This window comes from Calliopsis andreniformis, chromosome 3, assembly GCF_051401765.1.
Source record: "Calliopsis andreniformis isolate RMS-2024a chromosome 3, iyCalAndr_principal, whole genome shotgun sequence".
NCBI lineage: Eukaryota > Metazoa > Arthropoda > Insecta > Hymenoptera > Andrenidae > Calliopsis > Calliopsis andreniformis.
In genome coordinates, this window is record NC_135064.1 from 6,630,721 (window position 1) to 6,848,316 (window position 217,596).

Sequence of the window (217,596 nt, forward strand, 5' to 3'; positions counted from 1 at the left end):
CAGAGAAGAATATGTATGTCGCTCGTACGTTTCATATTATTTAAACCTTATATAACAACTTGTTTAGTAACCATCACTGTTACCTTGAAGTACCACATATTACCAAGATTCGTCAGAATGTTTGTAAACCTTCGTAAATATGTCACTTTTTAACAGAGGACTATCGTAGGCAGCGAGTTCGGCGTAAGTTCGATTCCACGTGAAATAGCTAAGATAAGATCGATGCCAGGCACAAGGCTCAGTCTGGAGCACGCTACGATCGCAATTCCAGCCTTTTCGTGGACTCGTAGTCGCGGCGAATCCCAAATACCGGAGTCCCGCTGCCGAATGCTGCAGATTCCACGACGTCCCGCTGCAGATTCGGTGATTTGCCGGTGCGACACGGTGGACATGAACCAGCGCTTGTAACAGCGGCGTGTTCGGCCATTCGCGGCCAACGGCGATAAACACTTCAACCGGCGGGATGTCCGGCTTGACAGTCGAAGTTACGCTGATGAGGTGAACCACTTGGCTGATGAGAGGGCGCCGGCTTCTTCTGTTGAGAAAGGAACAACACCACCGACCAAGAAGAAGTCTCGTGAATCGTTGGGAGGGTGCGATTCATTTCAGCTGAAACTGAGCAAAAACTACGCCCGTATGTTTGCATTGAGAAACTGCATCACTTGTAATTCTCGACCTGCTAGTTACCTTCATAGCAGGTAAGTTTTTGTCGTGATATGATGGTCTATGAAGTCAGTAGGTTAAATGAATTTAGAATCTAATTTTATTTTGACAGGAGGTCTTAACCTTGACCTGATTCCTGTCCTGTCTTGACCTTGATTAAAACAATAGGTACTATCCAATCTTGCTGTAATGTATTGTGGATTATACTCTTGTTGAAATGCAATTGACGAGGTCCAAAAATTTTCGTCTTCTTTTGGTTCATTTTTATTAGATCGTTCATTAATTTTTGCGAATCTTGTTTTACTTAAAGTTTGTATAAAACTAATACAATCACAATTCTTTTTTTTAATTGAATTATTTGCCACCAACTTTTGTTATCGGTACTCACTTCTCCTGTAGAACCTGGGTTTCTAATCTGTAAAATTTCGTGGGTTTAGATTTAAAGTATGTGTCCACTGAATTTTTTACTCGTTTAAATTTTCGAAATACCTTACCATATTTTAAACGAATTAAAGGGTATTGCATCTTAAGAATAGGTTGGGTGAGGAAGAACTTCCCAACTTAACTTAAAACTCAGGAGGAAACACAAGTTCTGTACCAATTCAAAACTGCACTTTCGTTCAAAATGTGCAGAATTCAATCTTCTCTTTTGTATTTTTTCTAATTGTTTTAAACAATTCCACGTGTCAAGTTTGCTTATTTCAAGCTGCTTTGTTCACTGAACGATTAGATCGGATCTTTTTTCAACAGCAGTAACAAAATCTCCTCTCCTGAATCGTTTAAACCACCTTTCGCACTTACCTGTAAATATAGTGCCTTCACTATAAACGTCTTCAATAAATCGTTTCGTTCTTACCACCCTTGCTTTCGAATTAAAAGCCAGTAGAATGCAACCCCGGGTATGCTCCTTTTCAGATATCGTTTTCAACTAAAATAATTAAACGTTCTTCACTGAAAGCCCCAAAATCTCAGAACGTTTTCTTATAACAAGATAGTCAATTTATGAGAACCAACTAACAATCGTTATAAATTATTAGCACATATACATATATGTATATGTACATATACATATGTTCATATCTCGACGGATTGATATACACTATCTCAAAATTATGTAAAAATTTAAACTATCAAAGTTTTCTTCAAGTAGAAAATTAGTCATAAAGGAAAGGAAAATAGAACTTAACACTGCTTTGGCTTATCTTATTATAGGTACACGGTGTGATAGAATGAGTGGTACAATCGAGTAAGGGTTGATTATACATATATGTACATATGAACATATGAACATATGTATATCGAGTAAGGGTTGATTATACATATATGTACATATGAACATATGAACATATGTATATGTACATATACATATATGTATAATCAACCCTTACTCGATTGTACCACTCATTCTATCACACCGTGTACCTATAATAAGATAAGCCAAAGCAGTGTTAAGTTCTATTTTCCTTTCCTTTATGACTAATTTTCTACTTGAAGAAAACTTTGATAGTTTAAATTTTTACATAATTTTGAGATAGTGTATATCAATCCGTCGAGATTTTGCCTATAGTGTATCGCTATTCAACCGTTAGAGATATTCAGCGGAGTACAAACGCAGCGTCCTGTTTTCAACCAGGTCGTTGACGGATAACAATGTTCCCGGAGGTAGAACGACGAGGGTTTGGCAACACGTTAATGAGCCTGAAACAAAAGAATTTTTCAATTCAAGGTAGGACCCCCGTAGAGTTGAGGAACTCCAGGAGGTAGGTGGCGCCAGGAGCTGTCATCACGTGTCAAGCGTTAGCCTATGATATCCAGGTATGGAAGTCACCCTCTTCTGATCTTAGGAAACTACCCTTTCCTTTCCTTGGTTGGTTCAGGCTAGGCACTTTGGAAATAGCAAACACCAAGCCGTCTGTTGTCTTTACCGAGATCTCGTGTACAGATTACCCTAATGTTCATGTTCCGTTAATACCTCAAGCGGCTCGGTCCACCCCTTCGCAGACCCTTTTTCCAAACGTTAATTATTTCGGTAAACGAGGGTGAAGAGCTTCCTTATTCTTTTTACACTGATACGGAATCTCGTTGGGGAGCTTGATCTTGTTGCATCCAACGATACAGACTTATTTCTAAAGATGAGACCGTGGTGAACATGTGAAAGTAGCTGGTGTCATAACACTAGCAGGCGTTAGCATAGTGTCTAATTAATATGGAAGAAACTGAAGCTTTTCTAACATTAGCCTCCCATATATTTATAGTATGTGACCAAATGTTACATATAAATAGATACGATATGATTCTTTATGAAAATATAAGAGAAAAGTGTGGAATAAAATTTTGCCGTTTGAGGCTTAGTTTCGTGAAAATCAAGTTTGAAAATTCATTCTGTATGCATAAAGTTACGGCTAAAATATGGTTCGTTGAATGACACCTGTTGTGTTTGTAAACAATACCTCCGTGAAATTTACGAGCTACTAGATTCAAGGGAAAATAACATTTGATCAACGATATTTCATCAATATTGCAGCATTTTAGTTTAGTTATAGAACTGTTGAAATTGCTCGTTGCTATATGCACGTTTCTGTTTTTTCTAAAACACGGATGAACATACTCTCGGTAGCGTGTTTTGATTCCACAAGTCTTTCCTCAAGAGTTTCAATATCTTTGTACTATCTATGAACACAATACGTGTTACCCAATATATACCCTACAAGAAAATATCCTGAAGTGACAAATACCAATTTTGATGGAACTTTAATAATAAGTATTTTGTATCAAAATATTTGGTATGCATTTTTTTGTAGCTACTATCATTCATGTTGAAAATGGTAAAAGCAGCCCCAAAATGCAGATAAAATAAAATTTTTGTCTTTTCATCATCGAAAGGATTATTGTAATTTACTTTTGTCCCATTTTATGCTCTGAGGGCTACTTCATCCCTTTACTATAAATGATGGTAGCTATGAATGGCAAGCTACCTGTTACCAAACTTTTCATCGAAATAGATGATTACAGATTCAGAATGTTCAAACTCGATTTTCTCGGAGACCAACCTTCAGATGAAAAACTTTTATTCTACACTATTTTCATACTTTTCCTAAACGAATCATCTCATGTCTCCTTAATACATACTATCCTACCATTCCCTAAGAGTATCATAAATCGATGATGCAACAATAGCTCTAGTTCTCCACGTACCTTCAAATATTCACTCTCGACTCTAATACTCAGTACCTCAGAAAAGGTCTCATCTATGAGACTGATTAAGATAAATATTCTAAGAAAACATTTTCCGCGGATAATAGCAAAGCGTCGCGGACGAAAACAGAAAACGAAAAGTTAAAAAAAAAAAGGCAGGCGTCTGTAACCGTGACGGGATTCAGCGGTCGGTGCATGCGCGTTGCGGCCAATCTGCTTAAGACATCTCGGTTCGCGCGGCTTGCAACTGTCCGTGTGGTGCACCGGTGCACGCTGCATCGTAGCCGGACAATAGTTGTCCATCCGTGTGCGTGGTATGCGCCAGACCACACACGCCGGCGCCATACCCACACCGAAAGAAAGGGTGAACATACGAGCGGTGTAAACGTATTTCAAACACCAGCCTACGTGGAAACGATAAATAAACTATAACTAACCGCCCTCGGACCCGGTGACAGGTGAATGGTGAATCCTCTTGTTAGCCACAAACGGGCGGGGAGGGGCCGGCGAACGGAGAAATAGAGAGGAGAGAGGAGAGTAAGCGCCGGTTTCACGGAGCCTGGACCCAGCGGGGCCGTTGCTGCCTTTATGCGTGCGAGCCTCGCCGTCGAGATATTGCGCCACGAGACAGAGGGGCACGAGAGGGGCCACCGTGTCGGGACCGAGCGGGATTATCGATGTAAGTCACCGAGAACAAAGGGCAGCCTCCTTGTCGCTCTGACGGAATAAATCGACGCGATCGGTGATCGGGCACCGGCCTTCTGCTCGATAGGATGGAGGGTGTGGCGGCTTTTTAGGGGTACGAGTGGGACTTGCTTCTCTACGGAAAGTTGGACTTCTAGAAACTTTTGCGAAGTATTCCATGTATTTTACTGGGGATAAGGAAACAGCTATTGATCACGTGGCATGATGATTCTATTCATTTAATACATTCGAGACTAGTGTGCTGTATATGATTGGTGAGTTGACAGCTGGGATAGCACATGAACCCACCTTTGTCGCTGCTACAGGCATCGATTAGTAGATTTGACAGATTCTATTAAAAAACGAAAGTTCATATGACCCGACTCTATAATTGTGTCCGAGGCTGACTTATCTCGTTACGATCAATTAGATCCATGTTTCTTCTGTCTGCAAACTTACCGTAGTTGTATACAGTATATTGACAAGATTGCCCTTAACTTAAGTATAAAAATGACTCAAATGTTGTGCTTCAGGCAAATAGGGAGAGCTATCCCCTGGCCCATCGGATGGGTTTTTGATCTCGAACATGTTAATAGAACTGAAACAAATGGAGTTCCATCTAGTTGACCACGTCAGAGAACAGCGCAGTCTCTCTGATGTCAGAAGTTTATTATCTCTCTTTATTTGTTTTTATTAATTTGTGTAATAGGGGTTGACGTTCAGAAAATTCGAGAAGTCAAACAGGTCTCTGTCTAAGCTCACGCAGAATTTAATGCAATTAATAAATTTTCAGGTCATGTCTGTCATATACGTAGATAATTTATTCGCAAATAATTATGACACACATTTGCAAATACTATAAGAAAATAGCAATTCCCAGATGATCATCTTCTGCAATTGATTCTGTTTTTTTTCTGTTTTCATATTTGTTATTAATAAGTATATTTGTTTGGTATTTCTAAATCTCTTCTTCATTAGATTTTATTTTGGATGTGACTTGCCAATGTTATGTTATGATAAAGTAGCATTTAATTCATTTATTTTTGACTGCTTAAGGATACAGTAGCACATTTTTCGTCAAGACTTATGGTTAGCGCCACTCCTTTTCTTCCTGAAGATTTCTCGGACGGGATCTTATTGAAATATAGACATACAGCGTTTTATTCTGTAAATGATATTTGAATAATCATCACTGTTACACCGCTTCGCCTTTATATTGTGTTTAACTGTTCCTTGTCTGATATATACGCAATTTATACATGTAGAGCAGAAATACTCGTATATATTCCTATTAAGAGTGCGCATTTAATTATATACCTAAAACTCCGCTCGATTGTAATTCGGTTAATAAGAGCTCAACTATGAGTTCTATTTGAAACTGAGTATTAGATTATTCGTACAAACGGAGTTTAACTGCACGAGATAGAGTCTGTGATACAGATAAATTTATTTACAATTTGAAAAAATTACTATGTGCAATTATTTGATGCTATAATGCTCGAGATAATGTAAAAAAGAATCTAAACCTTTTGGGAAGTTGTATTTTTCACGCTAACACTATTTCTTAAATGTAGCTCTATATTGATACTGCACTCGTCTTATTACTTGCTTCAAGCGAGTCTAACAACAGTAAAGAATGTTTTGTTGCCGTGGGTATCATCTTCGTTATCCTTTTTTCTGAAAGAGAACGAAACACTAATCGGAAGCTTCAAAAGATGCTCACAGAATCAGCCAGCCCGAAGAATAGGTACAAATCCACCTTCACATTTCATCTTATACTATGTTTAGTTAATCTAGAAGAAGAGACGCACCGAAATATCTACTTGCTTAAAGACACTGCGTAGTTTTCAATCTCGATTACCGATTTACCGTCGTTCCTTCGACATTTCTCTGAGGACAAAAGATGGCCTCGGGCCTGCTCGGTTTCCGCGACAATGGCGAGCAAACGGCGGTCATCGAGTAAGCACTTGAGCAAATCGCGTTCCCAAGAAGGCCTAATTTTAAGCAAATTTAGGCCCCATTCTTCTGAAAATTGGTTAAGCGTGTCGTCTCTCTACCTGGTTCAGGTTCCTGCCCGTCACGCTTATCCAATATTTCTCGACATTGTCACGCTCCGCCTCAGGTACTGCTTCGTCATTGTCGACGTTGGTCTCGGGCCCACTCTGTAGAAATTGGATTAAACATATCCATTACTATTGTCGTTTCAAAATGGGTCCCCTGGTACCCTCTGCCTGGAGTTCGTTATTCAAATATCGTAAATCCTCATGCCGGACAATGCTTCTCTATTTTAAGGGATCATCCATGTAACTTTCAGGAAGAGGAATTAGACAAAATTCCGGAAGGAAAAAGCCTTTCTTTTCTTCTGTTCTCGTAATTTCCAGTCCAATGAAGCGGTGCTCGTAATAATCAGCTCGGATTCTAGCAGCCGCATTACAGAAGTTTGGATTTTTGCTAGGAATTTAATGTCCCTCAATGTCTCGAACAATGCTGGGATAGTGTATAGTAATTTATACCTAAGATAGGAGCTACTTTAAAATCAAGGGACCAGCTTAAACCTAGCTAACTCAGAAAACCTTTGCTGTCGAGATATATCTTATGGATAGATACGAAGCGAATTCTTTGACGATGTGAGCTCTGTTGGTTCTGATAAGTATAGCCATATATTAACTCTTGTGAGGTTTCAATTTGAGTCGAAACTTAGTTTCATTCTTTAGTCCTATTGTTTTAATAGGAATTCTATTTATTTAAAGTTCATTGACATTTAGTTATAATATAAGTACACAACCTCATATGAAGAATGAATTGAATCAGGCTTCTATATATAAATAAAGTACTTGAAGGAATTCACTATCGAAAAATTTTTTTATATAAGATCTCTTTCAGTGTGAATTATTATAATATACATCTTTCTGCTTGGTTCGGTAAAATTTTGTTTTATTTTGTGGAAATATTAAAAGTACCACAGTTTTTTTCGAAAGCTGAATACCGTTACCCAAATAAATAGGATATTTAGACAAAACATGTAATCAAAGTAATAGGCGTACAGAACAATTCTAATTCTTAATATTTCTCGAATTGTTTTTCACATACTTCACAACCATGTAGTATTTGTTTCATCTTAACTTTTTTCTAAAAGGTTTATAAAAAGACGTCTACTTGAATTTACAATATTTAGCCGTAATATAAGATTATAAGTAGTACAGTACTTAATCACAATTTGATTCACATATCTTTTGAGGTTTGGAAAAAGATTGGTCATCAAGTTCAGTAATTTTCGACGGCGAAAAATAAAGATTATTTTTAAGATTTTAATTATTTTCGAATAAATTAAAAAATTTTTCTGAAAAATCTTCAAAGCTTTCTTAAAGTATATTTCTTGAGTTACTTTTTTTTTCAAATTTCATAGAAAAATATTAATTATTGTAGGCACAGTAAGAACGAGCGTAAGGGCTCTCCAAAAATTGGTTGAAAACGGATGGTCGTGTAACTTTTCACTGCAAATTCTGAAAAGAGAGATATCATTCCATTTTCTTAGACTATAACAAAGTAGCTTCAGTTGCATGTACGGATTTAAATTAGTTCTTAAATTATCTAAGAACTAATCGAAAATTCCTTACATACAACTGAAGAAAACAATATTGGGAACCGCTACCTAAAATTTGATATAAATCGGACGAAAATCAATTGATTTACAAATTCGCCCAGTTTGACAAACATGGTTTCGAGAAAAACGCGATTAAAGTTTCAAATGGCCACTTGCTACATTTCATAAAACTTCTATATCTTTGTTAGTTTTCGAATTTTACTTTAGTATTTCAAAGAACCATTTTTTAAATTTCAGACATTAAAAAGAGATAAAAAAGGTTTGATTTTCTTCAGTCCGGTCACAGTAGTTTCCTCCCTTAGACAGGAACGTAAATTCTTTGATACTTCAACAGAGGCCCAACCCAGCCCTAATACGTATGTCGAACAAGTTTAGAAATCTCACTAATCAGAACAGGCATCATTTCTCGAGGCTCGCTCTTCTCGATTGGCCATCGAGCGTGCGCTTTATCACGGCGCTCCCGGAGCTGTTCGCGCAATATACGTGCGCTGTCAGACCAATCAGCCATAAAGGAGCGCGCGCATGAAGACGCGACATCAGCATAATCATCGGGAACACGCGCGCGAGGCAGAAAAACGAACCCATGAAGAGTGTACCAGAGACAGAAAGAAAGAGGAAGGGGGCAGGAACCGGGAACGGAATAGAAAGAGGGGGAAGGCTGGGGACATCAAAGGAGAGCCGGTACCCGAACAGAGTCCTCCAGAAGGGAAATACGAAGAGAGGATAGCGAGCTCGCTGGAGAAGGCAAACCAAGCTGGCGATATTTTAACGGAGGATTTGGCTCGGCTAGACAAAAAGCGTCGCCAGGCAGGAATAGAGACGCGAAAACTGGCCTTAAGCCTTGGGACCATAGGGCCGCTTTGTTAGAGGGAAATTAGGCCTGAAATGCTCGGGAAAATGATCGACGGTGCGCGTGTACCGCGCTTCTTTATTTTCCACCTGGGATCATCCCGTTAAACAGATCCCACTGCTTATACCTTCTACTACTTTCTGTCCCATTCATTCTCCTTGTTTCCCTTTATTGTTGCTATCAACCGTCCGCGAAATGGTTTCTAGGACTGTCTGGCTCGGTGCATCTTCCTTCTGTTTGAGCATTGTGCACGCCTATGCGCAACCAGCCGTGGCTAGGCCAACCGTCCTGACCTAAGGCCCCATCGAAAGTATTCGTCTGGTCGCGTTATCCTTTAATTCCTGTCTCTCTGTATATCGGACAAAAAATCTCAGGAATGCGTTCCAGATCCTTGAATCACGAGCCGTTCCTCCCGACAGGTTTTGTACACAGTTTATGTTACGCCTGATTTTTGCAGAGTAATCTTGTCAAGGTGAAGAGCTTCGTGTATGGGCCTCGACGTATGGGGTTGGATGAGCCTGTATTGGTTGGGGTCCTTGGAAATTCTTTTTTATGGGGATAGTCCAAGTGTTTAGAATATGTCGATTGAATTGTTACTTTGCTTGTTGTATGAACTGGATGAAGAAAAAATTGAAGGAACTTGTATTTCTATGTCAGCATAAGTAAATAGCTTCTGAGAAATTAATTTTTCAGTGTCTAGCAATATCATCAAAATGCAATTTCAATAGTATTAATTTTGTTAAACTTCTGCCTAGTCTATTTTCTGGACAGTAACAACTTACTAATAGATACTAACTCTGAATTGTATCTCATTTTATCCAGTTTTTACATTTTTTACATATATTGATATATACTATTCATGAATACATACACTGTTTAGTATTCTACGTATAATATTCTATATATACATATAATGACAACATTTTCTGTGGCTTAATACAACATAAGATGAATCCAAATACTTTGGTAGAATTTTGGTTAATATGTGAAGGAAAGATGGGGATAGTTTGGGACCATGAACACCTAAAAAATCTGAGATCCAATTGCCATCATTTTTCGTCTGTTTAAATATGTGATCGATAGATCAAAAATATCCAAGTATTTGTCTCGTTGATGTTTCTTGCAAACGAGTCATACGAACCAAAATCATAACCCAGTCTCAAGGGTGGTTTATCTTTCACCCATTGTAGACTAGCTGTGATAGCAAGGTCTATGCTTAAAAATTAAAAAAAAAGAAATATTGGTGACCCTTTCAGAATAGTCTGCTAGTGATACTTCTGACAGTGAAACGTTTAGGCCAGTGTAGCGGGGTTTACAAATGGTTTGCTGCTATTACAACGCCAATGTCATCAGCAAAGCGGACCACAGAAAGCAACTAACTGACTTCGCTTCCAACCCACCACAACAACCCTCACGAATGTTTCTGTCACCCTCAGCGGTTTCATTTTGAATGCGTATGTATGTATATGTATACTAGCGTCGAGTGTGGGACAGAAGAGTCACAGGAAATTTTCATTGTTGTCTCTACTTCGTAAACTGTTTTATTCTAGGTTTAATAAGTACAAGTTGTTTCGAGTAGTTGAAGCAATTGAGGGGCCCATAGTAAAAACATAATAAAAATATGATACTATGTAAATAGAGTTTTTAGGAAAAGCACAAAATTATTTAGAAGCTTAGAAAAAAATTATTCTCTAAACTAACGGATATCTTATATTGACAAAATGGATAGAATTATTTTACAAAGGGTATCTTCATATAATTCATCTAAAAAATACTTATTTCCAATAAATAATTCTATGGACATTGTTTAAGTAATTTGTAGTTTATATTTGAATACTCTAAATTTCAAAATTTAGTTCGTAAAATTTGTAAGATAAATAAAGGTCAGTTTATTAAATTTCTTCGTGACTTTATCTACCTTAAAAATCAGGTCCTTCAGGTTGTTTCATGTTTGAAATACATCTGTGAAATATATAATATGATAAATACTTTGTTTAAAATAAACTGTGATCTATAGAACATAAGGAAGAACACTTCAGAAAAAAGACAAAAATTAACAAAGGTCGTTTTTGTTATTAGATCCTCAATTTAAAAATACTACAACTTTCTGTGCCTATAGTTACTCATACGAGCGATATTAATTAAGGATTCAACAATAATCTAGTTATTCAATCGCCTTGCGATATCCCTGAATCACTGAATTCTAACTCTTGTCCCATTCTTCGCATCGAAGAAATTAGAACCATCAACGTATCAATAGCGCATGAAACGAGATCCCTAATTTTGTCCTCAACTTTCACGGCTCAGTAAAACAGCTCAGCTTCTTAGCCTCGATTCGCAGCTTCTGTAGGGACCGTCTTCTTATCCAGGAACTGCCCTTCACGCTCTGATAACTTTCTCCTCTCCCTCGAACTTACGACCCCGTGACTCGAAGATCTGTCTCCCTTCTCCTCTGTGCTTCTCTTGCTTGCGACATTAAGGGGTTGGGCAGCAGGGAGTGATAGATGACGGGAAAGGTGCCTTGAAGGGACGCCTAGCATCTTCCATTCCGTTGGAAGGATCTGAGTGCCATGGTATGCACGTACATGGGCAAACTCGCCTCCGGATACGCTTTCGCGAGGATGTAGCCGCGCGTGCCGCACCCCCTTGCGTATTTCATGTGGTCTTGGGGTTGGCGAACAACGTCACTTTCCGCGAAAGGAATTACCATGAGAGATGTAGGCAAAAAACGCGGGGGACAAAGGACAAAGGCATGTCAATACATTTTTGTCCTTGTAACGGTTTTCTTGTCAACTTCAGCTGAGAATTCGAAATAGAATTAGGATAGTGAAATACAGTGGGACTTCCCATTTCTGTGCTAATAGATGTTGTAAAACATAAAACAACCATTAGGTAACGGAAGAATCACTTTTCTGGCGTAAACTTGAGCCAGTAATATTAAACTCATGCAGCAGTTGCCATTTAAAAGGCTATAATTTAGGTAATATTTAGAATTTCTTTTTAACTACATGTTCTTCAAAATTTATGAAAGCTTTAAACCGCAACCTACCATTAGCTTCATTTGGCCCACAAATTTGTTCACATGTATTCAGAAGTGATGAAATTATTGTCGTATATTTTTAATTTGTTCTACTGACTCTTACTTATGTGTTTCCTTACTTGTAATAAAAAAAGTGAATTTTCTTTAGAATTCAAAAATGTGATCATAGGAATTTTTTGTGAAGAAATCTGTAAATCATTTCCAACTCCTCTTTCGTTTTTTGTGAGCATTTTCATTATCTCATGTTTTATACAGCTAGTTAGACCTCTATGTTTTCATTGTTTATTTAGTCTGCTATCAGACCATGGTATTCATACAGTGTTGGCTTTATACTAAATCGTTATAGTCAGAATTCATTTAATCACAGTGAAAGAAACATACATTGTATGCTAATATTACATATTTGAAATGGGGAGAGATACCAGTTACTGAAGAATACTTTATGGGTAACAGACTATTCGAATATGAGGATATTTGGGTGATAAGTGTTCGGATATGCAAGACTCTGCTGTGTATTTATTTAGTTTACTAGGACATTTATTTGGCATTTCTCATTGTTATGCTATTGAATTCTTCTTAGAGAGAACTGAAGGATTTAAGATACCTAGACTTCCTACGTTTAGTATGATCTAACCAAGATCCATGATCCATGATTATGGTTCATGCGAGGAAAAAGAGCGTTAAGGGTACTGTCCCAGTTTAGAATTAAGTAATCAAAATATAAACAAAATTTATGCAAGATTAATAGAGTTACTTTCTCGTAATTAGGACTAAGGTGAACTTTACCCATAACTAGGATGGTATCAGTAGTATATTGTAACCTGACATGTAATAAATAGAAATTTGACAGAATTTCAGTTTATGAAGTTTTGTAAGTTATTTGTGGATGTGCCTCCATCCGAATATAAGAAGTTATATTATTATAAATGTATAGTGCGATGCTAGCATATTAATTAAGAATTAATCTACGTTTCTATGTATAACTGAGTCTATATTTAATTCAATATCTCTCTTAATCCGAGCCAACTCAGGTTCACGTTATTTAATCCAGATTAAGTCATGTACTCGCACAATTTAAAATTAAAATTAAAATTTGAATGAATTTCACCAAACCGTACATATTAAATGTGGTGCATACTTTGGTATGCACTTGAATCCTGAGTATGTTAAACGTGATCTATTAGTCATCCCATGCTGACTTTTTTTACTAAATTTACATAGCAAGTTTTAAATAGTTCGCGTGATAGAATATTCTCCTTTCTTGAAAAGAAAAAAATATACTGTAACTGTGTTCCAATCGATTTCGTAAAACGTTAATTTGAAGTAACACATAGAGTAAGGATAATCCTGTCTCAGAAGTTGATCATGCATCATGTACATAGGTCACAAGATAATGTTGTTTGGTAAAGTTGGACCGAATTTCTGGTATACTTGTACACGTACTGCGAATACGTGTCAACCTTGTTTGTTTTGTGTCGTAGATTCACTTTGTGTCATGCTCCTACCATGTAAATTCGACAGTAGTTTCACTGATCGATCCTTAAAGTGAATTCGATAATGGCTCCTTGTTGGAGAAGTTTTAAAAGTTTGATGTCGACTTAGAAGTTTGCTGGACGTACTTTCTTGACAGTTTTATTTACTTTTACTGCATAAATTGTACGAATCTTGATTTTACTAACATTTAGTAGCTATTCATAAAAAAAATTGTTAGAATGAAAGACTATTTACAGTGTTATCTCGATAAAGTTCGATGAACACTCAAGTTCCCTTGGAAGTATTCTTTTAATTTACTTTCTATTCGACTTCAAAAAAGTAAATTTAAGCTGTTAAGGTGTAATCTTATCTCAAAAATGAGTTTTCTACATTCCTTGTGCATGTAACTGATTACAGGAAATGAACTTGTATCGAGACAATACTGTAGTAGGTATGAGAACAGTTTTACAAACTCATTGGATATCAGATAGTAAATACTCATTCGTATGTTTTGATTGTTAAACAACTGTATATTAAAACTTACAAAAATTAGATGGGTAGCAAATAGGAGCTCTTGCAGTTTTGTGGTTTGGGTAAACTATAGAATCACCCTGTGCCTGATTGTCCACCATTCGTTCTGCCCCATTGTGTATCTACACTAATTATTGTAAGATGAGTAAAATCAGTTTTTTGTTAAGTTCTATTTTCTTTCTCTTTGTCACTAATTTTGTATTTGCAAACGAATTTTGATAGTTTAACAGTGGCAGTGTTTTATGGTCTCTATGTACCCTTTATTCATAAAGGCAGACATATTGTTCATAAATAGATTGTGAATTTGTATGCATTTATGAAAATTTGAAGTGTCTAAAAAGTCACAGAACGCATATAATATCCAAGAACATAAAAGATACGAAAAATAGAGTGCGAATTGTGGTATTTGAAAGATGATCCTAAATTTTTATTTAGGTTCCATTTCCTTAACCGTGTTTATGAAAATATTTGAAAAAGGTCAAGTATAGACATGGTTGCCGATTTCAAATTGTTTCATAACATCGTAGTAACGATTACAAACCCCTTTAAATAGAAACTGCATACCTGGTAAGGTAATGTAGATATAGTTACTTTCTTAAAATATCACTAGCATTTAACGACAAGCAGTACCCAAGCAAGTGATTTATTTCGCAAATAATATTACTAAGAAATTTTATGTGACATGGGAGAAGTCGCGACGAATAATGATGTTTGCAAGAGAATTCTCAGTCGTTGCTTGAATAGCCGGCGGTCGAATGTGACTGCGTCGCGACGTGTTACGTGACGACGCGATTCAAGCCACCATTAAGTCGCACGCTCGGCGAAAATACAGCTCACTGCCGGCTTGTCGTTGGATTTTAACGTTCGCGTCGGAAATAAACACCGTTCGTGTCTGTGCCTCGGCGACGAGGATTGGCCGAGGGCCGAAGCGTAGCTTCGTGAAATTCCACGGCTCGTTTAATTATGCGCGAAATGACGCGCGACACGCGAGTGCAAATTACGTCGTCTGGAAAAGGCGAGAACGTTCTGTCCGGAGATCAGGTCGCAGCGTTTTCACGTTTTTATCGGATTGAAAACCGCCAGGGTGGAATTACCCGTTTCGTGATAGATCAATGGTGGAAAAAATTTGTTGATGTTCACGCTATGCAGTGTTATGATTCACGATAAGTGTCAGTTGGGTTAATAACCGGCATTGTACTTGTGTACCACCTGATATCGATAAGGCAAAAAGGCACTGTTACGTGTCCTAAATTTACGAGTTCAAGGGAGACGATAGGCAAGCTGTGTTCCTTTACTTTTAATGTTATCTTTTCACTGGTTTAAGTACACTTTTTGGGAAAACCGTTTAAGATGAAACAGTCCAAGTCTTATTAATTGTAGATAATATATCTATCGGTGGGCACTGGGAGAATTGATAAAATACAAAAAATTAGAGTGAAAACATATTTTTTGCTAAGTTTTGGTTGGCAATCTTTTGTTCTTTCCTTGTCAAATTATTGTTTAGAAGACAATTGCTACTGCATCTATTGTTTGCAGTTTATTTGTAATTTCTTACTGGTACCCTAGCGTACATTGTCTAACTTTGAACTTTTTAGGTTTAGTAGTTTAAATTATAATAGTAGATATCTGAAAGTAAGAAAAATTAATTTCAGTTTCATCTCATTTAGTACACGAATTAAAAAAAAATCATAACAGGTAACATTAATGTTACCTTATATTAGCTAAAGCTAATAATTAGGTTTGAAAGAAACAAGAAGGGGAAAAATGTACGTTGAGAGGAGCAGGCTCTTCAGCGATGAAAAAAAAAGTAAAAATTAATTTCATGAGCCCATTTGAAAAAATAATTATTATATTCAGATGTAATGTGAACAATCGTTCAATCAATACATTTTATTGAAGTGAAGAAATTGTAAAAGTAACATTCATAGATCTTTTGAACTCTAGAACTTACTATTGTTATAAATGTAGAATAACAAGATTAGTTGGGAAGAGGAAAGACTGTGAGTGTTTTTGAATAATTACATTAAGAATACATTTCATATGCGCTGACCTAATACTAACACTAAAGTTAACGAAACAGGAAACGTGCAAAATTTCTCTATTCTGCTGCATGTGTTTTAAAGTAGAAAAAAGGAGGAAATTGATTCTATGAATGAGGAAGAAAAAATTGATCTGACGAATATAATGAGCGATAAATCGACGCTTAAGTCCACGAGTTGCAGAATAGTCTTTAGAATCAGGAACAGGAGTTCCGGTGACTTTCTTGTATAAATATTAGCGGGTTAAGTCATGACACTCGAATTACCGTCATTCGAATAATTCATTATGGACAGATGTATGGTAGCCGTGGCTGCACCGGAGGCGATCTATTTGCCCGCGAATACCGGTTCCACGATACCTTACGACGAGAATAATCGCCCACGATCGCGAACGTGTCCGTACAGATTAACGGGGTGTTCCCTGTCGTTACTCTTGTTATTGTTTGATATGAAGCCCAAAGAACCTCGAACTCACGAAAGTGGTGGCCAACTTCAACCCACAGCAATCCATTTCTGATAAAAATAAAGTCGAATGAAAGTGTTGAACTTACTTCTCTACCTGAAAAAAATGGACTTGGGTTAGTTTGGCTCTCAGGAACAGAGTTTCGTGCACCATTTAAATGATTCTCGAATATACGTTTGATTCCACTCATTTCTATTGTAGCTAATAGTGTCAGTTACACTTGCATATGAAGTATAGAGTGATTTTCATTAGTATTCTGACGCTGGTATAATTTTAATTTCTGAGTTCTGTGTTTTGAGTAGATACCCAAGAGTTAATTAGGTATGTAGGTATCTAGGAAAACTAGTGTTGAATTATCATATACTATTATTTAAATATTAAGAAGAAATTGCAGATTTTAATATTATACAAACATTCAAATACTTTACATACTAAAGCCCGAATTAGAAAAATGTTACTGTAGAAGTTTCATAGAGTGAAATTAAATTTAGTAAATGGAGACAGAAGAAACCTACGATCTTATGCCAATATTTTCCCCTTAAAAATGAATGAGAATCGTAGTTGGTATTCTTTTTAAGTTCCACTTCTACAATACAAGTGAAGGTGATCAAAGCGAAAGCAGTAATAGTCGGATCAATCGATTCTAGAAAATTGCTCCTAAGCTAAGTAGTTCCATTACTGCCGTGTTTCGATCGGCAATCTAAATATCTCTATCCGGCACGACTTTCATTGGTTCGCTCGCTCACGCTCGAGATCCTCCCGGCGGAGCGGACACGCGAAAAAACTCGTAGAACAGATATCTTACATTGTGTAACGGGTTCGTATCGAGCATTATCTTACATACACTCATTCCTAGCTGGAGAACACAAACTGTTGATCTCTGAACTACAGTAAGAAGTATAACTGAACCAATAACCATAAGTTTTGTATAGATCATTATTTATTACTAGGAATGTAGAAGAATAATAAAAAAATAAACATTATAATTATTTTTATCACAGTTAGAAGTAATATAAGACATATTTTCAATAATTTATATCTTGTTGTTTAGCAATGGCGAGAGCAATAGATTGACTCGGTTTTGCACTACGTCTAAAACTTGGTAATATTTAGTATACTACGTATTTTTAATATTTCGTCCACAACCCTTTTGCTTGCAAAACTGCAATAATCCGGTGATATTTGTTCCCATTGTTCGTGTATTGTATTAAATGACATAAAGGTTAGGGTCTTATCTGACGCTTAGAACACTAATTTTATTTTACGATTTTAATTATTAGTTCATGAATTTTTCATGGATGACGAATTTGATAGTACTGGCAAAATTGTGGTCACCTGCCTTATATAAAATGCACAGCATTGCATGTTAGAATAGAATATTTCAAAATGTCGTTTTCGGACTTGTAATGTTTTTTAACTTGACGATTCGTGCATATAATGGTTCGAGTGCTTTGATTCTTCGGTTTTTAGTACTTTAAATACTTCAACTTTCAGGAAAAATGCGATTCTTATGATCATTGTATCATTCACTTACATCTTACCATCAGTTATAGTGAAAATCTAAGCTTCTGCGAAATATCTGAATATTTAAATAGAAAAATCATTTTTGTCGAACTGTTGACAAATTGTGATTGCTGTCGATTCACTGGCTCGACGTTCGTGATTATCCCGGAGAATTTCAATTGCACGCGTCGCTCGATCGAGCACGAAAAAGACAAACAAGGTGGTAATAACGCGGTTGGATTCGATAGTTAATGGAACTGTCAACGATTGCGCATTATAACTGGAATCGTCACGCGAACGTGGCGCACGAAACTTGGATTTTCAGCCCTCGGGGAATCGATCGACCGATTAATCGGACGACGATGCTGTGCGCGATAAAAATGCCCCTATTGTCGCGTGACCACGAATCTTTTCTTCTCACTCCTACGTCATTGTTGAGGGGTTGTAGAAAACCAAGGAACTTCCCAGAATTCGTGCATTTTAAGGCATTTGCAACAACCTGAGTGGATTTCGAACCATTCAAGGGGATTATAGAAATTTTCATGATTTACTTGCTGTTCTCTATCTGAACTTTAAACCTACAGTTATTAGTTAAGTCAGTGTAAAATACTTCAAACAACGCAGTACCTAATAAATATTTATGAATCACTTAAGTGTGACTCAATGATACATGTAATATTTAGTATATTCAAAATTCATCACGATGGAAATTTGAAAGTTCAGATCTTGGCAGATATCAATCCTCTACTCTTAATAAACCAGTTATAGCAACGAAACTAGAGGATCTAGAATCCATGAAACTGCAAAATTCAAATGTTGGTAATTACCATGTCACCAATATTACTCAGAAGAATTTGTGTTCTATACTAATACGCCGATGCTATTGTACTCTAAATCCGCCAAATTAGAATATAGCAATGAAGGTTATACGAAATTTCAAACTCGAAATCTTGGCAAATACTAAATCACCACTATTACTTGGAAGAATTTCACTCATTTAAACATAGTTCGATACACTTACGTATGAAAACTACTGTACTCAAAAGTCACCATGTCATATTAGAGCAGTTAGCCAGAGTACTCGCAGTGGCTGGAACTGTAAACTTCAAATCAGATCGGTGCAAGAAATTTCGTCTGAAGAGGCGTTTCCGTGTACCGGAATTTCATATCTCACGTCCGGCCAGTCGTTCGCCTTCTAGGCGATCACCTTCGCTCAATACCCGGTGTCCAATAAACCGGTGTGTACGTGTTACCACCCACACCAACGTGGCTGAACGTGTGCACGGATTCACGTAAAGCCAAGGCACCCCGGCCACACGTTCAACTGGCTGCCTCCGAGGGATGACCACCCTCGAGCCGTTTTGGTCGTCTTTTGGCCGGCACGATCCGTGTGTGCACACACACCGACACACCACATCACCCGACGAGATGGTTAGGGGTTGCCGGTGGTGTGTCCAGTCCACTCCAGTGTAGCCCAGGGCGGTTCGATCAATAGAGGGTAGAGGCTACTACACGTTTCTAGGAGGTGGACACCCTGCTCCGCTGCCCTCCTCCCTTTCAACGTACACCACAACGACGTCGACGAGCATCGTAGAGAACCACCTTCTGTAAAATCCCTGAACCACGGACATGGACCTCCTTTTTCCGCGGTTTAATCGCCCGAGCTGCGACGATTTGGGCCACCAGGGGATGGAATGTGTGCCGCTATTCAGTAAATCCTTTGGTTTAGGTTCCCTGGGGTAGTTTGATTCTTCCTTGATGACTTTTATGTTATACGCTGGTGTCCCTAGATGCTTGATTTAGGGGAATGGGTGGCTGAGAAAAATTAGTTGGGAAGAGCCGTCAGTTTTTATGCGACGAAATCGAAGAAGACGAGCCACCCTAATTTACGGCAAGTTTAAGTGTGAAAGATGGCAATGTTGAAGTAATGTGTACTGGGAGTCAAGGTCGTCGACCTTGATCTGATCAAAAATTACGAGGCGCTGGTCCGCGACGCGCTTTCGGTTAGTCTTGATCCAATTATCTCGTGTCCCTTGTCGGGATCAGTGTGCTACGCCATTGGTCTGCGAGGTCCGGACCGGCGGGCCGTTTGTTTTGTAAGTCTAATCGCAGAACAGCTCTCCGGTGGTCCTTTCTCGGTTCTTTCCCTCCTTCTCTGCGTCCCTCCCGCCGACTGCCTCCTTCTTCACCCTTTTCTTCGTCCCTGTAACGTCGGCCGCCATTTTATTTTTAAAAAACGACCAGCAAGCGCGCACTTTCGTTCGTTCGTTCCTCTATACGGGGGCCTCTCTTTTCGTGTTGCTGCGCCGCGTATGGTGGCGCCATGGCCAGCGCTCCTGACAGCCATGAGGGAATAAAAAGAACGGGGGTCCAAGATAGAAAGAGTTGAGAGCCATCCCCGTGGCTATCTGGACCACTCGGACGTCGGGAAAACTTAGCTCGGCGGCTCCTCTTTACTGATCCCTCCCGATTAAACAGGCTTCCCTCGATCGCTGACCAGTGGTGAACGAGGCAAATAGAGTTTCGCAATGGGCACTGTATCTTTCGCATTCTGACGTTTGGAGATGCTTTTGTTTCTTGGGAGATATAATGCAGGTCAGCAGATTTCTTGGAACTCACTTAAGTCTAGGGCAGTTTTTGTCCAGTTGGGAGTTAGATGCAACCAAAGTAGATTTAACTTGGGGTATATTCTAGACCCTAATAGAGATTTAATCTTGGTATTGTTATTAATAGGTTCCTAAAATTAAATGCAAAATTTGAGGTGGAGAAGCATATTCCGTTTTCAAATCTTGTATCTTTGATATAGCATTGTCTTCTTTCAATTGAATTTAAATAAGAGTTGTTCTGTTCTGACGCTAGGGCTAGTAGAATCAATTAGAAAGTGCCATAGTGGTAGATATTAGCTGTACGTAATGATTTTTCTGCAACTGGAAATGTTTACCAAGTCTATGTATTTTTCAAGGGCAGTGTACTAAGAAGTCGAAAGCTTTCGAATTATCAATTGTAGAATTACTCATTGTCAGAGAAGTAGACTTGGACAAGAACCTAGAGAAATGTGGCTTAGTACGTGAAATATATCCAACTGCTGGCGGAAAAATTCGTCTAATTTTCTCTTCTATTCTATTCTATTCTATAATTACTTATAATTAACAATCGGAGAATTACTCAGAGCAGTAAATTTAGGCAAGTAGCCGGAGAAGTATAGATTTAGATAAATACTCAGAGAAGTAGCTTATGTCAATCTGTAAAATATAGACAATTAATGACATAAAAATTCGTCTAATTTTCTCTTCTATATCATAGGTAGCCCCCTTATTACTGTTTCTAGTTTCACACATTGAGATAATTTCTTGGAGACCCAAAATTAAGCGGTTAGCCCTCTACTTCTCCAGGTACTACTATTTTTCTATTATTATTGCAGCGGTGGCTGGTGTTGGCGGCGCGGAAGATTGTATGCCCGAGAAAGGACGGCCCTTTTATTTTAGTATTTTCTTCCTTTTGTGTTGGACCTGAAACCGAAGGGACGGAAACGCGGCAAAGAATTTCGCGTGGCGGGTTGGACTAGGGTGCGGCGAGGAGGGGATGCGGCCTTCCAGAATTCGTAAACCGGCATGAGAACCCGCGGAATGCTTTCACATAAAGACGCAACCCCATAAGACTTCATCCCCCTTTATGCGGAACGTTCTCGCCCCCAAAAAGCGCGTACTAGCGCGCACAGATGTGTGCGCGCGCGCGTGTGTATGTCAGTATATATGGTTCACCCTGGGATCGATGCTTCCTCCTTCATCGAGGACTGTAGCTCGTGCGTAAAAACCAACCCCTAAGATCCACTCTGCTACCCGTTTCTTCATGAAACAACTGGGCGAGAGAGAAACCAGGGCGTTGATTATTTTGTCATGGTGTTCTTAAGATTTCGAGAGAAATTTTGAATTTAAATACAGTATGACCTCGACTCGATTTATCAACTCGATATTACATATAATATTATAGTATGATAGTATACTCGAAATGGTCTTCGGATGGCTAACTTTTTTATTCTCTGCAGATTATTATTAAATCATGGTTTAAGTTTGAGAAAAATGTCTAGTACGCTCTTACAACATATTACAACATGAACAGGGAAGTAAGAGAAAAATGCACAGTCTCTAAAAGTAACCTTTAGAAATGTCTGCAAGAAGCCTAGTATGACATAAAACTAGAAACTCTTCAAAAATTAATTACTGGAATCCTAGAATTATGCAGATGTCTATGTAGATGGAAATTTTTTATTTAAACAGCGTAGGGTGCCTTAAACTATTGAGCAGCGGCATATATCGTTAGTACAATGAATACCCAAAAATCTGGATACCAAATATCGTGGGTAGTCATGATTTGGTTAAAGGAGATCCTATTTTACTATCCTTAGTTACAAATCAATTCCTCTCGAGAAGCTATCTTCGTTTTCGAGTAGTGATCGAAATATGCACATGTGAAAATTTCCACAAATTCCATTTCTTCGACATATTTTATAGAAACAAATTTATTCTATTTTCTTGAAAAAACCTTAACATATCATTGAAGAGAATCTGCGAAGATCTGTATGATTTTCATTGGTCATATCACGTTCTAAATTTTAGTAGAAGCGTCACCCGTGCAAGGATGAAAGGAAGAAGCAAAATCTTATAATTAATTAGATAGTTGGTCCGTATTGATTTACATAGTCAAGGGGAATTCAATCTGGACCAAACGAGCTAGCTTCCACGTAAAACCCTCCAGCGGGGCCTTAACAAAAGTTTCACAGTCGAGGAGCTGGCGACAATAGGAAGAGGAGAACACGGGAACGATTTAGCGCTGAATGCGGATGTCGCTAATTTTCTGGCTTGCCCACACTCAAGCTTCTGCTTAAATCTTCCCCTCAGTTTGCTAGCCGGAAAACGCAACCCGATGTCCCTTTACCACATCACATTCTGCGTTGTTTCAAGATTTGATTATTCAGTGTCTATGAACCCTTTTGTGAGGATCCCATGAGTCTGGCTACTTCATTATATTATATCTGTGACATTATTATTAATTGGGATCATTACCAGTTTTGGAATTATAGCTATCTCCCGACGATAGTAATGCTGAGTTTTAATGGATTTTAGTAGTACATTTAAGGTATGTTGACTGTGGGTACCTAGTCTATCTCAGCCAGTTCGTACAGATTCTCATCAAGAGGACCACTAAGAAATGATCAATCTCATTTGCGTACCTGTATGGAATCATTGTTATATTCTAAGAATAATATATCTATTAGCTAGTATATCCTACTTTTAAGAATAATATACCTATCTAATTGATCAGTCTTAATATGAGAAGAATATGTCGGCTCTAAGAATTATTCCTGTCCCATGAGAAGTCCTCTGAAAGACATTGCTTCTAATGCTTTTCAGGAGACTTCTCACGGGACAGGAATGGTACCTGCTTAGTTGGTTTTTATTACTTCTCATAAATCAATAGTATCAGTAAAAATTGATCAACTTTATTTTCATATACAGAGTTATACTGTCCACTTATGGAGAACAACAGTAACTATACGAAAATGTGGAATTCAGATTTTCGAATCTTTAAATAATTGTGAACATCTTGCGTCTTGTCTTAGTGCAAAATAGCAGTAAAATATTTTTAGTAGGCACTTTTTCATAGTTGGGCAGCATAGTTATCTCTGAACGACAATATACCTATTGGCATTTGTAAGATCTCAGTATCAGAAGGATGTATCGACTCTCAGTATCTACCTGGCGCTTAGCCGGTCCTTAATTAATTCTCATCAAGTAGTACCAGTCAACAATGGTCAATCCTGTTTACATTCCTTTACAGAATCATAGTTACTTTTCGATAACAATGTACCTACTAGCTTTTAATCTACTTTAGTATCACAAAGATATGCTGACTTTCCATAATTCCCAATAGGTTTTTATTCAGTTTTATCAGCAGTATTAGTAAAAAATGGTGAAATAAAATAAAATCTCAATCAGCGGATATTTTGAATTCGGGTTAAGGTCGCAACGATTTTACCGTGTCTCTCGCACCGTATTGTTGGCCCCGCTTTTTTCCCGCGTACACGCTCATAATAGTAAAGGTACCTCCCTCGGGCCAAAGCAGAATTAATGACAGACGTCGAAGAGCAGCCGTGGAAATGCAGGCCGCGGTTTCACAATGGCCGCGAGCTGCAGGTTACGATGCGAATACTGCTTGTGTGTACGGTCGGTAGGAGTGCCTGGGATAATAAGGGGTTATTTCCAGTAGCCGTAGCTTGAGCGGTGCAGGAGCCATGGGGGTAACATGTCACCACGTTACGCGAATCGTTCCATGTGAAATCGCGCTCCTATAGGCTGTTCATATGTTTGCTGTGATCTTCTCTTCTTTTTTAACCATTTTTTTTTTCATTAGTGAGACTGCTGTAATTAACTATAACAAAATCAGTATTTCTCAGTTAAATGTACTCAGCTAAAGTACTGAACAGATAAAAATTGGTACTATGATTCAACACGAGAAACTGATGTGTACCTTCTGAAAATTGATGCTACAGTGATTGAAAAGCCCATAAATATATTTATTTTCTCTTCATTGTAGGTACTGTAGTTATATGTTACTGCAGTTATCTTTTATACCTTTAAGAACGAGCATTCATATAATTCAATATCACCAGGACCACGTATCCTCAAGTCCTATCAAGTACATCAAGAACTATTAACTAGCTCTGCTACTCATATAATGCGAGTTATACGTACAGTGTTGAAATCTTCACGTTGTCCAGTTTTAAGAACAACGTATCATCACTTCCCACATAGCCAGTTACTTAAAAGGAGACTTAAGTGGCCTTCTGGCCGTTGCTGTAGTAGCTTGCGGTTCTCATGAAGACATTAATCGCGATGCCTGCGACGAGAAAAAGCTCGATCCGTGGCCCGAGGTGGGGCGATAGCTAGCTAACGATCGCCAGCAGCTGGCCGAGGGTTCACAGAATTTATCATTATTCGATCATAACTCGTTAACCGCGTTTTTTTTTTTTTATGCTGCATTGGATCCACACGGATCCAGCTCATGGCTTCGTTATAATCCGCTACGCGCGAATTTGCATGATTCCTGGCCTGGCATGATGTTACACCGACGAATAATATCGATACCAGTCGTGATTTATCTTTATCTCCTTTTCTGCATGCGGAATCGCTTTTGTCTTGATTTGCTTGCCAGAGAACGATATTAAGAAGGAGGCGTTACTTGGTCGTCGAAATGATTCGTTTTGTTTGGGGTATCGATGTATTGGCTGATGGCTTTGGCTGTTGTTGAATTTCACCTGAAGGCTTAGAAGTATTTAAGATCGATGTTCTGGCTATATATCTGGACTTCTTTGTCCGAATTAGAAATATAAGTCTTGAACAATTTGTATACTGCAAAGAATCCTTAATGAAGACTGCAGTCCAGGTATGGTCAGTTAGTAGAAGAAAGAGGAGCCTTTACAGTCCTTGGTCAATTAGGACCGTTCAATATTTCTAAGTTAATGAAACATTCTCTTTCATAGAATTGAGGATTCTGATTACTTGTTTTTTACGACTTCATGGCAAAATAGGTTATCGTCTTTGACAAGACTAGCCTTTTTCTCGTTTGGGTCGTTCTATCATTTTTCCATGTTGATTTTGTATTAATTGTCTCTTGGCAATAGAACTTCTATTAAGCACAATAAAATATTTGAACATCAACGAAAAAAGATTTTATTTTAGTTGAATTCTACGAAGTTCATAACATTTTCACATTAATTTTCTTGAAAATTGCAGTAAGACTAATTGAAGTGATTAAGAGTTTGACATATTTATTGCATGTGCGAGTTATGTTTGAGATAATTGTTAACTACAATCGTCTAAGCATTTAGTAATACTTAATTTGAATAGCCAAGTGCAGCTTACCATTTATGAAGTAATATTGTAGTGAAACGGTATAAATGTTGCATCTAATCTTGATTTGACAACCAAGGACTCTAGGCACCAAAGTGTGAAATAGGTCATTTGAATCATGAGATTGATCTTCTTTAGTTCAGTAGACCATCTGAAAAAGCTGATGAGACTTCCAGTAGATTTCCTTTTGTGGAACTCGTCAATTACTAAAGATAATTAGTTAAATAATGTTCTCGAGAAATCTGAAGACCAAAGTGTGACCTACCGCACCAAACTCCACAATACGCATATCACTACCCCTTAAGGTGGTGCATTCACACACTTAATATCATGAATGTGTTTGTGCTCCACTTCGTGACTTTTCAAATTTTCCTTGTTAGGCAGTTAACAGTTCATAATTGTAATATCTTCGTTAAAGTAAGGAATGATAAATTCTGAACAGTTTTAATGTCGCAGTTAACAACTTACAATTGCCGTGTCTTATGACGTCTGGTTTCTTTGCTATTGCGTAATATTTCTTTAATTAACCAGATGAAATGATAAAACTGTGTATCTATTGAAACTCGTATCAACGGAATATTCAAAGGATGCAATACAATGCGCCCATGCGGCTCGTTTCACGGGTCGCGAATGTCAGCTGACATTAATTGTGCATCGGATATTCAGCGGCTGCAATTCGCGCCATCCACGTGTATTATGTGCCTCCGGGCATTCCATGCGAGTTGGACAATTTATAATTACCATGAAATATCCACGCATAGTCGGTGAATGTTATTGTTGAGATGGTGAAGCTTGCGGATTCTCTGTTTAACTGAAAGCTGCACGGTCAGCAGCTGTGGGCTTCATTAAACCCTTGAAGATTGCATTTTTCGTAAATCATCAGCTTTAAGTTGTAATAGTGATTTTAAGCGAATAAGTGAAATAAAGAAAGAAAGCTAAAGCAGAGCTTCTTCGTGCGACTTCGATTTCTGAGAAAGGGAGCTTTAAAGTCTGTTCGATCTTAAAAGTACTTGAACTGCTGTACGCTTAAGAAATTTTTCATGCTGTTAGCTATTAACAGGCCTATGTAGGTATAAGATTATAGATCGAGTTGCAACAATGATTACGGTGTTAGTTTGATATAAAATCGATAGTGTATTTACGTTTTGTTGGATCTAATCATTCATTTTATCGGTCTGGCTAATGAAAAAGTAAATTCAAGTTTTTGTGTAAAGTAATCTTAAAGTCTTAAAGACTAGTTTTTTACATTCTGTAAGCCCCTGAATGATTTTAGGTTTCGACCTTCTATCGAGGTCGAACTGTACATGGTTCATAAATTAGAATCATCAAAGAGTATCTACAGGATGATTGAATAGGGTGATAGAATAATTGTATTTGAGTTTGAATTATGAAACGATTACGTGAAATAATATTTCAGACAACGATTTTCAGTCTTGTTTTTGAAAATATAGAAAATACGTGTCAAATATTAATTTTTAAAAATATTAAATTTAATTGAATGAATAGCAATTTTAAATAATGAATGTTTTTTTTATTCAAAATTTTGCAGAAGAAGTAATCGTCAAAATAATGCGTCACAACAAGATAAAATAAGATTTTATTTCAAGAAATGCTTGTAGCAATTTGTTTGAGATAAGACTTTGTTTTCAAACTGTTTATTTCTAAAAGAGATCCTTATCTGGAACCATGCATTAATATAATTGTAAATGAAAGTATAGGTTCGACTGTGCAAGAAATAGAGGGGGGTTATTTTTCAGTAAAACGTTCACCTTCTACATGTTGTGCTGAAAGTGCTATAATAAAGTTTTTTCATAAGCATTACTTACATTCCGACTTATCCTTACTACGAATGTTCTCAAAAATGGACACCGTCGCAGGAAAATTTCACTGTAAAAATATCTGAAGTTTTCACCACCGATCACTTCAATGACTTCAAACTCCAGCACGTTTCGAATAACTCTCAAAACTAATGGCCCAAAAGTAGCAACCTCTCAGAACGTGATTGGAGATCCCAGGAAATTCGATTTTACAGGCAAGTATTTGAGGCCCTGTTGCAGAGGTGGGGTCATGTCACGATGGCGCTAGGACGCAAAACTCAGAGACCAGGGGGTTCCACAGGGAGGCGGTCGGCCGGTTTTCTATTGGCCCTTACCTCAGGGGTAGTTTTTAGCCGAGCTGTCCCGAAGAAAGGAGCCCTTGTGCACGCTGACACGAAATGTTTCGCGTTGATGCACGAGCACACCCTCGGATAGAGAGGAAAAAAGCGTCGCTCATAATGGGAAAGGTACCCCTCCTTCCCCTATGTGTGCCCCTCTCTTCCGTCTCCTTTACGACGCGTGTACCATTGGGAATTTCCGAAATATATACGTGTACCTATTGTCGACCGAAGAATGGCTGGAATTTTCAAAGTTTCCTCCATGTTTTCCAACCATGGTCGAACATGAGGGTAGATCGTATTTCGACGACTTCGAAGAGAGCCACCGCACTGGCAAGGACGCCTCTGCTAGATTTCACGGGTTGTTTTTCACTCGGACATTCGAAATTTACTTTTCTGAAATCTTCACTTTATCTAGGTGTGTGTCTCAAGGAAACCTATTGAATGGAGTGTTTTCGTGACTCGTGAGAAGATTCCTGGAAAAGGGTTGTTTTCTCGATAGTTTAGATTTGCGGTTTGTTTATCTGTTTTGAACCCACTGAGACATAATAGTACCAAAAATAGAAGGATTTTACAGCTATTAGACATTTTCTTATATTTCGATAATGATATTTACCGAATGTAGCTAGTTATTTATTGTCGCATCTTTAGTTAATAAAGGATAACTGGTAGAAGTACAACAAGTCTTGGCTCATCAATTTTTCGTCAGTTTATACGTCGACCTAGCAGTTTGTTGTGGCTCAGCCTCTACAATCAAACAGTATAAGGATAGAAAAGACATTGTATGTCTTTACATGCTGTTTTATGCGCGTTATTAACCACTTTCCATAGTCGAGTGTTTATTCCAAATAGATAAGCAAGATTATATCCGATTCCATTAATCTAGAACTGATCAGACTACAACACAAACATATTATACTCTCTGTGGTGCTAGGAAGGAAGATACATGGTCTCAAGTAGCACCATTTTATTCGCGACCGCATCAAACACTGTAGCTACTCACTCCTATATGAGCTGAAAGCAACGCAGCCGCAAAAGCCTGAACGGAAGAGGGAGAGATCCAGCGTGTGTCGCGAACTAGCCGTCTTCAACTCAGCTGAACCGTTCTGGACTCGGGATTGGTGTCCACTTCACCCACTTACACCCTTTCCACGCACGCAACTACTGGTGTTCACCTATGGTCGACCGTGTAGCCAACCTTCTTGACGCCTGAATAAATTAGAGGGTGTCTCCATTCGCAATACTTCTCGCGAATCGAATTGTCCCTGTGAATGTACCTCGTAAGCGAGGGTTGAAGTCCCTAGAACATTCCAATAGCTCTTCTAGGAGTTCTATAATATATTTGAGACTGCTATACAGGGTGTCTCTGAAATTGTGGTACAACCGGAAAGTAAGATGATTCTTTAGGTAAAAATAAGTTGAAAATATAAAATACAATATGCTTGTATGGAACTTCAGTTTCGAGAAAATCCAGCTGGAAAATTCGTATTTAGTTTAGTTTTAAAGATTAACAAGCAGTAAGTTTCAATAATTGATTTATTTTAGTAGTTACTTAGTACTTGTTGAAAAGGAATTCAGTGTAGGATTAGTTACTTAACATCCGAGATCATTAGGTCTCACTGCCTTAGATGTTTATATATGGAATCATAGAAAAGGAATAGTATCAAGACGTGTAAAATTTGAATATACTGTTACTCTGTATTTTCCACTTATTTTTTCGTTCCTCCTTTTTCAGTTGTACCATGGTTTCAGAAACATGCTATACTTCACAAACGAACAAGTACTGAACTATGTTAAGCCAGACTTGCACATTTTCTGTATTGATTTAGGTTTGGGATCGCTATTGCTTTACATTTTGGATGGTATCATAGTATGCAGTCACAGATTGAGTTTAAGTTAATTTTATATTTAGATCCTAAGCTGATTCTAGTTCAGTCCATGTAGAATATGCATGCATCATGTGATTATACTTTCGCAGAGTTTCGATCGTTTACGAATAACAACTTAAAAATCCAATACTGTGGACTCCAGGTATTCAGCGGAAGAAAAGGAAGCAGGTCGAGTTCGAAAAGTTTTCATTGACCCTCCCATGAAGTTTCAGCGGTCTAAACAAACAGAACCGGAGCTCCGGACGTTTGTGTCTCCGTTCCCTTTGCGGCTAATTCGTCTACACAAACTGGAACAAATCTCTACGTAGAAGCCTAGGAAAGTACTCTTGAGAAATCGTTAGTGTTTCGTTGTCCTTCTGTTATCTGAATTTCCAGAGTAATTCTTTATTCTCCTTCGTTTTTTGTTGTGTCTCCCAGGAATACATTGCCTTACCTCTATGATTATATGCATTACGTTCATAGAGCAAAATTTTTAGCCGGCAAAGAATGATCATACGTCGATTTTAGATGACTGTTATTCATATGAGGATCTTCTAATTAAGGGAAACGAATGACAGGACTCGCGCGAAAGACGCTATCGTCACGAGACACAATTTCTTTGTCTTTTCATCGGTGAGGTTTTGCGAAGCTAATAAAATTTTCACGACGAGTGAAACGTGTCATTATGGTGTGGCATGCCACGACAAGAAGGCCCTTCGCTACGTGCGATATTGAATTATCGATGGCCACCATGTGCTTGGATATTCATGTGTTAGCGACATCGACGACATTACGTCCGGTGAATAGAGCATCTTTTATTGGAACGTTTTTGCGGAAATTAAAGCTTTTATTAGATGTAATCTTGATTTGATATACAGCTATTAACTCTTTAGAAGGAGTTCGTAACCAAGTATTAACATTTATAATACCTGGAAATTTTTATTCCCAAGAATATTAAAAGTTAGTCGATATCAGTGCTTAAGAGGAACCGATATTTATATTAAAAAAGACGTATATTGCCAAGGTCCATGTACTAAGTAATTTTAGTATGTCGATGTATATAACTAATATTTTAGTATTAATTAATAATTTCAACACTATATTTAAACATTATTTCAAGTATATATACTGTGACATAGGTCACAGTTCTAATATTGTTGTAATTTATGTATCACACGCCGTAGTATTATAGGATGTAGATACCTACATGTTCTGTGCCTGATGAACGTCTGTTCATTTCGTGAACACATTCCATATTATAAAACACACAAAAAATACAAATATGTACTGAAATGAATGGAATGAAGTTGGGTTCAGTATATCCAGTAAATTATAGTACAGCCGACATTTTACGTTATGGAACTAGCGAACAACAGTATGATGGGTATGCGATTATAATAACTGTATAACTACATTTTTTAATATTATAGTTGAAATTTTCCCAACTCATAGTGTAGTACAAATATAAATAATGTACTATAAATGTAGTATAATGTACTGTAAGTAGGTATGTATAATTATTTTTTCTTAAATTAATTCAAACTTAACCTGAACTCTAAAATAATTATTTTGCATCTATCTTGCCTAACTAGAGCTGAATAACTATTATAAACGTGTAAAAGTTACTCAGGACATCACCTTGACAATTTACACGAAGACCGCTAAAATCGATAAAATAATGCTCTCTTCTATACCTGTGACTGTAAGGCAAAACAACCTATGTCATATTTTCAAAATTTCCGAGTCAAGGCCTTAATCGAAATTTAGGATATAGAATCTGCGTATCTAAAAAAAAGAAAGGGCACTAAAGGAACTTTTTCACTTAAAAATTGGGGTTCCAGCGGACAGCACCCTATAAGACAGTATTGAAGTCTCAAACTTCAAACGTCAATATCTCAAAAACAAAACGTGTGGCTTAGGTTATTTTACCTTACAAAAGCTAGTTACCAAAAGCTAAAACCTAGTTACCAATGCTGGAGTAAGAATTTTAGCCTACATAACGAAAGATAAAACAAAGAATATCAATCCTCATAACAAATTAATCATTGGAACATTAAGCTTTACCCTCCTATCTCACAATCAGACGCAAGCCGAAAATTCAGAGCGTTTTGTACAATCCCTTTCCCTCGTTCCCTGCCTAGTTGGCCGAGTGTTATGTCGGCGTAATCCGATCCGAGACATCTATGTCGATAGGGCAATAATTAGGCCGCTTAAGAAGCTAGTGGAGGATGGTGGAAGGGTAAGAAGAGAGGGATTAGGAGGCACATAGGCTCCGCCGACTCTTTCTGTCGCCACCGAGAGGGTCCGAAGGTGGACTCGTCAGTAGTTGTGTCGGTTCCCGTGGTCTTTCATCCTTTTCGACGGGCACACCGCCGTGAATAAGCAAAACTAGAAGTACTGAGAGGGCACCGGTCCTCCACGGGGCACGAGGCACACACGTTTCCCAGTGAAAGGGTAGAAAGAGAGGAGACGGTGATCCGGTGAGCTGCGCGTCGACTTGTCTCGGCAGCCTGACGTCCCTTGTGAACTGCACTTTACGTCTCTGCCCGCGGCTGCTTGCTGAGAGTAGCGATGGGTTCAAGCGTGTTGCAAATTCTTTCGAGAATTCTTTGGAATTCTGAGGTGTTTGAAGGTGTTGGATCGGAGTTGAGTATTGGTTGATTTGTGTTGAATGAATGAGTACCTAAGAGAGTTATCTGAAGAAATTCTTGTTAATGGAATATCTATGTGAATAATTATTATTTGTCATTCATGAAGGACTATACTATTAATTTATTGAAATGGTATAATTTTTTATTCGAGTAAATCGTTTGAATAAGTGATACAAATTATTTAGATAATGATACAAATAGCCAGAGCAATAGATTATTCCAGTAGTTTTTAACGAGTAGGTATTTATCTTGGATAATGGATTGAATAAATTCCTTTCAATTTAGTATTTCATTTAAATGAAAATCATTTGTCTCTCGAACTCATTTGGGTGAATTCTTATTCGATTAAAAGTAGGTATGTTTGACTAGTGTGAATATATGTTTACTCATTATTAAATTTAGATAAATTTCTTAGATAATCTTGCCTTCTAATTGCAAGGGAGTCCAACATGTATGAGTCTTGAAAGTTGGAGAAACGTATCATACCTTGCATCAACTACTCGAATTGAACAACAAAGAATGACATATAGTAACAACAGAATACACATGACAGTATGTACTATATAATATAAAAAAGAAGATGAAAATTGCCACTTAAATACTTCTATCAAGAGATCTGATGAATGATCAATTAAAACGAGATGAAGCAATTATCAAAAAATCTTAAACACTATATCTACTGATTTCGTAACTGTCACTGATAATTACAAATCCCAATCCAAACCCATATTAAAATTTGATTTCACCCTACAACGAATGCATATCTCTGATTATTCCAACAGAGTGAGAGACAATATTTTCAATCATTCATGGGACATCAGTATCCATAACTGTCATTCGAACCTAGAGTGTTCTCGTATCCCACTGAACACCGCGGCACGATTAAATTGCTCCAAAGCTCGCGAGAGGAAGAGAATTGAATGCCCATCGCTAAATAGGTTCTACGGAGCTGGAGACCAAGGAGAAGGGGGATTGGGGCCGCCGGTATAATGGCGGCTTCGGCACAGGCCCCCAAAAGAAACCCATAGATATCGCATTGCGCGGTCGGGACTGACGGGACAAAACAGCCCGACAATAGGGAGGGGGTTTCGGTCTTCTTCGCGAGATTCGGCGCGACGGGGAGGGGAGGAGGAACCGAGAGGAGCCGTATGTGTGACAGGGTGACAGAGTATAGGAACAGAATAAGCGCGTTTTCACGTCATCGGGAACTGGAACCAAGACACGGTTGCCAGCCCATTAGGTCCTCCTCGCGTGCCAGTTCATTAATTAACCACCGTTGTTTCTTACCTTCCTAAGGGGACACGCTCACTGCACTCGAAAACCGTAGACTTCATGGATACTTAACCCTAGAACGACACCCTTTTATTTTTTCCCCCATCTTACGTACGGCCTGGTTCCTGTTTACAGAAAGAAAAGATTTTTAAGCTACTTCGAAGTGCATGCTAAAAAGATCGTCAAGTTTGAAATTCTGTGAGGTCGACGGCGACTTGAGGACGTCGTTCTGGGATTACGGCTGTTGGCAAGTGAACTATGTAATCTTAGTGAATATAAAAATTCTTTGGTTGTAAGGGGCACCATACACGATGCTGTCCTGTTACTATCGTTATACCGAGTAATAAATCATGAAGAAAGACTAGCTTAATCGAGGTTCTACTGTACGATGTACAAAATACAAAAAATGTTCCAGAGTAAAATATACTTTATGTTAGAACGAATGTAGTAAATCTCCATTTAAGTTCCATTTTTATAGTTGTGTTTATGACGATAAACACAACTATATAAATATATATATCTGCAACTTAATGATGTAATGACGTACCTAATTCGTATTTACATGAAGCCTATGAAGTTGAAAGATGAATGATTCTAATAAGTTATCAGCTTCCTAAATAATCGAAAAAAAGAGATTGAAGTATATATCTAGAATTTCTTCTAAGAAGTCTTGTAAAAAAAACCCGATGGTAAGTCCTTTTTCTACGATAATAGCAAGTTCACGGTATTTCCGTTGTCACAAACAGAGTTAGAATGGCGTTATTATTTCAATGAGTTATTAATTATTGCATCACTGGTATTGTCCTCTGCCTAAGATTATTTTTCTGTCCTCGATGGGGTGAAAAAGCCTCATGCAAAACAGACGGCAAATGCGGTAACAGAAAAGTGGAAGGTGAGACGACAAAGTTTTCTTGGGTAAACTATAATTTTCCTGCATTGGTGATTAGATTCTAAATAAAAGTCGAGTTGAATGTACTGTGTCAGGTTGTATTTTTCAGCGAGGTAAGGTGTACTTCAACTCTGCGACGATGTTTAATTATGGAACATGGAAAGTTGGTAGGGATACCTATATTGCGTCAAGTTACATGGTTGTCGTTGAAAAATGTTATCGTTCGACATTGATACTGCTATTCCTTCATTAAGAGTGCTTATATCAAATCTTTTCATTCGACTTGAGAAAATAAAGTTATTTTTATTACTATGAATTAGTAGACCGATGAAAATAAGTGTGCGATGTAACGAATAAGAAATTATATGCATGAACTTAAACCTGCCACGAATGGGTCCGTCAAAGGCAGTCTGAACGTTTCCTGTCTCAAAATATTTTTAATATGCATGTAATTATTACTTACATGGTTTTCTAGGTTCGATAGAATCACTATATTTGAACTGATATAACCGAGGTTAGACACACTTTAGGCCATACATTATGCAAATAAAAATACAGATACACATCAGTTCCAAGCCTTAAATGAAATGATTTATCGCAGAGCTGACTTAATTAAAACTGTACCAAAGCAAATTCAAATTCAACATGATTCATCCCTTGACATCCAGTCGTTAGACATATATTAAGACATAGAAATAAGACATAATATTCATTAAAAACTTTTAGTGTCAAAAATTACATAATTCCATAAAAAATACAATTTCAGATAAGAGCAACTGTAAAAAATATATCATCCTCAGTCAGTCTTATGGAATTTGTCAGACTTCGCATTAGTTCTCAAAAATTAATTATATATTATCTAGATACAAGCGCCAAGCAAGCTAATGAAAAGTGATGCAAAGTCTTCATTACATACATCTAAAAATTGTCGACTAGTCTTGCCACACTACTAACCCAGAATCAACCGGAAGTCCTCAAGAGAACTATTAATCGAGTCTCTCAGTGACTCAACAGCCACTCACACTAGGACAATGAGACGGTTTAGTAGATTTTCAGGGTAGAAGTCCGGCAACGATCGAAAGTTTGTAGGCGTTTACAAACGTAATCTGCAGCGGCTAGAATGAAGGGGCAGGGGTGCGTCGAATCGAGTGGTTTGACAGTGGGGTGGTTTAGCCAGAGATATATATATTTCTAATACTATTAGCCGGTGTTCCGTTACACAACGACAGATGGACGAGCAGATATATCCGTTCTGTTTGGATTTCGCTGTTCGGGGGTGCAGCTGCGTGTGTGTAAGCCGTACAGCCTTGTTTGTGCCTCGACATCAATTGATAGTTTGGTGAACGAGGGCGAGGAAGACGGAGAGCGAGTCGTTTTGAATGGGGAGATTCGATGTCTTCGTTGTTAGAAGTTCAGTGTTGAATAGGGACAGCATGTTCAATCGTTCACGTTTTCTTCGTCTTCTGAGGGTTCCAGAACGAGAGTGAGATTCTTGGAACTCAGTTGAAGAAGCAAATTTCAAGAATTATGAAAACAGACATACAAATTGATATTGGCGCGAAGAGGATGGCATGAAACATTCACAAAATTCTGCAGAAAATTCGCGTTAGTCTGTATGAGCCTTTAAATGTTAATAGAGCATAGCTGACCAAGCCCTGGCTCCTATAAACGTTTACTATTACTCCTTACGATAATTCCGTTTTCTCAGAAAGACATTTTTCTATAGATAGGTACCTTTTCTTAGATATAAGCAATATCGTGTACCATGGAAATTCTAAATATCTGATATTTTTTTAAATTAATCTAATATAGACTTTTTAGTTTGTCGAAACTAGTCCTATGTCTTGTATATCTGTTCTAATTTCTATGAACCCAACAATTTTTAGAAACATAGATAATTATTGTATTATACAGGGGTTATCTGTACCTAGATAAGTGTATATAATATTCGTCTAACATAATAGTGATATCTCTTACAAGATTTTAACAACATGTAAAATACCATCCGTTGCAGAATTCTGTACAGTCACTTTAGCAGAACGTGAAATCATAATCCAAGACCTTCGAGGCACATAAACTCAAGCGTCACCGAAAAATCACACGAGATCTCATTTGATCAAGCGATCATGCATTAAGGAAGCTATTAAGCGCCGCTGACATCAAGCATCCCTGTCAGTGACGCGGATTATCGAGCGAAGCGGAGAATTCGAAAATCACAAGGCGAGGCGCCGGGTAGACGGCGTATCCCGCTTTTTGTACGACTGTTTGTTTGTTCCGAGCGTTTCATCAGTTAGGTACTCGATTCGCTCCCTCTCACCGCTTTTTCACTTTTCCATCCACGTTTCCCTATCCGGCCATCCCATTAAAATCGATCCGCGCAAATTTACACGCCTGAAGCGCGACGGAGTCACGTTGAGAATTTTCATCGTCTTCCCCTCCGAACCCCTTCACCTCGCGACGATCACCCCATACAACCATAGAATATCGTCCGATTGTTACAAACCCTTCCTGTTAGAGCGACTAATTGGTTTGTCGCTACTCTCGTGGTTTTCGCCTCCGTCGATGCGTTTTATCGAGCCCTCCCCTCTCCCTCCAGACCTCCGTGACGTTTGTTTGACAGACTTCCGAGGGAAAGGCAGCGCCCGAGGACGTGGATGGGACTCGCTCGACGTCGACGTGACACTATTTCGGGAATGTGGGAATCACCACGGTTGCGCTTCAGTTCATGTTACCTCTTTCGCGGTAAGTAATACTCGGTCTCCACCGGGTGTACGATTACGCTCTTTGTCACAGTGGACGTATCTTCGAAATCTGGCCACTGCTCGTCTGCGGCCGCGATTAACGAGACTTTTCCTTTTTTATTATGTATGCAGGTGGTATTCAGGGTAACGAGAATATGAAATTGGTATTTATCACGACGGTGACTTTCGTTAACTCTCGGAAGGTGAATGGTTTTCGATGGCCACTTTGACCCACAATAAAATTTCTATTGCAATTTCTATTCAATTTCAATTTCTATTGCTAGTTTTTGGAAGGAATGATACATAAAAATGTATTTTGGACAACATATACTTTATTTCTAATACATGAAATAAATGTATTTTTTCTACGACCCTTGCAAATAAATCTGTTACAATTTCGATATTTAGTGCTATATTCTATATCATTACCGATACAAACATAGTATCGAAATCGTTTTCGGGTTCTGGTAGCATTTCTTTTAGGCTCTTTATTGGCCTATTTACTGCTTCAAATGGACATGCGACATGTGCATGTAGTACTATACTGGTGTTTTCATACTGTATCGCATGTTTTTCTATATTATCTGGAAGTAATTGTTTTGCTGATACTTCAATAAAAATTTTCCTTTTGTAATTTGTGGAAATTTCGGATAACCAATCGAGATGTTTCAAGAGTCAAATTACTAGAGCATTGAATGCTGCAATATCTATGTAGTGCAGAAAAAGAGAAAGTGACCAATGCTTGGCATATCTACGACATGAATATTTTCTCGTGAATTTGAGAAGTGTGTCTACACCGCCTTTTCTTGTGAATACTAGATAACACAACATTTTTGAGGTTTGAGTACGTAAGAAACTAAAGTTAATTTAATAGTAAATAAAAAATCAAACGAATATTGCTGTCTTTTCTTTATTTGTTACAATAATTTTGGCAAGTCCTTTCTATTTTTTCGTATTGTACCTACTAGGAAGATGCCATTTTGTAATAAATCTTTTCCTAAACATATGTATTTCAGTAAAAAAGTTATCTGTAGTTACACTACGGACAGTATGTTTCCAGATTTTAGTAAGTTGTTTTACCACGTGTTGTTTCTGATTTTTTCCACGGTGTTACGAACTTTTTGTAGATAAATATTCATGTTGCAGCAGTAAAATGTGTTCGCGGAATTTTACTAGTTGTCCATCTATTGTTCCTTTATCAAAAGGATTATAACATTCTTGGCAATTGGTTGTAAATACATTCGTTACTGTTCGAAGTGTTGCTAATTTATCATTGGCTTTTCTTTCTTTCCTGGTTGTCGGCTCATCAAATCTGATGAACTTCAAAATTTCCTTGAATCTATCTCTGTTCATACTAATAACATATACTTGCCTTATCAAAGCTCTATCCTTTCTGCATAAATAAATTATACTTTCTCTGGATTCTCTAAATTTTCTTGTCATCAGCAATTTATCAAAGAATGCGTTCATTTCGGTATAGGTTACTGGTTTCCACAATTTTAATTTATTTATAGTATAGAACGTACTAGCTTTTTGGTTTGTGTATTGGACAGTAATATTTACTATTTCTCTGCTTATGAAAAATTTGAAGGAGTCTTTTATTGTTTCAGTAGCTTTGCTTTTTTAGACTTGCGTATAATATTCTGATTCTGTATATTATCTACATTTTCATTTGTACCTTCATCAGATTTTACTATATCTTCCTCAGAATCTTGTCAATCCGACTCTCTAACATCGCTATAGACGTTATTATTTTCTTCATTTGAAAATATTTGTCTGCACGCGCGTATAATATTCTGATTCTGTATATTATCTACATTTTCATTTGTACCTTCATCAGATTTTGCTATATCTTCCTCAGAATCTTGTCAATCCGACTCTCTAACATCGCTATAAACGCTATTATTTTCTTCATTTGAAGACATTTGTCTGCATGCGCAGTATTTTTCGACATTATAAAAATTACTAATATAACGAAAACACAGTAGGCAAGAAATAATAATCAAAGGAATGGCAATTCAACGGTCTAAATAACTTCGCACAATGCGTGTTTTTCTTTGGCGAGTTCCCTAACTACTGAAGTGAAGTTATGCGTTTAAGATAAGAAGTATTGTTTGAACGCTGTTATTAAGCGCTACTACAGGTTTCCGAGGTGTCTGACACTAATGGGTCAAAGTGATTCTGCATTCATCGTACGAAAGTTAATAGAAATTTTTGTATAGTTTTGATGAAGAAAAAGTTGAATGATAAGTGATCCTACGAGTCTGATAGTTTAGTCAATGGCTTGTTATGGTCCTTCGTAAGTTTGCAATTATTTTTATTCTGGTGTCAATTGTTTCTATTCCTACGTGGACCAATAGCAAAGTACGAGTATGTATGTCAACGTATATCTCGGATGTAACCTTCCCAGCTCTGTGCAGTAAGAAGTAGGAGTGGCATCGAGATCATATGTATTTACGAAACTGAGTCAATTTCAGTAACTAAGTTTGTTAGGTATCACTGGTTTCGAATACTGCTCAAAAGAAATATTGTTTCAGTAATTATACTTGGGTACTTGTAATGGACTTAATTTATGTACAGCTGGGTTTGAACCTTTGAATAAGTACCCTCGGTGCAAGCGATTCGATCTTGAAAAGTGTCAAACTTTTTTCAAGCAGAAGGTACTCGAATCTTAAAAATCAGAATTTTATAACAGGTGTCGAAGCCAAGGAAAAAGAGACATCTGTAAATGGGCCAGCTCCTACACACTTTGTTAATGCACCTTTTATTTTTCTGTATCAGAATTTGCTCCTGTGAAATAGACCTGATGGCTCTAATCTCTCACAAGTTTTAAGTGTACTCTGCCTGTAGTTGTATTTTGATCATCAAATTTGTAACTGTTTAGAAGTAAAATAATTTATTTATGATGCTTGGCTTTAGTCTATTTCTTTAAAAATTGCTCTATAAATTGTAATGCTATTTTACAAGAAATATGTTCATAATAAAGTGTTACATATTTTCATATTCTCAGTTACTGTATTATAACTGACTTGTATAACTCATGCACCAATAGTGTAATTAATAATAATAATATCAAAAGGCAGTGATTCTAAAAAGTATAGAATTTTTTGGAAGGTAAATACCCATAAAAGGTTTAAATTCATTTGGGAAGTGTTAGAGTTACCTTAGAAATTTCATCTTTATTTCTCCAAGTACTCATGAAACCTTCAATTCTATCCCATTTCGAATATATGTAGCGTGTGAATACTGTTTTGTGTTTCTAAAACGCTGATAGAGCGTTCAAATCCAATCAGTCAAAGCTCGAACCTACTTGCGAGGCACTTGATTCCATTCCTAGTAAGAACTGGTCATTTTCGATCGCGGCAGTTTAGTCTTAAGTACCTTCAAGTGTCTCTGGCATCAGCACCTCCCAAGCGAAAAACTAGTTAGCTACTACCACTGGTACAGCGTGCAACACAGAATCGAAGGAAACAGTGTCTGTATCCGGAAGGTGGGCACGGTGTGCGGGGGAATTCCGGTGCACTCACCTGCAACGAGTCCTATCACGCGAAGCTCATTAGTGCCGCGGACGGTTCTGCGTCGAGAACGAGTCACTCACTGGTGTTACACCGATATCCGTGCCAGCGTTATGATAAACCGAAGCAGAAGCTACCAGAAAATAACGTTGACAGGCATCGATGCTTTGATGTCCCTCTTTCCAGCGTCTACTCCCTGAATTTCGAACCGTTAAGAAGATGACGATGACATCAAAAACGCCGCGTCTAGCTCCCTCTCAGTCATCATCATCGAGAACGCGCTGGCAAAAGTTCACGGAACGGAAACACTCCTGTCGCCGGCTGTGTTTCAAGACCGCGAGACCCTATTTTTGCGGGAAATGCGAGCGAGAGGGGAATCGAGAAGCGAAAGAGCGCGGTGGAAAACTGGCCACGTTCCTACGACGGGTGGAGACTGCCTGTTACACGCTGCCTTGATGACCCTGGCGTTAAATTCAGCCGTCAGGGCTTTCAGCGGGGTTCAGCACAGCGTCAGCAACTCTGTTCTCCCCCTCCCTTTTCTTCCTCCAGGCCGCATCCTCCCGAGACCGTATTCTCGACTCCATTCGCGCTCACCCACCCACCTCCCCCCCCCGTTCACCACCCTGTCCGTATCGCGAGTTACTCGCGGAGGAGAGCTCGTCACGCACATGCTGCAACGACCTTTTGCATCAAAAGCTTTGTTTATGAGCCGAGGAGATTTATTGACTGCACGACGATATGCATACAGCAGGGCTGGTATGCGCCACGGCCGTTAGATCCTCGTTCGAAATGCGATGGCGAGGAGTTCGTTTCTTTTGGTCAGTAACAGGTAGACGGGAATTGGACACGTGGAAAAATTTGAAAGGTGCAGGAGATTTTGAGGATTTCTTGGTTCGTGAATCTAAACTAGACTATGCTGTCCAGGTATGGAAAAAGCTACTGAAAATATTTTACTGCTATTTTGCACTGAAATGAGATACAAAATATTCGAAATTATCCAAAGTTAGAAGAAACTCAATTTCACATTTTTCTGTAGTTAATGTCTTTTCCCATAGTTGGTCAGTATAGATAGACTACAGCTAGACTTGAGCTAGGCTAAAAGTAGATCTGGACTTTGTGAATTTGTTTAGTTGTTTTAACCATGTAGTTTTGAGAGGAAATTGTGCCACTCGAAACGAGCTAGAGTACAATTCTTTTTTTCAATTCTATGGCAGATATAACTCTATTAATGGCTGAGTATAATTCCCGATTATCCGGAATACCATGGAATTTTGAAGCACTTTTTTGATAGCTAGTTTTATAATCTTCGTCAAGCTAATATTAGATCATTTTTTAAATCTCAGTTGATGTCCCACTGCACTTTTATTATTATTATATCCAATGTGCACAATTCTGGTTAACAGAAATAGTTAGTAATCAAGGTATGATTAATCGAGGTTCTACTATATTAGAATTACTTCAGTTTTATTTGAGTTGACACATATTTCAAAATACCTTCACAATATTAATACAAATACCTTCTACATCGAATTGCAATTGAGAAGTAGATCTGGATAATAACTAAACGAATTACCTAGCAGGTTTCTGAAAAGAATAGATCTACCTTGGAGATCTCCTAATTAAGATCTCAATCCTATTAAGATCTCCTAATTGTTTCTTATGCATATGCAGTAGTCGCAAGTGATTTATAAATATTCACTTTACATGTCAGAGCGTCATCAGATTATTAAACGGTATTCCGTGCGAAATATCAGCTTTTATCCAAACGCAATAAGGATCTTTTCCAAGTCTATCATAATAAAGAAGCGTAAATGTTGGAAGCACTAGAGATTGCTGATTCAAACAATGGAAACACTCTCAAGAATAATGAATTTCGGCAGACAACAATTTCTAGAATTGATATAGTGTTACAATATGTTTTAACCATTTTTTATTGCCACCGCAAGAGTAACAAAATGTTAAGTCCATGGATATAATCTTCCATTTCAAATACCTAAAAGTCTTCAGTAACATTTAAGATCTCTCTGTATAAGCTTATTCACATGCCATTTAAACGTATTTCCGGAGAACATTCGTCCAGAATGAATATAAGATCCATGGTGATTTTGATATCACAGAAATAGCAGTATACTTAGAATCGTTCAGATCGATTGGTACGTGATTCCCAGTACTTGTGTGGTCTCTGGTTGTTTCTGAAGGTGATCATTTAACATGATCAACCGAAGAAGTACCATAGAGCCATTATTTATTTCTTGCAAGGATTATAGCAAATTTATAATTGCTGGATAGTTGTGACGGAGGTAGAACAAGATTCCGTACGTTCATTCTCGTTCCACGGCGCATAGTCTGCCCTGCAGAGTGTTAACAACTGGACTTGCTCTCGCGCTTACAATTACGCATTAGGTCTTACTCCAGTTAGCCGAGTGATCCATGCTTGTGATTATTACCGGCATTAAATTCCTGATCGAATCGAAACTCGCTGATTGGCCGTTCGAGCGTAGCGGCCGGATCCGGTCGACTGGAAACTCCTTATTTAGCGGACAGTATTATACAAGAAAATACGGAATATCTGGCGCGGACTGTCTGCGTTGGTCGAGCAACTGCTGGCCGAGAGTTCTAATAAAAGCAAGTAGCTATCGTCAGATGCCGCTGATCTCTTGTCTGCTCCACCGCCTTTCAACAGTGTCTGCTTTAATCTCCTATCACCTGCCTGGTTGCACGATCGATGTGGACGGAACGAAGATCTCGCCTCCGCGAATCAAGTTTCTTGTTACGCTAAGCTCAAAGCGGCTGGGGTGGGAGAAGTCATAATTAGTTATGACAGCTCATGGCAGTGGACTTTCTAGAGAAGTTTATAGAGTCTTTTGTATCTGAGGTAATAAAGAGACATAAGCATTTGGACGAAAGAGTTTTCGAATATAAGGACAATCAGCTTCCTGATAATAAAATTCATTTTTTCTAATTTTTGTTACATTTTCACCACTTTCAACATTTTAATCTCGTATTTTGTATGGATTGTGAGAACTACACGTTTTAGTTTAGCTACTATCAGCACTCCATACAGTTTCAGATTCATGTTACTTAAGGAAGCATATATTGTATGTAAACACTTTATACATAGATACTTGCGATAAGAAAAGCTATCTGTTCATATATTTGGATACTCGTATATTCGAATAATTGGTATTCGTGTGTAATATGATAAAATTTGAATTTGCTTATAAAGTCTATTTTGTCACTATCGGATTGTTAATTGTAAGTACACCACGCAGTGGTTTAAAAGAACTCTCCTTAAAACTGAAGAATCTAAAATGTATGCCCTTAATTTAATATTAACGTTCAAAACTTTGAGCAATATCTCAAAAATACAAATATATATGATCTATGTTTGACAATCACTTAAATCAGCCTCTGTAAATACTTCAAAATTTCCGTACCTATCGTGCCAGAATTTTCGATCGTTCAATCTCTGGTGTCCTGGCCACGGTTAGTGTCCCTAGACTCTCGGCTACGAGCTCGTCGACGTGCGCTGAAAAGAAAAAGCGCGTGAAAGAAAGGGCAGGAAACGGTGGTCAGTTTCTCCGTCCTGCTCGTATCGTGGTCACGAGACGAATGCCGCGTGAGTCTCCGTCCTCGTCTCGCGGACCCCCTTCTCTCGGTTCCGGCGATTCCGCGCGTTCCGCGGCACAGGGAACCCCCTACCGCGGCTCCCTGCGGTGGTGGGGGTGCACGGTCACGTGGGCGGCGCCATGTTTGGGTCACGCCCAATCGCGTTGCCCGTTTACCAGCCAGGCGCGCTCGTCAAACGTTTTTCGTCGCGGATTATGACGCGGTCTGCGCGATTATGACCACCTCTCTCCTCTTCCCCTGCGTCACCCTCGCACTCTCTACCACGGTGCACCCTCTTTGTCCTCTTATCCCTCTTCCTTCCTTTTTTTCTCTCCCTATCTTTAAGCGCTTTCCTCCTCGAGGCTGAATTTTTTTTCTCCCTCTCACTCTTTCCTCGGGGGAGTCGGTGCTCCTTCCAGGACGAAGTTTGCTCTTGCCACAGCCCGTCGGACGCACGTTCGACTGGCCACACTCGCCTCGTCTCGTCCCACCGTGCGGCGAATCGCGTGTGGATCTTCTCGTCCTGTTTCACCGGCTCTAGTGACATCGATCGTCGTTCTCTCTCCCTCCTGTTGGATCGTCTGGCCAGAGAATAGAGAGCCGTCGATTCAGCAAACTCGAGGACGCCGGCACAATGAGACAAGCCGCGAGACGCGGGGGAGGAACGCGGCCAATCGGTGATACATGCTCTGCGGCATTGCTCCTCGCCTGGACAACTCGCGATTGAACCGATATCGTGATTCCTCGTATCGAGTTCACGGGATACGTGCGGTTAATGAAAGACATCACCTTGGTCACCTCGAGTGCAATTTTTTTCGTTCTTCTTATTGCAGAATTTTTGATTCTAATTAAGGACATATTCGTCAAAATTCGAAAGAAAGACTAAAATGATGTTAAAATTCGTTGTATATTTGATGGTGAAGTATATTCTGTTGATATATATTCAGTATAATGGTTGATATCTTGTAATAGAGGTTGGATTAGGTGATGTTAAGCCTGTTAGTTTTCATCAAGTGACTTATCAAGAAGGTATTTAAGGTAGAACTGAATGAGGTATTAATATTGGGTTATTAAATCAGCCAACTTTAGATTAGGTCGGGATTACGTGAAGGTAGGTCTAGGTCTTGTTTATGTCTGGGTAGGACCGCACAGGTTTGTAAATATGGGGTGTGGTTTGAATATTGATCTAGTTTGAAATACATTTCGATTATAGTTTTCAAAAAACATAGCAGTATCAAACATATTGTTCTTCTTGTATAGATAACACATCATATCTAAAACAATAGTAGTATTTTTTCTTTCTATGAGTATACACATATCTTAGGATAGAGATATACAGGACAATGTGAGATCTTGTTACTTCTCAGGAGAACTTTGCAACTATGTGAAGAGCAATTCACAAAGTTCAGAAGTATGATATATCTTGAAAGTACAGGTCGTTGACTGATGTTAGATATTAGAGATCAGAAAGCAGATACCTTGAAACAAGGGCTTCTATAGTACGTATGATATGTCATCATGTGAGGTATGTTTTTCCTTTCTATACGAAGTGAAATATGTTTTTCTTCGCCCGAGAAAGCTTCTCTGCTACAACTTTTGCTTTCGAACTCACTTTCCTAATGCCCGTAATTCTCTTCTGTACTATAAGAAAACAATCATTTGCGACTGTATGTTCTGTGTGCGTAATTACTATAAGTTATACATTTTTGAATATATGATTCTTCACTTGTGAAATTTGCTATTGAAGCTAACAGGAAAGTATTTATTTATTTGATCAGTTATATTCGTATACATTAAGAGTTGTTTATTTGATCAATCTATTATTTTCAGTAGCCATACTTGTATTCAACTTTCCTTTTTATTCAAATGTTACCCTCATTTGTTTGTATCTGTTGATATCGAGCAAATACATTGTAGCTAATAGTAAGCGTCAATACATATGTACTGGAAGCAGTTTGTGGTTATAATAATAATAGTTATGATTGACGAATATGGCTGTTTATTAAATACTATTTTAAACAAAAGGAGACATTCAAATATTTGATACGGATTTATGACTAATTTGCAGATAGCAGAAGATGCAAATAAAAGCCAAAGTCTTTTGAATTAAATATATGCAACAAATCATTGTTCCTTAATTAAGAAAGAAAATGTATTTGAACTATGTCTTAAATAATATTGGTCGAATATATTAAAGACGTTACAATATGTAAAGACGTTAACAATGTTTATAAATAATGTCTACTCTCAAAATCGGAATATCCATATGGTATTAATCGTACTTGTACCTAATTTTTGTTGATTTTAGTGCTCCATCTCAACGCTCAATCAGGGTCTGATACGTCCACAACGAAATCAACGAATGGAGTATCAAAAATATCATTGTGAGATAATTGGTTACATGTTAACATTCATTAGTGGTGACTGATTGCATGAATTCATGTTCTAAGGTTACTCAAATCATGGACAAAGTTTACAATCCAATTAAAAAAAGATGACAAAAGCAACTGAAAACTTGTAATTCTTATTTCCCAGCACAAAATAATAAAAATTTCATGATTTTAATGTATTGGATGCAATGAATGCATGAATGCATGAAATAAATGCCAAACTATTTATAAATAAAATCCTCTTCCTTTAAAATAGAAGATAAAGCTTCTTAAATATCCAAATTCTATAAATCTATCCTTAAAAAACTAAAGCACTGTTCAAATAGATATTCTACGAGTTAAAATCTGTCAGGAGAATTTATTAATCAGCATTCCAGTAAAAATGATTCTTTTCGTACGTTCAGTCGTCCCTGAATGGCCGCCGCAACGCTGACCAACGCAAAAGGATATCGCCGGCTCTTGCAGAAAGTGTTTCTGGAAATCACAGTGGCCTTGTGCCGGTGGAAAAGCTCTCGCGGATTTGGCAACACTGTGACGCGTTGGGCGTCTCGCTAACACTCCACGGCGCGAAGGACGAGGGGGCTACACGACGACCAAGCGAAAAACCGTGAAGTTTCACCGCGGAGGTGGGGGGCGGACCCGCGAACTGGTAGGGGAAGGTGACGGAGGGATGCGCGAGACTGACGTGGAATCAGTGAGAGGGAGGGTGATCACATGATCCCACATGGTGGGGAGTCGCTCCCAGCGTGGGGAGAAAGTGGGCGGGGCCGACAGTTTCTCCTCCGTTGGCGGTTTTATCGGGTGCGGCGCAAGTCGCTTTTAGAAACCGCGGAGGGGGTAAAATAGAAGGAGGCAAGGGGGGAACAGTGACGCTCGTGATGCTGGCTAGCGCGAATTTTGGCACGGTTTGCGAAAATTTCTCACTCGGCTTTTCGCGGAAAACTCGGACGGGTCCTCGACACGGCCAATCGGCTTGAATTATGACTGATGAAGTACCGTCCCAGTCTAGTGGAGAAAATTGGCCGTTGAAGCGGCCCGAGCTGTTGCCAGTGCTTAATGAGTGGAATGAAATTTCACATTTGATCAGTCGTGCTATGTGGACAAACTAAATGGAAAGACTTATTTGAACCTTCGTATACTACGGTTTATCTTTCAAAGTGGCTTAACTTTCATAAAGAAAATGCCGTTTACTAAAGCAAGATGAGTTGTAAAGAAACCAAGACAAATTCTTGCATTAATATGGAAAGATCTAATTCTACGACAGAGGCCTGCTGAGAAAATGTCCAAGCTTAAGGATTAATTTTTTGTAACATCACTGTGAATTCAAGTGAACAGAAATACAATTTTCAATATTCAGTAATAAAATATTATCAGACATAAAATTGGCTGAATTTTGATTTTTTCCTGTCCCAGTACCTTTACGTAAAACTTCGAATTCGTGTGTCCAATTTTCTAAAATTCTCAGAATCACCCTCAAAACAGGGATATTCTCTCCATTAAACACGTCTATCCCAAGTTTTTGCCATCGATGACACCCACAGCCGTTCTTTCATCGTCCAGCGAAAATTCAGTGTTTCAATCGTCAAAGTTCTCTGAGCGAAACTTCTTGCAACGTTGATCTGCGTTCCCCCTCTGCGTGAACACTCCCGCCCCGGTTACTGGGAACCGCGGGGAGGGTGGTGTTAATGGGCGTACTCGCGGTTAACACCCTTACACGGCGACTGGTGGGGGGTTACCCGAGCAGAGAGAGAGACCGAGGGAAGAACATCCGGAGCATCGTGTGGACTACTCTCGTGGGAGGGGGAAGAGGGACAGAGGGGAGCGACACGGACAGGGAGAAAGAAAGAGACGGGAAGCGTCGGAAAAGGCGTCGAGAGCAACGCCGCTCGGATTGGCGCCGGAACGCCAATCCGGACTACGAGCGCTCATTATCGCCCGCTGGATGCCAGGGAAGGGCGCCAGTAGACTGTTCCCTCCCTCCTCGTCTCTCGCTCGGTGGATCAGATTTCTGTCTCGTTTCCGCGCTCTGGTGCGTGGTGTGTTCAGTTGCCTTCCCTGGCTTCCCCCACCAGGCGGGGCAGAAACGGTCGTAGGGGAAGGGAGGAGGAGCCCCTGCACCGTCTCAGTCTTCGCGTCGCTGCCCTCCAGCATTCACGCCTCCCGCGTCCGTTCGGCGGCGCAGGCACACTCCGCTCGTCTGTATACACGCACACGCGGCCGTTCTCGTACACGTAGACGCGCGTACACACGCCCTGAATCCGGACGCGGACTTTAGCACACCAACACCTCCGCGGGAGGTGTGGGGGTGAGCCCCCAGAGGAGGTGTCAATCCTAGCGCTGCTCAGTGACCATCGCGGCGCCACCCAAGTAACACCTTTCGTCCGCTCTCCAGCCACGGCCGAGTATCACAGCGGAGCCGAGCTGTAGGGCCCTCTCTCTGTCACCTTTTTGTCGCTCGCTCACTCGCGTGTGGAACTACGCGAGTCTGAACTGTCCTCGGCGTCGTCCGACCGTCGGACGCCGCTCCACCGGCGCGCCCTTGCTCTCAGCTCTGAACCACGTTTGCCGCGTTAACTCGTGCCGCGCCACAAAACGGATTTCAGGAGTGTTGGGTGATCTGCGTGTGCAGGAAGGAACGTTTCCCGCCTGGTGGACACAGTGTGCACGTCAGTGAACAGTGAACGCAGGATACTGATCCTCGACACGACGCGCAGTGATTTCTTGACGTGGCCAGTGGACTCTAGTAAGAATTAATCCGACGTTCTGCCAGTGTGTCTCAGTTGAATAGTGTTGCTTACGGTGCTTGATCCTGGTGTGTCTTTTGCTAGTTGATCTTTTACTGAGTGCTGTTCCCGGAGGGAAGTTCGCTGTGAACAGAAGCCGAGAAAACCGTCGTGACGTACAATGTCTGGACGGTTGGTAACGGGGCTCGAGGTGATCGAGAGATCGCAGTGGGAGCAACGAGAACGCAGCGAGGATCGCAGGCTGCGTTTGTGAGCAGCTTGGACTCTCGTTAGCTAAACATGTCTGAGAATCAGCCGAACAGTTAATAGGTTGGACAAGTGAGTAACATAGGAACGTGTCGAACAGACGCTTGAGCATAAGCGACCTGTAAGTGGTGTCACGATCAGTGAACGAACAGTGTTTCGGTTAGGTATAGAGTACCTAGGTTTGAGTCACTCGAAGACGAATCTCGCGCGACTCGGCACACCCGGCCCGTCTCGATGAGATTCGAACAAGACACGGCGTGCAGGGGTACCCACTGCGCCAGCACTCCGCAACCCTCTGCGCTGCAGCAGCGATCACGGGTCGAGGAGGTGGTGGAGGAGGAGGTGGACTCCTCCGCGAAGGACATTGAAGGTCAACGACGTAGACGAGAATTGGAGGCTAACGTGGTCGAGGGTGCGAACACGGGGCCGAGGGCCGAGGCGGGGGGGCCTGGGATGGCGTACCCCGCGTCAGCGACGGCTCTGAATCAGCACTCGCCCTTTGCAACCTCAATCGCTGGCACACCGTCCAGCAACCCCAACGGACACATATCCGGCGGCCATTTGCCGGCCCCAGTTGCCCCGCGACCGACGGATTTCAGCGTATCCTCGTTGCTGACCGCGGCAAACACTCATCCACCGATTTTGGGCGGCTCGTCGTCCCAAGGAAGCGCATCCCCGCCACCTGGGGGACCCGGTAGTCCTGCCGCGGCACCGGAAACACCGCCGCCGTTGCCAAGCCAGAGGGATTTGTCGCATCCGTCCTCGGCAGTAGTCGTGGCCAGCTACTTCAGCGCTGCTACTTTGGCAGCGGCCGGTTTCTACAATCCGGCGGCTCATTTACCGGCGACTAACTCGCCAGGTCCGACGGCGCATCATCTGCAGGGAAAAGGGATCCTTAGCAGCGCGCATCATCATCCGCATTTGAACCCTCACGGCATCACGCCACCAGGTGAGCAAATTGCGTGTTCCTTTTAGTAATCTCGGGATACGGTCATTAAAAGTGTCCTGTGGCTTCGTCGGGGGGTCGCTAAGGAACAATCGATAGGACTGTTAGATTGTTAGTGGAGGAATCTTTTGGGAGAATGCTCTAGAAAACATTGTTTTGTTTGTCTAAGTGCTAGGTGGAGTTTAACAGGAAGGGCACGTTTTGAGAGGATGGAAGATTCATTAGGATGAAAAATTAGTGTATGGTGTCCAGATTGACATGCTCCAGGAGCATTGCAAGATTCAGATGCATATGTTTCTTGCTGAAGTTGGACTTAATCGCTGTTAAATTGGCGTTAGGGTGTTTAAAAGTCCTTCCCGTGAGGAATAAATCTTTCTGAAAGCGGATATTAAGGACATATGAACAGGATTGTGATAAATGTTCTGTCTGTCTGCCAATAAACTGAGTTGCAGTTGGATATGTGATGATGCAGACAGACATTGTTCTGAAGCTTTCTAGATTTGTAATATTTCATATTAGAATGCTCTGCTAATTTAGTTTTCTGACTCAAACGTTTGAAAGTTGAGTCAAAAAACTTTCTTGCTAAAATGTCTCCTTTATAAGAAAAACATGGTGTCATGTATGGATTACTATATAAATGTCTTATTACTTATGCTGAATAGTAAGTTTGTAAGGCTAAGAAAACCTTAACCAAGAAGGTTAAAGCAAATTATAAATTCTTAACGAAATTAAAAACTGTCATAATGGATATATTAGTGTTCATAGAAGCGCATGTTCCAGTATCCTGTCTTTTAAAAGTAACCTTTCCAAGTTGATGGAGTAAGTGTTCAGATATATGACGTAGAATATCGTTAAATATTACGGTTTTGAATATGTAATGTTCAGATATTCACAAGTGCAAGCTCAGGATTCTCAGATTGATATGCGGTTACGTTTCTGATTATTTAATTCATAATTCAAGTACTAAGCGGAATAGACACGTTCAAAATTGTATTCTAAAAACTACTCGACATGGTCCAAAGCATTCCATAAACAAAGTGTTTTATGTGCACAGCTGGATGGTGATCATTAAAAATAAAGGGAAAACTTTTATCTCAACAAAAATAGAACGTTGTTTCGTGTCAGTATAAAATACCTTCTCAGTTAGTAGATATGCTAAATCAGACACATTTTTCTATGAGAAAGCGTAATAAAAATGGGACATCTACTAGAATAATAAAACCTCATACAGTGCTCGCAATTGTTTTCTGCGTTTCAATTGAAGTTGTGTATTTTCCTCTCAAAATTGTTTAAAATGTTGTGAATACATATTCCACTTACTATCATTGTGATCTCAGAAAGAAAAATTAAATCACATAATCGTTAAGAATCTCTGACTCAAGAATAGAAATTTAATCCCAATGTTCTATTGCTTTTCAAAAAACCGTCACAACTTTGTGACATTCTCTACTCAAAATGTAAACATCTGCTGGTAATAGTCAATAATAGAACACAATACTTACTTGAGCCCAAAAGAATTAGAAGCAAAATGTCTTTCACAACGGCCAGACCAAGCATCGTGCCGCCAGCGTCATCAATCGGAATTTCTTGGTTCTCTGCGCTGAAAATCGTTTTCCGGGCGAAAAAAGTGGCCGGCATTTAATTACCCTATCGCAGCGCGGTCCGTTTTACAAGCAACAGCGGCGAACTTGTTGCGTGTTTTGCGCAAACCGATATCCATGTTTCGATGCTGATTTCGGCGGTAGCCGCGATCGCGACTGACACGAGACGATAGTTTCGCCTGTTCTTTCACTTTCTCCGTGAATTTCCATGAGTGGCTGGATCATTCGTGGAAAGCCTGGCCGACGTTTCGCTCGATGATGCTCTTCGAACAATCCCGTCACGGAATGATCTACGCCTAACACGTGAGAGAACCGTTTCATCGTTTATTCGTCGATGGTAAGATACATTCGTTTCACTCGGATCAACTGTTACCGTTCGAGATCAGTTTGTTAACGTGACGAGCTGTGGTTTCACTTGGCCCGAACCGTTCGCCTGTCAGTCTTTTTCAACGACGTCGTTAGACGATACGTTTACTCGTCTACACGGGAACCATGTCGATTGATGCTTGCGGAGCACAGGGGATGATTTATTCTCCGCTAGTTAGCGACTGATGATGGTGGGTTTGAGTACACTTTCTTAGAATACAATGCTGTCAACTATTTTTCATTCCACTGTAACAGAAATTCTGGTGAAAATATATGTCAAAATGTTAGAGATTCTAGTATGAGGCGAAGTGGAAGAGGTTCATCTTTCGGTTGGCTCACAGCTGATGACGTCGGATTCAAGTGCACTTGTTTCTAAGACCGAGTATTGCCAATAACATGTTTTTTTTAATTAATACTGTTATTAAAAATGTTCTTGAGAATGATAGGGATTCACGATATCTATTTGTACAGTAAAATAGACTTGATTGGTTTTTTAACTGCTTTAACTTAACGACTGATGATGTGTTGATTTTGAACGCACTTGTTTGTAGGATATATCATAATTGACGAAGTTCCTTTTTCTGTTTACTAAAGGATAGGTTAAAAATTATTGTTAAGATGGAGAGAGCTTGTCTTTGAAGCGTAGTGAAGGTGCTTTCATCTTCTTCCTGAATTGTTAGCGGTTGATAATGTTGACTTGACACTGAGTATAACTATTGCCGAAATATTTAGGAGAAAAGTGGAATAATGTAGTCTGTGGTCTCGTTTTTTTCTTGGTGGAACTCTTTTCAGAAATCTTCGTTAAAAAGATTAAACAATGAGATACAAATTACTGCAAGTGCTTTGGCATTATTAAATTGAATTTTAAAAATATTTGACATTTGTGCGCCTCTAATATAATACTGTTTCATTTGACGAAATATATATGTCTATATAATTTTCCACGCTAAATAGTGATTAAAATTGGAGGAGAATTTTGGAATTAATGGCTGGTGCATTAATGGATCGCAAGCTTTTAACAGATCATAATTCAATGGAATTAAAGCAGAAGTGTGTGCTACTTTGTATTTATCATATTCTATGTTAACTCGTTAAATCCGCGATAAAAAGTTCGTGTGAAACGGCAATTAAGATAAAATTAAAGTGAAAATCCGTATTTTCTCGCGAATCGACGTTAATATCGAAGTCAAGGAAAATACTGTTAGTCTTGTTGTTATTGACACGTGTTCGTCATTAACTGTCGATTGGAAGGAAATTAAAATAAAATCTACCTCCATTCAAATCAAAAGATAATTAAATTAAAATTAAAGGAAAACTCATTAATTCAACCATCCTTGTCTTGTGTTTCCGCTAATCGGTAAATTAAAGCGGAACTTGAATGAAAATCTGTATTTACCACCATTTACGAACACACAATATACAATCGCGTTAAAATTTCCAAATTTTTGAACTCTAAACTGACTATTGATTAAAGAAAGATTCATTAATTTGACATGCTTAGGTTGACTTTTCCTCACAACAGATACAGATTTAAACTAAAATTCGTGATTGATCAATTCCCATTGTTGGACAATCGAACTGAATTCAAATCATATATTTTTGTCTATCAATTGTTGCTCAATAGGACATTCCACAAAATATTGTAAATTCGAAATTTACAAAATGTTGGAACGATTTTTCACGAAGCAAAATCCTTGTAATCACGTATCTCACTCGTTATCCTGGCGCGTTGCCATTGTCCACCGGAAGTGCAGTCGTTTTTCGCAGCAGCACGCGTTTCGTCTCGTTTCGTGTGCCTTATGCAACGCACATCCGATGGGAAAAATTCTGGAAAAAGTGCGGCCTTTTGTTCGGGAACACGCGAGTACGTTCACCGATGCGTCGCGCGCATCCCCCAATTGGCTGAAACGGACATTGTTAATAAAACGTTGCTAATTACAGTCGCTTAATTACCCTGTTCGTCGAGTTCGCAGCCCTTCAGGCTGTCGTTGTAACGTCGCGACACTTGCGGCGGCCATCAAACTAATTGTTTCTCAATAATACCTCGCCTAACTGTCTATAGGTAGATCCACAACGATGCACCCTTATGAACGGTTACTCATTGAAGCTCCCTGTATGGAAATTTAAACAAAATTTAAGGTTTTTCGATTGTGAATTCAAGTAAGATCGCTTAGAGCCTGGATTAGATGACAAACTTGTGGAGAAAAAACTGTTGGTGGTTGGATTTTCGTTGGAAACAGAGATCAGTTAAATGTAGCATTCAGAGGTACAAAACTAGTGTTTGTATGGAATGAATTGGAAAATAAATGTAATTACGGACTTTTTAGTTCCTGAATGTTCATGAAAACTGTTTTTATTTTCTATTATTCTTCGCATTCAACTTCTCATTAAGTAGACTTTGTTGAAGAAAAATTAAAGACATAAAGATCGAAATTATTGATTAGTTAAAAGAGTGAAGAATTATGTTTGTTTGTGAAATATGTATTATTTCTTATCTAAAAGTCAATAATATTTTATAAATTGGAATGAAATCTAGCAATTAGCGTACATTCTTTTTTTTAAATTTGGAAACTATTTTAGGTATTTATTATAAAATTGATACTGTTTTTATCCTGGAGTTTTCATAATGAGTTAGAAACTAGGTACATATAATCTAGTCCGTGTTTATAGAAAACTGTTAGCTCAATTCTGTCTCAAACAGCCAGCTAACAGCACTTCCATATTCTGCAGAATTTTTTCCAATGTTTACTACTTTTGCTAGAACAGAACTGCGGCTCTAGTTTCAAAACCGACTCCTGTTTTAAAAGAAACATCGACTCCTTCAGTCTATTTAATGTTCTAAAGCGCTTTCCAGGCTCGAAGCTTCTAACACAGCATACAGCATTGTTGGCAAGCTACTGTTCCAAATTATAATTGAAAGGAAAATCCATCCGTCACAACTGTGATCGTCAAAGCTTTCAACGCGGACTAAACTTAAAAGATTCTATGAAAATCGGTATTGTTGCTAGTTCAGTCTTTTCGGTCGTTTCAATTGCCAATATCAAGCATCTGAAACGCAAGAAAAAAATGTGGTGTCCGGATTCTATTTGGCAATGCCTACAATATTGCAGGAAAGATGATAAGATCGAGAATGTGGCGGGAATGGCGTCACAAGGAAAAATCCTGGCCGCGCGTCGGCAATACATTACGACTTAGGCGGCGATAATGCAATCGATCTAGCATATCTCCATCTCGTTAAATTAGCAACGCTAAGGAGCACCGGTGGTATCGTTTTCCAGAACGCATTGTCTTTGTTCCGTTGCCGAGCGCACGCTAGCAAAACGGACATAGCCTGTCTGTGAAGACAAGCCACGGACCTACCCTGAAGTGACGCGGCTTGGAAAATGTTCGAAATGCGATTGGATCTCGTCGTGACAGCTTGATTTGCGAGAACAGGTGTGATCTTGATAGTTGGAGATGTCAGAAGTTGAAAGCTGATGACAATCCTTTCTCCTGAACGGTTTAATTTGTAAAAGCGTCGGTTGTCGTTCAAATTTGGAAGAACGCGAGTTTGTGGGAGGAGGATGAAGACTTGGAATTTTAGTATTTTGTTAAATTTTGTATGTTCTTAAGAAAATCGTAGCATAGTTGAAAATGGTAGAGAGTGTGATAAGAGAAAGTATTGTGATTGATTATTAAAATGTGAAGATTAAGAAAAGAATGTGATCTCTGGTTAAGTAGTAGTTGTATGTGTTTTATTCAGTGAAGTTGAAAGTTTAATTTTTAACTATTATCCATTTATTACGATTGTTGAGTGTTTAAATTGCAGTTATGTAGTATAATTCTTCAGCTAAAGGATTTGTTTACTCCATTGAAGACCTCATAATTTATAAAATGTAGGACTGTTACATATTAATTTGAAAAATATTTTTAAAATTTCGTTTTAACGAAGATAGCAATTGACATCTCAGTGTTTAGACCTCCATTTTACTTCGTATGTGTTGAATGAATGGCGCGAAATTTAATCTTCAAAGAAGTAATAGCTATCTTACTGACTGTAGCATTTTTTTTATTGTTCTTAAGACGTCTATAAGAATATCACGATTTACATTATTCGAAAGCAGGAAGTTCAGAATATTTTAAAGATCGTTCTCAATTTGATGGTTCTAATAGATCTCAAAGAACCATGAAACAGAACAATCTGCCAAATGCCTGTATAAATCATAATTATTCATCCTTAATGAATAAATGATTAGTAATTATGAATCATTATAGTAATGAATCTGTTCCAAAAAGCAGTTTAATTATTCTTACTATCATAACGTACATCTTGACATGTTAAAAATTATTTTGTTCATACGTGATGTTAGATTTCATGCATAATTTTATTCTATTCGAAACTCTTTCTAGAAACTTTGGCCCGAAATCCTTAAAAATGATAGAAATTGGCAAATTTTCTTAGAGTTTTGACAATTACAATAAATTTTAACGAATTTCAAATTCTTTTGACATCATATGATTAATTCTTCAAAATGGAGTATTTTTATCTGCAGAAGCATTCTGAGAATAGACATAAAAATTATATGACTTAGAAAGCTTTTGGCTGTTCTGTATTAAGTTGCGCATACGCATTATTGGAAACTTATTTAGAAACATTCACCTAAGTGGAACTATAACTGGCCGTCGTTGTTCAGCTACTAATACATATTAATCCATTCACATTAGATAACAGAACAGTTCGTGAATATTAACTAAAGCATGTCACGGTTGTCTAATTTTTCCTATAAAAAGTATATAAAATATTATTTCCGCAATTGATCTAGTCTAAGTCCATTTTTAATTAGTAAAATAACACTTCTACTTAAACTTCGAAAGTGACAGATTTGTTTCATGATAGACCAATTTTCCAAATATAGATACTATTTTTCTCTTCTTGTGACATAGATTCACTTACTGTGACAAAGATTCATTTACTGTGACATAGATTCACGTTTTGTCTTATCCAAATATTGCGAAGACTTCAACTAAAATATTAGCGAAGTTTTATGAGGAAATTCAACTTTTCAAAATTGGACTTGCTACCAAGGCAGTCGATGCAATGAAAAACAGTTCTTTTTACCAGAAATCGCTAAAGATCTTTTTGTCAGTTCAGTCTAGTCGTTTCTCACGATCTGCGATTACGATTCCCCGCGTTTTCGAGCAAACAGAGGGGCAAGTCTGGAGATCACATCGGCGAGTATCGCTTGCGCACGCGGCTGTCCGTGTCACGCTAGCCGCGTGAAAAAGCGAATTGGTCTGTGGAGAAACGATTTTCAACCAACTCGCCGCACGGCCCCTTATCTGACATCTCATTATTACACGCGTCCACCTCATCCGCTACAACTAGTTATGCCCTTCGTTAACTTCAATGATGAATTAATTCGCCGCACCCGTTGACACGCGTTCTTTTTCAACGCACCGCGACAACGAGAATCCGGAGAAACAGCTGAAACTTCGTAATCGTTGCTTTCCATCGGTTGAACTTCCATTGGGCTCGTTATATGGTTCGATAAGAGTTCCTTAAAAGGACTACCCATTTTGTGTAAATAGTTACTTTAGAGCATTACTTCAACTGACAGTGAATGCTTCGAAAGAAACTTTTGAGATAAGCAAATATCATTCACATCTAGCATAGGCAGAAGCTGAAATAAAATTTAAACTTAGGTCTATAAACAACCAGCTAACAGCACTTCCATGTAGGGTTCAACAAATTTGAAATTGAAAATTTCGAATTTCTTCACAATGATTTTATTAAAGAAGGAATTCTAAGTACAGCAAATGATCAGTGTTACTTGAATGTAGAGATGATTTACTGGTTCAAGTTATGTAGCAGGAAAGTGTTTGTTTATCTACGAAATTGTACTCAAAAACAGGATTACACAAGGAATTAACGCGATTTTGCAAAAATGGCATAGACTAAACCAAAATATAATTCAAATTTAGGTTTAGCTTAAGTACAAGGTTTATAGACTCGAAATAGGTATATGAACTTGAAAATTTTGACTGATCTAACAATTTTATTGAAGATTGAATTCCAAATGCAACAAGTGATCAATAGATATTACAGTGCCAAAATGAAAATAGTATGTTGAAGTACATACTCCATTCATAAAGCTGCATTCAAAAGAAGAACAACTCAGAGTTTCATAACGAATTTTCAGAAATATGATATATTCAAACTTTATTCAGATTTAGCGCAACAAAGTCTAGAAGTTCAAAGTGCTTGAACTCGAAAAGCTTGACTTCCACAATTTTAATCCAGATCTAATTTCAAGTGCAGTAAGTGATCAATGCTATTTCAGTATCAACATTCTTCACCGGTTCAAACAATATAACAGTAAAATGTTAAGTGCTCATCTGCAAAACTGTACGCGAAAGGAGGATAGCACTAGAATATCGTAACGATTTTCCACTTTGCATCAACGGTCAGTAGTAATCCATCATTGTTATTGCTCGTCTTTCCCGGTCATTTTTCGAGCTCTTCCCTTTTCTAGTCGGGCTGCCAGCCAACTGACCGCAGCTTCGCGGCAATTAATCTTACCGAGGGTATAACCGACGTTCAGCGTATTCGAAATTCATTGCGTGTCATTCGTCGCGTAACCTGTGGTGGAGGGGAAACAATCAGAATGAAGAAAAAGAGCAAGAAAATTGATAAATAAAAATAAAGTATCTCCTAAGATGCTAACAAACCTTGAGAAACACATGTGAAAAGTGTGCAATAATGTTTTTCATATAAGGCCTCCATTTTCAAGAAAATCAAGGTTGGAAATAAGAGACACTCGAGACTTATTCAAACGCCCATACAAATTCACTTGTTTTAATTCATTTTCCTCGAAAATAGAAACTCGTGCACGAGAAATCAACTCTACTATAGTCCTGAAGTCCATTTTGGTACTATTGTAGTTTTAGCTTTTTTTAAAATAACTTTCTTAATTTTGATAAAAATGTAGGTAAAACAATTATTGTTAGCATCTACATTTCTGATCTCTTAATGTTATACTATAAAATCGTTGGATGTGTTCATCATGACATGCTGGTGGTTATCATTGTTTCACGCAAGGTTTTCAAAAGGAACGTAGGAAAGTTAATCAACATTTTCGATACATTCCTTGAAACAGAATTGTTTCCTGTTATGTTGAGCCGTATATTTTAAAATGCTGTGTAGTTGTAGTCGAAGAAAAATAAAAAGTCGTAAGCGATAGAAAGTGGAGCAATTAATGGCGACTGGCATTGTAGTTCGTGCTCCCGGGTGAAATTTTTCTGCGTAACAAATGGAACGATCGTTTATCGAATGTGGGCGCGGTAGATCTTGCTTTTCCACAATTTATGTGGAAAATCGCTGATACATCAGTCGCAACGTTTAGTTTAGTCGGTGTTCCGTACTCTGTACGCTTAGATTTTCTTTTTAACTGCAATAAACAGTCGCAAAGCTGAAATTGTCGAACCAATGATTATGAAAATTGAAATCAAGTGGAACTACGAGTCATTGTCATTAATACGGATGCTAAATGTATGGAAGAGATAAAATGCAAATGCTCAGCTCGCTGTACTTGGATAATCGTATATCACAATATTGAACAGGCTTTTCACCTCAAATCAATCGATTTTATTAAATGTTTGATATTTGATTAATTGTTGACATTTTGTTACTTTTTTAAACATAACACTCCATCATAATGCAGCAATAATACAGCGAAAATATGTAATTTCGTTAAACCATGTGGATTTATCATTTGTGTTACATTAATATTATCGGTAATGTTAACGATAACATATGAATCGCTTGTCGAAAATTATATTTATAACATGATATAATTACTGTGTTGCATTTTGGTTGATACAATCTTTCTTTAGCTTTCGGCGATCGCTGAGTTGCAAAGTGTATTAATTTAGTAAAATACGTGTTGACCTGGTTCCGTTTGTCCTGATTCTTAATATTTATTCAACTGTTAACGTTATAGAAATAAAAAAAATTTTGAATGGTCAATAATTCATATATCGTGTGCTTGCAGAAAATGAGCAACATTGCAAGAACAATACGTTCCATGAATATGCATAAGACCTTCTTTTGCAGATTATAGTGAATTTAAAGGAAGCCAGTGGTGCATCTTGTATGAGGTTAGGCGCATATATGTTATTATAGGATAAATATATTCAATTATTCCGTTTTTTTATCACTTCGAACAGAAGCAATAGACAGCACTGAGCTAGTGAATGTGTAATATTTCAGCTGGCAGATAATAAAAAGGAAATTGTAATACTGGTAAAAGTGAGGTTAAGGTAGACCATGACTGCGCACGCAGCATGCACTTTCGTTTGACCTGTAACTTGAATGTTGAATGGTAACACCTTGTATGTATTTAGAAGACTTCCGCATACATATTTCCTCTTTTGTACTACAACTAAACTGTGGGGAAGAATCGAAAATTTAAAAATAATATTTATATTTTTGAGTACTGGTAACTTTTATATGAAACATCTTGTTTCGTAGATATTCTATAATATTGCTCCTTTTTATAAAATTATCCTTTTTATTTAAGTTTTCTTTTACCTACCACTGTAACTTTTAAAGATCTATTTCTACAAGGAATACGATTAAACATTAAAAAACAAAAAAAAAAGATTATACCGTAGAATATTGAATACTGCATAAATATGGAGTATGGATCTTTACTGGAATAAATTAAATGCGCAATTTGACTAGTGCAGTCAGTCCCATGAATTTTTATCCGTATGCTTAAACAATTCCAGTACAGATTTGCATTCGTACTTCCAGTTACCGACACTTTTGCACTTCGGCGAGCATCTGCTGCATAAAGATTACATCCTTGGTGGCAGGTTGCAATTTCTACCACCCCAACGGCTGTTGAAATTTAAATAAAAAATGAACGACGCGGATGAATAAACGAAGAATTGAATGGCACGTGAAACGGTGCAGCGATCGGCGGAACGCAAAGCGCAAGAGAAATACGAGACAGATGAACGGTATCGATTTAATGATCGGCTCGCACAGACTTTGTATGATAACAATCATAAAGTCATTAACGTGGTAACAGGTTCCGCGATTTTTTCCCGTTTCGCCTCGGCTATTGATTGAAACAGAAAGAAAACACCGGGAGCCGTGTCCACGCTGTTAACTATTAACCGTATCATTAGTCATAAATATATAATCGTGATTTGCATCATTATGAATGGTAATCTCGCGTCGTGGCATAATGTTAGTTACGCTGACGGGTAAACACAATCCTGACGAGAAAACGTTAAAAATTGGGAACGTGAGAGAGGGGATTCGAAAGGACAAAAAATTCATTTCTGAATATAAAAGAGCGAGATTGTTTAAAAGTTAAGAAATGGGTTTTCAAGAACGATGGACGCCGAGAGAGGAGATACTAGTAATAAACAGTTTAGCTTTTGTAGAACCGAAACGAGTTCCTACCTTGACATCTTCGGACGAATGTTAAACGTCAGTTTGGCTAATCGACACAATAATTTCGTCTGGTTGACTTGTAACTGCCAAAAAATTAATAGCCTTTGATAACGGAAAGACAGAAAGCCGGGCGGCGCTAATCAAAGATTCAGAAAATTGTTCCCATCGTCTAATTATTGGTTGTTATTAATTCTCAATTTAGTTGAAAGCCGTGCCGACAAATTTACGGGGATTTCACACGGATACCAACGGCATTTGCATTCAGAAATAATAAATAAAGCTTCTGTTCTGTCAGATATTATCGTACGTGTACGAGAAATGGAGAGTAACGTAGATCGTTTCGGTAAATGCTTTATTAATTCGAATGTTACTAATTATGCTAATTGAAGTTGTCAGTGGAATGGAGATCTGGGACGTGAAAGAATGGTCGTCGGTATCTGCTCGGTAGCCATTTAGGTTTTGCTTAGGATTTGATTTAACGTTAATCTAAATTCGTAATAAATGGAAATACAAATTAATTCTGTTTAACATTCAAGTAAAGTCTGTCCCACGTCTACGAGGAACCCACTGGAAATCTACTTGAAACCCACTTGTAACCTGTTCATAATATATTCATAGTACAGTCAATCTACGCGACAAAAGAATAAACCTAACCACAACTTAACACTAAGAATAAATAAACAAATTCTATTCGCTTCCAAAATAAAGTGATGTGAAAATAAGTTTTTGAGATCTGAGCATTTTCACTTGTATTATAAAAACACTATGCAAATGAAAATAAATATTACATCATTAAGAAGTTTGAGTTTTCTTAACTAAATGATACAAACTCATTTTATAATAATTGACTTTTAAATAGAATTGTAGTATGGCACTTGTTACATGCATTTGATGATAACATGAAAAAAATGGAAATCCATAGATAGCAGTAGAAACTTTGTTCTCGAAGGGTTAAAAGAGCAATCGATGCTATCATTATAATGTATATCCAAGAAGTCAGATGAGGATCTAACAAAATTAGCGGATATCTATAAAAGACAGCCACTTAAAACCCGCAAGACGACCGACAGCTGGCAAGCCCGATGAAAACTTGTCGTTATTTCTTCCACACCCTCTGCTTCCACCCTTCCAGACCATGCTGGCTACACTCAAAGAAGTTCGAAACTTCGTTGGAGTTAACTTATTCGTGCTTGTTCTTTTTCATTGCGCGAGCATTGAAAAAGCCGCGAGGTTGTTCGTGAATATCTTCACTATTCTTCATTTAAAGAGGAGCAGCACCTTAAAAATAGATCTGACGCGTGCACGGGTCAATAGAATGATCTTTGCTATCCAATTGTTCTCGTGAAGTGATCGATTTGATCATGGTGGAAGCAATTGCTAGGATTTACGAAAGCTTATGTTTTGAGCATGCTAAGAAAATGGAGTTCAGTTGATAAAAACTAAAATCTTCGACGTGGTTTCCACTTTTGATGCAAGATTGCAATCTTATAGTAACGTGTAGCATATGATCAGACCTGTTATTATCATTACCTTGCACATTTTACACAAATGGAGAAATAAATTCTTTCTTCACTGATGTCTGCCTTAACGATAATTCTCATCTTTCTTTTTCTTTTCGGTATTGCAACACCTACTTAGGCAAACTTTTTTATTCCAAAGGTTATAACACTTAGCTTCCTCCTTGTATTTACAACAGTTTATCTGACGAAGCCGATTGTGGATCGACCTCGCTGCGTCTAAACAGAACATTGCATTGTTTTGATCGTTTTAGTGTTCACAACAGTCGTTGCCTAATGGAATTTTCACAAAGTTTCTCGTGGCAGTGAACGTGTTAATTACGCCAAGCAATCGTTAACAATCAGATAACGAATGGTCGAACAACGACACGGGTACTGAAGCTGAACCACTTTTGACCCAGATTGGATGTATTAACTCAGAGACATCAAAATAACAATTTCAACAGATTTTTACATATACATACTATACTAAACACATTTATATAACACAAATTTGTGATTTGTTCGGAAAGGTACTCTTTACCAAAAATATTTAATATAAGCACACGTATATAGACATGGGTACTATTTATCACATATGTAGGCCAAGATTCAGTCACCCTTTCTAGTGAACTGTTAAAATATGGCCTCAACTGAAATTGTTGTTTCAGGTTTAGGTTTGGGCCCACACACTCCCGAAGAAGCAGCCGTCCTGGCGGCCGCGGCGGCAGCGTTGCACCATCACCATCAGGGTGCACCTGGTGGGCCAGCGATGAGGCCACTCAGGCCTCACCTACCACCGGGGATGCTCCATACATCACCACACCCCCTGGCACCCCATCATCCTCTTGCGGGCCCTCATCCTGCGCTCATGCCTCCTCCAGAGGACGATGGTGTTGTAGATGATCCTAAGGTGACCCTCGAAGGGAAGGAGCTCTGGGAGAAGTTCCATAAACTTGGCACGGAAATGGTGATCACGAAAAGTGGCCGGTAAGTGTCATTTAAGCGTTAACAAACGTTGATTCCTGAATGTCGTCAACATTTGACATTAATATTCTCTTGTTGAGAACTTATAATACCTAGAAAAAGAAAACATTTCTTAAATATTAACTCGAATGTTGTAATTACCGCTCGTCGATATCATGAATATGAAGTTACTGAGTTCTTGAACGAAAGATTATTAGCTTTAGAAACTTTTTTCCATGCAAAGGGCACCTTTGTTGAAGTTTCCTGATGCAAAATTGATTCTAAGCGGTCATTTAGTTCAGAACTTCGATGACGCTAACAGGTTGAATCAAAGGGAAATAGGAATTGTCGTAGTAGACTGCCTAGCTCGCGAATGGGTTTAAACTATAAACCCTGTGGTTCACTAGTTAAGCACGGTATTGACTTAATTACTGGTGATATCTGGTGATTTCGATGGACAAATCGCGGCAAGTGTTGTTGTTCGCGAAAGAAGGCAACGGTGTAAGGCAAGAGTCGTGAGAAAAATGACGAGCTGCGAATGAAATATGAGAAGTTGGCGCGGCTCGCAAAACCGCAGAAAATAGTGCCCGGTCCTGGTTAGACTTGTTTGTGAATTTTCGAAACAAAAGGATTTTGGTTGTTTGAAAGAAAAAAAAGTAGTAGGGGAGCTCAAATAAATTTAGTCTTGAAACATACGTACACTACAACCTCCATTAACCTGGTCTCAGTTATTTAAAATCTTTTATATTCAGAATTACTGCTAATAACAGTGCAGAAAAATAATGATTGTGGCTTGGATTATGGTCTAACAGTAATATGCTAGGAAAAATAAAATTAGTCATCAGAAGAGTTCAAGGTTTGAGATTTCTTATTTTCAGACTGTTCGAAGATACAGAACATCGGTACTACTTTTTCAATTGTTGAATACTTCTTGCTAAAAGGAACGAGAAATTAATAGAAATACAGTAGGCGATATTGTAACTTAAAAAATAATGATAGCTAAAAACAAAAATCACAACTCCAGCTTGTGAAAGTGTGACGTCATGCGCTATTCTTATGGTTACGGTACCATTTAAGTAGCTTCATTTTTCAAAATTTCTAGTAACGTAGTAATATTTAAAGCCAGTTTTTCATAAACATCAGCACTCAGTCTAAAAAGCATTGGTTCCTATCAAAATCTCTTCTCAAAGAGTCTTGATAACAATCAGATCCTCAAGTCATACCTTATCCTCTTTCTCAGTTTTGTTTCAAATCCATTTGCTTGTTCCACATTTTTTTAGTTATTTTCGAACTAAGTTCACTTTCAAAAACATATTCTTGCTTTGTTAAAAATTCAGAGTTTCTATGGTCAGTAAAAGTCCATTTCACCTTCGCTATAGTTTTCTCTCTATGTCGAGTATTCTCTCTGCTGCGTGACGAATTCGACGACAACGTCAAAGTAATAGGTAGAAAAAAGTAAAGGGTTTGTTAGAAGGGGTAGTTTTATTGAAACTACCGTCGAAACACTAATGTTCCATGGCAATAGATATGGAGAACCCGAGGACGAATATGTCGGAAAAACTATAATAGCTTGGAACAGCGCATACGTCGAGTGAAAGGGTGAGCATGCATATTTACATATTTCATATGTGATACACACAGGTGAGCGTAAAAACGTACGCGCGTGTACCCGGATTACGCTTCCAGCTGACGAGAGTCTATACCGCTTGGATTTAGTTAGGATTCCGCTTTTGCGTAGCTTTTCTCAGTTTGAATAATTAATCCTACGTTTTCATGTGAACAATTAGCAATAACTTCGTGCACATTTATTTCTTTAAGTGTACTAAAAATTAGTTTTCATAGAATTATAAGACTTAGTTTTTGAAAGGTCGCCATATTCGAAGTTATAAAAGACCAAACAGCACACAAAAGTTCGTCCTTAATTCCCTTTCTCCTTCAGTCTCCTGCAATCGGAGCTAGACATCAGCTGCACCTCTGTCCCAATCATCCTATTTCTTCTAGAGCATTCGGTAAACGTCTAAATGCGAGGCAAACGTTTCACGCAACAAATAATTGGTTCAAATCACCTGGCCAAGACCTGGTCCCTCTCTAAATCAATCTCCATCGATAAATAACAACCGTCGAGTCGAGGCTGTCCCAGTGAGATACCCTTTCAGACGACGATCACAGATAATTACACGTGCGGAAATTGTCTGCCTGGCCCAATCTGCGTCCGGTGGTCTACGTCTCAATACACTGCTCGCGCGTCCAGTTCGCTTGTACGTGGTTCCTGACCTACCAGCGAGCCTAGTCAGCCCGAGATTCGGGCTTGGTGCCTTTCGAGAGCTCGCATAATGCCGCTGGTGCTGGAACTCGAGCCAGCCTGGGGTGGGGGGCTAAGTATAGGGCTAGCCTAACGATGTTTGTTTTATACATTGGCAGTCTCTTCTCGAACCTGTAATCTTTCTAAACGAGATATTACCTGGGCCCCATCGCGAAACGCACTTTCGAAGGTGGTGGGTGTGCGGCCCGGAGGACAGGGATTTCGCGCTCGTGGCCCTGTAGTGGGGTATCCGGGTTCCGAAATTGCCCCACTGGAGCCACAAATTGCTGGCCATTCACCGGTTCCCTGACTGTATGTGTTCGTGAACGAGATATCGTGAACGGGATATGAAGGAGAGGGATCGCTTCAGCGCGAGGTTGTCTCTCTGAAGCACTCTGGGTGATGCCTGCGAGCTGCAATTATTTTTTCTGCTGAATACAAACGGAAGATGTGTTGACAATCGGGAACGCGTAACGAAAACGAACCTTGTGAATTTTTGTCTTTTTCCTAGGAGAGGAAACAAATATTGTGAGACGACCTTTAGCACTAGAAAGACCTGTTTCTCTATATCCATAAGTAAACCCATGTCATTTTAACAGAGTTCTATGCTTTTATTGCTTACTCTACTTAAACAATTTTCTAAGGTTGATGTTACTCCGTTATTATAATACTTTCTGGGTTACATACATTCGGAATGTTCAATGACATATTTTTCGACAATTTCAAATGAGTCATTTTAATCCATCCGGTCCTTCTAGTGTTAAATCCTTGTTCTATACATCGTATATGTCTTTTAACAAACCCATAATATAGTACATATTACGGTTTTTATGGTAGATCTGGCTTCCACAGTGTTTTGAGTTTCACTTTTCAACCACTGGAATGAGTTATTATGAAAAAAATTGTAATATTTGAAAAGGAGTGTTCTTATGTGAACCTTTCAATCTTTTAGTCATTTATGAAGAATTCTTGTTTAAAAGTATTCATTTTTTCATCGGACATTGACTTGAAAATAATTCATTTGATTGACACAATCGCTTAGGCTACAAATAGAGAGACTCAAATGGTAAGCCACCATAGAGTAACCCTACTTTAAGTAGAGTAGACAGTGGCATTGTTGAACAAAAATTTCTCCATTAATTATCGCAGTTTCTATTATCTTTTCTAAAGAAGTTCATACAATAGATTCTACTTGTGCAGTCAACAGCGTGAAATTCGCGATGTTCGTCTTCTTTACTATTTAGAGTATAGAGAATTAGAAACTAATCGTTCGAGTTTGATCGGTTGTTTGCGCGCAAACGAGCTCAGCGCATTAAATTTCAAAACAATCTATTGGGTAAGAGAGAGGAACAACGAACGCTTAAACGAGTCAATTAGACAGTGGCTGAACATAGGAGGCAACGTGTTCACGTCGTAAATAAAGGAGAAGTTTCTGACGATTTGATGCGGTTAGGCGGCACGCTGTTTGCGCTGTCTGTCGAGGCCGTTTAGCGTCTGCTTTATGGGGCTTAATTTCTCTGATTTTTAAATCAAATAAAGGCGGGAGATACGCAGGACTAACAAACCGTAAAGCGACCGCCACGACTAATGAAATAGCTTACGTAATCAACTTAAGAAGCTTTGACCACTTAGTTTTATTGTGTATTTGTCTTTCAGTATTTTCTTTTTCATGAAATCAAGATATAGAAATTTTAAGCTTTACGAGTGTGATTTGGTTTTCATCAAAATACTTCCAATATTTTCAGTATCACTCAGTAAACGACTATATCTCGATACCTGAACATTAATGTCAATTTCATTTAGTTTTTAGCTGAAATTCTAATATACCTAATTTATATATATAAAAAAATATCGTAAAATATTATATGCTTAGGCTGCCCACATACTGAAGCATTTGACATCTTAAGCGTCCTGCTATTGGAATATTTACTTTATACCTTTTTTGGCAATACAATAAAAGTAAAATTCTTTTGTGAGAAGCTTCTTTCAAACACACACAGGTGTTTTGTTTTTAAGCTTTCGAGTGAAACTAAAAATTACTTAACACCGTTCCTGATAATAATTTCGCTGTTACGCAACGAAAAGCGACATTACGTTCATGTAACGCTTGAAGCATGCACTTCAGAACATTACAGGTTATCGCGCGATGAAATATGTATGTCCATTTTGACATCTAAACTTGTATTTATCGTTAATATAGCTCGTCACCGTTATCTGTAACGAATGTTAATTTTCATGTCTAATATGCGGAAAATACTCACCCGAAAAAAGGAACAAGAAAAGAGAAAGGAAGACGAGAATATTCTTCATTCTGTTAGCACAGAATATTTCTTTAATATAACAATAAATATTGAATTTTGAAACTAGAAGTAACGTAAGCATATTTTTTCCACATTTCAAAACCCTATACTTACTTTAATTCGAATTCGTTTGACCCCGAATGTCTCCTTGACGTCAATGTGTTATACAGGGCGTTTTGATGTATGCACAGTACGATCATTTGTAGCGCAATTTGCAGAGAACTCCGTTTCACAAAATGTAATTCTGTTCGTTATTAGCACGTATGTCAATACAGAATGTCTTGCTTTAGACTTTTAGACCTTTAAATTGAAATAACACCTTTCCGGTTGAGGAAGCATGTTTGAGGGTTAACACGTTTGAAATTAAAAAAATTGAGGCAATTATTCATATTTTATCACTTTGTGACATTACGTGGCTTTGAACAACAACGCCTCAAAATAAGAACGATTTCGCTCTTGCGTGCTTATCTGGCACTTCTACTTCTCATCGGGGGTGGACGTTCCGCTTGATACTGACATAACTCTATCGACGCACAGAACCTATCATAATCGCGTCAGTCATATAGTCGACCAAGATTTCTAAATATAGATGTTGAAGTTACTCCAAAATATTCTAGAATTCCACTAAACGATAAATTCCCAATAGAAACATTCGAAACATTACCACAATTTCTCAAATTACTTAAAAATTTAACCCCTTAGCGTGGAATAACGAGCTTCGCTCATCAAAGCATTCGAAGCGGAGGCGTAGCAAATTATGACCAGATTTGGTGTTATTAAAACAATTAGTACGAAAACGTAGCAGTACCTCACTCTAGCAAATTTTATTTGAAATAATAAACCATTCCACTCACTTTATTAGATATTTTTATTTTAGGAATAATTTTTTTATTTCAATTGATTCAGTTGGATAAAATAACTCGTAGCGGCAGAAATTGTGGTGAAATTACCTGTTATTTTATTTCAGTTAATTAATGAATTTCTATTTTATCACAAAAAATTATTAAATTTCGAGTTCGGGAACTTCTACTTTAACTGTATTTTTATTGACATATGTAATAGAATAAAGAATTATTTGAGAAATTACTTTAGGAATGAGTAACTCATATACGAAATAGCAAACGAAATGGATTATCACATTTACTAATCAAGTAATGAATAATTCGAAGAAAAATCATTTAAATTAAATTAAATTAATGAAATATACTATTCCAAATATCTTATTTAAATAATACTCGAATCTAGGATATTAATAGTCAGTCTATTACATATTAATCTTCATCATATATATTTCACAATTTCATTGAAGAAACAGTCGTCTACTAATTAGATAAGTAATGGAATGACGACTTAATAATTTTTTTTAACCCCATCACGCAGTAAAATTTAAAAAATGACTGAAAATTTCGACCCATCAAATCTTTCCCATTCTGATTCTACGTTTACATTAGGCAACTTTTGGTCGGACATACCGAGTTAATCAATCTAAAGTCGATTACAGTAGTCGTTTCAACTTCAGGTTGAACACATCAGGTGTCCAACTAAAGATTGTTCTCATGTAAACGTAGCATGAGGGGTTAATAATTCTAAAAAGGAATCTCTAAAATTGCAGAAGAATGCAACAACCCACCCACCGAATCTAAATCCTTATACCACCCCGTGCACCATGCTCACGCATCATCAGCGTTCAAAAATCGCGCACAGCATCCCCCATCGCCCCTCTGCACCGCCGTTCTTTCCTTTTGAAGGGTCTATATAACATCACGTACTCTCACCCTTCGCCCTCCACAACCCTGTACCTGTGGCGTCAGGCCGCAATCGCAGGCTGCCCCTCTTCTCCCGCCCCACATCCCTGTCGTTCTGCTTCCGTGTGCCCCACCAGCGCGCAGTGGCTTCATCTTCGTCTGGGTCGCGAGCGCATGTGCGTGCCTCTCAGTCTCTCTGTCGGTCGCGAAGGGAGCGCTTTCTCTTCAGGGTCGCGCGTTGTCGTGTCCCGTCTTGAGCTTCGGCTCTGGTAATTAGCTGTAGTGGCCTGAGCGCGCCTGAAAATGCGCTCTACAATCGTGGTGGGAAGTGTCAGTATCATACGCAGCCATGTATCGACGTTTCCTTGCGTCGAGATGACGGGGCGGGAGCCTTTCAAAGCAACCCCCTCCCCCGGCTCAACGAAACCCCCAACCCTGCCGCGCCAGCAAAGCATCCTTTCGTTTTTCACCGGGTTTTTGTGCTACCTACGCGACCCTCCGCGCCGATTCCCACGTGGTGAGAAGTTGGAGGTATCGAGATGTCAGCTGTCACGTGAATCGGGATGGAACGAACATCTGAGTAAGTGTTTGAAAATTTTGTTTAGGTTTTTAGTACATAGTTCGTCCGGTTGATCCATGTGAACTTGCGAGGGTGGGTTGAACGAGGTATGATTGGGGACAGTTGTGAAACTGTCTTCAAATTGTGATGGAAATTGTGGATGTTTATGAGAATGTAGTATTATTTTATTATGAGCTCGTTGATATGTTCCCTACATCTTGAAATTATCTAGGCTCTAGACTAAATGACTTTTACTTGTTACACATTATCAGTCACATCTTTATGAAGACTCTGTTGAACTATCAGTACATAAATTGGCCCTAAAGTATAGACCTATAGCAAGAAGGTATTGTGTGTTTATATGTAACTGATGGTCATTGTTTGTAACCTTGTTTTGAGTTGTGTGGTTAAAAGGATTTTGTATAGTTTTTAATATCTCTGTGATATCTATAGAAATATAATGCACTGGAATTGTGTTGGACTTGAGAAGACAGTCAATCACTTGATAGATTAATTAATAGATCATTATCATAAAAAGCGGAAAAAGGTTTTTTCGACATACAAGATTGATGGCTTCAGATTTTTTAATTTGGGGTTCACATAATAGGCTTATTTTGTAATTGTAGCACTTGTGTACAATTGTATTTCTAGCTGACAAAGTTTAACAATGTATGTTGAAATCATTTGGTCAAATTCAGGACAACATAGTATTGAATTTCTAAATGTACAAAATAACTTTCTCAGGAATTTGTATTTCATATAATAGAATCTTCTTAAATATTTATTTCCTATGACATGGCATCTCTGAATTTGTCTCCAAAAATCTTGCAAAATGTATAATTGAGAAGCATCTATATCCATAGTGATTAAAAGAAAAATGTGAAATATTCTGTGACCCAAAAATTAAACATTGAAATAGGATTATGCACAACTTGTTTGATAAAAAGAAAACATGAAATGGTTAATGGAGCCCGTGAAAGTATTTTACATAAATTTTATGTAAATATGTATAGTGACTGTAATATATTTATTTATTTCTACCTTTGTATTTCAGTAGAACTACTGTTTTCGAGTCCCCCTGCAGCTTCTATTCATTAATATTACCATTATTACCTATTAATATTATTGTTTGAATATAAACAGTGCTTCTGAATCATCATTAGCTTCCACTCATTAATATTGCTGCCATTTTATAAATCTTTTCAATTGCCATATTTTTTGGTACAATTGTTGATAATATGTTCATTATTTTTTTCAATATCGTAATGGTAGTCTTATATTTGAGGCACAAAATATCTATTACTTAATGTTCTTACCGTTTTTCTGACTTTTTTTCCCTCTTTCATATGACTCATGGCTTCGAAAAAATGACGAAATCAGTACCTGATAGTTACAATATTCCCACGTGTTCACTTTTCACTCAAAATGTTATTCTAAGTTGCATACCATCGCAAGGCAAGCATTACTAAAATGAAGTAAAATATTCAGCAAGTGATACATGAATCAAGCTGTTAATTGGCTTCAGCTATCCATGTTTCGCGAAAATATCATTCGATATGCCGGTCGATATTAATTCTGCCTGGTTTATTTTTCCCCTTCTCCCTGACCCTCTCCACGTCACGGTACAAATGGTATGATTTGTACGCGTTACGTTACAGGTTGTAAACATAGACATTTTTCCTAGAAAACTGGATTGCAACACCAGCTACTGGATACGCGTATTAAATTATTTAGTGTTTATTGAAACCTTACATCCTATGCACGGTAGCCGTGCCAATTAACTTCTTCGTTACAACGAATCTCGGACTCAACGTTTGTTCTTCTATCCATTGCACGTTACAGCAAATCCAATTTCGCCACGATTCTTGTGCAAATTCGTGCTGGGGCACATCGACTGTTTTTTCATTACCCTTGCCAATTACGATGCTTGATACGTTATTATTCGCAATTACAACTCAAATTTCCCGCGCTGAGCGTCGTCACGGATCTATTCGATCTTTCAGAATAATTAAATTCCTAATTGTCTAACTATATCACTTCAATTAACATCTATTATTGCCGCAGTTTATTAGAATCTCATACCGTGGAAGTATTCTGAAGAAAAATCATGAGTTATTCCGTGACGAAATTCCAGTAGTGGATACAAGTATTCCAGACTTGTATCGTTCGAGTAAAGCTTAGATCAGCAAAAGAAAATGTTGATTACAGTAGAAATCAGGCAAAGAAGTTCACTGAACTGGTATTCTATTAGTTGTAAACATTGAACAAAAATTGTTAATACGTTAATAGATTTTTACAAAATTAGGATATTTCTTTCTAGGCCTTATCAAAAAGTTTCTAATGAGACTGTATCAAAAGTTAAAAGAAAAAACGAAACAGAATCGTAAAGGTGCAAGTTCATGGGCAATGCCGTAACAGTAGGGTGTTTCATACACCAGCTCCCATTGCGAGCTCTCTCTAGATCCCCTTTTCCTTTTTTGATCTCCACTCCTCGAGTTTTCTGCCTCTTCCCACTTTGGGTCACCTCGTTCTACCATGTTCACTGGTTTGCTGGTTCGGCCCTCACGCTGATGTTCGTAGTACTTTTTCATTTTATTCAAACACGAATGTCCTTATCTTGGACGGCACTTTGCAACATGTTTCAAGGCTACGAAAGACTGTACACGCGATTACCAGATAACGCATCGCAATGCGTCGCTCCGCACGCGAGCACACTCCTTGAGGTGCTGAAGTCAAGCCGAGCGGACTGTGAACGTGGAAAGTTTCGTATGAACGGATTATGCGAACGTCGTCTCCAGGTGTTGAAGAATCAGATGTCGGATTGTTAAGTGCACAAGGTGATTTCAGAACATTAGATTACTGTAGCTTCAAAAATACAGGGTGGTGCAAAAGATAGTTATCGAAAGTTAGCATCATTCCAAGTGCTCGCTAAGATTGTACGATGATTTAGTAAACGTGTAGAATAATGTACAAACAATTGAAAATGTAGTGTTCTTCATGAATGGTGATCAGTGTTCAAGCATCTCGAGAATGGTAATTTTTATCCCCTTTTGGTCTCTAAATAAATGTTCTTCAAGACGTTTCATAGATATTCAAAAAATAGAATATTTTTGTTCTATATTTTCGGCATAAAATCGAGAACAAATACGTTCTTTACAAGTATAGTACTTCCTTGGTATACATTCGTTGCTTTAGCTTAAAATTGTTTCAGCAAAAATGTTCCATTTGCCTGCACCTATTGCTCCACGTCATTGATAAAACCTAAATGGACCACTGAACATAGTAAGTGATTTCCCAAACATATCCCTTGTTATAAACTTGAGAGTGAGTCGTAAGCTTACATCGAAGAAGTCAGGGTGATGAAAAATGGCAATCAAGGAGTCAGATAACGACCTACTTCCAATGAACTGCTATAAGTATTTCAACTCTCAGATATCAGTTTCTCTAAAGAAAACAATTTCACGGATTCCTTTTTCAACTCATTTTAAACGGAATTCACCGTTCATCAGCGCGCTATGTACGCAGAATCGCGGTACTAATGATGCATGGCGCGGACGTGCGAGTGGTAGGAACGTTTCTGCCGATGCAATAAATTTGTCGGCGACTGCGGCTAGAAATAATTAGCGCCCCATTATCTGGTATGCGTAATGCGGGCTTACGAGCATGTAAGTTGTACGTTATGTCGCGGAGTGAGGATAAGAATGCGCGGAACGTCCACCTTTTATCTTGCAATTAGGCATTCGACGAAATTCTCACGGCCGCCAAAGTGGAGGAAGTAGCACGAAACGCGTCAAAACTTGAGGAGAGGGGGTTAAGCTAACAGTCTTTATTGCAATTTTGCGACAGTAGCGATACTAAATGCCGTAGATACAAGCTTGGTAAAACTTTGCTTCTTTTTTATGTGTATTCAGTTTTTTATGGCTAATTCTCATTTCGAATCTCAAGAAAATGAAATGGTACTATGGGGTGGCAATTTAAAGAGAGAAAGATTCAGAATCTGTTGTCATGTCCCTCATTTGCTGCGATAATGGTATAAGTAAATAATCATTTTGCGATATATGAGGTAATATCTTTGTTTCATGCACGATTCGATCGTTAGTACTAATAACCCAGAATCAGTTTTTTTTTGAGTTATAATAATAATGAAAAAATTGGAGTGCATAAGAACTCAAAATCAGTCCTTTTTTAGTTATGCCATTATTGCGATATGTGAGTAATATTACCACTGTCATATCACGTCACACTGTAGTTATTGCATTTATGTTAGATACACGGTATAAGTTCACTTAAATTTAGAATTGAATTTAGTCATAGTAATACATCAAGAGGCAACTCTTCATAAATTACTGCTCAGACAATGCATTGCATTCAGCTCGTCTTCAGACATGTATCTAAAATAATGGATGATCGACGGTTAAGGTCATGCATGACCCGCGCGACACCTGATGGACGCAGAAATAATGTAAATAAGATTGTATCACGGAAAATCGTACGCGGAAACGTCATCCTTGGAATGCAATTCGTCTGTGGATAGTAAATTGTCGGTTCAGGAAAAGGGAATCGTTGGGAAGAGAAAGCAACGTTTTCATTCGATTTCGCGGACTTGGGTCAGTAAAATCTGACCATTTGACTCGTTAAGAGAGAATTTATGGACTTTCTTTGTCGAACATTTCGTCGATTTTACTTTCGACTCCTTTCTGAATTTATTTCAATGGATCCAATATTTTTTAACTTTAATGCACAGATCAATTTGACCTGAAACTTAAATTTTAATTTTCAGTGTTCGTTTAATAAGAATTCGATACATATAAATATCATTGATTTTCAATGTGTAGTGACATGTAAGGTATGAAAGTATGTTTAGGTACATACTATTTTCTGTGATAGCAATTTATTCGCTTATACTCGTATGTAATAATTAATTTAATACTGCATAGGGGTTAGTTCCTTTCAATTATCAGTTTTTCTACATTTTTTATATCACGTTAAATTGTCATTTGTTCTAGTGATAACACTTATAAAAGAAATGTTTAATTTTCCTTATATTTTGTAATTTAAAAAAAAATGAGAAGTAGCTTTATGCCATAACTAGAATGTTTGTTAATATTTCTAAAACTAATAACTTTTCCACTTGAAAGTACTAATATTTTCTGTTTTAAGTATTTACAGTGTCCAACTATCAGCTTCTATCGCAAGCAATTTATATCTAATAGGTCTATTATCTCGCACATTTTCTCACTTGAGTAGTCAAACTTAACACGTAGTGTCTCGCCTTTATAATACGAAACGTTGAAGAGTGCATAAATCGATACCACCGAAGCACACTGCGAAATACGTGCTTACTGTATCCATGAGTACGCGTTGCACATAATAATCTGTAACAGCACATGTCGAATTCGAGCTGATGCATCTCGATCGACGGTTACAATCCGCCGATCGACTGGCCGTGTAACCACGGGCATGTATTCCGACCGATTCACCTAGTAGTGATCAAGCTGAAAGGGGGAGAAAGTCGATTGATGAGATTCGATATCGTGTCGAATTCTTCTTGAATATTGAACGGAAATTGGTGCTTAACAATCGCCGTTTTACCTCTTTCTGGTCCAGTTGTATTTATTGGACTTTCTTAGGCAATAAAGTACCTCCCCTTTTTTATTCAAGTAAAATCCAATCGTGAGAATGAAGATATGAAAATCAGTCATAAAAAATTGTAGAACAGTCTCATGAACATGATGGTATTTTTTAAATTATTTATATTGGATCCGATGGATTACAATATGATACAAAGCAGGTGCAATTCAAGGACGCATAAGAAGAACAAGCCTTGTCAAACTTTGCGTTTTTTTTTATTATTATTATAAGAACACGTTATAAAGGTCAGAAGCGGGATTAGTGTCAGTGTAAAACTCGTAGACATTGAAAATATACTATTTGTATTGTAATACATACATTGTTAAACAAACTTTTTTACAATCAGGAACTAAACATGCTTATCAATGTTCTCTTGCTGTTCTAAAAAGGGGCAAAAGTTGATAAGGATCGTTTTCGTTATGAGCCCCTCAATTGCAAGTTGTTCAGTACGAAAAAGGAATCGTGCAGATTGAAAAACCGTGTAAGGATGCGCGCAGGGTACATGTGTCCGCGCGCGCGCGTATTCCGCTTACCATTCATATTGGTGTCCGAGCGGTGTGAATAGATAACGACCGTTTACCGAGACAAGACCGCCTCTCATTTTTTTCTCGCTTTGTCTCGAGCTGCTTTCGCCTATCAGCATATCTGCGAATATGTAACACGGTTGTTGCCAGACTTGTGCAATTCCAGACTCGCTGACAGACAGTTGTCTTTGGGATTTATTACTTGTGATTTGTAACCGCGCCTAATGCTGGAACTTGTTGAATGTTTCGCGATCTATCAGGGTGCATTTGATTGGTTGGAAAAGTCAAACCCTGTCATATTTCAATCGACTCTAATTTTCTATTTAACTCGACAATAGTGCCTGATGCATTAGTGAGTATTAGATTGGTTGGGAAGGTCCAACCTTGTCATACTCCAGCTTATTCCAGTTTTCTATTTCTCTTGACGATGTTTGCATAAAAGTTTGTCGATATATCAATGAACATTAGATTGGTTCAAGAAGTCCAATTTTATCGCATTCCATCTTGTGTATTCCAATTTTGTGCTTATCTTATCAACAGCGTTTATGTAAGATTTTATTTTTAATAGTGATTTGCAGTTATTTGCAAAATATGAGTAAAATTTGGTCTATTTTATGTGATAAAAAGATACTTAGATACTATAGTAGAAATTCACGAAGTTTGGTCAAAAAAGGTCAAGGTCATTGAAGAGTAACCCTCAGTATTCTATGTAAAAATCTCCTCATATCACTGAGGACCCACAGAACTCATAAAACTAGTGTAGCTTTTGCGCGAACCGAAATGGTGGAATTTCTTTTCTCTCAATTGCTACTTACAAAACAACCTGGAGCAATCAGAACTTATAAGCTACGATACAGTAACCTGTTTAGTGCACTGCAATTATGACTAGTGTCTATGCTTAAATTTGCCTGTTTCGTACGAGTAATGCAGTAATAATTTGATCGTAAACCAATTAATGACAAGCTCAAGCGCGTAAATTAGTTCAACTTGGCCACGTGAATGATCCCTGGTTGCCCTTCGAATTAATACATGACTGGTTAAAAGTATGCTGGCCACATCCCGTGCAGGCTGCAGTGGCAGCTGGCGAATGGCGGGGTACCTATTAAAGTCCTCTAGATAAAGCGCGAGATTAATTGCCCGCATGCAATGGGTAATTGATCAGATCCAGTTCGGTACTTGGCCTGTTATACACGTGGACTGCGCGAGGTAATATGATCTTCCGATCGAAATGCTTTTTTCCCATCGGGCAACCTTTCTTTTTGTCGAATATTAACAATCATGGAAGATCTTGCGTTACTCTGTACACAATCGAATAAATATTTGATAGATTACATCAGACGTTTCATAACGTGTGATTCTGACTTCAGAAGTGAATTTGCAGCACTGAAGTAATAGAGAAAGTTTGTATAAACATTTACCTGACTTATAGATGATTTTATGTTGCAATAATTCCCAAACCTTCAGTTTCAATCAATTGACTATATACTTCATACTTATTTTGAGCATACCTAAGGATGAAATACAAAAGTTTTATTTTATATTTTTTACTTATTTTTTTACGTAAAATTATCAACTCTCCGTTTATGTCATCAGTTCGGGGACACCTTGCACACCACGATTTATAATTTACACCAAAACCTAAGTTGACCATTTTGAGTATGCACCCCTACAGACACAAGTCTATGAGAATGTTACACTATCAGCGTGAGGTAGCGTGAGCTTGCAAAGATAATCAAAGGGACAACCTCCTTATTGCTATAAACTCTTCAATTATTGAAACACAAAAGTGTTACAATTTCTGACCACCTGTTTTGCAACATTCTGTTTCTGAACAACACTACTAGCAAAAAAAAAAAAAAATTAAAGCTCGAAAAATTGTACGAGGTCAGTCGGTAAGCTTCTAAACGCGGCAGAGGTGGAAAAACTAAGGAAGCCTGGCAAGAATCACGGCTCGAGAAGAAAGCCGGAAAACCGACGATATCAATTAATTCGCGAGGGCGAAAAGACGACGTTTCCAGGGTGAAAGGGAAAAGGGTGTCGTGAAGACGAGACTCGTCTAGAAGAATAGGCCACAAGAGGAAGAATGTCGCGGGCGGAGGCGAGTGAAATGAATTCGCGCGTCTAGAATCCGTCCCCCTTTCCACTCTCTTCTTCTAGCTCTCGCCCCTTCGGCTCGTTCTTTCTCGCCCCACGGTTTCCATCTATCTGGTTGCATTTCACATGGAATTCACACGTCTCGCGTGTACACTCGGTGAAAAGGAAAGGGGTAGGCGAGTCGTATCCGAGGGGTGTAGGTCGAAAGAGGGCGAAGAAGGCGGTCGTAACAGCTTTCTATTTGCATACTGCCTCTCCCTTTTCATTCGTGAGCTCCCTTTCGACACCGGCGTTATTTGCATTCAGAAATTGGCCGGCAACCACCGCGGCGACCTCTTTCCTGCCTTCCTTCCTTCTTCTCTCCGTGGTCGAGTCGCGTCTGCAGTCATCTCGCCATACTTGGCTTATCTGAAATTTTTTTAAATCCTCTCCCATTATCATGTTCCTTCTATTTAGATTAAATCCAGTCCTGACCTGAATCTAGCTCGAGGAACACGCGTCTACCTCTTTATTGTTTCCAACAAATCGGAAATAAGACAAAGTTGCAACTTCCTCTCTATAGTAAAATCATACACTATAATTATATGAAAATTGCTTCACTGACTCTCACTTACTGAAACGTATAATTACCAGGTCTTGTGCTCACGGTAGGAACGCAGGCTCCCCACAATAATCAAATAGATACATTATTCAATCATTTAACGATATTTTTCTTTTGATTATAGCAATATCACCCATTCGTACATGTAGACAATGATTGTCTATAAAAATAGTGTATACCTGTCGAAATTAGAATTCAAACAGCAGGAAGTGGACAGAAAATTAACGACCTGTCTATTAGGTTGATATATTGTTGTCGAATTGTACTTGTCGAAGCAATCGTCGTGTCGTTGTCGCGCTTTGTAATTGAATCTCACGGGGACAGAGAAAAAAGCGTTGGTAGTGGAACTGGCAACAACTTGCACATTTCATCGGCTTCGCGAAGTGAGCGTGACGTGCGAGAACTTTTACGCGACGACATAATTGTACGGTAGCCGGCCGTGGATGATTGTCAGAGGAAGCGTGCTCTCCAAGTCGTCTTTGCTCGCGCCTATCCTCCTCTCGTCCGTCTACCTCGGAATGATTGTTCGTGCTTTCGTGTCTGGGTCGTTTTATCGTAGATCTTAATAACACGGAAGGCTGAAATATAATGTCGGGTTGGGCAAACACCGATTCAACGGGGCACGTATTATGATACTAATCGTGGGATTACGCTACTCCGTTCGTAGCGAATGATTTTAAATCGATACACGCAGATGACCGATGAATTAATTGACTCGTTTCGGTTCAGGAGGCTTCGAGTGGTTTAGGCTGGGGTCCAGGCGACTTTTTGAAGAACGACCATATGTTTTTCTTTCTCTTTTCAGTTGAAAATAATGGTGTCGACCGTACCTTTAGATGTTGCGTTTAGGAGTCGTCGTGTTATTTAGAGAAAATTATTTTGATAGATATTTTGACAAATTTGGGGGGATTCTTCAATCCTCTCAGAACCGACTAATTCTGAGAACGGAATATCGGTAGCGAAATTACTGAGGCTGAAGTCTCTGAATTAGCGTTTCACTTGTTCCTCTCCGAACACCCGGTACATATTGATCGCGTCATTATAATTCAGAAGAGGCCTTCGTATTTTTCACACCTTCGATATGTGACTACTACCGAGAAACGAGGATCAATAAACTTGAAATCTGTCTCCGCAACTAACCTACTTATACTTGAGATGTGAGCGCTTAGAACAGAGCAATTTCAGGTGAAAGCTTCCATTGTGAGATATCTATACATACGAAAATAAAAAAAGACACGGAAAATTGCAAAATTGGAAGAGATCACTATCCAGAATTTCCTAATCAAAAATGTCTTTAATTGAATCAGTGAGTTGAAGAATAGTAGAAGCCCAGAAACCCTATTTTGAGATATTTGATTCTAACATGTAGTTCTGTGCTTTTTACATATCTGGACCCCAGAACCAAAGTGTATTAAGTTACGCAGAAAGTAAGTAGACTTAATATATGTTAGCTCTGGAGTCCAAATATAGTTTTAAAATGATTTGAATATTCCTAACTTTGAACTTATAATGTTCTTCAATTCACCGATTCAATTGCAAGTATCATTCGATTATTACAATGTCAGAGGCTTTCCCATAATGAAGGAGTAACATTTTCTAGTGGAAAGTACACCCGGTATAGTGATGAGCGATTTTCAGGTTTCTCACACCTCGAACAGCCCCAAGGACTAATAAGAAATCATATAAGGTCGAGATCAGGACGCTAGAGAGCTTCACCTTTTCACACCAACGTCCGCTCGCGTGTGCGTGGATCGGGCCAGGATGGGCATAATAGTGGCCGTGGCGTGTGTAAACCATAAGAGATAATGTAACAGTGGAAGTTCGGCTGGCGCCACTCGTTATTTATACAACACTGCCCGTCCAGCGAGGGAGCCCACGGAGTCGGGCACCCATCTCTCTCTGCTTCAGGGGGATGAAGCCAGTAGACGCCCACTAAATTATTATTTGTTCTTGGCGAGTCATAAACGGCCGAAATTATACCGGGACTGGCCGCGGGAGTTTCGCCTACTAACCTTGGCCGCACAGGAAACCACGGCTTCCAGTTAAGAAATCTGCGAAAATTGAACGGTTACGCGTTTCGTGCGGCGCCAACTTTTGGTGGCCTTTCGTGTATTTTCTGGTGGTCCTCGAGCATGAGCTGTCTGACGAATTCCGAGAGGCAGCCCTAAGGCAGATTTTACTTCACCGTGTTACTTAAAAAATAATTTTGCAAGGGTCGTTTCACTGTTTCGTGACCCAGTGGAAAGATTGAAATATTTCCAGTTCTTGAATGAACCGTTTATGAGAACCATTTAAGACTAAGCAGCTACAGCTTCAGGGATTGGACTTCGTCGATCATTGTCAGGGTTCAGTCATTCTCATAGACAGTGAGATCCTTCGAGTGTTATTTTGTAGAGGGATTTTTTCAACTCGCCTGGCGTAGCCTCGTATAAATGAGACGCGAGTAATTATTGTCCTCGGGCGTGAAAGGTGGACCTCGGAGATCCCCTTTCAACCGCTCAAGTGGATACGCCGCACGATTCTTTGTAGTGGTGACGCGTACGGAGCGGAGACCGTGAATCATTTTTCAGGAGGCTACGTGTCGAGGGAAATTTATTTCACTGCGTTCCTTTTACGCTAACGAAATGTTAATTTGAGTGGCGGGAGTCGGTGAATTAGTATTCCGTCTACCTGGACACGAATTGTGTCCAGCAGTTGTAGGATTTTGGGAATACTAATTTACTGATCTTGTTGGTGAAGGTAGGATACACCTGAGAAATAATTCTGGACACAGTTGATTAATAATTCAAATTTTAAATCGATAATGTGTTGTTTCATATTATACATATACTCACTGATTATGAAATTGGGGCCATTTGAAATTTTCAAGTTAAGGAAATATTCGCTTTCATAGAATTATCAGCGATTCTCGTTATACAGTTTTTGTCAGTTGATGCTGAGATGGGTTGCTACTTCTGATAACATTAGATGTTAGAAGCCTTTTTTTCATTTAGTGTGTTCTGTTGTTTCCATATGTTAATTTTTGATTAATTAAGTTTCTGTGTAACGTAAGTTCTAATAGATCAATAAAGCATTTAACTGTCAACAGAAGAAACTGTATTTTAATTAAAATTCTATATAACTTTTACAATAGATTAATCGGCTTAAGACCAAAATCGAAGATGATGTCTTCAATTCGAAGATGATAGCCTTTTGATCCACGATTTTTTTAAATTTAATTAGACCAGATTTACTATATTATCGTGTATACACCGAATAGTCGAAACCTTGAGAGAATGTAATCAAGGTTCCAGTGTAATATCTCCACCTATTTCCATTTACTTCAGAATGACATTTATAGCACCTGGTACTGATCCTAGAAGCAATTAATAAACAGCAAGAGTTAATTGCTTCAAAGACAGATAGCAATAATTCAATTCCAATACACACATGATCGTTTACGTAATTAGGTATAATTTAGACTGATAGTCAATTATCATTTATAACTCAGTGTTGCAAACACAAAAGCAAGACTTTTTCACGTGATCCTAACTTAACAGACGGAGGCTATATAGTTTCGCAATAAAAGTTTTAGAAATTATGAACGACGCAAGGTTCCCGCCGATTTAACAGCACCGAATCTCCTTATTAGCATTCAAAAAATAGGTATCTGTCGACAAAAATTACGAGAATGAAATCAAGACCTGCGAAAGGGCTTCATGAGACAAAAGGACGACATTCGCTTCGTGAAAGGGAAGGGAATTGCGGTAAAGGGGAATAGTAGGGGGAGCTCCTCCCGGCTTCTTCACGAACTCACGAAAGTCTTGTCGAACAAATCGGTACAAACGATCGTCGTAAAGCAGTTAAGGCGAGTTTATATACGCCTTTCGTTCGCAGAGGCCCGTGGAGGCGGCCAAAGGGAGATGACCAGCCCCGATAGGGAAACCGATAGTCGCTGGTCGGGCTTTCGAAGGCTTCTTTTATCCCCGGGGCCGCGCTCGAGAACCCCCGCGGCGTGGAAGTTTTTTAACTGGATCCAAAGAGACAGAGAGGGTCCAGCGGAGAGTGTCTCTAAGTCGTGTCTCCACGCAGCTCGTCAACGCAATTTACGTTTTATGCCCGCAGGTACCAAGCTCTCGGCTCCGGGGGTGGAGACGTCGATAGATCGTCACTAGGACGATCTTATTTTAGTTTTCACTTCATCTCCGCCCCCGGAACGGATAGCTTCTTGTTTCTAAGCGGCTTCGTGGAAGAAGCGACTTCTGGTCAGACGGCCAAGATGAAATATGTTATGAAGATTACTTGAGAATTCTTCTTTCGCTTGCTGTAGAGAAAAAATGATATTAACGGATAGCTTGAATTTTGATTTTTGAAGTTCAATGCGATTCAAATTTCCTACCAATCCTTTGTAGGTAAAGTTAATGGAGTATTTCTTTGAATATTGTGTAAGTTCGTTGATGATCACTGTGATCGGTCACATTAATTATTTGGACCGAATTCGAGCGCAAGATTGTCATCTGACAAAGGTTGGGAATATGCGTTTAGATAATGTTAAAACAAAATTTAGTTACATAATTAATACATTCATATCATTTATAATATTTTGTACTCGGTGTGGGCAAGATCTGTTAAGTAATTCTTCACTGTATGTATTGAGACGTTACTGAGTAAAAAAGATACGTATATTGGAGAAGAAACTAGGAAATATTATGTATTACTGTTTACTAATTGTGCAATATTTTTTTAAATTAAATTAAAATCCTCATTGATAAGGGTAGCTCATTATTTTGCGCGAATTGGTCAATCTTAGTCCCCCGAAAAGTTAACATCGATTTTCCTTCAGAATTGCAAAATGTGTTTAAACCATAAAAGTTCAACATAGTGTAAAAATTTTGCAGTAATAGTGTAAAGACGAAAAGTAGTTTGAGAACCCTTACCTTGCAAATTCCACGATGCGCGGATTTCGTCAGTTTTTGTTTTCCACGGTGTTGGCGTGCACGTTAGCACTTCACAAGAGGTTCTGGGGATGTTAGTGCGCGAGTTCCACCCCGCGACAATGCGTTTTTCTCTCACAACGGGTGCTCCGCGTGGAAACGAGTTGCGCGCCGCATTATTTGCCCTCACGATCCCGGCTCGCGCTTTTCTATTGCGTTAAGCCAGGAGTATAACAACCAGATGTAATTGAAATGGCTCACAGTCGTTTGAGCATGACTTTTCAATGTGTGCATATTAAGAACACGTTCATTAATGACGACTTAACGCCATTTACGTGATTTAATCGAGGATTTGAAGAGATAACATTCTAAAGAAAGGTAAGCTTTCAAGCTTCGAATAGTCCTGGTTGAGAACCACTGTTACAAATCACGTCCAAATGCATATCAGATGCTTTGTTTGCACTATCAGCCATTCAAAGAAGACGTGGATATGTATCAGTTTCTTAGGACGTCTGTGCTCAGTTGAGAACCACTGACGCTCATTGCCGCCAGCAGTGTGTGTTCCCAACCAACTTCATAATCACTTTCCTCGAAAACGAAAGCCCGTATGAATCAAAATTCTTCCCACGATTTCGGTTTATTTTTTCGTGAGAAATTTATGATAATCGTACGAAACGCCTTGAAGAGCCACAGTTCGAGACAGCAGTCGATTACACGAAGTGTTACACGATTCTTGTTTAGTCGAGGCATTTAAATCAACCAGCAAGAGTTGCGATCGTAAATAAGACGGGGACAACGAGGGAAGAGTTATCCATTCGCAGAGGACCTTCTTACGGTCGCAGATGAATAATAACGACAAATAGGGGAGAAAAGCAAAGGCCGTTCGCCTACAGGTGCACACTCGTTGTTGCGCGGAGTCACGGGTCAAGATACACCCGCCGATTCGATGAAACCTGCTGCGAATTTATGACGGTCTCTGAATCAGTCGATCATTCTGCGCAATCTGCAGTGAAATTTGTCGCGCGATCCTTTACGGTTATCGGCGTAGGATTCTGTTTCATTCTGAGAAAGCAAGTTTAGGAATTGTTTCTGCAATTGGATCCCGCGAATCTAAAATCGCGGTTTACAACCTTGTCGCTGATAAATCCATTGGTCAATTGTTATTTACGGGAAATCATTGCTAGCGACGAAAGCGTTCAGCGACCCGGTAGCTTTTCACTTAATTTACTTTATTACTAAGCTCCGCCAGCCAATGATTTGCCACTGCCCCTGCGCGCGTTTCTGCGGCTCTCGCCTCAATAAAATCGAAAGGCCTGCTGCGTTTTATGGCGAGATTAAAAAACACGTCTGACTCATTGTAAATTGCTGCTTAGCGTAAGAGGAACTTGCGTTCCTGTCTTTCAAACATATTGAGAGTTCAGAACTTGACGAGATCATTGTTTCATTAATCAATCAGTGTGATTTCGCTAACTATGAATTATGTTAAAAACCTGGATTTTTCTTCTGTCTTCTTCATTAGTCGGAGCAGTAAGAGTTTTCGAATCAGTTAGGATATCTGGGTGTCATAGAATCTTCTTTAATTTCGTTATACTCGTTGAACTTTCTTTCCTTATCCTGTCGTTGCTACATGTACTTTACAACTTTCCTTTTTCAAATATCCCTTCCTTAAATTGCACCTAGTGTACGAGTTTTTTGTTTTAGAAACGAAAAATAAGGTACTGTGTTACGTCTGGGCCATGATGTCGGAGATCAATACATAACAGTTAAATAATAAAGTTTAAACGATTGGGTATCTTCCCCAGGGTCGATAGTCCTAGAATTCAAAAGTTTGGTGGAACTGTCTTTACGTAAATTGGATTTGATACTACGTATCTGGCTCTAACGATGAACTTAATACTTCAGTGACTTAATATCAATATGTATTGGCTAAACATTATCTGGTTCCGATCCTGTATTTTTAAAAAATGCAAAATTTAATGCGTCAAGCATATAAAATACCATTTTTTACCCTACCCTTAAATATTAAAACAGATAACTGGAAATACAATAGTTTACAATACGAGTTCCTCTTTTTTTTTAATAAAATTTCTCTCAATTAGAATTTTTCTTATCTTAAAATCCCTCCTCCAAAAGATTCGTACAGTTTAGCCCTGGGCTCCATATATTGAACCAGTTACCAACACATTTCTGACATTTAAAAGATATAAACGAATTACTAACACTAATGTTAATATACCCGAAGTAATAACCGTGTTGCAATATATTCTTTTGGGTTTCATCGTTATTGGCACGCGACAACAAATCAAGCAAACCGAGCAAAGCTGCAAATTATAAAGTGAAATTTAACCCTTACCTGTCCTAATCATCTGCTTAAGTTTGCGCCAGTGTCTATATATCCAGCAACAACTGACGCCATAATCTGCATCAACGATCTCTGCCTAGACAGATGCCACTTCTAGGCACGCAAGCCACGCAGTTCACGTCGATTTACACGTGTGCCAAGATCAGAAGACGTTGTTGCCTTATGCCATTGATCCGCCTTGTTCCGAGTCGTTTCTTCGAGTCTCGTTAACAAGCTGAAAGCCCGCGGGCCAACCACGAAATACCGACAGAGTCAGCCCGAGGCGGCCGTCTGATCGGCCTCGGTCGATAGAGCCGTAACGCCGAAAATTAGCGCCGTCCGAGAAACAAATATGGGGGTCCTGGGTGGGAAGTGGGGAGTCTGAACGGGAGGCGGCCGAAGACTATCAAATAAAAAAAGGAGGAGGACAGGAGCAGTTGGGTCAGTTCGTGGAGAGAGACGGAACACGGCTGGACGAAGGGGAGACGCACGGAGACAAAGGGAAAGGAAGAGAAGAATTTAGGGACGTGGCTGCTCACTGTGCGCTTATATCCTGACCCTTCGTCCTCCTCTTCGTCGTTCTCGCACATCACCGCAGGCTCCTGAGGTTTCCTGGAAGCGAGAGCTCGCTTCCACCTGCCACACACTGCGGAAACCCGCGAACGACTTGCTATACTGGGTGTCCTAGAAGTACAGTGTTTCCCCGACACAGTATCGTTTTCTACGTCACGATGTAGGTTCGTGCCTATCCTGACCGCATATGGGGACTTGCGACCGCTCGCGCTTGCTGTAGATTGGTTCCTGAATCCGTCGATAATATGAGATAGAAAATGAAAAGTGAGTGAAGGAGAATGGAAACGAACGAGAACAGGCAAAGTGTGCAGACAGTAATGCCTCGAAATTATTTCTTAATTAGTTGCAAAATAAGAGATGTGTAAGTCATTGAAGGCGGAATAGAACTTATATGTAATTTTAATATCTGATATGTAGCATTTTATTGTATTGTATGCATTAGATCGTAGACTTTTATTTAACCCTCTTAGAGTCAAGGTACTGATCTATCGATATTAGGACATAGTGGTAAATGCTTGGTTAACATTAAAGTAGTTAATAAAAATGATTACCTATGAAGGTAAAAGTTTGACACGCAGTTGTGTTTCCAAACGCGATAGAATTATTAGATTGATTATGATCACATATCCAGTACTGAGTGCTGATTACATTTCGAGACAGCACTGTACGTTTTATATGCATAGATAAACATGAGAATGACTTTTAAAGAATTAGACTTTTAGAAAAGATGTTATTGAATTAGACCCTTATGTAGAAACCTAGGATTTGTAGTAGTTTATAAAAATATGAACGAATTCTTTATTCTGATGCGTGTTTTATCAGTGATCTAACAAGTACTCCATATGGACACTACTCGATTTTGTGAAAATGATAGACCCCTATTATCTAGAATCTTGATTCAGTACTTGAGAGTACTGTCTAACTCAAAGTAATTCTAGTAAAAGTATAGGTTCATTGTTGGGGTTTGATTTTTTAATTACGAATTCTGTCAGATGAAATTTCATAGGTGAAACTGATATAAAGTATTGCAGCAAACGTCAATAAGTGTCAGAAGTTACTTAAGCATGGAGGGTTCTTGGCTAACAATGAAAGGTGTCGCATTGCTTCAGATAGAATTGTATTGAAGATTTAAGGAACAAAAGATTCACAAAGCAAGATATAATAGAACTTCGATTACTCTGGATACCATGAAATTTAAACCCGAATTACCTTTTTGATATCTAGTTTTATTACTCTCCACAGATTGCTATTAGATTATTGCTTAAGTTTCAATCGATGTTCTACTGTCCTTCCATTATTATTATTCTCAGTAAACACATTACACAACGCTGCATAACAAAAATTGTGTATAATCCAACTCTGGTTAATCGAGTTTCTGCTTTACTTAGTCGGTAAATATACCTTTTAAAGTTCATAGCTTTTTTCTAGATTAACAACATACTTGAACTCTATCCCTTATATGTAACAAATATTAGCGCTCTCTGCTCTCTTTTCTCTAATAGAATTTAGAGTACATATTTCCAAAATCAAATCTCTTAAATCTACTACCAAAAAGAAAGCTGATCTACCAGAAACACGTGCTTTAAGGTCTACTTTATTTAATTCAGTTCAATCTTGAATGTCCACGTAAGCTTCTTCTCAATTGAGAAAGGATATACTCGTCTTCTAAAATCCTGTAACTAAACACGTGTCCTATTGCCGAAAAACGCGACTCGAGATCAAAATTACTTTTTCCCATAATCTATATGAGGGCCCATTAAGAGAGAAAGGAATGTCATGGGGTTACGCCCTTTCTCATCGACATAAACGGTCTCCGGTTAGCCGCTCGTTAATGTTCGAAGCATCCGTTTGTCTGCCGCATGGTGCCCCGAAACCTTGCATCCCTGCCCGACTCTTATCGGGCCGCTTTTAAAAGTTACAGTTTCGGCCGGTCAAAGAGCTTTATCAGACGATTTACAGCTTTCAGCAGCTTCGTACGACGTCGTTCGGTAAGATAATTTGCTTATTGCCGCCCGGTACAAGCTCTTGAAGAATTATGTGACGGGAAATTGGTGCTACATTACAGCTGCTGGGAACTCAAGAAAGTCGGTTTATCGGTGACAGAGATTTTCGTTACGAAAGCATACAAGTGCATTTGTTTTCAAGACGATACATTAATTTTTCGATCCATTTTTGCCAGACGAGTGAATGGTTGTAGGATCTGCTACCTTGATTTCTATAATTCAGAAATTTGTTACAAATGAAACAGAATTGTCAGTACATCTAGCTCATCTGCCACGGATTAACGTCAGAGAGCTAAATTTCAAATTTTCACGTCTCTCAGACCTGATCTTTCGATTTAAATCGCTTGTCAGCATGGTAGCATCCTCTCGTGGGATGTTTTGGCTCACATAGCTCGGATAATCCGGCTTAGTATCCTTCAGCATGCTCAACGTGAATAAGGATCGATACTCCCTTCATCACAAAATTCGGGACAGTAGGCAGATGCTACTAGACATCCCTGGGCAGCCTTTAAACTCAGCCCTGGTGCATGTTCGACCAATTTTTCATCCCTCTCACTTTTAGGGGTATAAGTCCAGCGGAAATTTATCCGCGATTTTAAGTGAGAATAAAAAACATGTAATCTTTTGATATTCTTTTAACATTCGCATTTTCTTTATGAACTTCCTCTTATTTTGCTTATATCATGATTTAACATACAGTTTATACCTACATTTTTATATATTTTTTAAGAAAAGAATACATACTATGTTTGATTTGAATAATTGTCTATAACAGTTTTTTATAGCACACCAACCAATTCACGATTTTCAATGCTATTAAAATTTGTAAAACTAGTTTCACTGGAACCCACAATGCGAGCTTTTTATTGTTTCATTCTTTATCGGATTTTCGCTAAAAAAAAAGCAGTGCAACGTGATCTGTTGCTGTACCCCTAGATACATATTTAAATACAAAATCAATAGTTTTTTCAGTTTTATCAAATACCCCCTATAGTATCCAATCAAGAATTACTTAACTGTAATTCTATTCTCACATATAGCCACACGAAACGGAAGAGGACACTGTTGTCTCAAAATTGGTTAGACGTCTGCATTCGATACGTGATCACAATCTGTTTCGAGGTTCAACGACGTTTGGAGATACAATTATCTCCTAAACTTCAGGCATTCAATAAAAGTCCACCTCCTAGTATACTAAAATGCTGGAATCATATACAGTAATATATATTCTATCTCGATTTTTGTCGATATTATCCTCCAACTAAATAGAACGTAACTTCCAGGTATTACTATACTAGATTCTTTAGTTAAACCTTGACGGTGATATTGCCTACAAAAACAACAAAGTGAGTAGAAGTAAACATAGTTAAGGTCTCTAATTAATTATCAAGCCGATCCAGTGCGCAGTCACCCCGGTAAAGTAGGAACAATGGATCCAACTTGGTCTGGGTTAGCTGGATATCCATGGCGGCGGATGTCCACGGAGACATCCTGACTTATATTTATCGGCAACTCGGCGCGGCTACAACGTATTGTTCGTTCGAGGGGCAACCTCGAGGTGCTTTCTCAGACACTACTCGTTTATGGCGGCTAATTACCGTAATTGGTCCGACCGTTATAACGACGACGTTTAAGGATACACGTGCCGTTAGCATACAAAAGTACAATAATTCGAGGGGCGCGCACCGGCAATTCTCTTAAGGCAATCGCAGCTTCCATAATGGCGAAACGTTTCTCGAACGTACCGCACGTTCTCCTCTTTTTGCGATCTTTTCGCGTTAGTCTTGATTCGAGCCGCAACTTTTGAGAGTACAAGAACGAACTGGCTCTTCGTTAGGGCCCGTGTAAATTGGAACGTTGGCAACATTGTTGCAGAATTTTCAATCATGCAGTTAGGAACTTCAGATACAGTTGTTGTACGGGGAGCACGATTACGAAAAGAAGAAAAATAGAACAGCAATTACATATTTCAAAGAGTAGAGTTTTAAATAGTTATTGTAATAGTAGAATTCTGTATCCTTAGCAATGAAATAGAGAAAAGAGAACTCCTATTGAAGACAAATAAGTGATGCAAGTGTCATATTTCTTCACTTCTAGACGTGTAATTCAAACATGCAATTTTTATAAACTACTTTTTCCCAAATTTGCTGTCATATATTCTTCGCCATCGAACAGTTTGAGCTATACTACGTAACCACAAAATTTTTAATCCAATGATTTTAATCCAAGGATGTGAATCCAATAGATGAGCACCGTAGTTCAAACAGGAACCTAAACTTAAAACCGGATATGACTACTCGCGGAATGAATAGCGGAACCATTCGAAATCCGCTGTACAACGCAATCCTCGCGAATAATTGGCCAATTTTTGGCATCGTGGAGTCGCGGAACGGCTCGTCGCAGAAAGTTTACCGGTGCTCCTTCCGCTACGAGGGACTTCCTTCGTTCATTTTTATTCAAAGGCCGCAGGAGCGGTGCAACCACGCGGGATTCGTAATTGCGCGAAAGAAAATAACGAAGTTCTCGCAAGACTCAGCTAATCTTATTCAGAGGAGACTTTCTTCCTTCGTTCTTCGACGGCTCGTTGCGTCGCTCTTTTCAAAGGGATTTCGGCGTGAATGTTGAAGTTCTCGTCTCGTTAAAGCTCGTTACGTAAACCAAGCACACGAATGAAAGTTCATTGCCCCATTCAAAGCTAATTCTTTTCTATAGTAAATCGAACGGTTTTTCGACGAATTCCAATTCCTAGAAAAAATTCATGTCAAGGTTTCTGTTTTTTTATCTAGTTTTTCTCAAGAAAATACATTTCACGAATTGCAGAAAAGTATTTCGAAGTGGGTTACAAGATGACATAATTTTTTCAAGTAAGAGCGAAGCTTTGCGCTCTGAATTGATTTTTTAAATGAAAACCCTGCTAAAGTGAACCTTAGTGTTTGCATCGAGGAACTGACGAATAGAGTCCAGTCAGGAAAGTATTTGTCTCTCGAACCATATCTTCCGCGTCGTTTGCTTCAAGCAGATTCGCTTAATTTACACTTCCCCGCTTCGGCGTTGTTTAACAAAACGTCTGCAGTAATGAATACGACGCAAGAACGACCAAATCTTCGTTTCAAAAACTGTTCCAATTCCACGTCACCGAGGTAGCCGAGGTATTTTCACGAAGCCGCGGCATTCCTGTCGCTGCCAGTGTCTTACAAAGTCCTCCGAGGAAAAAGTCAAAACACGTTGGGACCACGAAATGCCAGCGCGCAAGCATCCTCGTAGCCGGGGATTCTGAGCTGCTCTCGGTCCAGGCCAGAAGGCGCCTTTTCTTCGTGCCCCGGGGATTATAATTCTCCGACGTGCACCAAGTTCCTCCCTAACTGCTCACCAGGTTGCCGCGTGCTGATGGCCTCTCGCCCGCTCCGGCAGGATCTGCTTTTTATTCCGGGGAACGCGCCTTCGTCGTCTGACAGCATCGCCGATTGACTCGTGCACATTTCTATTCCAACCTTTCAGGATTCCACGGAGTGTCTCTAAAGCAGCACCAGTGAACGGTTAGTTGCGTGATTTATTCCTTCGATCGATCAGTGACGCTCTTCAACTTCAACTTCTTTTCTTCAACGCTTCGAATCTGTCTAGGCTGAGACCTGGTTACCTAGAATATCTCTGCGCTTTGGAAACGTCCATTGGCATCTCACGCACGAAATAAATTAACATCTTTCTGATAATTATGACTGAGTTATACTTATTCAATTTATTAGGTTCGCTGGAAGCCATATTTGTGAGATTTCTGCAATTTGATTTTCCGATCTTAAGTAGAGACAAAATACAAAAATTGGACAGAACTTTCCAGCAGATCTAATATTATATTCCAAGTGTATAGTACAAGTATGTAGGAAGGGGTTGTCTATGATGCGCGTGGTGATTAAATTATAGTTAAGGGACTTGAACGACAACTAGTGTTGAAAATATGATATACACATTATAAGTGGGTATTAAGCATTAGAAACAATCAAGCAATATATTTCTGAACCTTTGTACTTTTCTAAGACTAGGATCATTGCAAAATATCTTGTATTCATCTCAACCCTTATTGTTCCAAGGTAGGGTCACTTGAAATTCAAATACAGATGTTCAAGAATTGAAATCCAGAAAATGAAATCAAATAGATAAAAAGTTTGTGGAAATGCTTAAATAAAATATTTGGAAACTTGAATTCAGTCGTGTTGATGAGAGAGTATTCTGATTTCTGAATAACTCCACCTTGGTATGCTGAGGGTTAAGCAAACAGTATTATTTATATTAAAAGTGAAATCGATATTTATTGGTAAATTGATCATGTTTCTTAAATCGTATCACAAAATTTATAAATTATGTATTATATCGGGAGCGGTTGCTCCCTTATTTCTTGTTTATTTGTTATTCATGGAATATAATTTAATATGAAATATAGATTATTATTAATGAATATTTTATTTTTAAACGTTATATCTATAATAATTCTAGATTTATTTTAAATATATCTGTGTCTATAAAGCAAAACAGCATAAGTCATATATTATTATCTTCGAAAATCTGATGACCGAAACTTTTAACTCCAATCTGTATTACGAAGTTGTATTTTATTATTTTTAAAAGAACACTTCCATTAGTCTAACCCTCCTTGTTAAAAATACAAAATGTACTTTATATACTTTATATACTGCATAAACTCGAATTTTTTAAAAATATGACTGAAACGTTATTTTATTTTATTTCCCTAGATATCTTAACACTTTAAATTCGATTATGCAGTTAGTAATTATTATTAGTATTAATTAATAGCGTTACTACTATCTAATCGAAATGTATCTGTTGATGGGGGGTCTAGGCAGATGTTCCCTCAGATGAAGTTCCGAGTTTCCGGGCTGGATGCGAAGGCCAAGTACATGCTCCTGTTGGACATCGTTGCCGCGGACGACTACAGATATAAGTTCCACAACAGGTAAGAGATTCGTGAAACTCATAAAAGTCTAATTGTCACGGGCAGTTCGCAACGTTAACGATCTTGATGTTTCCTCGAATCGTGGCTACGAACAGCCAAGTTGTTACGTCCGGTCGAAACGTCGAGGTGTTTCGTGCCGACACCGCTGACTCTCGGAGCACGGAAATTAATGCAATTATCTGATTATTCACTAGACTCGTACATTGTTGGCACTTTCGGCGACGAACTTGGAACCGATTTGGCTTTCTTTTTACAATAAGGAAATCTAAAGTGACTTTACGAGAGTTTCTGAGTACAAAACGTATAAAAATTGAAACATTCAGAATTCTCGAAGTAACTATTCTAATTTTTTGACATTTATTTCTCTCAAAATTATATTTTCTTTAGTTTTCTAAGAATTTCTTCTTCTTTAGGATTTCGTTTAGAATTCTTCGGGAAATGTTTCCTTTCGTAATACGGAACTCGAAATCATAATTATTTATGCATTAAGTTTTTTACTGTTTCAATTTCTGCAAGGAAATTATACCTTAAAATTAAGCGTTACAAATATGGTGCGTCTGTCACTTCTTAGCTTGTAATTTTCATTGCGTCTTTCCTCACGTAGGATTTATATTTCAGAATGATTAACATAGATCAACTGTTCTTCTGTCGTATTATCTTTCCTGATACCGCGCGGTTCCTTTTAGAAAATCGTTCTCAAGCAACGTGCGATTTATTTGGAATTTGGTGTACTGTAATTACGTGACTCACTTCTCTGCATTCAGGCTTCTGTCGGTCATTAGCTTGCCATTAACTTTTCCCGGAAAAATTTGCAGGATTCCTGCGCGTTCGCCATTCAGATACGCGTTCTCACGATGCATTAGCCGACAATCAGGCTCGTTTAATGTTTTTTAGAGGAATGTCGGCGTTCCGAGGCGTCGCGAGGGTGTTAAATGGAACATAATTACCCTCGCGGGAAAGCCGTCGAAGGGAAAATTCGTTGGTCGACTTCACAACGAAACTGTGGAATCACGAGAAAACGTGTCAACCTGATCAACATCCTCCGACGGTTCGTCGCATAAATGGCGATCCGCGTTGAATCCGCTTGCGAGTTCCCACGCGAATGAATGAAACGAGATCCTATTCTAACCGATTCAGCTTCTGCTTATTTCTTGCTGCCGCCGAATCGTTTGTAAGCTTCTTTTTCCCGCGTTCTAGACAGTCGTCTTCCAGTTAAGAAGAGCAGGCTATTACATTGTTGACGAACGTGTAAGTTAAATTTCATGAAAATTACGATGATCCTGATCTAGCGTAACTATTTCTGTTGGTGTATTGTAACTTGTGTTAATGAGGAGATAGGAACTTGAAAAATTCTTTCTTTCATAAAGAGGTATACCATTACTTCTCTTTTTAATAATCAAATGTTGGAGAAAAATTAATTAATATATTTCATAGAATTTCGTATCGTTTTAATTGTTAGTATAATATCTATAGACTGTATAATTGAAGTACAGCCACTGGCTATCGAATGAGGATCGATAAAAATTTTCAAATTAATGAAACATTCTTTTTTATAGAATTGAGGACTGTAGATATTAATTTCTCGTAATTGAATGATAAGATACATTGCGACCTTCGAAGAAATTGGCAATACAAGGTTATTTAGGATGTCCTGGTATTTGTCTATATGAATTTTTAAGTATTTGTGTCTTTTCACACAGAAATCCTCATACATAAAGTAAAGACCAATAAGAGGTAAAAACTCTAAAGACAAATACTGATTATTAATTTATTACAATTACAACTTGGTTAACCAAGGACAGTCGACCATTCATAATACTCTTGCAATTAAAAAAAGTACAATGTTTAGATGATGCCCTAATTCGATTGCCAGATGCCACCTAAATATAAATTTCTATGAAAATAGTGATTCTTTTTCCATTAAATATCAGTTACCAACAGTTAAATAAAGTGCAGGAATTCTAGTCTTTAGAATACTTTAAAACACGTATGTAAATGACTTAAATCTTAAACTTCAGATAGATTCCTCAATAACTATGACTCCCCTTAATCTTCAGTGTAGAGAAACACCTCAAAAATAAGAGTAATCTTCCAATTATTGCAAAACTATGTACGCTGAATTCAAGGATAAAGACTGAAAGCTAAGTTTTTCGACGTGATGCTAGCTAGAGGATAGGTCGGAAATATCGACACGTCGAATCGAAACGTAGAGACCACAATGAACGATTACATCACGCTGGCGACCGCAGCCACTTTGGAACTCGTTCGACTAGTTCTTCTTCCTTCAATCGTTTGACCCACCTGCGACGATCAGACACTGCGAACGGTTAGACACGCCTCCTTTAAAAGACAACAATCGCGGTAGCCGGTGCTTAGAGGAATCAGGCGGTCGTGAAACCGGCGAGAAACTTCAACCTCGACACCTCACTGTTTCATCCTTGGTGATAACTCGGAACCGGCTACTGGGAGATTCTCTAATCGTTCGACCACCGATAGTGATTTCTCTGTCAAGAGTCATCCAGGTGTCTTGATTGCGAAAACAATGCTTCTATGGGTGGATAGATTTAATACACCTTGCAGAAGACGTTTGTTTGAGAGATTAATGATAATGAGGAAGGAATATTACTCATCAGTGACAGAAAGCACTCCAAAGGGATTCGAATTACGAATACACCAGCAATAATCTTAGTTATATTCAAATACTTAGATTGAATCTAGCGGAATGTTGTGACTGATTTTAAGTAGGTAAAGACAAAATTCAGAAATGAGACAGACTTGATATTTGGATACTTAGTAGTTGTGTATGAAATTTTATACATCATTGTATTTATTTTCATTTCAAATCATTTTAAAAAGTTTCATTCATTTTCATTTTAACAGTGGCTGCCAAATATGATTGCATTCTATGTTTTATACCTAATTGAATATATGAAGAATACTTTCATACTTATTTATATTCTCCATTAAATACATCGATGTGTTAATTGTAAACAGTTTACGTTTGGATGTATACAATAATATTCTATGCTTGCAATCTATCGATGAATATGACACGTTTGCTATTGCCGCTTGTTTTAGTGTAGAATAGAGTCCATTATGTTTCGTGCGTGTAAAAATTATAAATAAACGGAGTTTTAAAGAAGTAATATCGTACCAGTATAACAACAATGTTTGCTACTATACCTATTAAAAAAGGCGTATATAGATTATGGTTATTTTAAAATATACTTACCTTACTATCTATGTTCGGTAGTTAACGAGTCGGTTGTTTATAAATTACCAAAGTAGTTAAAATTTCGTAATATAATTAAATACATGGTTACGTGAACTCGATTACAGAATACAACACTCCAGGTCATTCGTGAATTGATCTGTGTATCCAGTACAGGTGTTCAGCACTTTGTGCGTATTTTAATTAGAAAATCATTCGAAGCTGCCCAACTCTGTTATTCGTACCACATTGATAATCAAAATGCTTTCATTTTAACTATCTATACATCTAGTAATAGATTCCTACTACTTGAGGCTTCTAATAAGTGTTAACAATGTTTTTTCTGAGATTCGTATTTGACATTCAACTCGTATTGCAGCTTAATTCATCAGGGTTCTTAAATAGTCTGATCACAGTTGAAGTATCAGGTGCAGTCTAAAACAAAACAGTTCCAATCGAAAATACTGTCATACAGATCTTGCAAAAGTCTCCTAAGTAGACTTAAGCAGGATAGACTTTTATAGAATCTGTTATAGACCTCTGTAAAATTAACAAAGGCAGCTTAACTACTGTAAGACCACCTTTGCTAAATCTACAAAGTCAACTCTTACTGATTGTAATAAGCTTCGACCTGTTAGAGTATTTTTGTAAATTTTTTAAGCGACTTCAGTTAAACAATTTCAGCTTAACATTTTTTTCCGTGTACACCCGAAAGCCTCGAGTAATCGCAAACCAGGCCAGCCTTAAACTTATCATCCATTAAACCTTCTGCGATTAGTAGGACATATACATATTTAGTAAAGACATATACATATTTAGTATGTCTCACTTAATTTTTTCTGCTATCTCCCTTGGAATGATGATGAAAACCAAGTTAACAAAATGAAAAAGGAAAAAGTTCTCGTCACAGGGAGTGTCCAACTTCCTAAAGTAGTTTTATTTACTTCCTAATTAAGATTTTGGATTTCTGACTGTTTCTAATCGTTACGAATGCATTTGCCGAACAGCAGGTGGATGGTGGCGGGGAAGGCGGACCCTGAGATGCCGAAGAGGATGTACATCCATCCGGATTCTCCTAGCACCGGTGAGCAATGGATGCAGAAGGTCGTGAGCTTCCACAAACTCAAACTCACTAACAATATCAGCGACAAGCACGACTTTGTAAGTATTGTACGTACCGCCAACCAAACAATTACTTACTTACTCTAGCCACTAAGTCGGAGCTCGAAGTCTCGCAATTAATCGCTAACTTTTGCCCCGGCTAACGACCTAACGATCGGCCGATTAAAAGCTCGTTAGGCCGCATGCACGCGGCATTTTCAGTATCTCTGCGACGATGACGATAATTTCGCGGATTCCTAGCAATTTTACCGCAATCTTTTCGCCTATGGTAGAGTTAAACTGTTCAGCCGATTTATCTTGCTTTGATACGCGGAACCGAGGATTCTGAACAACCAAGTAATGGATCACTTTGTTAACATTGATTTTGATAATACCTGATTTGAAAAGAAGGAATACACTTAAATAAGAGTTTGAAATGGCATTGGTACTAGGGCTGCTGCTACCCCAAATTGTGGGTACCCGAAAATCGGTTCGGGTCGAAAACTCAAAAGATTGGAATTCTGGGTACTTATGACTTTAGGTAGTCAAAATTGGAATTGGGTCGAGTTGGAATCCTCAAAGTTTGTAACCACGTAAATATAATGTTATTCCATGATTTTTCAATCGTTAAAAGCGTCTTCGTGTTCTGTGTGATTCAATATAAAAATTTAGAAACAAAAGAAAATTTATCGTGGTGTGGTTACAAACTCTGAGTTCTAATTAGACCCGAATTCAACTTCGAACGCCTAAAATTAAGAGTACCTGAATATTGCTAATTTTCGGGATCCCGACCCGATTCCGAGAAAAAATCCCTCCTCGTTTCGAACTCGTAATCTTGGATGCCCACACACCTTCAATAAATACCCAAAATTGGTGGAGCATGAAGAATATTTTAGAGGCTGGGAAATTTAAAAATCTAGTCAAAATACTAAATATATCAAAATGCCTAATTAACTTCATGCAAAAAAAAATAGTGAAAACTGAAGATGCAATACATAAAGTTAGCTTTCAGTAAAGGAATAAAGCGATATACTCTGTGAATTATTCAAGAAATAATCAATCTTCCGAATGATGTATTCAAGTCCTGATTTCTTCGGAGAGACTACTGAAACATTAAACGTCATTTAGCAGCCATGTACAGTTTTATTATTACGTGTCAGTAGATACAAGGAGGCAGCTAGGTTTTTTATTTTTGAAAAGTTAACTATTAACTACATATGTGGTCTAGGCGATAAAATAAAGAATTTTACAATATGTGAAAATGGCGATCTGACTTTTGAGGAGTTCAAATGCAGTGTTCAACTCACGTCATTTAGTACCTGCATGAATTATTTTCCAAAAGTAGCGGGAACCTAAAATTTGAAATTGTATTATTCTGATCGATCTAACTTAAGAGTATCAAGAATATAGGAAAAGAAACAACTTTTCCGTAATTCATGGAAATATAAAAAAATAGAGGGATTCCAGCAAAGGAATACAAGCAGTGCATACGATCGGATTTCCACAAGAATTCCTAACCACACCGTAATCCCGGGATTAAGTTATCGCGATAGATTTCGCCGTCAAGTAGTTGCTGCTTCCCTCCAGCCCCCCTGGCCGCTTCTCTATTAGCTCCCGTGGTCGTCTCACCTTTTCTCTGAGAAGAAGAGGGGCCTGCGGAAGCCACTGTCGAGCAAAGAAGCCTGGCTCTTTCAGCAGCCTCCCCCTCCCGTCTCTGGTCCCCTCCCGTTCCCCTTTTTTGCGAATCCTTTTTGCGGTAGTCCAGTGTCGGCGTTCTTTGAAGGATCCTGCATCGCTGGCTCGTGAAATCTAGTCCTCCGCTGAGCAGCCGGGGCCCAGAGCGATGTCAATGGCGCTGCCACAGCCCGACCTTTGTTACGATCAGCCTTTTTCTTCGTCTTCTTCTTCTTCTTCTTCTTCTTCTTCTGCTTCTTCTTCTTCTCCCTCCTCTTGTTCGTCTTATTGGCCGCGCGGTGCGCCACCACTCTGTCTCCCTTTTCACTACGCCTGTTGGGCCCCGGATGATGGGGTTGAAGGGGGGCCGGTGAGTAGTCGTCGAAAGGTTAGCCACGGTTCACCTACGTTGAGCTCTCCTCAACAGATCCAGTTTGTGCACGAGCCCAGAAAATACCCTTCCGAGACGCCGCGACCCTTCCAAGGGGGCTAATACGCGTCGTCCAGCCGGCTCAACCCTTTCCGGATTCATGGAAGATTCTCGATGAGACTTTTCAAGGGTCCTATGGCACACTTTAGTCGTGAGGATGTGGGGCGGAAGATGAGGTAGCTAGGATTGATACGTTAGCCAGCTTGAACGCTCCCTTTTTGCGACGAGAGGGCTAGGCGGGATTAACTCGAGGTGTCTAGAACCAGCGATGGTTTTCATAGGGTCTGAATGATGCATCCTGTGAATTTTACGTCCAGATGTAACTTACTTTTATGAATAAGGAATTTCGTTAAGAACTCGGACAAAGCTAGAATTCGTGAGTAAACAAGACTCTGACTTAACTTCGAAAGTCAAGTGGCCGTTTGGGCTGTAATGTCCATTAACCTTTAAAATCATCATCCCAAATCAATACACTACTTAACAGATGGGGACCTAAGGAAACAGTTTCCACTTTCCGTGGAGAGTTATTTGAACTTAACTTTTTCTCTCAACCTAATTTCGCAAGCCCAAAATCCGCCTAGGAAGCCAGGCAAAAGAAAAGTAAAGAAATTAGTGCAAACAGCACCTTAAATACACTGAAGAATGGAGATAGATTTCTAATCCCTCGTAGAAACCGGTCGCACCGGGCCCTTTGTCGGGAAAATCCTAAGGCGGCAAACAAAAATGAAGCACTCAACAGCTTAAGTCCTTCAAGACGGCTTCCTCAAGTGCGTCTCCAAGCCCCACGGCACACGAGCAAACACTGGCTAAAGAACTACAAGATCAGCAAACAGCAGGAAAACGCGGTACCATCAATCCAGTTGCTCCCGTTTAAAGGAGACGTCCACACGTTTAGTTAAGCTTTGTCTCTTTGTGGGAACTTCGCTAACAGGGAGCCTTTTTTGTCAAGTAGTACTAATTTTGAGGTTAATGGAGCTGACTGTAATAAACTGGCTGTTACAATATCGGTAGTTTCTGTTTTAGCTTCAGTTCTCTTCTCCTGTCCAAAAAGACTAAAGTTTAGTAAAAAACTTTCCATTTATTAATAGACTCTGACCTTCATTAGCGAATTCTAAAGATGTGCAAACGATGTCAAGCTTGATTGTTACTGTATCTTTGATATTCTTATTCGGTAGGCTTTGGCGTCTGAAAAAAGTTCCCATTGAAAAGGGTTCAAGGAGGGGGATAACAAATACGGAAAGAGAGTTCCATCGTCCAACAGTGGTATCGCGAGTTTTTCTCTCAATTTAGTCGTTCTCCGCGCCACTCGACCTGCCTTTATCAAGAATACTCGATTCCGTCGTTTAATCCGTACCGCCCAAAAGCGAATCAGGTATTCGTCCTTTCAGCCATATCGACCAACTCGTTGCATAAAGACAATCCTGTTACTCCTCGTTTTGAGTACCTCGACAAAAGCACAGTCTAGCTGTCTTTCGCCTCTGCACATCGATGTTTTCGACAAGCATAGTTCGTGCCACGACAACTTCCTCGTTAATTGTCCTTGGATTTTTCGCCTTAATTGGATTGTCCTGGTTATGGGTCGCTGGTAATGAAGCAGTCCAGTCGATATTGTCGCGGCAGGACGTCAGTGGATACCTGGAAATACTGGAAATACTGGAATTGAGTTGCGCGACCTCCTTCATCGCTTCGTGTTGGGGGGTCCGATACGGTCTTGTTGGACCATCCCAAAGCTTTGAGATAGCTAAATTTATAACCTTTATGTTTATTAATTTCAATCCTTTTCTTCGACTCGACAACTTGATACATAAAATCCTCCCGAATTCTAAAGGAGGCGGGAATTAGGGAGAGATTGTGACAGCTGATGAACTGGTCATAGGGAAAAAAGAAGTTATCAATTTGGCAAGTATTATCTAGGAACTTACAAAAGATGATCATCACAGAACGATTGCGCGGCGAATGGGATTGTTTCTCTCCAATTTCTCGGAAAATTAAAACGGAAAACAATCAGCGTAGGCGAACGAATCGAGCGAAATTCGATCAAACGTGCCTTGCAGCTTTAATTATCTCGTGTCCGGCACGCGTGCGTATTCGTCAAGAGCACGCGCGCGTTTGTGTACGTGGGGAAATTGCAGGCTGACGTTCGTTTTCTCTCGCGACCCGTCGTGATTTGTTTAGCGTGTAGCTACATACATACAGTTGCGTCGCTCGCATTCGCCGTTGGACGTATCACATTCGACACGTCGCTTAGTATTCCATTATCGAACTTTTTTACTGATACCTTGACTTTTTCACCTTTTTAACAACATCTCATGATAAAAATTGATTTAAACGTAAACAAGTTGTAACACTTGATTAGAAAGAATTTAACTGTCTAATCACAATAATACTTAAATTTACAAAAGATTTGTAACTATTCTTCTGAAATTAAATTTTACCAAGAAGAAATAAAAAAAATTCATAGTAATTTGTTATTTAGTTATCAGGGAGACTTTGTTATTCGTAGTCGTAAGGTTTCCTGCACTGCAAGAGTACAACCCTATGAAAGCAGAGAAAAGGTTTACTTTCTTCAACAAGAATGCAATTAGCCGTTTTTTGGGCGTTCGTCCTACGTTTGCGACGCGATATGTTGCGTGTACGCGCGCGCGCGCATCTACGTGTCGCGCGCACACACACACATAAACAGCCTCATTGCAAAATCGCGTGTGCGCCGAGGCGTTGTGCGTGTGAGCTTCGCCCGGGGTCGGGGGCCATTTTGCTGTTCACCGAGCAACGAACACCGATCCGATTTGTGTTCTGTGCACGAACGTGTCGTGCACTCGCGAGCGTGTTGCACGCGCCATCGCTGTCTCTCTCTATCGATAATTCTTACCAAAAAGTGAGGGCTAAAGAAATTCAAAAAAACGTGATGACCTTGTCCAGTATTTTCTTGTAAATTTGGAGTAAAAGATGGGTACTGTGTATGAGGATTAAAAATACAATAACGGAGTTTCGATTCCATCGTAATCTATGTTTGGGTTTTGTTATTAGAGATATTCTTCTGTGTTAGTAGTTACAATAAATATAGATTTTGCTATGTATGAGGCAAAAAGTTTGAGAGGACCCCTGACCCAGTTTCAGTATAGTAGATTTAAGTGTTGGTGACACTGTAGTTCAAGAATCTGTAGTTTTTTGAATTTGTATTTCGGACCTATCTACAGTAAGACCTTGGTTATTCGAAATAGCATGAGACTTAAGCCTGAAGCACCTTTTGATAGTTAGTTTGATTTTCTTGAATAAGTTACTACTATTTCATTGTTTAAGTGTTAATCGATGGCCTACAGTACTCTTGTTGCTACATGTTACACTTAATATGTGCAATGTGCAACCCTAGCTACCTAACAGAAGTTTTAAATATCCGAACTTCGGGTAGTGGAGACTCTATCGTATATAGATTAACCTTATTAACGATAGAAGTATAAGAATACAAATAGGACTAAGGACTAATATTATTAAATAGAACTAGAACTATGATGGAATTACAATTTAAAATACCTTAGGTTTGAATTTGATTTTATGTCGATTAACCGAGGTCCTACCATCAAAAGTAATCCTATGAAAATTAACGGAAGGAAATGGTTGAAAGTGTCGGTACGAGTGTTTAAATAACACGCCACGATATGGTGTTCAGCCCCACCGCAGAAACGGGCTTGCCCTCGCGCAGACATTACTGAATCGTTTGCCATGACCACATTCGGCACGCACTCCTACAAATTTCCCTCGGGGATGCCTCTACGGTAACGATCGCGCGCAAATTCTGCGTCGAATTCGAATTGAAGGGGTTGACGGTGGAGGAGAAGATTTTACGAGAGCTCGCTGACAGTTTCTTTTTCCTCGAATGAAGTTACATGTTCGTTGTTCGTAAATAATCTGGAGATTAATCGGGTTGATTATACTCAAAAGCCAAAGGAACATAGTATTCCCGAAACTCTTTCAAATTTAACCCTTCTAGGGTGGAGCATTACTATATCCAAAAACATTATGCAAATAGTAATGAAAATATATGATTAGAACGTTTGTAGTTTCAAAATGAAATACTACAAGCACATTTTATGATTATTGTAAAAGTATTTAGAAAAGTCTTCTTAAACGGAACTTTGCAAAACAACATAAATGATATATTTCAAAAAAATTGAGTTTTTAAACTTAATTATAAAAAAGAGACTCAACTAACAGAATTTTCTCCATACTAAAATGCAAGTCCATAGTACAAAATTAAGGTTCAAAACTTTGAATCTCGACATGTCGAAACTAAAAGTATGCGACTCACTCTGTTTTCGTTTCTAACCACAGATATACATGTGAGAATGATACACAAAAAAAGAGAAGTCTGCACTGTGTGCAGACGTGGTTCTCGAAGGGTTAAAGAAGAGGACGATGTAGAGCACTTTCAATTTCCGAACAAAAGACCTATTACTAAATGAACGAGGGTCAGTGTTGTTGCTGAGTGCATAGTACTACCTCTCTCACTACCAGCAGATCATCAGGTTTTGTAGTCGATTAACGATCGCGCATTCCGTATCAAGACATCATCGCGGCGGCCGATTCAGTGCCGGGCAATTTGCATCCGCCGAGCGAGAAACAGGCGTGGAATCCGGTCCGCGGTGGCTCCTGATCGTTATAATAAATGGGATAATGACATAACGGGCAGGGCGATGGGCAAGAGGGGGCCAGATCCTCGTAATTATTGCGTTTGGTGAGCATCGCGGTTCCCTACGTGCTCGTTTGCTCGCAGATCTTCGCCTTTTTTGCACCCTTCACTATCGTTCGTCTGTGTGGGCACTGAATAATCTTTGCTTCTCTTTTTAGTGTCTAGAACTTATTCATTTTTCTCTCTGGAATCTCCATAAAACCGTAAAAGACACAATTTAATTTTTTAACGTGGACAAATAAAAACTGTTAATTGTCTGTGTGTCTTTTATGTTTTTCTATTCCATTCAAAGATACCAATCCTTTTTTGTTTATGTATCACGCAAATGTACACCTCAAATAGAGAGAACCATATGAGCTACAGTCACGCGAGACCTATAATTATAAATATAATGCTTAAATCTTTCTTGTAGGTATTACGGTCTATTATATCTCACGAATTTGGATAATACGTGAGACCTTCAACATAGAAATCCGAGAACCATCATTGTTTCACTGTCGTGGCATCACAGGATTAGCTGGGTGTCGCGACAGACTAGCGGGTAACATTATGACAACCAGCAGAGCCGGGCACACTATTTATAGGCTTCTATCAGTTTTCCAGGGGAGATGTGCGTGTAGGTAGATTGAACCGTGTTAATTTCACGACAAAATTGCTGTGTCGACTCGTTTCATTATCTCCTGTTTAGCGCCTACTCCTCCAACTCTAACAACCCTTGCCCGTCCATCGCTCGGTGACTGATTACAATCTTTATAGTAGCGTGTGTACGTTGCTCGTCGTAGCGTGGAGTTCGTTATAGCATCACTGGCTGGGATATAAAGCGGTATATCGTGCAATTATCCCTGCTGATACCGGTTAGGTACGATTGTAATCGGTACTTTCGACGCACCATGGTTATTAACATTATGCAAAATGCATTCCTGCAAATGGAAGAATGATAGGTTTAGACCTTCGCCATAAAACTGTCAGGGGACAAATGAAATTGATAACTGATAGCTAACATTTCCTTATTTGGAAACATACTTTCTGTAGTTATTCTCCATTTAAGAGAAAACTCAATACTGGCAGAATATTTAATCTCTCAGAGCTAATGGTGATCTTCAATCCAGTTTCAGAATCATGAGTTTTATTTACAAGATCATAGCAACTAAATCCTCTATACTGAGTTCATAAAACTAAAATACTCCATCTAAAAACTATGGAAGTATCGAACGCAAGACGTAAGTGCAAAATAATGTATCGTGGACACCTAATCTCTTTGATACTTGTTTATCGTGTTCTTATATTACTCTACACAACTGTTTGCAATTGGTTCCTGTACCCTACATTTCTGTGTCACTTAATGGCGGTATCTAAGTCAGTCTTACCCGATAATATAGTGTTATATACTTCACGTTCCCTTTTATCTATAAGCTATCATTTGGTGAGAGTTACTTATACTTAACTACTCCAAACTGACCAACTGTTCTAAACATAATTTTGGGACAAAGTCCCTGTTGAAAACGAGTCATCCAGAACAGAAAGATATGCCCGTTTGAATGATTCTATCAGAACGTTAGGCACTGGCTCTTCGACCAAGTTGTCAAGCCCAAAGCTGTCGCGCTGGCACACGTATTGTTCGCCACGATAAAATTACCACAGCTCATGAAGCAGTCGCTTCGCTATCTCCTTTTTAACGCCAGTTCTGTGTCAGCCAGGCCTGCAACAGTCCTCCTGTCTGTCGTTGTTAATCAGCGCCCGCATATACCGTCGTTCCTCTTTTTCCTTCTGTCCCTCTGTCCTCTGTGATCGCGCACGCCTGCAGTTCATGAATAACTGCCTTTCGCCTTCTTCGGTTCTTATTGCCGGGTGCGCAGGTGCCACCACACATTAGCATTCGACACGTGCAATTCGCTCAGCGGCTACGGTTTACAGAAATTGCGGCTTCGCGGCGGAACCGAACTAGCTTCTCATCCTCCTGCCTATTTAGAGGTGTCTTCAATTGGAGATCCGTGAGGTTTGCCTCGTTGGAGACACGAAGTGAGACGGTGATCAAGGGAATCACATTGCTACGTCTGCGGCACTATGTAAACTTAATCTCGGCTAATTGTGAGCAGTTCTGCAGTCTAGATGGCGTCACTAATTGTTCTCCAATAAAGGTTTAGGGTTAACAACTGGGCACTAATTTAGTATCAGTACAGTGCATAAGTGATATGTAAAATGCGGATTTGTATGGATTTGCAGAAAATTTAAATGTTTGAGGAAGTACAAAGTGTACGGTATGTACAAAAATATATGAAATATCAAAAGTAAAGTAGGCATCACGATATTTAAAGGAGGAAATAGGTTTTTACGCAGATTCCGTTTTTTTTAAATCTATTTATAAAAATTTAAGGTTGCATACAACTCTGCAGTCTAGTGATGGAAATTTTTTTGGAATTATTAAGGCCAATAGAATTTTGAATGTTTAAAATTTCTGTTACTTAAGGTTGCACATATTGAGTGTAATAATAATAAGAGGGCGGTAAAACATCGATTAAGACTTAAACAGTGAAATAATAATAGTTTGCTAAAAAGAAAAGTAAAGCTACCTATCGAAGGATGCTTTAGGTTTAAACATCGTGGTACTTCGGATAATCGAGGTCCTACTGTACAGTAGAATACCGATTAGTCGACGTGTAGTATCTGTTTTATACGCAGTCCTACTTGTACTTGTATTACTAGCACATGAAGTAAACCTCAATAATAAAGAGTACAGACGCTAAAAATACGATTAATCGAGATTCTACTGTACTATTGGCATTTCTTACCAAACTGTGTCCAACATTTTTTACCTACCCCTCTTCGTCAGTGATGTAATATTCACAACATTTGAACTATGGCCTGATAACACCAACTGACGTTCTAATTCACGATTTATAGGGGCGCGTGTCACCTGTCGCGTTAAAGCTTGAAAAGCGAACCACTCACAATGATCGACCGAGGCAAACAGCTGTCGCGGTTTTTCGTTCTTCCTCGTGTTTCCGATATTCCTGCATTTCAGCCTTATCGACTAAAGGAGCTTTAGCCTGTGACAGCTGTCACTCACGTCTCCGCCTAGCGTACTGTCTCACGTTTAACCGCAGACAGCGGTCACTTGCATCATTGTTGTGCACGCGCCTTAAGATCGCGCCACGGGGTCAGTCTGACGGACTGTGTTTCCACTGTAATTTGGTCGCGTGCATTGAGGTTTCCGGGACTTCCGTACTGCAGAACTTGGAGACGTCAAGAGAAGAGTGTACCTTTGTGCGGTTAGGTTCGGGGAAGCAGTCAATTTTGGGTATAATTTAGGGGAGAAAAGTGGTTGAACCCTCAATTCGATTCAGATACGAATTAGTTCTGGCTGCTGATTCACCTTGTCAACTGTTCTGGTATAGCCTGTCGTAATCGGGTGCTCTTGATACAATATCTGATGCAATTAGTTGTGAGAAATTGAGACTACATTTAGAGCTGTTACTATCAGATACCTTGGGTAGTCGTGTACAGTGTTTCCTGGATATAGGTTCATGGCTCATTCATGAATTCACAGAGAGCGACACGCTTCTGGAATCAAATAATACTCTTGATGGTTCACTTTAGTTTTATCGAAGACGTGAGTGACAGAGCTAACACAAGTTACACCTTTTCACTCTGAATAATTTCACGTTATGGTGAATATAGCAACTATTATATCGGAAGGGAGTGCTGTTATAGTATTTGCGTTATTGTTATTACACAAGTAGATACTTATAATGTTTCGAGAAATTTTCATTTTTATGCAAGGTAATAGAACTACAGTCAAATTGTTCATTTCTTATTATTACGATTCATGAAATAGAATATATGTGAAACAAGAGACTGCTTGCTATGGAAATATTTTTCATCATTTAATAATATATCTTGTAAAATGTGAACACTATGGGGTAACAAATATTCCCCGGACAATATAGTTTAGTAACTAATATAAATTTACTATTAATCGATACGTTTCAACTATTACCTGTTTGTGACTCCACTCGATCAACTTGAGCAATGTCGATTCTAAATCCCAAGATGGGAACCGAATGCTTGAGTATTCAGTATTTATCCAAAGTATCTGAATCGTTAATAAGAACACTCTAGATTACATTAAAAAATTTGACAACAAAACAGGTCACAATGGAATAACACTTGTCGACAATAAGCATATAACAAATGGTTTCCAGGACATCTCATCTTTTTCGTATCGAAGAAACTCCTCCCACACGGAACATTCAACCTTCGCTACAAATCCATTAGTAATCCCAACCAAGTGAATTCAGCCCCCAATCCACCCTTAGCAACACTCGTTGACGATAAAGTCCCGAGAAAGAAGCCGTAGATTGATTCTATAGCGGCAAGGAACAGAGTTACTCGGGTGGATCTCGCCTGGGGTGGACGGATTTTCCTTGACCGGGTTGTCGCAACCCCGTATAACGGATTTGGGGTGGATAGTAGGTCGGTTTAATAGAATCGAATAGGCTGTAAGGCGATCCCAGACGATCTGTCTTTCGCTGTTGAACGGTCCAATCGAGACCCTGCTGGCGCGTCGCTTGGCGCGACATTCCTCCCCTTGTCGACATCGACAAACAACCCCCGTGTGTAGAGTCCCGCCGTTAACGGACGTTCCGGTACGAGGGCGAACTAAAACTGATGGATTCCTACTTGGATCTTCTTGCGATCTGTAATGGTGACTCCTGTGGGAAAGCGGAGTGTTGGTCGTACTTTCCTTGCTAATGGTTTTCGTGTACATGAAGCACAAGTGGGGTTAGCTTTTGTGGAGTGAGTGTTGCTGGACTTGATCTGCTTGTTCAATAAGAGGACTCGTGATAGGAGATGTATTTAGAGTAGCTGAATGACGTCTAAAGCTAAATGAATGTTTGTTGGGATCATGGAACCCATTTAAAATAGTGAGTTCTTGTAAAAAATAGGTGGTCTTTAGTTTCACGTTTGATGATGCATCCCAAAAATCATTATTTTCTAGAAAATGAAGTGATATCTTCACTTCATGCAAAAATTATACCTGTTCTACTGACACCTAACCCAAAAATAGCTATTCTTTCGGTTGTGTCCCTAAGTTTCTTCTATTATGTCCAGCAAATGACTGATATGTATCAATTTTTGCATGTGTTTTAAATCTAAATACAATCTATCACGCCAGAACCACACAAAAAAAAGTCAACAGTAACTTGAAAGTCAAACAAAGAGATAAATAATCTGAACGAACAAATACGAAACAGGCAATGAATCTGTATTCGCAAACAAAACGACCACCTACCATTTTTTAAACTGACTCTAAAGAATACAAACGACTCCGAGTTAACATTCCATTAGATTTTCTTCAAATTCTCGAACTTTCTCACCAATAATTTTCCCAAAGTCCTCCCAACAGCTTCCTTCCTTCAATCTGCTCCCCATTTCCTTAAAACAACATGCACAAAGAAGCCGACAAGAAGTAGCTTGGAATCCCGATGAAGCGATTTCCAAAGCGCGTTAACAAAGACCCGGAGCACAACGAAGACGAGAAACCGCAGCCGCCACTTCTCCTCTTCCCTGCCCCGCATGGTAGACGCGCGCGCGTGTTCGCATAGACGCCACTCACACAGGCACGGATGCGCGCGCGCGAAAGAGTACATGCGCGTGCACATATTGCACGTATGACCGTGGGCACACGCGTCGGAGAAGCATGAAGGGCGTTTCTGGAGGCGGTCGTCGTCCCCACCACGTGGCCAACGTCTAGCTAAGGACCGAGGGGTTAGGGAGGGGAGGGGGAGGCGAACGAGACAGGAAATGTAGAGTGTGTCCTGGGGAAGGGTAGTGTCCCTTCCACCGCGAGAGTGTCCGTACTCCTTTGCTCGCGCGGACTATACATCACGCTCCGGAATGGTGACGGAGAGGGCTTCTGGCGGGTGGAACGGCCAGCGAGGTGGGGCTGATTCGTCGAATTAAGCTCACTCGAGGAATCCTGTCATCTGTTTTCACTGTTCCGCAGTGGAATTTCAGCGAAGCGGTTACTAGAACTTTAAGTGGGGAATACAAAGTGCAGTCTTTCCATGAAATCGCAATTGTAAATACAGGGTGGGTGGAATGTCGCTCTCTGTCTTTTTACTGTAAACTTCTGTAAAAATAAGGAACGAAAACTTTCATTAGAAAATTATTTCACACGGAATAGCCTTTGCTTAATTAGGTAAATTGCAGAGAATGGTGATACGGAAAATTACATCCATTAGGCAATTGCCTTTTGAACGTTCACGAATTTGTACGACTTTAGCAGGATACTACTACTTCGTACAGTTAATGTTTCAAGTAATATGTTGTTTATTCCTGGATGTATTTTAATTCACTTCTTCGGTTCATCAATACCTACAAATTATCGATAACTTATGTACTTAATAATTAACACCCAGCTGCGCGATACAGATAGAGCTTAACACTTGTAATGTTAAAGTCACCCCGAAATGGTCTCTTAAACGACATAATGAAATAGTTACTTCTGAAGTAAATTTTACTAGTACTTACTTGTTACAAACCTTATTTTTGCAAAAGATAATAATGCAAAAATTACAAGAAATAAAATACACAGTTTCTCGAAATGAAAAAGTAACTTCTTTCCTATCCTCTACTTATCTACTTATTCGAGATCGTAAAACTTTGGCACGGATAAAAATATATCTTTTGCGCTTCTAACGTTGTAATTCTGTATGTTCCGGGGACAGAAACAGAGGAATTTCGAATTTGCAATACATCTTTGTATCGTAAAGTTGAAGATCGTGAAAATTTCCATGCATTTTTCGCTCGCAGGAGTTTCCGTGATGATTCCACACGTGCCACGCGTACGCCTGCTGAAAAAAAAACAGTCAGAAAGGGAAATAAAGGGTCGCGAGACAAAGTTGCCCATGCCGCGTCAAGAATTCTCGGTTAGAGAGACGAGAATTCTTGGAATTCTTTCGGTAGGCGCCCCCTTTACGGCCTCGGAAACTTCGTGGATGGCACCACGAAAGTGAAATAGGACAGGGGTCGTCCCTTCTGGAGTCATAACGACCAGTATTCCCCCAAAGAATCCCGTTCCTCTTTTTTTATTTACGCGAAATTTAATGTTCCTCGCAAGCATAGAACGAAAAAGGATGTTGGCATTCAAAGGGTGACCTTAAACCTTCAATAAAAACATAATGTTGGAAAGAACAGAAGACCCAAATTTTCAGTGAAGAAAATTTCAGACAGGTTACACTTTCCCCGCATATGTTCTGATTTATACAATTATTCTTTTAATTGTGCTGCATAATAATAGATATTTTCACTGTGTCTTCGACCAGTGGCGTCTTCTCTGTTCAGAGTCGCATATATGCTGTTTTTAACAATTATATCTAACAAGTTTTCTGATAACAAGGACTTATACAATGCATCAAGGTCACTGAGTGAGATAAATCGTACTGTAAAAAAATAAACCTCCGTGAACTGCCTGTATAAACCGGAATCGGAGCTAAACTTTTGCGTAAACATTCTCTTCGGCTAAAGTTCCACCTAGGAAAGAGGTCGTTCGGAAAAGTAGGAAAACGAGGAAAAAGGTGGCCGATGCAATTACTGGGTCACTCGAAGCAGAAGTTCCTTTATTTCCCGGTGTCGGAGTTGTTTTTCGGCTCGCCGCCGAGCTTCTCCAGCGGAGTTGGCGGGTTGTTCGCGATGGCGGTGCTATGTTGTCGGTGGGTAAATATTAATTAGCGTGCCTCTGTGTGTTCATTTCGTTGCACGCCGGTCCCGCTGCTTTCGACCTTGTTTACACGGATGCCGTTCCCTCGGATCGCGGCGTTAACGCGAATAAACACATTTTCTCTTGATGCCAGTCACACCTTCCGGGATTTCGGCTTTCCCGAATAATTAAACGAGCCAGAACGCGCCACTTCCGGATGCCGAATTTCTTGTGCATTGTTATCGTTTCACACGTTATCGATCTCTGTAACCCTCCAATCACCTGCAACCTATGTTGCATTACGAATTACAAAGTCTGTGGGGAGTCTACGAGTGTCAATGGAGGCAAGAACGTTTTAGAAAAATTGATCGTATTATATATCTAATAATTTAATGAGTGGCGATCTTTTTTCTTTAAAAACTTCCCCAGAAGATGGAAGTATTGTGCAGAACGGGAAAGGTGTCTCGCGAAGGGAATAGCGGTCTAATTGGTCCTGATATTTGTAATTGTAAGAGAAAATGACACAGATTACATGCTTCTATTTGCAATTATTTAATTTATTTCAATTACTCTAGTATTTTTATTTTAGAGGTAATATAGAAAAAGTAACAGCCAATTTCGCTATAACTTGTTATGGTGTTATTGACTTACTAGAAGTGAATGGTAGTATTGACATACTAGAATTAGAAAGTATTTGGGGAAACATTTAATTAAATACATATATGATGTCAATTAAAAGTTTATTCTACACATTTAGTAACCAAATAATAAAAAAATGTTATGAAAAATCATTTGCTTGTTCAAATAAACTAATGGACAATTATTTCAAAATAACATCTAGCCAGTAAGATTATATATTATTTGTATAATCATATTTCAAGTATTCTATTTAAGTAATCCCTAAATTTCATTACTATACCTACTTCTTTTGTCCCTGAATCGTTCCTAGTTTATTTTTCAGCCCTGCACAATACATAAATACTATTCAGTTAAAAGAAAACATCGAATACGATTCAATTTCCAGTCACGCCACTGGATTACACAATTCTAATTCCCTTCTTGACCCCCCTTAATATGGGTGGTTAACTGACAGCTGTAGAAACTCTGATCACTCGAATGTGACTCGACTCAATGGTAAACAGACGAATGAAAAGTAACATGGTCAGGAAAAAAAGAAGACGCAGCAGTGAATCGGTGACGATGAAAAACAGGAGGGGTAGAGGGAAGCAGGAGGGTTGGCAAGAAGGAGGAGCAGTTTTCTGTCGTTCACCATCGGAGCGTGAGGTGGACAAGTCCGCGGCTCTTCGTCCTCGTTTGTCTCGACTAAGCCGGCGCGACATCTCGAAAACCACGACACGTCCTTTAGACCTCACCTCTCCCTGCTACGTTGCATCCTTCACCGTGTCGCGTTACGCAACTCTGCTAGGGCATTTCATGACAGAGACTACATAGTGCATAGCCTTTCAAGTACACATTAGAGTTCGATCGAACTTTTTCCTCCTTTCTGACCTGAGGAGATGCTCTGAATAACTTGCTCAACGATTGAGTCTTGAATTCAACTTTGTGAGACCTAAAGATATTTTGAAGTACAATGGAATTTCAATTAAACGAGTTAACACCAGATGCACTCTGTAACCCTCAGCATACCAAACTGTAAGTACTCAAGGACCCCAATGCTACTTCTCCATGGAAACCTTCAATTTTTCAAATTTCAAACTTCTAAATTTTTGAATTTTTGTATCTAGTGTTTGAAACTGTCTGAATTCTGTGTGATTCTTTGGTATGACCGGGGTCAATAGACAATATTTTTTATTTTATGCAAAATATCTGGCTACCAATAAATTTAGAGGTTCTACTGTACTACTTAGATTAAAGTGCTATAATAAGCCGAATATGCTTAGAATCCTAGTAGTAGTTATACATCCTTTTTTTCTGTAACTCTTTTATGTGGCATAAGATAATGTCAACACTCAGAGACAGCACACTTAACTATAGAAGGAAGTTCAATGGACTCTGTGCATCGAGAAGTTAAGTCGCGAATTTCGAATATTTTTAACGTGATTTTTGAGAATTAGATCAGTCTAGGGGCTTTGTAGGCTTTTTATAACTACCGACAGGTTAGTAATTTTATGACGCTTACCGAATGTTTATGTAGCTCCCTTAATGTCGAATGCATTACTTAGATAAAAGCGAAAATAATGCAATTAATTATACAAATTGTATTACACAATACACCCAAAGTACGCCTTATGCTTTAGATAAATGTAAAAATAAAGTGATTTTGATAATTATTCAAGTAGTAATGGAACTTGCTAATAAAACTCGTACTTTTTTGCAGCTGCATCGTAGCTTGAAATTTTTTATTATTCATTATGTCGAATTTACAATTAACTTTATTTCGGCCATTTAACGATTGTTATCTATGCTAACGATAAGTAGCAGAACGTGCGAGGAGGAATTACCCATTAGCAATCCTTCAAAAGCACATATATGGTTTTATGTGCTTGTAATTAAATCTGAGAGCTTCGTTTTTCTAGTTGTTCTGAGTTGCTCTTGAATCGTTAACACGTTCGGAATTCATCGAAATGGTACTTATTTACTGCTACGTTCACGGAGTCGATACAAGTTTCCCAAAATTATTAGATCATCAAATTATAAATAAAATCTAACTATCTTTAGATTAGAATTTCAGCAAGAATTTAAAGACAAAAATCATGAGTAAATATTATTAAAATTATCTTCATTTTTATATAAGTCACAGGGCGGTGGACGTTAACTAGTTAACATGTTCCAATAGCTCTATAATCTAGGTATATTTGTAGGATATAGCATACTTTTATGCATACTCACGCACTTATTCTATCTCAAGGTACTTATGCAGGGCTTCCTTCTTGACATACTATAGAGCTAATAATATTTTCCACAGGGTTTTAGTTTAAAGTCATTGTATAATACTTGTGTTATAGTTTTTGGCACACTTTCAAAGTTGGAGACCATTTTGTGATAGTGATGATTTACATCTAAATATTCAATTCAATTATTTTAATTTGATATTTAGCTTATTTTTTCTAAAGAGGGTGCATTTTTCTTCAACTAGAACCTCAATATACTTCTTCAATATTTAACCCCTCTCGCTGCTACTACAAATGCTTTTCGTTGAACGCGCGCTCCATAAAAACATTTAGAAACTGCAAACATTTGTGCGGCTAATGAACCTTCAAGAGCTACACTTAAAACTTTTTTTTCTTCTTCGAAGGTCTTTTTCTTTCCATGCTGCAAATAACCTCAAAGGTTTCACTGTTGTTTAAAATACCGTAGCGTGAAATAAAATATACTATCAGTATCAAAGTGGAAAAGACAAGGAAATATTGATCGAGGATTTTTCAACGACGACTTGCCCGAACAAAATTTTAGGCAACATAGGTCAGAATAATTGACAGTCAGTAAGGGTTATTTTTCCCAAAGGTAGCTTGTAAAAATTACTAAAGATAAATGGAGGAAGGAATTTTCGAGGTGGCTAACAGTCGGAAAAATAACAGGGGGCTATAAAAAGCAAACGACACGGCCAACTTTCGGTCAGATAACTTGTTTTTCGATTTGGAACCGCTTTCCTTTAGACCGCTTGCCAAGTGGTTCCTGGAACAGAGGTGCATTTTGGCCATGCATCTTGGAGACATTTGGACTATTATTGTCAATTTTTGATATGTTTTGTGGTCCTAAAAGGTAGACGAAATGGATCGATTAATTTTCAAGACTTTCAACTCAGAGGATATAAGGACGCATAAAATGACAGAAATATAGAAACTCAAAGTGTTTCTAGATGTAAAGAATGCGTGATAATGTGATGATTTTTGTGTACCATTACATCATACGTAAAACTCTTAGTGCGATATGATCATTGACAATATTATTTACGTATTGTTTAAACCGAAACAAATATGTCTTCTCAAATAAATTCTTCAAACTTCAACAGTCATACGTTTTATACTGGATCGTCTTCACTTTCGAGATGATGACTGTTAGAAGATCCTAAATGGTCTGAAAATGACCAGATAAATTGCTTTACTATCGCTGCCATGGGCGATGCCTTTGCGATTGCTCACAGCTCGTTCCTATTTTTCATCATTAACCTCAAGTCTACCAACGAAGATTTTACGGGGCTTAAAAGAGATCATTCGCACTTTTTGCAACAGAAAGGTCTGAAACTGAGAAGCAATGAGCAGGAAATCACTACTACCTATGATTATCCTTTAATGGCACGACCTCGACCAATGGAAGATCACCAAACAAGACCCGTCCTGGAACTGACTTATTAGTTGATAAGATAGTGGACTGGGCAACTGTGAAAGCAGTGCAATAAATTGGATTGATATCACCAGTAGGATATATTGGGAACCGAACAGTCAAGTCTACTTCGGGCAGGTTTAATACCGACTTAATGAAACCTAATCCTGTAATAATCTTGCGTTAACACTAAAAGCAGATATAACTGTATAGAATACTATTGCAGTTTAAAGAATTCTGTGACTGTATACAGTGGATACACACAAGGTCTGAATATAAAGTAATGTCTACCTCATACGTAAAAGGACTGCTACAGACTAAATCACATATTATTTAGTCTGTAGTAGCCAAGGGGTGTGAGAATAAGATGACTGATGACAGAAATGGAAAGACAGTGCAGAGCAAGTCACAGAATTTAAGCGTTTTGCGTTTACTTTTGGTTAAAGCTGGAAGAAAATACAAAGCTTGAGATATTTTATTATCCGACAAAGTTTAAGTGACATTGAAAAAGTCCTATCATCTTATGATGCAACGCGATCTAGAAAAAGAAAACAAGAAAAAATAGTCAAGTATTTGTTTAATACTAAACTACTTATATCAAAGTAAGGTGCTTAGATGCCAAATAAATTTGTACCTGAAAGCCAGACTAACTCAAGTCCATTTCTTCAGAATTTAGTTATTTAGCGTATCTTACTGCTTTTTTCATATTTAGTTAAGTTACAATGTTAATGGAGGAAATTAAATATAATATAATATAATATAAACTGCTTGAAATATTATATTAAGAAATAGGTAATCACATTTTTTAGCTCTCCTGAAAAATAACAACAAAGGACTTGGGTCACATTGGCTCTCAGCTACAGAAATATTGATGGATGTAAGTCTATAAATTTAATAAAAAAGTTACACTTGAACGTTACATCATCATGCGATACAATGTAACCCATTCCATTTCACCTTTAACTGAAAAAGTAAATCAATTTCTAAACGCTTTAGCGCAAACAAAAAGATATTTAGCATTTATCTAACATTAAAGTGTACCAAAATAAGAGGCTGAAATGCCCCTATAAAAATAGAGAATGATACAGAGTTTACAGTCACGAAAGTGCAAAACAGTGAGCAATGCGAGAATGGATGTTTATCGAACTTAAAATTCACGCAAACCACTGAATTATGAACCCTCTTTTCCCCCCTTTCAACGTCTTTCTTTCCGACGTACGCCAAGAATGAAAAAGCGAAGGCTAGGTGTATAAAGAACCGAGGAGGATTCTTCCCCATTTGTGTTTAACTTTGAAGCTCTCGTCGGAAGCGTTTCTTTCTTGGGTTTTTCGCTCCTCGGGGGTAGCACGCGGAATTGTCGGCAGTTGGAGCGTTTATACGGCGTTTCATGCTGATCGAACGCACGTTTGTGGTACTGAAGTTTCGATTACTTTGCACGTTTCTTTGATTTCCTTACCCCTTTATCTTTTATTTCACTCTGCTGTGAACGTAAGGGTAAACAATAAACGACTATAAGAAGAAAATAAATAATCGAGCTGGGAATAGGTAAGGATTATACCTGCATCTGGTTTGTTTTTGTTTTAAACGAAGCATTTCCGCTTGTATTTATCATAGTTCTTCGCTTTGACCTGCTCCTGAAGTAAATTGCTGTTCGAATCGATCGTTTGGAGAATAAGGCTTCCAGGGCCTCGGAGCCACTAATTTCTCTTAACGAATCCCGCGTGGCATCGTATAATTTTCTCGTGGGATGGGCCGAAACGCTGAAGGTTGTCGTTCAGCATGTCTCATCACGGCCCGCCTTTCGTGTACCTGCGCGAAACAATCGAAGAAACTGAGGTCCATTCATAACCCATGGGCGCCTGGAGCTAATCGTGGCGCTGGGAACGATGCTCATCAATTTTATGGGAAATCGCCCGTCAATTTTGGATTTTGACGTGGGTCTGACTCAGTGGCGTAGCCCTCCGTGGACAAAACTGTTTTTACTCCTAGGCCGTTTGTATACTGAGTACTGGAAACGTGTTTTGACTTGTGATTCCGCTGTCATAGTGAAAACTTGTACAAGGGAACGCTCACTAAAGTTCACTGCAAATGAAACGTATACTTGAAGTATTAGCAACCTAATCTCATCCCTCGCTTGACTCAGATACGCAGAGGTATTTTATTTCAGCCCAATCTAGTTCACTCCCCCAACTTCAACTGTTATGGGACCACACCACAGATTGCAATCGTTGATACCCCGAAACACTTAACTAAGCGAGTCAGGTTGATCCGATAAATTGTAAGACATCGAGGAAATTTTGATTGGATGTAGGTCCGAAAGAGGAAAAGTTCGAAAAAGATGTCGATCTTTTTGTAGAATAAAGCGGTCAAATCGGGGGGTTAGAAATACGACAGTTATACCCTTTTGATGTATCGTATCGAAGATCTATGATCCCTCGAGGTCTCTGCGGTGGACCGTAATCCTGGAACCCCATATAAAGCCACCGTCAGAGATAGTTCCCCGTAATACGATAGAACTCACTGGGCCCCTTATCGCGTTTACTGATCGGTACACGAGCCATATGTCGTTCCTTCGTCTCTTCCTGCTTTCGAGTTATTTATCCGCAAGGCGGATCCCATCGTTGAGAAATCCCGATACGCCCTACGAATTATCCAAAATTGCCGAAAATTGCCCCCAATTTTCGTCAGCCAGCAAACGGGGCACATTCTTATCCACCATGGTGGAACTCGTCAAAACTGGGACATCAGACAGCCCTCAAAACACAAACTGTCCCAAACTGTCACGGACTTACGCCAGAAACATGATGTAACAGAAATAGAGTAAAACCTCGATTTAACTGGGCCTCACTTATTCACAGTCCCTTGTTCCTAAGATTAATGTTCTTCGATGGACTAGGAGGAAAAGTCCAATGGAACATCGATTGATTTATTACTGAACTATGGACACCTTGCTTTAGGTGTTTTAGGTAATTTCGGTTGAAAGTCATTGGTATCAAGTATTTATAAAATTGATAGAACTGTTGTATAGGAATGAGTTCCTAATATTATTGTATTACCTTTATTAGATTGTATGTCAGTAGTTAAGGGTTAATAGTAATTTTCTGAAAATAATAAAATTAGTCACCAGAAAGATGCTTCAAATCCTTTATACAAATTGAATTAAATCAAATTACAGAATAAAATTGACTATAGTGAGGATTGAAGTAATTTTGTAAATTCGATGTAAAGATACGATAATTTTTAAATTAAGAAAGTGGAGAAGAATCGTTTACAATAAATTAATTCGACTTCTTCCAGACTGGTTTCACTTCTGAATGTAAAACAAACAAGCCACTGATTCACAAGAATGTTCAATTAAAGCGAACAAAAGTCTTGGGACATTTAATTAAAATATCAAACACCAACGTACAAAGTTCCTTGGTCTTGGAACGCTTTAATCTTCGCGTAATCTGCATTCTGGCACTGTGTTGTATCGACAACCAGCTAACTTGTACGCGTAACTCAGCCGTATGCAGATGCGACATGCAGCTGCAGACTTGTTCATCCACTGAAGATCCTTTTGGAGATGCGACCAAGGTTACGCCAAGACCTACAGTTCTACCCTCAGATTTTTTAGTTATTTTTAGTTTATTTGTAATCGTCGTTGTCGATAATTGATCATACATGCAACATAAGTGAAACCTACATAAAACTCTTAACAAAATTTAGGAAAGATGTACAATTTATAGCTAAAGCTACGTCTCCACTGAAGCAACAATAAGGAATGTTTTATCGCCTCTTTGTGCTGCGTGTTCTAAAACTGGGTGTTGCTTCAGTTTAAAGGTGACATTTGTTGCTGGCAATAGAAACAGGATGAAACATAGAGGAACATTCAGCAGTAAGCGACCACTTTTTCAAAATGCATGGAACAGCAACAGAAGGTTCTTCGTTGTTAATTCAATGGAGACATACCCTAAGCCTACTCTAAACTAAGAACATGAGTCCCAGTTTTCATCCCAAGGTTACCAACGCGAAGAAAGGGCTATTGAAAAGGAAAAGTCCCTCTTCGAATAGTTTTCGTGCACAGATGGAGTGGAAAAGTTCTTCGCGTCGCATTCCACGCACTCGTTGCCCCGATATAGCGCGATACCGCCAACTTGCAAATACATTCACGTAAGTCAGCTGTATGCAGATGGGGTCCGCAGCTGTGGGACCCTGTAAGGAAGTAGAACGGTCATGTACGACTTTCCTAGGAAGTCATGGAGCTCCGAAGAACGAGCTACGGCACGACACACCAATCTAATTGTTACCGCGAAATACCATAATCGAGCACGAGGGGCGAAAGAGGAGCTACAGAGAGGTGGCAGCCAGCGTTGCATGCCTCCACGCGATCTGCTAGACGTCTCAATCGACAAGGAAGGTCCCTGTAAATTGCCTGTCCGCAGTCAGAGGCTGTGTATCGAGATCTGGTCGCCTTTGCGACCATAAAAGTATCCACGCCACATATTATTCCCATCTAGGGCACGCTGCTACACCGGGAAACTCGTGGTTTTCTTCGCCGTCGCGTTGTCTTTGCTAGCACGGCCTACACCGTCACGTCCCGCGCCCACATTTTTTCTTCTTTGCTTCTTTTGCTTGTTCTCTTTGAATGAAGGTGTTCATAGGCGTCACAATTGAATGATATGAATACTACGTTATCAGTTATAACTTATCATTCTTGTACTGGGAGTCTTTAGTAAGAAAATTTGACAGCAGACGATTTTAAAGGTAAAAACAGTTTACTTAGAAAAGTCTCATTTCACCTGTACGTCGATAACTTTATTAGGAAAATCCTGCAATAATCAGGTGTAGCTATGGTTTAGTTCTGGCTCAAGTTCTATTACAAATATATTAAGCGATTGTAAAGGAATAAAAATGTTACAATCTCTGACTAGTCTGAATTTATTAAGATATATTATAGTAAAAACATTCGAGGGTGTTATTCAAAATGACTAGCCTTTGCTTTAACACAAGCTTGCAGATATCATAACTATGTAATCAAAGATATTCTCTCCTTAACTACTTATTAGTTAATGTTAGGATGACTATGGAAACACAAATTTATTATCTTATACGAGTAAGTAGGTATAACAATATTAATTGTTCTATTTCTGAAACTTTAATATAGCAAACTTTATAAATAGGGTTACAAATTTTACAACAACAGAGTTATTCAGTTCGGTTTCTGAAGAACTCAAACTCTGATTAGTTAGAAAAAAACATTTTTCATTTTTCCAGTTACCCAATAAACAGATACATTTATAACTTATGGCAGGACTAGGTATATCGTGTTCGTCTAAATATAAAAATCTGTTCATCCAGCTATTCGCTTACGTATTGGTGGTAACGAAAGGCTGAGTAGGATATCCCACGATAGAGAGCCGATGAGTCACAGAGTGCGGCCATTCCGCCGGCCAGTATCGCGGCTAAATACCAGGGCTCGCTAACAGCGTCGCATTTAGCGTATCGGCCGATTAAATACCAGTACTTAGAGCCTACCGAGGTGGACGGTTTACGGGCCGACCGTGATAGGGGTTCGTTCTCCTTTCCGTTCGGAATTTTCTGGACGGTAGGTGGGCATCATCCCTATTACACCGGATCATTATGCTCCGACGTATTTCCATAACGACTCGTTAGCCACGACGAGATCGTGAAGGTGCGCGAGCGTGTTTCCAACCTCGTACCTACCTGAACGAGCACCCCACCGTGGGTGGCGCCTCCGTGGGAAACTGATCTTCGTGCTTTTTTTGCCATGGTCGTCTGTCGGCCATTTCCTTGCTTTCCGCCGCGGTTGGCCATAAGATCGTCAGAGTTAAGGATTACGCGGTCTAGAGAGAGTTTAATTGGAAACACGCGGCCTTCTCCAAGCCTGCTCGATCATTTCGTTATGGACTTTGTTAATGAAGACGTCGAACGCTAAGATGGTGATGAACTATTCTACGATGATCTGATTTTTTATAAAGACGGTGGAATCTCCATTAACTGAGATTTAAGTATGCGCTGTTTCTTTTAGCCTAGATGCAGACGACCGACGCTTTTGTTAGTTTGGCTAAAGACCGATTACAGACTGAATAATCTTACTTTTTCTATCGGATGGACAAGAGAACAATCGATATATAAAATTGTATTAAGTTTATGATCGGTCTTTAGTTAGACAAAATTGTCGTGTACGCTTAGGCTTAGAGTTACGGTGATTTTGTGTAATGACAATAAAGGTATGGTATAACATCGATTGAGCTATAAACAGTAATTTAATCCTAGAAATAGCCCTAAGGGGGATTCCTTAAACTCATACTTCTTTCATATTTATCCTGGAAAAATTGTTTTCACAGAGGCTTTTGTATGCTAAAGTCAAAGTGTATGCAACAACAAATAATGTTTTAAGAACTTTTTACAGAAGGGAAATAGATCAAATTTAACATTTTTTGAGTTATGGGTTTAAGAACCTATTTCTTTAATATTCCTAGGGTTAACTGTCCTAATGGTAAATTAGCCATTAAGAGAGTATTTTAACTTTGAGTCTCGTGTTAAATTGATTAATCAAAGTTCTGCTGTACTTGGTGTTCTTCATCAGTCAATAATCTGTATTAAAACTAATTTTCAATTTTATGTGAATTGAAACATTGAGAGTGTTTCAAATAGGCTTCTCTATTGCTTGAACACTTCTATGTTTGCTTTTCACCTGTGATTTCAAATTCAGTTGGAGAACACGAATCAACAAAAACTGTCATCATATGAGCCACCATATGAGCCAGTACTACTCTGTTATATACCCATAACAGACAAATAGCAATTGAACAAGCAGTTATTCATGAACTTTTGTTTGCTTTGCTAAATCAACAGCACTTTATTTGCATGGTTAAGAACTTAGGGTAGAGTATAACGCTCTTTCGATCTAACTTTGAAACTGAAACTCGTCATCAGTTGGAACAAGGGTGTAGTTGATCTTACTTGGAAAACACGCCTTATATCGTTACACCGTTCAGTTGTGCGGCGTGAATTGTTGCGTGCAGTGTTCACTTAAAAGCGAAGGTGTTGTTAGCGTTGTTACGATAGCGAGGCACTTCAAAACTAGGAGGTTAGCTATGCCTGTGTAACATCATTCCTTTATTTTTGAAACACACACACGGACATGTATCTTATCAATACTCTACTCTTTAAAAGATTAGTGATTCCCTTCGGCTGAATTCAATACACATTCAACAATTCTACACTTTTAATTCTATGTACATTACTAATTTTACTTTCAACAACATCTCACGATAGTTATAGGTTATAGTCTGACGGGTAAACACGCTCCACTGTTCTTAGGTGTATTAAATCACTATGCTCAGACTTCATTTAGTTAAACAAAAGAAAGTATACAATACATGTAAACGCAATTTGCAATAGGAAAAGACATTAATTTGTAAGAAACCCAACAAAATATTCGGACAGTAAAATACCCAAATGTTTGAATATTCGGATAATGGGTCTTCAGATCCACAAAGCCCGACTGTACTAATAAATCTGACTCTCGAAGGCGACTTATCACATCTTCCAGTCTTCGTAACGTATCGTTCCTCGCTAAACCGCGAGTTCAAAGAGTTAATCGATCGCCGGCAGCGTTCCCGCACAAAGTAGCTCACATTAAAATTCAATATCACGCTCGTCACTCGGAGCAAAGTATCGAGATTAGATCTGCAGGTAACAGTCGAGGCGAGAAACGTCGAGGAGAGCGGCGGTAGCTCGTGGATGCCCGGTGGGATTTAAGGAACGTCAACCGCGGGGACAGTTTATCGGGTCGGCGCGGCGGCGCGATGAAAGGCGGCGTCTTATCTACGGGGTGTCCCAGGCTTTTATCTACGCGGTAAAGGATTCCCGTGTTCCACGTGAGATAGATCTTATTTATGCGATCCCTTTCTCGGCTACCGATTAAATCGACGCGCGCGTCCCTGCTCGCTGGATCCCGTTTCCATCTTCCTGGAAGGACGGAAGAAACTCGTACCCCTCGGAATCCTGAAATAGATAGGACGCCGATTCGCTGCAACGACTACCCTCGCGCGATTTTTGGCGAATCTGCTCTCGGTAGCTTTGATATTTACTCAGGAATTTCTTTTGGGGAAATAATTGTTACGGGGAAAACAGGTTCTGTGAGAATACGGGTTTCAATTTTTCAGTAGTTCATGGGACTCGAGCACCTGGCAGTTTAATGAAGAGGCTCCATGAAATATTTAGCTACTGAAAGGATAGAAATGTACCTGCAACAATTGCTTTCTAATAGGAAAATTGAGCTCCGCGAAACGACTGGGTGAGTGACAGTAACACCTGTCTTTTTATTTCCTATATTTAATTCACACGTCCTCGGTCTGCCAATGCGAGGGTAACACTTGCCTACGACCGCTGAGGCGATTATTTTTTCATCGACTTTAGTACTATTTCTGACAGGTGGCGCATTATCGCGCTATAATGTGCATTAATAATAGAGAAAAGTCCAGATGATGGTGTTAAGTCGAAGTTGTAAAGACTGAAATAGCAGTAGTCGGCGTTAGAAGCTAGATGTAAGAGGTGTGGATAGGTGATAAAGGTCTTCTTTTCCCTTCCTTCCGATATTATTATCTTTCACAAACGCATTTTAACCAACAAGTACGAGGTCATCCTTATCTTGCAGTACGAAAAATCGAAGGTGTACACGATCATTGTGTGACAATAAGTATCATTCACCTTCGTCATTCGTAAGTTGACGTCACCCACTAATAAAAAATTATAATTGATTCTGCACGCCGAGTGAATTATAGTGCGAAACAAACGCTTGTCGCGTGTTGCATTTATGGAGAGGCATTTTTAAACGTTCGGCGTCGGTTAAGTAAAAGCACGCCGTTTCATGTAAATAGTCGGGAATAAATTGCCTGTATAGACATTCGGCTGCTTTGAACAGAAAGTTTAAATACTTTTCTTCCTTTTCTTCATACTAGCTAATGGTCGCACTTACTACAGCTGTTTTGATTCGTCACGTTCTCAAGCTTATTCATCTCATCTATGTCACTTGGGGGCAATTAGGTCGATATGCTATCTTGCAAATGTCCAAAGCACAATGTTAATTACATTCATGTTCATCAATATATCCATTTTTTTGCAATATAATGGGATCTCAATTAGATAGCTTAAGACTAGATTCAAACTTGAATTACCATCCTAATAGCACTTTGTAACATTTTCGGTAGACTACTATGAAGTCATAGTTCAGGTTGATGTTCTACTATACTTTTATGTAATACCAGAATATTCCACGTATCACGTGCACCCAATGCAGACCTCGTCCACCAAAGGATTCGGGCAGCGTGCCCATCCAGGATAAAAAAAGCAATCCCTCGACCCATATTCAAATTCCCGCAGTGGACCAGTCTCGAGGACGTTCCTCCAAGATCCTGGAACCCCCAACGCGAGCCTCTATCAACCCACTCCATCCCTCTATCCACGGAGGGGGGTCTCGGGGTCGTTGTATACCTGGCCGTGACTAGTTAAGGGCCTGCCGACGCTGCAGCTGAAACTTTGAACAGTTAAAACAAAGCCCTTGGGGCTGGCCACAGCGCGGGGACGTAGGGAGCAAGCGTTGTCCGGAGGTGAGCTCATCTAAATCACAAATCTCAGCCTCCATCAGCACACCTTCAGCGATAGAGTCCACGGTTAATAACCGTGCCGGCGTCGGTGAGCGCCTCCCCCAAGGGTTACTGCGGTATTGGTGAGCGTTCTCGACTCGTGTTCTACGGCATCGACATGCTCATGGACTCACCCCGTCGATGTGTGGGTGCTGTGGACCCCCCGCGACATGGCGCCAGGGTGCTCCGCCTTCTGGAGTCCCCTTCTGCCCGACGTGGAACAACGTCGTGCGACCACCTCGTATCGTGGCCGCTGCGCCGCGTCGATAGGAATTTGATGGAGTGCTTTAGGGTTATAGCGAATGCCTGGCTTTTGAATTCTACCGAAACTTTTTTCGGGAGAAACAAAATTATATGTTTCTTAGTGATTTAGACTATATGGATATATTGTTATAAATAAGCCGGTATTTGTTAAGTCTGACTTCTGTTTCAACCATTTGATGTTCGTATGCATATTTTTTGTGGTTGCTATTTCAAAGCAACGAAACGTTTAGTATTTGGCACCAGCATTGCAATAGAACACTGCTTTTGCACACTGTTTTTTCTTACTAAACGTCACACCAGGGTTTTTCAGACTTGAAGTGACATTCATACGATCAGAGTATGCTGTTGGAAACCCGGTCGACTGAATGATACAAGGTCTACTATTTAACTATATAGCAATGTATATTTCAGTAGGTTACAACAATTAAAGGGATCGCAAGCTGGACTGACAAAGGTTCGGAGTGTAGGAGAGTACGAGTGAGAATCCACACTTTTTGGCTGTACAGACATATATAAAGAGTTTGGGTTTTGGTGGGGGATAGTACTATGAACCCTTAGTCCTAAACAAGAAGCGACATGACTAAAATTTGCTTAAGCTTACTCAGTTGGTTTGAACAGTTCTCGAAAACAACCCTTATCGGAATGTGACTCATCCGTGAGTCAAACGTAAGATTACATAGTTTCCCAACAATGCAACAAATTCGTAAAAATTTACTGAAACGCTTTTAAGTATGTATTTTAAGGCGACAAAATTAGAATATTCAAAACAGTATAAAGAAGCATTAGCTGTGAGAAAACTTGTACTTTACAATATACAATAAATAATAGAAGAGTGGTTTTAAGGATTTACCTTTATAACCTAAGGCTTTCAGAAAGAGATTGCTGTTCAAATAAATTGCTAAAAAATTATACTCTTTTTTTGCTTCCTTCACTGATTCATATGTTCAAAATGTAGTTCCTACTTCATTATCACAGTTATCTCGGCTGTAATTATTATCAGTATCGCGTTCCTCTCCACAATGAGGGCAATCTCATAAAAGAAATCACTATTTATTTATGTACATAGAAAATTCGACTGGCATTATGAAAGACCCTAGAATTTCTAGGGATTGGTATCCTTTCCAGAGATTCCAAGATTAAGGATATAGTACCAAGATCTGTTTCTATAGTTATACCATATTACCTGAAAGCGATTCCTTTGGACTCTAGAAGGATGCTAACACCAAACTCACAGTTATTACATAAGTTACTTCGTATGCACTTACAATTTCGTTGTGGATAATTATCAGTATATTATTCCTGGGATCAACAGTGCAACAGAAATTGCAGTAATCATTATCGAGCTGCTGGTTCTCAACGGAAGTTGCCTTATCATCATGCATAATTGCAAGAGGAGAGACATGATGGTAAACTTTCGAATATCTCGCACAAAATCCTAAGTTTCACTCTAAAATAAATAAATTGTAAAACTTTCAAGGAATATTGGTTACAGAACATGTATCTCGTGAACGAATTTCATGCTGCATTAATTTTATGTGAAACGAATATTGAAGAAACACTTCCTGATAATTCACTAAAATGTAAGATCTTTCTTTACATGTGATAAGCAAGAACCTGCTGAGATGCTGTATAGTACTACATACTTATGAGATACACAGTAAATCCAAACGCAAAGAATTTGAACGATTAGGAATGTCTCGACTTTAATAGGAAAAACGATGAGTCAAAAATACAACCACTTTCTCTCAAAGAAAGAATAGGTACATAACCATAAATAACTCAGTCTGGACACAAACAGGTCGAAGGTTCCCTACATCTCGACTTTAACAAGAATGCCAGATTATTACGTGAAAAAAACGAGGCTAATCTGTGCCTTACGAGCGTTTGAAACGTGTGAAATCTCAACCCTATTAATACACGTTGAGGACCAAGGTCATCCATCATTCCCTCCTGGCACCCGTAGAGCAACCTGCAGTCGGGACTCTGAAGAACAGGAGTTTGTGGAAAGGAAAAAGACGCAGACATGCGCAGAAAGAGGGTCCATGTGGCAAAAAGGGAAAGAAGAAACGATATCTTTGTTTGGTGAAGCTCGGGGTGGCCCGGGTTCGAGGTGCTCGAGGGGGCGACCCCGTAGATGAGGGGTTTTGGAGGTTAAACAAACATGTGATTACTGACTGCCTACAGCTGGCTACATTATATCTGCCTACCAAGGTAACCATCTATCCCTTCTCTTCTTTTGGATCCATCATCTCCCGTTGCCTTTACTCGCTCGCTCGCTAAAAAAGAGGGAGAAAAATCGACGAGGCAGCGAACCGTAGCCTGCAGGCCACGTAGCACGCCATCATTTTCGTTGGAAGACGAGGAAGAGACAAAGGAAGATGAACAGAGACAGAGTTTCTGGTTTTTCGAGTAGTCGAGCGAACATTGGACCACCTTCGACTCATGACTGATTTCTTGTTTGAAGATGTAGACCTTTTTGATGGTTTTGGGTCCTTCATTGTTTTCTGTCGACCTTCCAGGCTTCCGGGTTGAAACCTAGTTAGGGATTGATTCATTGCCTTGGTTCAGAATTTATCTTTCACGAACCATTTTATTCGAAACTAGTAGTGCTAGACTAATACCTTTTTGTGCTAGACTAATATCTTTTTTCTCAACACCTAGTCAAATGCGAAAACTCAAAAGTATTGGGTTGGTACAAAGTTAGTGCTGTGTCACGTCTTTCATTTTCTTCTTCGTGCAGTTGCTAATTGGTTTGTATATCATCATGTACCCACAAGACACACATCTTGCTGGATTTATTAAGTAATGATGCGAGTTTTAAAGATCACAAATAATGGTGTGTCGAATTGAAACAGAAAGAATATTTCTGACACCTGCCCTTGTACGAGTTTTAGAAAGATTTCGCTATTACCGATGCTATTAAGAACATTTGTGTTGTGTTTAGCCAAAATGCTATAATTTAGAGAATAATCCAGAAATAATTCAACTGTTTAACTGTGATTGTCATGGTCCAATATTACAGAAATGAACAATTCGATTTCGGAAACGTCAAAACCATTCCTGAACCATTCCTTTGGGCTACAGCTTCCCCATAAGCGGTACAAATGTTCTTAATAGCGTCACACAAGTAACAGTATTCAGTCTTGTTGAATTTTGCTGTGCAAAAGCAGATATTCAAATTTTTTTTTTTGCTAAATTGACACTTCATTACTTGTGATGTGTAAAAACACAAGACAAAAAGAAATAAGTAATACTTCATAAACTTACGTATCAACCCAATACCTGCCTATACCCAAAGATACAAAGAAAACTGTCACTTCGAATTGTGATGTAATAAAAGTCGCCGACCGCCAAATTTGGTTTACACAGAGGAAGACTTCAGTTTCTAAAATGACATCAAAACGAGTCGCGTGAGGCAACCAGCACTCTCAACGAATCCTCAAGCGCTTGTCTAACTCAGGTTTAGCACTTCTTGTCGTTTCTTGTGCGAGCTTTAGGGAGAGGCTGTGGGTCGAGCAACAGCCGCTTAATTACGCGGATTCCTAGTACAATCGCGGCTGGGAAAGGTGTGCGCGACAAGGCCGCTTCTTTGACGCCCACGCCTCACTCTTCCGGAAAGCTCCCTCTGACCAAGCTTTTCCAACCCCTTCCAACACCCACTTCCTGCTTTCGAGGATCAGCTCGCGGTTTCCATGACGCGCGTCTGAAGCGTAATGAATAGCGAGTTGGCCACGATGCCGACATAAAGCTGACGGAAATTGAACGTCACCAGCTTTTTCTGCGGTTGGACAAATAAATCGGCTAGATTGAATTCCGCTCAAATTTTTAATGCCTGTTTTCTGTTCTTTAAATAAAAAATACTGTCCTCTTTCCCGAGTTTGAAGTATCTCACTTCTCGAAACAGAAGATGTTTCTATAAATCTTGTCTTCTCAAGAAGAAGAAAGCACATCCTTTTATCTTGATGCAAGATGAGAAGCATTTCATAAGGCCAAGTATTCTTTAACCAATGTGTTGTGTCACGAATGGGAAAGGATTTTCAGTCGTAAAGGAAAAGAGATCCTTCAGAACATTTCTTTAACTTTTGGTTCTTTCATGGAAGCAAAACAACGATTAAGAGGTCAGAGGTAGAAGAAAGACTTGCTTGAGCTCTAAGGAAGGTGTAAAATAAATATAGAGTCTAATATCATGGATTTTTTAGATCTTTGATAGAATATCTCCTACAAGTAAACAACTTTTTCTTAAACGACTAAATGCATTTAGAGCAAACATTTATCTTGTGTCCATGAAAATAGACAATAATGGCTATGAATCAGAAGATCTAACAGCGAATGGACTGACAGATCAGGTCAGCCATATTGAAAAATGAGTTGAAATGATAAAATGCAATCTCGTGGCCGAAGAAGAGGGGCGGTTAATGGGTCTGCTTCGTCGGGACGGCTTCCTGCTTAACGCCGAGCCACTCGGCCACGTCCGCTCGTTCCCCAATTCGTTCTTTCCCTTTCTCTCTCTCTCGATCAACCCGCCAATCATAATTCCTATCAGAGCCACCTCCGGGTGACGATAGCCGACAATCACGAAATTGCCCGGACGCCTTTTGTCTCCGCTGCTCTCGTCACTCGGCCAATCTTGCCACACGTTTCAGCGACCGCTTCCATGTCGCCATTCTCCTCCACTGACGAGACTCAGCTAAGAATTTCTCCTAAATTAGGATCCCATTTTAGTATACGTATTAGGTCGTATCACAAGATGTTAGCACTTTTAAAAATTAAAAGAAAAAGGATGCATTTGTTACAGAACCTTAAACTCCTTGTGGGAATGAAACTTATGTGATCTTTGGTGCAGAATACAAATAACGAACCTACATATAACTCCATTTATTATCATAGCGATGTTTACATTTTTATATATCATATAATGTAATTCATAATCTGTGCTGTGCACTAGATAAGGCATAAAAATATTAGATATAATTGAAAGCAGACATACACGAAGTAAACATGGTTCTTCTTATAAATATCGATCGTGTAGTTATTTTAGAAAAAGGAACAAGTGGGAAATCGATGAAAGTCGTTGCACGTTTCCGTCACTATTTCTTACACCATAGGAGTAGAACATCTTTTTATAAATAAGTAATGTTCTAGTGAACACTAGAAATAGAAGGCAAGGGGTAGGATACTCTATTTCAAGCTTGGGCGACACTATACATATGTGTATCACCTGGACGATATAGAATTTCTATAAGTGAATGACACTGATTTACTATCATTAAGAATTACAGTGTACAATCAAATTACTGTGATTCATACAATAATAATAAATACATCAGTGTGATCTTTCCTATTTTGACCACTTTTTGCAAAAATCAGGCGACGTCTCTCATGGTTTGTCTGGCTTATGACGCGAACGCCTTGTTTTTCTCCTCTTATTCTCTCACACTACTCTTTTCGCAACCACCTACGCTAATACTAACACGCACAAGCGGCGTCTTTGAGCAGATTGAAAACATCACTGGATTCGGCCAATTACCGAAACATAATGAGACCCCTTCTGTCCTTTTCTTTCCCTGCACGATATAGACGTCTGGTTGGGGATTTCGGTAGGCGCAGGCTTGGCGCCACCCAACTACGCGGAACTCAACAATTCGTGGATTTCTGGCTTTCTGAAAACTGGTTACTGAAAATTTTGCGCATATGTTCTATATTGCTCATTGATAATTTACAAATAACTCTCATTAGAAGAGTATTAAATATTATTTCTTGATGTTACAAATTTAAATCAACTAAAGTTTCATAAAACCACGTCATCCAATAACAATAAGCTTTCAGTTCTTTCTGATCTTACTCAAATCTAATATCTTCAGTTGAAGACACTTTGTACACATGAAATATTTTCCAGTTTTTCAAGCATTCAGAAACTTAGCTTAAGTTCCACATTGTAATTTATGTCTTGGCACTGTTATCGTCTTGCGTCGTAGTCTGATGTTCGTAGTTCCACTAAAATATCAAAGCTAAACTTAAGACCCAAGCATTGAACGTGCCAATACTTGGTAGATATCTAACTATTAACCTTCAAGTATTTCCAAGAAGCCGTGGTGTTTGCTGCTCAGAAAGAGATTTCCTTCGAGATCCTTCGGATTCCATACGTAGCCTTCATTCCGCGTGCACGGTTGCTTTTACCAACCATTAGTCGAAACAATAAAGGATCGGTGATTTTTTTAAACACAATTGCAATAACCACTGTCTTCACTTACGCTTTGAATAGTTCACGAACGTGCAACAATAGTTGCATTACCAATAAAATAAAGTCACCCTTATATTTATAAAACTCAGTCGCACAGTCATTTTATTAAAACATGATGAAATTCTCAATGAAAAACAACTTTGCTTGGTTATTAATTGCTCCAAGTTCGGAGAAATGTCCAAGTAGCGAAAATCTGGACCGCTTAACCGAAAATCGGCAGGCTTGTTGGCGACGCAGCTGTTTTAAATTAGAGGTGCCTATAAAAAAGAGGCCGGTTCTCACTGAAAGCGGCGAATCGACGAGTGCGGCGCGTCGAGTGGCCTTTAAGAATCTTATCACCTCGACTGAGGGTGATAATTAGATTTCGCGAACCGTCGTTTCGTTCATTCGTCGAACCGACTGTTTGAAGTTCCGCGGCACGACGGCACTAACCCAGACCGTTGTGGGATACATTAAGCCGCACGACTTTTCAATTAATGATTGGTCAATGCTGTCGATGCTGTTAGTATCTTAGGAATACGTGAGCATAAGCTGGACATTAAGTATGGGATTGAGAAGACTGAGACTGGTATTATGACCTGACTTAGTACATTTAAATCTCGTACCAGCGATTTAAAAAAATTGTAACGCTGGAACATGTCATCGTACCGAGAACTCTTCAAACCTGTAGTTTTTATTCGAGAATACACTAATCTTTATTATTAAGCTTAGAAAATCATGATAAAAGAGGTCTACAAATTTTTAAATGGTTTGACTTAACCTCAAAAAGTAGTTATATTCAATGCTCGTAAGTTATTGAATATCATGCTTCTATTTTCGGTTTAAGTTTTTTATTTGACTTTCCAACAGCTTAAATATACGAGGTTAGCTTTAACATTGATAATCAGAAACTAATTAAAGAATATTTGAAATCAGAAATATAAAAACCAGAAGCTGACTGTAATGATAGCATGACTGCCCCTTTAATGGTCCTGTTTGTACACCTCTTTGTCCAACACCCATGGCCCCCGTTTCTCAAAGGACCATGGGGACAACGATTCGTTGATCGGACATCAGAGAGACCGCCACGCAAACTCCATTAACGAACGGTCGAACGACAGTCGGAAGAAAGGCGACTCCTTGCTGTTTGTCGTTTGAATGTTTTAGGACCTCTGCTCGAACCGACTCACTTACTGCCTCCGTGGGAGACGGTAATGTTTGCACGGTATCTCTCTTTTTATCCTACCAATGCTCGCCTCCTCTCGCGCTTCCTGGGACTCGTGGACACCTTTTGTGCCACTCCGCGGACGCTTCTGCAAACACGTTTTAATTACATACGACGGTTTCCTGGTCTGTGTCATCCCCCATAGACTCGTGACCGTCTACCGTGGGCCGAAGTAGACGGATCCGGAATTTGTGACTGTTTTTCCGTGGGATTTTAGCTTCCCATCTGCTGGCGAAACAATGGGTCTGTCTTTGAAAGCATTTGGTTTGGGGTTAGACATTTTAGTAAATAGAAGCTTATACGTTCACAGGTCACCAAAGATAAATCACTTCACTTCTACATTCAGGAAAGCCGTATAAGTTTCGCAAAATTATTAAAACTTTTAGATTTAAGCAAGTGAAGAACATACATTCAATCATTAACAAGATCTTTGTATTCTTTCGTCAAGCTTTCTATAAGATTCCTAAAGTATTAGCAAAAATCGTTATTTAAATGGTCCTGACGCGCAGATGAGTTATAAGACTCTGAATATGTCCTCTTGCTACCGAAAACGCATATAATATTTTATATTAATTTATTATAGGCAATCCTATCCTAAGAAATAAATGTATCTAACATTTGGTAATACAGCTTTGCTCACAAAGTCTGAAAGTACACTTTACATAGTATTCGAACAGTTCTCCATTCATTTGGTTACCGAAAACTGAATACTTTTACTAACGAAAAAAAAAAGACAGGATGACACATCAATTCCGAACGTCCAAACGCACTCATCGTTGCCTCGAATTATTGAGACAGATTGTGATAGAGCGTTCTGAACTCAAAGGTTATCAGGAGCGTCCCCTGAGGGTCACGGATATGCTTAAAACGATAAATTCTTGCCACGAAATCCGGCAGACGAGGAAAGGAGGAAAAAATGTCATGAAAGACGTGTCGACGGGTTCTTGAAGTACCGAAGACACTTAATGCACGCGTCAATTCTCGATATTTACCCCTCCTATTTATCTTCTTTACGACGGCGGCTATCCATATTTACGATTTTTCGGACGATCCTTCTGGAAATTCGTAGCCCGCTCGGAACATACGTCTTGTAACTCTCTGTCAACGGTTTAATTGTTGACGAGTCTTCTCTTACTCCTTTTCGTCGGCACTGCCCCTCCTTTTTCAGATAAGTGGAAAAAGGAAACTTCCTGCTTTATGTGCAGAAGCTGAAGTTGTTTTGTTTCTCTTTGAATTAACTGTGTGCTTCCTTTTATTAGCATTGCAGAGCTGCAGATATTATATACTCATAATGTTAGTAATATTAGTTAACCTGATTCATTAGGTGACTTGGTTTTCATATCACCACTGATATGGAGTATCTGAAGTACTCTTAGAGGTACTCTTCTTCTTCTAAAGAAGTACTCTTCCATGAATTTTTAATGTTTCTTGAGTTCATTTCAAACACTTGTATAGTAAGAACTTCAATTTTGTTCACTGCTTAGTTCTATTCACTTAAACATCATATTTTGATATTAACTGACTCACAAAAACTTCTAGCAGGTCTAGCATTTGCAGATTGCTGTATCTAAACTTAAAATTCAATGCATCGGTTCGTTGGTCAACGTTATAGTAACAACCACCGTGGAAAAAATATTTCTCCAAGAACTCATTTGTATTCCAAAAAACGGCGGTCGATTACTAGTCGCTAAGGTTGGTAGAGGGGAAAACGGGTGGACAAAGGTGGTCTGGAAACGAAGAGGGTGGCTCTCAGTCGTTCATAGTATTCAGCTTTTCGTGCTTTCTTCTTCCTTCCCTTGTTTTCCCTTTTCCCGGTTCCTTTCTACTACTCTCTTCTTTTTTACGTTTGACCCCGTCACCCTGTGAAAATCACAGGGTCACAGCATCTCGAGCGGAAGCCACAACCAAGGGTGTCACTGCCGTGGCGGCAAGTTAAAAAGTAGAAGGAAGAAAGGTCTGATAATTGGTTTCAATCAGCACCATTGTTGGTCAGTGATCCTCGAATCGATGGGGTGAGATTCGGGGGTGGGCGCGGCCGATGTTTCGAGAGGAAACTGGCCGGGAAATTGTTATGGAGATAGAGCAACGATTAGGGAAGCTTCACTGCAGAGTAATAGCATGCTGTTCGCGTTTTTTTTTTTTTTTTTCGACGGATCGTTCGTGGAAATTGGATCGTTGTACCTTTTAGCTCAGCAAAATGGAAAAAGGAACAAATTTTCTCCATTCCTACGTGATGGTACGTGTTATTCTTTGGATCAAAATGTGTCCATTGTTTGGGAAAAACTATTATCTTTGAAAAATCTCTGCTTTAAACAAATCTTTAATTAGAAATAGGTAATCAATTTTCAAATAAAATGTTAAAAAACGTTCCTCATTGCGTAATGCGGATTGGTTGACGAACATACGCAGTAGCTTATCTTGTTTGTCGCCCACGGCGATAAAGAATCTTTTTGCGACATTCGCAACTTTATGGTGTTATTTGCTTCAGTATCGAACAAATTTGTAATTGATTAGCTAATGAGGAAAGTTTAAAAAAGAACTATTCATTGCGTACATAATACGAAGTACATTCAGATAAAGCTTTGATACGCCGCTCTTTTAACGTTTCTTGAATACTAATTGTTCGAGGAAGACTGATTACAATATCTACGTCGTATTATGTTTTGCGGGGCAATTTTCCACATAAAACGTAGTTCACATACCACGTTGGGAATTTCATGTAAACTTCTTGTGTTATATTATTCCCATTACAGATTTACTAAATTAAAATTTCTGATCCCTCTAAATATTTCATAATCATTTACTTTTTAATTCTGATGAATCTGACCATTATGTCAAATTCTATTTTATAATAAAATATCAAGCTCTGTTCAATTCAAATTTCAGTCTATAAAAAGTAAAACATTCGGTAACACCAATATAGCGTCTATACCATCAATGAAAGGATAAAATTCACCCTCAGCTAGCATCACTCGTTCATCTCGGTCTCAAATACCAATCCCTCAAATACTCGAGAACAGTTTCTCGCAGGAAAAGAAAATTCCAGTTCCTGCGGCGAATCGGCCGCAATTTCACACTTACCCCCACCCCTCTACAACTCCCTAGGGTATTTTCCATCTTTTCGAGCGTATTTCAGCAGCATAAAGACCAGGCTCAACCATCAAAGAGTTTTTTCCCCTCCGCCACCCCCACGAGACCGTAGGTGCTTTGTAAGCAACCGGCTGATTTCCGTTTAACGTTTCGCTATGCCGGATTTTTTCCTCCCCCCTCCATCCCTGTAAAAACATAGCGACAACGCGACAATGATTCGCGACGATCACAGAGGGTGGTTTTTCAAAAGATATCGTTTGGGATCCTTGTCGATTGGTGTTCCTGCTTTTAGTTGCCTCTGAATAGTTTTTGTTTTCGTCTCTTTCCTTCCTTCTTTCACATTTTTTTTGTGACAAAGTCGCTGGTATCACTCAGAGGAGAGATATTAACCCTTTCAGAAATAAATTCATATGAACTGATTAATCAAAAAATACTTCTCCCATTTTCGACCTTCGTTCTTTTATTTTGAAATTCACAAGCGAAGAGGTTATGAAAAGAGCATTTAAAAACATGTTAATTCTGGTCTATTGAAAAGGGATTACCAAATCACGACCATCCTCATTATTATTAATTTCCGCAACTAATTTGCTAATCAACTTATTCAGCAATCTTGCCCCCCATCCAGTGGAGGCAAATCGAGTTAAGTAAACAGCATTTAAACTCGAGCCCCTCTACGAAATAAAAACAATCAGAAGTTTCATTTAAAGCTACGTTTTATTGGGAATAATCAGAATTGATTATAATACAAAGAAATAATACGTACAAAAACGATGCAAATAAATAGAACGAATCGTCGTCTGAATAATTAAGACTACTTCGTTCGGATGATTGCCGAATCCGGCGGCAATTCAAAAAGTCCGCCACGAGTCGTCGATGGCCATTAGGCGAGGCGGTTCAGATTCCGAAGCGTTCTCAGTTTAACAGCGAAATTGTGCAGAAATTCCTGTCTGGTGGCAATCCAACTTGAATGGCTGCACTGTGTAAGGGTAGATAAGCGTTATCAGTTTAACGCGGTTCTTTGATTATTGAATGAAAGTAAATAGGTAATATCGTCGTCCGTTAACTCAACACCGACCTGGTAATTTACGAGTAAACGAGGCATCGATATCCTGCTGGCCGAGGAGGACACTGATCGTGGCGTATTCCATTTGAAAATATTCCAAATGTCTCTCATATATCGAGAGTTGATCGACACAACCTGCGGTTGACCTACGATCGCTAGTCCCCCTGATAAGTTTTGTCGGGGAATTAATTTGATCATCATTTTATTCGTTACAAAATGCCTGCTGTAATAAATTCAGTGAAATATGTTTGCTTTACCACTGAAAGACAGCTGTTTGGCCATTAATAATCGTACATAATAATTAAATTCGATAATTGTAATTTGCGTGATTTAGGGAATATTAATTATGAACGTGTAATTGTGACCATGTACGCTTTCGAAAAATTCAGTACACAACATCGACTTTTAACTGTCAATGTGTATTTAATTGAACAAAGGAGATGAATAAAAGCTGAAACATGGATTTCATCATTTCTATTTCTACTGTACTTTACAAAGTGGCATCCGACGTTTGATTTTTCAAAGTTAGATATCCAAATGATGAACCTTATTAAGCAAACTACAGTATTATCTCGATATAAGCCTGACAGTACCATCATACTTTCAACTTTACTTGGCCCGAGCTTTTTAAAAGACAATTTCAAGTTATTTATCTATAAACCGATCTTAAGAACAGTTCCTTATATTTTATTAGCGCCTTGTGCTTTATAACTAATTTTAAGTCACGACTCTTTATTGATAAAACATTGAAGTTTTAAGTCTGAAATGTATTGGCGCTACCGAAATATTTGAGGAATAAAAAGAAAACATAAACTTCTCTTGGATGTAATATGGTTCGCGCAACTCTCAACACCTTTATCGAGCTCCCATCATGTTTTATCGACAACCATTCGGAGAGAGTCATCAGAAATTAGGCCAAAGGAAGGAAGGTAAAGAACATCGTTCGGAGCAGTTCCTGTCGGTCATTCGGGCATCGACTCGTGTTGCCATTGGCCGGCTGGCTCACGTGCGAGTCGGCCATAATGCTGTGTACCGGATGATGGAAAAGCCACCCTCGATTCGGGCCAATTAGCTTCCGGCCGAGTAAGTGGCAGAGAGAACCCCTGAGGATCCATTTCTTTCCCTTTCTTCACTGTTTCTTCCACGGCTAGAAAAACTTCGTCTTCCGTCGAGAAATTCGCGATTCTGACTGCCGAAGAACAGAGACCGTGAAAGAAGCAGCGACGTATAATTCGTTCTTGGAACGTACGCGAAGAAATAGCGCCGCGCTCTCACGCGCTACTTCTCCGAATTTAAATCCAATCTGGGGAGTAATTGGATTCCGCAGAATCGGTTTGATTAGCGTGGTGTCAAAGTTTGTTAGGCCTTATAAACGACTGCTTCCGAGTAGTTGTGCTGTTCCTATTCAGTCCAGATTAGAGCCAGATTCGCGTGAGAGTGAATCGTAATTTTCATTGTGATGCCGATGATACGAATTGATCTTCTTCGAACACTTCTGCTTTCAAACGCTAACGTTTCAAATTATATAAACAATCATTCGTGTATTATACGTTCATGCGTGTCTTCGATACATATGAAAATGATCTTGTTTTGAAGTTTTACTTTTACGTAACGAATTGTTCATTGATAAATAGCAATCGTAGTAAACAAACAAATGGAGGTAAAATAAAAATATAATGAAGTCCAGAAACATTCCCCCAGATAATTCAGAAAAGCTTGGCTAGGGGGGAAACTTGACGGATCAACCGGATTAGAGGTGGGCCAGTCGCACTCGAGCCCAGAACACGTCCCCCAACGTCGGTCCTCCGCCCAGGGGTAGAAAAATCCACCCCTTTTTCAGCCGGTCGATACCAGGACGACCACCTCCTTCCTTCTCCTCTTCCGCTTTCCATCCCCGTCGTTGGTGTGCCTCGCCTTTTCTTTCTTGCACCCCCGACATACGGAGGACCCTCCGTTCGCTTGCTTGCTTTCGCTCCTCTGCCGCTTCCTGCCGAGGTGGCGCCACTGTTCTCACCACCCTTTCACCCTCCCCACCCATCGAGTCTGACGCGTACGACCTAACGTCTTTCCTCTTTCCTTCTCTGACGTCTCTCTTCTTTTTTCTGCGTTTCTTGGTTTCTTTGCCTTGTTTTTGGCTTGGAAAGGAGTAGATGTTTCAGAAAGGTGAGTTACACTTGTTAAGCCTTTGAACGTAAATTAATAACAAGCAACCGACTTTATAATGTTAAAACGTTAAAACTAGGATATCTCCAAGAAATCGTGGACCGAAATGTGGTAGAATTTTCAGTTCTTGTATTGTAGAAATTTAACAGCTTCTCCAATTTTCTATCTAATGTTAAACATGTGGTTTTCTGTATGTGTACTGTAAATTTGGCATCTTCCATTCTATAGTTCAAGCTATACTATTCTAATCTCTGTATTTTCGACACAATTGTTTTTAGAACCTTCTTTAATATCAGATAGTTGCAACTCAGTGATGTTCACTTAACTCTTCTGCGATTTCATTTTTCCGTATCAATGAGTAAAATGATAAATTCTAAAGCTATTATTTTGATAAACTTGATGTTTGCTTTTTATTATTTTCCTAAACGACAAACTTTTCTATCTAAGGAACTGTACAGAAAGACGACTGTTAACTTCAATTTTAATACACCCTCTTTTTATTTAAAAGAATTTCTCTCAATAGTTTTTCAATGATATAATTATCATTTCCACTTGCACGGTGTTTCTAGAGCTAAAAATGTAACATTCTTAAAGGCTTAATGTCGGCCATTTTTATTTTTGGAGTATTACCTCAGGCATTACTGCTTCCCGTGTTCCAACTCATTTCACATGCAATTAAATCCAGAATTTGTTGACATCTGGAATTGGACTGCCAGTTCGAGCTGATTGCGAGGAAACCAATTGAAAGGAATTCCAAGGCGTCCGGAATTCCTCCGTGCACGCGCACCATGTCACGGAGAGCAAAGTCCTAACAGAGTTGTTTGACCAACTGATCGTACAGAAGGGCAAACAAGTCTCTCGGCTCCGAAAGGGTTTGCTGGCTCCAGCGACGTCATCGACGACTCCTTTCCGCATGGAAACTCACGCGGCGAAAGAAGCGAGCCAGTGAACAAACGGGTAGACAAAGAGGAGCCCCCCCCCTCCCCCCCACACCTCAAGGCGGCCCTTTTCACTTTGAGGGTTAAGAAGTTAGCTGATGGTTCGAGGATTACTTAGACTCCGTACATAAGGCAACTGTGCGTGGTTAGTTTGCGGTGCACACAGGCTCTGAAACGAGCGAAGAGCTTCCTTCTTTCTTTTCTTATTCGCTTTTTCTCGCACGCGCACGCTGCCAGTTTTCTTTCGTGAAGTTCACTTTAATAAGGACTGCAAGGTCTCGCGTTTCGCTCATGGTACCGTGGTTTCTTCTTAGCGAACGTTAGTCATGAGATTCCCACAAGTGAAAATAAGAATTTTTGTCAAATTTTACAGAGTTCCTGCTAGAGCTCATCATAAATTCAAATTTCTTCGATCAAGTTCTCTTAAAATCCTAAGTTGCTATGTGTATTTTGCTATAGTACCGAACGCAAAGTCTGTCACGTAGAAAGAAACTAATATCCGCATCCACCCTACAGCCTTTGCTTATTTTGCTATAGTATTGCAGAAGAATTTTTCTAAAACGGCAAAATATCCTCGATTTATGTCTTCGTATTCATTTCATTTTCAATGAGTCCATTCTCGAACGGCTTCGACGAAGTGAAGACGCGCGTCGGAACGTCGGCTGATCGCCAAGAAGCGAGGTAGAAGCGTGTGCAGCTTCGTGATTCGAAGTAGGTGGGCCCCAGGTAGCCAGGACAGATAACACCCAGAGATTACCACGGACAGAGTCATTAGCAGCGTCGGCTTCTGTGTCGGCCAGGATATTCTCTCACTTTCCTCAACCCCTCTCTTCTCTGACCTCCCATCACCCCACCTCACCCTTTTATCTGGTCGGTCAATTCACGTGACACGATATGTATGTTGCCGGAGTCGTTCGGTCGCTTGCTTCTCTTGATTTTCGCCGACTTCTTCAACTTCTTTGATTCTGGCTGTATGATGTTCGCTACATCTTGGCGTCTGCGTTTTATACGAGGTAATTAAAAAATGATCTCAAGAAGGTATAAACGTTTCTCCTGATTCGTATAAAACGAAGGCACTGGTAAAGATGACTTCAGTTTGCATCGACTATTTTTTAAACGAAGTAAATGAAACTTCAGCTATACATATTCGTTGAAAAACGACAGCATTTACGGATTAACTCTTGCCTTCAAGAATTTTATCTAACCTTTAGTGCCAATAACAATGGTCACTTTTTACAGAATAAATTTTCATAAATTTATACACTCCTGTTAAACCACAGTCTTTTCTTAACTGTTAAACAAAAATTGCAAGAAAAATTCACTGAATTTATCAGAAAATTCTCAAACAGTATCGTCTTCATTCTCTTATTAGCATTTTCTCCTTCAATCAATCGTCGAAATGCATTGTTGAAAGATACGCATTTATCGTGGTCAAGCCTCCGATTAGGCTCCGGAGAAATACTAATTGCCTCGATCAGTGTTCGCACATATTTTCCACGGCGCCGGAGGCGTGTCGTGGCCGAAGGTTCAGGGGAAAGGAGATAGCACGCGCGCTGGTAGAGAAAGAGAGGCTTTTGGCTTTGATAGGCTAATGACAAACGCCTAGATTGGCCGGCTTATCAGCTGAGCAGCGCTAATTATTTCCCCTTTGTACGGAGCCGCGCATAATGGCGACCGCCGCGGGCCAACAACTTCTCCCCATATGATCGCGATTTCCACGTACGACCGATGGCTGCGTTGGTCTGCGTTTTATTTATTGCCGGATCGAAGGGGATCCGCCGCGCAGGGGCATGGATTGGACACCGTTTCTCTCTTTGCTCGTCGTTATCGCAACGCGCTCCGGACCTTTGCCCTCTTTCTCCATCTGCCTCTTGTTCGCAGGAGGAGATCACTGTTGCCGCGGAAAAACGTGTTTTAGAGGACTTTGCTTCCCGCAAGTACTTATATTTAAGCGTGGAATCTTTTAAACAAAACTACATAATTCCTTTTCTTCTCATTTCTTCCCAATGTTCTATTTGCAGTTCATCGTTTTATTAAATTAATGCTCATGAAATGTCGTTCTTCAAAACTTGAAATAGGTAGACTGATTCTGACATTCGTCAATTGTTATAAATCTTTTTAAAAAAGATGGCATTTGCTGATTTACAGGTATGTTGAATAGTCAAAACGTTAGAGTAATCTTCGTGAGTTTGAAAGTTTAAAAAAATTGTCATGAAAGTTTGTGAAAACATAAATTTAACGTTTGTGTAAATGTCAGCGCAGGTAACTGTTGCTTTCTGGCACTTATCTTTAAAAAATCGTATGTATCTAACATAATGAGTTTTAGAACACTGAAATTTCCTTTTGTTTAACGTATACATTACATAGTTCTGACAAAATATTTTTGTTTATTCATTAAATTTGAAGATCATTCGACCCTCCGCTATGAAATATTAAGTTCGGCCTCATGGTTACGAAAATTCCGTCGAGTAATTACTGTGATTCCATGTTGGAACGTAGATTTATCGAGCAACCGGCGAAGGAGCATCCATTCCTCGATGGAATGTCCCGTGCAATCTTGTTAGTTGCTACTGCACCAGTGCATTTGCATCGTGCTGACGAAACGGCCAGACGCGACTAAAAGCGAATCAATCGTTTTATTCGCTTCGAATCGGTCTGAAAGTGTTCGCCATTAAAAACGACCATCTCTACCGGCTTGGTTCGTATATTTCTCGGAAAGACTTTCATGTGCTTCCCTTCTTTACTGAACTGTTAACCTTAATAGTGCACTTCGTGTTGATGTATTGAAAATATGAGGAGGAATCATATTTTCGACAAAATTAGTATTTAAAATGTTTATTCAAAAGATATGTTAAAAATATGAAAAAATATGGTAAGGAATTTTCTTATTCATGAATCCACTCAATTATGTGTATTTGCGAAAACGCTTATATTTTTGGTTATGATCTATTTTGTTCATAATCTGTTTCATGGAAAACTAAACAAAGATACTACAAAATACTACAAAATTAAAATAGAAGTCTGTACGCTTGAATTTAAGATTCTTAAGAACCAATGTCATATGTACAAGAAACTGATGCTTCTTTAAAATATATAAAGATCGTCATCGTCATAAAAAATTATTAACACATTCACCGCCATGACAGTGATCGCCATGAATTTTTGAAGCAAAAGTTTTATATTATTTATCAAATCTTAAATAACACGTGATTAGAAATTTATGTGAAAGCACAGATAATCGTGTTACTGAATTATGAAGTGTTCTTGTTTTTAATAGCACCTATTTGCATAAGTGAAAGTATATAAGAATTAGAAAAATTGCCTGGCAGTGAATGTGTTAAATAATTAATATACAGAACGAGTTTACGATTCGCACCGATCGACACTGCATGATGCAACTTAAATAAAAGAGATGCTGCTTTGCGAAATAATCTTTCTAAAAGTTTATATTTTTATTAGATTCATAAGCATGACAAAAACACTGACTAGAATTCTATTTCTCATCGGTACTGCTTTTCTTTCTGACGATCTTTCAATCTTGGCTTAATAATACATATCACCAGGATAAAGGTTTGGAAAGTAAGATAATTTTTGGAAACTCATTTAAAGAAAATATGTAACTATCAAAAATTTATGTATTATCCAGGAAAACGTACATTAAACTACAAGTATACTAAATTTCATTTAAAAATATTAATTTCTGTAAAAGTTGTAGTAAATGGGATATTTTAAAAAGATGTAGACCGCTATCTTTATTTATTAGTTGTTTTCTGGAAAAAGATTTCTAAAAGAATGACTGTTTTTTTAGTCCGAAAACTTAATGTAAACTCGTAATATGTAGAATCGTTATAATAATTATAGTATATATAATAGTACAAAAAATATTATTTACTTTCTTAAAACATTCGTTATGAGCCGATACTAAATCTACACTAACAAGATAGAATCGATCAATTTTGTCAGCGACTACAAAAACACTGATGCTAATTGACAGCTTCGATTAGGTTAACTTCGGTAGAATCATTTATAATCTGTCACTGGCACATAATTACAGAGCCATTGCCATTTCTAACTAAGACTTGGTGTACATACTTTTCATTCAAATAAAAATTAATCAAATATACAGACGGTAAAATTCTTCCTACCGACATATTTACTGTGATTCAATATTAAATTCTTCAATATTAAATTGATAAAATAATATTAATTCAGTTCAATTAGCTTTAGCTTGCTACAATTATTCATAAACATCACTCATAAATTGTTAAAGTATGACAGAAACTTCAACAAGTACTGTAATTTTTATTATACACATAATTTCGCAAACGTTACAGAAAGTGAAGAAATTCATATTTTCAATCTGTTTCCTATTAGTTACGTGGAAAACTAGATAAAAGCAGTATCGATCGATTTTATCTGCAATCTCCAAGCAAAGCTGTAAATTTTCAACTTTGAATAGGTTAATTTGGCGTATTCATTTGTAATTGATTTCCTTAAATACAACACGTAAACCATAGTGAAAGTTTTTACATGCAGTGAATATCAAATTCATATTCATCGTTTATTTAAAGAATAATCTAACTTTTAATGAAAATTTTCTCGAATTTAATCTTACCTGAAACGACGATCCTTCGCGAAAGAACGCCTTCCGCAGAGAGAAATAGAAAGAAAGGGAATCGCAGTGTTACCAACGTCGTCACGCTAAAAACGTTTTACGTCTCAAAAATCTTAACCGACTTGATCGAAACGAATCGTAGTATTTATAATGAATCGATTATTTCCAAAAGATAGGCGAAAAAAGAAACGATTGCGAGAGCATGAGCTCTGCCTTGAGACAATCTGTCCCAATGCACGGTCACATAATTGTTTCAGACGATATTGAACTCGATGCACAAGTACCAGCCAAGGTTTCATCTGGCGAGGGCCAATCATATCTCGCAACTCGCTTATTCGACATTCAGGAGTTACGTTTTCAAGGAGACGGAATTTATCGCGGTGACAGCCTATCAAAATGAGAAGGTAAGTGAATTTTTGTTCTCTATGTTCGATTAATTTAACCATTAACTACATAATTCTTGAGAATTTATTAAGTATGTTTGAAAAAATTTATTTGTACTCACAATTTCAGTTTTTGTGTTCCTTTTTTAAGGTAGGAAAATACAGATAGGTCAAGAATTTCGTGGTTATAAGTATTTCTGCAAATGTTGGAAGTATAGGAATTTTTTCTTGCGAATAGAAATCTCATAAGTAAGACAGATTGTTTGAAAATATAGCATACTCAAAACCAAAGTACTGTAAAAATATGTTCTATTTGTTACAAAGATATTATTATATTCTAAGTGAAAGATAATGTAAATTTTATAGAAAAAATTAACCACATTTTTCTGTTTGGGAACTTTTCTCAATCAATAGTTGCTCATGAAAATTATTTACTGTTGAATAATAAATGAAACACGTATGAGCATACACGTAATAATTGTGATTTCTAGTCTACTTGTTCGATAGGCAAATGTAAAACGCAGAAACAGTATCTGTTCTTATATTGGAAAATGATTATGCAACCATTTCTGCTACATTAATTCTCAAAGTTTATTGCAAAATGCGTTACTGTATCAAATTAATTTAACTAATTATGAGAAATGCTATAATACACATATTCATTGCATAGCAAAACCATTAGTTTGCAAAATTGCAATTTTCAGTAGGAAAATTAAATAATCACATTCAATATAATATTAGCCTAAATATTATAGTAAATGCTCTTGTTTCCAAAAATATTAACAGATACAACCAGTAAAACCAAAAAATCAAGTAAAAGTTAACAACACCCAAAGCAGCTTCTCCCTTCAATAAAATATAACAGTTTTAGATTAGATTGAAAAGAAATCCCGTTTATGTAAGTTTTATAATCGGAAAAATAACAATTAGTAAAATTTGATAAAGGAAAGTTGCATTTATCGAAAAACGAGGACAAACAAACAGTTTTTCTTTCAATTAGCCGCGTTAATTAAATCTCCCCTCGTCGATGAAGCCGAAAGGGTTCGGGGAACCACCGCGGTTCCCAGTACGCATTATTTTTGATGTTGCACGCGCGCAAAAGGGTCCCCTTGTCCAGATTTTTCGTTGTGCAATTCCTCCCCCACACCACCTCGTTATCGTCGTGCCTTCCCAGTATTTGGGGCCGGAAGAAGGATATCGTTTCTGTGGATCTTTTTGAACGGCGAAGATCTTCAGCGTTTCTTGAAATCCGTCCACCAGAATCCAATTCGTGGGGTTGTTATTTTATGGGATTTTATCAAAATTGGGACATGAAATTAATAAAATATGAGCATACGAGGTGATCTGTTGGGATTTAGTTTTTGAAAATTAGTAGTGAGGCTGATGGTAGCAAGTATACGTGTCGATGAGGAAATAATTTATAACGTTAATGCGTTTACAATCCTGTGACCCAGAGGTGGATCTGTTAGCTTTTGAATTATGATTTTTGACCATATTTCCATAAAATTTTTGTTGAATTTCTGACTGAAAAATCTGTCTGCTTTTCTGAATATAGATTGAATGTGGACTGTGAATGCATTAAAGTTCATTTTGCTTTCTAATTGTAAATTGGGAGAGTAAAAGATAGTCAATTCAATCTTAAAGTATAAAGATTTTATTTCTGCAAAATGCTTAAAATATATTCGTTATAATTTTACTATGTTACAGATTACTCAGCTGAAGATCGATAATAATCCATTCGCGAAAGGATTCCGGGATACCGGGGCGGGGAAGCGAGAAAAAAAGTGAGTATCGCTTTCAAAATTGAGCTAAATAGAAAAACACTCAAAAACGTGTCATAAAAAAGATATCCTAATTTACTAATAAACAAAGTTACATTTAATTATTCCAATACTTTTTTATAACATGTTTTTGACATTATATATCGCCTTGTCAGAAGAACGATTATTTATGAATTAAAAGTATCCCATCTATAATGATCCATTGGAATTTTAAACAGCATAGGAACCACCCTTTTGCAGTCCACCCTTTTGACCAAAATCCAATTCCAAGGCATGTCTTCGAGGTCGATCTAATTGATCGTGGAGCATTTCGTTGTCTCCCCTCGATCCGCTCTATTAAGGTTGACATATCGACCTCAGGGTCAGCCCCTAGGGCCAGGGGCTGCTTTCACGGGGCTCATTTGCACCCCGACCGGCCGCTGGTATCGTCCATTTGTATTCAATATCGCGGCTTTACGAGCTTATACGTCAGGACGAGGGTTCCTGGCCGCGTCCAGGTTCATTTCAATTTCATTGGTTGTATTTAGAGTGGAGGGGGCAATGAAGGCCTCTCGAGTGGATTCTGATGAGGTTAAGTTGCTATGCATAGGTCTCGTGGCGCCTTCGTTAGCGTTGCTAATCCTTGTTACGCACTTACCGCCGACTCAAAGCCCGCGTAAGCTTCGTCAATTTGTCTATCCCGTGAATAGTATTATCGAATCATTCAGATACTACGACAGAGGTTATAAGCGTACAGATAGAGAAAAGGAATTTTAACGAACAGTAAACTTATTTGCAATACTTTAAACTATTTAAGTTACATTTCATGCATTTGGATGCAATTTATTATGACAAAGGAATGTAGGATAGGAATGTAATTAGCTACATTTTAATGAGCTCGACAGCTCTGTGTAAGCAGTAATCATTATAGTAAAAGTTAGGTTATGTCGCAAATACTTATAGTTTTGACAAAGATGTATTTTGCATTTATTTTTGCAAGGTTAGTAAATAATTTGGTGTATGATTTTAGCAGTTATATTACCAAGTAAGGGTTTTTATTAATACAGAAGTACTCCAGAAAGCATGTAACGATTTTTATTTAATATTTTAATACGTACATCTATATTAATAATTACAATAGAAATCTTTAAGTACATATTTTCGTAGTACTGGTTAACTTTGGGAGAGCCTTTCACGTTACACAAAGGAAAGATATGTAACTGCTTCTTTCATGAGTCAGTTTTTCCCGTTGTTCATTTTTAAATTTGATATTATCATTAACAAATGTGGCTAACAGGGCGATTGGCATATCTCGAACCATCGTTCTGAAAATTGCAAAATCTTTATATTTTTCGGAACCAGAAGTGTTAATCATAATATTTACTTAGAAACGCAGCATCAGGGAGTGAACTTTTCCTTAGATAAATGCCTTGTAAAGGACAACGGGGAAGGGGGTGGAAAAAGTAAGGGGCCGAGAAAATTCCGCGGAAATTGAAACGACGCCCGGCACAGCCGACGGATAAAGAAAGGGCGAGGTTAATCGAGAAAATATGCAAAGCAGGGGGCGCGTCGTGGCGCCGCCTAATTAGAATAAGGGTTAGTTTTGGCTTATGGTTTCGGTTAAGGGTGGCCAGATCCCATCAGGAAGCCGCAGAGAAACGGGAGATGGAGCCCTGGGAGAGGGAGGGAACAGGGTTGGAACATAGCCAATCATCGGATTAGCATACTGATGCTCAGGGGCGGCGCTGTCGTTAACGTTGGAGGGTGCTACTTGGTGGTAGCTTTGAATTTTATATCACCGCTTCAGCCAGTAACCCGCGTATAAAGGGCGCTGCAGTAGTGGGGATTGACTTCCGGCGTTTCAAGACTCATATTTTTTTCACACGATTATGGACTACAGATATCGTGGCGTCACTGTATCTTAATTTTTTTATGATCATACCATTACGTCAATTAATTACCCCCGCTAAAACAGACGTCAAAATTCCCTAGGCGCAGTACAATTTAAAAGACTTAGTCCATAGTAATTGCGTGTTTACGCTCGACATTTCACACAGTGTTCATGGATGGATGGTACATTATTTCGTTAACTTTTTAACAAAGCGGGCCGAGACGTCCAGTCAGGAGACGACGTAACGCCACTCAGGTGTGTCAGATCGATTCGTCATGCCGGTTAAAAAGAAATATTTTCAACGTAGAAGAGGAAAAAAACTGCCGCCTGCCCTGACGCGGTTCCTCGTCACGCCATGTATCACTAAGCGGGCCGGAACGATGTTATCGGTCTACGCGAAGAATCAATCTATCTACTGGCAGATTTTCACGGATCGTCGTTGCTAATAGCTCAACACCACTTTCTCTTTTAATTGGTGTCTATATTCTATTAGTACAAAGCTGGGAAGCTAGAGAAAAGCATAAAAGAATGGAAGCAACTAATTCTTAATTGAAACGAATTGTAACATATGTGTTCATAAAACAAAAGAAAAAATTCAAGTATTTGTTTGCTGATAACTACATTGCTAGTAACATAACCTATGATTAATATTACGTATATTTTCTAGACGTATGTGCACACCTAGTTGTATTGGAAATGCACTTGCGTTAGAACACAAAATATTTCTTGTTCAATTGGACCCTAGCATCTACCCTCTTCCATTCTCTTGAATTGATATAATCAAAACTACCTCCCTAGAACGAGAGTGGTTTCTCCGTCAGCAATTCATTAAGACAGATCAGCGCGAATCATCAAACCCTGAGGATTTCATAGGGAATAGCTCCGCGAACACTCGATGCTGCGCTTCTAGAGACGCCTGGTTGGGGATGGAAACAAAAAAAAAAGCGCGACCAGGGTTCGTTGCGCCGACACGAGGGCCCCGGCTAACACGGAGTTCGAAGGGTGATTATAAATCCTCGAAGATGACAGAGGGGTGGGATGATACCAATAGTCGAACGTCAAAGGCGATCGAGGGGGGTGGAATTTTCATTCTGTCTCCGAGCGTCGTCGACCATCGATGGGATGACAGCCTCATTCAATGAACAACGCACGGTAGACGGCCCATAATTATGGCGAAATTATACGGGACCTTTGACTCTGCTCTCTTTTTTACCTGCAGTGCGTGGCGAGCACCATCTCACAGCGATTTGAGGGACACTGAAGGGAGTAAGAGTTAACTCACTAGCTGACAGTTATCTCTTGAATCCTCTTTTTTTATCCTGTAACTTGGTTTGTTAATTTTTGGTGTTGACTTGTTGTGTCTTAAATTTTTTTTTTGCCAAGTAAAATTAGTATATTAAAATGTATTTAATCTTTGATACAGTGTAGTTTGAAAGCAGGGAAACGTACTTTTCAGTAACGCTCTACATATTAGCATTCTGCTGTTTCTGAATTCATTTGATACTTGAAAAGATAGTTTATATTTGGGCTAGTAACTTTCGGACTACAGTATTTTCTTATTGTAAACTAATATAATTTATTATATAATATTATGGAATATTGATTATCATATTTATTATATAATATTGATTTGCAACTCACCTACTTTAAATACCTTATCTTAATATTATCATTCGTTTCCATTCCTGAAAACAGGAGATGAAATTTCACTTAAATTGCGAATTGCCTAGAACTTCAAAATGACGATACTTGGGGTGGGTTTTAATTTTTGAGGACAAGAAGTCGGATGGATCCGATTCAGGGGAGTCAGGGATCTATGAAACTACAGAAATACGCTTACTGACCGAAAACTCATTCACACAAGTGCTCTTTAATAAAACTTCTTGGAACCAATTTTGTACACCTTTTCCTTATACTTAAATTGTGGGTCAAAATATCAAGAACAGTCGGGTGATTTACATTCAATTTAGTACCAATATTTCTTACGGTCAAACGTTGGTTAGATCCGATTAAAGTCCTCATTTTGATCACACTTTTATCAGCTTTTGCAGTGGCAATTCTTCCAAAACAAGATTCATCTTCCACAATCTCACGGCCATTTATTAGTGTTTTATGCCACTTACAAACCTGTTCACCGAATAAAACCTGATAACTCCTCTACGAGTCCACCACAACTTGTTGACACAAAATTTGATTTGATTGCATCTCAATAGTTCAGTACACCATTTTCGTGACACGTCAGTGTTAGACACAATTACCCAACTGGTTGTAAAATCGCACGTGTTAACGTTATCGAGTTGGAACTACCACTGAAGATAGAGTAGGGATGCCTGTCTCGGTGGTGTCGTCGCGTTTCTACAATGTTGCCAATTCTCGAGAAACGAGTTCAGTCTTGCTACTTGTTAAAAACAGTTCGCAGACTACTATGTAGATCCGGTGATCTCAGAAATTTATCTTCCACTACAAATGAGTCCAATGAGTTACCAATGAGTCATGAGTACATAACGAGGAAAATCTATACCAGCTTCAGCTTGATTGAGTAGCATGATCCACCGTTGATCAGGGATGGATGATCCATGCAATGCAGGATGTGTTAAAATCCAGCACAGGTGAAAGTTACAAACGCAAAGAAACGCGAAGTAACCGTATGTCCGGAAAAACGATAGAAACTCGGCCGGTTTCAGGCCGTACAGGAGACAAAGGCTGACACATGGTTGATCGTGGATCAAAGGGATTCCCCGACTGATCGGTAATTCAGCGGTAACTTTTGAAATAGCTCAATTACGGCGGCACGATGGATTTCCGCGGGATATGCATAATTCAACGTGGAAAGTCGAACCAGCCACCCAGGATCGCCAAAATGGGCAGGCAGGAGTAGTATGCTTTGATTGAGATCGATATATTCTTGGTCAGCACGATTATCGAGTGAAATTACGACAAAAAGACGTACCAGTTGAGGTTAACGCGACATGATCCAGCCTTTCACGGTGTTAGAAGTAATTGGACACAACTTTTATAGGCTGTTCTATACAATTAACTAAAGGATAGAAATCAGTAGAATATTGTGTATTTGATATAATAAAATTGTGTCAGATAGAAGTCAATGAATCCAAAAACGACTTGTGTAGATAGATTTTAATGACTATGCTACCGGATGTAACTTTATCAATAGTTCAGTACTTAAGTAGGCGTTGAAAATAGGATAAGTTATTCAAAATAAGAAATTGGTTTCTTTTAACATTAATAATTTTAATCTCAACCACAAGTAAGTCCTTTCTAAGTACAGATATGCACATACAGGTACATACAGAACTGGGACAACTACACGCGTAGCAGAAGCACATTTAGTAAATCCAGTTACGTCGTTCGACGTGTAAATACAAACGAAATCGATCAAAGAAACGCGTATGTTACGGATAATGAAAGGATTTGGGGATGCTGAATTTGTTCGTTATCTGTTCGGGATCTGTTGAATCATTTGAAAGAAAATAGAGATTAAATTTAATCACAATATATCAAATTTCATGCTTGCATTTGTAGTAGAAATAATGTATATAGCTTTAACATTACTATAATTAAATGTAAAACTTCTCTACATCTGGGAAACAAAGTGAACATTTATTTAAAAGTTGTTTGTTTACAATTAATTACTGTAAACTGATGAAGACCATCGTTTCGAACTTCGTTGCATAAGGTAGTAATACTATGTATAGACTACTTACTAAAAAGAAACAGTAAATTTTAACAATACGTATAGAAATATTTCAATGCACCAATCTTTTATGCGACAATTCGAGATTCTGTAAGATTGGTCAGGTGATCTGTTATGTGAAATACAGTACCAGTGCATTCCTAAAACTTCCAGCAACCCTAACCTCAGAAGTGTCCCTTTAATCTTTCTGTAATGTAAATATGTGTACATCTTGGAAAAGTTGAAGTAGGTGCAGACATTGTGTACATTTCTAGATGTCAATTGCTAATAATCAATGAGAAACTATAAAAAGAACACAATGATGGATTTCCATTCGAAAGACGCTTTTAATCCTCGATGGACTCCAATTAAACTATCTAGTACCAATCTACCAATTTTGTGAGAAAACTATCGCCAGATAACGGGCGAAATGTAGGTTCACTTACCAAATCCCTTGTCGTCCACGCAAACTATTGATTTTAACGTGTTCTTGCACTTAAGCGCGTCGGAAACCGGAGAACCGTAGCGTAACACCCTTTCGAAGCTCACGGATTTATCCGCACACCGACAATGTACACTCTGTCCATCTTTCTCTTTCTCCTTCCCCTTTCTCTTTTACCCCCACCCTCCCCACGTGTCCCTTTCGCTTAGTCGTCGTTTTGCTTTCTCTGTGTCGGTGCATTGATCGCATTACACAGCATTAAGGTATCGGTAAGCCTCTCGTTACGTCCGGCTCTCCAATAGCTCTAGCCGAGTCTTACATGATGCTTAGGATCGTTCGACTTGTCCGTTGAAATACGTTGATTTGTGTCGTTCTACTGCTCTCTTAACTCCTTGATTTCCGATAGAACATCGACTTTCTCCGTTAATGAGTTTCGCTGTGGGAAAAATTTGTGGTTCCTTGTAAGTGAGTATACATTAAAGTGCAGTAAGCAAGAACACAAATCCCGTTGTAACAATTAAATATAATGACTAAGTAGCTCGTAATGCGATAGATGTAAAATAAATGGATTAACGGGTGGATGGGTCTGCCTTGTTTCACGTTTGTCTAGTGTTTATTAGATTATAGAACCATAATGAACGTTTTGTAACGTTTTATAAGACATTAACCTGTTGCTTTTGTTCTTCTGGCAAGTATTTTTACTCGTACCTCAAAGAATCTGTGTGTTATCTGCCTCTTTCCTAGCATTTATTTTTGGAAACCATAAAAAGTAATGTAACTATAATAATGTATCAATAAACGTATTCCTTAGATTAGATCATCCAACTGATTTTACAAGATTGCTAACTCTGCGTCGTTGTTGCAGAAGGCAGGCGGTATTGACAGTGTCAGGAGGCGGTTCCCGGCTAACAGCAAGTGGTCCAGCGTCTCCCGAGAAACGTCGCTCATCGAATTCCGTCAACGACCTCCTTGACGATGAAGATAAGCTTCTGGACGTCGTGGGTCCAGACACACCGCATCCTGGGCACCATCAGCGCGAGCGCGAACACTCTCGCGAGAGGGACGACAGAACCAGCGAGAGAGGTGAAGGAAGTGAGTCTTCGGGTTCTGAAAGTGGAGGAGGACCAGGACCAACAGCATCAGAAGGACCTAGACCCGAAGTTTCCGTGGGTCTACCCCTTCACCCACCTCTCTTACCATACCTCTATCCGCCAGTACCTGGCCTATACCCTGGTCCAGGGCCCCTGATACCTCCCAGTCATCTGGGAATCCACGGTGGTGTATCACCAGGCATGTTGTTCAACGCGCAACTTGCTCTAGCTGCGTCCCAACATCCAGCACTGTTTGCACATTACCATCACCCCTTGGCTAGTCCGTTGCATCAATTGAAAGGGCATCGATACGCACCCTATACCTTACCAGCACCGTCTCACGGCTCCGCTTTCGAGACTGTTACCCCGGGTAGCAGGACTCTCAGCCCCAGGTCCCCTCCACCTAGGCCTCCGACTGGTTCCCCTACACCGACAGCGGGCTTAACCTCCAGTAGCAGCTCCGCAGGCGAACTGAAGTCCATCGAGAACATGGTGAACGGACTCCAAGAAAAGAGGAGACGAAGCCCTAGTCTAACGCCCGGCCACAGGGGTGACGCGGATGCTGGCGGAGGGAGTCCGTGACAGGAGAACGAGCCCGTGACTAGCACGAACGACGACCCTGGAGACAAGCAGTTGGTTGAACCCTATGACCCTGAAGAGCTCTACGGCGACGAGAGGGAGCCGGACTCGACCTCCGAACTGTCGTAGCGAGGGAGAGGGTCGTCGGTTCGACCCGGGACCTTCTGTGCCCCATTCTGGGACGCATCGCAACACCTCGGGCCTCTCCACGTCCCTCTGGGGACAGGCAGCGACCTGGATGAGGGACGCTCAAGACTACGAAGTGCAATTTTACCCTGTGGACTGGGGACGTGTTCTCCTTTGGTTTCTGGGGCTCGGCGCTGGGCCTAGGTCCCTGTGAGTGTATATAATATGGTCGAAGGTGGATCGCGTGGGGCCCGGGGTTTATAGACGCTGCATGGATCGCGAGAATTGATGGTGTATATTACTCGGGGCACAGTAGGGTGGGACGAGCGTGGCTGAGAGGGAGTAAAACTTAGTGATGGGCAAGGGGAACAACTTGATATATGCGAGAATGTATTGAATACATTCACTTTGAATTACTCGAAGTATTAGCTATAAAGGTGGTTTGAGGTCCTCGGAAGAATAGTGGAAGTTTTGATGGTTTTGGAGGCTCTGGGAGTCGTGTAAGACTTATCTAGATCTCTGCGGTAAAATATTTTAACAATTGAAAGCTCCTAACGCCGCCAAATACTTCCAATATCCTTCAGATAGTCTACCAATTTCGGAACTAGACTCTGCTTGAAGTGCTTCAAACTTCTACACTGCAATTGTTGAAAACCTTGCAGGAGATAAAGTAATATGCCCGTTACTAGTGACTACTGCACGGCTGCGTTCTGCCCGCGTGCGTTTTAGGTGTAAGAGAGGGAGACGTTGCAATACCGAAGCACCTCCTACGATTTGCAGACCCTGTACATATGTACCCTAGTGATATTATATTATATATATATTATATATATAAATAATTACTCTCTGTATTAATTATTGAATATAATATTATATTAATTATTAGAGAGACGTAAACAACGCATAAACGCACGCTGCCCAATTACGCCACGACGTCCTTAAACACGAAAAAGAAAAAAATATGACGGAAGCGAGAAACCCAATCCGACTCGGTCCTTCAATTTGCCTTTCGACTTCGAAATCACATCAACACTTGTTTTATAGATAAGAGATTGAGAGTTATGCATCGCTCTTCGAGTTAAACGAACGTAAAGGGCGCCACATTCACAGACGCCATTTTTCAAGCCTTCTCGGACTGAATCGGACTGAAGTTTCGAACGATCTCGTTTGAGACGTTTACTCACATCCTCTCGATGCCGTAGTTTCGTGAAAAATGGACATATTTTGCTTTAACCCCGTGACCCACATTCTTCTCTTTGTATAAACGTCAACGATCGATGTAGATAACTATGGAAAACGCGGTGGATTGTCGAGTAATCGGCCTTTTGGGAATGTAGAGCTCGAAACACGAAAGAAGTAATTTGAGGGCTCTGTCCTTGCTGAAGTCCAAGACTGTTCAACCCTCATTCTGGTTATACTATCAATCCTCTGTGTTCTCGCGATTAGTTCTCAGAATATCAATGATTTCAAATCTTCGGTGATAATCGTGGAGCACGCATTGTACTGGACGGAATTACAATTCTTGAGAACTTGCTTTAGTCAATGATTAGGAGACTGGAGTGCGACTTATGTTCGCAGAACTTGTCATCTTTCCTTTGAAAAATTCCTTTCTTAATATTTTACTTTTGCATTGAAATTGTTGCAATGAGACGAATTGTAGAATCTCCTATACAGGTGTATCGTTCTTACCGTGTACAAATTGTAACTACGTTTGTTCAGTTTCCTTTAAGTAATTAATACCGAATTACTTTTTTCAGTTGTAAACTGTCGTTAAAGATGAATTTCATTACATAATTTTCTTGTATAAATGTTGGAATTATCATGTTTTGTAATATTTACTACGCAATGTTATCGTTGTACAAAATACGAAATTGTAGCACCTTGGCATTTCCAAAGTGTCACCGCAATTTTCCCTTGAACATTCTCTCTCTCTTTTTTTATTTCAATTGTAGAGTAACTCGTGATACGTTCGACACTCTAACTTTTATTGTATAAAAATGTGAATATACGAAACAATTCCTGTTCCTACTTTTTTTAATTAATTAATGCCACTTTGCCAGTTATGAACTGTCATTACGATAATTCTTTTAAATATTTCTTTCCTATTTAAAATTTTAAATAAATGCGATGTCTGTTAAACGTTTTTCAGTACTATTTCTTTTTGTTTTCTATTTTCCTCAGCATCTCGTCTATTCCTAACGTACGTTTGCGACAAACTGTGAACCTGAGTCGCACTTAAATAACTTTTACAACTGCATTTTTGTTACCCTGTTCACTTCATGTTCCACACAAAATTTAATCAAGCTATAACATTACGTTAATTTCATGCAAATAAAAGACGAAGTTAAATTTGAAAGGATCACAATAAAATATGAAATACGTTTGCAATTAAACGTAAGGTCACAGAAAAGATATCGTTTCATCAGCTCCAAGGTTCGAAGATGGTCGGTTAATAAAGAGGAAGAAGAACGAAGTGATAATTGTAAAATACGAAAGTAGAACATGCCCACTTCAAATAAAACAAGGCTCAGAAAGCAACACGTTTGCAGTGCGCAGAATTGGTCGCGCAGTTCAGGGTCGTATCGTTGAGTAACGGGGTTCATCTCAATCGCGGCGAAACCGGCACGATTTTTCCTCGACGTACAAAGAATCTTGCTCAAACCTTTGTCTCTTTTCTTTACTCATCTTCGACACGTTTCACTCCTCTTACGATTACTTTTCGAAGCGCGTTGCGTACGATCCTCATGTCCTAAAATGAAAACATGTCGAGAGAAAAGCAATAAAATGAAAAAGAAAAGAATGTAACGCGAAAATTGAAACGTTTTAAACAAAACACGAGAATTCGTGATATTCTGTGGCTTATATTGTATATTGTACACCTTCTTCCCCATCCGAACCACAAAGTTCCAGAAACGCCCCCGAGATCCACGTGACTAAGAATTATATATATATATTAATATATATATATATATATATATATATATTAATTTAAAAATACGGCACAGTCTTTTTCCTCTCGACCCTTTCAATTTCGGTCACGTTTTTCAGTTTCTGGTACGTATTTTGTATCGAGCATCCAATCAAATTAGTATTCTTAAGATCTACGGATGCTATCGGATATTTTCGTGTAGCTATGGCAATTATAAGATCATATCATGCTTGTTTAATTTCCATGAGTAATTTTTTTTAACTTCGAGTCTCTGCGTACTACCTGATAGTTTTATTAGTATTTAATCTCCGAAAAGGAACGCCAGGTGCAAAGTGAGTTCTCAATATTGGTGAAGCTAAAAGTAACGAGATCTTGGACATAACCTCTTCGCAAAAAGCGTCGAACTCCTGATTTATAGGAAGAATTATTATCAGATTTCCGAGGTAAGTGGGCAATTCCTAATCCAAGAAAATGATCTTGAATAATATCGAAAAAGTTATAAGCATCGTAACACTTCTAGTAATTGACTAGAATGAAATACAAAGACATATAAAGAGCGTATAAACGCGGCTCTTCATAATTATCGGTAAATAAATGAAACAAAAACGTCCCATTTGGTGTCAGATCTATATAGTAATCACTGTTAACTGCATGGTCAATCTTTAACATAATTACCATAGTAGTTGTCCAACTGAAGACATGGCTATTAGCGGTCGAGCACACAAGTAAATAAACAAAGTTTCCTCACTAAAAGTTACCGTGATCCCTCAAGACGAGCTGTTTCATTTTTCCATCGGTTTCACCATAAATACTAACGACTTAATCACACGTGAACGCACAAATTACATGATTGTATAAGTAGAACCGCCCAGAATCATGTACAAACCCCTACTTCCATCAGAAACGAATAATTTTACGGTTTCCTTTTTTCTGATGAAAAATATTGCGTTCTTGTAAATAAGTAGCGAACATGGGCACAAATAATTTATGCGTGCACAGGACTTGTTAATGGAAGCACGACAAAATGCCTGAAAGCAAGTGCACATAAGACAGCAAGAGAGAAGTCTAATGCAACAGCAATAAAGTATATCCTTTATAGGATTTATGTAGTGCAACTAATGCTGACTTGGAATTGGAACAAGTACCGAAAGTTTGAAATAAGGTTTACAAGTATAAATTAGGCAGAACTGGAGCTAATTTAAATTCAATTCAAATCGAAGCGATATAATTCATAAGGGGAAGGTATGAGTGTGGAAATCGTTTTTGAAATGAGACTGAGTACGAGTTGTAGCAGACACCTAGTCTTTCAAAATTAAACTTAAACAACATGAGTCATAAGTGAAGGGCCAGGTTTGCAAATCATGTCTGGACTGACACTAACTACAAATTGAAGTGCATACCTAGTTTTCTAAAAGCCTAATAGGGTTTGTCAAAATGACAAATTTTAAGTTTTTAAGTTTTAGAAGAAAAAATTAAAAGTTAAGTTTTATATACAATTTCTCGAAAACAAAAATCCATTTTGATGAATCCCATTAGGGTTTTATAACACTGGGTCTATGGTGCAACCTACACCTGGTGTTATTCCAAAAGCTATATCTATGCCTATGTTTTCTCCTTATAAGACTTAATCATACTGGCTCGATCTAATTAAAATCTAACATGACATAACCAAAACTTAACCCAAGATTATGTAAGTCAACCTAAGTGTGACGTAATGAATTCAAGTAGATAATCCCAAAGTAACTCATTTTCAACAACTACTGTCTTGTTAATTTACGATTGTGCCAGTTTATCATCGTCAGTTAAAATGTTTAAACATATCGAGAAATAAAACAATATAAATCAGAAAAAGATTAAAAAACGACAAGTGCAAGAATAGAAGCAAGAAGAAAATAACATAGCTCAGGAACCTTGCACGCTCCATTTAACTCTAGAAATAGCAATCAATTCGACTACTCTCCATGAAAATTTAACGAAAGCCGATTTTTCAGTAGATTTTCCACTTTTGCGCCGTAACCAGCGGAGCTGTTGAAAAATGCATTGGCAGCCAGACACGATGTGAAAAATATGGCGATACACTCATGGAAACGAGCGGCAGTCACGGCAATGCCTAATCTGGAAAATCTACGAGCCGTGACATTCCATTTTCATGGTCAATTAATGCAACGCAATCGATCCGCTGCCGCTGACACCGTTCCGATCCTTTCACTCGTGTCTACTGCGATTTTTTTTATCGTTGACAGGCGATAATTGCTCGTCCGAGTTGTTCGTGCGCGCTTCCAACTAAACGAGATCAATTATCCAATAGCGGAAAGAATGACCGACCCGTGGATTTAACGATTTAGTATTTCTGAGTAGGATCATAACAAATGAGGTTTACTCTAGGTGCATGAACACGTTCGCGTGTTCTACGTTTAGGAAAGTGATACAAGCTTTGCAAAATTATTAAAAATATTCAATGAAGAATAGTGAACAAAATATGTCACCGCCAGGAAGATGTATATTCTTTTGTCAAGAATTTAACAAGAATCTGATGAAATTATCATTAGACTGGATCATAGGATTGTAAGCATGCTAAATTAAATTAGATATGACATTTTTGATCATCGAATAAGGATTACAAAAAATGTTTGAACTGAGAAAACATATTCCCTCGTGTACAATAACTGACGATTCTCACTATAGATTTTCTACGAGGTAGGTTAACACTTTTAGCAAGATTAGCCTTTTCCTCATTTGAGATGTCCCGTAGTTTCCACATATTAATTGTTGGTTGATTAAACCTGTTTACAACACATGACTTATTCTCACTTTAATTTATCTGAAAATTACAGTGGGACTGATTGAAACGCTCAGCATATTTATAGCAACCGAGAATTATCTGCGGAGTAATTAATGGCCACTAACAGTCGCATGCTTTAAAAGCAGGCAATAATAAATTAATTAGAAAAATGAATAATTTGCCATTTATGACGTAACGTCGTAGTTAGAAAAATATAATTTTTGTACGTGGTTTTAATTCGATGGCTGGAGGCTGTAGGTCAGATAAATTATAAATGAATAAGTTTGGATTAAGTCGGCTAGGTCAGGCTAAGCCTAGATTGCGTTGTGCAGTTTAGACCTAGCTTATGGATCTGCTGAGTGACACCAACAGCTTTTGCCGCACAGCAGACACAGATTTTCATTAGCTCACTAAAATTTAGTACTTATTGAACAACTAACCATTTAGGAATCAACGTACGTAGTTGGCCTGAAATTATAATTCACCTACTTAAAGCCCATCAGCAACTATAAGTATGTAGTACACCCTGCTAGTGGTGATTTGTAGTCAATAGTAGTTAACAACCAATAACGACAATTTCCGTTCAAAGAAAATTATCTTCTACAATTATCTTCTAAATTCCTACTAAGAATATTCATGGGGCTTGTGAACTCCGAGTACCTAGACGAAACCAGACTTGAGCAAATTAATGGACTCCGACTGAAGTAAGATACGTATCGGTTGACTTTTATGTGGGTCGTTTTTCGATTTTATTCCGTGCACCGGCGAGCAGCTAGCCAGTTTCGTGATAATCGATTCCATCACGAAAGCTGCTCGTCTTTTCGTTGTCTTTAAACGCGATAGAACCATAGTGCCTCAGACGATATTAGCATAGCTATCCCCTCAAGGGTGGATTAGTGGTCCCTTAAAAATCATTTACGAAACAAACCTTTTCCTGTGCTCTCGTCAGTTCTTTCCTAGGGTTTGCGTAGGAAACGTAGTTTAAGGGAGTGAAATGTGAGAAGCTGATATGTTCAAAAGATTCCATACAGTTGTGAAAGCTTAGGAACCTCATGCGAGACTTTTCATCCTTTTCTGTAATTGATGAACCATATTTTCATTTCCATTCTCAAATCTTGATCTTGTTCAATACTTTGAGTGCTATCTTGTACTTTACTCAATCTACTTAAAATTCTACTACATGCACAATGACTCCTTAGACCTTAAATAACATCGTTTATAATTTATTTTTATATTAAGCATATAGTACTACTTCTTTTTTAGCAGCCTTTATTATCAGTTTTTGTTACATTCCTAGCCATGTAGAAATTATCATCCACATATGAGTAACACTATATTCAAAGTGTTAAGTAGAAATAATTCATAGCATGGACAGTACTAATATGTGTGCATTACAATTCAGAACTATTATAGGAATTTCTTAAAACTAACAAATTCCATCAATCTCGGCATTTCTCTGTTACATAGCATTCGATAGAGCCGACATTTCGGTGGAAAAAGGATCCGTGTTCGAAGGGAATCGAAGGAAACACGCAGGCCACCACGAGATCCTCACCGAACCAATTTGTATGCTGATGGCTATCTCCGTGGAATAATTTATAAACGATATTAAACCGTACTCTTTGGTCGGCGCACGCTACACGCTTGGTACCGAGCAGGCCTTTGCCCGCCCCTCTGGAAGGGGGTGAACATGAATTTATCGCTGAAAATGCAATCTGTCATAGCGTATCGGCGACCGAGTCATGACTTCCAGGACTATTAAACTGTGAATCTGTTTCGATTTCGGAGAACGAATCAATCTATATCAGTTACTGGTATAAAACGATTTAGGATTTACAGAGCAGTGACAGCAATGCTCTAAAGGGTTCAGATCTCAAGCTTAGAACGAGTGGGAAACCCAAATGGCATAAGCTGAAATCCTCATCTACGTAAATTTCACATCAGCAAATTCCAGATTCTCGTTAGCCAATTAGAATGTTCGATCAGAGATCGTCAAACGAAGAGGCAGGTGGAACACACACGAGAAGTTTCGCGACTAATTCACATGGAACGAGGATTAGAAAGCAGTTGGAATGTCTAGTGGCCTTTGATCGACATCGAAACGTAACTCTGAGATCCTTTGGACAAAGTAGAAGGGAATCTGGAAGTTGGATGGATCCCGGAGGCCACTCGACAGCCCGATAGCGACGAGGATTTAATTGACACTGGGAGGTGTCGTAGCACTAAACTATGCAAAGTGGCCGACTTGGCAGTCGGCTTTCACTCTCTAAAGTTGTTCCAGCTGCTCTGAAGACCACTCTGGAACGCGAAGGGCTGTTGAAGTCGGCGATCGAGCCAGAAATGAAGGTTACATGTCCGTAGAAACGTGTTTTTGGGTTGATCGATCGACTTGTCATCGACGTTGTCTGAGGCTGGTAACAGAAGTTGAATAGATTTAGAGGAGAGACTTTTCTATTTGCAGTTTTTCAATACAGGAAACAATCAGCATGGAGAATAACATAATTTACGGTTTTTTAGAAGATTTTGAAGTTCTCCTAGCGTATAGCGTTCTAGTTGGTCTATACAATGTAAGTGTAATGTGTGTAGGATAAACTGGAGAATACTTTGTTTTTGAAGAAATACATTTGATGAAAGGATTAAATCAGCAGATAAGTTTCTGCCTCTAAAGTTTGTTAAAGTCGAATTTTTTGGCCAAGATTTGGTCAAATTTTCTTTTGGCAAAGATCAAGCTACGAAACCTTCAATATTTCAAGTAGCCTATAGTCTACGCCCTACCGATTAATGTGTACAGCACAATCTCCCAGTCCCATGGTCCATCAGGATTCCTCTGATTCCAGAAGAGCTCTCCGGAGGGCCAAGAAGAAGAGAAAGCAAAATGAAGGGGAAAGAGACGGCGAAAAAAATCCGACGAAACGACAAAGACGGGAAACAGCGGCGGCTTGGAAAAAAATGGCGAAAAATGCGAACTTCTCACCGCGGTTCGCGACAAAGGGCTGCTGGCGTCCAGCGCCGTGCTCAGATAAATCTTTTCATCTCTCTTACTCTTTTCCCGGTTAGTTGGAGTCCCAGTCGAAGACCCTTTCTGGTCCAGGATAGCCTGTCCCCCACTCCCCGCCCCAGCTGGCTCTCATTTACACTACGAGCAGCAGGATTTACTGGCCACAGAATACAATGCGGACCTGTCCGTGTCCATCCAGCGAAACCGGGAGCCATCCTCTAGTCGTGTACCTCTTCGCCGTGGCTATAGATATCTGCTTGGTTGGTCGGCGTCTTCGTCGTCGCCGATGGAAAGAGAAATAATGGGAGCGGAGAGTGTCGGCCGCTGTATTTCGAGCGGATTTACGACGCCAACCGACGCGAGATTGATGCTTGTCGCTACCTCGTGTTCGTCCTTCTTAGGTTATGAACTAAGGAACCTGGACCGAGTGATTAATTGACCGCCATTGGAGATGGTAATTGACACCATCATGGCAGAGCTGTTGGCGTTTGAAGACTTAGAAGTTCAAACCTAGAGAGTTGGACTCCTCAGCTGGATATATTAAGCACTAGTTTGCTCTTTGAAGTGATATTCGAAGGAGTTTTTTTATTTCTCCCACTGTAAATGGATTTATAAATGACAATACGTAGGAGGTGTTCCTTATCTCTTATTCTGCTTGAGAGTCGTAGTTTCTGGAGGGTGTTATACGGCTTATAGTCCCTGGCCATCACATTGTCCTGGTCCAGGACTGCTAAAAATTTTTGAGTTATTGAAACGTTCCCCATCATACATGTATAGGTTCAATATTGGCAATTTTTATTATTCACGTTTCGTGATTGAACCCTGAGATAAGTTGTCACTTTTAACAAAACTGGCAATATAAGCCCTAATCTCGTTTGGAGTAATCTTAGTTAACTTCTAGGTGTAAAATTTGTTTGCATTAACTTCCGAACGATTGAAAGATCGGTATATTTATAACTCTTGAGAATTGTCTTTGGGTTAACTAATGACCAGTAAGAGTTAAATGCTTTGGAGACACAAACTAATTGCTACGTTCACACGACCAGTTATATTTAGTAACGACTTGGACATCCGGTCACAACTTGTCACTTATGGCATAGTGTTGTAGTTAGAGAAATGACTTTTGCATGTGACAACGACAGTAGGTTACCCAAGTTTTACGTCCCGACAGTCCTTTTTCCAAAACACCCAAAGCACCAAAGTCACCTTTTCGCAAAGGGTGAGAGAACTGTACCAATGTGGCCAAGGGTCCGAAACGCGATGTAACAGCTCAGCTCCTTTAAGCAGTCGCAGGCAGCGGCATCGGTGGCTTCAAACGCGCCGACAAACGTTGTCCCACTAGAAACTCCTCCTTCCACCAACCCTTTCCCAAGCTGTGGTGTGCATGCAGTCAGCCGCGTCTTGTTCTTCTGTGAAACTGCGATCGGTTGGATCGAAAGGATCGTTTTGGGACCAGGTGCAAATGGAGAACCGAGTAGGTATTTCGAGTCGCGGGTCCCTTGTTACACCTTCTTAATATGCAACTTTGTCGGGACACTGATAAGGCAATGCTCGTATAAGGAATAATTGATAAAAAGATATCTTCCATCAGTGTCAGCGACGTAGAAACCATCCTACAACTCTCCTTTGGAACAATAGCCTAACAAGGACTCCGAACAATGTTCCCTGAAATACCAGTGCCAATCGGAAACGAATTTACAATTTCAAGAATATACAGACCCTCGAGCGACTTGAAACGAAGGTGGCCAATAAAACCGCGAGTCACTGGGCATTATTTTTCATCGTCGTCCGAGACCCTCGCGTACAAAGTCCGCCTCAATGTTCCTCTCTCCTTTCTCGGACAAATCGTGTGGGAGTAATTCTCCACTGTGTCTGATTTGCGATCAACTTGTCTTAATTTACAATCGGTGCTCTTCGTTGTGGTGTCTTCGGCGTCTCCTAACTATGAAAGTAGGCATTATATTTCTTTGAGGCATTGAGAGGGATTAAAATCTCTTGTTTGGTAAAAATTTAGTCGGATGGTGTTCAAATGCTTATCAGTCTTTGCTCATTATTAATTTATTTGAATAGATCCCAAACACTGTGTTATGAGAAACGAAGGTTCAGTTAATGCAGTTGAAACTTGAAACTGCACCTGAACAGCGAGTTTTTATCATTTCGATTAAATCCCATTTTATCGTTCTATCAACGAATTCAAGGAGTCTGAAAAAGTGTTCACACCTCGAATGAGGCACTCGCTTTATTACAAACAACCAGCGACGAATTTATGACTAACGGTATCGCTTCTGCCTCTTAGGAGTTTTATATGCTTTCAGGTCTGCTGGAATCGTGGCAAAAATAATGACAGGAAACATAAATTTCGCCGAACGGTGATTGCGAGATAAATGAGGGAGACTGGTTTCGAGCGGCGATTCAATGTCTACGCTGTGTTAATTACTTCATTATTTGGTCGGTAGAGACCTTAAAGGACCAAAGACAAATCAAACCTCGACTACATACACAACTGTACTTTTTCTTGAAACACAGTAGTGATAGTCTAATAATAAGATTAGTGAACAGTGTTATTTGAAAACTAGGTAAAAAACATCGTACACCGATTTCAGTCCAATGATATAATGTATAATTTCGAAAATATACCCATTAACAACATCGATTGCAACTAAATGAAAACAAGACGCAAACTATCAAATTATTGATTATTACAACTGAAGTTCAAAACTGAATTCTTTGTAAGAATGACGTCGATGTATGAAGGGAGATGGAAACATTTGTCAAAAGAAAACTTCAAGATAAAAAAGTTTAGCAAAATAGCTTAAGGAATGAAAAAAGAGGATTCAAGAAATATCAGCAAAATCTACTCTCAAATTATGAAACTGTTAAATCTTTGATAAGGATACTTCAAAAACTAGGAGTACTATGAAGACTTTTCCTTCAAAACAGAAGTAGGGATTCATAGAGCGACGTGGAAGACTAAGAGGAAATCCCGAGAAGAGACGGTTGTATTTTACCGTTTCGGTTCCACGGGGCCCGTCATACATAACGTAGGACCCCTCACAAAGGACTCGTGGTGAGATGGTAGCCTACAAGATCGGATAATATGGGTAGTTATTTGTCGGCGCCGATGTTGGTTTTTCGAGCCCGTGTGTTGGCTCATGCGTGTGAGATCCCCCGCAGCGACGGGCCCGCTGGCTTCAGGGCCCTCACTCCCTCCTCTCTTCTCGGTTTTCCTATGTCCTTCTCGCTCGTCCGTCGAGGCGTCATCTTCCCTTCCGTTCCGTTTCTCTTCGCCCTTATCTCTACACTTCTCATCACTTTTCGCGCTCTATCTGCCGACTCGTCGCTAAGGCTCGCTCAAGCATTCGCGTCCTGAGAGATCAGCGGCCAGATTAAACGCGAAATGGGCAGTAATAGGAACCCCCGGGAGCTCGGACCCCCTCCGGGAGAGGAGAATGGGTTCCAGTGGCTGACCGGGTCTGATAACTTTCGACGATCGAGGATTTCGGTCCGCTGCTTCTCTTTTTGGGACTTTCTTTGATGTTGCTTAAGCATCAATATCTAAAGAACCCAGTTCTTAATTATGAAATTTCTAATTCTTGCAATAGTTGGGGTAAAAAGCCTGGAGTTCTGTGTGTCCTGTGTAGGTCCACTTGAGTCTCCAAGTATTCAAAGTGTGGTGCACTTGAAGCGCGATTAATTAGTCATTCATTTTCTACATTTTTTCTTATTCAGAGATTCTATTAATTAGTGTATGGTCAGAACATACTAAAACTGAAAATAGATCACAAACCACGATCTAATCGTGGTCTAATGAAATTTCGAAAATTCCACACCAAACGGGCATTTTAGTTTCGTATTTGGTCTGAAGTTGCTCAATCATAGATTCTACTACACTCAGGATATCCGAAACATAATATGATAGTAATATTGAGTCCTATGTGTCTCCTAATTTCTACTCCAATAATTACATAAAGACCTGCAGTATTCAAAGATTCTCAGACAACATATATATAAGAAGAAGAACATGATTCCAAAGAATATCATATTTCGATGTATAAATATCAACAATTCCTCCAAGAAAAAATGGGAAGATGTGACACGTCACGAACTTAGGCATCAACCCAATACTATCAGTTTGTGTCTAATTTGTCCAAATGTCCCCAGAAATTTCGAGACCTGTTCCCCTAGGGAGCGCCAGTCGCTATTAACTCGGCCGACCGTCGCCTCCTCCTCGCACTTATCTCATCCGCTCCGTCTAATCGCAGTAAACCGAGAAAGGCGAAAGCCGTTAAGCACAAAAATATGGACACTGGCTCTCGGAGGGGTGCAAACGACGTGCAACGGGCCGCGCGGAAAGGGGCGACGGAGGAGGGATCCCGCCGCCACACACATGCTGCGCCAAGGCGTCCGTAACGTCTTTTAATCACGAAATGAGCCGGCTCTCTTCAAACGCCGAGGGGCCCGCGATCCTCCGTTGGCCGAATTAAGTAAATCAATAAATAACGAGGATACCTCAGCAACACCTGCGCGCGCTCTCCTCACCAGCACCGAGTAACAGGATTTACGGCGCAAGGCGCCGCGTCGCGCCGATTCTTTCCCTCTCTACTGTCGTCCCGATCTCTTGCCAGTGCGTTTCGTCGGCGCAATTTTCGGAGTCGCGAGGCTCTAAAGCCCATACACTAGCGAACATGCTTGCTGACCTGTCTGCACGCTTTAATCTGGAAATGTGTGGACAGCTTTGAACATTTCGATGAACTTGCTTTGGTTTTACCGTGGTATCGACTTTCTCTGCAGTTTAAGGTAAACTCATTCGTTGCTCTAAACTATTGCTGAGTTTTGAACTATTGTTTTTGACGATGCAAAGGGTAGGTATGGAATTTACTTTATGTATTGTTTAGTGATTTAGCGCACTTGTTATAGGTTTTTGACTTTTATGGCCCAAATTCTTAGTGAATGTTATTGTATTTCATTGTTCAGCTGATCAATTAAAAATGTTCTCTTTAGATACGTGACACTGTCAAAGGTATATCAGTGTCAGTGAGTTCGAAGAGACTGATTAAGCTAACTGCAATCCTGGCGAAATGTACTAAGCAATTTCCTTTTGAACCTAGCTCCAACTTGGAAGCCTCAGATAATTAATGACTTAGTGTTTCTGGGTTATTTCGAATGTACTGTAGATCTAGTACTTGTCTTTATCTCTGGAGATAATAGCACTAATATTTGATACAATTCTATGAGTACTGAATAGATACTAGAGAGATACACACTTGATCTTATTCTGAATTTTCTAATCTACAGTTTTTGCGTTTTAATATTAAGTGTCAGTGTTATCATGTTAAATTAAAATTACTTTAAATATAGGCCGCCTTGGAAAGAGCCACAAATTTCAATGCAATTGAATACAAGTTACTGTAACCCTAGGAGTCGAAAGGTTGGTTCCTGCGGCATCACAGCTGCACGCTTCATTACCTGTCTTTTACTCTCTTTTATTAATTTTCATACGAAGCAGATAAGACGGTAATGAAGTCTCATCGAAGGAAGATGACGATAAGAAGTGAATTTAATGAAGATTACAGGCTACGTATAATTAATCAAGTTAATTTCGTGGATCCAGCTGTTTCATTTCTTGAGATAGCTCCTGTAGTTTGTTGACACTTTGATAGACGAATAATTTGACTCTTAAAGAAATTTACTCGTGGTTATTGGTAATGGAAATAATACGAGGATATTCTTGAAACAAAAATTATATCAAAGATTGTTAAAATTTATAATTGACTGGGACTATTATTGGACGAGTACACTAAAGAGCAACAATTATGAGAAAGATAATAACAAAGGGTATATTAGGTGAAAATGGGAACGGCTTACTGACAATGAGAAACAGGAAGCGCTGATGAAAGGAAGGCACAGTAAAGAGGACACATAAACAAACAAAAAAATGATCAGAGATTAACGTAAACGTCAACCTCATGGATCTCGTAAATAATATTTATCATGAGAATCATCGAGGAAAACTTGAATGCCACGGAAAAAGCTTTCGATCATCATGATTTATACCTGCGCCATCACAATGGACCTTGGAGTGGTATGGAAGAATGGAAAATAAGAACCTCTCACTCTATCTTGCAGCAGAAACTTTTGTTCCACTTGAAACATGTTAAAAAATCAAAATTTACGATATTGAGGAGGAGAATGAAATAGTATCAAGAGTCAAGTAATTACTACAGTAGTTATTACGCTATGGCACAAAACGATATCATATGAATTGAATGGTATCCAAATATCTTAAAGAATCGTCTGGACAATTTTCTATGTTCTTAAGGGGAACATCTTGAATTTCAGCGTTAAGTTTTTAAAATATATTAATTAAGTCCAATTTTTGGTTTTCAGTCTAGCACCAATTGACTTAACTAACCTGGCCTAAATTACGTCATAATTAAATAGCTTCCTATTAATAGTACTAACAAAGCTTTGAGTGTTGACATTTTATTTCTACATGACCTGCTAAATATCTAGTAAATTGTCCCATGATGAAATTACTCGAAAATTATGGTTGATTCGAGCAGTAGCTCGCTGATGTGCATCAAAATTTGATTTACTTTTTGGGGATCAATAATGGGCATTCAAATATTAAGTGGAACTTAAGTGGAAACTGTTGAACACTGGAATTCAGCAATGGAAAAAAATAATTTCACGATAAAAAAGGGCAAAGGAAATTTCCCATCGATATACGGGAAACAAATCCCTAGCTCGATTCCCTGCAACCTTAGTGATTGAGGGACAATGCTGAGGCATGGATGGAATGTTGAACGTGCCGTTTCAAACTGGAAACTTCTTTAACGAGCATAATTTAATAACGTAGCTACCACGTTGTTGAGGCATTTTATGTGGCATTGTTGAGGAAGAGCGCGGGAATCGACAACGGAAGCCACAGGGCAAAGACAGCTTGTGCTCGTGCCCTTTTTCTGATCTACGGATACTCACTGTCACGGCCTGATAGTCATCGTGACCTTATCCTTATGATCTTTTCCCGTTGGAAACACCTTCAAAACCAAAAAAACAAGAGAACAAGACACCAATTGTCATAAGTTGACAGAGTCAAACAGCACTATACGGATTTCAAATTTGCATTCAGATTGGTACTTTGGCAGGACGCACCGCTTAAGCTGTCAAGGATTAAAGTAGCAAAATTTTGCAACAGTGATTATAAAACTAAGATTAATGGTCAGATCTATATGAATACAGTAGAACTTTAATTAATTAATTTAAGACCAAATTCGAAAACAAAGTATCTTTTTGATGTCCAATTTTGTAAGCTGCATTAAACTGCCATTAAATCATAGTTCGAATTTTACTTTCAGTTCTACTGAATCTATCCTTTTTATTGTTAACCATTTATATTGTTAACTGATATGGGTATATACATTTAGATAATCCATGCGGACAATGTGCTGAAAATCTTTCGGCGTTGGCCAATATCAATGAACAAACAACTTTTGTTAAAAGATTTTATTCCTATCTTCATAGGATTAATACACGAAATAACCGAAATTTCGAATAACAGAAAATATAGCATTGAAAAACAACGAAGAATAGTAAATGGTAATTCCCTTTCTCAATGGATTCATGAAATTGAGGTTAGGTACCAGCGGTCACAATTCTGACGTTTACGATTCCTCCGAAGTAAGTCGTCAGATTCTATTAATCCTAGAATTAGTGAGCCAAGTGGAATTCCTGCTGAAGAAACGACTTTCCAGGATAACAAAAAAAAAAACGATGGATAAAAGGAAGGCAAAATGTGGCAGTTGAACTTGAGTTCATGAAATTGCAGGCAGCGTTCAGCGGAATCGATGTCGGTATTCCGGGAACGCGAGATATGAAATCTGCTTTCCGTAGCTGGATGGGATATGCCAAAGGGAGCCGCGGTGGCTAGCGACAGCAGCGACAACAGCAGCAGCCAACGGACCGCTGTTGCCGGTAGCCGCAGCGCCATTTCGCAAATTGAAATGGAACGTTCGTTCGTTCTCCTCTCCTCTCGTCTTTTTTTCTCCCGGCGTTTAACCGTAATACGCAGCGCGTTTATCCGCGTGTACGGGGGCCCCGACAAAAAGAGGAACTGGCGCGTACAAACGGCAAGGAAATATTGCTCGGTGTCGGCGCGCGAAAATTTATTGCCGCGCCTGCCGTCGAGAGCCTGAGACCGCGGGAGTGGGAGAGAAGAGAGGAGAAATCGAGGTGGGAGAAAGAGAGGACTGAGGAAGACTGAGAGGAGAGAAATTAGTGGAACAAACGGAGGAAGAGACCGAAGGGTGCTAGAAAGAGGAGTGGGAGAACTGGGATAGAGTTTAATGGGGAAGTTGGGAGAAGGTTTTGAAGAATATGGAAGAAGGTGAAGAAAATCAAAGGAGATATGAAATGAAAATGTATGTTGATATTTAGAATCCTGAGGTTTGAAAAGTTGAGGAACGGATGTTGGTAAAATGGGAGACAGGACAAAATATTACTACCGTATAAGGGTATTAAAATGGATGAGGAGTCAAAATTGGAAAGGTATACATGAATCCAGATATTACAGTACTTACTGCTTATTGTTAGATTGATTTGTTTGAAATGTCTTTGTCTCGAAATTTGAAATAGGCGGATCAAAACCATGCATCAAATTTTTTCTGTTTGTCAAATTTAAACATCACTTTAGAGAAGAAGACACTTGTTGATGTACATACATGGTTAATTAAATTCTTAATAAGATCATTAGGGCTTTATTATGTGACATAAAAAGTAGTTGGGTCCCTATGAGCTGAAACTTAGACACATTTAGCTAAAAATAAAAATTTATCATTTATGGAAATTCACATAAATATAAGCGTAGTTAATTTCAAATGATAGCAAACTATTTTACTGTTCGTTGTCATGTAGTTCAAACAGAAAAATAAAAGTAATGGGTTTTGCAGAGATTCAACAATATGTACTTAAAACTTAAACAAATATGAATAGTGACATTTACGATCATATAAAAGCTTAAAAAATTCAAATATAAAATTACACATCATCTTAATCTTAAATCTGCTGAATACTATTTTTCAAATGTCTACCTGTCTAAAAAAAGTCTAAAACCTAATATTTTATAAATTTTGAATAATGGAACTAGTAAATTTGGGAATAGTCCAAAAAATCGTATTTATTTTATTTTGATTAAATATATTAGCTTTTAAAGAAGCAACTTGTATTTAAAATTCTGTTTAAGACTATGACATTTCATATACAGTATACCAACCTAATAGAATATAAACCGTTTTCTAATCATAGAAACTAGAATACTAAAATAGAGAATTTTCGAATGACGCTAACAAAAAAAGAAAAGTTTTACAAATTCACGGTGATAAGATATAAAGAGGCTTCAATAAGAAGAAAAGGATATGCAGAGGGAACGACACGTTTCGGCTAATCGAAAATGTGAAGTGAAACACAAATGGGTCCACGCACAGTTCAGCTTGCTGACGGTCCGTTAAATTATGGTGCAAAACGATGACCATGTCTGTCGCGTGTGCCTTTTCTATCCAGTCTGTCGTTTGCTTTTAAGACGGCTCGTTACACGAGCGTCGTCCTCCGTGGAATATTTGTCAAGTCGGCTGGTTCTTTTTTCACGGGACACCGTGATTTGCTGCGACTAATAGGCCGAGTGACACGAGTCATGCTTACTTTTAGAAGCGGTACTTTGGATTGGATGTAAAATGGAGAATCTTGAAGGGTGGCTTAAAACTTCCTGTAGAAATTCGTCTGGTGAGCCACAGGGTAATATTTTCGTAAAATGTGTCCTGGATGTCGATAAGGAACTCCTAACAGATTGATCATGACAAAATATGTATGGAAGTATTTACAAAAATGCAAACACTTTTTTAAAGGAGAAATATATGTAATCCCTGCTCAAAAGTAATAGAACATTTGTTTAATCACAAGTATCTGGGACAAGTTACGAAATTAAAATTGTTTTGTACCGCATTAGAGTATAGATTTAATAAATAAACATAGAATAGTTTACCAAGAGTATTAAAACTTTTTTATTTATCTATGCACTTGTTTCTCAGTGAAATTTGTGAATGTCCTAATATACATCTATATCTCCAGACAGATGTATCATTGACCAAATTCACTTACTAAACTTATCACACTTGTGTAATTGGAACTTCGACTCACAGGAAGACCCCATTCAAATTAATGTTAATTTTGATGACCAAACGATCATGATCAATGTTGAATGAAAATCCAAACAATTCATTGGACTCATAACTAATACACTGATATTGAACTTTCTAATTCCACCCACCAATATTAAGAACGGCTGTTTTTGTTTAGTATCTCACAGCAGGTTTTCATAATATTTCACAAAACATTTAATTTCCCATTAACAATAAAATGTTTTCAAAATATCGAGTATCAGAAATTTCGGTCATTGCAAAGGATTCAGTATGAAACGATGAAGTAGAACTCGTACGACTTTATAACGATCTTGTTCGGAGCGACAGCGAACGACACTTAATAAACGCTCACCGATGCAGAACGCTGGGTATTTTCTTGTGAGGCCGCGACGGCGCGGCGGCGAGCTACATAAATTTCGCGAATAATTTCAATCTATCAGGCTTACGTAAGCGCGGCAGGAGCGAGCCGTTTCGCGGCATAAAACACCCACGTGCGTTTTCTTGCCGTGCGAAAGATGCTATCGGCCGTTGACGGGATGCATTACAAAATTATGCAAAGCGGCGACGCTCGCGATTAATATCTCCACGAGAGACCCTGTACTTGCTAGCACGTACGGTATACAGAGTGACTCTTAATTCGTATGTCGATATTTCAAAAGATAAATCTAGATCAGAGGGTGAAAGGAACGATACATGAACCTGTATGTCACATGGCTGATGTTAGTACAAATTGTAGGAAACAGTGATGTAGGTTGACCAAGCAAACTTGAGAAATCTTCCTAATCTGACCCTGGCTGAGAGGAATTAGAAAGGCGGTCAGTGTCAAAGTATTAATTATAGAGGTATTTAATCACTTGTCACATGTGTATGGACAGAAAGCAAAACGACATAAGTCAGAATTTTCATAAAATTTGGATTCATGTTTTAGTTGCGTGTATGGTACCAATATACCTTGATATCATTGTGGACAGAACTTAGCATTACTGTATGTACATATCTAGATCCCAGAGCCAGAGTGTGACCTAATGTATACTGGCTTTAGTGTCCAGATGTATTTATATAACCCATATTGGATTTTATATCCCTATTGCACGTTAAGCCTGAAAAAGTAAATCAGAAACAAATATTTCCCACAAAAAGGCTACATTTAATCTTTTAGGTCAAAAATATTTTGGAAAATTAACACTCTTCATGTCGTGTAACTGATGGTCTACTGACACAACGACGTTTATCAAAGCCCTACTAGCACACACTGTCAAGCAAGCCGCAATCGCTTGCAGTTTACTGTTTTTTCTTCGTGCAAGCAGAAACTTAATTAACTTCGGGTTGATGAGTTGAAGATAGCATAGAGCTCGGGAAGCAGTGTAAACCTGCTGGGCCAGCTTCAAAACAAGCCGATGTGGTCACCAAAAAGGGACAAGATGATGGTAAAAAGCGCGATAATCGGTCGCCAGCCGGAAGGTGCTAACGAAATTAAGCCAGCGTTTCCTTACTCCTGGCTAATTTCTTGTGTGGTCCCCTGGACGAGAGGTTAAACGAGTCGATAAATCTTGTCCAGCATTCGGTGCATGCACGGCACATAACGGCGTGCTCGTGTCCGCATACACGCCGCTTTATATCGGGCCGCGTAATTAGGCCGAGAGACAACAGGTGAGTCTGACACAGCTGCTGGCTTCTTCTCTCTACCCTGACGTCCGACTAGACCTTATCTGACCATAGGATCGACCGAGATGAATCGGTCGGAAGCAGAGAAAATTTCTTCTGAACTCGTCAGAAGAGATTATCGAGGGTTCACCCAGGGAGCTCATTGAGGAAAAACTTGTTGAGGAAGACACTTGAAGAGATGCTATTGCAAATTATTCGGGATTCGGCATAGAAAACGAGGAAGCTATGGTGTAGTAGTTATAGGAACAGGAGATACACGTTTCGTACTGGTTCTTTCTGAGGATACATCAGTTGGTTGGCTGTCTGAGAAGTCTCGTCGAGGAAGACTACTAGATCTTCGAAAGAACTTTAAGACTGACACATTGAAGAAAAGGAATCAGAGGATGTATCAAATAATTAAATTTTGCACTTGTATAAACTGCAACAAACCTGAAAGAAGTCTTTATACTCAATATTAAATTGTGTGATTAATAGAAGGGAGAAATGGAACTGATAATACGTCAAGCTAACATATCAAAATTGTGCAATACCAACTTCGAGTTCTACAGTAATCAGTTCTGTCTTAAGCCGTCAGTAGATTAGCATTCTACAATATGTTGCGACAGCTTTGCACGAACCTGTCGAGGCTACAGTGGACTTTGCAAATCCGATACCATTGACAGGTGCCTTTAACTTCTACATCCAATAGTGAAACTGTGGTTTCAATTTTAACATCCAGTAGTAAAACTGATATGCGTTGAAGGAAGACACAAGTGGCCTATTTCAAAACTAAGCAAAGCTTAAGCTTACTTTAAACCTAAACTGCCACGTGACACCAGAAAAAGTGAATAAAATGAGTGCTAAAATGGAGTAATAAGAGAAAAGAAATGGTAAGGATTGTCAAGAGCACTTGATTTGCGAGATACCATAACCCTTTTTGTCTTCTATTAGTACGATTAATAAATAGATACATTTTTATCCAAATTATTAGTGCTGTCCATGTATTTGAAATATTTAAGTAGGTATTACTCGTATCCCGTGAGAAGTCTCCTGCAAACCATTAAGGGCAATGCTGCTCAGAGGATTTCTCGTGGGACATGAAAAGTACTTGAAATTCAAAGCAAGACAAAACTCATATTTTCAAACCAAGTCATGTATTTAATTATTCAAATAACTTGAATATTTGAACAAACTTAAAACAATTCAATCTGCTCGAATATTTGAAGCTTAGTTGCATTCAAGTTTGGATGCATTGATATATTTTTTTAAATTTCTAGAATAATCATGATCATTCTTAACTATCCAAGCTTTTCCAAACCTTATTCAAACGAACTTCATCGTTAAAGTTTAATATTATACTTAAGTAAGAATACATAATCAAGTTTGTTTGGATAATCAAATTTACTTGAATAATTAACTTTACTTGAAAATTCAAGAACTACTTGATTTGAACAATCCAAAGTAAGCTTAGCTCAGATTATATTTTTAAGTTACTGTACATCTCTCAACTAAAAGTTGTTGAGGTGTCTGGTAGAAAGATCTTAAAATAAAGAAAGACTAGTTTTACCGAAATTTTATTTAAAGAAAAACGGAATTAGTAGAATATGTATAATAAACCGCAGTGCTTCGAGTTGCATATTATCTATAATAAAAAAGTGGGCGATTTTTTATCCCATTTTTTATATCTTTATTTCAAGTTTTATCAAACATCCGAACACACATGGAACGTTAGACAGTGTAAACATGTAGTGACTTCTAGCAAGTATCGTGTAAATTATAGTAGATGCAGTGGATACTTCCAGAAACGATCCAAAAGTGAGGGGTAAACGAAAGAGAGAAAGAATATGTGGGAAAGCGATTTTACGTAACCTGGAAGATTAAGAGGCCCCCTGATCTCGCGGAATTACCAGGATCAACGGAAGATCTTCGACACGCGAAGACGGAGGGATCGCGATCGGTGGATCGATAGCGACCGGTTGGAAGACCGCCAGGCTTACTTAGCTGACCGGGTCTGAGTGTGTATAAAGTTGTCCATAGGCCTTCTTTATATACTCTAGAAACTGGAAAGCCTTATAGCAGGCAGGCACACTTTGTCGTCGTTTGTTGCGTTAACTCGCCCCTCTCATCCCTTTCTTCTTCCCTCCCATCGTGCTCCCCTAGCTGGTCGGATTTTCTGCGAGTTCAACTGCAGGGATCATCTGATTGCGTGCAGCCGAGCAGATGATCCAATTCTTCTAATTAAGCTTTCGCACTTTTTAATGGCAAGGGAGGCTGAAGATACGTGACTGGAAAGGAAAAGGACAGGGGTATCAAAAGCAGTGCGAATGGCAGAGGAAACAAAACTAGAAGGAAAGGAAAAAATGGAATAATATAGGTAAAAGTGAACATTGTGATGATTGGTAAGAAAAGAAGAGAAAAATGATAAAAGTGAAATGAGTAGTGATAGAAAACAGTAAAATAGAAAAATACCTAGCTGAAGAGGAAGGAGTAAAAAGACTAGAGAATCGACTAGAAGGGAGAAACAAGGAGCAGCAGCAGAGAAGGGTAGGAAGGATTAAGCCGCTTGTTAAAATCAGAAATTAAGGGCGTCGCTGGTCGATTGGATTCAGTCAGCTCGCGTGACAATTGACTCACGTCATCAGCGTTATTCTCAATCTCATCGAGAACGAGATTACTCTGCAAAATTCGCCGCTGTGATGCTATGGAGTTTGTGATTCCCGAAAAAGTTCTAAGAAAAGAAGAATTTCAATACCATCTAAAATTTAAAATAATATTTTTCCTACAGTACCCTACATTTCCTAGAATAAAAAAGCTATATATCAAGGCAAGTACAAATATTTTAAAATTTATATAGAATTACCTAATTGTCAGTTTTACTAAGAAAAATAACTCTTATCCATGAAGTATTAGCATCATCAAGGAAGGCGTCATAAATGTGTTCGACATCCTTCAGAAAATCTAATAACAATCAAGTTTGATCTGTAGGATACGGTGGCACAGTTCGAACACCCTCAGTTACACGAATATCACAATTCCTGGGGAGGGGGATGTAGATCACGGACAAGCAGAATAACGCTACCCCCGAGTGGTCGAGACACGACAGAACCAGCACTAATTTCACAAACGAATAAACGCGATCCTGGGGTGGTCAGAAACGGTTCGAGCGTGGAAAACGACGACAGAGGGGAGGAAGTTCTGCGAAAGGCGGCCGAAAGACTGATCTAGGGGCGGCGGATGGAACATGATAACACATGGGGTAATACCGATACACCCGTCTGATGGAGATGAGTCAGCTGCACCGACAGAATCGTACTCACCCCCGGGGAAGATGGACCCTCTGACAGTGGGATGCAATCGAACTTGGTGTAGCTACGATTTCTTCACGTTCGACAATCGATCATTCTGAATCCTCGTGACCAATTCAACAATCCTTATTACTACTTTCTGCGGAACGCGAAATTCTGTTCTAGGCCTTACTAATGAAAGGATTTACAGAATTTGTGAAGAGGAACTGAAAGCGAATGGACTCTTTTAATCATTCTCATTCTGACAAAGAATTGAGGACTGAGTTAGTGAAAATGTAACACTAGGGAACGCTTTACTGAAGGCACTTTGAAACTAACACAGTCTAAAGGCACAGGAAAAAATAAGATACTCCGGTCCCTAAGATGAACCCTAGGATCACCCAAAAATACAGTTTTGAGCGCAGGATGTCCATCTGACAATCTAAAACGCTTCGATTCTCTCTGTCCGTGTCGGCTGGCCAGATCTAATTGCATCGGTTCGAAACGATTCCGCAGGGACACACCATAAAGCCGATCTCTGGTCGGTCTCGGTAAACGATCTGTATTGGCGGGGCCGGTGTGATCTTATCTCGACCAGTGGCGGTGAGATCTCGCTTTGGTCGCCGTATTCTCCGGCGATGTCTATCTTTTCGACACCCTTACCGATAAAACCGGCGTTCAGCGCGGCCGGAACCGGCCGATCTCTCTATTCATGCCGTCGCGTCCCATGACTAGTGATGGCTCAGATCTTTGTTTTGCGAATCCTCCCGAGACTTGATTCTAGGAAGATTAAAGTCACTTTGCATATTACCCCGACTTAAATATTCTTGAAAACCATAATGGTTTATTCTATAACAATAGTCTATAGTCTATATGAATGAGTAGTTCCTTCACTGACTTTATGAAGAGATATACGGACAAGGAGTGAATAATTAGAAAAGTCTTGCTAAATTTGGTGATTTAAGAGCTTTTTAGTACTTCAGTTTACTGATTCGCATACGCAAACATAAATTGTCATAGTTTACTCAATAACAATAGTTTAGAGTCTTTTGGCTTGTGAATTTAAACAGATTTAGTATCTTAGTTTCGAGTCTCCCTTGCATCCATCAGCAAACATATTTCCAAACGTAGACCATATAAGAATTGAAGGACTAGAAATATTTTCAGACGTTTATAGATCTGAACAGCCTTTAACGCATCAACTTACAATTAGTGTCTTCTACGCATTCATCAGCAATCATATCTCAAAACACAAATAGTGATCGCGTTTTTGGACATGCAGTCGTGTTGCTTTGAATTCTGCGTAACGTAAACCAGAAGGATCTTAGCGGACCTTAATTAACTTCGGGAGTGACGAGGGGGCCAGTTCGTTTGCGGGGTCTGAGGACGCGCGGGCCCTCTGGGTGGCCCCTGGGTGGCCATGGATTCCAGTTTCTCGATAATTGGTCAAGGTGTTTCGACACCCGACCACACCAAGGCACTCCGTATATGAGGAATAAATCGAGCCTCCCTGCTCTCTTATTCCCCGGCCATTCAGGTGATTTAAGGGGCGCTCGAGGGGTAGGGAGGGGAAAGGAAAGAGTTAAGAGATGGTACGATACTGGGAGTTGATGACACCGCGAAAGGCGCCTGGTTACGATCGTTATGACGCCGAAAAAGGACGATTAATTTGCTGGAACTGCTGTGCTGTCGACGGGGAGGTCTTTGACGAACGGTAGGGGTGGATTCAAACGAACTGGGGACGAAGGAAAGTTATGTGAGATTTATTTTTCTAATCCTATTTAGGGAACATAGAGAAGATAGGTTACATCGTTAAATGGAGTTAATATGGATACCTATGTCTAACAGTGTAGCTAATAGTGATGGTTTTGTATGGCTTCCTTTTAATCCTTATGTTAGACAATTGGTAACTTAAAAAAGTGCTGGTTCTTGGGCTTCGCTGTACAAGGTGATTATCCGTCAAAGATATTCTACTCTTCCACAATTCCAATTTGTTTATTTTCAAGAAGTTGGAAATTATCAGGCTACTTGTCTTGTGCACAAATCACCTGAAATGAAAACAAGCCAACAGTGAAGTGTGTAATTAGCCACAAAGAAGCAGTTCGCCCCAAACGAATATCTTGATTACTGCGGTAAAAGTTGATCGGGGAAAACCGACAGAATTAATCTTAACAGTGTCAGCACTCTGCTGTAATTACTCAGGTGACCACTGTCCTAGCAAAAAAGAAGGCGGAATCGAAAGCCCTCCTGTTGCTGACAGCGCTTTGACTTTCGTTCGTTGATATAATTAATCAGTGATTAATGAGCAGGTTGCAATAAGACACTTTCAACAGACTTGATTAATATGTATGAATCGGTAACTTCAGAGAATAACATCTGCTCACTTGTTTTGCAATAAAATTAGAACGATTGGTGATAAGAGATATTTAAATTCTGCTTTTACCAAGATCCTTGATAAATCCTATATTTCCTGTTATCGAACCATGTAAACATCACCAGTAGTTATCGGTATTCAATTTCATTAGAGTGTACAAGACAGAATTCGTATTTTTATCAGGAGAAAATTAATTTTCTCTTAAAAACGAGAATATAAAAAGACGTGAGTCCATAATATAAAATTGAAATTTAAACTCTTGAACATTAATATCTCGAAAATAAAAATATATCATTTAAGGTAAATGTCTGAATACTCTGTCGTTTAAGATGACAAATGTCCCAGTAAGTGGTCATCCTAAAAAGTCATGTGCTAATTCTTGAATTACGTCCTGATAGCTAAATATACTATTTTATGATACTGTTTTCTTGTTTTTCTCTTAGGTCCATTAGAATTTAAGCTTAAAATTAAATAAAATTAACGTTAATGTTTAGGTACCAGGATATGGCCCAACTACTTACTGTACAAAACTGGCTAAGTTGCATCTGGAAAGATGTGGATCTACATATATGGTTACAGTAGATAGGACCGCCTGATTTCACATGCACTTGCGAACGTAGCGCATTATTGGCCGAAGTGGTCATAACCACTAATTGAATTGACATATCCCCCATACACGAAAAATTACTATGCATTATATCAACATCTGTCTTGGGTGCAACCTTACGAGCTCTGCACAGTACCTTATGTCGTTTTGCTTTATGACTTTATAATTTGTCGCTAGAAGTTTTGAAGATTATCATCAAGTTACTAACCTAGAACACCAAAAATTCTATTCAAGTTCTTCTCTTCTTACATTGCTATCAACTTTGGTTTCAAAATCTATATAAAAAATAGATATCTAGATATTATTATTTACCTATACATATAATACCTTACCTTCAGAATACATATAGTACTCTACCTCCAGTACAGAAACTGTAACTATAACTAGTAGGTATCAATATTCCAATTTCTACACTGTTGTTAACTGGCATCTTCCGGTGAGCCAGTTCCTCTTTGTGCCCAGGCTTCCAACTTAAACTTCATCTCGGAGAGGCAAAAAAACGCGTATACGAGTGTGCAAGATGCGCATATCACCGTGGATGCGTCTCAGGAGGACCAGGCGCGGGTGTCAGATGCATTCGAGATAAAAGGACCGCGGTTCGTGCACAGTTTCCGGTGCACGTACTGCCTCCATGAGAGGGACGGATCCCCTTTCCTTTTACTTTCGACCGCACGAAAACCGAAAACGTGGTGAAACTACGAAACGTCCTCTCAACTCTTTTCTCGTGCTGATAAGATCGACTGCCGTAGACCCTGTCGGGTATCCTCGAGATGAGTATTGCACTGGGAGCGACGCAACGGCTACGTTGAGACGAAGTGAACAGCTAGACCGCCTTGGGAAAGCTGATTCTTGTCAAGTAAACAGAAATTATTTAATCAGTTCTCGATTATTAATGTTTTAAGGGATTTATTCATTAATACTATACTACTAAATAGTAGAATCTCGATGAAACTTTACGATAACATTCCCTATTACTTACGGATTCATTATTGGATATACTAACCCATTCGCCTCAGATTTAAATACTTCATAACAACTGTTCAGAGTTCAGGAAATGGTTTCTGGAAATAATGCAGATCTGATTGGTTCCAGAGACCATCTACTCTGAACAATATTCTGAAAATCGGGATTATTTATTTTATACGTGCACAGTCCGAGCTGCGGTCGTCATTTGAGTTTATAGCCTCGCAACGGCATGACGAGCTGCGATCGTCAAACGAGGTGAATGGGTTAATGATAAAAGTACCCTAGGGCAAAAAGTAAGACTTAAACTGTAGTATAAATAAGAGTATAACGAAATTTCGATAATTAAGCATCAAAAACATGATTGAGTTTCGAATTTGATGTCATTGTCAATCGATTAATCAAGGTACTACTATACTGAATGTAAGGTACTACTAACTATAGGTAATGAAACCTTATTTCATCCACTGCATAATGTGTTGATATGTGTCTGATTTAATTTATTACTACCCTCCAACAATGGTTGAGACTTGAGACGTTTGCAAAGTGTGTCTAAAAAGAAAGTGCCTACGTACAACGCATCATCTCCTTCAAGACAGAAGAAGATGTTGTTCCCACTCCTGAATATAATATTGATAGTCTTCACCTGGAACTGCATTTACTTTGTCACAACCTTTTGGATGTTATCCAGAATTCCAAAATGAAGACCTGTGAGATGGGATTTGACTTTTATATGTGTAATGAAAAGAAATTACACGGACCCAGATAAGAGGAGAAAGGAGTCTGCAGGACCTTAGAGAAACCCTTAGTTTCCAAAAATTTATTCACATGAGTACTTTTTAGAGAGGTCGCGCGATATTACACAGATTTTTCGTTTGCCCAAACTGACGGTGAAAATAGCAAAAATAGTCTAGTGATTTCAATTTCATCGTCAAGTGTTAATCGGATTTGATTGGAATCACTCACTTTTATCACATTTTTATTAGTTTTTGAAGTTACAAGATCTTTCTAAACGAGATCCACCTTCCATAATTTCATGGATATTCAGAAATGCCTTGTGTCACTGAAAATGATATGTCCTGGATGGATCATGACCACTTCAATTTCTTGAATGTTCCTGTTACACTATCTTGGAATTTGATTTGAACCACAAAATTGATTCTATTTTTGTGTTGTGTCAGTACTATATCGCTATAAACTCACGTGATTTAACTTTATCAAATTGAAACTACCACCGAAGGTAGAATAGAAATATACACTCACTTGGTACAATCATGCTTCTACAATAGTTCTCAAAAAAGGAGTTCAGTGTTATCACAGTGTACACACACCTTATATGATCCTGTAAAAATATTTTCGCTAGTTTTCCATTCAGTTTTGCTCATTTTCAACGAGTTTAACTTCAAAATCAGCCCAAAGCACTTACCACAATCGTAGATTCCGCCTCCACGACAGAGGAGGAAACAATTCGAGCAATTCGGGTTCAGGAAGATTACCAGGAGAGGGGATTGATAACGACCTCCCGAAAGAAGCAGATAAAATTTGTGGCGCGACTGCATCGAGGAGGAAGTTAATGGTGGCGAAAGAACGGTGGGCCAATCGAAAGCGTCGGGGAGGGAAGGGTAGGAAATTTGTGAGAGTTTTTTGTTAGATTCATTAGAAACGTACGATTAGTCTGTACTGTCGGCTTGGGCCAGTCGCCTCGTAAAAGTAATCTATAATTGGCTCGTAAAACAATAAACTCTAAAGAAGGCGTGCGGTACACAGAGGTTCCTCGAAGAGGCGGCATAATAACTGGCATGTACTTTAATAACGAATAACCGATGAGCGTGTTGTAATCAGAATCTTGGGGACTCTGATGGGCTGGTGTCTTAATGTGGCGTCGCGTTGATGGGATCAATGTAAAAAATGATATTTAAAATTTCAAAGACAATTGATTTGTACTTTGTGGCACTTAAGAAATATTAATTTTACCTTTTTTTGAACTATTCGTGATATCATTTCTGTAGGGAAATTAAATGTAGATTACACTTAAGAGTTTAAGTTTGTGATACACTTCCAGGAAAACGTGTATAATAGAGCCTTGTGTATCCGAATTAATAGGAAGGCATAAATGTTCGAATAAAGACATTTTCGAAGAAGAAACTAGTCAGTTTTCTGTTAGTATTCATTTATTTAAATAAATAAGGAAACAAGCAGTTAGTTCATTTTATATATGTACTTATTTGTGAATCCTATATCTTTGACTCCTAAATTGCATGAATTTGGCAACATGTCTATACATGTACATATAACTGTGTGTGAAGTGTGTACTTTTCAACATTATATATTTTTATTATTTTTAACATTACATATTTTTGCCAATTTTGTTATCCTCTTATTACTTTCAACTTTTCTTCTGTTACCAGTCTTAAATACATCAGCGAAAGTAGAAACCATTCAAACCATATCTTTTTTTCATCGAACTTGATTGGTACAAAATATAAATGAGTCACCTAACCCTGTTAGGTAACAATACCCAGTCGAATTGTTCTGACTGGAAATGATTACAGTAAAGCAAATCTAAAATCATTCACATAGGATCTTTCTTCCTTCTCCAGATAACCGTTGCTCCCTGGTCGCTTTCCTTCGCCTTGTTGCTTGCTTACCGTTACAATCCGGCGATTTGGTTAACCGGTGAGACCTTAAACGACCGTTTATGCGAACAGAAGGAAACTGAAGAGGAGAGTCGATCACATGTTGTACTGGAATTTCACTGCAGACTGTTGTGACCTTATACGATCCCCCTTGGATCTCTTCACAATCGCTCAGATTGTCGATAAACTCGACACGTTCCGGAAGCAACTTATCAGGTCTTTGTTTATTCAGACCTATTGGTTCAGTGGCATTTAGAGTGAAACTACTTTTACTGCTAGCTGAATTTGTTGAGCAATTGGTTAGTAAAGATAATGCATTTCTTCTGATCAGATTTAGACCTAGTACCAAGCTCTGAATTCTGCTGGGCTGAGAAGAACGTTATCAATCATTTGTGGGTATTACTGTTACTCTTCACTGAGTAAATGTACGAAAGTCCTCAGCTAGCAACAATTTAATTAATTCTTCTTTCTCCAGTGACATGTCGGCTGCGGGATCAAACAGATGAGGCGGATGTCAGGCAAAGCAAAGCCAAGAAAACGACCTCTGAGTCGTTATTGCCTGTCCTACCAACCAGCGGAAGCACGTCAGCAGTCAGAGGATCCCTCTGGAGCAGGTAGCACACGTGAACGTGGTTTTCGCGAGGGGGCGATGGTGTTGGGCGACACTTGTCTCTTCGTGAAAAACTGGACGTTCCTGGTTGGCGAACATTGGCGTCGACGTACGTGGCTCCCAATCTTAAGCCATCTTTTCGACATTTTTGATAGAAATATAGAACTAACTTCAACTTATATAACATTTTATTATAATAGGTAAATTACGTTGTAATTGTAAAAACTGTTGCGATTCAACCTTTTGTAGCTACCCTTTCTGTTGTTTCAGGAATTTTCATTAGAAATTAAAACCAAAAGACTAGAATTGATTGTTTTGATTGTATCTTAATGAATGTGAAAGTGTTTCCTACAGATTTTCATTTAATAGACATGTTTTTAAACAGTTGTGCCGAGTGTGAACTAATGAAATTTTATACTGTCTATTTAGAATAGTAGCCATCTTGTACCAATAGTTTGCTAGGGTAACGCACTCTAATTTTATGTACAATCATTATCATTAATTAATGGTACCAGGTATGAAATAGTATTTTCCTAAATACCAAGATGGTAGATAGGTATAGGCCGTAGATTCCACGCCAATGAAGACGCGGAGCTCCATCCATCAGCAGTGAATGCTCGTCTTCTGGCATCCTCTACCAATGCTCCCCGCACCCCTTGGTGTCGTTGGACCATTCCTGTCCTCATTCCCCATCCACCATCCTTCATTCCTGTTGATCCTTAATTCCAGCTGTGCATTCCCCGTTACGTTCTGCTCCTCGTTTTTATCCACCTCGTTGAATTTTCTTTCCGACTTTTTCCTGATCCACTATAAACACGGGCGCTGTACATTTCGGGCACAGCACTGCTCTTGCAACGAAGCGGGACTCTCGACTTCGCGAAGTGCAGGTGTTGTATCTTAGGATGCGATTGAAAATAATATGTTGAGTACACTACACTGCTGATTTCAAATAATCAAAAATTTTGTATTTATTAAATATTTTGATAACAAGATTTCTTAAAATTGGAGTAAATAAAGTAACAGCATTGTGCAAGACTTCGGTTCAGGTCTAGGATAATGTAAATTTAAAACGTCAGATGCACTTTTTCGAAATTACAGTTTTTAATGTGGCACCTAGCTGATCCTCAAAACTACCCATCTAATTGAATGGGTGAGGTTAAGAATAGTCCAAGGTTCAAATTAATCATTTTTAAATAATCTCAAAATTATATTTGGACACCAAAATATATTAAGTCATACAGAAAACAAGTGAACCCAATACATTCTGGCTTTGGAGCCAGATATGTACATGTAGATATGTACATGTAAAATGCACAGATCTACATGTTAGGCTCAAATATCTGGAACTATGGTTTCTGAACGTGTGCTGTTATTCAACCCACCGGTTTAATTAATTTCAAATTTATACACATTATTTTCTATAAAATTATTTATAATATACAATATACCTTCTTTTATATCTTATTCCTTCGTAATCGAGTGCAGCCACGGTGGCAATACATTAACGTATGTTTCTAAATGTCTATCGTACAGAAAGGATTAATTTGTTGAACGATTATAAACGTTTAAAGTTAACTTTCTTGAAAGATAAAAAGTTAGTGAGAAAAGATCTGCTCTCTTGTACACAATTCGGTGGGTTTCATATCCTGGATTTCTGATTACAAAAGAGGACCAAACCCCTTCATTACATAGCGACTAACTCCAAATAGGCTTGGACTTCGTCTAGAAGGTAGAAAATAGGAGAATTAGTATATTTTAAATGTAGCAGCTAGCTAGAGTTATTAGATAGGTCCTTTAGCACATTGAAGACCGATGACCCATTCCCTAAGTCAGGGTCAGCTCTCCTCATTAGCCAAGGGCACAACATTTAAGTCATTTCTATACTCAAAAGATTGTTGTCGACTGCAAAGAATAATCTTGGCAAAATACACTGATCTCGAATGTGGTAAATGACTCAGGTTAAGATCAATAGAGAGTTGGTCATCAACCATAATACATTTTCGTCTATCACCGAAAAAACCAATCGTGTAAAGTATAAGGGTTCAGCGTCACTTGGAGGAAGTCGACTTTGTTAGCACGTAGCGTGTTGAAAATCTCATTCATAACTACCCTCAGACAACCCCGACACCTTGATCTTTGTCTAATGCCTTGAAGAATCCCCAAAAACCCGCGTGCGCAAGTTTTAAATGAGACAAAGACTCCGAGGACGCGTTTTACTGAGCGAAAGGGTGCTTCTGATGCGGCTAGATAAGCCTGATGTTATTTAGGGAGTTTCTTGGAGAACGACTGTACCATCACGGCCAAGGAATTATAATGACATCATGTTTAACGCGGCCACGTGACACTCAGTGCACGTGAAAATTTTAAATTGCACCCGGCAGAGTTTATCGGACAGGAAGCGTCCGGATTCTTCGAGGTGATGTGATAGGATCTGGATGTGGGGTCGGCCAAGATGATTCCAGAAGAGATAAGATGTGGTTAAAATGTTCTTTGACGTTTCAAAGGATTGCTTAGTGGTACAGTACATTTAAAGGTGGTGGTTTTATTGTTTTTGTAGAACTGTGAGTGGTCAAATTTTATGGAAAATAGTGTCAGGAAATATTGTACATTTTATGGAAAATTAATCTTAGAAATACTAAAAGGGATTCTTTGAGCCTACCACTCAAGAATAGTAAATTTGAGCAGTTCTCAGAATTATTTTTTATGGGATACATCCTTGAGTCTAATACTCGAGAGTCCTCTTTTAAAAAAAAAACTGAGTTCTGAGCCTAAGAGATTATTCCTCATATACACACTCCTTACATAGTTATTTTTAAAAAATTGTCGACGATTCACCACTGTTATTTTCATCGCTTTCTTCTTCACCTTTGTCTAATAATAGCATACCTCAACCTTATCAGTGAACATTTCCAGTGCAGAAAACATTGACACAAATGTTCGCAAATATAATTTCTATCATTTCTACTGTCTATTTATTCAAATACTAGATTGTACCTGAAAATACTATTTTAATTTTTTCGAGATAAGTACAGCGTAACGATTCGTTCGCATGATTGCTGGTATCAACGCCTAGTTCTTTATTTTTCTCTTATGATATGTGTCGACCTGAAAATACATTTCTCGCAACTTGCTATTATCGAGAGACAAATTTACCACAAGATACCAACGTGTACGTTATTATAAAGAATCATAACTAAATACACATTTTGAGACTAGGTCCTTTCGAGATCAGCCATATTAAAAGAACTTTCAGGTGTATGTAGCTACATGTACTTTTATATACAGTGTTCTTCCTATTATAGCAACATGGGCTTTTGACTGTTAAACTTTAAAGTATATAAAATGATGAATAATATTTTGAGAATTATTTGCACAAAGGAAATAGCTAAAAATTTAACATTTTTCGAGTTGTGGGCTTAGAGAGCCCTCCTTTTAGTATTTCTACGGTTAATATAATGGTGATTACTGAAGTGCTCCGGCTTCAGAAGAGCGCCATGGGCGTAGGTTTTACAACGACAGCTGTAATAGCCCGAGTGACTTATAATCCCAGTCTCACGCCTCGTGTTAATTGGCCTTTACAACCCTTTACAGCGGCGCCTTAATCGCATCGATTTACAGCCGGCTTGGGAACCTTTAATTCGTTTACGATCGCACCTACAAGTCCGCAAGCTGGCTTGTGGGTGTCGCAACGGGGAGATAATATCAACCGAGACCCGTTTAAAGTCCATTTTCATATCTTCTCGTTTTATTATGTTTAGGTTCTAGGTAAATGAACACTGTACGTGTGAATTGCTGATTCTATAAGCCTAACTTAATCCAGATGACAGAGAAGGTAATTAGCTTTAAATAGACAACCAAGTCTGTTCCAGAATGTACTGACACGGGGATTATTGTGCTCGTTAAGGTGACAAATGAGTTTTTTCCACCTAAAGAGCTTTGTTCCCGTAACCGAGTAACCGATAAGTAAAATCTCGAGGTGGGGACAACGTTCTTTTCCATTCCTCCGTTAACGTCGACACGCAAAGAGTTTTAAGAGGCTTCCCGTACAGCCAACCTGCTCGTGTCTGTATTCAGGTTGGTTAAACTGGCAGTATAGAAACTCTCTCTGTAACTAAGAGGAAACCGATACTTTTCAATACCTTTCCCTGATGAACACAACTGCTGGATTCATTCCAGATTTGCATTGCAATCGGCTGTTTAACAAGAAGCTTATGTTTTACACGGACAATTCATTTTATCTGCGAAAGAACTTTTATACAGATCTAAGGAAAGTCTTAATTTCTAAATTAAGCTCATGATCATCTGGGGTTAACTGAAAGATACCTATGTGATTTTGAAACTTCTTACTAGTATACTATATCAGTCTCTTTTTGATGAAAATTGTTCTGAATGAAAATATAACATTGTTATTTACCTGACAAAGATCAAGGAAGACTTTCATGAGATTAATAAAATTGTCAATATAGGGACTCTTCCGTACTTGTCAAAAGCATAAAAGCTGCTTCCAAAAAAGCTTAAAATGCTCAGAATTGGAATGGTCAAGTGATTTTTGCTGCAATTACAATACTGGCAGTAGTAATTGTCAATTATTTGAGTATGGGCGCGACCAGCAAACAAAGTTCGAGCGAACGACACTCTGCGTGTCTCGTGGTAGTCATTACGTGACCTTTATGGCAGTCATTCAGTATGCTTTTTAGCTGCGGGTTAACAGCTGTGCATTTCACAGCTACGTGGCTGGCGTGCCGTGTATCCTTCGTCACGAGAATGCACGCAATTGGCAAGAACGATCCGTGGCCGACAAGGAGTCCTGAAGAAACGAGATGAGCTGTTGAGGGACCAATTATTCTCGTTCCCTTGACACGTCTCCGAAATTATTTTGTTGGGTAATATTGAAAAGCCTGGTAACTCTTATACCAATGGTGACCAAGTATTATCATTATGGGAGTCATATCTTGCTTATTAGAAATATTTGAAAACGTATCTTTTGTTAATAAGATATTTTATATATCTGAACCTCAGAGCCAAAGAGTATTAAATCACAGTTTTCAGATTCAAAGAGAATTCGAACAGATGAATGGTACGAAGACCTTATAACATTAGGATCACTATTATGTTGGATTTAAAAAAAGTATAAATAACATATTTTTCAGAAAACAGATTTATTATAATTTTAATATTTACAAAACAGAACCAAGAAGCTGCAATAAGCATTTAGAAAAGCCGCGATTTCATCACCCCGACCCTACAATACTTGTTAACAGCAACATTCATTTTGGAGTCAAATTTAATACAAAACTGTATACATATCTGAATCCACTCACGATTATTCAAAGTAGACGAATTTCGTGGCAGCTAGCTACGTTCAACTCTGTCGGTTAGCTAATGGGAAAAGGGAGCTTCCCGGGACATCTTGTCACACAAGAACAAAGTACAGTTAGCTCAAATAGCATCGAATTGGAATCTACTTGAAAATAGATCAAAGAAAGTTCCAAATTTTCTACAATGTCAACTACTTACCATCCAGTCAACGAAAGCTCTACAAGTTTCTAAACCGTTTGAACGCGCAAAAGCAGAGTCCATCCTGCCTAGTTTGGCTGTCGAATTTCTAGATCGAGGAAATTAACGAGACAGGCGTGCAGTTGATACACGTTTAATTCTATCAACCGATTTATCACCACTTCGATGAAGAGTGGAACCGGTCAACTCGTCGAGGACAGGCTCGAGATGTCCTCTGCTTCGAGCGGCAGAGTGTTTTCTCCACTCGCAGACCGGTCCCAGCATTCGAAGCTTTTGCACACCGCTCCCGATGTCACTTTATTAAGCATAGCCGTGGACGGGGCGGCGGCAGAAGTGGCGGGTCGGCGAAACAGCAGAAAAAGCGAAAGAGTGCCGCGAACAAGACTCGGTGTGAATCTCATCTTTTATTCAGCCAGCCGGGCCTGGTGTGGGTTCAATTCGACGTAGATCAGCGGGCTGTGTGAGTGGCGAGAACAGAGGCACCGCGCCACTTAGGGTGTGAAACCGGCGACGTGCCATCGAGAAATCCGATGGTACTCCCCCCCCTTAGGTTCTCGTCGATTGAAAGAATTCACCGAGAATCCCAGGCTCTGAGACCCCGACCATAAAGTCGTTGTCGTCCTGGTATGCGAGCCATTCCATATCCAACTGCGCGAGATTTGACACTGTAGTCACTGATTCTACTTAAACTCATTGGCAGTGTTAGTTCATGAGCCTTAGCACGTTGACTGTCACGAGAATTTTGGGAAAATTAAATCTGGCCACGGATGTAAACGGAACAAAGTAGAGGACACGAGAATGAGTGGGTAAAATGGGATATCAGTGCTTGTTTAAGGTGAGAGATGCTAACGGGTAACTATTGTGTGACAGGAGACTAAATTGTCCTCGTGATAGTTTGTAACTGACTACACGTTAATTAATTAAGTGATCACGTTAATTTTTACTTAACAGAGTTTATGGATAGTTTTGAATGATGAGGTGTCAATATTATGTTGGTGTTACTATAATTTTTTTTATCTTGTATTTGAAGAACTTATTACAGTAAGTACAGTATTGTGTTCAATAGTCCTAACACTATATTTCAACATTTTTTTGAGTGTTTTTCATCTAACTTTGAAATGTAAGTAATCAGTATTTACTAATTTGTCTCGTGTGGAGTGAATAGGAACACTATACTATGTATGGGAAAAACGAAATGCATGTGTATAGGAAAAATAAGAATATCTGTTATAACTTATTGGTATAATAATTCTTTTTTATGATTCTTAAATTGTACAATGAAATTTTAATTACTGTCATAGGTTCCAAGAAACTTGACTTTGTACATAGAAAATAGTAGATTTGATGCTCTGAATGTTAAGGGTGAGGGTATATAAGACTTGCATCAATGCTGAGAAGAAAATGGAGAAGAAAATGATATATTTATTTCTCACTGTTGTATAGTCTGAAGTGGGATTTCTTTTTAATCTACTCCACAAGACAAAGAGATATTTTAATACTTTCGGGAAATTTTATTTTTCTTCTTTAGCTAATATTTTTCTAAACAAAATGTATCATTTTCTTTTCAGTCCAAGGTTGACTTAAGATTTCTACTAGTCAAATGCTTTCTTAACTTCTCATCTTTGGTTGGCTTACAGCATAATGTAAAATTAAGTGTTTAATTTTATCCTACTTTCACATATACATAATCAAACACAATAAGTTCAGTCGACTTTTAGTTATTGCTATAATCTGTAGATTATATTATGCAAATAGGAAGAACCTCTGAGCTTATAAAAAATAAAGAAAACTTATTATACAACTTGTTCTAAGCAAGCTCAAGCTCAAACATATATGCCATGTTTCACAACTTTACATTCAAAGTAATTTCTTAAATTCAAGTGTTTATGATAACACATTGTTATATTGTTATCAAAATATTTTATTATTTCTAATATAATAATTATATTCAATTCACTATCCTTCTAAATACCTACTTACATCATTCGTATCCAGCTAATATAACCGTTCTCCATGTATCAAATTCAAGTAACATAACAGTCAATATGTTAAAGGGTGAATCATGAGAAAAGTTCTATATTACAAGCTCCAATACTTCCTAAAATATTCAGACTTACAACACTTACAAACCCTGAGTTAACCAAAGCAGATGTTTGTCTCAAGTACATGAAAGCAGAGAGTTTGTCAAACAGCAGAGTTTACTTTTTTGTTTTGAACCCGAGGCAGAAGGCCCTATCGATCAACAGAGAAATTAGAGGTTCCCCGACCAATTACGGAAGTTCTAGAAACCGGTGTATCGAAATGCATCATCCCACGGAAATTATTGCCACGTTTTGGAATCTAATTGGCCTGTCAACGTCTCGTTATCTTGTCTTCATGTCCTGGGTCCCCTTTCGCTGACGAAGGTTCCTTTTTTCGGTTGAAATGTCGTAACAGCTGATACCAGGATCTCTGCTCGCAAGTCGAGATTAACGGTCACATGAAAGCTCCATTCTACATTGTTTGAAATGTAGGAGTCAGAACTTTATATCGAATGATTTTTGCAAGGATCCTAAGACATAGACCAAGGAATTCTTCAAAGTCAGTTCTTCATTAATAACATGAGCCTGGTAGTTTCATTAATAACATAGCTCAAATTAACGCCATTTAAAAAAAAATATTGACCGATAATATCACCTAATAAGTGACTATATCTGAATCGATGAATAAAAAACAGTGCAAAGAAGTTTTCTCAGTCAAAATTAGCCATTTTCAATTAATCTCATGCGGCATAATATCTGGGCCTTAGAGCCAGGAAACACAGACAATTTTTCTGTTTTTATATAGAAAATAAGTGAATTTATCAGATTGATGACCGTATGCTCTGAAGGATACATGGCCTTAGGTCCCGCACATTATTCAAAATAATAAGTACTTGAATACTTTGGAAACGGTATTAGTAGTTTATTAACATAAAATATTACACATCTCAATGCTTCAAAAATGAAAGACGTCAACTGACGTTTTTGATTGTCAATATATTAATACACTCTGGCCTTGGAAATCAGATGTCTAAAAATATGTAGAATTACATGTTGGAATCAAATACCTCAAAATGTTTCTAGACTAGCACTCTTTTTCAACTCGCCGATTCAATTAGACATATCTCACTAATCAGTGCTAGTAATCCACGATAACAAGGGTAGTCATTTAGCCACCCAGAAACGGAATCGTAACGGATCAGAGCAGACCCAGTCAGTTATAAGTTCAGGAAGCGCATCATATTCGAGGCCGGTCGTTTCGCAACGTAATTTACAAGCACTGTCTAGGACCTAATTGGACCGTCAACGTCTCGTTAGTCCGTCGTCCTGCTCAACTGTCCCGTGACGGTTGGTACCAAGGCGTCCTCAGCGCAGTTTTCAGTCGTTAAAAGGCCTCCGCGATCGCCTGGGCAAATTAAACGCCCCACGGAAACTCTGTCCCCGTCCTCGCTTCCTTTATTGATTCGTAATGGTCGCTCCCGAAGCTGGCGTGTCTCATGCAATCTCCCGATATCGCGAAAAGACGAAGGAACGCGGCCCCGAGAGGGGCGGAACCGGTTCCAAAGACGCCGATTCGACCCCCGCGGGGTGTCTTTCGGCTGTCGGTGAAGGATCGAGTCGCGTATCGAATCGAGGACGAATCAGTGAATCCAGATGCGTCAACGACCGACACCGGCTCTGGTATTATCGATGACACGACGTTTATTTGCATAATGACCGCCGGTGTATAATTAAATGGGACACGTACGTATTGCCTGTTTATCATGGTTCGTTGGTGGGGAGGAACACATTGAAGATACTCAGTGCAAATTGGGGAAGAGGATATCGGGAGACTGATGATATTGGAGACTGATGGGTATGATGAAGGGTTCGGCCAGATTGTGAGGTCCTGGGCTCTGCGTGCTTCGGGAAATGGCTCCAGACTTTTGCCCGTCATCGGTGACGCCCTCTGTGGTCACGTGATTAATCGTGACCATCTAACATTATTTAAAAATTGCATGTTTCGTTTTGTAAGTAGTTAATCGTATGTGTATATGGAAAATGAGAATAGAACTGTAGTATCTTTTAAATGCGCGACATCTGAACGAGCATATTAAATCGTATTCAATAGTAATCACTATTAGGATATTATATCAAATACCGTGTCATCCCTCTTAGGCCAGAAACACGAATGTGCAATTGAGCCAATTGTGAGAATTCATAATTAAATTTGAAAAGTAATAAAATAACTCGGGAGGTAAAAGTTTTTGAAAGTATCTCTCAGATATGAATTGTTACATCATTTATTAAAATATAACTGAGAAATAAATCTTTTTTCTTCTTCTCGTCTAAAATTATAAATTACCTACTTTTAGATAATAATTCCAGCACCTATAACGATTTTAGAATAAAAATTAGAATTCTAGTACCTATAATAGATCTTACTTTGTTAAATAGGTTCAGGAAAATAACTTATCTTTTATTAAAATACGCAAAGTAAAAAATAATGTCTTTGAAATTAATAAATTATTACAAGTAATTATTGCTATAATTTAATTATTGTAAGTACTACTTTTTATTTAAAGGAAGAGTTAATTGTGATATAGTCAGAGTTTTCGTGATGTATGGGCTTTGGTAGTACATCATTCTTGACATTCATCGCTATTCAACCCTTTAAAGAAGTGAATAACATATCCATAAAATAATTTATATTTCAAACATTTTGTGCAAGTCTTTCAACTTTAGGGTTAATATCAACAGTGCTTTACTATACACCTTCGGAATGGAGGTACTTAATGAACGACGACTGTTTTTTGCAACACAGACTTCTGCAAATGTTGGTTGATTACAATTTCTCTTATAAAACGCTTTTAAAAAATCATCTTCCTTATGGTAAAGTCAGCAGACATTTTGCATTGAGGTCTTAAATACCTGCAGCTTAACATTAAAGTTTAAACAGTTATCATATAACATCGTGCGAATAATAAAAAGTAGGGAAGAATTTCTGGAGATCCCAGCTCATCTTCCTAAAATGCGTACTGTTACATGCTTTGACCTTCTTTTAATTTTAGTATGACTTGAATCATTTTACATTTCTGCGTAACTCATAAATATGAAGATTCATGGTTGTGGCATAGCTAAATGGCAAAGTAACGCCTTATGAATCATGCTTGGAGTATACCATCGCAGTTACGCAATATACATATTTATCATTTTGGCATAAAGTCAGGAACAAACAAAGACATTTAACGCGCAGCTTTATCTGAAAAAATAAAAATGTGCATATTTATACCTTTACCATAAAGTTGACGATATGCTCGCATATAAGTCGCTGATCACAAAGCGTTCCAAGGAGATGCGAAGACACGATGATTCTCGAGTTTTCATTTCCTCTCGAGCTCCCACCCTCAGTGGCAGCAAAAATCGTAACCACTGCGAGTCGGCGTCGGTACACCTCGGAATCTCGATAACACGGGGCGTGCCAGGTGAAAATCGGCGGGCAGAGCTTTCCAGGCGCAATCGCGGCCCCGTCTGAATTACCGTCGTCCCACTAATGGCCAAATTAAGCGGCGTTTCTATACGGAATTACGGAAGCCGCCGTGCCGATATTTCAAGCATTCGCCGCCGTTAAGGCGAAGTAACGAGGCGAGATAAGGCGCCCCACCGTACTTAAGGCCCTCGGGGCCCTGCTTAGGGCCCACACAGAAGCCACCGCCATCCGACTCCCCACCACTGGGCTCCGTGCGCTCTCTCTGTCGCGCGGCCCGCCGGTCCCATGGCTCCGTCTCTTCTCCCTACCGACGTCCGACCGAGTGTGTGGGGCCACGCATTTATTTGATGGTGTTTCACGTTCTTCGCGGAGAAATTATCGCTACGAGGTATGCTCACTTACTGTGACCAACCGCGCGACCAGCGACGGCCTCGAGCTGCTCTTGAGCTGGAAATTTCGGTCTTCGCTGAGTTTTTACAAAGTTGTACGTTTTTGCAAGTGATTGTAATATTGACGAGTTCTTGAAACAAAAGTTAATAACAATCGGTTTATATACAGAGTGATACAAAAGTAGATAGTGCCACTTTGGTAGCGAAGTCTACTATTTTGAATCATGAAAAAAGTCGTGTATGTATAGAACCCGAAACTCTTCCCTTCTGACATATGTATAAACACATTTTGTTTAAGATGGAAGATTTTAGAAATGCTTATAGTTTATCGAAATTGCTAAAAATAGTTATCTTTTGTAGCAATACATACTTTCCATTGACTTTCATAGATTGTCGAATACGTTAAAAAGTTGCGAGTTTTGTCACATGCAATGATAATACAGTATTTGAGTGTTTTCAGAATATGAATAATTTTTTCGTAAACTAAACTAGATATATAGATGTGTCCACAAATGAAGATCCGAATGAGTTAGATCAAGAGAACGTAAGTCAGGCAATAATTATCCACTGCGAATCCACCAATAGATATAATTGTTAATAAGTTTAAAAACTGTGTTTATATCTGAGGAAGGAAGAATTTCCGAACCTATGTTTGCATGACAATTGAAAAAAGTAGAATATGTTATACAAATAGGATCATCTATTTCTGTGTCATTACACAAAATAGAAATAGTTGTTGAAAATTTGGAAACATTATAAATATGTTATATTTTAACAGTATAATAAATTTCAGTAACATTTCTGTGAATGATACTAGTTGCAACCACTTAAGTATCAGGCTAGTGAGTCGGACAAAACATAAATTAAATACAGCTGGAATATTTATTAGACCCAGTACCTACTTTACAAGAATCAAATTGAAATATAGAAAGTGACAAATGCAGAGTGTTACCCTTACAAATGCAATAGATCTTGAGATTTATGATTAACTATTGCTCTTTGATAGAGAGTCCAGGACAACTAGAGTCTTTAAATTACTAATTCTGATTCTGTACGAACTTGTACATTAAAATGAAAACTGTGTAAGTTCTTTCGGAGAAAATTGTTACAAAGTCCTGAAAGAAATGCTTAGTAATCAACAGAACGTTAGCAAAAAGCTGGCCATTCAACACAGCTGGGATTAGCCGAATTTAGAGAAGCTCATCCTTTTTAATCCGCGTATTTCATTTGTCTCGCGCGCATAAATTATAACACGGCCCCGTCTCGCAGATGCTAATCGCTTAGATTATCGAATTTTATGTTTAGAGACAAATTTTACGGAATGCATCCTGCGCAAGGGTATCGCGATCATCGCAGGTGTTGCTTCGAAAGAAACAGATTCGATTTCCAAATGGGTCGTTACGCATTCGAAGTTAATTCCCTGATGGTTTTCTGCACCCTCGATTCGCTTGCTTCTTAAGAATTCCCGAAACGATTAATATTGATTTTGTTACTTCTGCAAATTACCTCCTGATTTAAGCGCAATAGACGTAAATTATGACTCCGACTGAAGTAGTCATTTTTCACTTTCACTCGTACCTCGATAAAAGCAACTGATTGCTGATGTTCGAATTTTAGGTGATTTTAACGAGCGTTTTGTCACCGATTGACGATCTTAATTTAGAAGGATTAAATCAACACAATTACGGGATTTTGGAAATCATTTGAATTCTGTTGCTTACTAATTTTAGACTTCTGATTTCTCTTCCTAAGTGGTCGGTGTATTTCGATTCCAACCCCTTTGGAGTCAGAGGATCAATGCTCAGTGTTTTTGGACACTCAATGCATCGACGCGATCAATAGCGACTAAACGTGCTGGGGACCAACGATGAATGGCATTAAAGTTCAAGGATCGGTTGCTTCGAGGATTAAGATCAGCGTTTCGGTGCGGCGAACACAAGGTTCACCTGTTTTCCGGCCAATTTAGAGCGATTACGTGTCGACGCCAATCCACCACCCCCGCGCCTTTTTTCAAGCCTCTTGCGATAATTATATACGCTAAAGGATACATATATGCGCGCGGAGGTTGTTCGTTTACCATGAGCGCCTAGTGGTGTAATCGTTTCCGGGCTGAAATTTAATGCTTCGGTATGTTTCCGTGAGCAGTGATCTTGTCGATCCGCGATTTCTCGGATGAGAGATAACGAGACTAACCCAATTTATCTATATCTTCTTTACCCTTTTAGAAAAAGATGCAAAGAATTTGTTACTATAAAATTGAGATCCAGAACTGTTAATCAATTAAGATAAGTTCATCCGGTATTTAAAAATTCTCTTGCGTTATGAAAAATAGAGAAAATTTAATGGTAGTAGGACGTAGCAGAATATACTATTAAGTCACGCTAATTATTTTTAAATACATAATTTGGTGTGTACTGAAGGATGATTTTAGTTAAGTGAAAACTCGAACGACAAAATTAATATTGTATCTACATATAAAAGCAGACAAAATGATTGCTATACAGCTATTTAAAATTTATAGATTTTATTGCGCAATTACAATTAATGATTACTTTATAAGTTATAGAAAATATTACTAATTAGTAATACTACTATTGAAAAACAAAAAAGCAACCAAAGTTAGACGAAAAAAACAAGAAACAATTAAAGAAGCTTTTAAAGATACTTTGAGAAAACTGAAAGACGTTAAACGCAATAGAAGAAAGACATATTAAACATCTGCAACAAGTGTCAAAACGTACATTTTTATTTCGTATCAGAATGATTGATTCTAAAATCTACGTTGTTTAGATATTATTTACTCTTCTCAATGAGTTCTACAAGTGCCTTAATTTAAGACCGTTTTTTCAACATTTTGTACATTGCACAGATATGATTAAAGAAACTGATATTAGGTAAAAGCTCTTCCTAAACCTAAACAATAAGTTTAAAGAACAACAACCGCCTAGGACACACGTACCACGGTGCCCCCGAAGTGTTAATACTAATAAAATCTCGACTTTTATTTCACCCGCGGCTTATTAGCCGGCATTAGGTGGACAGTTTGATCGGCAGCGGGTCGGTTATCAGGCACGACCATCGGGCCGAGAAAAAGGAGCAACGCGAGACGAGCAGGGCCCCGTGTGTGATGCAGCGAAGGATTAAATTTCATGACGACCGTCTAATAATGACTCCGTCCGACGAATTGGTCGATCGAATCGATTATAACCAGTCAGCGGCGAAACAAAGCAAAAAGCCGACCTGAACCGTTTCGTTCGTTCGCTCGCTCGGCGAGATCCAGCGTGATCCTCCTGCTCGGGCTGTTGCGTCCTCGCAGGATCGTAAACAGGAAACAAGCAGACCCTTTTTCAGTCGGCTCGGAGACGAGTGGAGGAGCTGTGGGTCCGTTTTTCTGACCAATTTGCAGCCATTAACAGCCTCGTCCCGGGGCCGACCTTTCGCTACACGCGCAAGAATTATATTCCTCGACGGAGAGGACCGTCCTCCACGACAACCGGGAATCGACCGTTCAGCCGTCACAGACAATTTAACACCTGGCCTAAATGGTTTGTTAGCGCATAATATCAGCCGGTCGGCCGACAGGATACGGGGCATTACAATATGGAAATGACGGGGACTCACTGGCCGTCCATTGGACAGCACACCTCGGGCGCGGCCAATTTCTGTCACTTTAATACGCCGAATTGGTCGCACGAGATACGAATTACGCGTCCGCCTTGAACCACGCTGAACCTGACCGGATACGCGGGAAATCAGGGGTCGGTAATGTTGCTTCAGGATATCATAAGGTTACACACTGGCCAAATCTCCATTAGGTCGCCCTCGCGTGAGATATAACTTACTTTTACTGTGTATGCTAAGAAGAAGTGTAAAATACTAACTGATTAAGGTAGGTGTCTCAATACCCGGACGCATAAGATGTCAAATATCTCAGTAAGTGGACTACCTAAAATCTACGTCCCGACACTTGAATTGTGTCCCAGTAACTAGATATAGTAGCACTTGTTGGTATTATTTTTTGTTTCTTATTAAGTACATTAGAATTTACGATTAAAACTGAATAAAATTGGCATTAGTGTTAAAGTACAGTAGGATTAGAAATATAACGTGGTTGTCAAATTAATCGAAAGATATTTAAAATAAACATGTCTAGATCATTAGGCAAATTAAGTGATGAGAATGTTAGAGATAAGGGCTGCAGCTTTTTGCAAGACCACGATTTGCTGTTATTGCTCTTATGCTATATTTCTGGCCAAACTGTATCGGGACATGGTTGACTACTGAGATTTACCTTATATTTAGCCCTTTCAATGCCAACTGAGAAAGTTAAACCTGATGAACGACGATGTATCGTTGTTCGGCAGTGGGGAGTTAATATAACTTATTCGGCAAGGTACTCTACGTATGTACAACTCCGCAAATGTCTCGTCGATGTAATATAAGTACGCATTGCTAAATATGTAATTAGAAAACGTTTCTCCTTCACAATCTACTGTTATCTAGGGGTTCTTATAGTCTTTTTTTTTTGGTGCAACTGTAGCTAACCATAGCACTATCTTGATCACAGGGTGACTGACTTAGTCTTCAAACTTTATGTACAAAGCGGAAGTGGATCTGACTAATTTATTTTGAACACGTCAACTGACTATGGGTATTTTTAGTGATGGGTCTTTATAGTAACTCAGAACCCACATAAGAGTAGTTATATGATAGAAGGAAGAATTTCTTAAAGTAATTTTTATTGAGCAATCGATAGGATTGTCCACAAAAGACGTTTCCTTTCCTGGTCTATGAATTTCTCACAGTAAGGCAGGAAGAGGAAGAGACACCTGGAGAACAGGGCGGAGGGCACAGGTGAATCCGTGAAGTTGCCGCTTCGACGCCGCGCCGGAAATGACTTCCTGCGAATCGCCACTTGCAGAAATTTCACCTATTGTTATATCCTCGAAAGTCTTCTACTTAAGTAGATATAGTATAGCATAAACTAGATATAATAGTAAATATAATATAGTCTCAAAAGACTCTTCCATAATTCTGCCCCTGTTGGTGCCTTGACTGCTAGCTTGAAATACATAATAGCAGGCGTTTGAGGCGTAGAGGTATGAGGAAGGTATGAGACACTTTGAATATTTTATTGAATGATCTATAACTTGAAAGCTAAGGTATATAGGACGTATGTTTAGATGACGTTTTTCACTTATTTAATGTGTAGACTTACCCCCTGAAATAAAGACATGCATTTATGAATCACCCTATATAAATGGCAGTTATATATATCCATATCATGCAAATATATACTTTCCTATATGTACATTGGTGATAACTTTCGCAGATAGACTCATATACATTATCTGGAATAAAAGGGTTCATAACTATAATAAACATTAACCCTTCTAGGGATGTAATTCTTTTGAACCCTACTATACTCACGACGAATCAGTACCTACACCTATGGTAAGTTTTGAAATTATGCCAAGTTTTTATTAGATTCATGAAGAAGTTCAGTCTGCTTTCTGCATTTTGTCTTTACTTACAATTGCACAGAACTTTCCAGTAAACCTAATACACATTTGAAAACCGCTAAAGTTATTCATCAATATCGTATATGCCTCGCGGATCTTTATCCGCAATTTAATAATAACAATTGAGAGAAAAATCGTAAAACTTAGCACAGAATTATTTTAATCTCGGGTCCTCTCATTCAACCCCAATAGACAGCTGAAGTTACTCATCTACATTATCTATATGTGTATGATCCTCAATGCTTAACTCTTTTTATAAAATGAGTACATGAGTTTTTTTATAAAATAACACCACAAGTCATAAAAACAATAACAATTGTAGACAACTTGATAAAATCTAGTAGGTATACAAGTATTTTTAACTAGGTTTACACTACATGTAATATAACAAAGTTATGTAACGTTTTAGAAAATAGAAAACAAAGGTATTATATATACGTCTCCATTCTGTTTTCTAAAAAATTATATAACTGTTATAGAACATGTAGCGTAGACCCACCTTCACAATACCCAGCTTTCCTTTAGCCTCCATTGACCACTGATCATACCTCGTCTCAACCACCAAGACGATATCTCTCATCCAGTAAACAGAAACGCGGAAAACCGTGCATATCGGACGCCGAGCAATACGGTAGTTACAATCCAAACTGCCGATTGGAATTGGTAACGAGGTTGACTCGAGGGGGTGCCAGGGGTGGCAGGAAACGACAGGGGCAAGCGGGGATGGTCGCGGAAGGCTATAAATCTTGGTGCAATCGAGGGTGTGGTCAAACGCAGTGTCGAATGACCGTGGTCTCGTCTACAAATCTATAAAGGCCCGCTGGCCACCACCGTCCACCCCCGTTCAACCCCTGTTCGCGGTGCAGGCTGCACGCGTGTACGGTCCGGTGCGCGTGTCTTTGCGCGCTCACTGGGACAAACGAGGCTGCGGGACCGCTGGTCAAACACACGGCGCACCTCACTGCCTTCTGTAATATGTCCTCGTCACTGGCAACGGCTGTTTTTCCCTTTCGCGGAAATTGCAGTTTTTCGGTGATTTATCACACCCTACAGCAGTACCAGGCTCCATTGGGCCAAGTCCCGTTTTCCAGCCGCTCGCGCGGAAACAATTTGCGATGGGCAAGGATTAAGGAGGACAGATTTTCTAGTTACTATGCAAAAAAGGGTGGTAGTATGGCGTGGGAAGCTTCTTCGGGAACTGCTGGATTGCAAAAAGTTGCAGGACATTAAGAGCAATTGTTGATAGTCTGTAAATTGAGAAGCGCTGAAAGATGAATTTTGTTGGTGATTGAGCATCTTTCTTCGTTAACACTTTATTATAAATAAGAGAATAGACGCTTTTACTTTTATGAAGATAGTAAGCATCTTTGTCGATTGTTATCAATTTCTTTTACAGATGCAGTATCCGCTACACGGTACAACATCTATGAGAGTGTAGAAGTAAAATAATTAATGAGGTATTAGTCATTGATAACAATCGATAAGTATGATTGGCAAAACTAGATTTGTTAAACTGTAGTTGAAAATATGGTAAGAGTCTCTGAATTTGAAGTGCAGCCTTTTTCCTCGCAATTTAACAATTTGCAATGGCAGAGAGTCCCCCTGAAGTGCTCAATAGACATCACTGAACGATTAGAGAATGCGGCGAATGATTTTTTCTGGAATCTCGTCAGTCTCATTTCCATCCTACCCCCTCATTATCGTCTCGACAATTCATTGGTCTCCCCAAAGCGCTCGGTTCGCAGTTCTTTGTGCGATTTCAGCAATTATCGTCGAGGGCTACGTGGGAACGAGGTTCGACGTTAATGCGCGGTGTGTATTGTAATGGTTATTAGCGTCATTTAATTTTCTGTCGACGTTCGTTAATCGCGCGGCCCTCTCCCTTCAAGGAAATGGCCGATCCATTTGTCAGCAACATAGCCGGAAGCGGAAAAAGATCTGATGGTCGGACGCGCAAAGGACTTCCTGGGGATCGGATTGGTTGCAGCGTTTATTTCATTGGAAATTCTTATCCGTTGACATAGAACTGATTGAAATGCGAATGAAAATGTCATAATAGGACAAAAAGAAACTCTGTGCCCGTCAACAAGCATTCGTGTAAGTCTGCGTTCATCCATTCTGCTAACATAAAGAGGTTGTATTACCGATCAGAAGTATCTAAATACTTGCTTTCTTGAGAGAGAATGAAATTCAAGTTCAAAATACAAAATCTTACAATGATCGTTTTATTTATCATTGTATGTATGTATATCCTACTTTTGGTAAATTTTAAATACAATAATTTTTCATTTTTAACAGGTTTATTTCTTAAAATGGAAATTGCTTGCAGTTATCATTTTTCAGATTTAAGTTACACCTAAATATTGTTATTTCATATTTATAAAGTGTTTGACTACTTGGTAGTATTTGTAGTATTCAAAGGTACTAGATGATTATCAAAGTAATCATGTAACAGTTTGTTGTAAAGTAACCATTTATTGACTGATATACAGTTTAATAAATAAGACTAAAGTGCCTCAGTACATAGAATAAGTATTAAAAACATTGAATATTTAATAGCATTTGGTGACTACATGTATAGGCATTAAATTGGCACAAGAATTACCAGAAAAGATTATTGATACGACGGATATGACGGCAAAAAATTTACTACTCAACTTAACTATAAATATCACGTTCTCGTCCATAAAAATATATATAAATCCTATAACTACAGTATTAAATAAAATGAAAGATCCGATATCTCAGGACTCAATACCATGAATTCAGCAACAAAAGATCTAATAATAGAATTAGTAGAACTTTGATTAATCGTATTCTGATTTTCTACATTTTCTGTTATTCAGGATTTGGATTACTAGGTGTCTAACTAGAAGAATACCTACAATGAGATTGAAAGTAGAACTTATGCCATGATTTGATAATCACCTAATAAAAATCGGAAAATTGAGCTTAAAAGAATACTTTATTTTCAAATTTGCTCTTAAGCCGATTAATCGAAGTCCTACTGTACTCATATCTGTATATTGTTTACATCTTTGTATATATTGTTCCTAATTACTTTTTTTACACTTTTCTGGTCATCATATCAAGTAACTCATAAAGAAAATAACTATCACCAGCAATAATCATATTTAATCAGAAGCTAAAAGTGTTTTCTAATAACCAGACAAAATAACCATACCTCTGGACGGGAAACAAGTCCCTTTCCGAAAGAATTTTCCCCTCGGGCGGACAGTTAAACGCGTCCGGCTCAATTTCATCCTTTAAACTTTCCCAAAGTCGCTGGCCCCTTTTTCCTTCTGTCTTAGGGACGATCATTCGTGCGGACACTCGGAGATCAGCCTGGTCGGTTTGTGGATCGTGGGCTTCAAGGGGATCAACCCCGGGGATTAGCCCCCGGTGTGGATGAACAGATTATTTTCCGGAGATAAGCCCGGATCACTTGTCGTACGACGAAGAGTGAGACGGGTATCGGTGGATCGTTTCAATGGGATATTGGTACTTAAAGCTAATCGTATCGCGTGACAGGGAAAAGTCGAATTGTTTGGGAAGGGATGAGACGAATCTTCAATGGTATAATTATGTAGGATCTTTTCCTCCCCGTGTTAAAGGGCCTTAATCTGCTCTGGCTGTTCACAAAGTCATCAAACTTCCCTGTTTTTCTTAATTCCAACAGTCCTGGAGACCAAAAACATGCCATCAACGCCAACAGCCTCAGTGAAATATTTCCCTTTGGAGCACTGGGTACCATTACAGACGCCATTAAAGACGTTTATCGCGTGGAACAGGTGTATCTTGTCACCAAATTTTTTTTCCTCGCCGTTGTCGACCCCTGACCCAACGATTCCCTAACTCAAATTGACTCATGCTCGGGGGCACAGACGATGCGACATTTTCTCTCCCTTCTTGAAAGGTACTCATCCTAATCACCATATGTGGCGTCATTTGGGCCCCGGCTGAGTTCACGGGAATGCCGCTCAAAGGAAATATTATCGATCACGGTAATTACGTCTATCTAGTTTATTGCTGGTGTAATCGATCGGGGCTACCAGGAACCTCACTTAACGCGAAAACATTATTATCTGTCGGCTATCAGACGGGAAAAGCTGTAAAAAGTTTTATGTCCGCGCGGACGGGGATGGACAAAGCGGCGACGGGGTGACTTCCAGGGAAGCTCCAGGTTCCTGGCGTTTTCTGTAATTCTGATGGACGCGTTTTACAGGGGAATTTTTACGACAATTTTTCATCGGTATAAATTTACGCTGCGAATTAAAGCTAGCAGTCATGGATGAATGCAAAAGGAATATTTTCCTTTTTAACACTCTATATGTACCGAACCTGGAAGTACTTCAAGAGTAAGACGAAATAGGATCTTGATTAATTGACTGAAGACCAAAGTCTAAACTGGACTGTTCCTTTGATATTAAATTTCCTAAATTTTATTTGACTGTTATTAAATCATGATCTAATATATTTGTTTAAACCAGATTTCAAATATACTTAGAACACTGGTGATCCTTAAAAATATTTCTTGCTAGTAATATTGTATAAAATAGTAATATACTAACTTAAAATAAAATCTTTTTTTAAAGAAGTATTCATTATAAAAAATATTGTGTATTATCTATTAATCAATAGTCTCTAAAAGAGATCCATTGGACTTACAAGTCACATTTTAACTACTATCGATTCATGAGTTACTTGCAAAAATGAATAGATATTGAATTTGAAAACATTAACTTGCAAGTGTTCTCTGCATTACTATGAACAATTTTTCATGATAAAATCAAAGTGACTTTTACAGTTTTCGATAATTCTGGCGCCGCATCAGGCGAGAGTTAAAACATCTGGGAATCCCAATACGGAAGCCGTTAAAAAATATTTTCTGCCCTAAACATCATCTCCAATTTTCTCACGATTTAGTGCAAGTCTGATAACCTACCACGCCCTGTTTATTATCAGCCAGAGCAGATACAACCCAAGTGGCTACATCGTCCGTCGAGCGCCACGCGTCAAAGTTTTCTTCCCAGCGACACGAGTCACCCCACGTTCTTCACCCCTCGTCTCCCTCGTCACCCTTATCCGTATCCCAGCTTCTTGCTGACCCTTGACCTCTCCGCTGGATCCTACAATTAATCTGGAATTGGATAGGACTGTCTTTCGTGGCGTAGAAACGCGCCACGAAAATATCAAGGATCTGCGAGAAATGGGGGTGGTTTCAAGAAAGGCGAGAGGGTAGTGAACGGGGAGGAAGGAAGGTGGACGAGGGACAGTGGTTCGCGTTAGAGAAAGAGACGGGTCGAGGATAAGGGTGGGATAGCGATGTCATCCCAATTCCATAGAAGAAAGCAGGGGGTAAAGTTCAGTCAAGTGAGAGGGCGGTGATCATACAGGACATTGAGCATCGCGACGCCGACTGCGCCAAATTATAACTTATTTTATGACTTTTTTGCACCGGCCATTTAACCTACCGCTACACGAGAGGTGAGGGGGTTGCCATGGGAAGCCACGGTGTCCTGGCGAGAAATTCGGAAATGAAATCACACCCTAATGGCTTCCAGTTTTCGGATGCCGCGCGAAGGGGTGAATTGTCGAGCTGGGAACACGATGGTCACATCTTTTTATGCAAATGGAATGTGAATTTGTGTAACATACAGTTAGAGGAAATGATTGTTTAACCCTTCCAGCGCTCGCTAAAGTAAGGGGATTTGGTGAAAACAAGGTATTATCTACATTGCTTGTGTTTCTCTTTAAATCTTTACTTTTACTTTTTAACAAATACTTCATTTATATACTTATGTATTTATTGATTTATGACAATGGAGTAAATACTGGAAGAGTTAGATAAGTAGAATAATTTTGTAAGTAAGAATAAGTGAGCAATTGAAATACAATAATATATTGTAGTATATACTTTATAATTTTTTTAAAGAAATTTTTGGCTGAAGCAGTGCTAACAAAATGGAAAATATTCACATTTTCACTTCTAGAATCTTTTAGAACATGGATATAGCGTGGGTTTTTAATTCGAAAGTGTTGTCTTTCGAAGCAACATGAACGGGGACGTTAAAAAATGTTTCTGTCAGAGCGACACGAATGTTTTATCCTTCTCATCTATGTCACTATTTCACACGATGAAAAATCTATTTCTGCTCCTAGAAACCTTTAGAGCGTGAATATTATTTTTTATTTTTTCATGTAACTTTTTTACTTTTTAATTTTTCTTAGATTTCGTTTGCCAGAGTTAACAAAGTAACGTCGCAATACTTATTTTAATATTTTAAACATAACTTATTCTACGACTGTGTCTCAGTTAGAGAAGTAACTACTTGAATTTAATTATTCCTCCATAAGAATAATTACAAAAAATAAGGTAAAAGAGTAACATTTTTAAGAAAGTAATCTCCTCTAGGCTTAGCGTTTGTAAAAAATGCTTGAAAAAATTCTTAACAACGTTTTAATAGAAGCTTAAAGGCAGTTACACGCGCGAGACCTCCATAAACGACCGCCCGTTGCCGCGATAATGAATTAATAATAGGATCAGGGACGATTATAAAAGGGGAGGAAGTGATAAAATATGAAAAATTAACATTGTCCAGCGCGTGACGAACGGCGATCGCGTGTTGATACGAGAGGTAAATGCGAAACTCTGCTGTTTTCGTCGCACTTTTGCGTGTCTCTATAGACGTAGACATAACAGCTTGCGTCAGAAATGCGAACACCATGACGAGGAAGTGGAGGGTATGATACTCGAACAATTACGGAAGAAAGTAAAATGGATGACCGTGAGAAGTCGATGAATATTTATTTCAAAAATTCTTTTCATATTTATTTTCATTTACCTTTCCTAATATTCTCAATTTTTATTAGATAACTAATTCGAGGCGTCTAGAGCTCGCGTAATTAATGATATTTACCGCAATTATTATGCGCACATAAATGAATGCTAATTGTCACATAAAATTATTTCTTCCGCGATAAGTCATTGCAGTCATTATCACCGATGCAATTATCAAAGCAGTGGCTGAAAGAGCACACGGGCAGGAAGATAAGCGGCGTAAATTAAATGCTGTGTTAAGAAATGTGCAAGTAACTCCTGCGCAAGCACTAAATCAAACTAGCGCCTTGTGTTTTCCATAAAATTAATTGCATCCTCAGCGGACAGTAATGAAGGAAGCATCTTTGATCGTATCGCGAGTCAACGCTTGATGCCACATATTCAACCCAGATCGAAGAATAAATCTTTTGTGGTAATTTTTCATACTTGGACGCCTCGGAGGCCTCGAAAAACTCAGCTAAAACGTCACTGCTCGAGGAAAAACGGAGAAGATTCATGCTATGACCTTGTTATGCGTTACAATATGCGCCAAGGACGCAATAATTCTCTAATCTTGTTTCACGAAACAATGTTTCAGCGGCGGCAATAATCGTAAAAGAAAAAATATCCCTTTAATGTCCCCGCGAAGTCCGAACATCACGGAACAAGGCACCACGCTGCGAATACACGTCCCGCTTTATGGCCATTTCGTCTTAGAAACTAAACTTATTACGCGGCGGGGGGGCGAGTCTCGTTTCCACCCCCTCATCGCCGAGAGGGAAACTTTTTATTAAATCACACGTCTCGCGTGCTCCACGCCGCCCGATTAATTTGCCGTAACGCTTTCTTTTGTGGCGTCAGACCAAACCTATCCATATTTCATGCCCTCTGTCTTCTACCCCCACATACCCCACTCTGTTTTCACTTTCGCGACTCGTATGAAGAATGTCAGACGCAGAGGCGCCTCTTCTGGTGCAACGACGGCTAAGACGTTCGCAATATTTAATGTAGGCCCTTGAAACCCGTGTTCTTAATTCGTAACCCTACTGAAAGGTTGTATCGCATAAATATTTTTGAGACGTTGGTGAAAATCATAGCGCATAGGTGATCTAAGGTGAAAGGTTTCACAATTAGAAAAAGATTGAAAATGTTGAACTTCGTTTTTAAGAACAGTTTTAAAAAATGAGATGAGTGAAGGTATAATGAGCATTTTGCACGGTAGCTCTTGAAAAATTGTTTATTACAGTTATGAAAAGAATATGCAACTTTTCTTAAATTACTTTACCGAGCAATAATTTGGAACCATCTTCTAAATTAAGGAAGATAAAATGCAGTGTAGTTTAGATGAGAATTATCAAATGAGTCTAAACTTTTGGCTACTGTATCACATTGAAATTGCGTAAAGTAATTGACTTAGTTCCTATACCTCATCTCTTATATATTATGGCATAATTATTATTTTATAACCATATACATATTTTATAAGTATACTAAAAAGAGTGTATTAAAAACGTCGTAATACTAACAATAATAATAATGTAATCTAGTGTTTCGTTTATTGATTAAAAAAATTCATAGTAAATATTTGTATCTTTATGGACAGCATTTGAACTTATGCACGTGTTAGCACCCCCAAAGAGATGATAGTGTGGGCGAAATAGACGTACTATTATAAATACTACTATCCTTTGAATAAGAATATTCATCTTGATTTTTCATTCGATATTAACTTTTGACTGTCCGTATACACTGTGGAAACCGTTTATCGTGAAGTCTGTTGCCGAGGTCGAAGAAAGAGAACAGGGTGGTTTTTGATGGAAGCGAGGAAGGACAGGGCTGAAGGAGTTCTCGAGTCCTGCAAGGGACGGCTAATTCCACCGTGATCGCATCTGATCGATGTCCCCCGACTGCCCCCGTAGAAAAGTTATTGTCCCTTATGTTCCTCCAAGCTTACCTTAGGCTTTCGCTATATGGCCACCCTTTCGCGCTAGTCGTTGATATTTCTTTTTACCATCTGAGCGAAGAATGAATTAATAATTACATACTGTATAACTCAAAACTAACTTTTTTAATGTAAAGGCAAACATTTACACTTAAGAGTTTACATTACAGATCAAAGATTTGACATTCGTTTTATTTTTCATTAAAGTTCTATTGTATTCTGTAATATACCAAAAACGTTTTGATTCAATATTACGTTCAGAAAAAAGATTACAAGTATAAAGAATTATTAAAAATTTCAACTAAAACACAGTGTAGAGAATATGCTATCACTAATGAAATCTACATGTTCTTTCATCAGAAATTCGAGGAGAATTTGATGAAACCATACTCAGATATTACTCTTAAAATTGTTCGGACTCACTGCCATTGGGTTAATACTATGATGATTGCACTGTTTAGTAACTTATAAAAATGCACACAATTGCTTATAAACAACTTAAATGTATTCTTTTAATGAGAGTTTTTTTGCTTGCCTTAATTTACGAAGTGATGGCTACCTTTCTATTAGTCTTTTCAAATCTATCTTTTCAAAGATATTAAGTATACCTGAAAGCTTAACTTGAATTCACTCGATGACAACACACAAATTATTCATATTAAAAGAAGAACAAATTTCGTTAATAAGAACATATAAGACTGTCACTAAGGGTGTGAACCGCGAATACATTACTGTCATGTCACATAAAATCAAATTACGTACTATAGCAAATCCATAGTGTGGTGCAATGTTTCTCTTGTTTTAGATCTATTTTGCTATAATATGAAATAAGTTTGCTGTAATACGTAACGTGACAGTAATATGTTCGCACCCTAAACCTATCCTCAAGTAAACTTCAGTCGCTTTTAATTTTTTGGACTGCAAGCCTCCAAAAATCGATTAACCAAGGAAAACTGCGCAAATGGTGCCAACGCGAAATGCGTCCCGTAACTTCCGAGTCTTCGACTTTAAGCCAAGGCCGTGCAGAACAGGGACAAAACATATGCATCCGGAAGGAGCTGGCACTGGCGCGCACGGGCAGTTTCCCCGGGTCCCTAGCCAGCATGATTCTTTTATTTTACTTTCAGCCATGCTCCTGGACACGACGTACTCAATTCGACCCTCCACCCTCTCCCCCCCTCAACGCCCCCTCCTCCGCCAGCGTCTATTTCGTTCTGTAGAAACAAAGAGAAAAAGTCTTAAAGAGGAGCAGGAGCGTGAAGAGAAGGTGGACGCTTTCCAGGCTTCGAGGACGAAGAATGTCGCATATGGTCTCCTCCAACCCTCCCGAAAGTTTCGCCGTACGTCCACAAAGGGGTGGCTATCTCGGCTACCCTCCTACTCCATCGCTGAACTCTGACCCTTTTATCTTATCTCATGGCCGATAGATAAGCGGGGACGATAAAGCTGCCGGACAAAATGAAGGCACGGCCGGCGCGGATGCAATCGCCATTCCTTAATTAAGTCCCGACGACCGTTTATTCGGTTTATTGGCTTGTTTGCCGCGTGTTCTTCCTCGGTGACGAAGATGCTGCCGGGAAATACTTCGCTACCGAAACGCTTTCGCCGTTTATGGAATTGTTTCTTCGTCCTCCTCCCTCTCCTCCCCTATTGTTCTCCATATTCCTCCTTCACGACACGAGTCCCAAAGACCTTCGTGAAATATTCCACGAGGGTGGGGGATACCCGTTGCGTGCAGCCATAATGAGGAATTATACGCATTATGATGGAACGTCATGTCGCTCACGTCAAACGCGTTCGAGATAAACAAGTTGAAAAACTTTGGGAGGGGAGACTCGAAGTTTCGAGAGTCGTGAGTTTTCTTGTGATCGATGGAAAAGAAATTCTACTTTGAACACGGTAAAAGTTCTGTTAATTCTATTTCTATTAACGTACAAAAATATGCGAAATATTTTTCTTACTACAAGCAGGACATATATTTTATGTGACCCTGAATTAGACCCGTGGGGAGGGGGCTAAAGGATTTTAAAAGGAACAATTACTTTTAACAGTTGGAGACAATTATTAATAAATCGAAAATAACGTTTTCCTTAACTATCTTAGTATACGAAAAGTTGAGATCCCTTAAAGAACGAGGCGCTGAAGCTACAATTCCCCTCCCTCCTTTTATTCAAGCTTGGCTACAAAGGTAGATTTAGATTTAAGGTAAACATTAAAAGTGCAGATTTTTGAAAAATGCATCGCTCCCAAAAATTGAAGTCCGCTATTTGTGATCCAAAAAGTTAGTCACTGTTCAGACTTCCGTCCAGCGATCACCGGCCGAGGGAGGACGAAATAATAAAAATGAAGAAGGAGAAAAGAAGGGCATAAGTAAGAGAGATACGAGATAAAGAGCAGCAGGGACGAAGGGAGGTGGAACAGAGGAGAAGAGACCCTATTACGTATTCCTCCGGCATCCCTCTTGATCTCTCCGCATTTTTATTGCACTTGCCGCCAGTAAGAATATGTTTTATTTATATTTCATATTTTTCTTTCTTCGCTGCTGCTCGGCTCTCCCTGTGACCACGAGAAAGCTTGATTCCCCGGATTCGCACAGGGTGACCACGGAATACCCAGGGAGATCTTTTATATATATTCTTTTTCCTCTTCGTCCTGGTCTCCACCCCGTGCCCTGTAATTTCGACATCCCCATTTCTACGACAGGGGCTTCCCCTTCGGCCAGGCTCCAGAAATATTCTCGACGTGGCTTTTGTCAAAGGTATTCCGCATTGACACGGTCAAGAGTGGGCACAGTTGACCCAAATCATTCGATGGGACCACGTGACACTCGCCCCCAACTCCATCGCGCTTCGACTGATTAATTGGGCGCCGTGAGCGCTGGCCGTGTTAATTTATTGAAGTGCCAATCGTTGTTGTTATTACAGCTCCTCTGTTATTTATCAGCTTTAGGGGTGTTTCGGGCAGATTGTTGAAAAGCAGCGCGACAAATTGGAAATTCGCGTGGAAATGCAGGATACACGGATGGTTGTTTCGCTTAATTGATTTATTGTAATCACTATTATTTTCTGTCACTCACGCTAAGTACCTCCGAATGAGACAGTTATAGGTTTTTTGTCGGCAAGTAGGATAAATAAAAATACAATCGTGAGGGAAAGAGTTGAATTTCAGCGAGAATGTCGCACAGTTAGCAGCGCGTAAAGCCC

General features: G+C 38.9%; 1 protein-coding gene and 1 long non-coding RNA gene across 4 annotated transcripts; both read left to right on the forward strand.

Annotated features, from left to right (window-relative positions):
- Positions 1-50,269: 50,269 nt before the first annotated feature.
- Bi (T-box transcription factor bifid) lies at positions 50,270-157,570 on the forward strand. Of its 3 annotated transcripts, none has more exons than XM_076375206.1 (7): positions 50,270-50,984; positions 64,561-64,879; positions 95,294-95,407; positions 99,626-99,788; positions 147,988-148,134; positions 149,821-149,897; positions 156,763-157,570. In XM_076375206.1, the coding sequence occupies exons 1-7, from the start codon at positions 50,270-50,272 to the stop codon at positions 157,568-157,570; spliced, it is 2,343 nt and encodes a 780-aa protein (XP_076231321.1). The 3 variants fall into 3 exon arrangements, with proteins under 3 accessions (XP_076231321.1, XP_076231322.1, XP_076231323.1); XM_076375207.1 differs by having other exon boundaries at positions 156,766-157,570; XM_076375208.1 differs by having other exon boundaries at positions 99,626-99,779.
- LOC143177333 (uncharacterized) lies at positions 157,495-188,185 on the forward strand. Its single transcript, XR_013001550.1, has 2 exons — positions 157,495-157,903; positions 188,068-188,185. It is a non-coding gene; the product is annotated as an uncharacterized LOC143177333 (long non-coding RNA).
- Positions 188,186-217,596: the final 29,411 nt, after the last annotated feature.

What these genes read in the sequence shown, in the direction of transcription:
- Bi (XM_076375206.1), top strand. Translation starts at nt 50,270, where the DNA reads ATGAGATTCGAACAAGACACGGCGTGCAGGGGTACCCACTGCGCCAGC. An exon ending in CAGCCTATCAAAATGAGAAG is followed by an intron (nt 148,135 to 149,820) that starts GTAAGTGAATTT and finishes ACTATGTTACAG; the next exon opens with ATTACTCAGCTGAAGATCGA. An exon ending in GCGGGGAAGCGAGAAAAAAA is followed by an intron (nt 149,898 to 156,762) that starts GTGAGTATCGCT and finishes TCGTTGTTGCAG; the next exon opens with AAGGCAGGCGGTATTGACAG.